The 262,442-nt window shown below is 34.5% G+C and overlaps 10 protein-coding genes and 1 long non-coding RNA gene across 14 annotated transcripts; 8 read left to right on the top strand and 3 right to left on the bottom strand.

The window, feature by feature from the left end:
- The first annotated feature begins 5,174 nt into the window (after positions 1–5,174).
- LOC105335297 (uncharacterized) lies at positions 5,175–26,579 on the top strand. The gene is made up of 11 exons (XM_034477430.2): positions 5,175–5,193; positions 12,157–12,213; positions 14,121–14,174; positions 16,153–16,206; positions 16,750–16,803; positions 16,895–16,948; positions 17,242–17,266; positions 24,959–25,056; positions 25,210–25,296; positions 25,444–25,468; positions 26,370–26,579. Exons 2-11 carry the CDS (start codon positions 12,181–12,183, stop codon positions 26,552–26,554), a joined length of 669 nt encoding a protein of 222 aa, XP_034333321.2. The 5' UTR covers positions 5,175–5,193; positions 12,157–12,180; the 3' UTR covers positions 26,555–26,579.
- Positions 26,580–41,567: 14,988 nt separating this feature from the next.
- On the top strand, positions 41,568–47,867 carry LOC117688140 (uncharacterized). 2 transcript variants are annotated; one of them, XM_066071655.1, is made up of 3 exons: positions 41,568–43,322; positions 43,704–47,024; positions 47,248–47,867. In XM_066071655.1, exons 1-2 carry the CDS (start codon positions 42,128–42,130, stop codon positions 46,655–46,657), a joined length of 4,149 nt encoding a protein of 1,382 aa, XP_065927727.1. In that variant the 5' UTR covers positions 41,568–42,127; the 3' UTR covers positions 46,658–47,024; positions 47,248–47,867. The 2 variants fall into 2 exon arrangements, with proteins under 2 accessions (XP_065927727.1, XP_065927726.1); XM_066071654.1 differs by having other exon boundaries at positions 41,568–47,024.
- A 1,051-nt stretch (positions 47,868–48,918) lies between these two features.
- LOC117691393 (multiple epidermal growth factor-like domains protein 10) lies at positions 48,919–94,897 on the top strand. 2 transcript variants are annotated; one of them, XR_010709641.1, is made up of 12 exons: positions 48,919–49,132; positions 50,295–50,519; positions 70,557–70,811; positions 72,630–72,758; positions 74,982–75,119; positions 75,503–75,634; positions 81,703–81,840; positions 85,248–85,385; positions 85,473–85,604; positions 87,759–92,045; positions 92,124–92,194; positions 92,275–94,897. XR_010709641.1 is itself a non-coding variant. In XM_066072126.1 (12 exons), exons 1-11 carry the CDS (start codon positions 49,048–49,050, stop codon positions 92,177–92,179), a joined length of 1,560 nt encoding a protein of 519 aa, XP_065928198.1. In that variant the 5' UTR covers positions 48,919–49,047; the 3' UTR covers positions 92,180–92,194; positions 92,275–94,890. The 2 variants fall into 2 exon arrangements, 1 of the variants encoding a protein (XP_065928198.1); XM_066072126.1 differs by having other exon boundaries at positions 87,759–87,890; positions 92,275–94,890.
- Positions 94,898–131,146: 36,249 nt separating this feature from the next.
- Positions 131,147–166,610, bottom strand: LOC105335322 (mucin-22). The gene is made up of 30 exons (XM_034477422.2): positions 166,475–166,610; positions 165,141–165,247; positions 163,296–163,361; positions 162,659–162,733; positions 161,912–162,016; positions 158,133–158,235; positions 157,778–157,913; positions 156,732–156,807; positions 156,189–156,383; positions 154,847–154,976; positions 154,012–154,143; positions 151,821–151,927; positions 151,369–151,487; positions 150,129–150,271; positions 149,670–149,774; positions 148,508–148,596; positions 146,239–146,374; positions 145,188–145,363; positions 143,746–143,827; positions 140,002–143,628; positions 138,859–138,974; positions 137,588–137,717; positions 136,625–136,809; positions 135,517–135,598; positions 134,967–135,074; positions 134,726–134,817; positions 133,725–133,845; positions 133,372–133,547; positions 132,200–132,278; positions 131,147–131,287 (listed from the first exon to the last, which is right to left on the bottom strand). The coding sequence occupies exons 1-30, from the start codon at positions 166,569–166,571 to the stop codon at positions 131,283–131,285; spliced, it is 6,900 nt and encodes a 2,299-aa protein (XP_034333313.2). The 5' UTR covers positions 166,572–166,610; the 3' UTR covers positions 131,147–131,282.
- Positions 166,611–170,531: 3,921 nt separating this feature from the next.
- On the top strand, positions 170,532–177,133 carry LOC105335302 (tripartite motif-containing protein 2). Its single transcript, XM_066070534.1, has 2 exons — positions 170,532–171,182; positions 175,872–177,133. Exons 1-2 carry the CDS (start codon positions 170,750–170,752, stop codon positions 176,810–176,812), a joined length of 1,374 nt encoding a protein of 457 aa, XP_065926606.1. The 5' UTR covers positions 170,532–170,749; the 3' UTR covers positions 176,813–177,133.
- A 1,882-nt stretch (positions 177,134–179,015) lies between these two features.
- Positions 179,016–199,284, bottom strand: LOC105335324 (inhibitor of Bruton tyrosine kinase). Its single transcript, XM_066070533.1, has 26 exons — positions 199,135–199,284; positions 196,516–197,178; positions 195,784–195,880; positions 194,989–195,113; positions 193,410–193,520; positions 192,990–193,075; positions 192,576–192,660; positions 192,005–192,122; positions 191,570–191,741; positions 190,485–190,608; positions 189,577–189,763; positions 188,771–188,936; positions 188,462–188,567; positions 187,698–188,116; positions 187,403–187,492; positions 186,958–187,078; positions 185,307–185,403; positions 184,839–184,940; positions 184,047–184,164; positions 182,930–182,990; positions 182,245–182,532; positions 181,105–181,307; positions 180,567–180,734; positions 180,010–180,141; positions 179,593–179,818; positions 179,016–179,216 (listed from the first exon to the last, which is right to left on the bottom strand). Exons 2-26 carry the CDS (start codon positions 196,837–196,839, stop codon positions 179,073–179,075), a joined length of 3,870 nt encoding a protein of 1,289 aa, XP_065926605.1. The 5' UTR covers positions 196,840–197,178; positions 199,135–199,284; the 3' UTR covers positions 179,016–179,072.
- A 636-nt stretch (positions 199,285–199,920) lies between these two features.
- On the top strand, positions 199,921–207,093 carry LOC105342724 (uncharacterized). Of its 2 annotated transcripts, XR_010709464.1 has the most exons (3): positions 199,921–200,064; positions 200,506–206,531; positions 206,973–207,093. XR_010709464.1 is itself a non-coding variant. In XM_066071789.1 (2 exons), the coding sequence occupies exon 2, from the start codon at positions 200,654–200,656 to the stop codon at positions 206,288–206,290; it is 5,637 nt and encodes a 1,878-aa protein (XP_065927861.1). In that variant the 5' UTR covers positions 199,921–200,064; positions 200,506–200,653; the 3' UTR covers positions 206,291–206,934. The 2 variants fall into 2 exon arrangements, 1 of the variants encoding a protein (XP_065927861.1); XM_066071789.1 differs by lacking the exon at positions 206,973–207,093 and having other exon boundaries at positions 200,506–206,934.
- A 3,539-nt stretch (positions 207,094–210,632) lies between these two features.
- LOC117691391 (tripartite motif-containing protein 2-like) lies at positions 210,633–214,242 on the top strand. Its single transcript, XM_034477415.2, has 2 exons — positions 210,633–210,791; positions 211,589–214,242. The coding sequence occupies exon 2, from the start codon at positions 211,610–211,612 to the stop codon at positions 213,296–213,298; it is 1,689 nt and encodes a 562-aa protein (XP_034333306.2). The 5' UTR covers positions 210,633–210,791; positions 211,589–211,609; the 3' UTR covers positions 213,299–214,242.
- Positions 214,243–216,911: 2,669 nt separating this feature from the next.
- Positions 216,912–221,066, bottom strand: LOC136271935 (uncharacterized). The gene is made up of 8 exons (XM_066072530.1): positions 221,039–221,066; positions 220,559–220,794; positions 219,670–219,850; positions 218,244–218,369; positions 217,979–218,095; positions 217,277–217,486; positions 217,067–217,171; positions 216,912–216,961 (listed from the first exon to the last, which is right to left on the bottom strand). Exons 1-8 carry the CDS (start codon positions 221,064–221,066, stop codon positions 216,912–216,914), a joined length of 1,053 nt encoding a protein of 350 aa, XP_065928602.1.
- Positions 221,067–225,346: 4,280 nt separating this feature from the next.
- On the top strand, positions 225,347–230,519 carry LOC105321277 (phosducin-like protein 3). The gene is made up of 6 exons (XM_011419544.4): positions 225,347–225,505; positions 226,501–226,630; positions 227,342–227,432; positions 228,049–228,192; positions 229,091–229,299; positions 229,725–230,519. Exons 1-6 carry the CDS (start codon positions 225,500–225,502, stop codon positions 229,865–229,867), a joined length of 723 nt encoding a protein of 240 aa, XP_011417846.2. The 5' UTR covers positions 225,347–225,499; the 3' UTR covers positions 229,868–230,519.
- A 3,367-nt stretch (positions 230,520–233,886) lies between these two features.
- LOC117691389 (uncharacterized) lies at positions 233,887–249,346 on the top strand. The gene is made up of 4 exons (XR_010709868.1): positions 233,887–234,057; positions 244,677–244,866; positions 248,492–248,602; positions 249,285–249,346. It is a non-coding gene; the product is annotated as an uncharacterized lncRNA (long non-coding RNA).
- Positions 249,347–262,442: the final 13,096 nt, after the last annotated feature.

Genomic DNA, 262,442 nt, shown 5'->3' with positions numbered 1-262,442 from the left:
TTCCTTGTACGTAAATGATTTTGAAATTGAATTCATAAAGGAGATGTGTCTACCTGTTGAAATTAGAGATATTGCTTTATTCTTAATTATGTATGCAGACGACACTGTACTTTTTTCAGAGACAGAGCAAGGTTTACAAAATATGCTGGATTGTTTACAGCAATATACATCCAAGTGGAAGTTAAAAGTTAATGTAGATAAAACAAAAATTGTTGTATTTAGAAAAGGCGGAAGGTTAACAAATAATTATTGTTGGAATTATAACAATGAATGTATTGATATTGTTGAAAACTTCAATTATCTTGGTATAACTCTGAATTTTAATGGCAGTTTTCATAAAACGCAAAGCGTTTTAGCATCACAAAGTAGAAAAGCGATGTATTGTTTATTGTCCAAAATGAAGCCATTACAATTGAATGTTAATACAAAATTGTCATTGTTTGATACATATATTGGTAGCATAGTACATTATGGTTGTGAATTATGGAGACAGCACCCAGCAAGTGAATTAGAAAGTATACATTTAGATTTTTGTAAGAAGTTATTATGTGTTAAGAAAAGTGTTACATCAATGATGGTGTATTTTGAATTAGGTCGTAAACCACTGCAGTTGGATAGAAATTATAGAATGTTGAAATATTGGATAAAGTTAAAGAATAGTGATAATTGTATTTTAAGCAATATATACCAAGATATGTTAAATGAATGTGAAACACAGTTAGCTTCTAATTGCTGGCTCTCATACATAAAACAATTGATTAACAATTTAGGTTTTGGATATATATGGAACTGTAAAGAACAATTTAATGAACATGTATTCCTACATGAAGTGAAGCAGAGGTTGACCGACATGTTTATACAAGAAGGACATGGCTACTTTGAAAATTCTCCCAAATGTACAATGTATAAGCACTTATGTTATAATTTTGAAGTACAAGAATATTTAACAAAACCAATACCAACTGTATATGTTCAATTTATAAGTAAATACCGTTTATCCTCTCATCAACTCGAGATTGAGCGTGGCAGATTTTATAATATCCATAGAAATGAGAGAGTTTGTAAACTATGTTCACTATCACAGATTGAAGATGAGTTTCATTTTATTTTAATCTGTCCATTTTATAAGGAAATAAGAAAGTTGTATGTAAAAAAATATTATTATGAAAAGCCTTCTGTTTTTAAACTTATTCAATTACTTTCAACAAAGAATATCAAAGAGTTGTGCAATTTGGGAAAATACTTATATAAATGCTCAAAATTACGATAAAATTATAATTAGTTTTTATTTTGATAGTATACTCTTCATTATCCTGTTTACTTCTGTTATGTAAATTTTGCAGACTGCTGTGTGCACACGCAGTCTAATACAAGATTGTGATGGTCTTTCTTTTTTGTTTCTGTTTTTAAAAATTGTTTTCATATGTTTGTTCACTTATGTATATATGTTAAACCTATGAATCGTATGGTTCTTGGTAATAAACAATACAATACAACATACAGCATGGCATGAAATTTAGATATCAATCATAGCATTGAAATCTCGTACGTAGCATACGATCTCATAGAATCTCATTCGTTATTTCGTAGCATACAACACATTTTCAACGGTTTTAAATGATTTTAATTAGAATAAACGTTCATTTTACATATTAGTGGTAAAAATTTTGCTTCTTATCATTCTACTTCAAAATGTTTAAAACTCTGCTCTATACGGAGGCGTTTTTGCTCAAATCTGATAGCATACAATATAATAGCATATCATGCCATGTCATTAAACCCTTTATTTTATTTTCTCTTAGCATTGCATAAACATATAGCATATCATTTAAATTGCATAGTATACAATTGAAAAAAGTATGCATGAAATGTCTGTATCTGAAAAGATAATTGCGTAGAAATTGGCATCAATTTAATAGGTACTCATACAATTGCTGAAAAAAATGAATCGTTCTTTGAATATGAGAAGGTGTTCGCTGTGGTTTGGGCAAGATCAAATCTATCATAAAGCCATTTTGGTTTTATAGGATTAAATCCACTGGGTACGAGAAATTTATCATTGACATTACTGCAATTTGTCCTATACATTTACTCGTATCGAATACAGAACAGCTTATTAGTATACCAGGTTCGTTGTTATTTATAAGGTGTAACAGGATAATTGTTAGTGTGTTAAGCCTAATTTAGTTAATAACATATCACATTGCTATAGTTCACCATGAATGCCAGATAGCGTCTGTTTTCTAAATACCATCTCTTTTTTATATTCTTTTTTATTTGATCACCACGCAGATTGCTTGAATGCTAAATGATAAATGATGACCTTCATAGATTGCTTAGATTAATTTTAGGTGTGTCCTTGTTTTGTAATTTGATTGCACTGCTTTTGTTCCATGAACCATGGTTGGGAGCCAACATGGTTGGCGACTCAATAAATTGAATGAAATATTTTAAGAAATCTATATTGTTGAAAGTTTAGGAAGCATATTTGCCAAATGAGTGTTTATTCATAAAGTACGACGTACTAGAGTGGTAATTAAGATGCAATGCAACACTAACATTTTGTTTACTGGGTTAAATTGTTACAGTGTTAGGTTTGAAATAGTTTAAAATTTATTGTAGACCAAAGATAAAATAATGCTTTATGTTATTTAACACTATGATTTTTTTGGTATTATTGTGAGAAAATGCCAATAAACATGAAATAGTGTGTTGTTTTGTATTGTTTTGGCTGCAAGCAAGACAATATAAAGATTTGCTTTAAATAAAGTAATATAAATCCACAAATAGAGCATGCATGTATGGAAAAAGCTAGATAGCAGAGATGGCAAGATATTATCAAATTCGTATGCGGCACTGATATAACATAAATCAACTTTAAACAAATTTACACAAGCGTCCGAAATACGGACGCAAACCATTTTAATGACAAAAAAATGTCTAAGATACGTTAGACGTTATTACATTTATTATTATTAGCGTAATTACATTACATTAAAAACCACTCGCAGACATATTGATAAAGTAGTATCAGCCTTAAATATTACTGATATGCGTGCCTTTAATTCACATATATATATATATATATATATATATATATATATATATATATATATATATATATATATATATATATATATATATATATATATATATATATATTTCTTCTACCATCAATTGTTGGTCGACCGACACTTTGTATTTGTTTCAGGCTTTTATTCTATGTTTATACGTCTGCACTAGGTACCCCTACCATTAACTTGTTTATAAACCGTTTTAGCAACAACAACAAAAATTATTGATTATCAACAATATTTTTTAAGGGGGAGGGGCGTTCAATTTGTTTGCCAATTTCAATAAAACCTGTCCACAAACAGACGTCTAAATTAATGCCAAAGAATTCCTTTTGTAAACATTTCTTTTATATTTAAGAATAAGTTATATCTTATGTAAAAAGTTTGTTCAACAAATTGAGGTAAAAAACATTAGAGTTTTCATACGACACAAACATATTTATATGGATTTATTAAAATATCTTTATATTTACTTAAGACACTTTTTGGTCGACGTTATTTTTTTTTCTAAATTAAACACTAATAGCGAGCGAAGCGAGCTCTAAGAACCAGTGTGCGCGGGAAAAAGAACGAGCTAAACCTACAGTTTATCAAACAAAATTTTTTGTCTACGTCCCATAATGCTCTCTAATGTTTTCACCCGTGGTGCTATGCCAAAAATGGCTGACTTTCAACTCATAATTTACGGTGTCTTTAAGTTTGAAGACACGTTTTGAGTACCGCATATGCTTTGGCGAGACTCAAAAGATTTGTTACATGCTTCCATTCCTTCGTGTTGAGTCGAGAAACGTAAACAAAGACGAACAAAGTCATGCGAGCTCTAAGAACCAGTGTGCGCGGGAAAAAGAACGAGCTAAACCTTCAGTTTATCAAACAAAATTTTTTGTCTACGTCCCATAATGCTCTCTAATGTTTTCACCCGTGGTGCTATGCCAAAAATGGCTGACTTTTAACTCGTAATTTACGGTGTCTTTAAGTTTGAAAACACGTTTTGAATACCGCATATGCTTTGGCGAGACTCAAAAGATTTGTTACATGCTTCCAATCCTTCGTGTTGAGTCGAGAAACGTAAACAAAGACGAACAAAGTCATGGATGACGTCACAGTGCTCTCGCGCTATATTTCCCGCGATAAATTTAGAGGTGGATCAAACATCTGTAATGAGTGTACTATAGCTATTTCAGTATAGACTGCGATACCTGCCTCATTGACATATGATTTGTTTTTAATTCTTTTATATAGAGATTATATAAATATATACTAGCAAGAGCCACACTTTACTGTCATATCGATCCATTTTTAAGATAATTGTGCATGCATGTACAGTAGGCAGATAAGTATATGAGTAGGAAGGAAATAAACAATAGGACATTTTGAACTAAATAAAAAGGAATAAAATGAAAAAATAAACAGTTAAAAATTTATGTAGATATTGCTTATAGTCAAACCATTAAATTTGAAAGTGGGAAATTACACAACCTACAAACAGGGACCTCTCTCTCTCTCTCTCTCTCTCTCTCTCTCTCTCTCTCTCTCTCTCTCTCTCTCTCTCTCTCTCGGGGTAGGGGGTTGCGCTGTATGTATCCGATGATAACCATTAAAATTAGTACCTTTGGCATACTTATTGTACAGCAATACTCTCTCAAACCTTCTTTGACATTCGTTGATACCTAAATAACACTAGCTTGACAATGATGCAATGTATGTCATTGTGTAATTCTTGCTGCGCTCGCCAGAACGGTAGCACCGTAAAACATATTATTTATAGCTGTTAATAGAATCCATGTTATAAGAATAGCTAACATGTTTTATTGAAACTGAAAGTGCAGATCGTATGCATTTAGATATGATAAATAGCACACAACCGTTCATCCAGCAATTTTTTAGCGAGCTCTGCTTGCTTCTTCGTTCTTTCGTTTTGAAATTTTTTGGACTGCCTAATATTCTGTTAAGAATTTATTGATTGGCAATTGCATGTTTACAGATTTAATTAACTCAATAACGTATGAGCTTATATCCTATTAATATATCAATATTTAAAAATACAAACACCGAAACAAGGAAATTTATTTATCTATATTTAACTTATTAAACGACGCAGTTTAAAGCTTCCAAAAGTGTAAGTACTGTAGCAAGGTTTTCTGTTTGATTTTTGATGAAATGTTTAAAAGAATTTGAAACCAATTGCTTAATTTCGATGATTAAGATATTGCAACAAGTTGTAAGGGAAACAATCGTTTTCTACGTTAATAAAGTTCAATATGTTTTGTCGTCTAAAATTGTTCATGAAATCTCAGTTGAGATAACGATACGCAATTTGATATGTTGTAAAATTATAGCAAATTCATTCTTTTTACTCAAAAGAAACATAGGTATATTTCCTTTTTCTGACCAGTTTACTTTCTTTTTTCTTTCCTTTTCTCTTATTCTTTTTCTAAAGCTTCGAACATCAATTTACAGTGATTGATCCCTCATTCTACAATTCCTTGCCCTCTCTCTCTCTCTCTCTCTCTCTCTCTCTCTCTCTGAATGTTTATGTTTTGAAGTAAGTTTACATAATGCCGTTGCAATCATTCTATTGAATCATTGGATACAAATGCATGTAACTGCTCAATTTCAAAATAAAAAGAGAAAAGAATCGTTGTTTCCTTGCACATAGCGGTGTCTTCTATTGCCCACATAGAAAATTGTATTAAATATTGGCAGTATTTCAATAAAAGCTTATTTAAACAGAGAGCCAGGGTAGTTGAAGTACATCGTTTTTAAACTTCATCAGTGACTAAAGAAGTTTCAGGTAAGCTTTAATCTGGTTTATAGATAGATAGATAGATAGATAGATAGATATATAGATAGATAGATAGATAGATATATATATAGATAGATAGATAGATAGATAGATAGATAGATAGATAGATAGATAGATAGATAGATAGATAGATATATAGATAGATATATATATATATATATATATAGATATATATATATATATATATAGATATATATATATATATATATATATATATATATATATATATATATATATATATATATATATATATATATATATATATGGAAACGTGTTTTAAATGTAAATGTGAATATTTGTTTTGATTTTGGTTTTCATTGTGTGGTGTTTTTTTTTAATTTGCATTTCTATTTGAATTCTTTACTCTTTCAGCTAAAAATACGAGTTTACAAACTCAACATTATCAAAAAATTATATATTCCTTTAGCTGTAAAATCATATTGTTAAATGATAGGTCATTAAAATAAAACATTTGTTGTTGCAAGTATTAAATGTGTCAAATAAAAGTCAAAAATAGGAATGATGCAAACTAATATTGATAATAGCAAGCAAGCAGGAAGTAAAAAAAACCTTATTTACTTAGTCGATCGTTTTAATTCTTTTTATACAAAACGAAAGTGAAACATAACAAAATAAACAAACACAATTAATCCTTGTGAAATTAAGTAAATCCCAATAAAATACAATTCTGTTTTCTAGAAGAAACCTCAAGTGAACTTAATACATGTTAACTGCAAAACATAATTGCAACCAAACAAAACAAAATCATAGGAAGGAAAATCGAAACCCAATTTAAAACGAAAACAAAATCATGGTTTTTAAAAATGCTGTAGTTATTTTTTGATCTTTGAACAAAGACTCTTATACTTATGTTAATTTCAAATTGTAAACTAAAGATAAGATGCGTATTTTCGCATAGCCTTCAAAATTCAAATAGTCATTAATGATTAATCAATGAAGTTTGATGTATCAACAAACAAATTCTTAACATTAAATGCTATGTTTTATGTTTAATGCGGGTACCCTGCGGGTAAGAGGATAGCAAGCACATTGCAGAAAAATTAGAAAACCAGCAGAATGTGTATTTTTGTTGCAATGACTACGCCTCTAGCCAAGTATTAAAGGAGGCATTTACTAATCAAATTTACATCTATATCTAAATAATTTAACTAATAGTGATTAAAATACGTAAATTATCATTGTCGACCAGGACATTGTATGGCCCCCGTGTATGTTAAGGTTACCAAAGTATATGTAACTACAACTATTAGAATTTCTTGGGTCAATTCTTGGGTCAATTCTTGCAAACTCGTGGAGTTAATGCGTTAAGCGTAGCTTTAATTTTCATCAATTAAGAAAAAATACACGCACTATGAACAAAAAAAAGAAGAAAAAAAAACAACAAGAATACACTCAATGAACCAGAACGATGTAGAGATTATTTCTTATAGCTTGATGTACTTAAATTAGAGCTGACATTTGGTTGTACTCTGACGCTTACAGGTCGTTTAACTCAATGGCATAGATTTTTGGCTTGTCAATTTTGAACTATATGAATTCAAATCGATATGCATTAAAAATAAACGTTCGAACTGTATTTTTTTTTTTTAATTTTTTATTTGTTAATAGATTAAATGATTTAACAGTAATTTCTCTAAAATGTTAATATAAGATATACAGCGAATGAGCAATGGTGGCTTAAATCAATATTAAAGTGATAGGCATTCTTTGTATAATGATTTATGGCGATTTGGTTTTTATACGATACTATTTAAGAATTGTTTAAAATGGGGCAGATATTTGACCATTCCAAATATAGTCCTTTGATTAACTTTATTATACTTCGAGGGTAGCTAAACCATTATATTGATCTAAAAACAGTAATAATTATTTAATTATATGATCAGAGACGAATTTATTTAGACATATCTCATTGATTGTTATCAAGCGACGATTTTTGTTTGAGGCCATAGCCAAACAAACTGAGAAGCGCGATATTTCATTGAACGATCTATTTTTAGTCCAATGTAGAGAAAATTAAATGTTATCAAGGTCATGTGCAGGTGAACATAACTTTCTGGGTTTTTTTTCTAGTTATGAGTTGGATATGAGTTTACAAGAAAACTAGGAATAAATCGCTCATATAATATTATCTTATATCCTATTAATACCTAATATCTAAAAATACAAACACGTGGACACATATGGAAATTTCTTTATCTATATTTAATTTTATCTTTAAACGACGCATTTAAAAAGCTTACAAAAGACATTCCGTTCAATTCTCAATAAATGTTATTTTTTCTAAAACAAATTGCCTTATCCGTTTTTCATTATAATATATCATAAGGTTAACAAAATATAAATATTTCGATGATAAAAATAAGTAAAGCCAACTTAATGTAGTTCAGAAAATTCAATATGTTTTGATGTTTAAAAATATTCATGAAATCTCGGGTGAGATAACGATGCAAAATTTAGTATAATGTTAAATTATATACTTAAACAAATTCATTTTTTACTAAAAAGGACACCTTCGTCTGGTGACAGTGTTAAAATTACTTTCAGTTTATTTTTCCTACTTTTCGTCTATCTTAAAGATGCACTTAAAGTTATTATGTCCAAAAAAGGTGTCTTAGGAAAGGATCTATTCATTGGAGCAAACCTTTGGAAATATCAAGGCTATGAACGCTTTTCGGAAACATATCAATCTTTAAAACATGATTTACCTTCAATCATATTTATTTCTAATAATAAAGAACGTGTATATGGCATTGTTAATCATGTATCTTTTATTAGTAAGCTTCATTTGGTATTCTTATGTCAATGTTATGTCATTAAAGCATACCATGATGCCTACATTAACGGTTGTGTCTTGAACATAACTCAAACGTTTTGACATGGGCAATTAAGACATATCCAAATTTAAGCAACTTACCGATAAACGTATTTACCAATGAGCAACTTCACTTGATCTCTAGATCAATTTTTTTCTTTAAGTTACATAGTAACAGATAAGTTACAGATAAGGAAAGTTATTTATATCATGTTTCGTCTCATTTTATACAGGCATTGTGACTGTTGTGTAAAGCTTGAATCAAACTAGTATTAAAAAAACAACATAGCAATATCAATTATGTTAAGGTATATTTGAATGTTAAAAAAAAAAACAACAACTATATAGTGATTGTCAGACAAGAAAGATAAAAAAAAAAAAGCAAAATTCAGGAAATTTAAGTATTTTTGTCAAAAACTTAGATAATGTTCATATGAAGAAATAACAAACAAAATTATGAAAATACTTTTCTTGAGAAGAAATATGACACGCAGAAAGTCAAATCCTATAAGGAAGTAGTAATAAGAGCCGAAAGTAAATTTTAAGTAGGAAACGAAATGGTGCTTGCTTGCATTTAGTCTTTTCACTTTTTTCCGTATAGGTAATTGTATTAGATCTATCGTTATAAAGTATTGACAGTATTTCAATAATTTGCTTACTTAAACAGGCAAACAGGGAACCTGAAGTACATCGCATTAAAACTTCTAAATGGTACCTTAACTTCATCAATGAAAACACACGTTCATGTTTTTTTGGGTTTTTTTTTTATAGATTTTTGGTAATCAGTGTGTATATAAAGACCGGAAAGCCAAAAAAACCCACCCAAAACAATTAAATTAATTAATAAAATAATATTATTCTATAGATCTTTAATTAAACGCCAGGAATTTATATCCGCGTAAAATCGCGAGAAACACCCTTAACAAAATTTCGCTATCTCGCCAATATTTTTTCAGAGTTGAGAACAATAAGCAAAAAGGTAATTAGTTCCGCGTCCGCGATTTAAGATTTTCATGATTTGATATAAAAAAAACAGCGGGAATTAAGTGTCTGCGTAATATAAGGAATTTACAGTATAAAGGGCAAAATATGTTAGGTTAATAGACCTCATTTTGTATTGGAATACCACTTAAAAAGAACCTAATCTCTTTTTGTTATAGTCAATTTCTTATGTCTTAAAGATTACGATTATTTTATGTCTTTCGGTTTTCAATGTGTTTTTCATTTTATTTTTTGATCATTATTGTTTCAATTGCTACTCTTTGTTCTTAAGAATTTTAAGCATGCAAAATTAACATAATCAAAGGCAATGTATGTTCTTGTTATAAAATCTTGTGGTTAAACTAGTCATAAAATGAGTAAAAGATGCGCGTATTAGATGTGTCGATTTAAGTTAAGAAAACAAATGACTCAAATTAATATTGATAAGGACGTATCAAAAATGTATTTATTCAGCTTTATTTGTAAACTTTATTCGTGTTTTAAGCTAGTCTCGTTCAACCAGACGCTCGGCTGTCTCCGTAAATCTCCGACTAGCAGAGTATGTGTGCCGGTTTGAATTTGTGTGATATACAGTTCTTAATTTTATTGCGGTTATAATTAAGGAACTTACGTCGATTTAGTCTTATACTATAGTCTCGCTTTCCACAGACTCAGAACTTAAATTTGACGAAGCGGTGAATGTTTGTTGACAAGTTTTACACGATAGCTAGATTTTAAATTGAAATACCTTAAAACATTTACTGGTTCTACCCTATCCCATAAGGCTACACTGCAAATAAATCCTTTCCATTTATAACCGTTATTAAACTTTCCAATTGAGATCATTCAGTTTAAACGGCAAAATCATTCGATCACAAATTATTGTTCCCGTCATTGTTTACATGTTAAACAGGAGGTGTGATTTTTTTCAACCAATCAAATTCAATACCAGTATTTTGGTAAGCCTCGTTTTAAGGACACAAACATTTACGTAACGCTTTACCAGCTCCTGCTCGTCGGAGATTTACGGAGACAGCCGAGCGTCTGGTTGAACGAGACTAGTTTTAAGAAAACGAAAAGGAATCGAAAGAGAAAGTAACAAACCAACCCATTCGAAACGAAAACGAAACAAAACCTAATTTATTAACAAAATAAAACGAAACCTAGCAAAATGAAATGTTATTTTCATAGAGTAATAAAAAATGCATTTAATGATTCATTTAATGCGTGGTGCATGTAAACTGCTAGATAAAATTGAAACCAAATGAGAAAAGAGCAGATGAAAGCAAATGAATCCCCAATTCAAATTAAAACCAAACTAAACCATACCAGACCATCACCTTGGTTATCATAACACCTTTAAACAAAAACCTTGGCAGCTACTTGTAAACAAAAGATTAGATGCATATTTTTGCCTAACTTTCAAAATTCAAGTTATGCGTGTTTAATTAACAAGATGTCATTTATAACAAAAAAGTTAGTGAAACATGCTCAAATGTACATCGGTTTTCTATATATTGAAATGCTTTTTAAATATTTCTTGTGGGAATAAATTTAGCATTTATTTGCAGAAAACTCCATAACCCACGTCGGGGATGAGTATTGTTTTCTTGGAAAATGAATGATGCACCCATTTACATTTTACCTTTATGAAATAACCATTAAACGCTTTTATATTCACAATTTTCACTTAATTACATTAATAACTACTGTGGAATCATTAAATTTCGTGGGGGCGAATTTTCGTGGATTGCTTAAATTTTACAGGTTTGTGGGGACGTAAATTCGTGCATTCTCTGAAACCTACGAAGGAACTATAACTTTATTACCCTAATTTATTAATTCATGGAGGATGTTAATTCGTGGATGAGAGGTACCCACGAATTCCACGAATTCCACGAAAATTGAGCCACCACGAAATCTAATGATTCCACAGTATTCACAAAAAGTTTTAAATATTATTTTTCTTTTCATATGGTTTTAGAGTGTTTCAGCGTGTAATTTCATTTGGTTTGTTTGGTTTCGATAAGATTCTGCACTTTCATTAATAGATCCGAGTAATTTTACTTCAGTTTCCTTTTCCTGTTTACAATTACATAGCCACCAATATACCTATTATGCATATCATTACATCATAAAACTACGATAAGAGAAAAGACTATCAAATAAAACCTCACGAAATGGTATTTCAAAATTATGAAATGAGTATGGTTTATTGTCTTAATTGCATTTAAAATTTGTTGCTTTGATTGGTATTTGTAAAATTTAGAGAAATCAAAAACTTTAAGGTGATCCAAATTTAAGAAACCAGCTGAGGGATGTGTTTCTTATATTTCCTGCTAGATTGATATTCTTTTGTCCTAATAGACAAATTACATTTAAGTGACTGTTACATATAAAAAAGAAAAGGTTCCTGCTATATACATTGCTTTTCTTTATATTCGTTTATTTTATTTCAGTGGATAAACGAATCACTAGTTGGTATGGATGAAGAGGCCCACCCCGGAGAACATTGTGTGAGTATACTAGTATGAAGATTAAAGCTTTCAGGTTGAATTACATTCAAAGTATTACAAGGTTGAGGCAGAATTTTTTTTTATCAGAATGCATTAAAGAAGTAATGAATACACTTCGGTATGAAAAATTTTCAAAGAGTTTTGAGGTTCGTTAGGGCAGAGAACGGTCTAATTATTTTACAGACAGAAGTTAAATTACAGACAGCTTAATTTACCTGAGGCAGTCCGATTTCAAAGGATATTAGTACTGTAACCACTTGTTACAACCTTGTATTAAGAAGCTCACTGAATAGAGCTAATATCAGTCTGACACAGATAAAATGTTCCACTGCTGGATCAAAGGAATGACATCACAGCAGTGTTTTAAGTAGAAATAAAAAAGGCTTGGTATATGAAAAGCAATGTCATAAATGATATATTTTTCTTGGTAAAAAGCAATGAAAAAGAGAATCTGCTGTTATATAATGATATAGGTTTAAGTATGTTATACACTTCTTCAACTTTAGATACCGAATATAAAGTATTTCATGTTCACCTCGACTCGTCATAAAAACAACCCAAAGGATATAAAACTGGAATGACTCGGCTTAAGTGTCCTTTTAAAAGCCAAAGTGTTTAAGCGAATAAACTATTGCATTTAATATTTGTTTCTAGATATTTGCGACCCCCCCCCCCCCCCGAAATATAAAACATTGTTGGATAACGGAAGTTTATATAATATGTAATATACAAAAACAGTTACAGTTTCTTCAATTATAATATTTATTTGGGTTAAAATCTATTCATCTATCTATTCAAATGTGTTTCTATTTCTATGTAATGATGCATTTTAGTTTGTCTTTTTTCATTTGGTTTGTTTAGTTTTGATAAGATTCTGTACTTTAATAATAGACCTTAGTATATTTTTCACTTCTCTTTTCCTGTTTACAATTACTTAACAGTACGTGTACATGATTCACATGTTTGCCCTTTTTATGATCTCATAATAAACAAATCATATGATCCACATATGATAAACAAACGTGACGAAGTTGCCTGTATACATTAAATCACTATAACTCTACCATAATAGAATGACCTTTTCAAAATAAAAACATTTAAGACAGGGTTGGAATTTCAGTTTCAAATTGTAAAATAAAAATAGGTTTATGTCCTAACTGCAATAACAATGCGTTGCTTTATCTTGTGTTTGTAAATTTTGAAGACACCATACCCTATTGTAATCGGAATTAAAGCATAAAAAATGATGGATGTGTTTCTTATACTTCCTGCTCAATTGATATACTTTGTCCTAACAATCTCATACACATATGCATATATCTGTATTATTCATTATTAGTCACTTTAACAATTGTAAACAAGTTAATATATATGAATATATTAACGGATGTTATTTTTCCCTTCAAAAGAAGAACTCGTATTTGGAAAACCCGACACATTTTAAAGATTAGGTTGGTTGAGAGATTAGTAAAGCACATTTTTTTCCCAGATAGTAAATTATGTTTACTCTTATCTTTGTCAAATTAAAAAAAAACATAGCACCATAGGTAAATCTTCTGTCATTACATTTGAAAGATGTCAGATACAAAGCAAAAGAATGAAACCATATCAAGTTTTTCATTCTCATTTTTAAAATTCATATGACAGTACATACATGTATATGCAAACGTAACTTAATTTTAAAATGGTTTAATTTTTACTTAAATGGAAAATTCATGCGACTCTATCATTAGCGGTATTGTTAAAATCTATAAAACATGTTATATCTATTTCCCAATCCTTATCTTTTTGTGATGCGTTAAGAAACTGGGTTCTTTTTATTATAGATCAGATATCTCTGCGATCATATGAAAGTATATGCAAACGTTACTTAATTCTGTTTTTGATGATTTTTTTAAATTACTTAGATGAGCAGTATATGGGACTGGATCATCAGCAGAGTTGGATATTCCAGGAAATTGGTTTGTAGATTTAGTTACATGTTATATTTAAATCTACAAGCCGTGTTAAGTGGTATTGAGATTAGTGAATGATTTTTTAAAATTTTAATTAAAATGTCCCTGCGAACATATGGGAATCCAAAAGAAGGGGTTATTGAATTGGTTTGTTGAAATTTCAATTTACAATGCTTAAAATTTTTTATCATTAACTGATTAAACATTTTATTGTTTCTAGAATTTTTAAAACATGTTACACGTATATCTATTTCCGCAAGCCTTATCTTGTTGTAGTGAGTTTAGTTACTGGTTTCTTTTTATTGAGCTATAGATCAGGGGCCCGTTTTACAAAGCATACTAAGTTATATCTCAGGAAAGAACCCTTTCCTAAGTTCATTACTTATCCGGTTCACTATTCAAGTCTTATCTTATGAAATTCCTAAGTTATGTCTTAACTTTAAGACGGGTAAATTGATGTCTTGGGAACAAACTTAACATGGCGACGGTTTATTCTATTTTGAAATGAATTAAATGCACATTAAAGTTAAAAAAAAATATGAGAATACACGAATCATTAGGACTTGTTCACTTTACTTCCAAACTGAAAACGTTAGAACTATCGAAATTAACATGTATTTCTTCAATTAATTTCTTTGGTGTAGACTTTTAATTTTAATTTTTTTTTTTAGATTATCTGGTCGCACACGCAGCATAGCGGATATTGTGATAGCTAGTGCACTGATGATAATGAAATTAGTCATGCCCGAGAATCACTGATATCTTAAGTAGTTTGATAAAAACAGAAATAAATACTAAATTAAAAATCAATTGCAGAATGATTGGATGATTTGTCCAATCTATCCACGAAACAAGCTTTTCTTTTACGAAAGAATTGTTATGTGTTTTCTTTGTGGTGGGGTCAGAGGTTACTTATTTCATTTTTTTTTTGGGGGGGGGGGAACGGTAGGAGTGACCGGGAAGTGGTTTAAGTATGTCGATACTAAATCATCCAAGGGAATGCTGTTTTATTCAGAAATTGTTGCCTTTTACCCTCGTTTCCTCTATAAGCCAATATGCATTTATTTGCGATGTTCCCTTTTGTTAAAAAAGTCTCATTCTTAAATCAACCATAACAATAAAAAACGCGTTACATTAAACCTAGTTTAAAAGTTCCACATCTTTCCATTCTAAATAGTACTTGTCACTGCATGTGATTATTGCATTCCATTTGGAATATACCGTAAGATATAGTAAAGTCATAAAATTTGGATATCTCAACAAGTATTCTTAATTTAGGATTAAGCATATCTGTATATGTTAACACGGACTATTTATAATAGACCAACTATACCCAAAGAAATGCACTCAATCATTTATAAAGAATAACATAAATTCTAGCAGTGACCAATGTTTTTAATTAATTCATGTCGTCAAGAATTATATGTACATGTAGCAAAACACGAGAAAGATTCTACAATCTCTCAAATTCAAAAAATACCGTTTTCAAAGAATATACGGGTTTATTACGTTATTTTTATCTACTCGCGTATGCATGTGAAGGTAAAATATTATACAAAATTTCAGTACATACACATAAGCACTGCACTATTTACATTCTATTTACACATTTTAACTTTTTTTTAATTTGATTCTAGGTGAATAAGGGAATGAGTTGTTCCATTAACTTAGAAAGTTTGCATCCGTGACATACTGAAAAGAATCTACATGATCCATGCTAGTATATGTTAACAAATTTGTTTAAAAGTGGCTTACAGCGTATCTTAAGATTATACAGTCAACTGCGTTATGCTAAGAAAGTTTTGTGAAACAGCTATGGCAAATCTTAGGAACTTCCTAAGTTATAATTAAGGCATTGCTTAAGTTCCATCATAGAAAACATATTTAGGAATTTTTTGTGAAACGGGCCCCAGATATCCCTGTGATCATATGAAAGTATATGCAAACGTTACTTAATTCTGTTTTCTGATGACTCTTTACCTAGGTGAGAAGTATATGGGACTGGATCATCAGCAGAGTTGGATTTCCCAGGAAATTGGTTTGTAGAATTAGTTACATGTTATATTCAAATCTACAAGCCGTGTTAATTAAGTGGTGATAAGATTAGTGAATGATTTTTTTTAAATTTTAGTTTAAATGTCCCTGCGAACATATGGGAATCCAAAAAGATGGTTAATGAATTGGTTTGCTGAAATTTCAAGCCTTGTAAATTTTTTCCTTTATTAGGACATGTTCTGATTTGGGGTCAAAACATATCAACAACTTTCTTATTCAAAGACGAAACCAGATAAATATCCTCTTGCGGCTTATTTGGGTGGTCTATATAAATAGATGAACTTTATTTATAAAATAAACAACAATTTTAGAATTATCAATGCTTAACATGTTTTTTTATCATTAACTGATTGTATCGTTTCTAAAATTTATAAAACATTTTATATCTATTTCCCAATCCTTATATTGTTGTGATGGAATAAGTTACTGGTTTCTTTTTATTATAGATCAGATATCTCTGCGATCATATGAAAGTATATGCAAACGTTACTTAATTCTGTTTTTGATGATTTTTTAAATTACTTAGATGAGCAGTATATGGGACTGGATCATCAGCAGAGTTGGATTTCCCAGGAAATTGGTTTGTAGAATTAGTTACATGTTATATTTAAATCTACAAGCCGTGTTCAGTTGTGATGAAATTAGTGAATGATTTTTTTTTTTAATTTTAGTTAAAATGTCTCTCCAAACATATGGGAATCCAGGAAGAAGAGGGAAATGAATGGGTTTGTTGAAATTTAAAGCCTTGCTTTTTTTCTTTATTAGGACTTTTTTCTGATGTGGTCAATACATATCATCAACTTTCTTATTCAAAGAATTTATATTGGTGTACATAAAACAACTGTGCATTAGCTAATTTAATCAAACGTAACAGCAATCTACTACACGTGGAATCTGGTTCCTTATACATGTACGCTGCTAATATAGTTGCGACCTAGGAGCCAATACAAACATATTTACATTCAGAACATCAGTATAATGTGCATGATAAATTTGTATTTGTTTTTTTGTCTTTCAGAATCAACCCAACGAAACTTGGAAAGGTAAAAATAAAATTGTTTTTATTGTTAAAATCTTATGTATAAGTTCAATCAACGTTGATCTCTTTTTTGTGTGTCGCAAAACGATTAATTGTATGCGGACTTTTTTGGGGGTTTTTTTTTCGCAGAAACTTAGACCATCTAAAGATGAATTTAAAAGGGCTATATATTCATGACGATCTTTTAACTAAATCAATCTCCTTGACGTTTTTAAAGTTAAACTATTATTATTTTGTCTCTATGTAAAGACAGTTAACGGCTAGAAGTATCTTATCCCAAATTTTGAGGAAGATCTAACGGCCATTTTGTTCTTTAAACCTCCATAACAACCACAAATGTTTTATTATACCCGCACTTTCTAAAGAAAGTATGGGCACATTGTTGTTACCCTCTTTCGTCCGTCCGTCCGTCCGTCTGTCACGTTTTACTTTCTCAAACTGCTCTTACATCTTATAAACCAGCAAACTGAACTCTTGGAGTTTGGTTAGGGTTGTTAAGTTTTTTAGCTCACCTGAGCTGAAAGCTCAAGTGAGCTATTCTGATCACATTTTGTCCGTCGTCCGTCTGTCCGTCTGTCCGTCTGTCCGTCTGTCCGTCTGTAAACTTTTTACATTTTGAACTTCTTCTCTAAAACTGCTTATCCAATTTCAACCAAATTTGGCACAAAGCATCCTTAAGGGAGGGCGAATATAAATTGCAAAAATTAAAGTCCGATCTGTATTCAAAGCAGAGAAAACCTTGAAACTGTAGAAAAAGGGGGGTGCATTTTTAAAAATCTTCTTCTCAAGAACTACCGAAGCAAATTCAACGTAGTTTAGCATAAATTATCCTTATGGGAAGGAAAATATAAATTGCAAAAATTAAGGGGTAATTTTGTTTCAAATCGAAGTTATTACGAAAATAATAATAAAGGAAAGGCGTATTTCAATCGGGCTCGGCATCCGGTAAAATGGGTAGGCAAGACTTGGCCTGGGCAAAACAAAAGATTGGCAGTAATTAATCTGCCAATCTCATTAAAATTTCAGGATATTTGATGGACTAGTATATTTGTATTCGCTGTAGATATTGCTACAAAATAATGCGTATTTGGAATTGACGATTGCCGATCTGCCCTGGCATTTATTTTGCCACGGCCCGGGTTTGCATACCCATTTTACCAAGACTCGTATTCCATACTTCTAAAACGAGGTTCTTTGTTTAAAACAGCCATGACATTATACGAAAAAGGGTCGATCTGACTATGATGAATTTGCTTGTTGTGCAACAGTTCGCGTATGAAGGGAAGTTTTGAAACATGAAAAATATATTGGTGCCGATTTTGTGAAGTAAATTGAGGCTAAATATTTCAATGCGTTGACAGTTTTCACACATGATGTTGGTGTTAGCTTGTTCTGATTTTTGTTTCGTTTTCATTATTTATGCTTTGTAACCTGGAAACTATCGTCTGTGTTTCGTGATTTTTCGTATCAAATCAATCAGAGACTTCGGTAAATCAAACAGTTACGTTAACTGTTTACCTGCGCATATTAAGCAAAGTCTGATGTAGGGGTACTGAAATACAATTCATTCTATCGGTAATTCGGCATTATCTTTTGCGTAATGGTAGATTAATGCAATAGGTTTTGTTGAGATGCTCGGCATTTTCTCTAGTTTATTCAGTTTAAATAGAGTTTGATATCGCTTACGGAAATATGTAGGTATATCCATGTATATATATATATGATTCATTTCGAAAAAACAAAATGTTTTCTTTATTTGTTATACATGTAGTGCATGTTGTTTACAATTTCTATTTACTAACCATATTTGAGTGTTAAGCTTCGAATTATAAGCAAGATACAGAGATTTGCTCACAATTCTATGTTTGTACACAGATCTTAAAAGCTAAAGATTAAAAAAGTATAAAAAATTGTCAATATTTATTACGAAAATTTTCAAAATCTGTTCTTCCAGAAACCCACTTATTGAATTGTAAACTTAACCTTTTTAGCTCACCTGAGGATGGGACCACAATGGGGGGTCGAAGTTTAACATGAATATATAGAGTAACTCTTAAGAAATCTTCTTCTCAGAAACTAATCGGCCAGGAAAGCTGAAACTTGTGTGGAAGCATCTTCAGGTAGTGTAGATTCAAAGATGTGAAAATCATGACCCCTGGGGGTAGGGTGGGGCCACAATGGAGGGTCGAAGTTTAACATATGAATATAAAAAGTAAATCTTTAAAAATCTTCTTCTCAGAAACTAATCGGCCAGGAAAGCTGACACTTGTGTGGATGCATCCTTAGGTAGTGAAGATTCAAATTTGTGAAAATCATGACCCCCGAGGGTAGGGAGGGGCCACAATAGGGGATCGACGTTTTACATAGGAATATATACAGTAAATCTTTAAAAATCTTCTTCTCAGAAAATAATCAGACAGGAAAGCTGACACTTGTGTGGATGCATCCTCAGGTAGTGTAAATTTTAAAGTTGTGAAAATCATGACCCCCCGGGAGCACGGTGGGGCCACAATGGGGGATCGAAGTTTAACATAGGAATATATACAGTAAATCTTTAAAAATCTTCTTCTCAGAAACTAACTCGCCGGCAAAGCTGGAACTTGTGTGGAAGCATCCTCAGGTAGTGTAGATTCAAAGTTGTGAAAATTATGACCCCTGGGGGTAGGTTGGGGCCACAATGGGGGATCGAAGTTTAACATATGATTATATACAGTAAATCTTCTTCTCAGAAACTAATTAGCCAGGAAAGCTAAGCCTTGTGTGGAAGCATACTTAGGTAGTGTAGATTCAAATTTGTGAAAATCATGACCCCTGGGGGTAGGTTTGGGCCACAATGGGAGGTCGATGTTTTACATAGGAATAAACAGAGTTATTCTTTAAAAATCTTCTTCTCAGAAACTAATCAGCCAGGAAAACTGAAACTTGTTTGAAAGCATCCTCAGGTAGTATGGATTCAAAGTTGTGAAAATAATGATCCCCAGGGGTAGGGTGGGGCCACAATGGGGGGGGGGGGGGTCAAAGTTTAACAAAGGAATATATAGGGTAAATCTTTAAAAATCTTCTCAGAAACTAATCAGCCAGATGATTCTTTATAATTGTTAAGACTTTGGCCCCAGGACAATTCTTTGGCCTCACGAGAAGGTTCAGAGTTTGATGTACGTTTATATCCCATATATAAACTATTGTTAGGGATCTTTTTTAGATCTGCAATACTCAACATATGATATGACTATAAAATCATCCTGTTAGAAAAGGGACTAATGATTATAAACATAAGAATATCCAGGGGAAAATGGATTTTATTTATACAGGATTTACATGAATTATTGTACATTGTCCAGATAGTTTGTATTATGACTCCATTGAGCTGATTTTATCATACCTCTTGTTCCTCAGGTGAGCGATGTGGCCCATGGGCCTCTTGTTTGTTAAAAGGTTTCAACAATACTTTGGGATCAATTAATTGGTAAAAAAATGACGTTTTTTCCCAACGAACCTTTTTCCTCGAACTCTCCTACATTTTCAACAAAAGACAAATCATCTCTTGCTCAATAAGGTTTCGCTAATTTCAATTTTGTCTTGGGGGTCTTTGGTAGCTGAAAAATGACGGGTTTTTTTTTGTTTTTGTTTTTTTTTATGCAAAAAATCTAGTTTCAAAAACGTCAACATTTTTTGGCAGTAGCCAAATGATCTTCTAGAATATGATTAAGGGTATCATTTTGAAATGTGATCAGGTTTCAGACTTTTTTTTATCACGGTGATTGATGGTCAACAAAAAATAATGTTTATTTGCGAAAAAGTATGGTCCACAGAACTCCTCTTACATCTTTTGGAGTAGTTACGTCATCTCTTGGGATTAAATAGGAGCTGTCCTATAGATGTGCAATAATGTTTTGAAAATTTAAATTTCATCCAGGGAGTAAACTAATGGCAAAAAATTGACGTTTATAGCTAAAAAAAAACCTACATCTTACATGTAGCAAATTTTAAATAATTTCTTGGTTGCTCTTTTTCTTCCAATGTTCATTAACATTTTGGAAATTGCTAAATTTAATTTTTAAGATAAACAAAATTTATATGCAGGTGTATTCGCCTATTTGGGGCAATTGTAAAGTCTCCTAAACAAAGCAGGATTATCATTAGGCTGGGAATGACCCACATTGTTCAAACACTACTGGCGTGCGACCAGTTCTGGCCAAGTAACCTTTCTCGCCAGTGCATTCTCACGTCATTTTTCGTATATTATTTTATGTGTTGATAAAATGAAGTAACAAAGCACTGGCGAGAAATGGTATTCAGCGAGAAATGGTCACACGCCAGTACATATGAATGAGATGAAATACTTTATAATTCCCAGTTCTAGAATATAAGGGTGTCTCCAAGGGGGCTTTACCTATATACTATTTGATGCACAATGACACAATTCAAAGAGTAAGAATAAATACGGTTAAGGGATGGAGATCTCCAAAAGTATTAAATTATATGGTGTATTATCATTTCCTATTTCAGAACGGGTGGTGGTGGTTGAAAGACAACACCTGGGGGTCATGTACTTCACACCATTTGATTCATCATATTGACATTAAAAGATAGTTAGGATTTTCCTGTTTCATGGGGTCAGAACAATCCCATATGGTCATGAAGGACCCTTCCATTCTATTATATCTCATATAAACATGATAAGTCTCTACACTTACTTACATGTAATACAAAAATTTAATACAAAATTGCCACAGGGTCAATATGGGGTCAACTCAATAGTGTAAGTCTAACAAATGAAAAAAAAATAACTTTTGCAATTAAAATGACAGAAACTGTACAAATGCGATAGGATATTAACAATGATAAGCTTATTTAAAATCAAAAGATGATGTTTAAGTATGCTGGCAAAGGGAAATCACTTATTTAAAATGTGAACGTAATAGTTATGAACATACCGGTTTCTCATAACATTGTGCTACTATACATGTATTCTGCTTACCTATATAATTGTTGAACACCATAATGATAATCCAGTTTGATCACAATATGAATCCCTTTAGCTGATCATCACAAAAGAAATTTTTATGCATGTTAACTAATCCTTTTCTGCATATGGAAAACACATACCGGTATGTACACCTAGTGAAACGCATCTTACCAAAGGGCTGGGTAAAACTAATACCCGCTAATGCGACCTGCAGACCTGTGTTGTGTACGTTACTTCAGACAATTTGTTAACATCAGTTATTTGTAACATGCATGTATTTTTATGACCTATTCTCCAAATCCCCTTGCACTATTTTATCCGGTAAATAACTATTTATAGCACCCATTTCAGCTTTAAGGTGGTAAAAGACACCTGCAAATTGTGATGTATACTCCCTATTGAAATAAACAATGAAGTATAAATATAATATTTTCCCCAAAAATTATGTTACCCAACAGTGAAGCGCAATGGGTTAGAGTGTTTATTTGTCTGTGAGAGCATTGGGACCCGAGGTGTATTTTTGGTAATTTTACTACATTATGTATTGATATAAATAAATTTTCATTGGAGGAGGGGGTCTGGACCCCTTACTTTCACACATCTAAATCTGTGCGCATGATGATGTACATGAAGGCACACAGATGCAAATCTAAAACAGGCAACCGCTGAGGGGAGGGGGCATAATTTAATTTTGTTTGTCATAATCATATAGACCATTGTACATTTTATGGCATGAAATGTTAAGATTATTGTTTAACTGAAACAAATTCACATGCAAACAATTCAACCCCCAATTGTACATAAAGTGCCACTTACGTGTATTTTCAAATGGTAAGGGATCTCATCCTTTCTGAAAATTATAGTTTTTAAATATATTACCGGAACTTGCATGTGGCATTCATTTTTACATAAACTGGTACAATCAGTGTTATTTAGGGGGGCAAAATCTTGGTGCGGGTATTACTGTCTAATGACAGCATCTAGTTATCTGTGTGACAATCGTGCAAAAATGTTGTCATGTTAATTAATAATTGTAACTGACTATGCAAACTACTTTACTGGAAATAGACATTGATGGTAACGTATCAACTATCGATAAGTCTAATGATAAACGTGATGACTTCAAATTTTCAATAGTAAACTTTACTTACTTATGTAGCAATATACCTTCATCACATGCATATAGTGTTTTTGTAGAGATGTCAAGAGACCCCTTTTGTATTTTTACTGATTTTTGAATCTTCAGAATAAGTCTGAAACTCTGCAGTTCTAAAGCTTTAAGTGATTGAAAAAGGCATTGTTTTGTTCTTGTACATTGTATTCATAACTTTTACCTCTGTATATTTTGACAACAGTTTTGATCAGTTTTAGTTAATAACGCCAGTTCAAGAAAGGTTAATACATGTGTTTTGATTCTCTTAATTTACTGTTATCAACATCTTAATTACAATGAAAAAGATCGTTGTAGATATTAGACAATTACTTATAAAGTTTGAAAGCAGGTTATGGTTGTAGTAGAGTGTCTATTTCCGAAATTTGTTAGGTGTTTTAATGCCTATTTAATTGTGTCAGGTTAAAGAACGAGTGCATTTATGGGCCCCGGTAAAAAGAAAAAAAAAAGATTCAAGTTAACCGTAATTTTTTATCGTACATTATCTATTACTATTTAAATCATAAGAATCAACAAGTTTTAGCGCTGAATTTAATGTACATGTATACAATCTTGATTTTGTATAGTAAATCGAGGACGGACATTCATTTCAAAGCTTTTACACCTTAATACAGGATCTAATATTGTACAACATTGTTCATATATCTTGTATATGACTCCAGAAAGCTGATTCTAGTATGCCTATTGTTGCTCAGGTGAGCGATATGGCCCATGGGCTTCTTGATTTTTGCGATAAGATTTTTGTATTAAAAACAGATCAATAACTTTGATGTATTTATTGAACTTATATTCAAACAAACATTTTTTTTCTAATTAGTTTTGTAATCACATAATAACCGAGTGAAATTATCGGTAATCGGCCGATTCATTCAGCGATAAATGTAAACACGATCTGGAAAACATAACTTCTTTATGAATGAATTAAAAGATTGCATTTGTACTTCAACCGTTTGAAGCTTTTTTCAAAACATAAATTCATACGCATTTATAGTAAGCTAACATTTATTGATTTTATCTGGTCAGTTTAATATCGGACAGAAATATATGTCCCTGTTATCGGGCGTCGAAGAAGTTATATGAAACTTGAAAAGTACACACGAACAATGACTGTTTCATGTTTACATGTTTATCTATTAATTAACGAATATTCTATGAATCCAATTAATGATTAACATTTTGTAGACTTTATATTAATTAAAAAAAATATTTATGAAGTAATCATGTGTTGCATCGATTTCTCACAGTAACTCCATAAATACGTACGCAATGACAAACATGTAGCGCCGACAAGTGCATCAATGTTAAGCACCGTTTTGTTAATATAATACACCAATGCCCATTCTTAATGTTTTAACTTGTAAAACGAATCAAATCAACATTGTAAATACTTTGTTAAGTTAACTTACGTTTTGCAAAATCACTCTTAAAATTATGCTCGAATCTTATTGGCTACATGATGCAGGATAAGATAGTATAGGATAGAACTTAACTTTTATATTTCTGTTATGGATCGTGCATCGTGCATCCTATCCTATGCTATCTTTGTCAACTTTCAGGATGGCAGCACTGTACAGCTGAGGGCTTACAAAACTTTGGCACCCTGCCAAAAAATCCTTATTTGGAATACGAGTATGAAGGATTTATCAACTTGAAAGTGAGTATTTATTTTCTTTATTTTAATATATACTTCTATTCGAAGTTTTTGGAAACGCTAAAGAGTTCTCTTTTCTTTGATATATTTAAAGTATACAATTATAAGAAAGGATTTGAAGTATAAATGTTCTCATTGAATTTATCAAATTCACAGGGCAAACAGAAAATCAATTCTGAAAAATATTCGCAACTAGCCAAGTATGCGCAAACAGCAGATCATTCTTCGCAAAGTAAACCAGGCGTAAGTATTTACCGACACTATTATAATCTGTTAAATATACCGAGGTTTTTATTCTTATATCAAATATTTAATGTGTGAGAAAGAAATATTTTAAAAAAGAAAATATTTTTTAACGCTGTCTATAGAATCTTTTTGTATTTTTTTTAGGAAAAAGATGAATATGTTGCAAAAGGTAATTATATTTAGCTTGTTGTATTTTACTTTTGATTTTATAGTTCTTATCATTGTATAGATTTCAAAACTTAAATACCACTGTCGGTAAGAAAAAGTTTTACAGACCAATTATGTGGTATGAAAACAAACTTACAAAGTTATTACCGAATATTAATCAAAATTACCAGATTCTGGAATGAAGATCCCGCAGGGTGTATCACCCTTTTTTGATAAATATATGCATAGTAAATCACATTCATTGAAAAGACTGTTCAGACTGTTTTCAGCTGGCGATAATTTTAAGCAATTCCTTAAAATAGGCAATTCCTTAAAATAGGCAATTCCTTAAAAAAGACCGACGTCTAAATCACATCCTTTCAGCTTACTGCAAAAAATAACTGAGATGATTGGATTTAGTAGCAGGTTACTCAAAGCGCCGGCAAGCACTTCAAACTATACAAACTATACTTGTATAAATTCGGACTGACAGCACATTGTTCTTATGAAATAAATTGAACCAAAAATGAATTTCAAGAACATCATGTTCTCAGATAATATAATGCAGAAAATGGGTGTAAGATGTTTCAAGATTTTAATTAACGAATGGATAAAACATATCATAGTTCCCCATTGGAAATCCAAAAACAAATTCTCTATCGAAATATATAAATATTGCAAAAACTAAAATTGAAAATCGTATGGACAGTAAGTTGATAATGTATTTGTATAGATACTGGACCGTTAAGTACGTTTTAAGTACGCCTTCTTTTTTCATTGCATGTCCACTAAAATCTGCTTGTGTCATTTCAAGAGAATACATTGTACATATTATCAGTTATAAGTTGAATACAAAGTTATTGCCTTTTAGATTTATTTTTTCCACACTCCTGACCTTAGTTTAAGTCGTCTTGTCTTTATAGAAAACAAGCGTATGAAACCTGAACCATCCATTACATGTATTTGGTGCGAAGATAAAAGGGTTGTCCTTGCTTTCAAACCATGCCTCCATCTTGTCTGTTGTGAAGATTGCGCCCCGGCCATGAAGCATTGTCCTGTCTGTAAGAAGTACATCAAGGATATGTTCCCAGCGTACCTTGTTAACTAAACAGATAAATTGAAATAGAAAAGAATACAGAGTTGTTGTTTTTTTCAATATATGGTACATCCTAAATAGGTATTTTTATAAGCTGCCGAATTAAGAACATATCCGTCAACCCTTTAAACAAGAAACAAGAAACCAAAACAAAATTTTAGATTTTTGCAAATACATATATCTGTGTAAGATTTTTTCAAGTCTAGAAAAAACGCAAAAGGTGATCAAATTGTCCAGTCATTCGCTATCGAGTCTACAATTTGGGTCAAAACAATTACCTACAGGATTTTGTGTAAAGATTCTCCTGTTAATAATTTATGTTTAAAATGGATGACTTTAGCTCCGAAAAAATATGACAATAGATTTAAGAATTCAGTTGTATTATGAGGCACTTAATTTTAAATTTGATTTTAATTTCAGTCCAGGTTTTTTATTAAAATTGATTCAAATATCGTATAGTAATGTTTCATCGGTATATTGTAGATGAAAAATAATTTAAATTAGTATGATTTCATTTTCAACTATGATTGAATAATAGATGATTAAACGGTATCTTATCGACCTGTTGGCTTTATCAGCAATTTTGAAAATGATCAGATGTATGCGATATAATTGGGATTTAATAAACACATATGCTACACTACGGTCAACGCGGTTTGCGTATTTACCGTGGTACCTTAACCTGTGAAATTGATCGCGGTTAAGCACAAGTAACTCTGGTAAAAACCGCACATCCTAGTGGTACAGCTTCTCCCCTTGTCCACACCGTCGAAGAAACGTGATACTAGTCCAGGTGAAAACTGTTGTTGTTTTTAACGCGAGTTACTTCCCAAAATTTCTTTTCACAACGGGAAAGCTTCCATCATTGGTGTTTATAGGATAAATTATCCTCTATAAGGCTTTTATAGGATTTAAAATCCTATGAATAAGCATGTTGGAATATTTCATCCAAGAGGATAAAAATCATGTAAATATCATCTTGATAGATTGTATGTTAGGGATAACTAAACACTTATGATTCAATTAACTGATCAAATTGTTTAGTAAAAGTAATATTCAAACAATGAATGTATTGATCTATTAAATGATGTCAATATATCCATCTTATGAATTACTAACAATCGATCACATTCAAATAAATTCTTCTAACTCACCCTTATAGTAAAGCAACTCTCAATTTATCCAATATATCGTTTGGTAATTTGTCAAAAACATAAATATATGTACCATCAGTAACATATTCTTCTTGACATGATTTAGTATTGAGCTTATAGCAATAAAGTTTAACATATTCTGAGAAAATATATACCAAAAATTACCAATTCTGTTGAATATTAATGAAATTATTTCCGTTTATGTAAAACTGAGCTGACAAAGAGTTTTGTTTTAATTATTGGCCTCACACAGTTTTCAATTAAAAGGAAAGAATAAGAAGTTCAAAGGAAGAAATCTCATGGAGTGGCAAGAATACTTATTGCAAGAGAGCCAAAATTCTTAGCAAAATACTGGTAATGGTACTTGAATATCTTGATAATTTCAAACTTTTAAAGTGGTTTACAGACATATATCGTAATTTCCCCAAACATCAGATTGTCTTGGGCTATCGATAACAGCATTCTTTGACAATATGATCCTAAAAGTAGGATTATGAGGCATAAAGTCAGACAGACAAGTAAAAGATGAGCACAGAACAGGAAAGCACATACCAGTGGGAAATGAGTGACTGATCAAATGACAGGCACATTTTAATTTCAACTTAAACACTTCAAAATTTACAAAAATAATGATTGATATAAGTTCAATCTGACATATTAATAATAACAAATAGATGTTACTTCTATAATCTTTAGCTTTCAATAAATCCCTTGAAAAAGGCCGCCTTTCTTATAAATATTGATGATTTTTTTGAAAATGCATGCACCATTAATATGAAGTTGAGAAAGATATGGGATTTTATCTCAAGGTACATGGTACATAAATTTATGTAACCTCTTTCTTCTCTAACTTTTACTTCCTAAGCAGAATTTATTCAAAAACTTGAACATGAAAAATCACTCGCTGTGGCCTTCAACTCAACATTCGGGTATATCGACGACGTATTATCAATTAACAATTGTTATTTCCAATTACGTCGACTTGATACATCCAACTGAACTTGAAATAAAAGATACCACAGGGTCTGTGTCATCTGTTTCATATTTGGATATTTTACTGGAAATAGACATTGATGGTAACCTAACAACAAAACTTTATGATAAACGCGATTACTTCAGTTTTTCTATAGTTGATTTTCCTTACTTATGTAGCAATATACCTTTATCACCTGCACATGGTGTTTTTATCTCTCAGTTAATTCGATACGCAAGGGAATGCTCTTCGTATGAACAGATTCTAGGGCAAGGCAAGCTACTGACAAACAAGTTGATTAAACAGGACTAACAACAGTCTCGTTTGAAGTCATCTTTTAATACGTTCTATGGTCGATACAACGACCATATCAGCAAATACAATCTCCCACTGGGTCGCATGCTGACTGACGTTTTTCATACTAATTGTTATACCATAATTAATCACCTAATTGTCTACGGACTTTTCCGTTTCTTCCCAATTACAACAAAGAGCACACAGCGGGTGTGACCGGTCAGCAGAGGATGCTCACTTATCCTAGGCACCGTATCCTACCTCTATCTATTTGGAGGTCCGTGTTGCTCTGCTTTTAATTTGTATTTCGTTTTAATGGATTTTTGAGATAGTTGAGATAGCTTGAACGAATTAGTTTATGTGGTTGATGGCGCTAGATTGAGAAATCGGAAGTTTAGAAAGACAGTGTTAGTTGAAATTAGCTTTTCGTCACTGTAGGATAAAAAATATAAATATGTGTTTTTGCGTGGAAGTAAAACTTACACAGAAAGATAGTTGGAACTCAATGCACATGCTCTGCTGAATGAATTGCATCATGGAAAAAAATTCGCATCACGTCAAAGACGGGTTGTAAAGAAAACACCAGAGAGACCACAGTCCGATCACCACGACAACAGTGATGGATAGGACTCGAGCAGGTTCATAGAACATTCACTATCCTTTTGTCATTCGAATGTGGATAGATGGACTATAAGCAATTACGATCTTAGCTGGGAGTTGATCAGATATATGCGGGAAGAAATTGTAAATGTTTGCAAGACGCATTTGTCAGGAGTTATGGAATTAACCTAAAACACATACACAAAGACGCTCCCAAAGCGTTTTGGGGGGTGTGGGTGTTCTTATCACAACTGACATAATGAAGAAGTATAATGTGAAAGTTATGGTAAATGCATTGATGGTATATTGGGAATTCAGTTTAAAGACAAATTCACAGATTTTAAATTTCTATTGCATTTGTTTGTTATCTCCCACCAGAAATTTCACCATGGGGGAGAGAAACACTTATATTTGTTTTGCACTTATTTTTTTGACAAATTTTTCTCAATAGAAAACAGATGCAATATTCTTGCTAGGTGATTTCAATTCTCGTCTAGGCTCTCAGAGAGTTTTTTGTGTAGATGACAACGTCAGAGCAAGGGACATTACTCACCAAACACAAAATCTCCATGGACAATCATTTGCTGAATTTTTGTTGGACTCTAAATTATGTGTGTAGAATGGGCGATGTGGAGAAGACTCAAACAAATTCACTTCCGTTTCAGTGAAAGGAAAGAACGTTTATGTTCCACATGATCAGCTGGGAAATTGTTATAACTTCAGAATAAAACCCTGCAGTGATGAGATAAAACTAGGGAAATTGCAAAACTTTCTTGGATCCAAATGTGTAGTTCCAGACCATGATATCTTGATGTTTGACTACAAATGCAAAATTGAATACCCGGTGGAGAATTAGGAAACTCATATAGATACAAAGAAAAACTCTCATATACCCCCTCGAAAAAAGTTAAAGATTAAGCAAATACCGACAAAATTTGTGTGTTCTGATACCTTAAAAGAAGCTTTGCGTGAATTTAAGACAAAGCGAATTATGCAGGGGAAAACAAACTGAAATTTTCCTAACACTGAAATTGATGCAATTTATGACAAACTTTGCAATGTATTAATTACTGTAATGGAAAAAGCTATACCTTTTTTTCATGAAGCCAAAAATACTCAAAAACTTATTGAATACATAAAACCCTACTGAAATCAAGAACTCTCAGACCTATGGAAGAAGTTGTACAAAACCGAAAAAAAACATTTTCGTAAAGTTTAATGCCGAACTGGTAAACAAGAAGCATGAATACAATTTCTAGCTACACAGAGACATTTTGATTAATGGTTTTTATGAGAGGAAATACAGACACAATTTAGCCTTAAACATGGAAACATTGAACACAGAGAATCCAAGCACATATCTTGGTGTAATTTTCCACGAGCAGATGGACTTCAATACAGCGGTAGAGGTTTTAAATCTGTAGGGCAAGCATTCTGAGCGATGATTTTTAAAATTCATAACTCTAAAAATGTTGGAATAAATACCTTTTAAAAAAAAAAACTATTTCATTCTTGTGTAGTACCTATTTTTAGATTATTTGTTTCGGGGTTTTGGATTAAAAACATATAAGTCCATAGAAATTGTTCAAAACCGAGCTATCCGACATAACTTACGTTTACACAGATACGCGCCGGCAATTACATCAAATAGTGATGTAGGATGGTTAGCACCAACACAGAGGCGCTGGATATGTATGTTGAAGAGATGGAACAAATTTCGTCTTACTTGGGACTGTCATTCCTGTGTTAGTTATCGTAACAACAGCACGTGGTGGTCACAAGTGAAAGAAATTTAGATATTAAAATTAGATATGTGTTCCTATTTTGATTTTATCCGTATTTGTGACATAAACGAAGTGAAATTTAATTTATTTAAATAATATGAAGATGAATTTAAATTTAAAACAAGGTCTCTACCTAAACATAGGACAATAATTAGTGACGTTTATACAAAATGTTCAATTCGAACCCTACGTAACGATGAACATAACCAATCAGAAACGTCTTTGATGGCACAATTCAGATGTGGATTCTTTCCTCTCAGAGTCGAAACTTCTCAGAGTCGTTGCCAATATATACAACTGACAAAATTCAAATATGGGTCACATTGCTTGTAAATATGACAAAAAAATACAAGTACATGTATAGAAACAAAATGTATCAATATACACTACTGCAAGATATATGCACAAAATTTTCTAAATACAATTAGTTGTATTAAATTAATTGACTTTATATATGACAATCTGCTCTTTCCACATTTGATTACTTGTATATTAATTTCAATATAATCTTTTTAGTGTTTTTTAAATATTGTGTTTGGTGTCAAATAAGCTTTAAAGGGGCATGGTCACGATTTTGGTCAAATTTTATTTTTATGTTTTTATTATTTACAATGCTTTAGAAATGCATTTCGAATGATCAAATAAAGTTTGGGAGTCATTCGTTGAGTTTTAAGCAATATACAGGACTCACAATTCTTTGTCATGTAAACAAAGCTCGTGCCCTGGTTTTGTTGACATAGGTTCAATATACCAGTAAAAAACCTTTTCCAGCTTATTTGTCTATCGTTTTATATATTGTAGGCATATATAAACAGTTTCTAACATTTAACACATTCGTTTTAGGCTTAAAACTGAAATTTTTACTTCAACGTTAAAAATCTAAACAAACGCTTTGTTTACATAGCGAATAATTTCAAGCTCTGTAACTCGCTTATTACTCAACGAATGGCACTCAAAATGTCGGTTGCCTATTAAAAATGCCTCTCTTAAGCGTTGTACATATTAAAAACGGAAAAATAATTTTTGACCGAAATCGTGACCATGCCCCATTAAATGTAGCAATAAAAGTTTTTGTACTGTGCACTATGAATTTCTTATAGATAAGTCAACTGACCAAGAAGACACATTCTGTGTATATCTAATTATCATCCTATTGTCCTAAAGCATCTACTGATTTACAACGAAATATCAACAGGTGTCAGTCTGTGTATATTCTTAAGTACCCTATTGTTCTTCAAAGAATTAAGATTTACACGTGCAAGACACGTGCGAGCAGATACCAGATTAAACAGAAACACGTGACACAGGTGAACTCGCATGGGTCTAAAACGGGATGAAGAAAATTATTTAAAATATACATGTATTTACTGCTTTTGATAGCAAAGTTATTTATCTCCGCATGCCTTCATTACACTTCCATCTTTTGTAAACGGTGCTTTCAGATCCTAAAATCAGGCTGTCAATTTGCATGATAAAAAGGAGATGTGGGACACAATAAAATAATAGTAAATCTTTGCTAGATTTATCATGCGTCTTTTTATTCATTTTTTAGGTTCTGCTTTCTTTTTATTATCATTTTTTTCAAATTTTATTTGAGTTCTGAATTGAGAAAGTTTTCACCGAACACTTATCAGGTCTTCCGACTCCACAAAATCAAACAAATGTTTAATGACGTGAATGTGTATATTATTATCTCATGTTGTAAACTTAAACGGTTATTAGCAATATTAATGAATTATTTGATGAATTAATCTAGTATCTTATGGCAGAGGATATGTACGTAAATCAATGCGATATTTAGTCATTTTAAGTAAATGACAGTTGTTTTGCCAGCAAGACATCCATGTCCCTGCATGGTTTAACGAATCTCGTTACAATGCCATCCCAGAACGAATTAAAATTATTATTCACATCTTGTCGGTCAATACAAGTGAGCGTAAGTTTTAAAACATTGTTATTATCGGGCTTCTTGTCATGTATTAAACGGGATGGCACAAAATTTAGTAGATCATGAAATTAAATTATTTTGTGTAAATTCAAGTTAAATGCATCAAATGCATGACTTTAAGAATCATTTTCAAGATATAAACAAGTGCTTAGGCTATAGTTTTTTTTTCCATTTGGTTCTAATTAGAATAAAAAAGCGATCATAAACTTCAAAGTTATGCTGAGCTGAGTATCAAAAAGTAAATCGAAACAAGCACTGACAAATCGCGTCTCCTTGGCATACTTTTAATTACACACAAGAGATTGTATGGAGTTAATTAAAAATGAACAGACAATGATCAATAGGTTTACATATTAACCTTATCTTCATGCACCCATAAATGCTCGGATCTAGAGAGATGGCGATAAGGTCAGGACAATAACACAACCCCCCAACCCCCCACCCTTGAAAATCCAAATTTCTTTAATTTACATGAATAATTAGCAAAAAATATGGCTCGGACTACCTGGCAACCTCAAATTCTTCCGAATCCTCCTCCCCAAGGGAAAAAAAACTTGATCCGTGCATTCCATGCCCATAGTTCCAGTGACACAAATACGGTATATATTTTAGTATATATGTTTCTGGTAGCACTTTTACATCAAAAAGTAATTATTCCATTTTATTATTTTTATTGTTTTAAAGTACCATAACAAGGGAGGTATACTCTATATATTTCATAATAACTTGTTTCGAAGAAAAAAAAATTAGCAACACTTTTATTGAGTTTCAGTTAATTTCCAGCATAAATGAAATAGCGTTTCCTTACATTAAATAATAAAAACACTTTCAAGCGAAAGCGGGAGTGGCGCAGTGGATACGCCTACGGCTCCAAGTAGCCCTATTGTTCTAGCGTGGGATCGATTCATGCTCGCAGTGTCGGTTATCCTCCTTAATATTTAAACAAATAAAATTTGAACGAAATTGCTCCCAACCTAGAGACGAATGTTATGTGATAGAAATCTAAAATCTGGTATAATAGACATATTTCATTAATTTATGACCTAATTCATTAATTTATGTGCTGTTTACAACAATGACAATGTCTTGATATGTACATACAAAAACACATGTATACAAAATATAAACTGATATACAAAGAAGATAAATACATGTAGGAAATGAGTGTACAAATATTCATGTGTATTTACTAATTAAGCAATGCGGCGTAATTGACGATGTGGTTCTTTTTTATGCACTTGACTTTATGTAATACAATTATATATTATATCTTCCTTATTATATGAGTGTTTTGTCCTATGTGGGAGAGTTTAAAATACCCATCATTTAACAATGGTGGGGTTTTTTTCTCCCACATGGGACAATTTATCCTACAGTACTTTTTCTCCAATGGGATTTTGATGGGATTTTGGATGGGATGGAAATCCCACCATTCTCACATTGGGTTTTAGAAAATTGAGGGACAATTATAGGAAAACTTTAGCAATGAGAAAATAGAGGCTGACATGAGCGGTTCTACGTTAAATATCCCACCAAAATAAATAAGCAAAAGCAAGTTATATCTAACCGCAAGGGTAGCTGAGAGTCCGGACTGTGTCGTGCCCGGACTTAAATGCAGCAGTGGCAAATGACCTTGAACACATTCTATGAGTACTACGATTTGATCATTTTTGGTTGGGGTGTCATCAATTTAAATAAAGTCCATAAGGCATTTTAATAGATTTGATAACGCCCCGACCGAAATTATCAGCTCATAATATTCAAAGAATAATTACTTATTACTTATATTCATAAAATTTTCAGCAATTTTACGATGAAATATCTAAAAATAAATAAGCAAACTCCCGCTTGCACTACAATTATACGCCATTTGAATTTATTGGATGTATAGTACAAAATGGATACGTAGTATTATATGCATATATATATATATATATATATATATATATATATATATATATATATATATATATATATATATATATATATATATATATATATATATATATATATATATATGAGTAAAGGTAAATCAAATTATCAAATTAGTGTTGAAGTGTGTCCGTAGCACGATTGCGGTCAACCAAGCGTGCTACTTTTCCCAGCAGGGAGGGCATAAAATGTTGATGTAGAAGGTATGCCATGTTGTCGCCTACCCCAATGTTGTAACATTTTTTGACCACTGTGGACATTACCTACCAACCAAATAAATCATTTCAAAAACACTTTGTGTTGTTTATATTATACTATTATAAGTTATTTGATAATCGCTTATTTGAGAGAGAAAGATTAATATAAATAAAAGACCAAAAAAAACAAAACACATGTTTTTTGTTTTGTATTCAAATATAGTATAGTTAGCATTAAAATAATATTATAATATGGAAAGCATATAATATTACTTCCAAAGAAAGAGGAACTTTATATATCTATACTTATAAATTAAGACATTTCGCCAATAAACTACGAAACGCCTGCACCAGAGTATCTGCTTATACCTTTGGTATTTCAACACGTGTGGTATAAAGTCTGTAAGGTATATTTGAATTTTACCTGATAAATAATTTTCTCATGTATATGAGAAAAACTCATTCATTAGTACGGTTAACAATGCGGCATTTGCTTCTCTAACATACATCAATTGCATCCTGTTGACTATGGCAAGTTATGCCCCCCCCCCTACCCCCATCCCCCACCCCGATATGTATATATGGAATTTATTTATTATAGTTACGAGTGTACAATTGCATGTGTAAATATACAAAATATGTTTTGACAGTAGATCTAATATTCATCTTAAAGAACCTCCAGCCAATCACTTTTGGATTTATAAAAATATTTTGTTATTTTTTATTAAATTTGTTTGAAAATTTAGGCAAAAACTATCCCACGATATGACATGCTAAAACAAATAGTGTGTTTAAATATCAAGCATCTGCAATGAAAAGAGTTGCTGATAAAAAAGCGACAGAAATTTTTGTTACAACACACAAGGGTTAAAAACAGTATACCCCATTGGTATTCATCCTCAACTTGATTTGAAGAACATTTACAAATTCCCTTTCGTAAAACTTCCAGTTACTGCCTTTTTTGGTAACACACCACAAAAACATTGTGCATCAATAGATCTATGGTTTAGTAAATCATAGAAAAGAAAATTCTAGGTGAAGTCTTTTTTGAAGAGAGAGAGAGAGAGAGAGAGAGAGAGAGAGAGAGAGAGAGAGAGAGAGAGAGAGAGAGAGAGAGTGAGAGAGAGCATTGGGCAAGGGTTGAAAAATAAAAAAATATCAATTAAATCGTGTACGAGAAATTCAAATTCTCTTTATTTTATTGTAGTTTTGTCACAACATGTCTTTGATGATTTTATTAGAATAATGGAAATAAATCATAAAAGAATCAGGGTTACTAACCCATGACTGTATGGAGAGAGAGTTAACATTACTTAAAGGGTCTAATTACCTCGTATATATATGAGAACAGTCTATTTAATCAGCATTTTTAACTATGCAGCCTTTCAGTCTGTGCTCCTTTCATACTCACAACCAATATCTTTATTAACAACGTAGTGTACCCCCCCCCCCCCCCCGAATATTGCGTAACTTAGTTTGGAAGGGAAAGGGGGGGGGCAGGATGAACGAAATTCAGATATGATTTGCATGAGTTAGAGGCTAAGCGTATAATAATAAGCCCCCTCCCCTAAAATAAAGGAAATTAAATGGAAAGATAAAAGACAAAAAATCAATAAAAATGGATAGGGAAAACTGAAAACTTCTTTCATTGTAATCTTAATTGTAACTGTAAAACTAGATGCCGTCATTACCCGCACTAAGTGTTTGCCCTTAAATAACACTGTTTTGTACCAGTTTAATTAAAAATGAGTGCCACATGGAAACTCCGGTAATATATTTAAAAATTATAATTTTCATAACTGAAGGATGAGATCCCTTCCCATATGATAATACACCTGAGCAGCACTTTATGTGCAATTTAACTGTTTGCAGTGAATTTTCAGTTAATCAATAATCTTAACATTTCATGTCATAGAAAGTATATAACGGTCTGTATAATCATTACAAACAAAATTAAAAATCAAATTATGCCCCCCTGCCCGTGGCGGTTGTCGGCTTTAGATTTGCTTCTGTAAGCATACATATGTACATCATCGTGTGCACAGATTTAGAAAAAGGGTGGGAGTGAGGGGTCCAGACCCCCCCCCCCCCCCCCAATGAAAATTCCTTTATATCAATTGTAAAATTTCAAAAAATACACAATATGCAGGTGTCCTGCACCACCTTAAAACTGTTATTTACCTAATAAAATGGTGCAAGTGGATTTGAAAATTAGGTCATAAAAATACATGCATGTTACAAATAACTGATCTTTGTCTGAAGTTACGTACACAACACAGGTCTGCAGGTATAATTAGCGGGTACTAGTTTTACCCAGCTCTTCGATTAGATGGGTTCGCGTGTATACATACATGTCTGTGTTTTCCATATGCAGAAAAGGATTAGTTAAGATCAGCTAAAGGAATTCATTATTGTGCTTTAATTGGTTTATCATTATGATGCTGACCAATATAGGTAAGCATAGTACTTGTAGTAGCAGTAGCACAATATAATGAGATGCAAGCATACATAAGTTCTACTTTCACTTTCTAAATGTGATCTCCCTTTGACAGCATACTGTATCATCATCTTTTAATATTTAAATAAGCTTAATTATCATCGTTACCTATCCTATCGCATTTGTAAAGTTTCTGTCATTTTAGTTGCAAAAGTTATTTTTCATTTGTCAGACTTGCACTATTGAGTTGACCCCATCTTGACCCTGTATAAACAATTTCTTATTAAATTTGTGTATTACATGTAAGTAAGTGTACTAGACACTTAATTATCATTTTTATATGAGTTATAATAGGAAGGAAGGAGAATTTCTTTCTTAATGTATTATAATGCATCAAATACAATGTAGGTCATGACCTTATGGGACTAACTGTTCTGACCCCACGAAACAGGAAAATACCAAATATCTTCTAATGTCATTATGATGCATCAAGTGGTGTAAAGTACACTAATGACCCCCAGGTATTGCCTTTAACCTGCTTTGCCAGAGTAAGTGCATAGGAGAGTTGATTTAAATCAACTCCCAATAAATATTTTATCTTATTCATATGTTACAGTAGTGTTTGATCCATGTGGGTAAATACTAGCCTAATGATATCACTGCTTTGTTTAGGAGACTTTACAATTGCACCAAATAGGCGAATACACATGCATATAACATTTTCTTTACAAATCTTAAGAATTGAATTAAGCAATTTCAAAATGTTAAGGTGCATCAGGATCGAGAGAAAAAGCAATCAAGAAATGATTTAAAATTTGCTACTGCACACATGTAAGAATGTATTAAGAAGACTGAATCTTAAGAACCAGGTTAGATTGGGGGGGGGATGAATGTGGAGTATAAACATTTATAATTTGAATCATTTATTGTTATTAATTTTCACTTGTCAAAGAATACTAGTTATTGATCCCAAGGTAGAAATATGACCTCTGATCATATCTCAATAGATCATTTGTCAATTATGCAAGGTGTTATGTAATTATTTTTAAGAATAACATTTTTTACCAGTTTATAAAAGTTTTTAGACACCCAAATTATATTTTGATTTAATAGATCATTTTACAATTAAGGGGGCCGGTTTATATTTGAGCTTAATTGTTTGGGGTCGGGGGTTCCAAGTCATATATTTGACAATTTTTTAATGTAATTTAGAATAAGACTAAGCCATACTACAGTCATGAACATGAATAGTATAGAACAATTAAAACATAAACTTATACATGTATATATACATGGGAAGTATTACAAAAAATAGATGATTGATCTTTATCTGAGTTCTTAAATTGAATCATGTATCATGCACATATTATATCATTGTTTCTTTGTTCAAGGCATTCCAGGTGGTATATATGTAGGCCATGATCCCAAGTGCTCTTCCTGAAATTATCAAATATCATAAAAACCATTGAGATCCCTACCTTAATAAAAAGATATTATTCCTCCTTAGGTCATGGCACATCAGATCATTATGGCATGTAAGTCATGACCCTAACGGGTGTCAAAAGGTTGTGGGGTCTAACATTGAACCTTGTAGGAATAATCGTAGACTCTATTTTAAATAGTAACTTGAAAACGGACAAAGATAATAATATAGGGTTTTCATAATTATATATTGACTGTTACTTGCAGTATATAGGGTTTATTAGATCTGACCCCTGGGGTCATCCCCACACCCCAGGAATTTGAAATTACCATATATCTCAGAAAATGTTATCATCATGACCCCTATACCATATATATTCATGTTTCTGATGTCAAGGGGCATCAAATGTTATGTAGGTCATGGGCCCTGTGGGTGGTCCTGACCATCTCAAACAGCAAGTCAATTAATATGTTCAAAACAGTTGAGATCCCCACCCTTTAACCATATATATTCTTGTTCCTTGTGACAAGGGGCATCAAACGGTATGTAGGTCATGGGCCCCGGGGGTGGTCATGACCCCCCTCGAACAGGAAGTACACGAATATCTTGAAAACGGCTGAGATCCCCACCCCTTAACCATATATATTTTTGATCCTTAAAGGGCATCAAAAGGTATGTACCGGTAGGTAATGGGCCTCAGGGTTAAATTTAATTTTTCAAACCGTAATGCACATCTACATTGATCTATGGAACAGTTCCTATCATATCCCAAGATATGGTGTGTCTATCCATTAACTCATAAAAGGAGTTCTAGGATCAATGTTTTTTTTGAAGTGATAAACGTCAATTTTCTGCTACTTTTTTAACTCCCTGGATGAAATTTAAATTTTTCAAACCTTACTGCACATCTAAAGAACAGTCCCTATCATATCCCAATATATGATGTGTCTATCCATTAAATCATAAGAGGGGTTCTGGGATCTATGGTTTTTTTGAGTGATAAACGTCAATTTTCTGCTACTTTTTGACTCCCTGAATGAAATTTAAATTTTTTTAAACCTTACTGCACATCGAAAGAACAGTCCCTATCATATCCCAATATATGATGTGTCTATCCATTAAATCATAAGAGGGGTTCTGGGATCTATGGTTTTTTTGAGTGATAAACGTCAATTTTCTGCTACTATTTGACTCCCTGAATGAAATTTAGATTTTTAAAATCTTATTGCACATCTATAGGACAGCCCCAATTATATCCCAAGAGATGACGTAGCTACCCCAAAAGTTGTAAGAGGAGTTCTGGGAACCATACTTTTTTTTTTAGCAAAAAACGTCATTTTTTGTTGCCCACTGATCCCCTTAGTTAAAAAAAAATTCGGGAACCTGATCACACTTCAATAAGACACCCCCAATCATATTCTAGAAGTTCATTTGGCTACTGCAAAAAGAAAATGACGTTTTTGAAACCAGTTTTTTTGTTAAAAAAAAAACCCCTCATTTTTTAGCAATTAATTGACCCCCAGGACAAAATCGAAAATTCCGAAACGTTATTGCGAATCTATAGGATACCCTAAAACATATTCCAAGAGATGATTTGTGTCACAATTTTGTATATATGTTCAATTAAAGTTTTATTAGTCTATTAATTTTTGTGAGTAACGGCGCTCCATAGAGTGCCACGGTCAGCTAGTCATTGTTTGTTAGACCGGTTTTCGTGCATGAGTTACTAGTAGTTCCGGCCAGGTCGTTGATGAGAGAAGGTGTGTCCTTCTGTATGAACCTTCGTGGAGTTTGACAATATGTATTAGGACCTGTGTGGCCTATGTCTAATCCTGTGTGGAGTGTTTGAATAGAATTCCTGTGTGGTGAAAGTACGATAAACCGTGTTGAGAGAGAACAGCAGTAAGTGAGAAGTATTTTTCATTATCATTTCAATTTAGAATGCGCATACTTAAGTATCTATATTGTCTATATATCTATATTGTCCTTTGCTAAGTGTTTTATGACATTTTTTTTCGTTTGTATAAGAATTTAAAATATGGTAGCCCGACGGTTGAATATAATGTGTGTTTTGAACAGTGTAGTGTAATTTTCACTGAGGACCCGACAATGAATTGAATTTTAGGTGACTAGCTGAGTGGGTGTGGTCGGTTATATACATGACGGTATCATCCGTGGATGCAGGACAATGACAAGCTAACCATCGTGGACCCATAGTCAACGTGGGACATGTGACACACGCAGACGCAAGGGCACTATATGAGCTGGTGCTATAGTCCAGTAACATCCGTGACGAAAGGTTTGGTTTACATGACAGTGTGTCTACGCACGTGTACCAGTTTATGCGATATAAATGAACGTGTGATGTATCCTTACCACCAATTATGAACAAGAATTGTGGTCTCAACTATGCACGTACCTGCTGCGGGTGAAATTATTTATTAAAATACAACTTCTCAAAAGCATTGTCCGGACTTAGTATTCATAAGTGACATCAGCCAAAGTCGGGTTATTTATTTTGTTTATATATGTTGGGGGGTATTTAGGGGGTTAGTTATGTTTTGTTAATATTATTTGTGTGAATGCGTTGTGTGATTTTTCAGTTATTTGCGTGTGTGAATTGAGTGTGTGTTTAGAGAGGATTGTATGCTTTAGCTTGATATTTTTTCTTCACACTGTAAATAAAGTTATTTTCACGGTTCTGCCTCTTTATCTTTTCAAAGTTCAGTTTATAAACGAGGGAATTTCCAGGCCTTTTAACACAAATTGTGACATTTGGGGGCTCGTCCGGGATCTGGAATTTTTTTTGTTAAATCCTTACGTTGATCAAACTGAGCTTTGAAATGGAGGAAGAATTAGAAAAGTTGGTAGAGATTGGAAAGAAACTTAATTTGAAAGGTGAACAGTTGCTTGAGTACGCTAGGGAAAAAGAGAAAGCTCAGAGAAAATCTGATGAAGACAGATTACAAAGAGAGGAGAGAGCGGCAGAGAGAGATGCTAAGAGAGTAGAAAAAGAACTAAGCTTGAGAATGATAGAAAGAGAACAGGAAGCAAAGAAAGTAGAGAAAGAGTTGAGTTTGGAAATTGCTATGAAAGAGTCAGAGAGTCAGTTGGCCTTGTTAGATAGACAGATTCAGTTAGAAAAAATAAAGGCCGATGCTTTCAAATTAGAGCTTCGTTCAAAGCAGGGGGCTCCAGTAGAGTCAGGTGTTGTTCAAAATCAGGCAAAGTTACCAAAACTCCCTCCTTTTAGTGATCAAAAGGATTGTATTGATGCTTATCTGCAAAGGTTTGAGAGGTTCGCTGAAAATGCTAAATGGAGTAGGGATACTTGGTCAATAAATCTCAGTGCACTACTCACAGGTACTTCTCTCGAAGTGTACTCTCGATTGTCACCAGCTGATGCATTAGATTATGATAAACTCAAGTTTTCTCTGTTGCAGAGGTTTAGATTGTCTGAAGAAGGTTTCCATGATAAATTCAGAAGTAGTAAACCAGATAAAGGTGAGAATCCCCCGCAATTCCTAGCGCGTTTGGAAAACTATTTGACTAGATGGATGGAATTAGCTAAATCTCCGCCTACTTATGAAGGTTTAAGAGATCTTTTGTTACGCGAACAATTCATCGCGAGTTGCAGTAAGTCTCTATCTACATTCATACGCGAACGTCATCCGGTAAATGTCAAAGAAATGACGCGGCTTGCCGAACAATTTATCGAGGCGCACGGTAGCTCTTCATTTACTTATGACCGCACAAATCAGCGTCCGTCTTACATACCAGAAGATGCGAAGCAACCTACTGGAAATCAACGAAACTCTGGCATGGGTCCGGGTAGGAATGATAGAAAATGTTATAAGTGTGGGCTTGTAGGTCATATAGCAAAGAACTGTTTTAATAGATTTAATCAGGGAAATCGTACTCACAAAGGTGCTATGTTAATGACTTCCTCTAATCCTAGTGACAATTCATACAGGTCGCAGAGAACAACGGCTGATACTACCAAAGACAATTTTCAGGGGAATCCAAGATACAACACAGGTAATCATGTTGGTTCTTTGTGCATTCTTTCAGAAAAGCTGAAAGAGTGTTGCATGCAAAACAATGAAGTGACGTTACGCTGTGGGCATATTTTACCTGTTATAGGAGGTGCATGTCGTATTTGTCACAAAATGCCTGTATTAGAGGGATATGTGAATTCAAGAACCGTTGAAGTATTGCGTGATAGTGGTTGCAGCGGTGTAGTAGTAAAAAGTGAGCATGTTTCACAAGAACAGTTTACAGGCAGATCTATCGAATGTGTTCTGATAGACGGTACTGTCAGAAAAGTTCCCGAGGCGATAATCAGTATCCAGACGCCATTTTTGTCAGGTAAGGTCAAAGCTCTATGTATGACTAATCCAGTGTATGACCTCATTATAGGCAACATTGATGGCGCAAGAGACCCGTCAAATCCTGATACAGACTGGGGAAAACAATGGAAAACCAAGAGTGATGAGGTAAATGTCGAGGGTTTAGCTGTGCAAACTAGAGGCCAAGCAAAGCAAGAAAAGGAGAAATTCAAGACACTTAAGGTACCAAGTATTTCTGGAAATTCTGTTACAGTTGATGACATGAGAACTGCCCAAAGGAATGACATCACGTTGGAAAAATATCGTGAGTATGCAAATTCTGGTACTTGGAAATTTACAGGACAACAAAATGTGTCATGGTTTGTCATGGAGGATGATTTGCTCTTCAGATACTTTCAGTCTCCAAAGGTGAGTAACAACAAAATCTTCAAACAGTTGTTAGTTCCTTTGCCGCACCGTATTACTGTTATGAAAATTGCACATGATTGTGTTCTAGCTGGTCACTTAGGCATTAAGAAAACGACTGATAGGGTATTGTCAAACTTTTACTGGCCAGGGGTACAAGGAGATGTAAGTAGATTCTGTAGGTCATGTGACGTGTGCCAACGAACTTTGCCAAAAGGTAAGGTAACTCCAATTCCATTAGAGTCAATGCCTCTCATTGATACTCCATTTGAGCGAGTTGCTGTTGACTTAGTTGGTCCTATATTCCCAGCAACAGATCGTGGTAATAGGTATATTCTTACCATGGTAGATTACAGTACACGATATCCAGAGGCAACTGCACTTAAAGGTATCGAGACAGAAAGTGTTGCTGAAGCTCTGTTTGAATTTTTCACCAGATTAGGTATTCCTAAAGAAATACTCTCAGATATGGGAACCCAGTTCACATCAAATCTTATGAAAGAGGTAGGTCGTTTGCTATCACTTGCTCAACTTACAACAACACCTTACCATCCAGCTTGCAATGGTCTGGTTGAGAAATTTAACGGAACACTCAAACAAATGTTGAGACGCATGGCTGCTGAGAGACCCAAAGACTGGGACAGGTACATTGCTCCTTTACTTTTTGCTTATAGGGAAGTTCCGCAGGAAAGTATGGGTTTTTCTCCTTTCGAGTTGTTATATGGTCGAACTGTACGTGGACCAATGTCAATTTTGCGTGAAATGTGGACTAGCGAACTGAAAGATCCGGAAGTCAAAAGTACTTACCAATATGTTATAGACTTGAAAGAGCGCATTGCAGAAACATGTGACTTAGCAAAAGAAAATTTACAGAAATCGAGTCAACGCTACAAGAAATACTATGACCGGAAAACAAAGCGTCGATCATTCAATTTGTTAGACAAAGTGTTGATCCTTCTCCCTACAGATAACAATAAACTACTCATGCAGTGGAAAGGTCCGTTTACTGTTGTTGGAAAGGTTGGTATATCCGATTACAGGGTAGATGTACAGGGCAAAACAAAGACTTTCCACGCCAACCTTTTGAAGAGATACCTGGAAAGAGATCCTCCTACAATCATCAGCTCGTGTGCTGTCATTGAGGAAGAAACTACGGAGAGTGAGAATTTTGAAAGTGATTTCCCGCTGGAATCTCCTCCATCAGTAGCCACAGAAACATATCAAGATGTGAACATTGACAACGATCTATCAGATCCGCAGAAAGACGAAGTTCGTAGACTCCTTCTAGACTTTCAGGATGTTCTATCTGATATTCCTAATCGTACAAATCTTGCTCAGCATGAGATTCACTTGACAACAACAGATCCGATCCGAAACAAGCCGTATCAAATTCCGTTTGCTCTGCGCGACGCGGTTCGAGACGAAATAAAGAAAATGATTGAAATGGGTATTATAGAATCTTCAGAATCTCCATACGCGAGTTCTATTGTCGTAGCAAAAAAGTCAGATGGCTCGAAAAGAATATGCATTGATTTCAGAAAGCTTAATAAAGTGACGGTATTTGACGCCGAACCAATGCCCGACCCGGAAGAAATTTTTGCTAAGATCGGTAAAAGTAAATTTTTCACGAAAGTAGACCTTTGCAAAGGCTACTGGCAAATCCCCATGCGAGACGAAGACAAAGATCTCACTTCATTTGTTACACCTGACGGTTTGTTTAGATTCACAGTGATGCCGTTCGGTTTATCGAATGCAGCAGCTACTTTTAATCGTATGATGCGGGTTTTGTTGAAGGGTTTGAAAAACACAGATAGCTTTATTGATGATATCTTGGTTCACACTGAATCTTGGGATGATCATATCATTGCATTGAGGGGTTTGTTAGAAAGACTCAGATCAGGAAAGTTGAGTGCAAAACCATCAAAATGTTTTGTAGGTTTTAACTCCCTTGATTTTTTAGGTCATTCCATTGGAAATGGTGTTTTGTGTCCAAACAATGACAAACTTGAAGCAATTAAGAATGCTCCTCGCCCAGAGACCAAGAAACAGGTACGATCGTTTCTAGGACTCATCGGTTACTATCGTAAATTTGTGCCCAATTTTGCATCTGTTGCCTGTCCTTTGACAGATTTAACGAAAAAAGGTGTCCCAAACAAAATAAATTGGCAAGATCATCATGAAAAAGCTTTTAGTTCGTTGAAATCTTTGCTTTTGTATGCTCCTATTCTGAGATTGCCCGATTTCCAGAGAGATTTCTATTTGAGAACTGATGCGTCAGAGTATGGTATAGGTGCAGTTTTGTTGCAAGAGCATGAGCGAAAGTTCCCAATTGCGTATGCAAGTAGCAAGTTGAATGAAAGAGAAAGAGGTTATTCAGTCATTGAGAAAGAATGTTTGGCTATAGTATGGGCAGTGAAAAAATTCCAAGCATATCTGTACGGTAGAACTTTTGTTCTCGAGACTGATCATCAACCTTTGGTGTATCTCAATAGATCAAAGATTTCAAATGGAAGGTTGATGCGTTGGGCAATATTTTTGCAGTCGTACAATTTCACGATACATGCTATCAAAGGTATTGACAATGTAGGTGCTGATTTTTTGAGTCGTCACGTGAGGTAGCCTGTTTGTGTATTTTTGGTCAAAATATGGTTTCCCAATTTTGAAACTTGAAAGGGGAGGTATGTCACAATTTTGTATATATGTTCAATTAAAGTTTTATTAGTCTATTAATTTTTGTGAGTAACGGCGCTCCATAGAGTGCCACGGTCAGCAAGTCATTGTTTGTTAGACCGGTTTTCGTGCATGAGTTACTAGTAGTTCCGGCCAGGTCGTTGATGAGAGAAGGTGTGTCCTTCTGTATGAACCTTCGTGGAGTTTGACAATATGTATTAGGACCTGTGTGGCCTATGTCTAATCCTGTGTGGAGTGTTTGAATAGAATTCCTGTGTGGTGAAAGTACGATAAACCGTGTTGAGAGAGAACAGCAGTAAGTGAGAAGTATTTTTCATTATCATTTCAATTTAGAATGCGCATACTTAAGTATCTATATTGTCTATATATCTATATTGTCCTTTGCTAAGTGTTTTATGACATTTTTTTTCGTTTGTATAAGAATTTAAAATATGGTAGCCCGACGGTTGAATATAATGTGTGTTTTGAACAGTGTAGTGTAATTTTCACTGAGGACCCGACAATGAATTGAATTTTAGGTGACTAGCTGAGTGGGTGTGGTCGGTTATATACATGACGGTATCATCCGTGGATGCAGGACAATGACAAGCTAACCATCGTGGACCCATAGTCAACGTGGGACATGTGACACACGCAGACGCACGGGCACTATATGAGCTGGTGCTATAGTCCAGTAACATCCGTGACGAAAGGTTTGGTTTACATGACAGTGTGTCTACGCACGTGTACCAGTTTATGCGATATAAATGAACGTGTGATGTATCCTTACCACCAATTATGAACAAGAATTGTGGTCTCAACTATGCACGTACCTGCTGCGGGTGAAATTATTTATTAAAATACAACTTCTCAAAAGCATTGTCCGGACTTAGTATTCATAAGTGACATCAGCCAAAGTCGGGTTATTTATTTTGTTTATATATGTTGGGGGGTATTTAGGGGGTTAGTTATGTTTTGTTAATATTATTTGTGTGAATGCGTTGTGTGATTTTTCAGTTATTTGCGTGTGTGAATTGAGTGTGTGTTTAGAGAGGATTGTATGCTTTAGCTTGATATTTTTTCTTCACACTGTAAATAAAGTTATTTTCACGGTTCTGCCTCTTTATCTTTTCAAAGTTCAGTTTATAAACGAGGGAATTTCCAGGCCTTTTAACACAAATTGTGACAATTTGTCTACTGTTGAAAATGTAGGAGTTCGAGGAAAATGTTTTTTTTATGAAAAAACGTCATTTTTTACCAATTTTTTGACCCCCAGGACTACCAGAGCATTTTTGAAACCTTTTTACAAAACAACATCACACCCCAAATCAAACTCTAAGAGTTCAGATTGCTGGTTTATAAGATGTAAGAGCAGTTTGAGAAAGTAAAACGTGACAGACGGACGGACGGACGGACGGAACAGAGTAACAACAATATACCCGAACTTTCTTTAGAAAGTGCGGGTATAATAATGATTTTTATTAGATAAAAGAGAAATGGGAAATACTTTAAGGAGAAATGCTGATTTATGCGGCCTTTCAGCTTGTTTTTCTTACATATACACATATTGACAGCTTTGTGTTATGCACCCATATTTTTTACGACATTTGATTGGGAGGGGTGGGGGTGGGTCGTTCGAATATTCAAATACAATTTGCGTGAATTAGAAGCTAAAGTATAAGATCTTAAAGATCTATGTTTTTGTAATCACAATGTGCAGTGGAGGAGTAGAGAAAATGAAAGTCCAGCGAACTTCCAGTGTAAAAACAAAATATTACAAGTTACATGGTAACTACCAACCCAACCCTCTAACCCCAATTTGACTGCAAGTGTGCGATTTGTGGATAAGTGATCCCCCGAATATACTTTTACGATTCTGTGATTGCAAGGTTTATTTTATATATTGGTGGCAAACGGATATAATTGGATATAATTGTTTCTAGATGCCCATTGTGTATACATCGAATAGAAGTGAGGTCGTTTACAAACTACATCAAGGCTAAAACGCTGAAGTCAAAGGAGATTTTAACATGCATGTTTATGTATGCATTGATCGAATTTAAAGTAAAAAAATCCTGTATGCTGTATTTTTTTTTCAGAAAAAAATTCGAATGAATCTAACTACTTCCGATGTGCAAAGCGATGAATATTATAATCAGCTCTATATACTTTGTTTAACTTCCTTGTCACGTGATCATTGTGGCTGCGCCTTTTCTACGTCTTAAACTCATAACTCCGTCATGTGTCTGTAATATCAGACGGCTTGAGTTTTTTATTGGTTATGCTATTTTGGGGGGCAATTTAGCAATCTAATTTGACCAGATCGACAATATTACACCATGGTGTCCCTGTTCGGACACTCTACGTATCACTTCGATGTTCTCACTGCGTGGTTCTGTCTGCTGGCAGTCTCTCAGGCGTATGGTGAGTCAATCTAATGTAGATTCTAACAATAATTTTGTAAATATGAACTAAGGAGTACGAAAATAGTAATGCATTGTTTCTAAGATGAAAATAATCAGATGTATAATTATTGTCGGATCAATTTGCAAACCATATAGACGGTCACCTGACTATTCTATCATGATAGAGCGTGAGGGTATACGTTTTAATTGGTCTAGCAGTATGATTTGTTTAATATAGTCATTGATTGTTATATATTTCTGGTTCTCGTAAACGCGTGAAATACGAAGCAATATGCAATACATGCATGGTATATTAGGTCCAACTAACTGACGTCAACATTTTTTATCAATGTGCAACCGGTAGAGCTTGTATCGCGCCGGCGCCTCGTTTATAAATACTTTTATATCATACATAAGTTCCGCAACATGCACGGATCCAGAAAACAAAAAGGGGGGGGGGGTGAGGAATATTTTTCATGAACAGGGGAGGGATGGGTGGAATTACATTAATTTTTACTTTTTTTAATTTTTGCCTCGACTTGAAATATTTGTCACGACACAAATATAAAAGTGCAATTTTCACGTCTGTGATAGTTCCAAATATATTGAAATTGTACTTGTGTTACCATTATTTCCCTATTATATCAAAAAAGTGCTGGGATCTGTATGAAATCGCTACGCATTTCACGTAAATAAGTATTAATTATGGGAACTCTCTGCAAATGTCAGTTTATACACTGTTTACGTTGAATTATTAATTGTTCTTACTTGAATATTTTAAGCTCCCAGTAAATTATGCTTCTTTATGTTAAGCGTTTGCACTATCATTTTTCGTATTAATCCCGGTACATCTTTTTTAGCAGTATCACGTGACATGGTATACCTATGATACTCAAAAAATGCTTAAGATGTAGCGAAATATTTAATTTGTATATTGATAAAATATCACAGTGTGTAACAAAGTTTTGGAGTAAAATATCAAGTTTTTTCAAAGGATAAGGTTTTTTGTGATAAATGTGGACACTTTTAACATTGGCTTTTTTGGAGTGTCGATTTCATCTGTTACCCTCCCAAACAGGCACTAGTTATATAATGTACAGTTGTGTATATAGTTATCATCGCACCATGATTTGACACATCCCTAGAATTACACACTGAGTAGACTGTGTTTATCTTCTCAGTTAATGTCGCCCTCAGAAAACCAGCGTACATACAGGACCAATATGACAACAACAAAATCTTTGCCGCAAGTAACGCTGTAGACGGACGTAAATCGGTCCTGGTATATCATGGAGGTCAATGTGCTGCATCAGATTGGGGACAAACCGCCACCTGGTGGGTGAACCTGACCAGCATCCACAGCATTCATCACATTACCATCTACTTCAGTATTCTTAATAGAAATGGTAGAGTCATATTTTATATATCCACAGATGACAATTATTTAAACAATAGATTATCTGTGTACATCCACAGTGTATTGAAGATTTCTGATATGGCTTCAGAAACCTATACCATGCATTACTGTCATTTCTTAGAACTCTTTTGTTTATTTATATTGCTTAGTTCATCAAATCCGCACCATTTTTTAAAAATACCTACACTTATTATTAGTTTGATCGATTTATCGGTATATATTTTAGTCCCCTGCCGGTTTAACAAGAGTTTCATATTATTCCTGAAACGCTTAATAATATAGTGAGGAAAACTGAAATGGATCAGGCAACCGAACGGAGGGACTGACGGGCCCAGAGGATAGTTATAGGCTCCTCCTGTGAAACCGGCAGGGGACTAAAATTTATCAACTGTAATGTTTGAATTTCCTCTGTTCTTTTATTTCTTCTTAAAGCTGAACACCGCTCGTAAATAGGCACTGTCGTACAGGTATCTGGTACATAAACCCTTCCATTTCGTACACCCGATTGCACTCCTGAAACTCGTGGCCGACGTGTTCTTTTCGTTGTTTTTGGATTTTTATGCATTTAATTTTTTTATGTGCATATTCTGTTTGTAAATACTGCATTGACCAGTTTATTTGATGTTAGTACTCTCCTGGTTTGAGAAAAAAATGTAAAACTTGATAATGTCATTGCGACCGAGTAACACGGAGAGGCAAGATGTACGTCCACACAGGCGAGACCTCTACAGTGAAATACTTAAGACTGTTAAGAAAATTGTGGCTTATATAGGGGTTTTAGGGAAAGCGGTGCCGAAAGAGATTCAGTGTTAGTTCCAGGGTTTATTATGAGGTTTAACAAACAACAGATTTCAATTAGATATACACAAATAAATAAAAGCACGTCTAGACACACAAGGTGGCGATTTTAACTAGAGAAATTGATTCTACAGGAACATGTACAATAGTTAAGTATATAATGTATATTATGTTACAAGTTTCAATGATTCAAAGAAAGAAACAGTATTAAAAATGGTTTTGCCCTAAAAATAAAACGAAAAAATAATTTTCAAAACGACCAAGGCCCGTTGAACCCGGGACCCTTCGTTTACTAGCGTCAGCTGCGCCGCGGCAACTCATATCTGAATCTAAAACTTTATATCCTATAAATCGTTGACTATTGAAACAATGTAATGCATGTGTAGTTTTTACTTGAACAAATTTTGATTTCAGTTTGTAACAATCAATTAAATCTTATTTATAAATTACATGCCTGCATGTATTTAGAATGAATTACGGTATTTGGTCTTCAGTGAAAAAAATATATTATACCTGATCTGATTGGAATTTGTTAGGCTAACTTAACAAATTTAAACCGGGTAGTTATACGTTCAACTAATTCATAATTATAACATGCAAGGAAGAAGATGAAACTATTTTCTTAAATGAATTGAATGAAAAAATGACAATAACAAACCGTCAACCATCTCAACAATTCATAAAACGAAATAAAAATTCAAAGCAGCGCGAGCACAGACCTCAAAGATAGAGGTAGGATCAGGTGCAGTGGAGGAGTGAGCATCATCTGCTGACCGCCGGTCAGACCCGCCTTGTGCTCTTTGTCGTAATCGGGAAAATAAACAAAGCAAAAGTCCATATACAGTTAGGTAATTAATTATGGTCTAACAATTAGTATGAAAAACGTCAGTCAGAATGCGACCCAGTGGGAGATTGTATTTGCTGACAAGGTCGTTGTATCGACCATAGAACTTACGAAAAGATGTCTTTAACCTGGACTGTTGATAGTCCTGTTTTATCAACTTGTTTGTCAGTAGCTTAGAAACGTCTTAAAAACTATTCATACAAAGAGCATGCCCTTGCGTATCGAATTAACTGACAGACAAAAACACCATTTGCAGGTGATGAAGGTATATTGCTACATAAGTAGGAAAAGTTGACTATAGAAAAATTGAAGTCATTGCGTTTATCATAAAGTTTTCTTGTTATGTTACCATCAATATCAAATATCCAAATGTGAAACTGATGACGCTGACTCTGTGGTATCTTTTATTTCAAGTTCATTGGGATATATCGAGTCGACGTAAGTATGGAAATAGCAATACTTAATTGATAATACGTTGTCGATATACCTAAATGTTGAGTTTTTAGGCCACAGCAAGGAATTTTTTTCACGTACAAGTTTTTGAATAAATTCTGCTTCATAAGAATACAAAAATAGGTCTGCTAACAATGGGGCACAAATGGTACCCATCCAGTCTAGGGAGGTAAACCACATTGATCCAACTAAAGCGTCTAAGTTGTCATCTATTCTCGGTAATGGATATGCGTCCTTTATCGTTCTCTAACTGAGCCTCCGGTAATCCACACATACGCGCCATGTTTTGTCTTTCTTTTGCACCAAAACAAGCTGAGATGACCATGGACTATGGGATTTTTCTATTGTCCCCAAGTCCTCCAATTTCTGAATCTCGTTATCTAGAATGTCACGCTTGAATAAAGGCATGTTCCGCGATGCCTCTTTAAAAGGTCATTTGCTATTCAAAACAATATTATGTTCTCCTAAAGTTGTCTGTCCTAAGCTTCTATTAGGATCAGCAAATGTAGCAACGCGTTTCTGCAGAAACTTCTTAAACACACTTACCTCTTGATCAGACAGGTAAATCCGACCTTTTTCGAACACAGGAATTCAATGATTTAAGAAATGAAGATAATATGTTTTCTATTGATCGACGTATCAAAGAAAAAATTGACCGGAAAACTTATGCGTAGCGCATTGATGAAAAAGTTTTCCGGTCAATTTTTTCTTTGATACGTCGAGCAATAGAAAAATTATTATCTTCATTTCTTATCATTTAATAAAACATTTTCAAATAAAAAAATGTGAAGTGTCATTGATCAAAAATGTAAATAATGTAAATGAAGCGGCGCGTATGAATACAAAACAACAACAGCAACAATATTCAAAATGGATGCGCCTTCATCCATCCTGAATTTAATGGATTAAACACAAATAGTGAGTTAAAATCTGAACCGGCTGAATTGAAAACGAAAGGAAAATGCATGCGATAGTTTGTGATATTATTCAATGTGCAGAAAAACTCGTAATAAAACTAGTTTTCATGTGAGATCGCTGGAATATGCAACTGGACATAACCATCCAAGGAAAGGCGATCGTGGACGAAAATAGCTGATATGTCGACAAAGAATAGTATGTATAAGCGACTTTTGTAAACGGTGTGGTAACTAGATAGCCAGTGATGTACTTAATTGGTATATCTGCCGATTGGAATGCGCCGAAGGAGTTGATGCATTACTCATAGCTTTTCTTTACGACGCTTATTCTGATGACCGATCATGTACGTGTGTAAATTTAAAAATCATTGTTACCAAATTTGAACAGCAGTGTTACCGTGAAAGTTTATAGGCCTATATGTTCGTTATACTATTCCTGGAAAAAGAATAGCCAGCCTCGCTGTAAATGTTGATTGATCTCAAGCAGACGAAATCGTGAGAAGACGCTTAATTTTCTATTTCGTGAATCAAATAATGTGTTTTGTTTATTTTTGAAGGTTAAACTTTCAAGTTTTTATATTCACAAGGTTGCATTTTGTTTGCTGACAATAAAACAGACACAACTTTGCATTTTGTTGACAGTGTTTATCTTGGAAATTCCCGTTCTATAAATAGTGTTAGATCAAAACAGTTGAGAAAAGTAGATCCGGCTAAAATTTTATTGATGCAGGTATCAAAGAAATTTTTCGACCAATCAGAAGCGCCGATATCTCATCAAACGAATAAATATTTAATGATTAGGTAATTCCTTTAGATTCTCTACCAAATAAACTTCTAAATTCAGTTCACTGTTAGAAACTTTAATAACAGGAAAAAATGTTGCTATTCTAGCATTGCGTTTAACTGTCACTACTGCTCTTCCCAGATTAAACAATCTTAAATATCCGTTAAATGCTTTTGCGTTTAACAGATTTATTGCAACCAGTAACATGTTTTCGCAGAAAATCCGATAACACAACTGGTATTCCTGCACTGTTCTCCGGATAAATGAATTCCGCTTGGATAACAAATTCGTGTCCTGATGGCACAATGTCCTGACTTGCTATTATCCAGCTGGTACGTCTAAGACAAACATTATTAACAACAGGAAGTTTAAGAAACAATCCCCCTTTCTCGTGATCCCAATTACATCTAAAATGTGAGTAAAAATATGCTCCAAATAAATTCTGAGAAACTCTACCAACAAATACCCCTAACTCTGATTCAAAATCATCGAAGTTTAACGTCATATGCGCTGTTCCTAGTACATATCAATCTTGGCCACTCGCAGTTACAAACTTCTTTTTAGCTGGCTCCAGCACTGGTCGATTTTCGGGAGGAATTTCATTGAATATATCTTCTGTTATGAAGGTATTTTTGGCTCCAGTGTCTACCTTCCACGTTACAGAGGTACCTTGTATCAGTCCATCAACGTAGAATCCTGTCTTGTTTTTACTTGCATTTATTTTACAAAAAGATTGGAAATTTTTAAATTCTTCTGTTGCATCTCTTCCATTTTCATCATCAGTGAATCTGTCATTATTTTTGGTTCTTTGAAAATAAGAATAAGTAGATGAAGAATCGTTATCAGAATCAGCACTAGGCCAGTCTCTGTAGCCGTCCGACGCATGGCCTACTGCCTCGGCGGCGGGTCTTTTTCCAGGGGAACCGCTCCGCCATTCTCTCTTCTAACCACTGATTTTGTACTGGGACATTGATATCTCAAATGACCTGATGATGTATAACATCTCTTTTTTGGTATTATAAGTCCTTTTCATTTTGATATTTTTTGTCAATTCCACGAGATAGTTGTTTCGCGTTGACTGTGTAGATATCCCTTCTAACTGTCTTATAATTTTTGAATGACCGTTCCTAACCGAATACATTCTTCTTGCATGGCTGATGTACTTGCCTCCTGAATTGTTTTCGGTTTCGTCCTCTTAACTGACATTCGGAACTCCTCATTGTCAGAACAGTTTGCCAAAAACGTTTTTAAACTGTTTTCAGCAACGCAAGCTCTCTTTCCAAGATAAGTTCTTCTGAATAAATATACAATTGCTTGTATATACTCTCTAAATGTATCATTAACATGTTTCGGCCCCAATTTGTTTCCGCAATGTAACTATCCTTCAGAGCTGTATAACCAAACCTCTGATTTTAAATTTAAAGCTTTTGTCAAATGCTGATAATTGCCTATGATGTTGTCTGGAAGTCCATAAGCATATGTATCCGCTTGGCCACGTAAAGTAGTTAACAGCAAACCCCTTCCTTCTGTGTACAGTCCACTGGTTCAAATTAGCAACGTTCTCAAAATATCTGAAGAATTCAGTCCAGGTTGTCGATACATCTCCGGAAAATGTCCCTTTGACTGGAATGTGGACACTACTTTCAATCTGGTGAGTAACTTCTGGAGTTGCCAGCAAATCACTTCTACCTCTTGGAGTCGCACTACGCATGGAACGTTGTCGATATCCTCCACCTGTTCTTCCATTTGATTTTCAGAATCTAAACAACACAATAATTAATATCACAAAAATAATCACAAGCATTAACACAATGATCGGTTCTCGTGTAGCCCACATCACTATTTCTTCAGGAGAGATTCGATTTCACAGAAAGTTAATTGGTACGCCACACGTGTTTTCGAAAATGCTTTAATTCTGCAGCCACAGAACGAACATAAGTAAAATTCACTTTTCTTTCCGATTAATGTAGTAATGCAGTGACGATTCTCGTTTTTCTTGAACATAACAAAACAATTGGGACACTCTTGGCGGTCACTTACGTTAATTTGTCCAAGGAGAATAAGATTTCAATTTCTACAACATCATCATAGTTTACAAATCTTTGTCGTCCTTTATAATCAATCACTATGCATTAATTAATCCCCCCAAAAATAATTATAATTCCACATGTTAAAAGTCAATCAAATGATTTTAAGGTTTACATTTTAATCCATAATCACCAATATTGAAAATTGCATCCCGCCGCTGCCACCACTTGTAGCGTTTTTATTTTTTCAACCTTTTTCCGAGCATCTCAATTCAAAATCCTCATTCCTTTCTCCTTTTGAATGATAAATCAGCGTTGCGTTCACATTTTAATAAAGGTAATAATCGAGTAAAATAATTATAAACACAGCAAATATATACATCCAATTCAATCAAAAACGTGTGCAATTCGACTTTGAAAATGCTACTTTTATGCCCAATTAAACTACCCGCACTGAACTTAAGTCAGTCTTCCTTTATATATAACATCTCTAAATTAACTCCTCAATTACGTGAATAATTTACTCCTAATGATGAAATCAACTCCCCTCTTTAAAATAACTCCTCACTATGTTTCATAACAAATACAATTTTGGTCAGAGATAAAGAGTTAATATCAATAAGTAAACAAAGTTCATACGTTTATGAAATAAATCAGATAGAATTAAAATGAATAATATAACCGTGCTTCACTATGTACGATTTACTGAGTAAACATTTTGAGTTTCAAATGGAGCCGAGCTGTTTTGCTACAGAGCATTCAGTGCGAAATATCTGACGTTTTCCTGGCTTTTTCAACGAGTTTGATATTTTACATACCAGAAAAACGTCAGAACCGGCGCCATTACGAAAACTTGAAATTCACCGCCACCAACTGGAAACAGCATTCTAGGCTTGAATTGTACGTAGCTATATATATATATTTAAGGAGGCCGATTTGGGTTTTTTGCGAAAAAATACAGTAGCAAAACTCTTTATTTTTTGACCGTATGACATTTAAACCAACTCAAGTTGATTTGCGAAGTTTCAAGAATATCGACCGTCTGGTTCTTTTTAGGGACCATCTCAAAATTAAGGTACATTTACTTCAGGAATATTTAATAAAGTGGTATTTTCCGCACATCAAAGCAGATTAAAACAAGTATTCATTTTAAAGGAATGATCGGCATGTAATATCATTGGTCAGCTCTGTTATAAATGTAACACGAAAGCATTACGCTATACATGCAATAAACTATATATAGCACCGTTTTGTTGATTTCCGAAATAGCCAGGCATGAATAAGCTTTATTTTTAGTAGGCGAATTATACTTCCGATAAATAAGTAAATGAGTAAACTCAGGTAACCTTTTGCTATCTGTTTTCGTCCGTCGTCGTGCGTCGTGCGTTAACAATTTTACATTTTTAACTTCTTCTTAAAAACTACAAGCCCAATTGTTTCCATTTTTGGTGTGAATCATCTCTATGGTAAGAGAAATGTAAGTTGTGAAATTGGTGGCTCTACCACCCTCCTTCTCTACTCCGACACATGTGAGGAATAAACTGATTGCATGGTTGTAATGTCCATGAAACCCTCTACCAAAATTATGAAATTCATGGTCCCTGGGTCAGGGGTTCAGACGCAAGGGTGAGGCCAATATGGACATATTGTAAAAATGTATTAAATCTTAAAAATCTTCTTCTATACTCCCATATATATTTCTGAAAACCTAAATGCATGGTTATGGTGTCCATGAAGTCTTCTACCTAAATTGTGAAATTCATTACCCCTGTGACAGGGGTTTAGGCCCTAGGGTGTGGCCAATATAGCCATATAGTAAAAATGTATTCAATCTTAAAAATCTTTACTCCCACCCATGTGGGCAAAACACTGAATGCATTGTTATGATGTCCACTAACTCCTCTACCTAAATTGTGAAATTTATGACCTCTAAGTCAGGGTTTGGGACCTAGCATTTGGAAAGAGTTCAAAGGAGGGGTAAGGGGGGTAACAGTTAATGGAGTCATTTTCCCTTGCTTCTTTCTAATGGAGCTATCTTCCTTTGTTTGTTCATATTTAGTCATTAGTCATTGAATATAATGTAATTACCCGGATAAAGAAGTTGTATGATCAAAAGAGTTATGCAAGGATTTTTATCATTTGAAACAAAAGCAATTTTTGAACTTTCAAAATAAACAAATAGAATTGTTAATAGTAAAGAAAAAAATTGCCTAATTAAAATCACTGATATTAAGGTAAAATGATTTTGGTATAAATACCAGATAGTGATTGTCAACAAACTTTAAAAATTTAAAAACTGGAACAGGAGAAATGAGTGACTCATGATGGCTTTTAAAGCTGCTTTTTTTTCGTTTGTTTAAATGCCCACGGGAAGAGTTTCTGTCTGCCCCGAGGGATGTTGTTTTAGATAAAACATGTATAATAGCCACCTTGTTATAGCTTTTCTATGAAAACATATACATATAAAACCTATCCTGAAAGTTAATAAATATGGGACAATTATTTTCTATCAGTCGTGCACCTTTTCAATAGCAGGTCATGCACTCTTTTATGATCTTTTAAATTAAGTTTTTATGGTAAATTTATAGGTTTAATAGTTTTTTTTTGAAAGATTTCAGGCAGGGAGGTGGTCGTCATTACAAATTAAAAAACTTTCTACTCCAGAATAAAACTTAATTAAATGCATATATGAGACTCCTTGACAAGTTTGTGTATGGATTATGCTACTCAGGTGACCGTTAAGGCCTATAGGCCTCTTGTTTACATTTTTTTTAATGTCATTTCGTATAACGTACTCCAACAATGCTTCATTTTACCATAACGTCATCAAAGCGCAATGGCAACGCTCCGCTACAACACAACGGAAAAATCGTTAACAAAATATTAATTTCTTTAAAAAAAATCTAAATATTTTTATATGTATTGCGTTCAATTTTATAAATAATATCGAAAAAAACCATAAGAAGTATAAATCAACTGTATTATACTAGAATGCGCTAAAACATGCGCAATGAAAACTAGTGTCGGTATCCTTAAACTAAATAATACAGCTAAAAATATAATTTTACTGAAAACTTTGATAATCACACTGACAAACAATAGTGTTGTTGACCTATTTTCTCGCGATATCTAAAAAATAATCAAATCAAATTTCAACAGTTCGATAACATGTGTTCAACAGTCTGTTTATCAGTTGTATATGGGATGTAAGGACGAGCCGAGAATGTTGGAGGCGGCGAATTTCCAGTTTTCGTAATGGCTCCGGTTTTGACGTTTTTCTGGCATGAAACATATCAAAATCGTAAAAAAAGTCAGGAAAACGTCAGATATTTTAGACTACTGATCATTATGTCAGTTTGTGTGAATTGTGCAATGCCATAGTGTAAGTACATGCTTTGTAACGCCATCAATTATATTCAGTTTAATTATTTGCATATATTATTTTATTTCACGTGTTTATTTGTACACCCGTTGCTCCCGAAGAGCAAGCGATGCAATACATGACATAACCTCATTAAGAGGGCTGCTCTTAACGAGCAACCCTATGTGTATATAAGTAAGGGTACGAGTGTCATAGTTGATTATAGTAGAGATAGTCAGTGCCTCTTCTTCGATTTTATTTGTGACGATATTAAATTTGGGAAGTATGTAAATAAATTGTAAAATGCAACTTGGGATTTTGACTTAGGAATTAGGAATTATAATCAAAGGAAGGATTAATCCCAGTTATATAAATTAATTATGCCGTAACCGCTCGATCGACGGCGCTACAACTTGTGACAGCGCTGGGATTCTTATATTTTCTACGGATTTTATTTTTAAACTTTGTGAACTATTCTGTTTGATGTTAAAACTTTGTGACCATGGAATTAAATCCAGGAGATTCTGTACAAAAACAAAGATTTGTAAAAGTGATTTATTTTTATGAAAATGGACATCGTGGGACAGATGGACCTATTTGCTCGTAAGGAGTGCCCAAGTTGTTATTTAATGTCCAACCGAAAAGAAAATTTCAATTGCATCAAGCGAGTAAATAAAGTTGATATTTGCTTTTACAAATGCCATTGCTATAAATGCAGAGTGAAATCATTTCCAGAGGAAAGCGTAAATTATTAACTAACAAATTGCAGTATGTGATTAATTGCAAAAGAAAGTGGAAATGGATACATTAACGAACCCCCCCCCCCTCGAAACACCGAGAGCGCCAAAAACTTCAATTGCGCGGAGAAATTGAATTACGGATTTCGAAAATATGGATCCGCCAGTGTGTCTGACGCCAGAATTCCCATCGTCGTTATCTCCTGAAATGGATTGGAGTGTTTACGAAAATGATAATGGTAAAAAATGGAGAAAATTTGTAACATTGTGGATTTCTTTTTTATAATAGGATTTGTATTTGCAATTGCTGGATTTTACAAACTGTGGCCGTCAGATCTCGTAATTAAATTTACGCGAGAATTTCAATTTTTGGTTGTGCTTATTTTCATAAGTGTTATTTTCTTGAGTGTGCTATGAAAAATTTGCTCTAATCGAGTAGCAAATTACGAAGATTTGATTCAGCCAGAAATTATTACTTCAAGGCGACGGACACGTACAAACCTAGTTTCGCTCACGGATTCTAGATACACGTACGTGACCCAAGGAACATCAGACATCATTCGGATGTTCATATTAAAATTAAACGCACTTTCAAAGAAGATGGAACTATCATCTTAAGTGAATTTATTCGATATTTTGAAAATGTGGCAAGTTTAAACCAATGGACTGAGCAGCCCATGATGCGTATTCCCCTAACACCTTTAAGGGATCAAGCTGAAGCCTTTGCATATGGACTTCCTATGGAAAATACTGTAGAAAACTACCAATTTTTAAAAGGTGCGCTGAACCAAGAGTCGAACATACCGCGCTTAAGAAGAGTTGTATTGCAGAGGCAAAGTTATGAAGGAAACAAGACAGAGAAACATTCCGGAATTTTCGCCAGGCCATACAAGACTTGTATCGACGTGCTTATCTTGAGAATAGAATATTAATGTGGTTATCCTGAAAACAAATAATATGTGCTGGAAAGCTCAATGAAAAAATTCCTCGAAAACTGTAGTGCTAGTGAAGAATTCTGGCCTGCAGTAAAACGAAGGCGCCCGAAAACATTAGACGAATCAGTGACCGCTGCTATGCAAGAAGAGTGCATTCGCTCTACAGAAAATAAGAGATACCAGGTTAGGAAAGATTATCAGCCACCGGTATACAACATTAATGACAGCCGATATGCTAGTAAAGGAACATCCCTAAACATTGTCAATGCGGCAAAGAGATGTTACAAGTGTATTTCACCTGTATAAACACCTAATGCGGAGTTGTCCAAAGAAGAGATTTGCTAACAATAATAGTACCAACAATGGTTTAAGAAACTGAAAACGATATGCTTACTACTCGGAAACCGGGGATCAGCAGTTAAACCAAAGTCGACCGAAGCAGTAGGGCATGCGTCGGTCAATGCACAAGCTAGGCCTAGTACAGAGGATGATAATGTGAATCATCACATGGCATTTGCGGAAACGCAAACTAATGAAATGCACACCGATTTTTAACTTGCAGAAAAGCAACCCGAATTCAACTCAATCTTGTTTAGTAGTGTTTGGAGAGTCTGATATAAGAGTTAAGGGTCTAATCAAGGAGACAGCAGTTGAGTGGAAAATCGACACTGGTACGACAAATACTTTCATCTCTGAGGAAGTTTATTTAAGTATTCTTCCACAGAACAGACCTGTACTGGAGTCAGTACGAAAACAATTTGCAACTGCAGATTGAAAACTATTAAATGTAATTGGAACAGCTATTATGATTTTAACGTTTAAAAAGAAATATAAATATTTATTTCCGAGTTTTTGTGGGCGGCGTGAAATGTAACCTGCTTTGAAAAAACTTTATGATGAAATACGAATGTCACTGGGACTACAGGAATCACAATCTGATGATGAAATGTTTGCACACGAGTGAGGATAAAAAAAACAAGCTGTCGAGTTCGCTCAGTGGATAGTATTGTAATTCCATCGATACATGAAGCTGTGATCAAATCTAAGCTGATTCCTAGTACTAATATAAAGTAGGCAATGTTAGTACCAATGATAAGATTTGTCAACACACATGGACTTGTAGTTAGACAAGTACTAGTTAATACAGATTTATGTGCGTGTTTTTAACCCGGGAGACAAAGACATTTTTGTCAAAGAAAACACAGAGATTGCATTAGTGACATGCGTTGATTATGTCAATGACGAGTTGCCAAATTCAATGGTGTGCAACGTGGAAACTGGGAATAAGTCCGAGGCGATTCCTGAGTGTTTCAGAGAGATGTATTCTAAATGATGTAAAAATCTTACATCAAAGCAAGCAGAGCAATTTAAGCAGTTAGTCGTAAACCTGCGTTTGCCGACCCCGAGATGCTTTTACAGCGATCAAATGTTGGAGAACATCGAATCAATTTAAATGATGAGAAATCATTTAAAGAAACGAAGAGTACCTATATTTAAACGAGACATATTGGATGCGGAAATACTCAAGGTTTGATTTCAGAATCAGTAAGTCCTTGGTCATCTCCCCTTGTACTTGTGCAAAAGAAAGACAAAACCTGGAAATTATGCGTGGATTGTCGGCGCTTGAATGCTCAAACAATAAAGAATGCTTACCCTATTCCGAGTATTGCTGAAGATTTAAACATTATCTGAATCTACTTGGTTTACATCGCTGGATCGTAATATGGCTTATCATCAAATTCCTATGCGAGAAAGCGACAAGGAGAAAACAGCATTCGGAACCCTTCGTGGAGGATTGTATCAGTATACATTTATGCCGTTTGGATTTACTATGCTTCCACTACTATAGCAAACATTTTGAGGAACATTTAAGAAACCTGAGTTTAGTATTTGATAGACTTAAAAATGCTAACTTGAAACTGAAAGCCATGAAATGACACATTGTTTCTAGAGAAGGGGTTAAAACAGACCCAAGTAAGACCAACGCCGTTATGGATTGGAAAATTCCTCAGAGTGTAACAGAGTTGCGTGATTTTCTTGGATAAGTGTATTATTATACACGATTCATCAAAGACTTTGCTAAAATTGCGAAGTCTCTTTACGGACTTACTAGCAAGAACACTCCCTGGAACTGGACATCCGAATGTGATGAAGCATTTAATCACTTTAAATCAACATAAGTGTGTTCACCACTTCTTAGTTATCCAGATGTGAATGGAGGACTCTTTATTCTGGATACTGATGCTAGCAATGATGCGATAGGAGCAGTGTTATCACAGATTTAGGACGGAAAGGAAAAAGTGATAGCGTAAGGGAGTCGTAGCCTAACAAAATCTGAAAGGAATTATTGTATCACGCGACGAGACATGCAAATGCAGATGGTTTGACTAGAATGAATATACAAAATGAGAAGTGTAAACAATGCAAAGTGAATGTGACAGAGGCGACGCATGGAGAAAATACTATCACATAGGAGATTTGCGTAAATCAACTAACGGAGAAGATTAGAAACCTATTGCCTGTTCTTTAAGTGATACTGTACAACCACATAAGACGTCAAAGCGTGTTCCAAATCGTCTGCACGGGCTAAACCTAAGGAACAGCCGGATAAATCACTGCTTTTATCAAGTATTAGAGAACATCAGTTAGACGACGAAGTATATCGCCCATTCTTAAATGGAAAGAGGACTCAAACTTTCCAAAGCCAGCTATAGATTGTATTTCAAATTTAGGCTTTGAGAGCAATATTTTATACTCTCGTTTGAAGTTGTTGACTGTGAACGAAGGGTATTATGCATGACATGCTGGAAAATAATGGAGAACGATTATGGATTATTGTCCCTCAGAAGATACGTGATGTTGTTATGTGAAATTTCCATGACGCTGTAACTTCCGCACATTTAGGTGTACGACGCACATTTGATAAACTCAACAGAAGTAACTATTACTGGCCCCATCTAAGAATATATGTTCAGTATTACATCACTTCTTGTGATCTTTGTGAAGAAAGGAAAAATCCGCATAAAAAGAAGAGAAGTTTTATAAAAATTTATTTGAACGGTGTTAAATTTGAGAGTGGATAAAGTTGGGCCATTTCCTAAGTCGATGAATGGATTAACGTACATTATAGTGATTTCAGACTATTTTACCAAATTCACGGAAATATTTCCCTTGAAAAACATTGACACTAAAACAATAGCAGAAACTTTGTTTAAAGGATGGATTAAACGCTACGGTTTCCCGCAAGAAAACCCATTCGGACTAAGTTGCTCAGTTCGATAGTCAAGTAATCCAAGATATTTTCTAAGTTTTGCAAATAAAGAAAACGTGCACAACGTCGTATCATACTCAGTCCGACGGAATGATTGAAAGATTGAACAGAACTATTAAGGAGATCTTATCAAAGTACATTTCAGTGAATCAAACAGACTGGGATAAATTCATTGACTGAATTGTGTTTGTGTACAACAGCACTATACACGAATCCACAGGAATGACGCCGTATAAAATGGTATTCGGTGAAGAAATGATTCTACCTATGAATCTTATTATCGAAAACAGTGATGACATAGTTGTGTACAAAAATGAAACGGAATGTGTGAGTCATTTAGAATAAAATGTTTGTGTGAAATGGATTCCAAAGCTTCACAAAAGTCCTTATAAACAGAGATGTATAGCACGTTCCAATAAATGTTCTACCTAACATCTCTCTTTACTCCTTACTAGAATTCTTACAGTAGTGAAGGAGAAACATCAAGAGTATTGTAAAACAATATACTCCAAAAGTGGTATGAATCAGATGTGGATGCTAAAAACTCTAAATAATTATTAGAAACGTTGAGATCACAAAATCTTACTAAAATCAAGGGCATCAAACGTAGGATTTTTAACGCTTTATACAACCATTCCCCATGACAAATTAAAATCTAGACTTTTTGACATCATCGACAGTTGTTTCTTCAATAAAAATGGAAGTCGTAAAAATGCTTACCTTTCACTGGAAATCTAAAGAACTGTTTTGTTAAAAACCATTCAATTGGAACACACAGGTACTCTGAAGTTCACATTAAAAAGATGCTTGAGTTTCTGACAGACAACATCTATGAAGTTCTTGGAAATCAAGGCTTCCAACAATCTGTTGGAATTTCCATGGGTATCAATTGTGCCCCATTATTAGCAGACCTATTTTGTATAGTTAAAAAGCATAATATTTATTCCAAAACTTTTACGTGAAAAAAAATAAATCACATGTTGTGGGCTTCATCTCAACATTCAGGTATATCGACGACGTATGATCAATTAACAATTGGTTTTTTTTTCATACTAACGTCGATATATCCCAGTGAACTCGAAATAAAAGATACCACAGAGTCTGTGTCATCTGTATTATATTTGGATATTTTACTGGAAATGTACATTGATGGTAACCTTACAACAAAACTTTATGATCAACGCGATGGCTTCTATTTTTCTATAGTTAAATTTCCTTACTTATTTAGCAATAAACCTTAATCACATGCATATGGTGTTTTTATCTCTCAGTTAATTCGATACACAAGGGCATGTTCTTCGTATGAACAGTTTCTAAGGCGTAGCAAGCTACTGACAAACAAGTTGATAAAACAGGACTATCAACAGTCTCGTTTGAAGTCATCTCTTCGTAAGTTCTCTGGTCGATACAACCACTTTGTCAGCAAATACAATCTTCCACTGGGTCGCATGCTGACTGACGTTTTTCATACTAATTGTTATACCATAATTAATCACCTAATTGTCTACGGACTTTTTCGTTTTTCCCCCAAATACGACAAAGAGCACACGGCGGGTGTGACCGGTCAGCAGGGGATGCTTACTCCTCCTAGGCACCTGATCCCACCTCTATCTTTTTTTAGGTCCGTGTTGCTCTGATTGGAATTTGTATTTCGTTTTATAGATTTTTGAGAGTGTTGACGGTGGTTTGTTATTGTCATTTATTTCATTTATGAAATTGTGAGAAGTGAAACTGAACAAAGTGCTTTGAGACAAAAACGTGTTTATGATCGAAACGTGCATTCTATTCATTATAAAGTTGGAGATTTAGTTCGGCGAAGCCAGCCCAAAGTTACCGTTGGATGTAAAACAAAGTTAGCAAGAAAATTGACAGGACCCTGGCTCATTGTAAAGAGACTTAGTGATGTATTGTTTCAAATAAACACTCCCACAATTCAAAGCCCGTGGTCGTGCATTCCGACAACATCAAACCGTACAGAGGGAATAAACAATTCCCGGCGAGAGGCGATCCCGCATATACAAGCGCCTAGCTGCAGAGGGTACCCGTCACGCATCGCCCCACATCAGCCAGTCGACGGAGACTAACCCGTTTGAAGATGCCGCTTAATTTTCCATTCGGGGCCCCGTCAACAGCGGCCAGCCAATCGGTTCCGGATCAGAGGGAGGACCCCAACAACGAGAAACCCCAGAATACCCCGACCCAGATGATTATTCAGACGAGCCACTGACGGATTGTAAAAAGACTATATCAAGCCAATTAGTGATATTATGAGATGTACAATTTTTTTACGGACTTTCTCCAGAATTAGCAATTTGAACTTGCAAATGAGGGAACAGCATAAAGATGAAATAGGCTGTTTAAAGTATAGTTTTTGCCAGAGAACATTTGTGCGCAGTTTTAACTTGTAGAGACACTACAGAGTTATTCACAGATTAGGGGGACAGGAAAATAAGAAGTACACGGTCAATCGCCAGAGTTACGAAGAAGCGCGGAAATCCGTGTATGTGCTTAGCGAACAGTACGAGAACATATCGTCGGATGAGGACGAGAATACTTTCGCCCTACAGACAGAGGAGTCTCTTTGGTCTCTTTGAGCGTCTCATCATGTACATAGCAATGAATGGAACTTCCTGGATGATGTTTCGATAGATTTTATCGAGATTCCGTCAGACAGCTTTGTCAACGACATTCTCGAGGATACAGAAGACGCTGTTGATATTCAACCACAAGAAGCTGAAAACCAGTGACTCTCAATCCGCTCATGATAATGAAATGGACCCTCTTGTTACAAAATCGTCGGTTTGTTTTGTCATCGATAAAGTGATCACAATTTACCGAGATGAAAGAACGGAAGTAAGTCGGAACTCGCAAATCGTTTATTCCGAGTAGATAGATTCCGAAGATGTGGACTTTAGAAGCATAGTAACTGAGACTGCATAAGCCGTTGCTGAATGTTTACGTAAAGGGAACGTCTGGGAGATAAAGGGAGACTTTTCCGTGTGAATATTGACATTGTGAATATGAACTCTTTGTAAATAATAATTTGTAAAATTTTTGAACTTGTATATTTAATTTGTGTTAAATGCTTTATTTATTTGGTTATAGGTTATTATAAGAAAAGAACTGTCGTTAGATATTTCTGTTATTTATATTTGATGTTTAAATATCTTTTGTATGGAGCCAACAGTTAAAAGGGGGAAAGTTGTAACGCCATAAATTATATTCAGTTTAATTATTTTCATATCATTTCATTTCACATGTTTATTTGTATACCCGTTGCTCCTGAAGAGCAACCCATGTATTACGTAACGTGACCTCATTAAGACGACTGCTCCTAATGAGCAACCCTATGTGTATATAAGTAAAGGTACGAGTGTCATAGTTGATTGTTTGTTGTTGTAGAAATAGTCAGTGTTTCTTTTGGATTTTATTTGTGACTTTATTAAAATTGGAAATTATGAAATAAATTGTAAATTACAACTTGGACTTTTCACCCAGGAATTATAATCAAAGGAAGGTTTTATCAGAGTTATATAAACTAATTATGCCGTAAACGTTCGATGGCGCTAGAGTTTTACGTATTGTATAGATGTGGCCAAACTCATTGTTGAATTATATCACAGGAAGTCAAGACATCAAGGCAGACACATTACTGGTGGCGCAGTGCGCTCCGCAGAATTCTGGATTGAAGGTGGCAAGCGACTTACCTCCTCAATTCTGGACAATAGTGTTTGTGTCAAAAACTACTAATATTGGTGGATCAACAAAACTTGGCTGACCTGCCCATAGACCGCACTCAACCAGGTCCCCCATTCACATATGGGGGCCATGATGCCTTCGGACTTTGAAACATAGTTACCAGACAAACTCGTGGGGGAGCTACAAGAATTCTATGGTCAAGGGACATAACTGATGAAGCACTGGTTGCATATCTTGCTGACCCTTACCTACTCTAAATCACACAGAAACCCGACGTCTTAGTGTCACCACTGGATCTCGCCTTTGAATCTAAAGAGACATGTACCGTTCGCAGTGGAGAAGAGAACGACTTCTGTTTTCCACTTCTTCTCGAAAGTGGAAAACGCAGTACCTTCAGTCCCTTCAAGAACGTAGGAAGTGGCAAAAAAAAAAAAACAAGGAATATTTAGTGATAGTTCGTGTGCTACGGGTTTTGCCAGTCATGGCTCTCGTGACTGGCCGTAACGTTAATGATCGGGTTAATGTGACTGAGAGTGAAACGTAAGACTAACGGACGTCTGGCGTATCAGTCGTAGGTGTCACGTACAATTTTATTCGAAAAGGGTTGCCACTCACAACATGCGATGCCCTTAGGAACTGTACTTCCGTCTTACAACTATCGTGCAACAAACGTATTATCCTTGAGGATGGCAGTAATAATGTTTGCGTCGTAAGTCACTTGCAAGTCAATAGTATCGACATTTTTTACCTCAAGCCACCTGCACGGACAATTTTTTTTACATTAAAAAAAGTATAATTATATAATATCTCTATCAAAATAAAAAAAAACAACTAAAAACCCACAAATTATCTAATGCAGTTATCGAAGATTAAACCAAATATCTAAATTACACGCATTACAGATGATTGATCCATCTCTAAATTTATCGCAGGAAAACTTGCGCCAGATCACTGTGACGTCATGTTCAAATCTATATTCATTTGTTTACGTATCTCGACTCAATGCGAAGGAATGGAAGAATGTTAAAAACATCTCTCGAGTCTCACTAAAGCGTGTGCGCTACTCAAAACGTGTCTTCAAACCTCAAGGCACCTTTAATTACGAGTTCAATGTAAGCCATTTTTTGCATAGCACCACGGGAAAACACATTAGAGAGCACTATGGGACGTAGACACAAACATTTTCTTCATGAATATGTAGGTTTAGCTCGTTTTTTCCCCGCACACACTGGTTCTTAGAACTTGCTTCGCTCGCCGGAGCTGCCTTCCCTATAATCGAAACCAAGATGGATAGTATACATGTTTTATTTAAATCAACTTCTCATCCTCCATTCCCAGGGGTCAGACAGAAACTCTCCGAATTTCAATAGGGCAAATAAACGACAAAATAAAACCCATTTAATATCTTAATTTTAAATCCCTTCAAATATTCTTGCTTTTCAATATTCAACCTTTGCTGGCGTATTACAGTCTGGCATTTATACCAAAATCAGTTTACAGATATTGCTTATCAGTGATAATAGATAGTCAATTACTACTTTACTATTCACAAGTTTTTTTGTTTTAGAAAGTTCAAAACTGATTTGTTGTAAATAATGAATAAACTTGTAAAATTCTTTTAATCATACAACTTCATTAAAAAAAATTAATGGTTGATTGCTAAATATAAGCAAGACACCCCCCCCCTTTTTTTTAAAGATTTCACGATATTTTAACTTTGATAGTTTCATTCTTTTCTTTCCTAAATATGTAAATTTACTCAATTATTTCTTAAAATTCAAGAGCAAATAAAATAATAAGAAAAATATATCCCCCCTAGTGATAGCCCCACCTTACATGAAGGTGACATTACTATAATTAAAGATGACAGCTTAATGTTGTTTTGGGGTTGTTGTTTTTTTAAATGCAGTCAGTTTCTATTCTATATCAGTAGATATTTTTTTAACATTATGTACATTAATACAATATCTAATATTTTAGTATAAGAGATCATGAACTTAAATTTTTCATATGTAAAATGTATTATGATCAAGGTGGTCTCATAAAGGTGATGCCTCGTCTCGGTGAGCTTTGTTATATATGATTACCTGTGTTTTTCCGTATTGTTAACCCTTTGTTGTTAAATTCATGACTCCTCATAGCAGTAATGAGTAAATCTAGCTTTCTTATTAAGTCATCTTTGATTGTGAATTTTTTGTAGACTTTATAAATGTTGCGTCGAAGTTCTTTCTTGGATTCTCGGTGTACATCTCAAATACAACAGACAGATCACAGGGAACACTGTGTTTCAAGGACAACAATTTTACACAGGAGAACTTCCCTCCTGTCTTCACCACAACTTGTTCTGTACATGGACAGTACGTTATCTACTTCAATGAAAGAATACCAGGAGCGTCTTACCCTGACAGTTATCATGCGTTTGTTGTCAGTAACCTCTGTGAAGTGGAGGTGTACGGTGAGTGTTCTTTGTCTTACTTGAATTAAACCTTAATGTAGCTCGCGGGTTTGCTGACGTCCCATAAGAATACGACGTAAAAGAAAAGCACCGTGAATTTTCATACAAAGAACAGCTACATGTAGATTACAAACATTTGCAGTGACGTTATTTAGTCTTATATAAAACTTACATGGTAGTTGTTATATTTATGAAAAATTATTTTAAGTCGATGCGCTTATTTTAATATCCTGCGTTACGAAACATGGTCTGACAGGTTTAGTGAAATTCGTCGTCGGTTTCTCAGACACTGTAAAATTGTTTAAGAAAGTATACCCCGATTTGCAGTCATATAAACTTCAAAACTAGCAAAGTCATTTGCACCAAATTTTGAATCTTTAAATGCTAACAATGCTGAACATGATGTATCTATGTTGAAAATATTGCTAACGAACACACCAAATGCGGATGATTCAGTTTTACCGATTACATGTAAGTCGTCGCAAACAACGAAAAACTATAAAATTAGAACAGAAACATTGGAAGTTTACTGATTTGGTAACTTCAAACGTTCTGACATAGATTCAATATTTTGCTCTGGCAGCACATAGTTTGCAGTTTAGTCATTTGAAATTCGCGCTGCAAATAGGCGGAAAGGGAAAACTGAAATCTGTGACAGACAAAGTGATTTCTTTCTATGAAGTATTAGATGTCATTTTTGTTATGATGCTTATTTATTTAGGCAATAATGTATGCATCAATATTTTTTACAATTGAAAATTTTATTCACTCTGTTTGCTAAAGAGTAAAATTTAGTTGTTAATGTTTGAATACTGTTTTACGCAAGTACTTAAATTCTACGATTCACAAAGGTTTGCATAAAATCGCGAGAGTATAAAATCGCGAACGCGGAATTTGTATCAGAGTTTCACTTAGTTCATATCTGTCCGAAAAATAAAAACAAGATTTTAAAATCTGCAAGTTGTACTTTTCACTAATTCACTCGGATATTATTTCCTTTCATTTAAAATTTTGCATTAAATTTAATTCCCGCAGAGCTAGAAATGCTGTTTTATGGAGAGCAATAAAATTGAAATATCACTTCTAAGTACAATGAAAACCATTTGAATTAGTTCTGCCATTCAACAACAGCTTTAAAATCTGAATAAAACCAACAAATTAGAATTTGCTAATTGCATGCTTTAATTTGATTTTCTTGTTGAACAAAGTACGTCCATTTTTGCGGCATACGGATGCACGAAACTAATGACGTTGCGCTAACAAGGTATAACGTCGCGATAAAAATATAACGTTTTGTGAAAATTTCAACTTTTTAAAGTTTCTGTTTGCGAAAAATTGGCTGAGAACACATATTGAGTTTTATGTATCGATTGATTTTAGATGATCTTCATCATTTTGCTGAGTAAAATAAAATTCGTCTGATATTTTTAAAGTCATGAGTATAGTTTTGGAATGTAAATATGCGAAAATGTAAATACTGCTTTATATTTCATTGAAATAGCGTTATATGTGTTAATCAACATTGTTGTGTTTAAGATAACATTATAATTAGGCTGACGAATCTAAGAAATAAATAAATTAGGAATATACCTTTGAAACCAACTGATTCGACAGACAATTTTTGGGGGTAGGTTGTCTCACAAGCAGTAAACCCGCGAGCTACCTTTAATAATGATGCTATGAATATGGATATTTCAGTATAATTGCTATGTTTTAATTTGTTAAACAATGATTTAGCCAAAAGTTGTTTGAAATAACAGTTCAAACGAAATACAGTCTTGGCTACTTCATTATACGATATTTTGTTTCTTTTCATAGGATGTCCTGGAGGGTTTTACGGGACTAACTGTTCTATCGCCTGTCCAGATACCAATTGTTACTGTCACTTAGAGACAGGCACCTGCCGGGGCTGTAAACATGGATACCATGGTTACCTCTGTAAATTAGGTAATATATTTTCTATTGTAAATATCCAATTTATCCTTTCTCCTCTATATTGTTTACATTATCCATAAAGAATTATTTAAAAAACAAGCTTCAAAGATGCTCAAATATTCTTTTGTTGTTGATATAATTATTACAATTCAATAGTGTACTTTTTTATTTCTTTGAAATTAAATGTATAATATTGACCCTTATTTGAAGAAGATAAGGTATATATTTGTGATTATTACGTGAACTCTCAGGTCCACACACAAAATATGGAAGCGAGGTAAAACAGGATATGATGGGGAAAATTCAGCTTGGGTATGAGCTAGACTGGTTTCTTGGCTGGATTATTGGAAGTACAGGCTACGGGATCATGAAACTGTCTTAAATCTTAAGTCAGACTTCAGTCAATAAATTTGCACTTACATTTTAAGATTGTTCTTAAAGTGGATAGCAAAAAATGACTTAGGGTTAGGTCTGAAATATTGTCTTAAATCTTAAGAATGCTACTAGGCAGACTTAAGTATAAAAATTGTTACTAAGTAAGTTCAAAATGGCGGCACTCGATGGATTTTTAATTAAGAAGAAACGATCAGCAAAGACGGCGGCTCCCTCGTCCTCGGGTTTTCTATTTATAGTCTAGGTTTTTCCCTTTGTGGACTTGCTATTGAAGTTATATCCCTTTGTTAAAGAGAAAGTGTCTAAACACGTCTGTATAATGAATGACATGTTATCCAGAAAGAAACTATACTAATATTTCTGTAAAGCATCATTTAAATATATTTTTTAACTTTGTGATATATGATAATGTTTACGATGCAGCCGATAGGAATCTTCAAACGAATAAGAGTTCCACTTTTAATAAATTCAGTCAAAAAACCGCGTGAGTTGCTATGACGTTAAAGCTAAGGCAAATCTTAGTTTTGTTTTTTCTTAGATCGTTTTGTGATCCACTTATGTAAGCAATCTTAACTAAGTCTAAATCTTAGATTTAAGACAAAATTCTAACTTAAATTTAAGACAATTTCATTATCCCGGAGCCAGGAAACCAGGCAAGGATACCTTTATCTGAAAATGATTGGTATTTTATTTAATAGGCATATGTTAAAGTTCTAAGGTGTTGAGATTGAAAAATTGTCGGTAAGGAGTACAGAAAGAATTCCTTGTAAAGAAATAATCGGCATTTGATATAAACCGTCAGCATACTTTTATGTGCCGAAACTAGTTCAGCATACTTCTGATAGCAAACACGCGCAGATCTAAGTGAAAACAAGGTAGGGGGGATCTGGGAATCCAGACCCCTTCCCTTTGGGAAAATTGACTATGTAAAAGTTTAATTCCCAAGAAAAAAAACGTCAAGATATGAAATTTTGAAAACAATGTACATGAAGCTGTCACTGCATAGATTACAAAGAAGAGCGAGGCATAACGTATGCACAAACGGTAAAATTCTGAGGTATGAAGGTAAGAGCTCTACGTGATACCAATATACAAATTTAGAGGTTAAAGGCCATTATATTATTATCATAACACTTTTGAAGTTGAGATCTCACCTGCATATATCAAAACATAAAGGCGGGGTTTAGAGTCGTTGAAATCTCGAACAATCTTAAGGCGTTTAAATTTCTTTTAGAAGCACAAACATATATGGTCCACGCATTGCAGTCTTATTAAGAAACAGCAACTTCCATATGTACTTCTGCTATATATTCAGTCGCAACGAAAAAAGCTAATAAAAGAGTGTGTGCATCGCGTTAAGGGCTCTTAATGTGCCAGAACCTAGTTACAAGGGATTTTATAATATTTTTTTAAGAAATTCAAGGAGTGTTTTGTTTTTTCATCAATGCAATGTTATTGTATTTGTCTTTCAGAGACATTACGTAATCATCATTTACCACACACGTATAAAGTAAATATCATCAGTCTAAGAATAACAAGTTTTAACAAATTCGATAACATTCTGAAAATGAACAATGTTACAATGCTAGCGTTAAAATGTAATTAAGAAAAATATTGTTTGCATGTGTAGCTAGATGTTTACTCATAAAAAAGTCAAAAAGACAAAAACAGCTTAATTTCTTAAAATACTTTGAGTGCAGTAAACGTTGTGGATAAGGGTTCAGGCATCTTATTAATTTTTACTTTTTAATTTGCCTCAAACTATTTGGTACAAATATTACATTTCAAATAGCTATTTAAAAAAAAATCAAAAAAATATTTAATTAATCTTACAATTATTAGCTTGTAACAGTGGATCGTATGGCTTGGGCTGCAGTGAGAGTTGTGGACAATGCCTCGACGTCGACAAATGCCTCAATACCAATGGAACATGCCTTACTGGATGTAGCGCTGGTTATAGAGGACACACGTGCGACAAACGTGCGTATATGATGTATTGCCTTCATTGCAAAGCAATTCGACTCAAAATATTAAAAGATCAACGAACTTCACTACAATAGCTGAACAAAATTATATTTATTTTTTTTGGAAAAAGAGACACCCAAAAGACTATAGACTAATATACATTCTATTATACATTATCACATACCAAAACAATAAACAAAAACAAACAAACAAACGAACACACCACCCCTCACACACAAAACAGAATTTTTTTCTACGCTTCGACGATGAAGAATGACATGGCTATGTTCTTTTTCTTGTCTTTACCCTTGATTCAGTCATACGTCAGTTTGTTCATTGACAGGAATTCTTTCAATGTTTGCTTTAAGTTAACCATGTGCTATTTCTTCTACATTTAGCTTGCCAATACGGATTCTTCGGACCGGATTGTGGTAACAGATGTAACGACACCTGTGATGGTTGTAACAGATTCAATGGTTCTTGTGATTCTGGCTGTAACCTGGGATGGCAAGGATATGACTGTCAAAAGGGTAATGGAGATTTCGTTTATATAATATGTATTGATTATCGGCCGCTAGGAAACATTCATTTATATAATATGAAAGCAAAATGCAGCTTGGCTTTTATTTGAACGTTTAATTCATCCATGCGCTTTGTTAAAGCAACGCAACTAAGAAAGCTTGGACTGATCGTGTAATTTAGGGAAACCAAGTGTCATATGTTTTCGGTCGTCATATGTGCCAGACATTCCATTTTGATTGCTTGATTACTTTTTTTTTCTAAAATGACGTCATTTCTTGATTTTTTCAAAGCATCGGACGTGCGATATCTCATTTTGTCTCTTTAAATATATTTCAATATAGGTATGCTGCACTCAAGTTATGTAAAAAAAAAAAACTTTAAGTAGTGTCACTAACATTGTCTTAACTTTACCATCAGAGTATCTCTACTTGCTAACTGTTCAGTAAAATATACCTCAACTGATACATTTGATTTGCAAACATTATCACCTGACTTTGTAAGCCTAATAGCTCTGTGAATTAAACTTATGCTTAAGATAAAATGTAATCAATAATCATACAAAAATGTTAAGTAATACGCACCAGGGATAATTGTACCTATTGGGTTACAACGATTCAACTTAAAATAAATGTTCGAATGTGAAATCCAGTTTACTTATAACATGGAAGATTTCCGATTCTATGGATCATATTAAAACTAATTAAGTTTTAGAATTGTTTGAATATATTTTATTGAAATTATTCAAAACAAGTTCGAACAGCTTAGTGGTTTCTTCCCACATTTAACACAAGTAGTCATGCAAACACATTTTAAATCATCTAATATGTAAGGTGATAGAAATATCTTTACTTTATAATATATATTGTTAATTCATAGCTCTATAGACACAGCCAGACTGAAATCGACACGCCTCATTTATCAATTGGTCGAAACATATAGCGACTCAAGAAAAATCACGGATTGCATGAAATATTCATGATGATGTCAGACTCAAATTCCCATAGTAGACAATTTTGGCTGTTTCTTTTAGCTAACGTACTGATGTATATCAACACCAATTTGGTCATTTTTTTTTTACTTTTTAGGATTGATTTATTAATTTGTTAAAAGAATAATGTTAATATGATTAATACTAGATGCGATCTCGTTGCGATCAAAGAGTGGGTCTTCCGTCCAATTGTTCATCAGATGCTAGTGAGATTATTGACCAATCAATTTGAGAAAAATGTCATTAGAAGCAATATTGAAAGCGTAATTAAATTTCATGTTTTAAAATTAGTCTTAGACAATTTAAAAACGATTTAATTAAAATTAATTTTATTGAAAAATTTAAAATTCATCCAATCAATTCGAGAAAGATGTCATTAGACGCATAATTATAAGTGCAACTTAGATATCATGTTTGAAAATTAGTCTGATGTCATTTAAACACGATTTAATTAAATTTAAATTTTCAAAAATATTAAAAATCATCCAATCAATTCGAGAAAGATGTCATCGGATACGGAATTCTAAGTGCAACTTAGATATCATGTTTGAAAAATAGTCTGATGTCATTTAATTACGATTTAATTAAATTTAAAATTTTTAAAGAATTTCAAATTCATCCATTTAATTCGAAAATGATGTCATTAGACGCGAAATTGTAAGCGTAACTTAGATATCATGTATTAAAATTAATCTGAGGTCATTTTAACGCAATTAAAATGAGTTTACAATTTTCAAAAATTTTAAATATCATCGAATCAATTCGACAAAGATGTCATTAGACCCAGAATTGTAAGTGCAACTCAGATATTATGTTTTAAAATTAGTCTGAAGTATTTTTACCGCGATGTAAATAAGTTAAAAAAATTTCAAAAATTTAAAATGCATCTACTCAATTCGAGAAAAATGTCATCAGATTTAGAATTGTAAGCGTAACCTAAATATTATGTTTTGAAATTAGTCTGAGGTCATTTAAACACGATTTAATTAAATTTAAAAAAAATAAGTTTAAAAAATAAATTTAAAATTCATCCAATCAATTCGAGGAAGATGTCATCAGACGCAAAATTTTAAGCGTAACCTAAATATTATCTTTTGAAATTAGTCTGAGGTCATTTAACACGATTTAATTAAATTTAAATTTTTTTTAAAATTAAAAATTAATCCAATCAATTCGAGAATGAGGTCATAAGACGCAGAATTGTAAGTGCAACTGAGGTATCATGTTTTAAAATTAGTTTGGGGTCATTTTAACGCGATTTAAATAAGTTTAAAATTTTCGAAAAATTTAAATTCATCCAATCCATTCGAGAAAGATGTCATTTTACGCAGAATTTTAAGCAAAACTCAGATATCATGTTTTAAAATTAGTCGAAAGTCATTTTAACTCGATTTTAATAAGTTTAATTTTTTTTTTAAATTTTTAAATTCATCTAATCAATCGAGGAAGACGCAGAATGGTAAGCGTAACCTAAATATTTTGTTTTCAAATAAGTCTGATGTCATTATTACACGATTTAATGAAATTTAAAATTTTCAAAGAATTTAAAATTCATCCAATCAATTCGAAAAAATTTAAACAGACGCAGAATTGTAAGCGCAACTTAGATATCATATTTGAAAATTAGTCTGAGGTCATTTTATTACGATTTAATTAAATTAAAAAAAAAAAAAATAGAAAGTATCCAATCAGTTCGAGAAAAATTTTATTAGACGCAGAATTGTTAAGGCAACTTAGATATTATGCTTTGGAATTAGTCTCAGGTCATTTAAACACGATTTAATTAAATTTAAAATATTCAAAAAATTTAAAATTCATCCAATCAAATCGAGAAAAATGTCATTAGAGACAGAATTGTAAGTGAAACTTATATATGATGTTTTAAAATTGGTCTGATGTCATTTTAACGCGATTTAAATGACTTTAAATTAAATTAAATTAATTAGATTCATCCGTCCAATTCGAAAAAGATGTCATTTGACACATTTGTCAATGCAACTTTGATATCATGTTTTAAAATTACTCTCAGGTAGTTTTAACACGATTTGATTAAATTTAGAATTTTCAAAAAATTTAAATTTCATCCCATCAAATTAAAAAAGATTTTATTAGACGCAGAATTGTAAGTGCAACTTAAATATTATGTTTTAAAATTAGTCTGAGGTCATTAAAATACATTTAATATGAATTTTCAAATTTAGTGTCCCTACTCGGAATTTCCAGACTGATTTTTCTCGTGATGCTAGACTATCATGTCCTCTATCATTCCTGAAAATTTCAGCTTTCTATCTTTTTTTGCTTTGAAATACATGTGTGGACAATGAAAACTCATCGAAAGTGTGTTCTATATCTTGACCCCGGCTAGCTTCCGTATTCGGAATTTCCAAACAGTAATTTTTCGTGTGCGGCTAGATTTGTATATCCTCTACCAATCTGTTAAATTTCAGCTTTCTATCTTTACTAATTTTAGGGAGATGCGTGGACAAAAAAAATCGTCGAAAACGTGTCTTATATATTGACCACGGCTAGCTTCCGTACTCGGAATTTCCGAACAATTATTTTCCTCGTGAGGCTAGACGTTTATGTCCTCTATCATTTCTGAAAATTTCAGGTTTCTATCATTGCTCGTTTTTTAGGAAATGCGTGGACAAGGAGTTTTCGTCAAAAACGTGTCCTATATTTTGACGCCAGCTAGCTTCCGTACTCGGAATTTCCGGACAATGATTTTCTTAGTGAGGCTAGACGTCATGTCCTCTATCTTTCCTGAAAATTTCAGCTTTCTATCAATGCTCGTTTTTGAGGGAATGCGTGGACAAGGAGTTTTCGTAAAAAAACGTGTCCTATATTTTGAACCCAGCTAGCTTCCGTACTCGGAATTTCCAGACAATGATTTTCCTCGTGAGGCTAGACGTTTAGGTCCTCTATCATTCCTGAAAACTTCAGCTTTTGCGTGGACAAGAGCTTTAAAAAAAATGACAAAATGGCGGATAAGTCAGAACTGGAAGTGATTTTTACAAAATAAAAAAATGTATATAAACTTTGGATGATAATAGCTAAATGCTGAAAATTTGACAAAAATCGGACCACGCATCTCCGAGAAATCTTCTGCACAAATATTGTAAAGAAATAAAAGTGAAAAAGAAACAATAGAATAATAAAAGGGTCTTCCGCTGAAGACGGAAGACCCTAAAAATGCTTTCTTTGATGATTCCTGCGCGTTATGAAGGTAGCGATCATTGCAGAAAAAAATTACAGAATTAATTTTTAAAATTTGTCTGATGTCATTTTAACGCGATTTAAATGACTTTAGATTAAATTAAATTAATTAGATTCATCCGTCCAATTCGAAAAAGATGTCATTTGACGCATTTGTCAATGCAACTTTGATATCATGTTTTAAAATTACTCTCAGGTAGTTTTAACACGATTTAATTAAATTTAAAATTTTCAAAAAATTTAAATTTCATCCCATCAAATTAAAAAAAGATTTTATTAGACGCAGAATTGTAAGTGCAACTTAAATATTATGTTTTAAAATTAGTCTGAGGTCATTAAAACACATTTAATATGAATTTTCAAATTTAGTGTCCCTACTCGGAATTTCCAGACTGATTTTTCTCGTGATGCTAGACTATCATGTCCTCTATCATTCCTGAAAATTTCAGCTTTCTATCTTTTTTTGCTTTGAAATACATGTGTGGACAATGAAAACTCATCGAAAGTGTGTTCTATATCTTGACCCCGGCTAGCTTCCGTATTCGGAATTTCCAAACAGTAATTTTTCGTGTGCGGCTAGATTTGTATATCCTCTACCAATCTGTTAAATTTCAGCTTTCTATCTTTACTAATTTTTGGGAGATGCGTGGACAAAAAAAATCGTCGAAAACGTGTCTTATATATTGACCACGGCTAGCTTCCGTACTCGGAATTTCCGGACAATTATTTTCCTCATGAGGCTAGACGTTTATGTCCTCTATCATTTCTGAAAATTTCAGGTTTCTATCATTGCTCGTTTTTTAGGAAATGCGTGGACAAGGAGTTTTCGTCAAAAACGTGTCCTATATTTTGACGCCAGCTAGCTTCCATACTCGGAATTTCCGGACAATGATTTTCCTAGTGAGGCTAGACGTCATGTCCTCTATCTTTCCTGAAAATTTCAGCTTTCTATCAATGCTCGTTTTTGAGGGAATGCGTGGACAAGGAGTTTTCGTAAAAAAACGTGTCCTATATTTTGAACCCAGCTAGCTTCCGTACTCGGAATTTCCAGACAATGATTTTCCTCGTGAGGCTAGACGTTTAGGTCCTCTATCATTCCTGAAAACTTCAGCTTTTGCGTGGACAAGAGCTTTAAAAAAAAATGACAAAATGGCGGATAAGTCAGAACTGGAAGTGATTTTTACAAAATAAAAAAATGTATATAAACTTTGGATGATAATAGCTAAATGCTGAAAATTTGACAAAAATCGGACCACGCATCTCCGAGAAATCTTCTGCACAAATATTGTAAAGAAATAAAAGTGAAAAAGAAACAATAGAATAATAGAAGGGTCTTCCGCTGAAGACGGAAGACCCTAAAAATGCTTTCTTTGATGATTCCTGCGCGTTATGAAAGTAGCGATCATTGCAGAAAAAAATTAACATAACCCGCTGGGTTTTGTATTTTTTCTACAATGTTGCCACCTTCATATCCCGCATGAATCACCAAACAAAACATTTTATTGTTTAAATTAAAAAGAAAAACCCGAAATGTTTCCATATCATAAGACCAGCTTCTAAATGCAGCTAATTATGTATGTAAGTAAGACGTACCACAGTTTAACAATGAGATAAAAATATGTTAATTAAAAGAAAACTGGGCCTGCGCAAAATTAAAAAAAAAACTTGAGGATACCAATGGCTATGCAAAGATATAAGACACCCTCGGGAATATAAATAGTTAAAATATCATTTGTTGTATTTGGTATCAAATACATGGATCTTTCATTCAGATACTTTTACTTTTTGAATTTTTTTAACAATATTGTTGAGATGTGCAACACAACCTTTAAAAGAATATTTTTCAACATTAACATTTTTCTCATTTACCAGCTTGTGACAAAGGATCATTTGGTGGTAACTGCAGTGAAACATGCGGAAACTGTCGTGACGTAGACCAATGCTCCAATATCAATGGGAAATGTTTGACTGGATGCGATGCTGGTTATCAGGGAGAATTGTGTAAAACTTGTAAGTATTACATGTACTTTCTAAAGGAACATGAAGCTACATTTATTTCCCACTTTCAAAATAATATTTTTCATCAAACTAATTAGTTTTGGCGAGGAACATTTTTAATTCTCATAAAAAAAATTCCAAGCTCATTGATATGAATAAGAAATGTGCCGTAAGATGATAATGACAAGCTTTACATTATATACCCAGTAGTGTACAAGGTATGATGCGCGATGTTACAGCAAGCGGAAGCTACGGAAATTTATCCCTTAGGGATGATATTTTTCCCCTCCAAACAATTGTCAATAAGCTGTTTTTCCTTTGAATTTAAAATCGGATTGTGTCAATTACCTGTGTTAATATTAAGAAAATTGGTCGAATAACGAAAGAATTAAAAAAGAATAATAATAACTTTAAAAATTAAAAGACCTGCAGGATAGGATCTGGTATATCACATAGTTTGTGCATGTGTGGTATAATGTTCCAAGTATTGTTGAAAAGAACAGAATTTTAAACGTTTCACTGTCGCTTAATATGTCACACATAATTGCAATGTTTCCGAGTTTGCAGGTTTGGGGTAACGAAAATCCGAAACAAATCCATATAAAATTTCATGTGAGTAGGGTAAGTGGCAGCGGTACTACTTGCCCATCTCTTTCTTTTCAAATTTGATGCAAATCCACCTAGCAAAAAAATGGTAATGACATGTGCCACAACAAACAATGTTGTGAATGAAAAAGTGTCATACTGCAAAGAAGGCACTAATAAATAAAGTTTATTTAGTTGGCTCGGCTCATGAAGACGGGAACATGCATCTGCAATATTGTTTTGTTTGCCTGGTAAATGTTGAGCGCTGAAAGCATAATTGTAAATGGCAAATATCCAGAAAAGAATACGGAACATCAAATAAATCAAGGGTTTTCTGGATATTACTTTATTTAACCAGGAAACATGGGAAGCATTATCACTGTACATTATCATTTTCTTGTTTAAAAAGTTATTGCACCACCTAAACACGGCCTGGAAAATGACAACAAAATATTTAACGTTTATATATTCAGAGGCAAAATCTGGTAGATCTAAGGCCCAGTAAAAAAAAAAAGTATCCATTGTAATACCCAGCCTCCTTCAGAAGAAGCATCCGTTTTGGAAAAGTAGATAGGACGGGGGTCCTGAATTTGGAACGTGCCATTAAATTCTTTCATGAATGATAACCACCACTGAAGGTCTGCCAAGAGGTCGTCTGTGAGCAAAACTGTGTGGTGTCTCTCCTTCACATAGTTCTTCAAATCTAACACTCTCCGAAGAAAAGTGCGACCTCTGCATATAATGTGTGAGGCCCAATTGAGCTTTCCCACTTATTTCCAACTGAAGAACACTTACACGTTTCTTCTGCGAAAATTATCTAAATAAGTCATTAAAGTATGTAAGTATTGAGGCAGGTAAGGCTACCGAATCTATTACAACCCCTTACTGTTGAAAGGGTCCCTCAACGTTTGACCAGTTAAACTGTCTAAGGAAGTAAAAATGTGTATGTATTGCCCTTAAACATTCAACAAAAGATTTTCTTTAAGATTCTACAGACTGTGCTACAGAAGGAAACTGTCATTTTAACCAAGATAAATGGAAATAGATCTATTGGCTGAGTTTAAATCTATATTTGCAAGATAACACCCTTGACTGATAAGTTTGCTTACAGCCCGCAAGTCTATATACGGACATGAACAATATGACTGAACAAAATTATTAACAGACAATTTAAGTGTAATGAACGGCTAGCATCATGGATAAATCTAACTTAAGCATTTGATTTTGGGATAGTTCCCGATGCACTAACAACAGTAACAGTAACAACAGTAACACAAGTAACAACATAATTATTGTTTGATATCTCCAACAAATTTGAAATCCATACTTAAAATCTTGCATATGAAGTCACGATCAAAATCATTTTGTAAATAAAATTCCCAGACGGAATGATTAAGCCCAGGAAGGAAGTATGAGCAGCCATCCGCCCCATGGTCTAGTTTTTTTGGATGTCAAATGTCAATGTCAAAATTTATTTTATAAAATAAAAACTACATAAAAAAGCAGAATAACAGCTGACTGCATATTTAGAGAAAATAAAACTTTAAGCTGTCATCTTTAATAGTAGTTCATATCACCTACATGGGGAGAGGGGGTTATAGTTTTCTTTTTTTTTCTGCTAGGGAATTTTAATAAAATAAATGAGTAAATTCAAATAATAAAAAAAAAAGAATGAAGCTGTCTATCAAAGTTAAATTATTGTGAAATCATTTGGAATGAGTTCAGCAATTATCCCAGTAAACTAGAAATAAAAGATACCACAGAGTCTGCGTCATCTGTTTCATATTTTGATATTTTACTGGAAATGAACATTGATGTTAACGTAACCAAAAACAATATGATAAACGTGATGACTCCAATTTTTAGTAGTCAACTTTCCTGATTTATGTAGCATTATACCTTCATCACCTGCGTATGGTGTTTATGTGTCTCAGTTCATTCGATACACAAGGGCATGCTCTTCGCATGAACAGTTTCTAAGGCGATGCAAGTTACTGACAAACAAGTTGATAAAACAGGACTATTAACAGTCTCGTTTGAAGTCATCTTTTTGTAAGTTATATGGTTGATAGAACGACCTTGTCAGCAAGTAAATCCTCCACTTGGTTGTATGCTGACTGATGTTTTTCATACTAAATTGTTAGACCATAATAAGTCACCTTATTGTCTACGGACTTTTCAGTTTTCCCGATAAAAACAAAGAGCACACGGCGAGCGAGACCGGTCAGCAGAGGATGCTCACTCCTCCATGGCACCTGGTCCTGCGTCTAAGGTTTTCCAGAGGTCCGTGCATGGTCTGCTTTGGATTACTAATTGAATACCGAATTGTCCACAGATTTTTCTTAGTTTTTCCCGGTCATAATACCTTTTCCGAAATTACGATAATTTCCCCGATAATGACAGTTTTACCGATATGACATTGGGCGGTGGGTGTGACCAGTCGGCAGAGGATACTTACTCCTCCGTAGCACCGTGTTTGCTCTGCTCCTGTATTGTAATTTTCCTTTGGACATTTGAATTTTAAAACTGTTCGTTATCATTAAATGTCATTATTGTCAGTATCAATGTACTAGTTTACATCGTGGTCCTGTAATAAAAACATATATACAAAAAGAAGTATAAGGCACTCAGATAAATAGTATAAATACAATATAATATACCCACACATACACACAAAATACATGTAACTATATATACACTGGTTTGATAGTCTATAAAATTTACTTTGCCAACTAGTATTGTTGTAATATCTATTAAAGTAGGACACGTAAGGCGTTAATACTTGAAGAATATACATATATGTGTAATTCAACGGAGATAAAAATTTTTAATAGATTGTGATAAAGGAACTTTTGGAATGTACTGCAAAGAAAAATGTGGACACTGTCGTGACAATAAACAGTGTTTCCATACGAACGGAACATGTCTAACCGGCTGTATTGCTGGCTTTCAAGGTCATCAGTGTAAAACATGTGAGTAGAAATTTTTAACTAAAGATTTTTAATCTAACAAAGCCGTCTGTTTTATATTTACTTAAAGTTATGTCATCTTTTTGTCAGCTTGTAATCGGGGATTCTTTGGAGAAAACTGCGCTTATGAATGTGCCGACACATGTAATGACTGTAATGATGTCACTGGTCTGTGTGAGTATGGATGCATCCCAGGATGGACAGGATACGTCTGTCATAAAGGTCATTTTAATTTTAGCCATGTCCACATAGATAATTTTGGGTCAATGATCAATCGTTTGTAGTCACACTATATCAGTGAATCTCTTTTAGATAATAGACATTTATGTGTACCTGTCAGCATAAAGAACTGGAAATGTATTACCCTTAGACAATTTTTTCTTAAAAATAATACAGTTCTTAGGTCACCCGAGTCACGCAGGGGACCTATTGCTATATCTCCTTGTCTGTCGTCGTGCATTGAGAGTCGTATGACGTCTGTTGTGTGTTTACAATGTTTTAATTTTCACTTCTTGAAAACTGCACAACCAATTGTTACCATTCTTAATGTGAAGCATGTCTAGGATAAGAGGAATCTAAATTTTTAAATTAATAATCTTACCATGTCCTCATGGTTGGGGCCAAAAATTTAATAAAAGGTTAAATTTTCAAAACCCTTCTTCCTACTCCCACAACTGTGGGGAAAAAAATACTTAATTCACAGTTATAATGTCCATGAAGACCTCTATCGAAATTGTGAAATTCATTCCCCCTGGGTTAGGTGGTCAGGCCTTAGAACGGGGCCATTAGGGCCATACAGTGAAAAGGTATTAAATCTTAAAATTATGCTACTGTATTCCCATACTATTTGAGAAAAACTAAATGCATGGTTATGTTGTCCATAAAGCCATCTACCTAAATTGTGGAATTCATGGTCTCTTGGTTAGGGGTTCAGATCCTAGTGAAAATGTATTAAAGTTTTGAAAATGTTTTTCAACCTCCATAGCAGTTGGAGATAAACTAATTACATGATTGTGATATTCATGAATCCGTCCACCTAAATTGTTACACTCATGGCCCCTAGGACCCTTGGGTAGAGCCAATGTGGCCACATTGTGAACATGTATTGATTTAATAATAATTTCTCCACTCAAACTATTCCAATTGTGGGAGATGAACTATTTGCATAGTTCACGATGTCCCGTTCTAAGAAATCTCCTGATCATGGGACAGACGTTATGACATTTTATATTGTTAAGGGGGAGGGGGTGACAAATATATAGTGAACATGTATAATTCGTGGGGTAATTGCTGTCTGTCGTCCAATAACAATTTTCACTTCATCACTATTGAAAATTACAAAGTAAGTTGCCACTTGGCAATATTGAATTAAATATGTGTTGCATTTTAGGAACGGTTTGAATGCGGTATTATCCATTTCTCGGCCCCAAAATTAAAGTCTTATAAAGAGCTTTAAAACAAAGGTTGAATATAGTTTGAAAATAGGTGTGTAAAATGGTATCACCACAGTGACATCATAATGTAGAATTGACGTCAAGAAGATTGTTTTACTGTGTTGAATTAATGTTTTGGAGCATAAAATGGGTTTTTCCGATAGTTTTACCACTGGAAAACATCAAACGCATGATTGCTTAAGTACCATTTTAAGGTATTATGTGTATAACTATCTGAACTAAAACCTATGTTTTGAGCAGGCCTGCGCTCTGTTCTTCCATACGCAATATATAAGAAAAAGTGACAATGTTTTCATTTGTTTGCTAAAATGCGGTAATAAGCTCATTTAAGTGACGTCATGGATAAACAACTAATGGACATTGGCGACTTTTGGGGCAGATATTTGACCTACCAAATGTAGTCCTTTACTTTACTTTTATGTGCATTATATGCCTGCAGAAATAAGCTGTATGCATGGTGTGTGCATTATAAATAAAACTGAATATTATAAAAGATTGACCATTAAGGCCTGCAATTTTCTTTTTAACAAAACGTTTACAATTTTTGCTCCTTGAGTCAGAGTTTACATAATCCGAAGCCCCCCCCCCCCCCCCCCGAACCAAATTTTGTTGAATTAATGCTTTTTCAAACATCAAATAGGGGCTTTATTGAGCAAGTCATCATCAATTTATTTATGTTTCTGCACTTTGCCGATGCTTATTATTTTATCAAATTTTGGCCTAAAAATGTGGATATTGGAAAGTGCTAATTACACATATTAAGCATAGAACGATTTGAAATGATGCATAACCTTCCTTGATATAAGTTTAAATTTAATAAAAGCAAATGGGACAGTTTGTGCATTATTCAGAAATGACAATTGGTTATTCTGTATTTGTTTTAAGGTAAACGGTGCTTATTTATTTTTCATCTTCGAAATAGCCTGCACGTATGGATTGTTTGGACGAGATTGTACTGAGCAATGTAACGACACATGTACGGGCTGCAACAATGTGAATGGTGTGTGTGACAGAGGATGCTATCCAGGCTGGATGGGAGACTACTGTGAAATAGGTAGGGTATCTTTTCCGTTGTTGATATAGTATTACTCCAACAAAATAATATATTTTTTAAAATTTATAGATTGAATGATGTTTACATGTATTGTATCATAATTGATTCCAAATTTATTGAAGTTTAGATGCAAGAAAGATGTCAAGGAATGGTTTGATAAAACTATCAATTGATTGAAAACGTTTTTGACATTTTTGTTAATGAATTATACGTTTACAGTTGACACGTGGGAGTCATATCGGTGAGAATGTCACTAATACACTCATCTTTATAGGGAGCTGTCTATACATCTCCATAAGAACGCTTTTTAAATGCAGGTTAATAATGATATCTACACAAAAGTCATGTCTATTAACACGTAATTACACGTAACAACATTGAAAAATTTTCATATCTTTATTACAGCTTTACAAATAATGTTTGCATATTAGCACTTTACAACAAAGGGAAAAGACACAAATATAAACCCCTTTGAAGAAAATTCCCAATTTGTAATGAAGTAAATGTTTTGTATGACTGATGGCGGACTTTGGCTGATGAGAGCTCGGGTTGTTTTGATAAATATCTACACCCGAACTGTTATTAAAAACAATATGCAAAACAAATCAAAACGTGATTCAAACAACTGTCTGGTGAGTAAAACACAGAACAGAGTTTTGTTTTTTTTTATTCAAAACGTATATCTAGCTTAAACAGTATATATGTTGCGATGCGTTATGGGAAATAAGATGATCGTATCCGAAACCTTAGGTTCACGCTTCTTGAAATAAATACTATCGCGAGTATTTCGAATGCATCCGGTATGTATAAAACAAACAACATGGCGTTGTTTTCTCGGGTGGTAAGTAGTGATATTCTATTGAATTTTTTTTATTTGTATTGAGTAATGATAACTGCAATATAATAGCTTTGTAAATGTTATGATATTTAAAGAGTTTTATCGTGTCTGAATCGAAAAGTACTGTCTTATTTTTTTGAATTTGCTACAAGTTAATTCTAACCTGTTCTTATTTAACTTATAATTCTTCTTTAGGATTTCTTTGATACTATTTGTTCTTCAGAGTGACGATTTAGAGTAATAATTCTGAATTAGCATCAGATAGCCCAGAATAGTAGAAATATATGTTAATCAGGTGTAATTTGTTGTTAACAGCTAGAATTCAGCAGCAAAGCTAAAAATGAACATTTAACTGATTTATGTTTACTTTAGTTATTTACAGAAAATGAAGAAATGGTAGCCGCATCTACGATGAAAATAATAGTCTTTTAAAAGGACAACAACCTAACAAAACTGTTTATTTAAAGAATATTCTACACAACCATTCCTCTTCGATCTAATCTGAAAAAAATAAGACATATTCGTAGACTAGGATATTATCAGATATTACATACTAATAATTACTATAAATACTATTTCGTTTTCGTAATTGCAATTATTTTCAATTATTACAATTATTTTGGTCTTACACAAAGGACTATGTGCGGTATGGTCAAATATCTACCCCCGATTTCGACCAATTTTTAAAAATAGTATCGTATAAAAATAAAATCTTCACAAATCATTGTACAGAGGTTGCATAAAACTTTTATCTTTATTTTAGTCATCATTACTCATTTGCTGTTTATCTATGACGTCACCTAAATGACCAAATGTCCGCAAATTTGCAAACAAATGGAAATATTCTCATTTTTGCTCTCTATTTTGCATTAGGAAGTATAAAGCGCAGGTCTGCTCAAGTGCGATTTTAACATATGTTTTTCTTCATATAGTTATACACGTTATACTAAAAATGGTACTTGAGCAAGCCTGCGCTTGATGTTTCCAAGTCGAAAAACAATCGGAAAACACCCATATTTTGCTACAAAACATCAATTTATCAAAATAATGCAATCTCCATGACGTCATTTCTACATTATGACGTCACTGTGGTGATAACCTTTTACACCTTTATTTCCAATATGATTTTAACTATCGTTCACCCTATTTTTAAAGCTTTTTCTAAAAATTGGATTTTGGGGGCAAAAAATGCATAAAATTGCACATAGTCCTTTCCTCATTTCTGATCGCTCCCGACCAATTTTACCTGGAAAGCATTTGACAGCAGACAAAACAGACCTACATACTTTCATTTGTGACTGGCGTTGTGGTATACGACAGGGTATGAAGCAAGTATTATTTGCAATTTTAAAAAATCCAATGTTTAAAATTGTATATTGTTATTTCTAAAATACTTCGTTATTTTATGCCGCACACAGATGAAAATATCCAGTAGCTGTTTAAGCTACAGCTTTTCTTCACAAAAAACCAGTTTTATCTGACTTCTAAAACATTTTTGACTGTCTGTTTCAAAGACTTTTTAGCTCACCTGAGCTGAAAGCTCAAGTCAGCTTTCTGATTGCTTTTTGTCCGGCGCCCGTCTGTATGTCCGTAAACTGTTTTACATTTTCAAGTTCTTCTCGAGAACCACTACGCCAATTTCATTTAAAGTTTGCATAAAGTTAAAGGGAATCAAGTTTGTTAAAATAAAGGGTCATGCCCTCTTTAAAGGAGAGTTGATTTAAAATCATTTAAAATTTGTTGGTATTATTCAATAGTCTTCTTTAAAAGACCATTTGATCAGAAAAGCTGAAATTTGTAAACATATTGAGGTAGGGTAGATTAAAGTTTGTTAAAAGCATGATCCCTAGAGGTAGGGTTGGGCCACAATTGGGGGTAAAATGTTAACTTAGGAATATAAAGAGTAAATCTTTTAAAAAATCGTTTCTCTGAAACCGATCAGCCAACAATGCTGTTACGTGTAGAAGCATCCTTAGATAGAGGTAATTCAAGTATGTTCGAATCATGATCCCAAGGGTTAAAGCAGAGTCACAATGGAGGGTATAGTATTTACATAGGAATATATATTAAAAGAAATCTTTAAAAGAAACTTGTTCACAGATCGGCCAAAAAAGCTATCACTCTTGTTGAAACATCCTCACGTAAGGTAGATTCAAGTTTGTTCAAATCATGATCCCCAGGGATAGGATAGAGTCAAATATTTACATATGAATATATATAGAAAAACCATTAAAATCTTCTCAGAAACCGATCAGCTCATTAAAGCTAAAACTGGTGTAAAATTAATATTGGTCAGGGTAGAATCAAATGTGTTCAAATCATGATCCCCAGGGCCAGAGTGGGGCAACCATCAGTGATCAAATTTTTACATTAGTAATATATAGAGAAAATTCCAAATTGTTGATCCAAATTTATCCAAATCATGATCTCCAGGGGAAGGATGGGCCACGATGGGGGATCAAATTTTACATACGAATATATAGAGAAAAATATTTTAAAATGTTTTTGAATTTGATCAGCCAAAAAGCTGTTACTTGTCTAGAAACATCCTCAGGTAGGGAAGATACAAGTTTTTTTTTTATCATGAGGTGGGGCCACAATGGGGGGAAGTCAATTTTTTACATAGGAATATATAGGGAAAAATCTTCTAAATCATCTTCTAAAACACAATTTGCCTAGACAATTTTTAACTTTAGTTAGCCCAGATAGTGTCATTAAATTTGTCAAAATTACAACCTTAAAGAGTACGGTGGTGCCACACTAGGGGGAATCAAATTTTAGAAAGGTAAACACTTAAAATTATTTACAAATGTTCAAATGTTATTATATATGGTTTTACTTATATGCAATCATTTTGACATGCTGTTAATTCTCTGACTCGTGGACAAATCGTTGGCCTCATAAGAGGTTCAAAGTTTGATGTTGGTGTATATTTCATATAAACAGTTGTTAAAGATCTTCTCGAGAACTGCAATGCTTAATATGAGATATGACTGTAAAATCATCATTCTACAAAGGAAGTCAATAATACACATCAGAAAATGCATGGGAATTTTGTTTATACAGGATCTATTGTACGACATTGATCAGATATTTTGTATACCGGTATGACTCATTTAAGCTGATTTTATTATGACCATTGTTGCTCAGGTGAGGGATGTGGGCCATGGGCCTTTTGTTCTGATTAATTTTAATGTATTTTTTATCAAATATTAACCAATTTATAAGTTGTTTATTGTGTCACCGTAGAGACTACAGGAATCACTTTGCATTACATAGCTTTGGGTAACCTTATACAAACTAGCCATTAGTCTGTGGTAAGTAATTAAACACAAGACAGAAGATATTTATGAAAAACTTAAAATGTGTAAATAAACAAATGCGTTTTGTTTCAGGCAATGACCGTGTGAAAAGTAGTATGGTTTTTTTCCGTAGAGTCTTCAAAGCATAAGCAAAAAAGACACAGGTAAACTCTGGATTTATTTTCTAATATAAAATTGATGATCATATAATTAAAGTGTATAATCCTTTATTTCTTCTCAATAGACAGTGTGGATCAAACTCACATGCAATACTAATCGTGACTATGATATTTTCATCTACCAAAGAACACATTGTTGTGAATGACAGTCAGAGACATGATGATATGCGACGCTAGAATGGACACTTTTTCCTTTTACCGAAAAATCGTCTCTCAAATATATTGTTGTAAAACTGAAAGTCACATTATTTTGAAAACACCCATTCTCTTATAACATGAAATACCGATCCAAAATATTTTTTTTATTATACTGATTTTTAGCTCACCAAATCCGAAGGTTCAAGTCAATTTTTCTGATCACCCACTGTCCGTCTGTCCGTTCGTTCGTCCGTCCGTCTGCAAACTTTTCACATTGTTTTCTAAAACCACTAGACCATATTAACCTAAACTTTGTACAAAGCATCCTAATGGAAAGAGGATTCTAAATTGTTAAAATAAAGGGCTAAACCTTTTTTAAAAGGGAGACAATTGCCAAAATAGTGAGTGTAGGATGTTTGTCTTCAAAGCACTTCTTTTCAAGAACCATTATACCAGAAATGCCAATATTGATGGGGCTCAAAGTTTAACATTGAAATACATAGGAAAATGTTTAAAAATATTCTCAAGAATCTTTGCACCAGAAATTCCAACATTTATACAAATGCTTGCATATTAAGTGAAGATTCTAAATTGTAAAAATTGTGACCCTAGACCAAACCAGAGACCCCAGGCGGGGTTCAAAGATAAAGATATATAGGAGCATGTTTAAAAAACTTCTTTTCAATAACAACAATGCAACAGTTTGGGATATTACTTTGTATACATCTTAGGTTTTTGTATATTCTAAATTGGTAAAATAGCGACAAAAGGGGTTCAAAGTTTAACATCGAAGGGAATATGGAAAATATTTTAACATCTTCTTCTCGAGAACTACAATGCCACAATTTGTGAGATTGCTACTAGTATTTATGAAGCCTTGGATAATGTAAATGCAATATTTTGTTGAAAATAGTGACCCCTGAACTAATATTGTGACCCGGATTCCAAGTTTAACCTAGGAGAATATATGAAAACTGTTTAATTTTTGAGAACTACAATGCTTCAATTTGTCATATGTCTTCAAAGGCATCCTCAAATAGTATAGATTCCAAATTATAAAAGTTGTGACCTCGATTTTTTACTGGGGCCCCAGAAGGAGTTCAAGGTTTAACATAAATATAGAGAAAAAATGTTTAAAATCTTCTAAAGACGAACTACAATTTGTGAGATAACTATGTAGGCATTCCTTAAATAATGTAGATTCAAAATTACTAAAGCTGTGACCCCAGGACTAATACTGTTGCCCTAAGAGGGGTTCAAAGTTTACCATAGAAAAAAATATGTAGAAAATGTTTAACAATTTATTCTCGAGAACTACATTCCTACAGGTTATGAGATTACTATGCAAGCATCCTAAAATAGTCTAGACACCTAATTGTTAAAACAAACCATAAACAACCCGAAACAATAATGGGGCCTAAAGAGGGGTTCAAAGTTTAAAATAAAATAGCATACGCACCAAATAATATGTTACAAGGAACTGTTGTTCAGGTGAGAGATGTGGCTCATGAGCTCTTGTTTCAAATGTATCGCATTTAATTCATTCTTTTTTCGTTATACCCGAATATATAACACAAGATGTCTGGAATTTTTAAAATTCTAATATCCAAAGGAATAAAAAGGTATATTATTTTGAGCGCAAAGTATGTATACAAAAAACAATCTATATTGGAATCGTCGCAATAATGCTAAGAAAATTCTCTTTATATATAACATAAGAAAACAAATGTAGATTTGCTGAAATATTGATATTTTGAATTCGCTTTAGCTTTATATTCAACACAGTGAAACATTTTTCCCATATCACATGTGTGTTGATGAACTTTATTTCACTACAAATATAGTGATATTTTTTTTTTGGTATATTATTGTGTGTTGTAAAACTTTTATAAATTTAAGAGATTTGACTATTTTACTTTTCTTTAACCGCTAACTCAATTTAACCTAGTTATTTTTAAATTTTCAAAATGACATAGTTCTAAAACAAGGGCTATACTGTTGTGATTGCTTTGAATTAGAAGAGTTATACTCTAAATATAACCTGCTATAATAAATGCAGAAAATAGGCGTATTACGGTTTAGGGTTTAAATTTTGAAATTGTTTGAACGACACAATGGTTATCGTGTTCTGTATAAACAACTGTTAATATCAAGGGGTTAACGATAGGTTTGAACTTATAAACACGCCATTGTATTTGTGTCCAAGTTTAGATTGTCTTAAAAAAAACTAAATTTAGCTCGAAAAAAAACAGCATTCTGTTCTTCTTTGTTTATTTTGGTGGTAAAGAACCTTAGGGAAAGTGATATTACAAACCAATCTAATAAAAATAGGAAAAAATAGAAACAATATAACAATTTACATGCTACACAACCAATATCATTTAATATCAAAATAAATGATCGAATTATTATAAAAAATCTTCGTTGGTGGACTTATTAATGGTTTTGATGTGTGCTCTTAATCCGTTTAAAGAACGTTGCATTAAGGTAACAACTTATATGTTTAGAGTCTTCCTAATGCGTATGGGTGTGTGAGAAAAATGGAAAAGTATATGGTTATCGCAGAAAAGATTACATCCCCAGTCAACTTAAAGGACTAAAGGAATAATTTAAATTGATATTATGTCTAATTACCGCTTTTATTCAGCAAACAAACTGTAAGAAGTAATTAATATATACGTAAGAAAGGCAAACAATGTAAAATGTCCCATACTTTAAAAACATGCGATATGTCCTTAAATTGAGTGTACTATTAACTATACAAGATGGGTCATTGCAAAGTTATTTACATAACCAAACACATGCTATTTTAATTACGTTACCACATTCAGAATTGCTAACAATGCTTTTTATTAAAAAAAAAATAATAAAAGAAACCCGCATTTTATTTGGAAGTACATGTAACTCATTGTTAAATTTAGTTTATATAATTTATTAATATATGCACAAAGCTATTATCCTTTATCGCACAAATTACATACCCTTAAAGTGACATAATGAATAAAAAGGATATATGTATTTATTTTTATTATGAAAACAGATGAAATATAATTTGATCATAGGTGACACACATGCTAAATTACCTAATATTAGTAAAAGTCGTTTTAACTTCTTTGGAATTACACATGTAAGCACACCTAAAGGTTTTGGACATCGAAATACGTGTCACTTGATTGCGTTTATCGTCTGAAAATAGCTTACAGTAGGTTTGTTGCACTGAGAATAAAATCGGAATTTAATTTTTTTTTTTTGTCTGTTGTCAGAAATATGCATTCTTACATAGTGCGACTTAATAAATATTAGTTAATAAATAAAGACAACAAGTTTCACAGAGAGGCCGCTTGCTTATACTAGACGTCACGCTGCAGTAGTTACATTTCCCTGCGCGTGCGTGACTATGAGGCGGAGATCTCAATATATTTGATTAATAAATAAGCTAATCAATATATATCCCACTTTTACATAGTAATGTTTCAAAAGTTTATAGTTTCATATTAAATATAACATATGTTGAAAACGTGTAAAAATCGACATGTGTAAACTAAAGGGTTTCTGTGTCACTTTATTTTTTTCTTCAAATGAAATGTTATTTGGTATAAATATTTTTAATACGAAATCGGTCAATCGGACATCAATCGGAAAAATGTTGATGTTTCCAATACGTCAAATTGACAGCAAAGTTATTAAAATGTAAAACGAAAGAGTTGCCTATATCATAGTTTAATAATGATTTTTTTGAGGATTTACAGTTAAACGTGAATTTTGATAATAAATCTATTCTGTTTGGTAAATATCTGAACAGTGATATACATCGCTTTGAAAATCTATTAATCTTGATAGTAAAACAATATATATATATATATATATATATATATATATATATATATATATATATATATATATATATATATATATATATATATATATATATATATATATATATATATATATATATATATATATACCTGACTTATGCATTTGGTAGACCGATTGTATTATTTTATCTTTATTAGGGAGACCAGTAGATTAGGGAGACATATTTTGGTCTCCGTATTATTTTGACCTTGTCTAAAATGTAATTGGCTTATCTTTAAATGAATGAACGGTGTGTCTTTGCCTAAAATGCATCAATGTGTCTATTATTTGACATCCAATAGTTGCCTTTTGTCTATATTTTTTCGTAAAAAGGAATTCAATCTGCCTCCATCGTATAATTAGCAATGACTATTTTTCTGCATTTAGGAGACCAACGAAAACTTGCAATATTGCAAAAAATTTAACATATATAATTTGTTTAGCCTTTAATTATTCTAAATGAACTTGTTTTCAAAATACTTTTTCACTTTTTATGTATAAAGCCTAACTAGAAAAAAAGTCGTTAATTTCTTGACCATGTTTGAACATTTGGCAAGTGCTCTCCGCCATTTGTTCCGAGTACTCTCGGAACGTCTCGGGTTAAAACAATGGACCTTTTAACGCCAGCGTGTTGCCTTTTAGGAATCAAAGCCATTTTATGGTAAGTACTTTTGATAATCCTACTACAATTGAACAAAGTAATGTTTTCATGAAGTTTTTTTTAAAATATATTCAAATAAAATAGGGCGATAATGTGTGCAACTTGACTATTTTACACCAAATGTTGATTAATCTTCGAGGACATTCGAAACGAAGTTAACAATAAAAGCATGATTTTCATTTCCACTGTACGTTTGATGTAATATGTAATTCAAGGATTTATCAGTACCTTCTCCAGAGCAAAAGTCGTCCATTCCCAATTGGAAATAAGTTCACTTCAGCAGCTGTCCAAATTATGATCCCAATTAGTATAGCAGTATTTTTCCCCAACTGGTAAATAGTTCTTATGTTTATTTCTTATCAAAAAATACTTCGTAAAATAACCAGAATGTCCATAAATGTTCAGTATTAACAAATGATTAAACCCATTTAGCAAAACTGCAGTCATAAAAATTTCCAAACACGCTGTAAACATCGCCAACTTTTAATCCGATTTTCCTCTGTTTTTCTAAAACATCGTTATTTTGTGGTATACAGTACAGTACTGTAAATGGTACATGGTTTTTTTTTACACACACTAGACTGATATAAAAGTAAAAGGTAAATGTTATGAAATATTTCAAACAGAAAAATACATTCTCAATTTAAAAGGGGATGTTGATAAATTCTTAATAATGTAATACTTTTATGACCAGTGTTGAAGGTGTTTATTTCAGGGGAAAAGACTTGTTCTAATAACTAAATATAGGAATATTATACATATATCTATATTGTGAAGTTAATTAGATTCTATTCAATTAAAGTCTAGCTCTTTGATTTTCCATTATGATAATAAATTCAGAAATCATGATGTATGCAAGGTATCCGGTCAAGTCGTACACAGACCAACTCGTACACAGGTCAAGTCGTATACAAAATTGTCCGCATAAAAAACGAAATTTCCGCATAGAAAAACGAAGTCAACTCGTATACAAAAAAATCCCGATACAAAATCGAAAATCAAAATTGTCCGCATAAAAAACGAAATTTCCGCATAGAGAAACGAAGTCAACTCGTATACAAAAATTCCCGTATATTTAACAGAAACTCGCATACATAAACACAGTATAATTTGAAAGTCAACTCGTATACAGAAAGTTAGAAACAAAATATAAAAAGTAATTTAAGTAAAGTAACTTAAAACACTTGGTTTCTTGTAATAATTTTCTTTATATATTGCTTCCGTAATTCAGCGTAACTGGTAAAAAGGACATGTTATCAACTATTACAAAGATTGCAAAATTCATACATGTATAATTGTGCATTATCATTAAACTCGGTAACGATGTGAAATTAGAACAAAAAAAATAACGTTAATTAATTGTGTAAATCCAATCATTATTATTTGGTAATTATTTCTACACATCAAAACAATAATTGTTAAAACAACAAGCGCGGTGTTCTTGCTTCTCCAAACGGACGACTTTTCAAAGGCTAATTAAGATACTCCTCATTATTTTGTTTGAAATAAATATATCCAACTTTCCGCTTTTATATGTCATTTCCCAAACTTCTTTCAACATGGTACGACACCTGTGTGTTTCCTGTCGACGAACTGTAAGTAATATATACCAGTGATTTATAACTTAAAAAATTTGTTTATTTATATATAAATGAGTGAAAAGTGAATATAAAAGTCACATATGAAATTTCTTTAAATAATTGAATATATATATATGTGTGCAACTTTTGTAATATTCAATAAAAACATATTTAAAATTAAATAGACAGATATACGGCTAGCAATCTATTGCCTACTTAAAACAGACATACTGGTTAATTAATATTGGAGCTGAATTTGAATTTTTCATATCAATATTTCATTGTATATGAATGTAATAAATCCAGTAATAGGTTTTAGTCTTAACTAATTTAACAAAAATCAGGCTGTGCCTATAATAGTCCCAAAGGACCAAAGTTACAATTGATATTTCAAGTAAATTTAAATTTTATATTATCATTATATAATAGGTATATAATTAATATAATAAGTTCATAAAATAGATAATGTATTCCAAAATCTTTGACATTACAGTTTTATTTAAATTTTAATTTGTAAATAATTCTAAACTGTTTAAATTGGATGTATATAATATATGTACATAGATAAGATCGATCAGCCGTTTTTAAAGAATAGACTAGAAACATGTATTACATGTACTATGTTGTAATATATTATTATATTTAATAAGACCCTTGACATTACAATTTAATGCAAATAACACAATTTTATACCTCGTGTTCATGTGTATTTTAATGTTTTGAGAGAATAAACAATTTGAAATTGAGAAGCATTATTATAATAATCGAAATATGATGTAAAGTTAAAATTTCAAAAGTGATTCTTAAAATTACAATATTTGTCCAATGCCAAGTTCAAGTTAAGTCAGTTTATATAATTATCTCAATTTATGATGAAAATAGACAAACCATGATATTTGTAGCCTAATTAAGGGCATGAATTATAGGGGAATATGTAACAGTTCATTTTTAAAAAATAACATTTTCACATGAATTTATCAAATAAAATAGAATACTAGGACAGAAGCTCAATTTATATGTATTTTTCTATAGGCTAACAAATATATATTATTTCTCCTCCTTTCATCTGAAAACAGACTATAGCTTACCTGTAATTAAATTCTTTTTTTTTAGTTCTATATGCAGAATCGTTAATAGAATTACTCCTAGTATTAGGTAACTGTTGAAGAGGCGAGTTACAGTGATACCAATGTTCATTAACTGTTCAATTTTAAGAATTCTTGTCCCCTTACATACAGCTACATGTAATTGCTAGCATTTTAGCAGTTATAAATATGTATAATTATAAGACTTCAAAGAAGAAGGTACAATTTCCTTCAATATTTGCCCTAAAATTCAAAAGTTGTTTAAATCTCATAAAAATACATATATGCCGTCACTCAAAAACGGCCAAATATGACTGAAACTGTACTAGGGTAGTTCTTATAATCAAGACATAAGCTACTATAGCTAATGGTGTGATTTAAAATGCTTTCATGTTAGATACACATGCTTATACCATGATAGGCATTTTTTTATTGCAATGGTAAAGAATTTAAGATTGTCAAAAACTTTAAATATAAATAAATTAAAATTAAATAAATAAATTACCAATTGAAACATGTAGATGGAATGACAGAGAAAGAAGTAACAAATTATGTAATTTATGTAAAAGAGACATTGGAGATGAATTTCACTAGTGTAAATTGTATATATGTTGACTCCATAGTAACACAAGTCCTACTTTACTGTAGGTATGGGGTTATTTACTAAAATTGATGAAAATTTTATCATAGAAAAATTCATGGACAAAATGTATTTTTTCAATTATCAAAAATTTTGGGTTTAGGGTTTACATATATATTATCGACATAAGTAGTTAAATAAAACCTCTTCTATCAATTTTAATTTTTTTAAAATTATTTTAGGTAAGATCTATGCAGCATGCTCTCTGCTGTGATGTTTGTGAGCAGTGGCAGCACAGGAAATGTGGAACTGGTAAATTGTTATGAATTTAAGTAAATCAAGTTTCAAATATTATTAATTTTATATATGTTTATATGTTTACTAATTTCCTTTTAATTTTATTACAGGTGTTTCAGTTGAAGTATATTGGGAATGCTCGCGTGGGAGAGGTATGGATCGATGGGTTTGCAGTGAATGCAGCAAGGATGTGCCCATTCACGAGAGCACCAGGATGGAAGCCTCTGTTTCCAGTAGTGCCCAGTAAGTAATGACTTTCCTACAGATCTTCTGCCACTGCAGAGACTTCTCGTGGACGAGGGAAAACTGCAACGCCTGCAGAGGAAGTCGTCCAAACTGGTAAGGAATGATAATGCTATTGCAGTCCTAATACTAATGATACTTGGATTATGTTTTGATTTTTTAAAACATAAAGAAAAAGTAAAAATTCTATTGAACATAACTCATTTTACCTTTTTTTTACTAGATTCAAGCCAGGATCTTCCGGCTTTGGGAGACCTACTCCAGTGGGGATTTGTCCACGTCCAGCCTCCTCAAGAAGCTTGGAATGCTGTACACCCCAGCGTGAACAGTGTAAAATGTGTATTTGATGTGAAGTGTGAACTGTGTAAACTGTGACTGTATTTATCATGGACATGCATATTCATTTCATATATTAATATGATGTGTATATAGTTGTATATGAAGTGTGTATGATGTAAATATAGATGTATATAGATACTATTTAATAATATATTAATAATATATTAATAATAATATATAAATAATATATTAATAATATATTAAATTAATAAAAATGAATGCAATTTATCTTATGTCTTATGTTTTTCTTCTTCAACACAAACAAATGATTACAATTTATCTGCTTAAAATATTATATAACCATTTTGCATCATATGCATATATAATCAAATATAATTTATGCCAAATATTAAATAAGATAATAAAATTTATAACATATATATAATAACAAGAGACGATACATCATTTATTCATCTACTGTGAGAAATATATGGGTTTTTCCCCAAAGATGGCGGCCAAGGGACATAACTTTTGTAAAGTGTGGATTGGTCTATTATATAACTGTAATAGATGACTTTTGTTGTATAAAACATTAAGTAAATAGGCTAACGATAATGAATCAAAAATACCTTGTATACGAGTTGACTTACATTATTTGTATACAACATTTTGTACTGGTATATGTAAGACTTTCGATTTTGTACCCGGGAATTTTTTGTATACGAGTTGACTTTCGGTTTAGTACACGTGAATTTTTGTATACAAGTTGACCTTCGGTTTAGCATACCTATTTTATATGCGGAATTTTTTGTATACGAGTTGACTTTTGGTATTTTATGCGGAAATTTTTGTATACGAGTTGACTTTGGTTTTTTTATGCGGAAAATTTTGTATACGACTTGACCTGTGTACGACTTGGTCTGTGTACGACTTGACTGTAAATCTGTATGCAACATATGATTTCTCCCAACTGCATGAAATTGTCGATACAATTTTCCCAATTCCAAAAAAATTGGCATTTTCAAAATAAAAAAAGGCTGAAAAATCCCTGTAATTATATAGCTAGTTTATTGAAAATGGACAGAAAAGTTAACCGAAGAATGTCGCTTTATGTAAATAGATCGACATGAAGAATTTTCTATATTACAGTTATATGTACCAGTAATATTGTTTTAAATTAAGTATGTACGTAATGTAGATATGCGAGACCTCATGCAATATATGAGAGAGCTCGTGCGAATCTAAAACATTCCGATCGCAAAGAGTTGTAAAGTGCTCGTACGCCAGTTGTGAATGGGGCTTAATGTAGATGTTTATGAATCCAAAAGTTTTCTTTGCATATAAACAATGCTTTCACACAGGTGCTTGTGGTTTTAATGTAGGTTTTGGAGTTATTAGCACAACCAGTCATGTCAGTGGAGATTTTCTCCTGCAGGAGAAACATTAAAAGGACAGGATTGGGAGGAGAGACTGAAGACAAGCACAGAAAACAAAATATGTATCTATAAATATAATGGAAAAGAACTTTGGTAATACGATTTATACATACCGGTATTTACATGAAGCTGGAGGTATGTAGCTCCTGATGTAAAAAAAAAAAATTGAAGCAATGTTTATCCAAATTTTTTTTCAGACCAGGAGATACAGACCTGCAGCTAAATGTAATATTTTAACATTTATGTATGGCAGTAATGTTTCTAGAAATAACTATAAACAATTCTAATTAAGTCAAGCAAAAATACCAGTAATTATATGCTTCTTATATAAGGTTTGATTTCTTTTTATGTACACTGTAGTATTGATGCTGTCAGGAGTGAACAACCATACATGTATCTGCCAGTTTGTAAATGATGGCAAGGACGATGCAAACTCCACCATAAACTCAGAGTGTTTAATGGAAGGGAATACCTATGATTGTTTGCTAAGAGAGACATTGTGGTTTGGGAAGAGATACTTCATGTATATGACTATGGTTGTGATGGGAAAAGCTTGCAGTGGCGCAGCAAGGTAGGAAAATGGTTGGATTAATTATACACAAAAAATAATTATTAAGAGAGAGTTTAGTGATTTACAATCAGGCTTTGGATATCTTGTTATCTGGCTTTGGTTTTGTTTTTGCATTTTTTCGTACATTGATTTGTTTTAAACTAATCTAAAAAATAGGTTTTTCTCAAGAATTTAAAAAGTATCAGAATAGATAATTTATATGTTTTTATTGAAAAACAAGCCTAAAACTTCTGTTAGTGTTGTTAAATAGGTTAAAAATCGTGATCAATTAATCAGCAGAATTGGTTGTCTCTTGCCATCTGATGATCGGTCAATAATCGAATCGGTAACAAATTATATTAAATTCAATAATATGGGGCACTAAATTTTATGCTATGTATAATCTAAAATATGTAAGTGCTATTTTCACTTCCTTTTAAAAGCTTATAAGACTTTTGCTGTATTTTTATTAGGTAGAATGTTGCACATCTTTTGAGATTGAAGAAAACCCCCAGCTCACAACAGTTTTCATTTCATTCAATACAGATTAGAAAACAAAATGATAGGTATAATATTAATGTAATAAACCCAGACTGAGTATAATTGATTATAAAATCTAAAATCGATTATGATAAATCGACAACCTTTTCAACTGATCATTGATTGAAATTCAATCATCGTGACAACACTAGCCCCTGTTCATGTACATGTTTTTACCGGTACTAGTTTTGATTGATTTCAGAAAAGGCTGTGATCCTTTTGATTTTGGTAATGGTTTTGTTAGGTTTTATTTCACTTTATTTTGTTTATAGTTGTTTGATTTTCTTTCAATTTTAACATTATATATGGTTCTTGTGCTGACCTGAATAGATTTATTTTGTTTTCATTATCAAGCACTATTAAATTAAAAGCTTGAAAGAGGTGTCCAGTTGTGCAGTGGACAATGCACCTGCTTATCACCACTGCGACCCAAGTTTAATCCCCATGATCGACAGTTGTTGTATATGATAGGGTACATTGGTCGCCTGCTTGGACACGTGGGTTTTCTCCAGTCACCCCAACTTCTTCCCACATCATGACCCACTCGCGCTAACATCCATGCCAACAAAAAGCTATTAATATAAGTCAGTGTGCATTGTGAATCTGTCACTAATGTGGAGGGTCTCCTTTGCAGAACAAAATTGTTTTTTGTTAGATAAATTACAAAATCTGTTTCTGTAGTAAATATGTATATTTTGCAAATTGTTTACAGAATGTACTTCTTGAAAAATATACATTTACATAGAATTATCAGATTTGGTAGGTTAGTTAATTTAAGCATCAATCTGAATTGGAATTCATTTTTCACTGAATATTGGTACAGTCTTGTTTTTGTACCATGGCTGAAAAGTTTGATTTAGTCAGTGGTCTGTTGTCAGATTTATAAAAAAGAAACATCAATTACCAAATGTGGTAAACTAATAATTGATGAATGTTTATGAAAGAAAATTTCATAATTTATAATATTGTTTTAATTTCTTTCAGTTCCCTCTGATGTGGATTCTGACCCATTTAGTGTATCAAACTACTCGCCAAGTTCTGATTCTGAATCAGATGAAAATAAGAAGGTTTTGGGTAATGTTATTATTTAAAGAATAATTTTGCATCTGCAGTCCATTTTCACTTTGCAAAAAATACCTGAAAGAACAAGAGGCTGAGAGCCCAGTCATTTTAATTCAGACTAAAGTAAATCCATTTATATTAACTAGATATCCTTTGAAATGTAGTTGTGTATAACAATCTACATGTTGATCTGGTCTCCCTAATGCTGTGATAATGCATTAGATTTACATGATATGAGTTGAATGTACTGGATGTAATATATTTGTAACAGTTATATTTATTTTGTTTAATCATTAGGAATAAGATTTGCAATGATTTAAAAAAGTAAACGTAGAAGCTTGTATTTACAATACAATATATTGGTATTTTTACAGAGTCCACCCTAAATTCATTGAGAGCTAGCCGCAACACAATGGAAAAACAGGGCATTTTGAAGCAGGTAAATGAATTAAATTCAATGTTGCAATGTTATTATGTTTTTAAGCAAGAAACATTAATACAGTCAGTTGGGTAGCTAGACCTGAAACGAAGTGCATGCTTAAAATGGCAGGGGGTGTGGGGCCACCATGAGGCCCCCAGTGGGTCCAGGACAAAGCCCAGGGGGCGAAAGCCCCTGGAAGCTTATGAATTCTGACGATTTTTAACACCAAAAATTAAAGCAGAAATTGAAAGGAATGCTTACTATTTAAGCCTATTTTTAGGCAGTTAAAATTGTTTTGGCTATAGTTTAGGCATAAAATAAAATCACAAAACTTATTAAAAGTTAAAAGAAGAATTTTTTTTTGACATTTGCCTTTGACCCACTCAAAGCTTTTATTCTTAAGTTCATTTTCACATAGTTTATGGTAATGAATATCTCAATAAAGCTGTGATATTCTATCGGGGAAATTTAAAATGTGTAAAACTAAGTTCAACTGCAAAATAAATATTTGCCTTTTTAGGTACATGCATTGTGTACTGTTTCTTTAATATGGTACTTTAAGACCATATTGTGTGGCTATAGTTGGTGCTTAATACGTCTTTGTTTAGCATTGATTTCGGATAAAGTAGGACCGAGTGACGGAAACGGGCTGATGGAATAACTAAGTATGGACCTTAATACTTGAATTCTTTTTTTATATTTTTTTTTCTTTATTTATTTTTTTACTGATTTTTCCCCCAAATGATGTGCATGCTCAGGCATATAAGCATACATGGTAGCTACGCCACTGGCAGTGTACAATTTACTACTCAAGTCTAAGATTGCTCGTGATCTTGGGGCTTGGTCTCCCTAATGCTGTGATAATGCATTTGATTTCCATGATATGAGTGGAATGTAATGGATGTAATATATTTGTTATACTTATAAGTACATGTATAAGTCATTAGGAATAAGTTTTGCAAAGAGATAAAGAAGTAAACTTAGAAGCATGTATTTATGATACAATATATTGGTACTTTTTTACAGAGCCCACCCCAGTTTCATTGAGATCTAGCTGCAACACAATGGAAAAACAGGACAGCTTGACCCTAAGGTAAAGCAGTGAGCGGAGGTTGACAATGGTTTTCGAGGGGTGTCAATTTCAATATATACCCTCCCAAACAGGCACTATTCATTTTATTTTACTGAATGTCTTATTTCTAAAGAAAATTTTACTGCTTTTATTTAGAAATGAAGTAAATTCTACGACAAACCGTACGCTCATAATTTAAGCGCATGTAACAGTTCGTCGTGTTACCAATTGCCAAGTGTGTTGCTAACGCTGAGGGTAATAGAACGGATTACCAACTGCGTCTAAACCAATCAGATTTCAGTATTTAACATTTAACATGAAAGTATAATAAAATTGTTTGTCTGGTCTCCCTAATGCTGTGATAATGCATTAGATTTCCATGATATTAGTGGAATGTAATGGATGTAATATATTTGTTATATTTATTTTTATTAATCATTAGGAATAAACTTAGCAATGATATAAAGAAGTAAACTTAGAGACTTGAAATTGCAATACAATATATTGGTACTTTCTACAGAGTCCACCCCAAATTCATTGAGATCTAGCCGCAACACAATGGGAAAACGGGACATCTTGACCCACAGAGAAAACACTGAGTATTTTGAACAAGGTAAATGAATTAAACTAAATGTTGCAATGTTATTATGTGATCCTGGGGCTTGGTCTCCTTAATGCTGGGATAATGTATTTGATTTCCATGATATGAGTGGAATGTAATGGATGTACCGGTAATATATTTGTAATATTTATTTTAATTAGTCATAAGGAATAAAATTTGCAATGATTTAAAAAGTAAATGTTGAAGCTTGTATTTACAATACAATATATTAGTACTTTTATACAGAGTCCACCACAGGTTTATTGAGAGCTAGCCGCAACGCAATGGAAAAACAGGACATCTTGAACATCAGAGAAAACAGTGAGCATTTTGAACAAAGTAAATGAATTAGAATCAAAGTTGCAACGTTATTATGTATAACAATTAACATGTTTGTCTGGTCTCCCTAATGCTGTGATAATACATTTGATTTCCATGATATGAGTGGAATGTAATGGATGTAATAAATTCTCCTATATGTAATAATATTCCTAAATATAAATACACTGTGTTAGAGTAAAATCCCAAGAGATCCGAATATCAACATGGTGTGTAATTTTGAAGCGAGCAAAAAAGTGTTGATTCCTTCAATAATATGAATTAAATATTAGATGAAAAGTATTTACAGCCTCAGAATGGTTTGTTATGAATAATTTGACTGTTATTTTCAATACAACTTCATTATTTTTCTCAAAAATCGATTCGGAGCGATTCTGCAATTTTCTGCTACATTACGGGTATATGGGAGGCATTCCTGTAAGATTATTATAACTAAGCAGAGTGTAGTGAAATTAATAGCATTATTGTAGGCTTAAAGCTTGGTTCTGTAATTGTAAACAATACGGTGCGTCGGTGTAGTGAATGTCCGATATCATATGCAATGTCAACCCGTGCACGCACGGGTCAAAGTCTAGTAAGAATAATTAATTTTGACTTGTGAAAGAAAGTAATCATTTTAAGATTGATAAAGCCACAAAAGGGGCAACTGTTTCTTTAAAAGATTTCTTGTTTTAAACTTTATTTATGCAATAACGATTCTTTGATCTTTTGCAGTTCCATACCATTGTTTTCCCTCTCTCAGTTCCTGTGATGAAAGAAGTCAACTTGATAGGTTTGTTTCAATCTATTTTGTGAATGTTTTTCTTGTTTTATAATAGGATAGTCATACATATGTAGCTGCAACAATGTAGCCCTCTCCGATTTTTTATAACTGATGTTTACTCCCCCCCCCTCCCCCCAAAAAAAAAACAAAAACAAAACAGGAGAGGGCTACATTATTGCAGCTAGGTGTTAGGCTTCTGGCTTTTGAATGACAATGTATAGATGGAGTTATTTCCTTGTGACTTGTGACAGAGGCTGTAGTGCACAATTCCATTTGACTTTCAAGAAATGTTCAGATAGTAATGAAAATGTAAAGTGTTTAATAACATTTGCTGAGTACCACTTTCAATACTGTAAAAGGGATTATTTACATGTAAGGGAAAATTTACACTTAAGCTTAAAACTGGGTAAAATACCCCCACATTTGCATATGGGCAGTGCTTTAGTGTGGTAAATCACTGTGTATGTATTTCTTTTTCTTTTTTCTTCATTAAATAATTTTTGTGTTTGTATACATTTTTGAAATTTTATCTAAAAGGGTGAGTGTCGGAGTTACATGTGCACAATCCTAAAGGTCCAAGTACAGCACCTGAATCACATGTGACTGAAGAAGATTTGATGTCCAAACCCTGCGAGAGTGGAAATGCAAATGCATCGGATGTTACACCACAAGGTGATCAGTCTTTTTTTTTATTTGTGTGAATCTGTGTGTGGTAGTGGTGGGGGGGGGGGGGGGGGGGGTAATAGAAGTCATATTATTGAAATGATAAAAACTTTTCTCAATAATTTTCTTTCTTTCTTTAAGATGACAATGGTACATTGATTTGCATCGTTTAATAATTAAAACCCATCCATAATGTTTGCTCTTTTCATTACGTTTTATGCATGCCTGTCCTTAGTATTTGCAAAGTAAGATATTCATGATATTGTTATTACAGAGTGCTTCTTTGAGATCGAAGATGATAATGGAACTAAAGTTCTTGCAAGCCCAGTTGCAGCCAAGAAGACTAAAAGCAGCTCAGGTGATATATCTTTGTTGCTTGGTCTATCTATCCACAATTTGATAAACTAGCAATTTTTAGGTCACCTGAGTTTATTGCAATCCGTTTTCGTCCGTTATCGTGCATCGTGCCTTAACAATTTTACATTTTTAACTTCTTCTTAAAAACTACAGGGCTGATTATTACCATTTTTGATGTGAGGCATCTCTATGGTGAGAGGAATCTAAATTGTAAAATTCATGGCTCTACTACCCCCGGGGCGCCACATGTGGGGCCAAATTTGCAAAAAAAGAGCCAAATTTTAAAAAAATATTCTTCTCTATTCCCACACATGTTAGGAAAAAACTGGTTGCATAGTTATAATGTCCATGAAGCCCTCTACATAAATTGTGAAATTCATGGCCCCTGGGTCAGGGGTTCAGGCTCTAGAATAGGGCCAGTATGGCCATATAGTATATATGTATTTAATCTTAGAAAATCTTCTTCTCTACCCCATATATATTTGTTAAAACTAAATGCATGATTATGATGTCCATATTGTGAAATTCATGACCCCTGGGTCAGTGGTTCAGGCTCTAGGGTGGGGCCAATATGGCCATATAGTAAAAATGTATTAAATCTTAGAAAATCTTCTTTTCTACTCCCATATAAATATATATATATATATCTGGTTATAAAGTCCATGAAGCCCTCTACCAAAGTTGTGAAATTTATGACCCCCGGGTCAGGGGTTCAGGCTCTAGGGTGGGGCCAATATGGCCATATAGTGAAATGTTTTAAATCTTAAAAAATCTTCCTCTCTACTCCCATACATGTGGGCAAAAAACTGAATACATGGTTACGATGTCCACTAACTCCTCTACCTAAATTGTAAAATTCATGGCCCCTGGGTCAGGGGTTCAGGACATGAGGGGGGAGGCAATATAGTGTTAATGCATATAATGTTATAACATTTTCTTCTCTATTCTCACACATCTGTATAAAAAACTGACCTATAATTATGTTTACCAGGAAGTCCTCTACTGAAATTTTAATTTTCATGTCCCCTGGAGTATGGGTTTTAACTCTAGGGCAGGGCCAAAATGGATGTATAGGTGTTATTGCATATAATGTTAAAATATTATCCTTTTTACTCCCACACACCTGAAAGGAAACTGAATTCATGATTTTGTAGACCTGATCTTTTAAGTTTTTTGCCAAAATTGTAGGTTTCACAGTTCTTTTTGAAAGATTTCAGGCAGGGAGGTGGCCGTCATTACTAATTTATAATTTTTCTACTCCAGAATAAAACCTAATTAATTAAATGCATATATGAGACTCCTCGACAAGTTTGTGTATGGGTTATATGCTACTCAGGTGACCGTTACAGGAATAGAAACAAATTTCTCATGGAGATTTATAATGTGAAATGTTTACATCTTTTCACCATTCGGAACCCACTTGAAATACCTCATACAATTTTTCAATTATGTCATCCAGGCTATTTCATGGCTGATGCAATGCAAAATCCCTATAGGCTTTCTATTTTGGGTTGTGTATTGAAGCCTAAAGCGGTAGAGGGGGCATTTCAAAACAGATAATCTTGACATATAAGTGGATGAATGTAGTTCGAGCATGAATGTATTTATGAAAATCAAAATATTCAGCAAGAAGTAGTGGAAGCAAAAACCATACAGAGTATGGTATGCCTTGAATCTATACATAGGTATTATCCTTTTTACATGAATATGTAACAATATAATAATTCTGATTGTTCATATTATTTTTAAAATCTTTTCAAGGTAAAAGAGAAATCCAGGAGTTTTTGGAAAAACATGAAATGTATTCATTGGAACGGCTTGATGAGAGGACCAAATTTTTGAAGATTAGATCTAAAATCTTCAACGAGAGAAAAACAACAAGACTTAGGACATTTAAAAAATTAAATGAAATGAAATCAATGAAAAAGCAAACATGAATCTCATCATTTTACATATAATGTAACTGTAATGTAACAACAAGACGTAGGGCATGTATGATAATTTATTTTTAGCTCACCGAGCAGAAGTTCGGGGGAACTTATGCTATACTGCTGGCGTTGGCGTCCGGACCTGGTAGAAGTTTTTGTTGCAGGTCCTTTACACTACTGAATTCAAAATCCACTGATATTCCCAAAAATTGACTGACATTGTCTGACATCTACTGTATAACCACTGTACCCTACTGTAAATCCACTGTACATCCACTGTACAGAGCTACTGTACCACACTGTATCCCACTGTACCCCACTGTACAGAGCCACTGTACTCCACTGTACTCCACTGGACAGCACAGTACCTACCCACTGACCAGCACTGTACCCCACTGTACACCACTGTACAGGGCACTGACCAGCACTGTACCCCACTGTACACCACTGTACAGGGTACTGACAAATACTGTACACCACTGTAACCCACTGTACCTAGTATGTTTTTATAAGTTATTATGTTTAAATAATGAATTGAATATTTACTTTATTTGAGACCAAAATCTGGATTTGTTTTGATTCTTTCCTATTGCTTACAAGAGATAAAAAGGGCTTCTATTTCTTTAAGTTCATATATAATTACATGCGCGGTCAGAATTTTTTCCAGGGAAAGGGCAGGGATACTTGTTTTCCGGGGGAGCTTAGACATATTTTGGATAGTTGTACTATGAAAGTTTAAAAAAAATTAAATTATCCTCTGACCCCCCCCCCCCCCCATCCTCCGATCCACGCATGTATTTATCTAAAAACTCGGAATCCAATTATCATACAAAATATAGCAACTTATTCAGTAAAAAGGGGAAATACTTTTATATATTTTAAAATCAATGTTTTAGTAACTAAATATCTAGTTGATTTTTTTTTACAATGAATTTCATTTAATCAATATTGTCAAATAAATATTAGTATATATGTTACATGAAAGTTTTAAAATTAAGAGAATTTAAAACTATGAATTACAATTTATAGATAGTTTTAAATTATCTGAATTTTAAAACTTTAATGTAACATATATGTGGAGGAGGGACAACTTTTTTAACGATAAAAAAAATTCCACCATTTTGCTCAATATACTGACTTTTTTTTCAAAAGAGAGAAGATAACTGGTCTGGACTTTAAAATGTCTTTGAAGTTTTACTTCACAGGAAGATCAGCGAGTCAGTATCTGTGTATAGTATACATACTTTCAGTAGATCAAAAGGTGTGAATGTCCCAATATTCAACCTTGTAAATTGTCAGTCTGACACCTTGTTCAAGATATTATGTAATTCCCTTATAAGGGTATTTGTGGTCTTTAGATGATTAAATCCATTTGAAATATATTTTTTTTAAAACATAACATGTATGAATAAACGAAATAATCTTTATATCAATCATTTTAGATGCGTTTTTTTATTATTTAAATCAAGTCGGAAATTAAACATGTTAAACATTTATAAATCCTTACCCCCCCCCCCCCACCAGTCGCTGATATCAAAATATATGTATACGTAATACATAATACATCTACATGTATCTTCTCCTGCACAGCTAAGAATGTTCCCATGATATACATGTAGTGACATAGTTTTAATAAGAAAAAATACATCCCCTCCTTCACTCCATCTCTCCCCCTCTCTCTCTCTCATGTTGTAACTATTCTCCTCCAAAGTCAGGAAGGCATACATAAGCCCCCCCCCCCCGCGCAATATTTTTGCGGCATCGCAATCTAATTTTAGTATCTCTTCAATTATAAGCGACACCTTAATTAAAAGGCAAGCATGTTTATTTTCTCTTTCCGTAATAAGTGAATTGTGTAAGGGTCGGATAAATGAGAAAAATAGTTTTATTATTCAGTAATTGAAAATACGCAATTTATTTTTGAATCATGTTGAATGTATATGACCTAATAAATTTCACAACGATGAATGCGCATGCAGCCCAAAACATGCATACAACATTTTCTTTTTTAAAACAAACTTATGAGCTATTAAAGCTGTATTTACTGATTATACACTCAATTGGAACTTGTTGCACGAAAACGTCACTCCCATGGAAAACGAAGTCCATTAGTTGTCATCGCATAATGGCTGCCTTTACATTCAAGTAAATATTTTTACTGATCGTATGGTTTTCTTATACAATTATATTTGTTAAAATTAACGTCTTAAACAATGTCAAGTGCTAAACACAATGAACTGAGTTAAATCTTTAAAGCAGAATCAGTTTACTGAATTTTTTTAATTGTGCTTTACACACGTGCTCGGACGACATTTCCGTATAAAATCGCGTCGTATGGTCATTAAAACAAAAAGATATTCAAACTATGACGAATTCTGACTAATTATTTATATCTTGTGTAATATTTGCTTCATGTGTATAGTGATTAGCAGCGTTCACGATCGCAGGTAGACTTCCAGCCCCGGAGGCTTTCACACCTCTAGAAATTAAGCCCCGCCCTCACCTGAGATTTACCACCCGGTAAAAAAGTTCGGCCTTTAATACGATCTTTCGTTTTTTCTTTTGTTTTTTTCTTCATTGACTGAAACCAGTATATTGTATCATAGCAAACATTTCAAATCTTCTATAAAATCTCTCTCTCTCTCTCTCTCTCTCTCTCTCTCTCTCCATGCTAACGTACGAATATTTCAGTATTTAAATAAAGTACTACCGGTAACATGTAGTAATGTTGACAGCGGCTAAATCTACATATTGGCATTAAAAAAATTAAAGTATGTATTTATCTTTAGTTTCGGGATAATGTCCATGGATTCAAATGATTTAAAGTTCGTTATTCAATGATTGTCTTAAATATTCTTAATGATTGAAAGTCAACGCTAAAAAGTAATATTTATATCGACAGTACTAGTGTACTGTTTCCTTCTTTGTGTATGTCTACAGAAAAAAAATCTTTTGTCTGTCTGGGAAAGACGAAAAACCCGGAACTAACAGAAAGACTCACTCAGACTATACACACGGCCGGGTGACTGTGTCAAGGTGTGGAAACTGACCACCTGTGTATATGTGTTGGGGCCTAGGAATAAATAGATGTAAACGTCGGGGAAATACACTGTTAAAACAAAAAATCTGAATTTTCACTTTTGATTAAAAAAAATCATTATGGTTGCTGGGTGCATTAGGATCATAATCATTTAAAATCTGTCTTAAAAGATTATTATAATTTACTTACATGTAGGACTAGTTTCATGTAATGTTTGCACAAAAGTGGGATTTATTATATCTATTTACCGTAATAGTGATTACACTTCGAGGTCAAAATTTAATAAAAATGCATCAGTTTTTATAACCGATTGCTTAACATGAATCGATGAATCGTTTCGACATAACACAGTACTGCAAGAGGTATCAAGTGGATTCGGAAAGAAACAGGGGGGGGGGGGGGGTGCTATTATCCATATAATTACATTTCATTTTTCGACTTAAAGTTTGCAGATATTTTTCTAAAACCACGGAGTTGGTTGGCAAAAATAAACGTAAGACATAGAGAAAAATAATCGATATGTAAAAGAAGCAGATTAATAGACAATCAATTTCTTATTATTCTAATCGATTTCTGATAAATGGAGATCTCTCTCTCTCTCTCTCTCTCTCTCTCTCTCTCTCTCTCTCTCTCTCTCTCTCTCTCTCTCTCTCTCTCTCTCTGTCTCTCTCTCTCTCTCTCTCATTATACAAAAAAAGTGTGTAGCGTAGGGCATTTTATATACCTATATATCTTATTTCTTAAACATTTAAAAGTAAATCATATATTAAGAAAACTGTACAGCTACGCATATTACAACATGTTACAACCTTCCTTGATTTAAATCCTTCCTTTTATTTCTTGCTGAAATTAATGATACAGTTAACTACTGCTTAATATGTCACTGATTATGTTTAAAATTTATAATGTATTCTGCAGTAGGTGTTATTTTGTAAAATTAAAACCCGACATTTGCAATGTTAATTTAAATATTTTAATCAAAAGAAATCAATTAACAAATGAGCTATTAACTCGCACAAAATACCTGTGTAGTCAAGCGGGCAGTCATGATATTTGGACATGTGTACAAAAAAAAACAAGCATGGATATATTTTGTGGATTCTGTGTTTAATTGACTGTTTTTAGTGGCTAAAACACAGCTTATGAGACACAGAGAATTAACAACTCGATCATTTAAACGAGGGCTTGTGTCATATATCATCAATAAGAAATGATTATGTAACCTTGCTGGTGGGTGGAGGGGGGGGGGGTATTTTCAAATGACTGGCAGAATGAACATAATGACATGTAAATTTTTAAAAATCAGATTCAACATGTAAAATTCAATACTTTCACCTTATAGCTAGGAAATTATCATAATTTTATGACCGTAACATTCAATAACAATAGACATTTATTAATAAAGAAAACGTATTCAATAGATTTAACGACCTGTTACATTCTTCTGTCAAGTTATCTGTATAGTTACATAATGATAATGCTATATACAGCATAATAAAAATAAATATCGGAGAAAAAAAATATACTGAAGATTTAAAAATCTGATTTTTTCTCAAATGAATGGTACAGTGCCGTACATTGGGGTACAGTGATGGTCAGTGCCCGGTACAGTGGCGTACAGTGGGGTACAGTGCTGGTCAGTGCCCTGTACAGTGGCGTACAGTGGGGTACAGTGGAAGTCAGTAGGACTGTACAGTGGTGTACAGTGGGATACAGTGCTGTTCAGTAGAAATGTACAGTGGGGTACAGTGGGGTACAGTGGAAGTCAGTGAAATGACAGTGAGGTACAGTCAATGTACAGTGGATCTCAGACAATGTCAGTCAATAATTGGGAATATCAGTGGATTTTGAATTCAGTAGTGTTATCTTACTTATTTCTTGTCCTATCTTCACCAAACTTGCATGGATGATGCATCTGGACCTTTTTATGAACTTGAAAAACTTGGATGCTGAATCTGGGCAATGAATTTTAGATGCTGGAGGTTAAGGTTTTTGGAACAGGTTAAAGTTTTTGGTGCAGGTGGCATTTGATAGCAATTTCTAAATTACTACTGATCCAAACTTGCATGGATGATGCATCTTAAGATACTGATGCACCTGAAAGGCTTGTATGCTGAATCTTAGCCATAGGTTTCGGATGCTGGATGAGGTTATGTTTTTTGGAACAGGTCATATATTAAATTTATTTAGTACTATTTCAAACTTGCATAGTTGATTTAACTATAATATAAATGAATTGCAAAGGTAGCTTCAGATGCAGAGCCTGATCTTCATAATCAAGGATGCTAAAAATATATCTTAGTAATGACTGGTCCTAACTTAACCAAACTTGAATTGATTATGCGTCTTATGATACTGATGCATCTGGCAGGCTTGAATGCCGAATCTGAGTCATAGGTTTTGGATGCTGGATGAGGTTTAGTTATTTTGGAACAGGTCAGATGATTTATAGACAATAGCTTGCATAGTTATTTTAACTATAATATAAATGAATCATAGAGGTTGCTTCAGTTTCAGATCCTGATCTCTATTATCAAGGATGTTTAAACAGAATATCCTACCTCACTCTTACCTGATTGATAGATGTGTTTGTTGTTAAATGATATAACATGATTCATATGATATAGTGTTGTCAGATTTGATACACTATTGTTTTATATGATACAATGTTATATCATATATTATATTATAAAAAGTTAGTAGGATATTGTATCAATATTTTTGTGCATAATGATATGATATTGTATCATTATATTGTAATGTAAAGTATTTTTTATTATGATGCAATGTTGTATAAAATGATAATGTATTATATACTATTTTATCACATGCTATTGTTTCATATTATATTGCCATATTTAATATGGTATAATATGATACAATATTGTATTGTAATATATAATATCTTATCACATGATATGATATTGTATAAAATGATATTGGTTTATATAATATATTATTTTATTACATGAAATAGTATTATTTGATATTGGAATATATAATATTGTAACATATGATACGATATTGTATAAAGTGATATTGTATTATATAATATTTTACTGTATCACATGATATTGTATCATATGATTTGATACAATGTTGAATCAAGTTATATTGTATATTATGATACAATATCATATTATGTATCAAATATGATATAATATCATACCAGATCATACTTAAGTATACAATATAATATAATGTGTTACAAAATTGTGATGTATTATGTGATATGACATTGTATCATATATTATGATATTGTATTATGTGATCAAATGCAATAATGTATTTAACATGACACTATGTCATATCATATGTAACAATATCATATTGCATCATTATTTATTACAGTATTTTATTTTTATTATTATATGTGTGTATCTTATATTAATATATGAAATGAACATATGATTATTATCCAATTTTTTAACATATGATATAGTAATATGATATTGTTTCGAAACAGTATCCATAGATATCCAAGATCATTAACTATGATTTTCAGGTAATATGATAAAGGTGGTCTCATAAAGGTGATGCTTTATAAAGGTGATGCCTCGTCTCGGTGCTTTGTAATCTGTGATTACCTTTGTTTCTTATAAGGCAAGAAAGTGGCCCCTAAACGTGATATGTATTGCAGACGACATCCTATTGTCTTTATGTTTGAAAATTTTGAATTTTTTTTAGCTGCATAATCCTGTTCGTCCTTTAATATTTTTTTTGCCATGCATTTGATCAGTCATTTTTGCTCCCAGAGTAACTTTTAAACTTTGTCAATTTCTTACATGTGTACTTATTATCAATGTTATTCATTAACATTTATTAATGAATGGTTCATTCAATACGTGATCTTTGATCACCTTTTTTTATTGTTATATATGAATTATGAAGAATATTAAGTAAATCAATTTTAAAAGCTTTATTTTCTTGAAATGTATGAAATTTGAAATATGAAGGTTGAAAATAGATTATGAATATTTTGATTTCATAAATTTACAGATCCTTACATACATGATTTTGTTGCACAGAAAAAAATGAAACTTATGTAATTGAACTGCAAGTTCACCAAAATAATGGACATGTTATGTACACTGAATTTTGAATGGAAATGATTGCTCTATTAATAAATTTGAAATGATTAATTGTTTAAACTTTCAAAATTGAACTAATGTTTACACCCTGGTCCATAAATTATAAATGAAATCTATTTGAAATTAGTTTTGATGATTAGTAAAGTTTGTTCATGAACTTGAAATGTTTTTTTTTTTTCATTTATTAATGTGAAATTCTAAAACACATTAGGATACATGTAGAATGGATTGAATTGAGAAGATAATCTTCAGTAGGGACGCAAATTTAAAATGCTACATATTTTCCCCATTTTCGCAAATTTCGTGACATGCGAAAAAAAACCGGACAGTGAAAATTAAAGGGCTTGCAAATCACGAATGTTATGGTTAAAAAAAAAGAATGGTCTACCTAAACCCTAATTAAGTAATATTAATAAAAATGTATTATCGGTATCCCATAGCCGCATAAGACAGTAGCAAAATATTAGAGGGACAATATAGTATATTTTTAAGGGCTAATAGTAATGAAAAATTAAAACAGATGTGAGATTATTGCCATTCCACAGACCTCTAAATGGCCATCTATGAATATTAAAAGTCCACACCATCAACTATGTGAGATATTAACAAAGCTTACATATACATGCACATGTACACAGTGACCTTGCATTATATCTTAATTCTATGTTGCGTGGCGATAAAAAATGATAGAGCACTTGCAAATCATGAAAATTATGGGAAAAAAGAATGGTCTACTTAAGCCATAAAAAATATATATGAAAATATATGCACGGTCTCCTTAAGCCTTATGAGAGAGTAACAAAATATAAAGGAGACCATTTTTGCTGTATTTTTTTAAGGACAAGATATATTGAAAAATTAAAACACATGTAAAGTTATTTGAATCTTGAAGACCTCTAAATGACTATTTGCAATAAAAAATATGCACATATAAAAATTTTGTATATTGTCTCCCTAAACTACATTTTAGGGTATGGTCTCCTCAATGCCTAAATCAGATTTATATATATATATATATATATATATATATATATATATATATATATATATATATATATATATATATATATATATATGTCTGTAAATTTAGTTTCTCTCAACAATTAAACGTAGAGGCACTGAAACATACCATTATTAACAGACTTTATGTTGAAAATATATTCTTCTAAAAAACTGCAAATACCAAGAGTATAATAACTATTGGTCAAACATCTTCCAAAAGCTAGAATCATAGATAATTGCTTTCATCTGCTTTCTATTTTTGTACCTTTCCCCTACCCCCTGCTTTATTTTTTTTTCTCTATTTTTTCCCTCCTCCCCATGGGTGATTTAATCAAAATCATATGCTGGTAAATCCTGATTTATGGAAACACACTTTGTTATATATGCATGTGTATTATGTTTGTGTCTATGCCAATGTACATGTCATACATGCATGTATTTAAGTCTGTACAAGAATACAAGAGCAAGATTAATTTATAGTAAGTCAGGGAATTTTCTTTTTAAACTTATAGATAAATCACCCAATTTCTACCCCTCCCTCATCCCCTCGCCCCCAATATATACCCCCCAAAAATAACAACTTTCATGACAATACTAAAATTATATTGGTGATAATGTACACTTGAATATATACATCTGTATAATCATATCATATTGGAGAAATGTATTAACAAAATTTATTATACCAGTAAGTGTTATATGTATTATATCACTTGTATCTGTTCTTTCTTTTGTGAAAGTTGTATTTAAATAAAAAAAAAATAATGATTTTTTATTTAAATAAGATTTATCATTTGAACAATCTTTTTTAAACAGGCACACATGACCAATATGAATTATTAGACCATCATGTGTACTTTATTAACTCGATAGCTGGATGTTATCAAACCGCAAAGTACCCTCTATTCTTAAAATATAATTTGAGGCGAACAGTTTCTGCACTCGACTTTGAAACTTAACCTGTATTTTGTACATGTTTTTCTTAAGACATATCTATTTTAAGCTGCATATATTGTACACATTTCTAATATCTAAAGACATTGCTTATTGAATGAAATGGATCATATCAAAGCCACTATATAGCAGACGTAAACATGAAGTTCAACAATTAGTAAATGTTTGTTTAAATTCAAGCATAATCAAAATACTTTAGAGTTTGTGGTGGCTCAATTTGTGTAGTATTCGTTGGTAACCTTCCCCCTCGAATTTACATCATCGACTAAACAAATTTTGAAAAAGTAATTTATTTTACTGAAACAGAAAACTGACGTATCCAGTAAATTACATCCTCACGATTACACAAACAAACCCCCAAATCGACGAAATTTGACCCCCTCGAATTTAAATGACTTCATAGTAGATTAGTTTTACATATTTCTGAAATATCAAAATACATCATTTTTTTTCTTTAAGAAGGCTGTGCAAAATATTCACGCAGTCAAGATAACAATATTTTTTTTAATTGAGTTTTTATAAAGGTCAAACTCATTTTCGGTCCTTTTAACCAAAAAAAATTAAAATAAGAATACAAAACAAATGAAAACAGGTGTCTACCATTAAATCAATAATTTATCAATGCTCATTTTTTTTAAATACAACAACGTATTTTACAGTGATATTCTCAAATTAGTAAGTATATAAACCGTCCCAACCCCCGACATCAAATTATTTTTTATTCATTGAACACTACAATTTTACTGTGTTGTTTATAACAAAGAAAGGTCAAACGGTATAAATGACACTATGAATACGGGTGAATCATTTAATTTTAATTTTTTCATTTCTTTAAAGGTAATTATGCCCCTCATTATTTCTTTTTTCAAATCGAATAATATATATATATATATATATATATATATATATATATATATATATATATATATATATATATATATATATATATACAAGTATTTTTAGAATAAGGTTTTTTTGTATTAACATGTATGTGCTTATTCTACTAAAATAGGAATGAATATACATGTATATCTGTTTGTGAATAAATGCCCATTGAATATAATATGCATGTGTTCATGAGAGTATAATCTAAGATTTCAAAACGCTTGTATTAAACATTTTTGGTCGATAAAATGTTAAATTTAGATATTGTAAAATTTTGATAATACATTACCACGTAAACCGCTGATAAGCAGTTTACTAAAACGTTTGAATCATCATAAAAAAAATGATGATAAATATTCTTTGCTATTTCAAAGGCTAAAATACTTGATCGACAAACAACGTATTGTGTGTTCCCGGTAATTTAAACAAGAGTTAAATGCATTGTATACCTGGACACGAACATACCAACAATTGCGTTCCTAGTACAGTATATTCTATAATAGAAATAGCCGTTGAAATCAAATACATGTCAGAAAATAAGGAGTTTAAAGAAAATAATGTTGAAATGAAATGCTAGTCAGACATTTCCGCCAGTAATCGTTTGGTTGTTTATTCATTGTGTGGGATTGGTGGTGGAAAGTGAGATAAGTAACAAAGTCATAGTAAAACAGTACAATCATTGACATGCTACACAACTATTATCGTTTTATGTAAAATATCTAAGCATGTTACAATGAAATCTTTCTATGCTGCACGTAGGCAGTACAAACTTCCAAGTTGGGCGTTTGTCAGTTCAATGTGTCGTTGGTGTTTTTGTAAGAGACAGAGTGTTTTATGTTTTATTTTGGACTTCGTTCTCGCGCAAAACAGGAAGGTCACCAGTGATATTACTTTGATCTATTATATCTCGTTTCTACAAACATGACCAGTACAATATATAATAGTTATAACATTGAGAAAGTGTTTCACCACTAACGTTTATTTTCCTTTGTAATTGATATCAAAAGGGTCTCATAATGGGACAATATAGCACAATAATCACTGTTCTGATAGTACACGTGTTATATGCTGTTTTATTTTTATTTTAATTATAAACGTTAATAAAATTTCGTAGTTTTATTTCATAGTACTGTGTATGGTAATTTTGATGTGTTTGTAACTACCCCTGTATATTGATCCATTACATGTAAATAAGGACTTTGAGTAGTTACAGGAAGCCTATTATTATTTTTATTATACGGCATATATTATATACTGTAAAAATAATGATGATCATGCTAAAATTAAAACAAAACCTGCCTTCAGAAAAGACAATATGAACAAGTTATGTATTTTTAAAGAAAATGGGTATTAAGTTGCATTTATTATCGAATTAATAATCAATAGTATAAACGTTGTTCAAACAATACTCAACTTAAAGAATAATACGACTATGAAACCACGTGATATTTATTCTACTAACGATAAAAATAGGTCAAACACTGTTTGAGTATGGATTCATAAAATATGTGTATTATGCGTGTTTCTTATTATCATTTATTTTCTGAAAAAAAGGTGATTCTTTTAACCCTCAGATTGTTTACCCACTATCTCAATTCAAAGTAATATCCTAATTAAAACATACAAACAGCTCATATATATTATCGCTTGAAAAATTGGGGGAAAAAATGATATTTACTCCATTTTATTGTTTTAATTTAAATTTAACTATATCCACAAAAGCGAAATATTACTTTAAAATGTAATTAATTAGATTTAACCTAAATATCTGTTAATTGTAACAAAACTAGATTTTCACTGATCAATCGTATTAAGACCAAGGCGTATGTAACACAAGAATGATAACTCTTGATCCATACAATCAATACTTACTTTATTGTGAATAAAGAATAAGATTTGGTTTTCAACTAAAATGTACATGGAAAAACATCAGTAAAAAGGCATCAACTACATATGTTATGTTATAAGAAAATAGTTAAAAAGTAATAGTGTTTGTGTGAAGATTCAGTTTTCATTTATTTTCTTACGACGTATATTCGTAGTGTCATTTAAAGAGAAAAAAAAAGTTATAGACAATGCTTGTCAGAAAATGAAAACAGCTAAAAGAAAGAAAAAATATTAAAATGAAATGTTTGTCAGACATTCCCACGAGTAGTCGTCTGGTTGATTATTCATTATTCGGAATAGGTGGTAAAGGTCAATTACAAAACTACAACCGACAAGTTAAAGGATTTGAAAATACGGGTATGCGGAGACACATTTCTGGAGAGGTTTAAACAATATGGTCAGGAATTACGAAGCCTAAGAATATCGTTAGAATTGAATATTATTATTATATCAATGCACTTTTTGGGAGGCTCTTAGGATAATGAATTGATACAAGCGGAGAATCGACTACCGTTTTGCATCAGTAGAATATTTTGTTGGATATAAATCGTTCGGTGCCATGATTCAAACATTTGATGTGTCCACCTTATTGTCGGTGAGTTCCATACCATTTCGACCTGGTAAGCATATTTAAAGCTGCTTGGTCCGATTAAATATCAAATTTTATGCACGCTTTTAAACGATGGTTATGCTAAGTATATGTATAATAATAATCAATATTGCAGTAGTTCTTTCGCCTCATGTTAAAATTTAGCCCTGACGTCTAAACGGGTATGGTTATATAACGACTTTGACATCGCTAAAATTAAAGGTCGGAATGTTCAGAAAAATTACAAATAAACCTGTGTAGTTTTGTTCGCTAATATTTTTGAAGTTTGTTATGCTTTTAATCGATGCATAGCGTGCGGGTTGAATGGCCCAGATCATTCGGGGGACGAAACCGTACGGTTCAATTTTCTATGCATTTTGGTTTGTTGTTTTGTTTGCCTTGAACGAAATATTTTTATTTACTTTGAATATTTCTAACTTTGAAAGAAGACCGATTTTTCTGATGTAAATATATTTGAAAGTCCATATCTTTCTAAGATAAATGGTTTGAATGGCATTGTTTCTGATACTGTAATAACAAAAAAAAATCGAACCTGGCAGCTTTAAGAGCATTTAAAAAACTAATTACTGAATAAGAATTAAAGCTACATTATGAATGACACGTACACGTAGTGTAGCTGAAACCTTAATGAAATGACTTTTTGCTCAGCAGAACATCTAATAACCTCGTATTTAAATTAAATAATAAAAATTAGATTTTTTCACATCGGTACAATTTTGATTAGGTTAACTCCATAACTCAGAGAAGGCCATGGAAATAGCTAGCGAGAAACCCAGAGAATACCGTGAGGAAGCAACATCAGATTTACATAAGCTTACTCATGGATGGAAAACACCAAAACATGCATCTAATAAGTCAGGTTTGTATAATAATTGAGTGTGTGTCTATCTGTACGGCATATTTTTTTCGGTACTTTATAATAAAAATCAACTAATTTTGCATTGGGTTCAGAGCCGCTATTCCAAAAATTTTACAGCATAAGCCATATCTTTTTTTTTTAATAATTTTTTTTTTATTTTGTCATTTTCAATTCACTATTGCATATAAACATGTCATTGGTATAGTAGCAAGTGAAATTACAATTTCAAAAAAAAAATTCTCATTAGCTAGTGTCTAATATATATATATATATATATATATATATATATATATATATATATATATATATATATATATATATATATATATATATATATATATATATATATATAATTAGTGAAAGTTATAGGGGAGAAAGCTCAGAAAGAAAGACTGATAGTAATATGTACAGAAACATTGTATTGGAGCACTTAGATAAGTGAAATTGTCAATCTATTGACATACATAAATTTATCAAAGTCGATTTTTCATTGAAAATTTCATCAGTCAGAGTAGATCACAAGTCTGTTTCAAGTGTTTTTCATACTGAGTGAAATTACAATTCTTTAAAAGTAAATATTTTTCAATAAGTAATCTATTGGTTATTATGGTAAACAATGCACTCATATCCAGTTTGGGTACCATTTTGTATTTACAGGCAAAAATAAACTGTTTCACAAGTGCCAGTAAGTTATGAACTTTGTAAATATTATTGTTGTTAAATTTACCGAATAATACACCTATCTTATCAAAAACTATTGGAAAATTAAACTTTGATAAAAACATTTATTCAACTGCACACCATATCTCTTTAACATTAGGACAGTCATAAAAAAGATGCTCAATGGTTTCGACTTCTACCTTACAAAATGTACAAAGCTCATTGTCCTTTAGTTTTAATTCCGTTAAAAAGTAGTTTGTTGCAATTATTCTGTGTAATATTTGAAATTGTAACCAGTGATATTTAGATTCCTTTGTAGTTTTAAAAGGGAGCTCAAAAATTTTACCCCAATCCAAGTCACTAAATCTATAACCTTCTTCATGCCATTTATAAACTGCTTTGATTGTTTCTTTCTTTTTACTTGTTAAAATATTAAACAGATCTTTACAACCTTTGTTTGCTTTCTTGAAAACTGCAATTGTATTTGGTATATGTGCTTGTATTTTAATTCTTGCCTCTTTAATATTGTAAGTACCAATTCTATCCAACACAGCCTTTTTAATTCCAGCATATTCTAAAAAGTTTGTATTTACATTTAAATTATTAAGGGATTCGAGACTTATGAAATTGCCTTCTGAATCAAAAAGATCAATTATAAATATGAAGCCTGCATTAACATAACTTTTTAGGAAAGTTGAATTACTATCAATTCTAATATGTGGGTTATACCATATGTGTTCACTGTGAATGTTTTCATTTTTAAGGGCTGAAATGTCTATTTTTTCAGCCAGCTATAAAATACTTCTTTCCAAAAACAGTTATACATTATATTACCAAGTCTGGACAGAAAGTCTGTTCCTCTTAGCCATAAATTGTTCACTGTTGTATTCAGACTTGTCTCTAACAAATTAACCCATATAGATTTTGAGTGAGTTAGTCTCCTTATCCAGCCAGAATAAAGTCATTATAATCTACCATTTTAAGACCGCCAGATCTATAGTCTTGTATAATAGTTTGTTTATTTACTTTATGTATTTTGCTTCACACAAGCCATATCTTATTCTGAATCCTATATCCTGCATCCAGTATTCTGTACTATTTATTGATTCTATTCTATCCATCCTATCCTATTAGATTGAAAAATCGGAATATATTTAAACGAAACAAAACTGCCAGTAGATCTATTAAATGTTCATCAATTTTATAATAAATAGACAATTTGTTTTATCAATTATTTATCGTAAATATGATAGACTGAAAATATAAAAACTTATTTTTTACCATCGATCTCGCAAAACAAACTAATGTTGGCCACAGGGTGAATCTCTGCCATTCAGTTAATTGAAAGGTGATTGAAAGGTAACTGAAAGGTGACTGAATGGCATAGCTGTGCCATTCAGTCACCTTTCCAGACCATTCAGTTATCATTCAGTTGACTGAATGGCAGAGCTTCATCCTGTGGGCATCCGCGCTCGATGAACGTTTTTTTTTCAAAGATGGCGCCGATGAGATTAGACGTGAAAACCTAAGTTCTGAAATATCGTGAAGAAGGACGCGCACTTCTGGACATCTGTAAACATTTACGATCGTATCATGGATGCACTGTTTCCAGACAAGCGACTGATTTTTGAGACACGAGAGCATAGTGAGAAAAAGAAAACTGGTGACAGAAAGCGCACGGAAGATTTTCGCCATTCACAGATGTTTCACCATATGTGGCTAACACAGAACAATTAACTAACGGCTAGTGATAACGAGTGAAAGCAAAAGGGCCTGTTTCGCACTTTCTAAAGAAAGTTCGGGTATCTTGTTGTTAACCTGTTCTGTTCGTCTGTCTGTCACGTCTTATTTTCTCAAACTGCTCTGACATCTTATAAACCAACAAACTGAACGTTTGGAGTTCGATTTTGATATCATTTTGTTTTGTAAAAAGGTTTCAAAAATTCTCTGATGGTCCTGGGGGTCAACTAATTTGTAAAAAAAATGACGTTTTTCACAAAAAACACCTTCTTCTTCGAACTCAGTCTACATTTTCTACAATAGACAAATCATCTCTTTGAATATGTTTTTGGGTGTCTCAGAGGGGTCCAGATACCCCCTCCAAATTTCTTATTTCTATAAATTACATCATAAAGTTTCCAAAAATAGGCTTCGGAACCCCCATCCCCTCCTAAGCAAACTCAAATAATTCCCCCCTCCCCCTCCCTTTGGAGAATTAATCTGGATTTTGAAAGCATTGATCAGAAATTCACTTAACTTTGTAAGTATTGTTTTGTCTTCATTCGACATTAAACAGATAAATTTGTCTTTCTTTGTTAAAAGTATAAAGTTTTTGTTGAGTATTGAGACATAATGGAAAAATGAATTTCTTTCTTCTTTATATAATGGACATTCAGTAAGAAAGTGAGTTTCATCTTCTACACAATTTTGGTTACATAATAAACATGTTCTTTTGTTTCTTTCTAAAGGAATTCTTTGACCAGTATTATTTTTAGCAAATTCATATCTACCTCTTTCAACTCGTAAGTCATGTGCACTTATGAAGATAGTGACATGCAGAAGTTAATATATGTATAACCCGCGTTATTAAAAATTGTGTTTTGCAATGATCGCTATCTTTGTAACCCGAATAAATTATCAAAGAAAGCATTGTATTGTCTATAAATTAACGTCTTTCTTTAAACAAGTTAATAAATTTATCTTAAATAGTAAGTAAGATAAACTAAATTATTGTTAATTTACATCAGTATGTAAATTAAAAGAAATTTTTTTGCAGTCCATGATTTTTCACAGGTTGCTGAATAACGATAAATTTCCATTTTAAAGAAAGGAATCATGCTTAGTGGGTGTAAATGTAAACATGTACATATAACTGTATAATAATCATCCATCGGTTTAATGTTTAAAATGGTTTATGAAGAACAATGAATTCAATTATTAATTAATTAATCAAATCAATTGATAGAATCAGGAGTCACAATTGCAAAATTGTGTATCTTTCAGACTAGCGGAAAATCAACTTGCCGAGACAGCTCGTGATATATTGCGATTTTAAGGTCTGAAAATTTCCCTTGAAGAGGCATCAAAGATAAAAAATTTGATTAAACAAACATTGATCCTTTGGCGCCGTGTACGCCCTCTCTACTTTTGTTTCAATCTGAGATTATATACACGCGTACACGCTAACAATGTTGTCCCTCCAGTCACGGACGTATAGAATGTGTATAGTTAGTTATACGTACATGTAGTATAAGTACGTCCCTGCTCCAAGAGAGATAACTTAACTTAAATGACTGTCGTCACGAGAAAAGGGCCCTTAAGGTCAAAATTTCACAAATTCACTTTTTTGACAATTCCGATTAGTCAAAACTTTCTGAACACAAATATACAAAGATATCCAAGATCTTGTGTATTTTAAGCATTTTATGACAATTTTTCCTTTGCAATTAAAATGACAGAAACTGGACAAATGTGATAGGAAAGGTGACAAGCTTATCTAAATATTAAAAGATGGTGATACAGTATGCTGGCAAAGAGATATCACTTATTTAGAAAGTGAAAGTAATATTTATGTATACCGGTGTCTCATAATATTGTGCTACCACATGTATTATGCTTACCTACATTGGTCAACATCATCATGAAAATCCAATTAGAGCACATTATGAATCCTTTAGCTGATCATTACAAAAGAAACGTTTATGCATGTTAGTGAATTCTACTCTGAATATGGAAAACTCATACCGGTATGTACACCACGTGAAATCTAATCGAAGAGCAAGGCAAGGCAAGGCAAGGCAAGACTCACCATGATGTACAAGATTCTCCATGGCGATGTTGCAATACCACCTAGCCAGTATGTCACGGCAGGGGATGCAAGGACTAGGGAATCTCGCCGTCTATCATACTATACTACTATACTATCACCCAATGATGTATTTAAATACTAGTAATCATTATCCCCTAGGACTGTGAAGCAGTGGAACAATCTCCCAACAGAAACAGCCAAAGGAACATCCTTGGAAAAAAATAAGGTCTTGCTAGGCAGGCTATTAGCAGACCACAGAGCCCTAGCCTAACTCCAGATGACTAGCGCAGCTTTTAAACTTTATGCAGCTTTATTTTTCAATTGTAAATAAATTGTTCTTAACTGCCCTGTCATGCACCTGAGCATTAACGCTCTTTAAAGAGCCCCGCTCAGTATTTTGAAGAAGAAGAAGCTGGGTAAAAATAATACCCGCTAATGCGACCTGTAGACCTGTGTTGCGTACGTAACTTCAGACAAAGACCAGTTATTTGTAACATGCACGGAATTTCATGACTTTATTCTTTAAAACACCTTGCACTATATTTTATTTATTTGAATTAGCATTTAAAGCATACATTTCAGATTTAAGGTGCATATTGTGATGTACTCCCTATTGAAATAAACAATGAAGTATAGAAATAATATTTCCCCCCAAAACTAAAGTTACTTAACAGTGAAAGGCAATGGGTTAGAGCGTTAACTACGTGTCTGTAAATAGTTCAAATCCTGCTGGGACTTTTCTATTTTTTAAGTTTCGAAAAATTCTAAAAACGTATTTTTTTGCCAAAAATGCTTGGTTGTAAAATTTTAAAATTCTAAAACGTTACCATGAACGAATTTTGATTATAATACACTTTCATCCACATAAATATTGACATGTGTCTTATACCATCTTAAATCAGTAATTATATTTTCTGTCCTGGCAGTTCTGCATTGCGCAATATAATTATGTCATTTATTTTGCACTGTTTACAATATATAAATAGTGCCTGTTTGGGAGGGTAACAGTTGAAATTGACACCCAGAGGAAACCATTGTTTACCGACGCGAAACGGAGGTTGACAATGGTTTTTGAGGGGTGTCAATTTCAACTGTATTCCTTCCAAACAGGCACTATTTATTTTATTATACTGAATGTCTTAATTTTTGAGAATTTTTTGCTGCTTTACGTGAATTCTACGGCGAACCGTACGCGCATAATTTTACGCGCATGTAACAATTCGTTGTGTTACCCGTTGCTTAGTGTGTTGCTAACGCTGAGGGTAATAGAACGGATTATCAACTGCGTATAAACCAATCAGATTTCAGTATTTATCATGAAAGAATAATAATCTTCTTTGTTCCAACTACATGTACAGGCTTTCGTTGTTATCAAAAAATGCTGATGTTTATTTATCCATGATGAGTGTGTGTGTGGAGGGGGGGGGGGGGGTTAGAGTAATACATGTAATTGTGTTTGCAGGGGGGAGGATTTGGGTCCGAGGTGTAATTTTGGTAATTTTACTATAAATATAAAAGGATTTTTCAAGGGGGGGGGGGGGGTCTGGACCACTCACTTCCAACCCTTCTTTAAATCCGTGCACACAATGATCTTGGCACACAGAAACAAATATAAAGCCGGCAACCGCGAGGGGAGGGGGCTGTTCACATTCTTAAAGAAGGTGTTGCTACTGTCGCCGATCGCTCTAAAGTCTTTAAGAATGTGAACAAATGTTTATAATGTAGCTGTTCTTTTTATAGTTTCTTAAGTAGTTTAGAGTATCCTTAGATTTTGTTTTTCTTGTTTTGTACTCTCATGTAATTTATTTTTTGGTCCTGAAGAAGGGACTGGTTGTCCCGAAAATTTAACAATTTCTATTGTTCGTGTCGTTAGCCATTTTTAGTGCTTCATATATATATATATATATATATATATATATATATATATATATATATATATATATATATATATATATATATATATAACAGAGAGCCGATTCAAAACTCTACCGGTTTCATTGATATCTTCAGGAGTTTTTAAAAAAATCCTGAAAATATCAATAAAACTAGTTTTTAAACACTCCTGAAGATATCAATGAAACTGGTAGAGTTTTGAATCGGCTTTCTGTTATTTTTAATTATTTAATACTTGTGTGGATTAACTTTATATATATAAATATATATATATATATATATATATATATATATATATATATATATATATATATATATATATATATATATATATATATATATATACACATATGCATACATACATACATACATACATATATATATATATATATATATATATATATATATATATATATATATATATATATATATATATATATATATATATATATATATATATATATATATATTTGTTGATTTGTTGTTGTTGGCTTCTTAATAGTTGTAGCTGAATAGTGATCGAGCATGTCTTTTTAGAAAAAAAGGTTTATTATTGAAGGCGAATCATAAAAGAGACACTGAGAATTTTTAGAGCAAATACACAAAATATACAAAACAGTATTTCCTTGAACAACACTGAGAAAGGTGATTTGTATCATTTATTTCAGATTCTTCTTTTGTAACAAAATACGTCGTTGACATAAAAATAAATATTTTATTCAAATTAAATTTACATGAAATCTAATGTAACAGTTTGAAAATATTGAAAATGAATTTGTAGAAGAAAAAAAAAAGGAAAGGGAAATACTAGTAGTTGAAGCAATTCTCAAAGCTCTTGAACTATAGATTTGTAAACATATATCTGAATATAAAATGACAATGGCATCATGGCAGTGGTAGATATAATGAAAACAGCACATCCAGAGGAAATTTCCTAGCCTGAAAAAGAAAACAAGATTCGTAAGTCAAACCAAGCATTAAAAAGCTACCAAATAAAATTTTACTAATGGCAAATATAGGAAATGGGAATTTTTTTGTATATTAAACATAATCCAAGATCTTAAAAACAGACTAAATAATAAGGAATAATATTCAAGGAGACATTGCCTAAAAATTACAGGAATACAGGAACACGAAGGCGAAAACACTGACCAAGCAGTACTCAATGTCATAAACGGTATTATTCTTAAAGATGCACAAGTACATTTGAGCATGTCCAATATTGAGAGGTCACACCGTGTTGGGCTACAGAGGGGGAAAACCATCGGGATATCAAAGTAATCGTGATAGACACCTAGTGTTCACCAACAAACGAAATCTCAAAAGCTACAACCGCAAGTCTTCAACTAACAGCAGAATTTACACCAATGAGACCTTTACTCGACACAGACCGAAGCTATTTGCTGCTGTGCTTTTTCTGGCTAAGGAGAAAACCATTGAAAACGCGTGGACTGCTGATGGCTGCATTAAAGCCAAACTTCTAGACAAAACCATCGTGTCTAAACCTTTTGAGAACGACGTCGATCGTTTCATCCCTGGAGCTTCCGATGTGCTCCACAATTTCCTGGACGATGCAGCATCCGCCAACTCATCGACCCCGTTTTCTAGTTTCTAAGTGTTCCATAAACACATCGTTAACAAAATCCACGTGTCTGTGTTTTTCTAGTAGAGCTGCAAGTTTATTTTATAACACCACTTCTTGACTTTGTATTTTGGAGAGGGTTTATATAGGCTTTGCCTAATCCGTTTGATTACTGAATAAAATATGTTTGATTTTTTGACCAACCTCATTGATCTAGAACGTTTATTAAGAACTTAAATAAATTAACTGACTGACGTCATAATACTTACAAACTCCTGATGTCAACCGGACGTTATCAATGGCAATGTCACCTGTATAAGCATAGCCTCGGGTAGCAATTATTTCAATCTACAAAAAAAATGTTGCTGTAGTCTTCAAACATGCCACTGTTTTGATTACGACTTAATAGTACATGCACTTTGTTTTAGTTAGAAGCGCTCAATGTTATACTATGTTAGTCGATATTTCTGGAATATGCATGCTCCAATTCACGGTCGGGCACTCTGGGAAAACTATTGCAATTAGACAGCACGATGACACTTTCGAAAAAAAAGATATTATCCGAATTCTAAAGTTTTTTTTATTAATTGAATAATTAAATCGTTCAAAAAAATTAAAATCAAAATAAATATAAATAAAAACATTAATTTTGTATGCTTATTTCATTTTTGTATATCGACGGTTCTTTAACACACCCGGCCGTGCAGACAAGTTGTTTAACGCGTGTTCGCAATCAAATGCTTAAAATATATCTGTCAAAAATACTGTAAATTTCTTATATTTCACGAGTAATTAATTACCTTATTCCGCAATCCCGCTGTAGTGTAACAAATTATGAGAAAATAAAAACGCGAACGCAGAACTTTCATCCTTATTTCTTATAGTTCTCAACTCACAGAAAATATTGGCAAGGTTTTAAAAATTTGGAAAGGATTTTTCTCGCGTTTTTCAGTTTAAAAAAAACCTGGAACATAGAAGACCACAATAAGAATATCTTGTCTGATTCCGTCTCACTTCTCAACACATAACAGAATACAACCATTCCATGCTGGTTAACTGAGGAATGCGATCCTACAATGATGCTGCATTGCAAACTCTCTAATGACATTTTAAGCGGGTCAAAATTCTTAACATTTGCGGCTATACGCCAGTATATGATAATTATTGCAAAAATACAGTGTAAATGAGTAGTTGGTGACAAGAAGCATCGAAGACCAATGCAAATCTATGGAACGATTCTCGAGCATCGCTTCATAAGTCAAAAGCTGCTGTATTTTTTATTTACACGCCAAGGTTCACAATTCAAATTATAAAACTTAACGTATTTCCCTTTGCAAATTCTAAGTTAAAATACCTGCCGCCTTCTGCATTATAATTTGACATTTAGGTCGCTAAACCAATACATTAAGTTTTTATGACTAAATTTGTTTAATTAACTCACTACAAGGTCTGGAGATGACGCAAGAGTGACGCCAGCTGAGAACCAGTTTATGCCCTGGTTCCCGTACCGCGACCAGACCAGCATAGGGACTCCGCTCGACTTGGTCAGGATCTGCAGCCATCCTATTCCGCCTCCATACATGTTGTAGTTAAAGGTCAGACACCATAGAGACTCCTCTGTGAAAAAAAACAGAGTGTACATTCCATATTAATAATTGCTTTTAATCGCTTAAATAGTAAAAATAAAAATGTACATTACGTGGAATCATTCAAATTTGTTGCAACGTAATTTCCTAGATTGAATTGAATAAAAGAAAAAGAACAAGCACCGTTGTTCTATGACTGTTTACTTACGTAATTTAGTACCGGAAGTGGTAAGTTTGTAGGTGGTGTACCAGTACCGGAAGGAAGCCTCGGTGTAGGCGAAAATCCCATCAATGGTGTACTGAGGACCCGTACCGGGGGTGGGAGTGTACTGTGAAATATACCATGTATATCACAGATATACCATTTACACTGTGAAATATACCATGTACATCACAGATATACCATTTACACTGTAAAATATACCATGTACATCATAGATATACCATTTAAACCGTAAAATATACCATGTATATAGATATACTTTTTACACTGTAAAATATACCATGTACACCGTATACCATTTACACTGTGAAATATACCATGTACACCATATACCATTTACACTGTGAAATATACTATGTACACCATAGATATACCATTTACACTGTGAAATATACTATGTTTACTGTAAAATATACCATGATATACCGTTTACACTGTAAAATAAACCATGTACACCATAGATATTATATTTACACTGTAAAATATACCATGTACACTGTAAAATATAAAATATACCATGTACACTGTAGAATATACAATGTACACTGCAAAAATATACCATATACACTGTATTGGACTTATTTTCAGGGATCTCTCACTGTAATTTGGTCCAATGCCCAGAGTAGAGGAAATAAGGGAAACTGTTGAAACGTTTGGGAGACTAGAGACATGATATAAATCTCCTTACATGTTTGGTATTGCATGATATTAGTATTTTTTCTGCTTTGAAAAACATAAACATGCAGATAGTGAATTTCTTTTTTACTTGCATGTTCATAAGTAAAAAAAAAGAAGGATTAATCACGTGAAAAAAAATATGATTAAGAATTTTGAAAACAATAATAAAATTTTATAAAAGGTTTTGGAATGAGATATTATTAAGACAACAGATTTTAATTTCATACAGATGGTGCGAAATCACATTTTGTATGAATGCGGTCAGTCAAAACGAAAAGTGGACATAAAAAATAACTGAGGGCACCCACCGTCCCAAATAGCCAGTCATCCCCGTCATCCAGCGCCTGGGACAGGAAGCTACAGAGCGTTCCGGTGTTAAAGCTACAGAAGAGTGGCCCAGCTGAAAACAAAATGACATTATCATATTTACAGAGAAAAGCTGTTAAGACAGTAACAGTGGAAATAACAAATATATGTTAAGACGTATCAAAAAGTTTGTTACCGAATCGGTTCGATAAAATGATATAAGAAATTCTAATGGTTTCATACTTATGACGTCACAAAAGGTTCCGCCATACCCGCTGGCGCATTGACACGTGACCCCGGATACGTTCTCCACGCACGCTCCACCATTCAAGCAGGGATTCGTTTGACAACCTAAAATATTACAGTTAAAGAATGCCCGGAACTGTTTTTCATTTCAAAAACAATGAAATCCAATTTGAATGTAATAATCAGTCAGGTTAAATAACATCCAATCTAAAGACCATATAGAGTAAAGCTGGAGGTCTGGAGAATATCGGATGGACGATTAACGGCGTCCATTACATTTTATACAGATCAGCCGTTACATAAAATGTTATGTAAAACCAATCAATTAATTGACCGATCAATCAATTATTTATTTCTCCATTCAATCACTCACTCACTCAATCAATTCATTCAAATTGGATGGACGATTCAAGGCGTCCATTACATTTTTTACGGATCAACTGTTACATTAAATGTTATGTAAAATCTAATAATAATCTCATTTCTTCAATCAATCAATCAATCAATCAATCAATTGACCAATCAATTGATCAATTAACCAACTTACCGCATGACCCTTGTTCTATTTTGACGTTGTCCATGGCAATGTCACTTCTGTAAGAACTTCCACGAGTAGCCTCGAAATAGATCTAAACAAGTAACATTAATGAATAAAAATTATTTTACGTAAATAAAACTTGTAATTTCATATATAAAGGGTCGACTTATACAGCAATTTTGTTTTTTCAAAATAGCCTTACGGCTTGTTTATCATCTGAACAAATGGTACAGTTTCGACTTGTAATAAAGAATTAGCTGTTAAAATGTCTTGTTACTGTACATTTAATTCAATCATATCAAAACTCACTACTAAGTGTTTACATTAATTTATGTTTGTTTATAATTAATCGAACAGTCTTTACATCTCCAATTTATCTAATCCTTCCCGCAATGGAGATCGTTAAAGCAATTTTAAAAAAACTTTTCAGTTTGTTAACACCTAAACCTGGACAATCAATTTTTCTATACTCTGTCCCGAGATTTTGCTTCCAGCACTTTCGTTTGATATTTCGATAATAATAAATACCTAAACTGCGTTCATCCACTTATAAGAAAAATGTCCAGATTCTTTATTTTGAAACGCCCCCTCTACCGTTTCAGGTTTCAATACACATACAAAAAAAAGAAAGTTCAAGCGGATTTTGCATTGCAACAGCCATGTATAAGCCCGGATGAAAACGTTGAAAAAATATCGCGAGGTATATCGAGTACTTCCGAATGGAGAAAAGATGTAAACATTTCCCATTATAAATTAAATATCCGTAAGAAATTTGTTTTCGTTCCTGTAAACTTTCATGAGTGGAAAGGGATAATATGTCAATGAAGGTATCTTGGATATTTTCCATTTCGTCAATTTCAACTGTACTTCTTTCACAGGTACGTGTATTTTTATTATAAATCACCAAAAAGTGATGGAAGCAATAACTTGGGACAGACTATAGTAAAGTTTAACAAATGTTATATAGCTTCACATTTCTTGCACGCAAGCAGGATTATACTAAATAATTTCCATTGTCTTAGTTAACAAAGGAAAAACACCATCGTTCCGTCACTATGAATTGCACAAAAAAATCCAAAACTTTGAAAAAGATAAGACGATCTTTTTCCTCACGTACAACAAGTCCGCCGGCTGTGGGGACCTCCACTGTGGCAGGAATCCACTGGTCACCTTGGTCGCCTTCTCGTTTAAATAGCGTTGTGACGTCACTGTTGTTATTACTGGAGTATACTATGAGTTCTCCCATACCATAGGTCGAACCAAACATATGGTAGTCAAAAGTCAGACAGTGAGGGATGGTACCTATTCAGTAAATTCGAATTATTTCAAACGTAAAATATTTAGATTTTAAAGCAAAAAGGTAAGTAAATTCTCTTTATTTAAAGTTGCACGGTCCGATTTTTTTAAACTATAACAGTATAAGATAAGTTTCCATAGAAATCAATTATATTAGAAAGTTATACACTTTCGCCTATTTACACCAGCAGAATCGGTATCTTTTCAAAGTTAGAAATATTCAAAGTAAAATAAATATATTTTCTTTATTGGCATACGAAAAAAAACAACCCAATCAACATTTATTATGGGTTAGAAAAGAAAATTGTTTGTTTTTAGTACGATGAATATTTTGGTTCATTCAACCCGCATGCAATGCATCGATTATAAACTAAACAAACTGCAGAAGTAATCGTGAACAAAATTTATACAGGTTTATTTTTGGTCTGTCCGAACATTACTCACATTTCGACTCTAATGAAAGCCACGCCAAATTAACGGCGAAATTTGATTTGAGGTGAAATAACGCGATACCCTTTTCATGTCGTTTGTTTTGAAAAAAAAATGTACATCATTATTTTAATTGAAATATGCTTCAATTGACCGGGAAAACTACTGAAATGTCTATTAATATAGACATACTTAGCAAAGCTTACACAAAGCTCACACATAGTATGATATAAATTCAGACCAAGCAACAATAGTAATATTTCAATAGCTTGGAAATCGTTTATAAAAATTAAAAGTACATCTAATTGGTTATAAGTTGATAACGTCCCGCCTCCTCACAGAGTTTCTTACTTACCCAGAAAGGTGTTGGAGGTCCTGAGGACGGCCTGGTCCCCCTCGACCCGGGGGTAGGAGGCCTCTATAAAGGCGTACCCCTGACCACTGGAGGCCCCAGATGGTCCGGTCTCACTGGACGGCGTACTTCCCTAAACCAATAATGATGAAAACAGAATTTAAACTAGAAACGAGCTCGTTGCAAGCAACGACTAGGTCTTCCGTCGCAGCTGCGTCATACTTGTGACGTAATACAAAATTGATACCTAAGGTGTGTTTTAGACTCCGCAATTCCCTAATTATACATCAAAACCGATAATGTTGAAAAAATGATACAGAATTGAAATCAAACTATTAGTAATTACTGTTGGTATACTTTCCTACATTCAAATATAATTGATATATTTCTCAGAATGTAAATTAAAACCTTTTTATTGGGACCATGAGTGGAAAAAAAATATTATATTCCTAAATCTCAATCCATGCCGTAATGATGATACTAGTAGACGGAATAGAATTATCTTCCCTTTATTTAAACCAATGCCTTTCAGGATGAAACCATAAAAGGGAATACAATAGTTTAAATAATCACTAGATATAAGTTAAAGACCGTAAGGATGAGATCATAGTACGAAATAAAAAAATTGATTATTGACATACTTTCCACTAATTTCTTACAAAGCCATTGTTAATGGTACCATTTAACGGAATAGAAACATTATTATCGATAAACATAAATTTTGAACTCGTGAAAATGAAAATATTCAACGGAATGAAAATATTATATTTGAAATTCTCTCCCTTATTCAAATAAAAGTGTAATTAACAGAAATAAAAGTATCCTAATTGATAAACTGCCTTAAATTTTAAATCAAAATTGAAACAAAAAAAACAGAAAAAAGTTACTATTTTTGATTTATCAAAGCCATGACCAGTAATAATGAGGTCATTGCCGGGAACAAACATATTAACACAAGGTGCTATTTTAGATATTTGTATTCGAGTTCATAGATTTATATCAGATGAACACAGATTTTAGTTTTTTTATAACACTTGGTTACTTTCCATAAACGCTCATGCGTACAAAAAATATGGATACTAGAAAAAATAAAACTATTAGTTTCTTATATTTTCTAAATCAATTATTTTGCTTTATTTTTTTTTAAGGTAAGGCTTTCAAATTTAAATAACCGTATAAACGTCAAAAAATGCATTTGTAAATTTTGTACAAATGTCATTTGTACAAATACCTTTCCAGAAATAGAGATTGAAAGATAGTTAAGAAAAGCTTACGGTCTGCCCTTGCGTCCAATCAAATTGGGTGTCCAAGATTGACGCTATCTGAGATGCTGGTCTAGAGAGGTTTTCTAAAAAGCAGCTTGTATCTCCGGGTTCGAAATCACAGGTCACTTTAAGTAAAATAAAATAAAGAAACACGTTTTTCCTCATTCTATGAAAAATTACATCCATGATTGTACTTAGCTGATGATCAATAATGGAAATAAATGGAAAAAGTTTAATATTAACGCTGACATGGATTCATAAAGCATTTAGTTTCCATATTAGTTTTCGATCGATCCTAAGCTGCCACTGGGGTATGTCTTCCGGCCGGCTGCGAAAGTTACGGTCAGTTGATTTCTGATCGAGACATTTAGGTTGCACGGACTTTTAAATGATCGAAATTCGCAATGTAGTATAATGTTTGTATAAATGAATACTACAATAAAAAAAAATAAAAGAATGTCAAATCTTAGATGCAATTTCCAATGTATCTGAAAAATCTTGCACAGAAAGTGTTGTGTTGTCTTACTTAGCACATGTGTCGTTCATACAGAGTGCATAATGTCTGCATCTTATTGTAGACCCCGGCCGCACTTCTCCAGTACAATTGATAAGAATTCGTAAATCCCAAAATGTATAAACAACGTATCATTGCTTTTACCAGTCTCTTAAATAAACACTCAGTTTTCTAAAGTAACTGTTGTCACTGCACGATCTGCTACAGTTTGTTGTTTGTGCATGTCCAATATTGTAACAGTAAGACATAGGAGAATGTTCTACAATGATCGACACAATATTGTAACAGTAAGACATAGGAGAATGTTCTACAATGATCGACAATTTTTAAAAAATGTGTGCTTGGATTACACTCGATCTTGTTTCGTCTTTTAGTGGACATTCCTTACCAGTGCAGTAGTTGTCATATTATTTTTGTTTAAGGCTGGTTTACTCAAATCTTTCCGTCCAGTGTTCTGGTTAAAAAATTACCTGAATGCGATGAAGCACAAAAAGTGCTCTCGGCCTTATATAGGGACGTGTAGCAATTAGCAGAACAAAAGAAGTCGACAACTAATATGGCGGCTGTGGGAGATCAAGGGGAATTAATCCGTATTTATGAATTGATATCAGTACAAATACAGGATAAGCGAGTCTTACCAATAGAAGGTAACGTTGTTGTTGGAGTAGCAGTGGTTGTGGTCGTAGTAGGAGCAGTTGTTGTTGTTTGGACCGTGGTGGTTGTTGCTGGAATAGTTGTTGTTGTTGCTGGGATAGTTGTTGTTGTTGTTTGAATTATGGTGGTTGTTGTTGGAATAGTTGTTGTTAGTTCAGCAGTTGTTGTTTGTTGAGTGGTTGTTGTTGTTATTGGCCCAGTGGTTGTTGTTTGTGCTGTTGTTGTTGTTGTAATTGGCTCAGTTGTTGTTGTTTGTTCAGTAGTTGTTGTAATTGGTTCAGTGGATGTTGTTTGTTCTGTAGTTGTTGTTATTTGTTCAGTGGTTGTTGTCAACTCAATGGTGGTTGTTTGTTCAGTGGTTGTTGTTTGTTCTGTTGTTGTTGTTATTGGTTCAGTGGATGTTGTTTGTTCTATTGTTGTTGTGATTGGTTCAGTGGTTGTAATTGATTCAGTGGTTGTTGTTTGTTCTGTTGTTGTTGATTGTTCAGTAGTCGATGTTTGTTCATCAGTTGTTGTTGGTTGCTGAGTTGTTGTTTGTTCCTCGGTGGTTGTTTGTTCTGCAGTTGTTGTTTGCTCCTCAGTTGTTGTTTGTTCTGCAGTTGTTGTTTGCATTTCGGTTGTTGTTTGTTCATCAGTTGTTGTTTGTTCCTCAGTAGTTGTTTGCTCCTCAGTTGTTGTTTGTTCTGCAGTTGTTGTTTGCTCTTCGGTTGTTGTTTGTTCTGCAGTTGTTGTTTGTTCCTCAGTAGTTGTTTGTTCCTCGGTTGTTGTTTGTTCCTCGGTTGTTGTTTGTTCCTCGGTTGTTGTTTGTTCTGCAGTTGTTGTTTGCTCTTCGGTTGTTGTTTGTTGAGCAGTTGTTGTTTGTTCCTCAGTTGTTGTTTGTTCTTCAGTTGTTGTTTGCTCCTCAGTTGTTGTTTGTTCTGCAGTTGTTGTTTGCTCTTCGGTTGTTGTTTGTTCTGCAGTTGTTGTTTGTTCCTCAGTTGTTGTTTGTTCTTCAGTTGTTGTTTGTTCCTCAGTTGTTGTTTGTTCTGCAGTTGTTGTTTGCTCTACGGTTGTTGTTTGTTCTGCAGTTGTTGTTTGTTCCTCAGTTGTTGTTGTTTCTTCTGTCGTGCTTTGTTCTTGAGTTGTTGTTACCTCCTCGGTTGTTGTTGTTATTTGCTCCTCAGTAGTTGTTTGCTCCTCAGTTGTTGTTTGTTCTTCTGTCGTGGTTTGTTCTTGGGTTGTTGTTTGTTCTTCTGTCGTGGTTTGTTCTTGGGGTGTTGTTTGCTCTGCAGTTGTTGTTTGCTCCTCAGTTGTTGTTTGCTTTTCGGTTGTTGTTTGCTCCTCAGTTGTTGTTTGTTCTTCGGTCGTGGTTTGTTCCTCAGTTGTTGTTTGTTCTTGCGTTGTTGTTTGCTCTTCCGTTGTTGTTTGCTCCTCAGCTGTTGTTTGTTCTTCTGTTGTGGTTTGTTCCTCAGTTGTTGTTTGTTCTTCCGTTGTTGTTTGCTCCTCAGCTGTTGTTTGTTCTTCTGTCGTGGTTTGTTCCTCAGTTGTTGTTTCTTCTTGCGTTGTAGTTTGCTCTTCTGTTGTTGTTTGCTCCTCAGTTGTTGTTTGTTCTTCGGTCGTTGTTTGTTCCTCAGTTGTTGTTTGTTCTTCGGTTGTTGTTTGCTCCTCGGATGCTGTTGTTGTTTGTTCCTCGGTTGTTGTTTGCTCCTCAGTTGTTGTTTCTTCTTGCGTTGTTGTTTGCTCTTCTGTTGTTGTTTGCTCCTCAGTTGTTGTTTGTTCTTCGGTCGTGGTTTGTTCCTCAGTTGTTGTTTGTTCTTCGGTTGTTGTTTGCTCCTCGGATGCTGTTGTTGTTTGTTCCTCGGTTGTTGTTTGCTCCTCATTTGTTGTTTGTTCTTGCGTTGTTGTTTGCTCTTCTGTTGTTGTTTGCTCCTCAGTTGTTGTTTGTTCTTCGGTCGTGGTTTGTTCCTCAGTTGTTGTTTGTTCTTCTGTTGTGGTTTGTTCTTGGGTTGTTGTTTGCCCCTCGGTTGTTGTTTGCTCCTCAGTTGTTGTTTGTTCCTCGGTTGTTGTTTGCTCCTCAGTTGTTGTTTGTTCTTCTGTCGTGGTTTGTTCTTGGGTTGTTGTTTGCCCCTCGGTTGTTGTTTGCTCTTCTGTTGTTGTTTGTTCTTCTGTTGTGGTTTGTTCTTCTGTTGTGGTTTGTTCCTCGGTTGTGGTTTGTCCTTCGGTTGTTGTTTGCTCTTCGGTTGTTGATTGCTCCTCGGTTGTTGTTTGCTCCTCGGTTGTTGTTGTTGTTGTTTGCCCTTCGGTTGTTGTTTGCTCCTCAGTTGTTGTTTGTTCTTCTGTCGTGCCTTGTTCCTCGGTTGTTGTTTGTTCTGCAGTTGTTGTTTGCTCTTCTGTCGTCGTTACTTCGTCCGTTGTTGTTTCTTCGTCGGTTGTTGTTGGTTCAGTAGTAGTTGTTGGATTTGAAGCTGTTGTCATTGTGCTTCTCATTGTGGTACTTCGTGGACATATTGTAATTGATGATGTTGTTGTTAAATGCATTGTTGTTGTCGATTCAATTATTGTTGTGAAATCTGCAGTTGTTGTTTGCATATCAGCTGTAGTTGATTCTTCAGTTGTTTGGGCCCCGGTTGTTGTCTCTTCTTCGGTTGTTGTTGTTATTGGTTCGGTGGTTGTTATTTGTTCATCAGTTGTTGTTTGTTCCTGCGTTGTTGTTTGTTCTTTTGTTGTTGTCTGTTCTTCAGTTGTTGTTAGTTCAGTTGTTGCTTGTTCTTCGGTTGTTGTTTGTACATTTGTTGTTGTCTGTTCTTCAGTAGTAGTCTGTTCTTCGGTTGTTGTTTGTTCAGTGGTTGTTGTTTGCTCCTCAGTTGTAGTTGGTTCAATGGTTGTTGTCTGTTCTTCAGTTGTTGTTGGTTCAATAGCTGTAGTCTGTTCTTCAGTTGTTGCTTGTTCTTCGGTTGTTGTTTGTACATTTGTTGTTGTCTGTTCTTTAGTAGTAGTCTGTTCTTCGGTTGTTGTTTGTTCAGTGGTTGTTGTTTGCTCCTCAGTTGTAGTTGGTTCAATGGTTGTTGTCTGTTCTTCAGTTGTTGTTGGTTCAATAATTGTAGTCTGTTCTTCAGTTGTTGTTAATTCAATACTTGTTGTCTGTTCTTCGATTGTTGTTGATTCAATAGTTGTAGTCTGTTCTTCAGTTGTTGTTGGTTCCGAAGTTGTTGTCTGTTCTTCGGTTGTTGTTGATTCAATAGTTGTAGTCTGTTCTTCAGTTGTTGTTAATTCAATAGTTGTAGTCTGTTCTTCAGTTGTTGTTGATTCAATAGTTGTAGTCTGTTCTTCAGTTGTTGTTGGTTCCGAAGTTGTTGTCTGTTCTTCGGTTGTTGTTGGTTCCGAAGTTGTTGTCTGTTCTTCGGTTGTTGTTATTTCGGTGGTTGTTGTTTGTTCCCCAGTGGTTGATATTTGGCTTGTAGTTGTTTGTTCAGTGGGCGTTGTTAAGTCGACGGTTGATGTTAAACCAACTACTATAACGGGTCCTTCGGTTGTTGTTGTTGTTGGATTAACTGTTGTTGTTGTTGGTACGGTGGTTGTTGTTTGTTCAGTTGTTGTTGTCGGTGCACTTGTTGTCGTAATTCGCAGAATTACTATTGAACATTAAGGTAAAATATGTAATAATAATGAATGATAATAATGATGAAAAGATAATGATTGCTTCAATACATTTAAAATACGTGTGAAAGTTTGAAAATTAAGGAACTTACTACAGCTGACAGTATAGAGTTGAATGTCATCCAGTCCAATGTCTGAGAGATGACCACTCCCTCTCACCCCGTCAAACGATATCTGATTAAAAAAAAACCAATACAATACTGTCGTTTCAATAGCTGCAGAACTCTAGCTCAACGATTGTTTAAGTTTGCGTTGACGTCACTTAGCGCCGGGTTTGGGGGGTGGGTTTCGGTCGCTTCTGTTGCGTTTATTTCTGAACCTAAAATCACTTTTGTTTATATTATTAAAAAGTTTTGTCAATCTCTAACATAAATTAAGATTTTAAACTGTAATACAATAAACTCCTTTATTTTTTTTCTTGCAACAATTAATTCGTGTCAGAAATTTTGTATTTTTCTTTCTCTAGAATTTACTTGTCTTTTGTTCGACAATGTGACAGTCATACTGCACCAGTAGATGCTATACAGACAAAGATAATGTCTTTATTTCGCTGAGGACAGCACATGTTTGGATGAAATGTGGTGATAACAAACAGGGTTCAAAATCAAAAGTCCACAAGAAAAACATAAATGAAGAGTAAAGCAAACACAGACCTCTACAACAGTTAGAGGTAGGATCAAGTACCCTTAGGTAGAGCAACCTCTGCTGACCAGTCACACCCGCCGTGTGCCCTCTGTCGTAATATGGAAAACGGAAAAATCCATAGATAATTAGGTGACCAATAATGATGAAAAATGTCAGTCAGCATGCGACCCAGTGGAAGATTGAATTTGCTAACATGGCCGTTGTATTAGCCATTGAACTTACGAAATGATGACCTTAATCAAGATGTTGATAATCTTATTGATTTTATAAATCAACTTGTTTGTCAGTAGCCTGGCTCGCCTTAGAAACTATTCATACGTAGAACATGCCCTTGCGGATCGAATCAACTGAGAGAAAAAAACTCCATATGCAAGTGATGAAGGTATAAAGTTACATTAGTAATGAAAGTTGATGATACAAAAATTGAAGTCATCACGTTTATCATAAAGTTTTGTATTTAGGTAACCATTAATGTTTTTTCTAGTAATATATCTCTAAATATGAATAGATGACTCTGTGGTTCATGTTTATGTGACAGCATATTAGATGTGATAGCATACAGTTCTTGATTGGGGTCTCGGGCAACAGTTGATCTGTCGGACAGCTCGCAAACTGTTGTCCAAGGCTGCAGGCAACAGTTTGCGAGTCGGTCCGACAGATCAACTGTTGCCCGAGACAGTCAACAACTGTTTTGTTATACCCCTTCTAATCAATAACACGTTTTGCGGAATGTGACGTCACCGGTCAACAGTCTTTTTTAGCGGTCGATTTAGACAGTTCCAATCCAACAGTTCCAGTCCAACAGTCAAAATGCTGGACTTTTTTTGTATATAGTTATATAGTAACTGTTTTACAGGGGTAAAACAATGTCATTTTTAACTCCATTTACCCGAACGTTTGAGACGTTTGGGATGTCCACATCAGCGGTGTTCCACTGATTGCCTTGGTCACCAGAGCGTGACCAGACCTGGGTCCGACTTCCAGTTCCGCTCTGATAATATACGTTCAGCGAGCCCATATTGGCACCGTACATGGAGTAGGAGAACCGCAGACATCTGGATAAAGCTAATTTAAAAAAAATAGACATGCAATCTAATAAATGTATTAGTCAGACAGTCTAGTCAAAAAGTCAAAAAGTCAAACAGGTTATCATTAAGCCAATAAAACTGGTTAATCAATAAGTTATTCAAGCAAACTGATCAATAAATCAATCACATAATCTAATCAAAAAATCAATCAATCTGGTTGATCAAAAAAATCGATCGTACTGGTAAATTGAAAAATCAATCATAAAAATTGATCGACAAAGTATTTAAAGAATCTAATCAATAAATTAATCAAACAATTTATAAAACGATCAATTAATGATGACAACAATGTTCGACGTCATGTACTGTGGTTTTATAATTTCTGATGACTTCAGATTTGGAGGACTTGGCAAAAAACAGAGTTGTAGTCTTACGTAAACTTATGACCAGTAATCCTATCAATAAAAAGTTGCAATTTAATGTACTGTGGAATCATTTAATTTCGTGGGGGCCAATTTTCGTGGATTGTTGGTTTTTTGCTTGTTCGTGGGGATCTAATTTCGTCAATGATTCAGTTTTTAGTCTCAGTAGGTAAATCAAACCTTTTATAATTAGTTTTCGATGAGGATGTAAATTCGTAGGCGAGGGCTACCCACGAATACCACGAAAAATGAACCACCACGAATTCTAATGATTCCACAGTATTCATTCAAACCAGTTGAATAAGATCAACGAAAATAGAAAAAGTACTCACTAGACAATTTGGAAAAAAATCAAATACGCTTACTAGTATATTTCTAAAAAGAAACGTATTTTTATCTCCATATGTTTTCAAACGACTTTCAAAACCCAAAATCATATCAAAATGAATGTGCGCCGAAATTATAATGTAATTAATTAACAGATATTAACTTTGTGTGAAGGTCACGGCCGCTGACGTCAGCGTAGCAATGTCTCCCTGCGCGTGTGGGGCGGACGACTCCAGATACATGTAAGTAGTTCCCTCCGCGGCGCCGCTTGGTCCAGTACTGTCGGTAGGAGTTGGGCCCTAGAGGAGAAACATTGTCATCAGAAAAAATGCCGCTTCAAGACACGTGCAAATTATGATTTGAAACCAGATTAGAGTATCTTAAAAAAAGGTAGCATATGGGATTTGCTAGCAATTGATATTTATCTGGTAAATCTAACGTGACATTCTACAAATATTATTTTTAAGGTGAAATTTGGATGATAACATATTAAACACAATGTAAATTTGCCGTTTAAATCACGAAGACCTAATACATGGCATTATAAACAATTATATATAACTATATAGTATAACTAAAATGAGATACTGATCAACGACCGGTCGTGAATGTGTTAGATAGTGTGATAATGATCGCATACCGGTCCTAACTACGCTGAATAAAGAGATCAAGCTCGTATGTCGGTACTAAATGTGATAAATATTGATACTGATCGAATGTCGGTCCCGAATGTGATAATTAAATGAGATAATGAACTCGTGTTGGTCTTGACCCTGGCAAATAATGAGATGTAATCGTAAGCAACTTTTGACTCTGGTATTAAATAAAATAATGACCTTATATATTAATCAAAGTACTGAGATTACTGAAAGACGGGGTCTTGAAAGTGTCCTGGATGTCCTCGAATATGCTTCCAAAATTTATGAGATTGAATTAGTTGTTACAATCTACGTTAATTCGGCTTTTTTGCAATTGTCTGATACTTTGTCTAAATTTTACTCAATCCCGGCCTTCATAATTGTAGAAAGTTGACACAACGGTATAATTTATGTAAAATAAGACCCCAAGGAAAATTTTTAAAAATTACTACTAACCGGGAAAATCATACAACTATATCATAGTTGATAATTTTAATCATTAGATTTATTCAATTTTGTGATCCAAGAGAAAATCCACAAGTCGGACGGTATCCGTAATAAAAGTTTTATGAAAACCCCGAAAACTCTAAAACTGCTGAATTAACAAACAAAGTGTATTTGTATACCGATAACAAACACAGGCACCTGACGTTAGAAATGTTTTTTTTTACAATAAGATTCCAAGACTCCGTTCGCCACTTACTACTTTTTTGTGTAAACTCGTGCATCACCTACACGAATTACGATACAACCGTTCCTTTCATTGAAAATCATACTCCGAAAATCAGAGACAAAAATAACAGAGATTGCCTTACTTTGAGAACTACAAGTGCAACAGCAATATTGTATAAGTCATTAAATTTGAACCTGATAATGAACATGAACATGAACCTGTAAATATTTTAAGCATGTTTTATTTATGAAATATTTACAAAATCTCTTTATTTAGTTTTTAAATTACTTTTTTAAAACTTATTGACTTTTCACAAAGTAATGGTAATGCATTACTTTACTCATGTAATGGTAATGTAATGCATTACTTCAAGAAAATATAAGTAATGGCAATGGTAATTTAATGCCCTAATTCATGAAGTAATGGTAATGTAATGCATTATCTTACAATGTAATTCACCCCAAGCCTGATTCCAACTAAGCCGGAAAACATGAACATTACAATTTAACTTGGTTCTTCAATCGATAAGATTGTATTTGTTATATGATGTATAAGTCTTCCAAAATGTATAATCTATTATAGATTTTGCTTACAATGCATTGTTTAAAATTTGAATTCAGTTTAACCAAATAAAGATCCAACGAACGATAAGGCAAATTTAGACTTGTTTTTATTTTCTTTATACAATTTGTTTATTTTCTAAATAGAATTTTGTTTATACACAGATGACTAAAAAAGATTTAATGCGTGTTTTTATAATACATATTTACTGAAATGCATGAAAACTTTCTGCACTATTTTCCTACGCGTATACTCAATTCATGTGTTCTACGCGTGCCTTCCGGTTTGAGACTTCGGTTTGAGACTTCGGCTGACAGTAAACCAATTGACGGGGTCACGTGACCCCGTCTAAAAACAAATAACTGGTTTTGTTTATTATAAAAAGATATCACAATTGTATGTAAGTATATGTGATAGACATGCATTGAGATAATGATCATATGACAGTTTTGAATGTAAAAAAATGAAAAGTTATCGTATGCAAGATTAGTTCTTTGATAAATTATGAGATAATGAATATATCTGATAGTAATCGTATGCCGGTCTTGTGTTGATCGTACCGTTATCATACTCCAGTCGTAAGCATTCCCTTCGTTTTGCATAAACGCGAGTCCGGCCCCGGTCTCAAAGGTCGCCGTTAGATTAGAGTCTGAAAAAATAACATATAGCTGGAAAAATAACATATAGCTGGAAAAATAACATATAGCTGGAAAAATAACATATAGCTGGGAAAATAGCATATAGCTGGAAAAATAACATATAGCTGGAAAAATAACATATAGCTGAAAAAATAACATATAGCTGGAAAAATAGCATATAGCTGGAAAAATAGCATATAGCTGGAAAAATAACATATAGCTGGAAAAATAACATATAGCTGGAAAAATAACATATAGTTGGGAAAATAACATATAGCTGGAAAAATAGCATATAGCTGGAAAAATAACATATAGCTAGAAAAATAACATATAGCTGGAAAAAAAAAACATATAGCTGGAAAAATAACATATAGCTGGAAAAAAAAATTAGCAAAGAAATAGGCAGTCGATTAACCGATTTGCCTAATAATGGCTAAAAAATTATAAAAATTATAGGTAGGTTAGGAGCAATATATAAAGGGGAAAATAGTAAAACAAAATTGTATAAACGGAAGAATTAAGAATTTATGCATAAAGCTACATGTATAATTTATTATCTGTAAAATCTGTAAATCTAAACGTGCAAAACAATATAATTACATTTACCAGGTATGATTCCCTCTATTATAAGGAAACTTAAGTAATTCATAGCTCTATAGAAACAACCAGACTGAAATCTACACCCCCCGTTTATCGATTGGTCGAAACCTACTCATGATAATGTCAGACTCAAATTCTAATAGGAGACGATTTGGCTGTTTCTTTTAGCTAACGTACTGATGCACAAACAGTTATCTAGTAAATTTCCTTTACTCTTTACAATCAATTTATTGAATTGCTAAAATAAAGATGTAAATATGAATATAAACAATAAAATGCTTTCTTTGATGATCCATGCGGGTTATATATTTTTTTTCTGCAAAGCGCCATCTTTCTATCCCGCATGAATCACCAAATTGTTTACATAAAGCTTGAAAATTGTATAGATCCTCTCGATATGCACTAAAAAGGAAACAAAAACTGAAAACATTTTTTCTTCTATTTTATCCAGACGACATGACGTAAGCGGAAGTAAGAAACTCACTGTCGGCCACCGTGTCACAGCGGGTTCCGGAGTAGGGACTGGTGCAGATACAGACGCCGTCAGAGGTGCGACAGGTCCCAAACACACAGCCAGTGTTAACGCAACCTATCAATCAACAGCACAACATTTAAATGGGCGTGGCAAGATTGGACAAAGAACTTTGTATCAGTATGTTCCAAACACACAGAGTCAAGACTGCATGTCAATCAAAATTTCAACACTTAAATGGGCGGGGCAAGATTAGACAAAATATTTATTGATTGATTTTTAACAAAATGTATTGATCACAAATATAGAGTTATGACAGGCTGTCAATAAAAAGCACAACATTTAAATGGATGTAGGAATATAGAGATAACCACAAGTAGTTATATCAATCAATATGTGCTGACCAACTTTCTTTCAATAACCTTGTCATTTGTCTCACAAAAACTTCCAATTAATTTCTATTGACCTTACCTAATTCCACACTCTGCACCCTGAGGGTGAACCCGGCCAGGGCCGCACGGTCAGTGGTCAGCGTGTCCGCTTTGAGGATCAGCTGGTTCTTCAGTTCCTCCGTCGTTGTGACGTAGCTCTCGGAGGCACGGATCCCACACAACCTGACAATCAGACCAGAGGCCTGTTCAACAGAGTGGGTGCTCCCGAGCGCTGGCCAAAATTTCCTATACCCGCAACACAAATTTTGGCGGAAGCTCGCGGGCGCTCTCTCTGCTGAACACGCCTCAGGTGGATGTTGTTTCAAATAGAACCGTCATAAATTACTGCACACCTTTGTCTAACAATTGTACTACATCTACGTGTAAGCACACATCATTTAAGGTGGAATAACACACCTGGAAAAAGTCCCTCAAATTAACAGGAAATTTCTTGATAATGAAAAATATAATGATAAATAAACTGTGCAAATGTCAAATAAGCGAACAATTTGCAGTTTGGGGATAAAAAGAATGAGTATCTAAAATAATTATTCCAGTTAGTAACAACAAAATCCCCTGCGGGATTCGAACTCCTGATGAACGGATTACAAGTCCGCCACTTTACCACTCGGCTATGAAGTAAGTTACATGTTTCAGTCCATAAAATCCTTTAATAAAATGAAATGTCGTTTCGATCAGCGGTCAGCCATTTTGTGATGATATGTTATTCCACCTTAATTAAATTTCATTTCAAAAAGTCTGTGTTTCTAGAATATGGTTTGAATGTGATTCCGATACTCTACTTATACTAGTAGCAGACAGAAATAGCTTGGAACCATCACGTGATACCGTGGTGGTCGGAGGTGGGGCAATAGCACATAACACTGAAAGACTTTTTTTTAAGAGTGTAAATGTGATGCAACATGTGATTTGAATAGTATTCTTTTAGTTTTGAAAAAAGTGAAAAAATGGAGAATAAAAACTTCATCAAAGATTCTTCTCATGGGTGGTGAAAATACCTTTTTTTGTTTTTTGTTTATAAATTATAAAAGGATGAGTAATGTTAGTCATAAAATTCAAAACTTAGAATTATTTTCGAAAACATCGAAAATTTGGTTTGCTTGCATAATACAAGTCAAATAATTTTCAATTAGATAATTATACGACTAAAATATACAAATGTAAGATTAAAACATTTCCATGAATTCAGGCAAACGTTTACAAGTTATCTTTCGTTTTCAAATTATACAATGTACACAGAAAGAGACGAGTCTGCTTACTTTGGTCCTGTCTGCCCCGCGAGATTGTAGCGCACCTCCAGCCAGTGATAGCACTGTAGGCTGTTGTAGTTCATTGCCATAGAGTCGATGGTCATCTTAATGTGGTTCGCGGCGGGTCCCTGACAATAGTGTTAGTACTTTATGGATTAACTATTAGTACCTTATGGATTAACAATTAGTACCTTATGGATTAACAATCGTGGGATTTCTGAACGAAAAAAAATAATTCTGATGATTGTGAAAACTGTAGTAAAAACATTAATTTCGAAATTGACTAAAAGATTAAAACAAAAAACATTAATTATGATGGTATTTGCGAATTAAGATAAAAATGATGCTTGCCAAAAAACTCCAATTCTACTGTTGCAGCTAATGATATTGCTGATTTCCTATTTTTACTGAACTGTCGTTCCGATTACATATAAATGATATAGATAAATTGTGCTACTGACCTTAATGACCCAGACGCATCGTTTGCCTAGGGTGTAAATGTTGGGCCACCCCGGTGACGTTATGGTCCTTTCCTCCCCCGCTCCGATCTCAATGATTCCCCCACATTCTGTGAATGAACACAAGACGGTTATTGTGAATCATAAGAATTCGTGGTGGCTCAATTGCCGTGTTTTTTCGTGGGTAACCCCGTACCCCCAACCCAACCCCACCCTCGAATTTACAGTCTAGACGAAAACTTATTATGAAATATTTAGTCTTCTCACTGAAATTGAAAACCGCGCATCCATGAATTTACAAATTGGCAAAAACCGCACAATTCACAAAAATTAGCCCCAACGAATTTGAGTGATTCCAAAGTACTAGCTATACATGCATCATACTTATAAATCAACAAATGAGTTGTGGAATAGGAGGAACGACCACTGTTGCCGACTTATTGAATATTCAAGGATATCAACAAGTTGGTATTTTTCTTGATATCAACAACTGTGGATTTTAAGGGATAATATGTTTTACGGTGCTACCGTTCTGGCGAGCGCAGCAAGAATTACACATACTGTACATGCGCGGATCCAGAAAATTTTTCCAGGGGGGGTCCGAAGGATAATTGTGTTTGCCAGGGGGGGTCCGAGGCATATTTTCGCGATAATTTTACTATGTAAATTTAATAAATTTTCATTTTCCAGGGGGGGTCGGGACCCCCCCCCCCCCCGACCCCCCCTCTAGATCCGCGCATGCTGTACCTTGCATCATTGTCAACTTAATATAGTTTTATTTAGGTATCAACGAACGTCAAAGAATTTTTGAGAGAGTATTCCTCTACAATAAGTATGCCAAATGTACTAATTTCAATGGTTATGATATATACAGCGCAACCCCCTACCCAGAGAGAGAGAGAGAGAGAGAGAGAGAGAGAGAGAGAGAGAGAGAGAGAGAGAGAGAGAGAGAGAGAGAGAGCCCGGTACCTGTTTGTAGGTGTGTAATTTCCCACTTTTATTTTATGGTATGACTATATGCAATATCTACATAATTTTTTTACCTGTTTATTTTTTCATTTTATTCCTTTTTATTTAGTTCAAAATGTCCTATTGTTTATTTCCTCCCTACTCACATACTTACCTGCCTACTGCACGATACATGCATGCACAATTACTTTAAAAATGGATCGACATGACAGTAAAGTATGGCCCTTGCTAGTTTATATATATATAAAATCTCTATATTAAAAAAAGATTAAAAACAAATCATATGTCAATGAGGCAGGTATCGCAGACTATACTGAAATAGCCAGTACACTCATTACAGATGTTTGATCCACCTCTAAATTTTTCGCGGGAAATATAGCGCGAGTGCACTGTGACGTCATCCATGACTTTGTTCGTCTTTGTTTACGTTTCTCGACTCAATACGAAGGTATGGAAGCATGTAACAAATCTTTTGAGTCTCGCCAAAGCATATGCGGTACTCAAAACGTGTCTTCAAACTTTAAGTCACCGTAAATTACGAGTTAAAAGTCGGCCATTTTTGGCATAGCACCACGGGTGTAAACATTAGAGAGCATTATGGGACGTAGACAAAAAAATTTGTTTGATGAACTGTAGGTTTAGCTCGTTCTTTTTCCCGCGCACACTGGTTCTTAGAGCTCGCTTCGCTAGCCGGCGCTGCGCGCCGGCGAGCTGCGCTCGCTATTAATCTTTGTGGATGCTTTAGAAAGTCAGCAATTATTGTAGGATGTCAACACGCATTGATTAGACGGATTCCAGCATTTATTGACCTCACTTGATATCAAATTATCAACAGTAGTGAAAGATATATACTTGTGTTAAATTCATTTAACCAACAAACGTTATGAAACAGAAGTATCTGTCGATTTTCTTGTTTCTTGCTATCCTTTAACGAAATTTTTTCACTCCCAATTTTCAAACAATCGTCATTCTTTCACAAAAAAGCAAAATATATTATCTCAGATATATAAACTTGTGAATGCTGTTTAAAAATTAAAAAGTTTGAAAACAAGATGTTGGTAAGATGGAAAATTAGGAGGGACCTTAATATATACAGAAGAGCCCCCGAAATTATCATTCTGTCTTAATCATATTGTATCTTACCGGCTTCAGGTTAATGTATAATAAATATAGTAAAGGTCTTCTAATTAGCCAACCACATTTCAGATTCACGCCGTATACTGACCAGGTGAGGTGGTCACTTGCTCACACGTGCTCCCGTACAGGTCGGATGGGCAGTAACAATAACAGCTCACCGTGGCACCTGTATTCATGAAGCCGCCATTTTGACACGTTGTTGTGGCGTTCGGACAATTCTCTAATAATACGAAACAAGACTTTTGTTAGGGAATGAAAGAAAGAAAACAACCAGCCAAACGATTCGTCATTCTCTCTATGATACTCTCTGACGCACTATGATACTCTCTGACGCACTATGATACTCTCTGACGCACTATGATACTCTCTGACGCACTATGATACTCTCTGACGCACTATGATACTCTCTGACGCACTATGATACTCTCCGTCGTACTATGATACTCTCCGACGCACTATGATACTCTCTGACGCACTATGATACTCTCTGACGCACTATGATACTCTCTGACGCACTATGATACCCTCTGACGCACTATGATACTCTCTGACGCACTATGATACTCTCTGACGCACTATGATACTCTCTGTCGCACTATGATACTCTCTGACGCACTATGATACTCTCTGACGCACTATGATCCTCTCTGACGCACTATGATGCTCTCTGACGCACTATGATGCTCTTTGACGCATTATGATGCTCTTTGACGCACTATGATGCTCTCTGACGCACTATGATACCCTCTGACGCACTATGATACTCTCTGACGCACTATGATACCCTCTGACGCACTATGATACTCTCTGACACACTATGATACTCTCTGACGCACTATGACACTCTCTGACACACTATGATACTCTCTGTCGCACATTGACCTGTTAACATTGACATTGACCTTGACCTAAATTGAACTTACGGGTACATTGGTAGGTCGCGCATACGTCCTTTGTATCGTAAAACATGAGTCCCGTGGCTGTGTCGGCAAGAAAGGACAGCCTGCTGTCTACGACAGTCATAGACGGCAAGAGAGGGTTGATCGCGAACGCCTAAAGGAAATAGACAAACACGTGACATTTCTTAAAAATCCACTTTAAGGAGGCTTGGTGGACCATACACTACTTATATAATCTGCCTTTTTTAAACGTATTGGAATACATTATTATAGCATTAAAGGTGTCCCAAAATATATGATATTATTTTCTCTTCGAATAACTTTTGATGATATTAATTCAACAAAACCATATACTGTGGTTTCATTAATATTCAAGGGTATCAATTTTCGTGGATAAAGTTAAAATCATGGTTTCAAGGATACTTAAATTCGTGGCCAATGATCCTTTCAATACAAATTATTAGTAGAAATTGCACTTCAATGAACACTTAATTTCATGGATAAACTTAACAACGAAATCCACGAAAATTGGTATTTAACGAATATTGATGAAACCACAGTACATGTATGCATTTTTATAAATGAATATGATGTAAAATGATTAACAAATTTCACAAACATTTATAGTTCCAGACAATTGAGCATTGCTTATATAAGACATGAAGTCTGAACTGTGGCACAAACTTCAGAAGAACGCACATTAAGTTTGTACTGCAGAACAGACTCCAAAAATTACTTACGTTGAGTGGGTACTCTGGAAAAAAAAACTACAGAGGAACTCATATCAAATCTGTTTTGTGGAACAGACTCTAGATAGAAGAATTCATAATAGGCCAATACTGTAGAAAAGACTCGAGAACGAAGAACTCACACCAAGTACTGTAGAAACAGGACCCATTAAGAAGAAATCACATTTAGTTTGTACTGTTAAATAGCCTCCATAAAAATAACTCACATTTAGTTCGTACTGTAGAACAGACTCTAGATAGATAAACTCACATTAGGCCTTTACTGTAGAGCCGACTCCATAATGACGAACTGTAGAACAGACTCCATAGAAATTACATTTAGTCTGTACTGTAGGACAGACTCCATAACGAAGGACTCACTTTTAGGACAGAATTTATAACGAAGAACTTACATTACTTCTGTACTATGAAACAGACTTTATAATGAAGAACTCACATTTATTCTGTACTCTAGATAGAGGGACTCACATTAGGCCTGTACGGTAGAACCAGAACTAACTTTAGGCATGTACTGTAGAACAAGAACTCACGCCTAGCCTGTACTGTAGAACCAGAACTCACTTTTGGCCTTTACTGTAGAACAAGAACTCACGTCTGGCCTGTATTGTAGAACTCACATTTAGTCTGTACTGTAGAACAGACTCCAGATCGTACGGGTTATTGTCCCTCGTGTTGATTTTCATCATGTTCCGGTTCCCCGTGCCATATTGAATGTTAGCCCACTGCATTATGACGTAGTTGTCGCGGTCAGTTCGGGACTGCTCGTGCTCCATCCCAATAGCGTGCATTAACTCGTGAACGATGATAGGGTTCTGTGAAAAGTTAATGAATAACGGTTAACCATATCGTTTCGTAAATAATATTAACAGATTATATTGATGATATTTAAAAAAAATATATTCAATTTCTATAAATTTACCGCAGGATAGAGTTTATTACACTTCGTGATTGCGTACCCTCAATCCCCCCCCCCCCCCAACTCATACAGTATTAACACATATATATATATAGTTATAGTTATAGAGAATTCGATAAATGACACTCCAACCCCCACCCCTTACTTACAGGTCTGATCTGTTGACCGACACTTTGTTAACTCCCTCCTAGCCTATGCCCCACCATCCACCTCCAACCCCCCTCCCTCCCTCTCCCACACTTACTGTTACACAGGCCGGGTTCTGAAGACTGATTCGCTGTTGTCCCCACCCTACCATTCCGACGTATGACCAGCAGCCACTAGACAAAAACAACAAGATCCAAAAAGAATGATCCACAAAACACGATTTGCATGTTACCTCGTTATATCCTCATTCGCTACATCGTCTCAACCATGACCGGGAGTCGGCAGAGATAATCGTATACATATCGTATACATATTGATTTTAATTTAATAAGTATTTTATTCAAGTATATAAATACATTAAAATGGATTGAACAGCAGGCACAATGCCTATTTATGTTCTCTCCTGTAGTCAAGGTATAATATGAGTAATTATATATATATATATATATATATATATATATATATATATATATATATATATATATATATATATATATATATATATATATATATATATATATATATATATTGCAATGGAATTTTGTATAAAAGATTAATATCATAAATAGCATTGGAAGGAGGTACAGTGCAAAAAAATAAACAAAACAAATAGCTTATGATAGGAAAATGAAAATTAAAAAAAAATAGAAAAATAATGGTTAATTGCATTAACCATATTGATATTATCATATATGATATTATCATTATCAATATTAACATATTGATTTGGCAGAGACGATCGTATATATATCGTATACATATTGAGTCGTCAGAGAAGATCGTATACATATCGTATACATATTGATTCGGCAGAGATGATCGTATACATATCGTATACATATTGAGTCGTCAGATAGGATCATATACATATCGTATACGTATTGATTCGGCAGAGATGATCGTATAAATATCGTATACATATTGAGTCGTTAGAGATGATCGTATACATATAATGACCGTGGTTTGCGCTGATGTTACAACCGCTACCATGATGGTACAATACTAAAGTTTAGCTTTACTCCAAACATCGAATTTTTTATGATGAAATGGACCTTGTAATTAAACCTCTTGAATTAATTCTATTGCAAAATTGATAGATTCCTAGCAATTATAAGACAGCATTATTTTGTCTGAAGCACTTACACGTCCGAGAAGATATAGAGGTAGTTAGAATGCCCGACGGTGTTAGCCAACGACGACCCAAGTGGAGTGAATTTGATACAGGTCAAGGCCATGACCTGATTCATTGCGCTAAGAATGGGAGACTCAAAAGAGGAACCTGAAAAAGAAACTAAAAATTCAGTCTCTCTCTCTCTCTCTCTCTCTCTCTCTCTCTCTCTCTCTCTCTCTCTCTCTCTCTCTCTCTCTCGTTCGTTGTATTCACCTAGTGTCTGATCTATAACATACGGGACGATCCCTAATCTCTCTCTCTCTCTCTCTCTCTCTCTCTCTCTCTCTCTCTCTCTCTCTCTCTCTCTCTCTCGTTCGTTATATTCACCTAGTGCCTGGTCTATTACGTACGGGACGATCCCTCCGGGCCACATATAATTCTGGTCCACTAAAAAGTTCCTCTTGCGTCGTCTTCTGTCCGTCTCATTGGCCTATAACATCAGATACTTCTCATATAACATCAGATACTTCTCATATAACATCAGGTGAATTATTGATTAAGAGAATGAATGAATGAATGAATGAATGAATGAATGAATGAATGAATGAATGAATGAATGAATGAATGAATGAATGAATGAATGAATGAAAACAGGAATAACTGAGTCAGTGGATGAATGAATACTATATATTATACTTCAAAGAATCAGATAATGGGATATTATAAAAAAAGAGATAAGCGATCAAATGATAAAATGAATTCTAGTAAATAGTTGAAAGTTTCAGAAGCCATGCCTCTAGACAGCTGTTATTATTTTTATTTTGGTAAAAGCCATCTAAATCTCAAAGCAGGCATTGTGGTTTTGAGATTTTTAGAGAAAAACGAGGAATGAGCTATGTTATTACATTTTATACACTTCTCTGTCCCGAGTTATTGTTCTGTCACATTTGGTCGATTTTTAATAAAAATACACATAGATGTGCGAGAAGTACAATCAAAATTGACGAAAGGGAAAATATCCAATATATCTTCATCGAAACATTATCTTTTTTCACTCGGAAAAATTCACATGATCGAAAACATTTTTTCTGACGGAGATTTACAATTTTTCAACGTTATCATCCGGGATCTTCAATATTTGTTGCAATGCAAAATCCCTTCTTTTCGTCACTTTTTAGCCGTGTATTGAAACCTGATAAGCTATAGGGAGCATTTAAAAAGAAAAAAACCTAGGATTTTTTTCAGACTTTTAAATGAACATCGTTTGAACCCTGAGGTATTTATAAATATCGAGTGATCAAGCAAAATATCATTAAGATTTTTAAAAATTGTTTCAAAAAAATGGGGTGGAGCAAAAATAAAACTTCTTCATATAAGGTTCTATGTCGTTTGACATTCAAAAGTTGCTATATCATAACTTCTATATTGAGACGTAATTGTCCCACGTACGGAGGGATATCCGTATTACATGTATAAATTAAGAAGTGTCTTAAAAAGACAGATTCAGATTTCGTCACAAAACACACAAATGTTTAGTAACTAAAAACCAGTGATATTGGTACATGTTGATTCCCTTTTATTTTGACTTTTGAGTTAGTCCCGCAACATAGGCGTCGGAACCGGGGTGGGGCTAGAGGGGTTTAGCCCCCACTTTTTTTTTGCTTATTTAGACCTAACCATCAGGCAAGTGGCATCAGGAAGGTGCACCCCCCCCACCCCAAATTTTTCTTGCAGCAAACATATGTAACGTATATGGAAGATGCTGCCCCCCGCGCCCCATCTTCGCTAGCCAAGGGTTTTCGGTCCACTTCGCTCCCCATAAACCCTTGGCGGATTTCATTACGAAAACTCGGTGACAAGCTCCGTTTTATGATTGGCTGCAGCTGCGAGTAGCTGATCCAATCGCAGTGCTTGTAAATATAGGTTTAACAAGTTGAGACACAAGTTCTCGAGTACAATGCCTCCCCAACGATGGTCTTAACAGATCGCTTTACAAACCTATATATTTTACTGGGATTGACCATAGTTCTACAAACTTGTCAAGGCTCGCGTGATAACATGGGACGTAAACATGGCGAATGTAGAAGTTGCCTATCCCGTTAGTATATACGTTCCTGCTTATGGTTATTGCTTTTAAAGGTTTAGTGAGCTCTGTTTTATTTAATTTGTTTGGTCCGCAATATTCACGACAACGATACCTGATTTTATGGCATGGAAGTTTTCATATAAATCGGCGACTTTTTCACTCCCGGTACAGGTCCTTACACAGTGTTACAAAACCAGGGTTGGCCGGGAAATACCAGTGCTGGGAATTACCGGTGGTAAATACCGGTATTTCCCGTCCCGGTAAATACTACTGTTTTCCACTAAACTGGGAAATACTGGGAAATACTGGGAAATACAAATTTATAATCTTTATTTCTTTAGTTTGTTCAATGTAAAACTTATGTTTATGATAAAAGATATTAACAGTAAGCATCAAAAACCAATTTTATATTATATTTCCCCATTTCACTGTCAGTTTATTAATCTTAAATTCACCAGATCACCTATTCCAAAAGATTTCTATAGCTGCTAATGTACAAATTTTAGTTCAGTTTTTTTAACTTCAAGTTTTGTGTTTTACAGATTTATAATTCAAAGCACAAAATAAACTGTTATAATTAGTGTAGGTGTTGCAAGTAAAAATTCAATAATCACACATGTTGTTTTAATAAATAATTACACTTGACAGTTTTGTGCTCCTGTTTTGGGGAGATATATACTATGAGTGGGGCTAATTGGCTTCTTCTTAGGTGTGTTGCATACTGAGGTAGTGACACAGTCACACTTTATTTTTCACAATTTTCTTGCCCCATTTTCATATTCACCAAATAACCAGAAAATGGAATCTTTGATATCATGTTTATGATAACTGTGTAGATGCACCTATACCTGATTAAAGCCTTAAAAACAAATTACAATGGTATATGAATGAACCGTGTTTTGAGTATTCATAAGAGATAACCAATGCATTACTGACCAGTCAAAACTTGTTAAAATCAAAGACCATTATAAAATGTCATTGCTGACAAGGTGTACTATTGTCTACATCCCTACAGATTTAATTAAGACTAATGTCTTAAGTATGAAGTACTATAATATGTAGTTGTACTTTATTTCCCAGTATTTCCCGGGAAATACCAGTAATTCCCGGGAATTACCAGTATTTCCCACCGTCCTGGGAAATATGAGTATTTCCCGCTTTTTTGCCAACCATGTACAAAACACTATGAATAAAACATTCCGTGCTTTCCCTAGGTGATAACTTAATTCGTATTTAATAGCATCGTTAATTATGTTCCGATATTCGGTAGTCAACATGTTTTCAAGTTGTATTAATGCCGTAGTGTGTATATAACCTAGTTCGATTAAAATGTAAATATGCAAGGGACGCAACTTAAGTTGCTCGCTAGATAGCGCCACCACATCACCGAGTTTTCGTAATGAAATCCGCCAAGGGTTTATGGGGAGCAAAGTGGACCGAAAACCCTTGGCTAGCGAAGATGCCCGCGCCCACACTTTTGCTAGCATGTAAGGAACTGAAATTAAGATAAGGAAATTTTAAGTGATATTGAAATTTGCAGTTATAGGAATAAGGAATAATACGCCCCCCCCCCTCCCCCGTCACGGATCAGGAATTTTGGAATGAATTTTTTTTCTACTTGCTAAGTTTTTTTTCCAGTTATAGGTATAGGTATACTAGTTATAGGTATACTAGTACCCCCCCCCCCCCCCACACACACACACACACACACCAAACCACCACCCACGGATAACGGATTCGAAATTTCATGATTTTGGGAATTAGCCTTTTTTATCGCTTGTCAAGATTTCTGATGTTAGATCTAGCTCCCCCCTCCCCCCCCCCCCACATCTTTCCATTTGCTTCCGACGTCACTGCGCAAAGGAACACACTCAGTATTCCCTCTTTTGGCACATAGGGTGTGGAAGTGAATTATAACAAAATAATAAATAAGAACATGCCGATGAGTGCTTACGTGATTAAACGATAATGATTGCATGTCTTATTGAGTCAGTGAGTTGATAGAGAAAAGACTACGTAAGTTTGGAAGTCATAAATTAAATACAGAGAGTATCAGCTAAAAATTAAGAGTAAGTCGTACGTATTCTGATTCCATCCCTCGGACCACTTTCTGGAGGTGAGTGTAGCGATGAGAGTCCAGCGCTTCCCCGGCATGGTTCTTAGACTTAGCGACATCAACTTTGGACTTTGAAACATCCATACAAAACCGTTAGAGCATGGTTTTAGAGACATAACTAAAATACGTTATAAACTCGTCTGTGAGAGAGAATAATCTCCCCTCAAACACTGAGTATACATGTACCCATGGGATGGGGGCATGATAGTCAACTTACACATAAGACCCACTGTAAAAATTTTGATATGATTAATTTAGCTACAAATATTGTTTTTATATAAATTCAAAGAGGTTTAGCGCCTCATATTTTAAAAAACGTAACAAAATGCATATTTTTATTATACGTTATATCATGGACAGCCAAAACTGTTGCCAGTAATTCTGATTAGTCTGCAAATTAGCGAGAATATCCTTTTCCTACTTTATTCTCTATTACTATCGCAGCCTACTCTTCTTAAATACTGTGAAGAAATTATCAAACAGTTTGTTGCCACAGGATTTTGATTTTTATGAATTTGTTGACTAGTTTTTAACTGCGTCGACATGCTTGGGTCATTTTAATATAAGGGACATCAAAGCAACTGTTTTTTAGTTGCGAGAAACATTTATGATGACATCTCGCGTACATCTCGAATTATTTTAGCTCTCAAATAAAGGTCGATTGCTCCCTCTCTTCCATTTGAATTCTCCGGAATAAATGAGGCCGCTTACCTCATATTCCGTCCCATTAATTTTGATGAAATTCCCTTCTCTAAGTATGGCTAAATCTGAATCGGGATTGATATCCTGAAAATAAAAACTATTCATGTACAGTGACTTCTCTATATCTCATTAGCTATCGTTTCATATTAAGAAGAGGGGATTGTCCTTCTGATGAAGAGGTTAGCCTTAAATCTGAAACATTTACCTCATAAAGGATTATTTATCTTAAAAAAAAATTAAACGATAGATACTCGCAAAAATGTTTGACTTTTTTCATCTCTGTTTTATTTAAAAATGTATTCTTTGATAATTAACAAAAACATTTTTGTTAATTAATTTTCCATCTTGCAATTATTGATAACAAATTTTGATATATATCATTGATTAAGCTTAGGGCCCACTCAGTGATATGCATTCTTTTTTGTATAGCTAGAAAACACAAGAAATGTTCAAAAAATTGTATGTACTCATGTGGAACAATGAAGCGCTATTTTTATGTTAACCATGTAATATTAATATCATCGTATACTTAATTATTATATTGTTAATTACACATGTATTGAGGGATTTTTACAGGTCGGTGAATACAAATGAAGGTGTGAAGAAATGGCTGCAGAATTCCCATTTACCCAGCAAACAATCCTACCTTTATGTCCAGTAGGTCACCAGATCGAGGCTCGTGGAAAATGTCTCGTCCTTTTTTTACTGACTCCTGATAAAACAAATATGAAAAAGCAATTAAACAGAAGGCAACAATTTACTGAGATACAACGACTTGTCTCCGACAAAGTGGGGCTTCAGAGAGAGAGAGAGAGAGAGAGAGAGAGAGAGAGAGAGAGAGAGAGAGAGAGAGAGAGAGAGAGAGAGAGAGAGAGAGAGAGAGAGGGGGGGAGGGAGAGAGAGAGAATTGTAAACTATATATATAAGTCATTTTACAATTCTATTTTATAACTTTCTTTGAAAGCAAATTCCCAATAATATCCTTGCCTTTCATACAAAAATGATGTACTGTACATACATGCATGTACAGCAAAGCTATTAATATTACTTATGTCTTTTAAAAATAAATTGTCATGCATATTTGTATTTTTCGATTGACAATCTTATTTTTTTATATCTTAGAAAAGCTGGGTTGAGTCCATAATTTTTTTGATAAATTAATGTATTAAATAGTTTTAGTTTCTTCATAAATCCTCCAAAAACAAATGATTAAAAATAATATCAAATTACAAGAATCGCATGCTATTTTAGATCATACCAGTCAAATTCTGGCTTTTATTAATTTGTTAAATCATTTATCATTCATTTTATCAGCTTCTATTCAATAACTTTTCAATCATTCATTTATCTTTTGATTAAACTTCACCAAGTTATGAATGATGTTCTATAGTACATTGTCAAATTACGATGTATGCCATGTGTTAGATAACTTGTACGGTGAAGTTCCCGGATAACACGCAGTCATTTATAACCCGGATGTCGGATTATTTTCTGTGTTGGGGGTCGTTGTGTAATAATGCACGACTTATATATAAACCTGTTTCCTGTCTTCCTGCATCTAGTGATGAACCAGGTTAATGTGTGTATAATAGAAGGGCTAAATGTTGACAAACCGGTCAGTATTGTACTAATAAGTACGGACTATTTTGTCAGTACAGCGGTTTTAAATGCGGAAACAAAAAATGCAGAAACGTGAAGTTTTTAATTTCAGAATCACTGCATATATCTTCTCAATATACCGGGGTTGCAATTTAAAAAAACAGAATTGAGTGTATATAATAGTATTCCTTCAAGAAATGTTACACAGGTGCGGGGTGGTGAAAAATCGGGGGTATGTGGTATGAAATTCAGTACTCAAGCACTTGCTTTTATACATATGTACATGTTGTTTATCAGGCAATATAAAGTAGAAATCAAAATAGCGACAACTAGACAGATGCTATTAGACATCTAGACAAATATAACTGTACAGCTATAACTACAGATAAACATCTTTAACTAAACCGCTTGAACAGTTACGAGTAGTAATTTTTTATCCAGATATTTCTAACTAAATAGGAGGCCTAAACTAAACTTCAATAGAAAAAGCTTTGTGTATACCTATATATTTTTAATCAGGCAGATCCGACTAAAATCAGGCGCAGCAACGAGGGTAAAAGTATACAGATATTAGTGAATAAGGAAAACAACACTTTTAATCATAAATAAACTGCTGAAATTTTAACTTGAGCTCTAATTACTAACATTTGCCGATCCACATTTTTTTCAAGTTTTGATTGCTGGGATGAGGGAGGGGGGTCTGAGGCCTTTAAATTACCTTGTTAATCTTATGTAATTATGTTGAGTTTTTCAGGTATAGCTAGATCAATAACCCCCCCCCCCCTCCAACGTAAAAAAAATCTAGACATGCGCATGCATAATATGCCTAAGTTTGTCTCGCAATCTCTTAATAAATAGGAAGACGTATATACGTGTAACTTGCGATCCCTACCCTGCGCTCTCTGCGGCCGCCCGTGCCCTCTATCTGCCGTAAACCGTTCAGGGACAGGGTGGGCGTTTCCTCATCTACGTACAGTGTTTTCTTGACTCGGCCATTACCTGAGGGAAAAGGTAAAAACACACCCTATGAATGCACAACAAAATATTACAGGTTTAAAACTGTATTTTTATTCTTAATACGTTGTAAACATTTTATCATTTTTAATATACAACGTGTACATTTCTTAGCAATTCTATAAGTTTTATCTGGCTCTTAGCATCATAGCCCACACCCTTCTCCCTAAAAAAAAAACCCGACCAACAAAACCTGATGGAGAATTAAATTTTCTTTCGTTTACAGCCTGGTAACGAGACCTTTGTTGTCTCAAAACTGAAAAAGACAAAGATCCTTTTTTGTTCTAAAAGATCTAGATAGCGAAAGGATCAGTCACTCTCATCACATCCTGTCACTAATGGCCTGTTAGTTTGGGTAAAAGTTAGGTTGCGAAACATTTTAGAATTAGGATCACCAGCATTTTATTTTCTTTTAATTTCTTTTTTGAAAACACAGGACTGTGGGTTAAGTTTTGGCATTGTATAGAACCAAAAAATAATAAATTTCTGCACAAGCCAGCTACATCGACCTATCAAGTTGTTATTATATTAATACAAACTGAAACGAATTTGCAATAAAATTGTATTTAATGTTAAACATGTGAGGTTAGGGCGAATTAACTAAAGAATTTTATAACTTGTGCTCAATCCCATTTTAATATATAAATTGCAATAAAATGTGCTCTAATCAACCTTTCAAATAAATTGAAAATCATTGGATCTCTAAAATAAAGCAAATTATAAATGATTCTAACTTTGTTTACAACAAAAAAAGTTTGACAATGACCTATTTTCTCTGTTTAAATGTTTACAGAGATAGTGTTGGATTTGATAAATTCAATGGTTCACAAGAAAACTTATATGAAAAGGATGACAAGCATTTTTTGCAAATGCAAATCCCTAAAAATGCGTTTGATAAAATCAACTTGGTCCATAGGAAATTATATATATATAAAGGATCACAAGCATTTTTTGCAAATGCAAATCCATAGTTGTGTGGCCCCTATCTGCCTCTCTCATAAGCTTTATAATGAGGCTTCAAGACATAAAACTATTTGTTAATTTTTCTTAATAGACTCGAAACAATTAATAATTAATATAATTCAGAATTATATCGTCAAACTCGTTAAAAACATTGTGACTAAATTGATAGTAAATTATATTTAAGAAAATGCAGCAGTATTAAAAACTAAATCTAAATTCATGAAAAAAAATTGGCATCACGTGACATACCTACGGGTGTGACCACTTCTTTTGAAAATCCATGAATAAAAACGAAAAGTGATAAAAATAGAACACCATAAAACACAACCTGCCTACGAGCGCCCATGTCTCAATGCAAAATATTCATCAATAAAAATCCGGAGCAAATACATGTAAAATGTAATCACAATGCGTGCTACGTCAGTGATTATAGAACTAGTTCCGCTTCGCTGGCGTCACGCATAGAACAGATATTAAAATATTAGGTAAGTGAACATGGACACAATGATAAAAATCATAAATACAACATACAATTTTTAATTCTCTAGTTTTCTTTCTTTCTCATAGTCATTTACTAGTATCTTTAATTTTTTTTTAATCTTCAGACTCTTTATCCGACATTAATGTATAGAAATATCATAAAACGGTACAACACTTTTAAACCGGCAAATTATTGTTGATTTACATTGGTTTTTTTTTTTCTAAAATACTGAATGTTAAAGAACCTGAAAAAAAAGACAAGATATTAAGCCATGCCATGCAAAAATGAAAAAAAAACAAAAACGAATTATATTATTTAATCATGCGTCGGGGGGGGGGGGGGGGCTTCTTTTTTGTTTTGTTTTGTTCGTATGTTAGTTTATTTGTTTTTCGCTCATTTGAATATAGTTATTAACTGGATATTATATGATTTGTTAGGTCTAGAAGTAGTCGTTAGCAATGTTTCTCAATGCCTAATTCCGAGAGCAACATTGCCATCTAGACGTCCAACAACTCAACAAACCAGTCAACAGCTGTTTTGCCCCCCCCCCCTCCCTTCCCCGTAGATACAACTATGGTGTAACACAGCTACCAGCCACTGTACCCCGGATTGTTTCGATCGCCCGGAGAAGACTGATTAGCCCTGACGCAGTATAGTTCATCAATTTCAATGTTGGACCGCAGTGACGAAGAATTTTGACCCGACTCGAAAATTGACCCAAATCATTTTGTTCTACTTTGAAAACCAATACAAAAATGAAGCATCAAAGGTATCGGTTCTATTTTTAACAACAAGTAAAAACATATTAATTCATTTATAATTGATTTTTTTAAATTAAAAAAGTAAAGTTTATTCATACAAAAATGTACATGTATTTCACTTTAAAATATTTACATTGTTAAGTTGTCTGTGATAACATTGCGAATCAATTTTGAAGCCGTTGGCCAAATAATTTCATAAAAGATGAGCAACACAAACTGGGCCTGTCTTATAGCAAAAAAAAAAGTATTGGCTGCGCCGCGTAGTAATACGCATGCATTTTCATGTGAGCTCTTCGCGTATAATCGCACTTACTGTCATAATACCTGTATAGTTTTTAATGAGTACACTGCGTGTATAAGATTATGTACACGATCTACTATTAAGTTCAAACAGAAATACTTGTACTCTGTTTATATATTTTCTGGTATAGTATAGATTTAAGATTTTTAATACGTCATAATGTAAATTTTGTGACGTTATTTCAAAAATATACAACATTTACAACAGCTATGAAGGACTGTAACATTTAGTAAATTCCAAGTTACAATATTCTCTTAAAAGAAGATACCAGTATCCAGTCCTCTTTAGAGCAACCAATACTTTAAAAATTTATTTTCCTGATGTTCGTATTTTTTTTTATTATTATTAAATGTTAAAGGTTGAGTCAAGATGCATTTACATTTTCATCTACCGATTCTGAAAATTAATTTAAGGTGGAATAACGCACCTGGAAATGTCACTCAAATTAACAGTAAATTATTTGATTATTAAAGATATAATGATAAATAAACTAAATATTTCAAATAATCGAAAAATTTGCAGTTTGGGGATAAAAAATAAATATCTGAAAAATCCAATTCAGCAAGTAAAAACAAAATGCCCTGCGGGATTCGAACTCGGGATGTACGGCATGTTATCCACTCGGCTATGAAGTAAGTTACATGTTATTCTCAATAAAATCCTTTTAATAAAATGAAATGTCTGATCGATGTGTTATTCCTCTGTCTCTTTTTATGGGGGGGGGGGGTAAAAACACACGTTCTTTGATATAAACTCGGTGAGGACAATTATTGATTGACCTTGATAATGAAGAGGTGTCACAATGCCTTGTATTAGGTCACATACCACTATTTTTACCCCGTGCTCATTGACGCAAGTAGTTCCATTCTAAAAGTGTATATATTATTTCAAAAATTCCTAGGGGTACTAAATTGTCGAATTTGGTTCCTTTTATGGCATGGATGGAAAGAAGAAGGTTTGAAAAAAAATACAGACAGGAAAAAATTTAGAAAAATTATCTTTACAGGCGCAATAGAAAGGGTGTAAAGAGGCCAATGTTTACACAAATTCCAAAGTGGAAGTGAATTTTTCATGGTAGGGGTTATTTTAGGGGCCATATCTCAGTCCCCTCTCGATTGATTTTCCTGTAGTTTGGATATGTTGTTGGACTAGTGTCATTCTATAGGTATGCTGAATTTGAACTCATTTGAGCCGGTGGAATTTTTTATATGATTTATTTTTGTATAAAGGAATAAGAGGGAAAAATAATTGTGGTCTGTGTCCTACTCCTAAATGATTTACAAACGCAGAGTTACTGAACTTGACTGTAGTAAAAAAAATGGGTCAATGATTCCTACCATGAATCACGTGATCTTACACAGGTAGCTATGCAGACCAGGAAGTGTAAACATGGCAAACATTCCCGGAGTCGCCATGATAGAAGTTTAAGGTTTGTACAGCTTGGGATTGTAAATGTCGCCGTTATCTATATTTTGCAACGTTATGAACAGTGATGAAGAACACAAGTTTAAATCCTTTTATTAAAATTCATGCCAGGTTAAATTGTGGTACATCTAACTATGAATACTTGTAAATATAAATCATGAGATTTTAAAGATACGTGTTATAAAAACAGCTGATGATATTTAGAAATGATTTTTATGGTATACAAAAAATGAACTGAATATCAACAGATCATTAAGAGAATGAACACATTTTGCTCGTATGTCGGTTGTTTGAAACCTGTACACGCAGTTACATATATACATGTAACATGTGCTGTTGATCATAATATTATTTATATATTTTATTTTCAGAATCCACGCAAGTTCATTGCCGGAACATGTACCCTAGGACTTGGGCCCAGGATGTGTTACAGTGTCATCTCTGTGAGACCCCGGCCCCCCCCCTCCCCCTATGTACTGTGTCATTTGTCACATACATCTGTGTAAAGCCTGTGTGGGGGAACATCTCTCAGATCAATCCAAAGAACACAAAGTGCTGCCATTTGAAAAAATAGGATCTACTCCAAATTACCCAATTGAAAGTGTCCTAAAGATTCCACACGACAGTGTGAACTTCACTGTGAACATTGTGACATTCCTATTTGTGCACTCTGTATTTCCTCCAAAGAACACAAAACTCATGATGTAGTAGACATTTTAAACAGTTTGAAAAGCAAGCGACATGTTTTAGAGAAAGATTTACAAGAGTTGCAGAAATTCATTTATCCTAAATATCAAGAGATTGCATCTATTATCCCAGTTCAGAAAAAAGATTTTTAAAAAAATTCCAAAAAATTGACAACTACATGACAAACATGGAGAGGTCTGGCACAAAGAAATAGACATCATTATACAGAAACTGAAATCTGATCTTGATGAAATGGACTCCAAACACCTGGCTGTCTTCAACAAACAGGAAGATGAAATCACACGCACCATTTCTGAAATCACACAGAACATTGCTGATCTGAAAAAGTTACTGGACTCCAATGATGTCAGCCTTGTCTCTGCCTACAAATCCAGGATTGCTGAATTCAGAAAATTGCCTCCTAAACTAACAGTTTCTCTACCAAACTTCACTCCTCAGGAGATCAACAAGGAACAGCTTTACCAACAATTTGGTTCCCTATCAGCGTCATCTATTAAAACAGAAGAACATGGCTACACCATGGATTTCCCCGGTGCTGAGTCCTCTACCCTGGACAGAACGCTTTTTTATGTACCACGGATCATCACAGAGATAAACACTGGGTATGGGCGCTTTGAAATCAGTAATAACGGATTGCGCGGTGTGTCCTAGTGAAGTCAGTCCAAACCAAGTCAGGGAACCATCCATGGGACATAGCAGTGACAAGGAGTGGGGATCTAGTTTATACTGATTATATTGATAGAACTGTGAACATAGTGAACAATACACAGATACAGACAGTGATCAGACTACAGGGGTGGAGACCTCGCGGTGTCTGTAGTACCTCCTCTGGTGACCTCCTGGTTGTCATGGACAGTAATGGTAAACAAACAAAAGTTGTGTGTTACTCTGGCTCCACAGAGAAACAAAGTATTCAGTACGACGACAAAGGACAACCTCTCTATTCATCTGGTAGCAGTAAATACATCAGTGAGAACAGGAACCTAGATATCTGTGTGTCAGACCGTGACGCCCATGCAGTAGTAGTGGTCAATCAGGCCGGGAAACTCCGGTTTACCTACACTGGTCCTCCCTCTACTACCAAGGCATCATTCTATCCGCGCGGCATCACAACAGACAGCCAGGGTCAGATCCTGACAGCAGACTATAACAACCACCGTATCCACATCGTGGATCAGGACGGACAGTTCCTCCGCTACATTAACAACTGTGATTTACAGCGTCCATGGGGTTTATGTGTGGACACCAGAGACAACCTCTTTGTGGCTGAGTACGACACAGGTAAAGTGAAGAGAATCAAATATTACAAATAAAAAAAAAAACTGTGTGTATACATACAAATGTAAACAATACAACTTGTAAACACTGAACAGTTGGTATGTTACATTTTAATTATTTAAACTGATTATAAGTGTGTATCATTTTTTAATTAACTGAATATGTATAATAGTAAATCTTTTACAAACTTTATTACTACGTATGTAAATATGTGTAAGAAACTGTGTTGATAGACTTAATATAAAAAAATACATGTGTGAATAGGACATTTGTACTTGTAAACTACCGGAGTATGTTTACAGCAAACTACATTGAAGCGTTTAATAGGGGTTAACTCCAGAAAAGTTTCTACGTAATGTTTTGACTGACCTTTGTCCAATCAGATCGTAGCTGGGCGGAGTTAAGACATTGTCGCTCGTGACTTGAATGAGAGAGAAAGAGAGAGAGATAGTGAATTGTCAATTGAGTAAATTATAAGTGGTGCCGAGGAAGAAATTATCATTAGTTATTAAATTGCAAACAAATTAATTAAGGTCTGAATATAAAAATTACATGTATATCCTAAATTGGTATAACTTTAATGCGTTTTAAAGAACGATTGTGAAAATTTCTTTGGCCGCGCGCAATCCACAACATGTACATGTATAAGAATGTATAAGAATGACGTAGCTAACCAACTAAATTTCCTAGCATGGAGTCCGAGAATACGGGCATTAAATATTTTGAAATGCGAACGAATGATCACTTATGAATTTAGATGACGTGAAAAGGAAAGGCAACTGAGGTGGAAAAATAAAACAATGGCGGACAAATTCGTCCTAAGGTAAAGAATGTTTCACACTGAGTAACCATGAAGAAAGTCTTTATACAAAGTAAATTTACAACGTATAATTCCAGGAAGATTTGGCAAACTTTGATTAGGATACTAACGGTAACACTTGTAATAAAAACAGTTTCTTAAACAGCTGTTAAATATTCGTACAGCCTCCGATGTTTAACATTACCTCATCACATTATCTAAAAGTCTGTCCCAAGTTATTGCTTCCATCAATTTTTGATGATTTTTAATAAAATTACACATACCTGTGAAAGAAATACAGTTGAAATCGTTAAAAGGGAATATATCTAAGATATCTTCATTGAACAATTATCCCTTTCCACTTAGAAAAATTCACAGGAACGAAAACAGATTCCTTACGGAGATTTATAATGTGGAATGTTTACATCTTCTCTCCATTCGGAATACACTCGGAATACATCGCGCAATTTTTTAACGTTATCATCCGGGCTTAATTATGGCTGTTGCAATGCAAAATCTCCGTAGACTTTCAATTTCGGGATGTGTATTGAAACCTGAGACGGTATAGGGGGCGTTTCAAAACAGATAATCTGGACATTTTTTTTTTATTATTGGATGAACGTTGTTTGAGCACAAAGGTATTTACTATTATTGAAATACCAAGCAAAAAGTGGTGGAAGCAAAAACTCGGGACAGAGTATATATATAGACATCGTTGTTCCCCGGTTAAAGAATGTAAAAACACTTCAAAGTTTCATAAATTAAAAAGATATACTAGACATTGATTTGTCACTTTATAACTATTGTTGATAGATAGTTCGCTCATCTGCCTCATTTAGGCTATAATTTACTCCATTATAACTCTCTCTCTCTCTCTCTCTCTCTCTCTCTCTCTCTCTCTCTCTCTCTCTCTCAAGTTAAGTCACGAGCGGTAATGTCTCAACTCCGCCCAGCTACGGACAAAGGTCAGTCAAAACATTACGTAGAAACTTTTCTGGAGTAAGCCCCCATTAAACGCTTCACTGTAGTTTGCTGTATTGATATTCAATTCTATATCATGTGTATATAAGAACAATTCTTTAAGCATGTTGTATACATGTGCATGTGTGTTTGTGGTCCATGTATTTATTTCTTTATATTTAAGAAAGGTATAGAAATGAAAATAAATAAAAATAATTCTAGTATGATTATATACTCGGAATTTCATGATTGTATTATCTTATACCTAAAAAAGACTATTTAACCCAAATTTATATTAATTTATCAAAATAAGTGAACGAAGTTGAGTTGTGGATGAGAGGTACCCACAATTTCCAGGAAAATTGAGCCACCACGAAATCTAACACGTCCACAATATTTGATTACATGATTAACTCTCGTGAGCCTAAATCTGATGGAATCCTCTGAAGATTACATTATGTTGCATCAGAAGTTGTCCAAGAGAATATTTAAAAAATATGATTAATTTTAACATTAAGGTTCAAGAAATAGAGATTACTATACTTAGTACTCCAAAACATGAAATCAAATATTGTTTATGAACATATGAATGCAGAAGAAAATCTTGACATAAAAAAAAAATCCTTATTTACTATAAGGTGAATTTTCATGGGCTAACTTGATTTTCAAAGGGAATAAGTCAAGAGCAAATGTCTCAATAATTTCTGAACAGTCCTCCATTTATGCCCCCCCCCCCAAAAAAAAATCTGCGCATGGGACCATACAGGACATACATTTGGAAGGACACAACGAATAACAATGTTTAATTTTGGTGGGTGGGTATATGGGATGATAACAGTTTTTCACATGTATATAGGATAACATTTTTTTACGTGTCTCGGGGGGGTTTTCGGGTTTTGGATAATGGGGTTTAAATTCTCAAAGAACAGCAAGAATTAAGTCAAGATCTCTTATACTTAAAGCATATACATTTTACTACATCTAATATACTGATGATGATTTGAAAGATCATTATATTTAATGAATGATGCGGGGTTTTTTTCAATTCAATCTCAAAAAATAAAAATTTGCAAAATTCCCGTACAAGAATCCTTCTGTTGGGGGCATATAATATATTAGAACCAGGAAGTCTGCTGTACTTATCATAAGTCGAGTGTAGTCAAGTGAACATGTAATATGTTTTACTTTACAAACATCACTTCATCTTAAATTGTAACTTTGTAACCCTACTTATCTAACTTTAACTAAGATTTTCATTACATAATTTTCAACAAAAATCGGGTTTTGGCATATTGAAGCGATACAAAAACGGAACAACGCCCGTGTAAATTAACTTTAACTTGTATAATTTATGTAGAACAGTTTGATGCTTATTATTATATTATAGGTTGTAAACAAATGCTTAAGTTTATGAGAGTATATTGACTTCGGACTTTGTTGTTAGTCATATAGGGACTGCGCTCAATATCTTAAAGCCCTTGCCTTATTTTAGGACTCTCTCTCTCTCTCTCTCTCTCTCTCTCTCTCTCTCTCTGTGTGGTTCTATGCTGAAATAGTTATATCAATAAGAAAATCTAACACAGTCTCGATTTTCAATTTTTTTTTTAAACAAAATGTTTGAATAGAAACTTCTTACACCTTAATTATGAAACTTTAAAATGCGTTTCTCAGTAATTTTGATCAACTTCTTTTAAGAGTTGTTCCTCTTTCTATACTGAAGTTTGCCTTCATTATCCCCCGCTACTTCCTTACAATACCGAGATATAAGTGATTGCAATGATGTTTTTATTTTGCCAATTTTCAGTACAATTTGATTTTTCTTTCAAAATGATACTTTAAAATTAACACAAAAATGTCTCGGTATTTTCATAATTAATCCAGGCTGCTTTAAAGTGCAACACAATCTGAAATTCCGATATATATATTCATGCATATATACCCGCATGTACTTAAACACTGTCAAAAAAAGATCGTACCGTTCAATTATAAATTCTCATTTAATTTTACAGGTATACACTGCATGTACAATAGAGAAAATGTATGTGACGTATAGTTAAGGACGGGGTTTTTATCATATGAAAAAAAAAAAAACAACTTTAAAACGGGCGCAAATGTATCAAAACATGACGTTCAGAAATGTACACGCACAGTCATTTCTATAGCTGTCCAAAAGTAAGTACTTCTAACGCCACGTTCAAAATTGTAAACTTTTGCGGAATTAAGGAGATAAATATAACAAACACAATTTATACTATTTACTCAAACAAGTGAATCTTTATTTATAATTGTTAATGAAATTTTGATTTTCTTTGATAAAACTCGTTGAAGCCTAAACAATTATTGATTGATCTTGATAATGAAGAGATGTCACGCCTTGTACTCCTAAATGATTTACAAACACAGAGTTACTGAACTTGACGTAATGGGTCAATGATTCCTATAATGAATCACGTGATCTTAAACAGGTAGCTATGTAGTCTGGTACCCGCCCCCGCAACTGCGTTTTCACTTCGTTTTGGGAGTGAAAACGCAGTGGCGGGGGCGGGTACCAGACTAGCAGCTATGCAGACCTGGCAAACAAACGCGGAGTCGCCATGATAGAAGTTTAAGGTTTGTACAGCTTGTCGCCATTATCTGTATTCCCCAACGTTATGAACAGTGATGAAGAATCCTTTTATTAAAATTCATGCAAGGTTAAATTGTGGTACATCTTACGTTAAATGATCGAGTACTTGTAAATATAAATCGTGAGATTTTAAAGATACGTGTTATAAAAACAGCAGATGATATGTAGAAATGATTTTAATGGTATACAAAAAATGAACTGAATATCAACAGATGATTAAGAGAGTGAACACAAAATGTTAATGTGTCGGGTGTTTGAAACCTGTATACGCAGTTACATAATGTTGATCAAAGTATTTCATTTTCAGAATCCACGCAAGTTCATTGCCTGACCATGGACCCTAGGACTTTGGCCCAGGATGCGTTATCCATGAAAACAGAAGAACAAGTCTTCACCATAGATTCTCCCGGTGCTGAGTCCTCTACCCCTAACAGACCGCTCATTGATGTACCAAGGATCATCGCACAGATAAACACAGCTAGTATTAACGGATTGCGCGGTGTGTCCTGTGTGAGTGATGAAGATATCTGGACGTGTGACAATGAGATTCAGATAATTAGACTCTACAACCTGCAGGGGGAACTAGTGAAGTCAGTCCAAACCAAGTCGGGGAACACTGTATACGACATAGCAGTGACAAGGAGTGGGGATCTAGTTTATACTGATTACAAAGATAGAACTGTGAACATAGTGAACAATACACAGATACAGACAGTGATCAGACTAGAGGGATGGAAACCTCAGGGTGTCTGTAGTACCTCCTCTGGTGACCTCCTGGTTGTCATGGAGAGTGATGATAAACAAACAAAAGTTGTGTGTTACTCTGGCTCCACAGAGAAACAAAGTATTCAGTACGACAACAAAGGACAACCTCTCTATTCATCTGGTGGCATTAAATACATCAGTGAGAACAGGAACCTAGATATCTGCGTGTCAGACTGCAGCGCCCGTGCAGTAGTGGTGGTCAATCAGGCCGGGAAACTCCGGTTTACCTACACTGGTCCTCCCTCTACTACCAAGGGATCATTCGAACCACGCGGCATCACAACAGACAGCCAGGGTCGGATCCTGTCAGCAGACTGGTACAACCACCGTATCCACATCGTGGATCAGGACGGACAGTTCCTCCGCTACATTAACAACTGTCATTTAAAGTATCCATATGGTTTATGTGTGGACACCAGAGACAACCTCTCTGTGTCTGAGAACATCACAGGTAAAGTGAAGAGAATCCAGTATTACACATAAAATAAATATGTGTATACATACAAATATAAACAATATAACATGTATACACTGAACAGTTGGTATGGTACATTTTAATAATTTAAACTTATTATATAAGTGTGCATCATTTTTTAATCAACTGAATATGTATAATAGTAAATATTTTACAAACGTTATCATCATGATCATTACGTATGTAAATATGTGTAAAAAAACTGTGGTTAGATCCCATATGAATAAATTACATGTGTGAATATAACATTTGAACAAACTACCAGAGTATGTTTATGATATTTAATACTCTATCATGTATAAATAAGAACTATTCTTTATGCATGTTGTATATATGTGCATAAATAAAGATGGTGTGTTTGTGTTCCATGTATTTATTTCTTTATATTTAAAGGCCGAACATTTTACAAACGCCCCCTTTTTTACCTGTACAAACTTCAAAATGATGCCGCTTGTCAATCAAGTTTGAAACAATAGCACCCAGTTTGATTGACGTTATTGTCCGAGCGTGATCTGGCCAGGTCCGCTGATTTCTGTTTACTAGCAATTAACAACGTTATCTTTGATATCTTCCGTCAGAATTAAAAAGGGGGAATTGAAAATTGATTTTTAAACATAACCAGTATTAAAATTGATTATGAAAAATAATTATTCAGTGATTGAAAACATGCACAATCTATATTTGAATTATGTTGAATGTGTGTGACCTAATAAATTCCACGAAAATGCATGGACAGCTCCAAAACATATAAACAAATTTTTTACAACAAACGTACAATGTGCTTCTAAAGCTATATTTACTGTTAATTCACTCAGTTGGAAGTTGGTGCATGTAAACGTCACTCCATGGAAAACGAACTTCATTATAAATTGTCGACGTATAATGGCTGTCTTTACATTCCACATTCTTACTGATCGTATGGTTTTCTTATACTATTATAATTGTTAAAATTAAGTTTTTAAACAATGTCAAGTGCTAAACACAATGTACTGAGTTATACTTTTATAGCAGAATTAAATTACGGCATTTTTCAATAGAGAAAATTCGGACGACACATACCATTTCCGTATAAAATCGCTTCGTATGGTCATTAGAACAGTAAGATATTTAAACTAAGACCAATTCTGACTAATTCTTTATTTCCTGTGTATTAATTTGCCTCCTGTGTATAGCGATTAGCAGCGTTCACGACCACAGGTAGACTGCAAGCCCCGGAGGTTTTCACACCTCTAATAATTAAGCCCCGCCCTCACCTGAGATTTACCACCCGGTAAAAATGTTCGGCCTTTAAGAAAGGTATAGAAATGTTAAATAATTCTAGTATGATTATATACTCGAAATTTCATGATTCTATTATCTTAAACCTTCAAAAGACTATTTAACCCAAATTTATATAAATTTATCAAAATTAGTGAACGAAGTTAATTTGTGGATGAGAGGTACCCACAAATTCCAGGAAAATTGAGCCACCACGAAATCTAACGAGTCCACAGTATTTGATTAAATGATTAACTCTAGTGAAGCCTAAATCTGATGGAATCCTCTGAAGATTACATTATGTTGTATCAGAAGTTGTCCAAGAGAACATTTTAAAAATATGATTTATTTTAATATTTAGGTTCAAGAAATAGAGATTACTATACTTAGTACTCCAAAACATGAACTCAAATATTGTTTACAACATATGAATGAAGAAAATCTTGATATTAATAAAATTTATTCTGATTTACTATATTAAAGGTGAATTTCAAAGGGTTTACTTGATTTTCAAAGGGAATAAGTCTAGAGTAAATGCCTCAATAATTTCTGAACAGTCCTCCATTTATGCAGTTATATACCCCATAAAACAAGTTGCAAGGGATATAGAGTTCTGGACACGTCCATCAATCAGTCCATTCTTTGCTGCATGGAAGTTTGTTTTACTTTGTAGGTACATGTACATGTATATAGGACACAATGAGTAGATGTCCATATTTCTACATAATATGAATCTATGCAGTGAAATCAGAAAAGTACAAGTGATGGGTTTTATAACATTTATTACTGCATTCTAAATCAGGCTTAATGTTCTTTTAAAATTAAGCAAAAACTTTGTTTTCCTTTCACCCATGGATTATTTACTGAACAATGTAGAAAGTGTATTTTTATACAGTCAGGAATTTTTTTTTTCACAAAACAAAAAAAACTGTTTTCCTTCTCTGGTAGAAATAATTGCTGGAGCGTAGTAGATTAAGCCTGGGAGGTCCACAGGGGGTCTGAGTTTAACAATCACTGGAGCGTGGCAGACTTGGACTTGGAAGTCCACAGCGGGGTGGCCATTTTGCGTGGGACCCTCTCCACTGTGATGTGCTCCTCGGGGTTATCTCCCCCTTTGTAGTGGCGTAACAACTCCTGCATGGCCAGCTCCTCTATCTAAACTCAATCAGAAACAGAAATTGATTTTTAGAAATGAAAATCAGTTTTAAAAGGTACCGGTACATATTTGTGTATCATTATTTTTTTAAATCAAAAATTAACATGATAGTTTATCTTTTGTATCTCTGATACAATATCGTTCCATACAGAGTTCTTTTCCCTGATAATGACACCAGAACCTTCGTTCCTTTATTACATCAGTTACCTGTATGAGGGCCAGCGGTTTACTGGTGACCTTAGTAGTTACCTGTATGAAGGCCAGCGGTTTACTGGTGACCTTAGTAGTTACCTGTATGAGGGCCAGCGGTTTACTGGTGACCTTAGTAGTTACCTGTATGAGGGCCAGCGGTTTACTGGTGACCTTAGTAGTTACCTGTATGAGGGCCAGCGGTTTACTGGTGACCTGGGCCAGACTCTCGTGTTTCTGTATCTCGTCCTGTACGATGTCTGAGAAGCTGACGGTGGCGGGGGTGGGGGACTGGACACTGGGGGCCCTACTCCAGGGGTTGTCCACAGTCTGGGGGCTGGTCACAGGGGAATCCTCCATTGACCGCTGTCTGGTGACCTTCTGGGAGCCAGACGTCTGACGTAGACCCCAACTTGAAGGTTATAAAGCAAGATGTGTCAACAGGCAAAGTCACATTATGTAAGCTTCTTAATGATCACTAATATCATGTGTTTTTAAAACACATCCTTGAACAAGAATGAAATTAATATGATTTTATATTTCTATGCATTCAGACAATGACAAATCTCAACTTCATCATCTAAGCAAGACTAAGTACAATACCTGAACAGGTGCTTGCTTGGTTTCTGGGGCGTTGTCAGGGTGGGTTGGGCCTTTGCTCCGGGGTGAGAGCTCTGATTGCGGTCCTCTGTTATAAGGTCTCTGAAGGAGGTCACCGACTGATTGATCCCACCCCTACAACAGATTCAGACAACTAAAGTACTATGAATCTATCAATATTTGTTGAATACTAATTTGATGGATTGTGTTGAGTTATGGAACTCTTTTGCAATAGAGCTGCTGTATAACAATTCCAACAATTTGTTAAATGAAGCTTAGACGAGAAATGTTTTATTCCTCAGTTGAAGGTGGAACCAAACAATCCTTGTAGATGAAATAAATGAAATCTTGCCTACCATGCAGGTTTCGTCGGAGCGGTTATGTGTTGATAACGTTAAAAAATTTACAAGGTATTCCCCGAGTAGGTCAGAAAGGGGAAAAGAAGTGAACATTCCCCATTATAAATCTCAGTTTGACATACATCATGACAATGTTTTTTTCCTCAGTTGAAGATAGAAACGAACAATCCTTATAGATGAAATAAATGAAATATTGCCTACCATGCAGGTTTCGTCGGAGCGGACAGTGACACAGGCTGCGAGGGATTCCCCGAGGGGTCAGTCCCAGTGTCAAGGCCCCCCTCTCTGATCTTACTCTGCGACTTTTTCTCCTGATTTTGCTGCCGTTTAGCATCCTTCCATGAAAACTTTTTGTTTCTTAACTGCACTCTGAACAAGAAAACGCCATTGTTAGGCAACAGATTACTTATAAGGCAAATAATTTTACAAAATACGATGTCACTTTTTCATGTATATACAATTGTTTCAAATGAAATAAAAAAGTAATTTGCACACAGTTTCGGAACAAATTATAATCTCCTGTGGTTTACATTTTATTTATGGGAATTTTCTCATTTATCTCACCATTTCTTTTTTTCTCAGTCAAAAAGTGTCTCTAAATAGATTTTTAAAAATCAAAATTCAATGGAATGGATAGTTTGCAAAGATATGTAAAACATAATACAAAATGATAAAGACAGTCAACTATTCTATAAAAAGAATCCGACAGATTTGATGAACAATATACACATTGACTGACCGGGGTTGTTGACTAGACTTTTCTTCCTCCATAATTTCCCGAAGACTCAATCCAGGGGGCGAGGAAGCAAATTGATTTCCTAGAAAACTTCCAGGTGAGACAACTGGACTTTTTGGTGCCGCTGTCCAGGATCCTTGGGAGAAATCTGCTGCATGGCTCTCTTTGGATGAAGGAATAGACACTGGGACAGTTATTTGTAATTTCTGGAAAAACAGATTAAGTTATTTTTATTATTAATATCATTATATTGTAAAAAATATTTGATAAAGTAACAAAAAACTATTTAAGTAACAAGATATATGTGAGATGCCCATGTGATGTGAATATACAAAATAAGCAAAGAGGAAATTTAACAGAAAGTTGACATCAAATTTGTAAAAAAAATTAATCTAACCGAATGGCACACCTAAGCAAAGAGTGTGTTAAAATTTCAACCATCTGCATTTAATACATGAATATGCTGAGAAATCTTTGTTTCAAACCTTAAGCTAGAAATAAACAATTGAAAGTAATCATTTAAAAGGAAGTTGACGTCTGATTGGTACAAAAATGAATTCCACCATATGGCATGCCTAAACATAGAATGTGTTAAAATTTCAAGCACCTGTGATGAACAGTTGATGAGAAAATTGTGACAAAAATTTGTTACGGACAGACAAACACACAGACAAGGGTGAAACATCACACCCCCTTTTTTTCAAAGCAGGGGTAAAATAACAATGATTTGTTGGAAAACTAGTGTAGCAGTTATTACAATCATAAACTTTATTTTCCATTGGTCAGTACAAGAGAGTTTTATCATATTCTACAACATTACCAAATAAGTACAGTAAAACAAGTTTACTTAATAATGAAGTGCCAGGGGCGGCAATTTTCCTTCCTTATAAATGTTAATAGTTTTATCTGTAAAGTTCAAAATTTGTTTAAAACCTTCAGGGATTGAAAATCACATCACTAGAAGCATGGTTTACTGTATTAACTTTACTGTAAACTGGTACTGACTGAAGCCTGTTTTACTGTATTAACTTTACTGTAAACTGGTACTGACTGAAGCCTGTTTTACTGTATTAACTTTACTGTAAACTGGTACTGACTGAAGCCTGTTTTACTGTATTAACTTTACTGTAAACTGGTACTGACTTTTGTATGTAGAGCACCATCTGCCAAGGAATTCTCTTCTTCCTCATCAGACAGCAGACTTTTTTCGGAGCTGATGGAGATTTGCCTGTCCGTCTTTCTCTCTCTCCTTCCATCATCTTCCGACACACTCTTCCGGCTGCGACGACGTCTGGTTTTGGACTTTCGCGTCGCAGATTCTCCAGTCAGACTGTCATTTATCTGTGATATGTCCTCTGTCAGTTCCTCTAAGAAAGACTTTGAGGGACCATCTGAAAATGGGGTAATGACTCGTCGACTCATACAGGGAACCTGTCAAAATACAAAAACTTGGAATAAAGTTATTTCGTTGTTAAAGTTAAAAATTTTGCACAAAAATTTGTCAAACTAAGTTTGTCTCTAAGTTATTGTATTACATTTGGCTTAGTATTGTTTTAACAATTTGGGGGGAATGCAGCTTCTACTTAATTAGGTACATCGCTGAATGTCACACACGTACAGTACAAATTGTTTATAAAAAAATAAGAACTTTCTGAAATGAGCTAATTTAAATCTATGCTATTAAACCTGTTGCAAAATCTGCCAAATATCGAAAACGCTAAATATGATACATTTACAGTATTTCAAGCTTTCAAATTCGCAGACTGAACTGTTGACTGTACATGCATTTAAAGCTTTGGCAGACTGAGCCGTTGACTGTGTTACATACCTTCCTGTGGTAATATCGAGTCAGATCTTCCATCACATCCTCGCTCACCATGTCCAAATACCTAAAATACAATGTAACCATGGGAACTACGAATAAAGTTTCTACACAAAACATCATCTGTCAAAAATGTTTGTAATTACTAGTGCACAGAATAAGCAGGCCTTCATTATATTTGGCAGCCTTAGCTATAAATATCACTAAGGTTATAACTTGGAATACAATTGATAATATCTGTGAGCGTTAACTGAGCTCATCTAAGATATAGGAGCAGAAAGATCCATAAAAACGACAGTAAGGGTACTGGTTTTACATGTCAATGTACATACGAAAGATTGTCAGCTCACATGGAATGATTCTATGATGTCTTTTTAACAGCAATTTTGAAAAATTTATCCATATGCATGTAACATTTTTAGTTAGAAAACTTTTATTGATTGATTGATTTGTTGAGTTTTTCTCTGAATGTAAATTAATTTTCTAAACATTTTCTGCCCTCATACACAGAAGGCAATTCCCTTCCCTCCAGGATGGCATGTACTGTTTGGTTGTAGTGGTTTGATGGCAAACTAAATTATTTTCAAATAAGCTTGTAAGCCGCCTACCTTCCCTCTGTAATGATGGGGAAGTTTATCAGCACGTACTGCTGACAGAGCGCCTGTAGCTGCTGGGCGTTGTACAGATTGGTTAACTATAACACATACATACCTTCCCTCTGTGATGGCGGGGAGGTTGATCAGCACGTACTGCTGACAGAGCGCTTGTAGCTGCTGGGCGTTGTACAGAGTGGTTAACTATAACACATACATACCTTCCCTCTGTGATGGCGGGGAGGTTGATCAGCACGTACTGCTGACAGAGAGCCTGTAGCTGCTGGGCGTTGTACAGAGTGGTTAACTATAACACATACATACCTTCCCTCTGTGATGGCGGGGAGGTTTATCAGCACGTACTGCTGACAGAGAGCCTGTAACTGCTGGGCGTTGTACAGAGTGGTTAACTATAACACATACATACCTTCCCTCTGTGATGGCGGGGAGGTTTATCAGCACGTACTGCTGACAGAGAGCCTGTAACTGCTGGGCGTTGTACAGAGTGGTTAACTATAACACATACATACCTTCCCTCTGTAATGGCGGGGAGGTTGATCAGCACGTATTGCTGACAGAGCGCCTGTAACTGCTGGGCGTTGTACAGAGTGGACAGTTCCAACAGCTCTCCGACGTTCTTCATTGTTACTGAAATCAAACACAATCTGGATATCCATTTTTTTTCGCAGTGACACAAAATTTGCGAAAATGGGGAAATTGTGTAGCATTTTTAATTTGCGCCAGTCATTTTTTGCGATTTAAAATGTTTATTATAGAAAATACCAAATATAATTTCTGCATATTCAATAATCTGCAATTTAAAAGAGATCACGAAAAAAGCGAAAATTAGATCATTGCAAGAATACCGGATATACGGTAAAACATCATCTTCACATGAGAAAAACCAAGCGAAGCATCCTCTCGAGGCAGGAAATGCTTTCTGTTATGTTTCTTTAATTTACCTGTATTCACTGTTCACAGATTTCCTGTTTGAACTTGAGCATAGAATTTAGTTTTAATGAAGAATTGTTATATTGGTACATATATATCTAAATAAAAATTATCAATAACTATGGAAAAAGATAGCGTTTGAATTTATCAAATGCTGAAGAAATATGCAAAGTTTGCAGATAATAAGAGTTTTGTGTCAATCGTGCATGCTCAAAAGCTTTTGCACACTAACAAACAAACACTGTTAGTTTTGCATTATCCCCTCCACAAAAAGTTGCAAGACGGGATAAAAACAAATCAATATAAATAACACCAAATTCATTTAAGGTGACTTTACCTAGTACAAGTCTAACTTTGAGTCAGCTACTCACCGAGTTGACTCAGGGTGACCTCACAGATCTCGACGAGTCTAGACACCAAGAGTTGGTCAGCCATTACCAACACATTACAGATGAGCTCTATATTCCTGCTCCCTACAAACAAGACAGACACACTGTCAAAATGACTCATTCACAATCCTGGAGAATCAAGGCCAAAAGGTTTTAGTCCTATTGCATTACATGGCAAAGTGAATACCAGTACAGTAAAACATGGTTATAGCCAACACGCCTATAATGAATTGACGCTCACCGCGAAGTGAATTTCATACCCCAATTCTCTATTTTATGTTGTAAACTTGACAGATATTAGGAATTAAGCTTATAACGAAGTTAGATTGCCTGTCCCTGGGACTTCGTTATAAGCGTGTTTTACTGTAGATTCTTCTAAATGAGACCAAATTCATTTTGATAAAATCAATTATAGTGAAATAGTGTTCCATGCCTTTATGTATTGTTTACCTGTGACCCCTGGGGCTTCATCAGAGTACAGGAAGTCAACGAGGATCTGGAGACAGTCCCCCGGTACAGGCAGAGTCAGGGCTTGGTTGGAACTCGTCTGTAGATACATATGTAGTTCATCAGTTAAATACAGCATGATGGAAAAACACTATTACTTATTAGGTTAGTTACTGACTCACTACGGAAATATATTGGGTTGATCAATCTCATAGATGGCGAGGCGAAGCCAAGCCGTCTATGAGATTGATCAACCCAATATATTTCCGTAGTGAGTCAGTAACTAACCTAATAAGTGTTTTGTTTTCTCGAGGACTATCAAGCGACATATTTATTCACAAATAGCGATGTTCTACGCAAAGCCATGTACAAGATGCCTTACATCTCGTCCAATTTAACTCAATTAAACTCTTTAAAATTTTCAATCTCATCTTTCAAATACTCTTTCAAAATCTTTGCTTCACCCATGTTTACTTACAATATTTTGTTGCTATTCAATTTTAAATGTTTTCTCCCTTTCCTCTGCAGAGATTTGAGCAAATTTCGACGCTGCCATTTTGTTCTGCTCCAGACAAAACAATGTGACGTCAATATTCTAAGGGCAACTACTCTAATGTTAAAGAATTTCAAAGGGCAACAACTCCAAATACTTTAATAACTTACGGCATGCAGTTTATGTATAAAATACTATGAAATGTCGAAATGAGTAAGCGAAGCGTCGACCAATGACGGCCATATTGCCTAATATTATTTCTCACAGAACAAATATAGAGATATATGAGGCAATCACGTGCTATGTTTAAACCAATGAAAATGTGACATTTCAGTCCAGTCCAAGGGAAAACAAATAGAGATATTTCCTAAATCAAAATACTCTGGATGTGTGTTTGCTTCCTACTAAAACAGCAAGGAATACATACATGTAACTGAAAGTTTATAAAATTAAACCCTATTAAAGGCCAAATCAATAAAATTAATGTATTGTTTCTGAGACACAACAGCATTAGATCAAATGCAGCTACATTAATTAATGTTATTGTCATATTCAAATAAGGAAAAAATAGAGTAATATTTTTCTTTGTAAATCTTGCAATAAAGATAAACCACTTGACTGTGTTTGTCTGAATATATTTTGACCTTTTTATACATTAAATTGTCTGATTATATTTTGACCTTCTTTATACATAAAATTGTCTGATTATATCTTGACCTTTTTTGATACATTTAATTGTCTAATTATATCTTGACCTTCTTTATACATAAAATTGTCTGATTATATTTTGACCTTTTTAGATACATTAAATTGGCTAATTATATTTTGACCGTTTTTATACATTTAATTGTCTGATTATATTTTAACCTTTTTGATACATTTAATTGTCTGATTATATTTTGACCTTTTTATAGATTAAATTGTCTGATTATATTTTTACCTTTTTTATACATTAAATTGTCTGATTATATTTTGACCTTTTTATAGATTAAATTGTCTGATTATATTTTTACCTTTTTTATACATTAAATTGTCTGATTATATTTTTACCTTTTTTATAGATTAAATTGTCTGATTATATTTTGACCTTTTTCATAAATTAATTTGTCTCATTATATTTTGACCTTTTTTGTATATCAAACTAATTTTTGTTGGCCATACCTCTACCCAACCTGAGCTGAGCATGCTGTGGAAGTACTCGAGTCGGGCCACCAGCACACACTTATGGCAGCACACCTCCATCCCGTCCTCAGCTTGAATCGTGATGTCATACAGGTCCGATCTGTCATGGAAAAAATTTTCTAACATCTTCATTTTCCTTGAAAAATTGAAAGTTAACGCAATAAATGTTCTATCTTTTTGTCAGTAGATCTATATTTAATCTTTGACCTTAAATAACTTATACGTCTATACTTATTTCTACATCAACTTAAAGTACAGTGAGTACATGTGCTCTACAATCAAATGCTTTAAAATAATTCAACCAATAATTACTAACACATACAAAAAGTATACCTAAATCATAATTAATATTGCATTATTATGTACAGTGTATTTTGCAATATTTTCATTTAGCAAATATATGATTACTCCAAATCCGACTCACAACTTGGATCTGTCAAACCGTAGAGGGGGGCGCGTCTGTTGTTTGGATTTTCCCTCGATTCGACCGTTCACAAACTGTATACCATCCAACCTGAAACAGAGGAGAACAGGAATCTGTTACCCTTAACACAGACTGGCCTATGAATTTCTTTTCAATTATTTATGTCAAACACTTTATCATTACTTTGAATCCATGCAAGTATCCACATGGGTTAAAATTTATACATCCTTTTTTTTTGCCATTCATGTGGAGGACGTTAGTCATTTTAAGACTTTTCATTAGAGAAATAAATAACCTTTTAGCCAAGCCTTTTACTCCAAACTTCTTTCCCATATCCTGAAGTAACCTGATCGGATCTCTCTCGCTGGCAGTTTTCGCATTTTTCTTCTCCTTTCCTTTCTTTTTCTGGGTCACTTCATATGCTGACTTCCCTCTAAAAGAACCTTTAAAATCGCCATCAAAGTCATTTTCATTACAGTCCTTCTCTGTTAAAACTGACTTGAAGTCAAACGCAGAGCCGACTTGGAGCAGGTCACATGAGTCAGTGTAAATGTAGGTCAACATCTGATGGAAAATTTCGGGGTTCACGTCTGGGATTTCAAGGGTTGTCTTGTCATCTGATGATTTCCTCTTAACATCAGCTATGAGCTTGTAGAAAAGGTCGCTACGACTCAGCAGAATAAATTTGTGGGCTGCCCAGCTGCGATTTTTTACCTTTAAATTAAAAAATAAAAACAATCTGATAATTTTATAAATATTGTGAATGTCCATGGTTTCAGTAAATTTGGAAATACTCTTACAGTGAGAATTTCAACTGTGAATGAAAATGAGGGAAAATTATTCAGTTTTGATTTTAGGTTTTTGCAAATAACCTAACATTAAAAGCACTACGGAAAAAATTGAAAAATATTTCCCCCTGAATATATATTTTATACCTTTATGCTGCTTGATATATATACAGACATAAATTTAGTTTATCTTGCTAGCTCCACCGTATTTGATACTAATATAAATAAAGTGAGTCTGGCAGTGTGCCATTATAAGATTATGAATTCTTACTTTCAGAATAACATCGTGAATCATGTCATACTCATCCGCCTCTTCTTGGAGCTGCTGGAAATGTGATGCTATTTCTGATTGGCTTACGCTTGGCACATCAGTTAAACTGTAAATAAAGTGTGTCAATAGTTTTAAAAAAAGAAAAAAAAAATTTATGTCAATGAAAATCAACAGACAATACCATGATCTTATATAAGCTCTCTTAAAAAATCCTTGGATTCTATTTATCATGAAAAAGAAAATCATAAGATATTGCTAAGCATTTTGTTGATTACTTTACTATTTACAATGATTTTAACAATCACGTACCAAGAATTAGGAAGTGACTGAAGAGCACAAAAGTTGTGTCCCTTGGGATCCATGAAAATCCTCGTCCCTCGATGGATCTCGGGAAGTCGCCGGAGCATGACATCATCAGCTTCGTCCTTCAGCAGGAGATCAATTAACCGTAACTCAAAATCATCCGACTCTTGCTCTGTATAATGCAACAGCATGAAGACATATAACATGCTGCAAGTAAGTATAGCAATTGAAGTATTTCCCCTGAATTCCCATAGAAAATTTGGTACATTGTAATTTTTCTACTTAAAGAGGTTCTGATTACTTACCCTAATTTGCTGAATATAATACACACTTTTTTTCTAGAAAAATTTTTTTGTTAGAAAAGGGTGCATATAATACAGCCCTTTAGAACTTTGACACTTATTAATAAGTAAAACATTGGACTTGGTTATCGTTATCATAACCTTTATACGGAATCCCTATTTCTGTTTGCTTACCACATTTTTTGTACAATTGAAAATTATTGAAATTTCAAGCCTAAAGTCGGGTTTGCATATCATACATAACTGCATATTATAATAGGCAAATTATGGTACATTATTTACTCTTACCAGCCCATAATGTTTTGTGTATATAACTATGATAAGACATATTTTTCTTTGTAAGATGTGTTTTATACATTAAATAATAGACAATCACTTATTTAGATTCAAGACTAGCATTGTTGCCATGAAGATAATACTTTTATTTACATAGATACATTGTATTAATGAAAACACAAAATAGTCATTTGATTAGATGCAAGATTCCTATTAAAGCCATTCAGATTATACCTTTCGATGTCTGCGTACTCTCTTTGCGTGATTTCTTCGCTACAAAGTTCCCCACAAAGGCCTCTCCACTGTCTGTTACTATGGCAACATTGTGTGTACTGAGGGCGACATGTGTCACTGTTAACTGTCGCCGGATCACCCACCGACACCGCTTCAGACTGGGACTTGCGGCATGCCAGACAAAAACCTACAAGGATACAATTCAATATTAAACGCCAGACAAAAACCTACGTGAGAACAGTTTAATATCAAATGCAAGACAAAAACAGGGATACAAATCAATATTAAACAAAGCAGCCAGAGACATTAAGTTTGATAACTCAGGATATTCTTACAATGATCTTACTTCTAATCTATGATTGTTCAGGGTATTCTTAATCATTTCATTCAGATGATCGGAAAATTGCAAGATGTAATCATTAATTATTTAATATAATATTACAAGAAATGCATTTCTTTCATGATCACGGGTAAGAGATTGGTTTGTCTAGTGTGAGACAGCAGTACAAGATGTATTACTACATCGCTGTAAAATGTAAACAAGCATCATATGCTGTACAGAAATCATAAATGATGGAATAAACTATCTTTTTTGGGGGGGGGGGGGGGGGGGCTTAGTTGACTACAATTTATGATAAAACCATTGAAAATCTGTGTTATACCGGTATTATCAAATTGCGAGAATATGAATTTTCGAACGCCAAATTTTTGTCATATTTAGAATTCATTTTTTTTTTTATCTGTCTGAAAAATAAAACCAAGATTTTAAAAATCAACGAGACTTCCTTCTCGAGATTTTAAAGGGATATTAAAAATTCCTTGCGTTTAATTAAGAATCTACTGTATACATTTTTTATTGTAGACACAGTAACAGTACATGTGTATACAAGTCAGGATTGACCCCTCACCTTTCCAGTTGAGTTGAGAAGCACGATGCGTAGTTCCTCCCCTCCTTTCTCTCGTAGAACCTCGAGATCTGACATGTGATCCAAGTTTCCTCCCGAGACGTAGATTTCTTGAATATCCTGCCACCTTTAACACACAGAGCAAGGATATTTGGCGGGAAATCTTTCATGCTCATGCATTCTTGAGAAATACTCAAAACTTTACAGGTGTCTTTTCATTAAATTCATACTTATTATAACAAGCATTCTGAGAGTATTGCATAAGCAATACACTTCCCCTACCGGTTTGTAGAAATTTGTGAAAACAATGCACTGTTATGCAGAATATCATTTCTTACCGTCTCAACAGACCAACCCGATAACGAACCCGATTGTAATAATACAAAAAAAACCTGTCGATTAAATTTACAACACAATGCTTGATACTATTTTACAGAACTTATTTTTTTGTTAGAAACAATAAAAGGAATGGTCCAAGTAATGCATGATATTATTACTGACAACACACTTTCCTCGTTTATTTGATACACATCGAGCCCGATAACGAACCCGAACATTAAAAAAAAATTGGAATATAAAAAATTAATTTTCTTGAAAATATGTCAACCAGACGCTACAAAAGTGTAAACTTGATCTGTAGTTTGATATTTTGAAGCTGCTCAGCAAGTTTCATATCATTCGTCCAACGCATAAAGAAAAAAACAGTGGAAAACTGAAGTGGGACAGACGGACGGAAGGACGGACGGACAGACGGACAGACAGACGGACGGACGGACAGACGGACTGACGGATGCAGAGGAAAGCTATAGTCTCCTCCGGTGAAACCGGTAGGGGACTAATAATAACTTTTTCCTTTAGTTACAATTGTGTTTGCATTGATTGTACCGGTATTAATGTATGTTGTAAGTTGTTTGAAAAATACAATCATTGACAAATAGATTGGATTGGGCAATCAGTTTTCAGTTAACACAAATAAATAAGAAGTTTCTCTTTTTACATGCACCTCCTACAGTCAGTTCAGAAACTACACAAATTGTATATCAATTTTTGTTACACTCTGTTATTGGGTCCCCAGGGCCTGTACTTACTTGGAGGCGATTTTCCTGCACTGGTACTCGTGCAGGACATAGATATCGCCGCGCGTCGTCAGACACACGGTGGCTGCGTCGGAGCATGACACGATGACGATATTGATCTCTGGGTGGTTCAGGTTAGACACCTGTCTCAGCTGTGTCTGCTTCTCTGCTCCTTTAGGATGACCTATAAATAGTAACATAAAACTATAAATAGTAACATAAACTATAAATAGTAATATAAAATGTAAAGGGTGTCCTATAAATAGCAATAACGTGTTATGATGTTAAGTGTTCTAACACTACCTAGGTATGTGTGCATGCTATCTAGACATGTGTACTCGTTACCTAGCTATGTGTACATGTAACTTAACTGTGAACATGTTATCTGCTGAGTGTGGATGTACACATTACCTAGCTGTTGTTGTTCATGTTGTGTGTAAACTTTACCTAATTGTCCTGCATTGAGGCCACATGTGTACACTGCATCACTTGTGTACAGCACTGTGTGAAATCTTCCCACACATACACCTTTAATGAGCTTTCCCTTTAAATTTTTACTGGTCACCTAGGACACAAAAATCAACACTATGTAACATATGAAGAGCTGTTTGCTTTTACATTTCTTTCTGAAACATGGTAATTGTATTTAGTCTTGTCTTCTGTTAAGAATTTTAAGATAGAAACTTAATAATTGTTTATGTATTTGTCTTGTGAATATTGTACAAAACAATGCCATTAATTTTAAAATATATAAAAAAAGAAATTAAATTGTTCAGAGTTATTACTGTAATAAGCACAGACTGAACATCATCAAACAACAGATCTATCTGTGCACCTCTCTAATCAGTTCATTTTTCAGCATCTCTCTTTTTAGATGTCGGTCTCTTTGTCTGTCTGTTTGTATTACTGTTTGTCTCCCCATTTGTCTATCTGGTGACTACATTACCTGTCTGGGGGTGAGGGATTTGGGGGACTACATTACCTGTCTGGGGCTGAGGGATTTGGGTGACTACATTACCTGTCTGGGGGTGAGGGATTTGGGGGAGGTGCCGCCCTGTCCCAGCTGATGGCTGTCATTGAGTCCGCACGAGAACACCAATCCACTGAGAAAGGAAACACATAAAATAAAATACTTCATTCATCATGAAGAAGGAAAAGATAATTTCTAATATTAATTTGCAATAATGTTAACAAGATTTTTTTTTTGTTTTTACTATAACCAAACTTCAGGTCTTGGACAAAAAAAACTGACAACAATATTGATAAAAATCAAACTTCTTTACAAATCCTGGGGAATATTACATATGAGATAATTATGTGTTTTAGGTGCATTGACAGCTACATGTAAAATTAAGCTTTTTTTTTTTTTAAATCCCAAGCAGAGAGCAAAAGAAAGCTGACAGTATGGATCTTGTCCCCCTCTCAGGCTTACTCCTTCATGAGAAACACAGTGTGGTCCCTTGAGGCCACCACCTGTACACAGACTTGGTCTCTCAGGGTCTCCACCAACTTGGGCACCTACACACAGACAAAATTGAAAGAAAAAATAATAAGGGATGTAAAACAGATCTTTTAATTTGTTATGGACAATCTATAAGGCTGGCATGAAAATTATTTCCCTTTATGACAAATCAAGTGATTATGCAAACAATTGTCCCAATTCCCTAAACAATGTCTTTATTTTAAATTATTATTTTAAGAAGATGGTTTCTACAACACTTGTATGTAATCAAACCTTCTAATTGAAGAAAACTCTTTGACGTTGGTCAATTTTAGCCATTTCTATGACCCATTATTATAACAAAGAGTTACACCAGTCTCCATGACAACTGTGGAGTTAGCGATCCCTCACCGTGTAGGTCTGTTCGTCCCCGTGCCCCAGTCTTCCTCCCTGACCGTGTCCACACGTGTACACCTGTCCGTCCACCGTCAGGAACACGGAGTGATACTTACAGAGCACCACCTGTGTCAGGTAAAATCATATGTACAGGTACATTATCTTAACAAATATCAAAATGGTCAAAACAGTCTTATTTAGTACTACAAGTACATAATTATGGATTGATTCTTACACAGAACCACCTGTATCAAGGAAAACCAGATGTACATTATCTTCATGAATATCAACATGGCCAAAACAGTCTTATGTAGTACTACATATTTATTGCACTGATTATTCACCAATAAGTATTTGTACATCATACATAACAGCTATGTTCTTGTACATTGCAACTGATTTGTAATTTCAAAGTACTGTCATGATTATCCTGGTATTACTGATTTATCTCATACATGTGGTGTACATTACCCGTGTGATAAACCTTTGCTATATCACACGGGTGATGCTATATCAAATACTTCCAGTCGGAACTACTTTTGACACAGCCCCTCGCTTCAACGCTTCAGTGACCTACTTTCGAAGATTTGCTAGTACTTTCAACATAACTATATCTACTACAAAAATTAATATAAAATTCATTTTGTCAAAGATTTAAATTACAAATATGAAGGAAAACTGCGTAGCAAAGGCGTCGGAACCGGGGGGCTATTGTGGGGGGGGGGTTAGCCCCCCCCCCCCCCCCACACCTTTTTTGCAAAGTTATTCATAACCGTAACCACAAGACCCTTTTTTCTTGTTTGCTTTGTAAAGTTTATAAAACTGCAAATTACGTTAACTATCAAGGAGTTCATCCTGACGATGCGACGCGATGAAAACAGAGCGTTCTGGCTGTGTTTATATACAAGAACTTACCGATATAGTGTTTCATAAGACTTTTATTCCACCACCAGTAAGCATCCTTATTCACTATTTTCAATTTCGAATCATAAGGCTAGACTAGTGTTTGTTTTATTAAACATCAACAACTGTTCCTCGTTCGAGTCAATTCAAACTAACGAGCATTCGCAACTTTGTGTATGTCAACAAACTTGATTATTCAAGTCTTCTAATCGGAATTTCCATTTAATCAAATGAATAAGCTCTAAGAAAAATCATTTAGAGCTTAAAAAATTATTTTCAGGTTTATTTCAGTGAAACTTTATATTAAAACAGTTAGATTTATCTCAGGAATGACGTACTAAATTGTATTGCGCAAAGTCACAATAGCCGCATAACAAAACGTTGCATCATCGTTTTTAATCTTTGAAAAAAAAAAAACAGGTCACATAAGGGACTGTCTCAAAAGCTTCATAATATAAATCAAATTGTATGAGATAAATAGAACATCTATAATTGTGTGATTTTATATTTGCTTTATCCAACGAGTTGAAATGGTTATATTCGCTCGGCAAGCCTCGCGAATATATACACCATTTCAACTCGTTGGATAAAGCAAATATAAAATCACACAATATAGATATCCTCTATATATTCAATGCTAAATCTTTTTATTCAAGTCATGTATATATCATATGCTCCGTGAGCTTCTTACCTCTTTCACCTGGATTGCCTTCTTCCTGAACTCGTCAATGACCTCGGGATGACCCCGCCTCTGTTCCTTGCCGTGACCCAGGGTCAGGTTAATATTGTCTCCCCAGGTATAAACATCGCAGAGGTCTGTGGGTAAATAAAAATAAATTGTCATGAGATTTTTGTAACCATCTCAGGTCTACATGTTCAAATAAAACAGCAACTTCAGCACCATGTAAACATGTTCCATTCAACTTTATCTTGGGCTACATGTATTAACTAAAGCTTCTTACTCTCAAATTAAATGGTAAACTATATAGGTATATATTTAGAAGTATTTGATCTTGACAATAAATCAACACACAATGTAATCACAATATGTACCATTCAACACTGTATGTTAAGCGACTAGGCTTAATAATGTACACTAAGCACTATAATACAGATCAAGATCTTAGGGCCTATCTATAGGCTTTTTGAGGACAGACACTTTCAAAGTGTGACTTTATAACTTTCATTTGAACTAATATCACAGATTTTGTTAATCCTGCAACAAATGTAAGTAACACGACAAACTTATCATTTTTGATAACTTGGATACATTTCTGTAGTTGGAATCTTGGAGCCTAGCATAAATAATGGAATATAGATAAATGCCCGGTGCATTAATTACCTTTTGTCAGTCGATGCAAGGGTAGTTGTGGATAAATTTTGAATAAGATGTCCACATTGTTATCTTAAAGTGTCCCATACCACCTTGATAGTGTACACTACCCTAGTAGTAACTTTGAAATATAAGTTAGGAAAATAAAATCACCTGCTTTGTCGTAGGAGACGTACGGGGGTCGGTCCTTCATGGCCAGGTCCAGCGGACTCAGTCCAAGGTGATCTCGCGTATACAGGTCACTGTTGTACTAAAAATAGATTCAAGGTCAAAGGTCAAGGTCAATCAGATCCAGAGATAATTCTGATCAAATCAAAAGGGCTTCAGTTTAGATCTAAAATCAGTTTTCTTAATGTTTCAGACTCTGTGTACAATTTGAGTCATAGAGAGAGTAAAGCTTCGGAATCATGTTTTATTATTAAAAGAGAAAATGTTACTGCACGTATCAAGGAGGTAAGAGTTTCGATTTATATCAAATCAAATTTTAATATCCAGCTTTTAAACAACCAGTACTTCTTAGGAGAAAGTGTGAAGTTCTAATCAATTAAAGATGAGTTACTTTTCATTTAATGAAAATAAGACAACAGATCTGTATAGATTTGCATACATTGTGTCAGATTAAGATTACTTTATACAAGATATTTTCACCACATGGTGACTGCTCTATATTTTGACTGGTTTTAAATACACCTTTACCAGTTTTAACAAAAGTACCGTGCACATTTTAATTATACCCCATTTCTAAGTTGGCCATTGTAAAAAGAGGGACAGATGGGGGTGCAATTTCCCAGCACAAACTAAATGAAATAGAATGGGATGATGTTTCTATAGATACATTAAATCATAAAAGAAATTGAGATTATGATTGACTTTTTTACTGTTTACCTGAACAAGAAGTCGGACTGTGGCCAGCTGTCCGTAAAACATGGCCCTGTGTAGGGCCGTCCACCCTGACTCTGCGTCCTTCAAGGTCAAATCTCCACCCTTCTCCTCGATCAGCCATTCTACTATCTCCACTTTTCCGCATGAAGCCGCCATGTGGAGGGAGGATCTTCCAAACATGTCATTGTGGTGTCCAGCCGCGTGACACAATTTAGCAAAAGCTTGGACCTCTGCCAAGTTTCCCTTTGTAATGGCGGACACCAGTTCATAGGCATGGTTCTTAGAACGGCACTTTGGGCCACACTCAGGGTCAAAGGTTACTGGCATTGTTTTCTCAGTTTGTGAGTTAAACACTTATACACATGAGCAATCAGTTTCAAAGTCAGAAATAAATAATCTTAAAATCAACAACAAGAATATAATGTAAATAGCACTTAACACAAAGCACAGAAGGACAGAAGAAATAAAAAGAAGAAAAATGGTAAAATAAATGAAGCACTTTTACATAGAACTTGAGTCCGTGCGTCAGAATTTCTTCATCAAAATGCTGCACAGTTATCAAGGTGATGCTGGATGCCAGCTACACAAGCCTGAGATGATGGATGCCCATGTCGGGCAGCCATTTCTGTTCTAGTCCTCAGAAAGCCATATTGAGATGGAAAAAGCCTACAATTGCAAAAAAAAATATTTAAAATTTCATGCAAAAAATCACAAATTCACTAACTAGTGTAAAAAATATTATAATCTGAGAAGCCAAGGCTCGGGGATAGAAAACACACAACAAGTTGGATAAAAATTATATTCCATTGCAAATCATGAGAGATCCTATATTGCTCGGATTATATTTATTTTGATGCTTTTTTATCACATTTTCCATGTATTTTGTTAAACCTTAATCTTTTCTGTAAACATTATAATTGTGAGCCGCACAACACATTTACTACAACACGTCAACACGAGAAAATGTTCCTTGAAGTTTAACAAACAAACAATTAATTTTCTAACACATTTTTATCAATTTAAAAAAAAAAGTGAATGCTTTTCAACTGAAATATTTTGTTACTTTTTCATTCTATGTCAATCATCTCCTTAACCTATGTAATGTTTAATTACGACGTCACGTGGCGTAAGAACACACTATTAGTTACATGGTTTGTAGTTGACCTAATATGGTCTATTAGGCTCGTGCCCACATATGGAATTTACTGACCACGTATAAACCATATTAGGTCAACTACAAACCATGTAACGCTTATAATTACTGACTGCCTTTGTTTTAATGATAAAAGGTTTATAAAATGATGAAAATCAAGCTTTTAAATCAATATTTCAACTTTTAATTTGAATACGAAACCTGACGTCATAATACTCTTTGGAATGATGTCATAATGCTCAAGGGGAGATATTCTTTGTACCGACTGTGTATGAGAAATACATGGTCTCCATGTGACTGATGTTAACCAATGATTTCAATATACTGAGATAAATATGAGATAAAACACAATATATTGGTGCAGCATTGTTATTCGGCTGTAACTGGTAGATGTACAAGTCTCGATTGACTGTTACTTAGTTGAAAACTACAAGTCTACAACACTACTTTAATGAGGTAGATTGATAGTTTTGTGAAATGTGTCATGACAGCACTGATATTATAAACCAGACTAACCTTCCTGAAACAATACTGATTTGCCCTGTACAAAACAGCTGTACATTGGTCGTCATTAGAGGGCTACATTTGTAACAATTAAGGTGTGAGATATACACTTAGGTGCCAAAAGTATGTCAATTTTTTTCTTTTCACTATATATTTCATTGAAAACCAACTTTTTTCAAAGACTCATTTAAAAATAACTCCTTGACCGATTTTAAAAAGACTTGGATTGATAAATTTAAATCTTCTTTGACTTTTTGGCATCATATTTAATTATTTTTCCCACCTTCAGTTCTTGAGATTTGATGTTTACAATCCAAAGTAAGATTTTACGGCTCTAATATTGCAAAGGATATATTATAGAGCACTTGAAAAATATCTTCGTGTTGTGTTTCATTTTATGTCAAAAAAGTGCAAATTGAATCTACTTTAATCAATAAAAATTTCATCAAAATTTGATTAAAATTAATATAAAAAACCTTTTAAACATAAGCCTTGTTTTCGAATGAAATATATAGGGAAAAAAGAAAAGTTGACATACTTTTGGCACGTGAGTGTAACAACGGACCAGATCTTGCTTAGCCATGAATCTCTAGGCAAGACTTAATGTAAAATTTGCGACTAAAGCTGCTAAATGAGGGAGCATTTCAATTACAGGCCATTTGCTGAAACAAATCTGTTATCTGTACTGCAGTAGACAAATAAATGTTATATAAATATTGTCGCTTGTATATAGTCCTAATCAGCAAGTTGGCAAAGCTAAGGTAGTACTTATTCAATGACAAATTATATTTGTTGCCATTCCTTCCTTTAAAATACGTTTACAACCATATTTTGTGCATCATAGTACAAATAACTAATGGGTTGTTTAATCGTCTGCACAAAATATAAATTGGGAACTTGGTAGTGTAGCGGTTCAATTAACTTTGGACATTTTGACTCAATTAACCACTGTTCAATTAACTCACCAAGTTATCTGAAAGAATTTTTACAGTAGAGAAATGTCATGGAGCGCGATATCTTTGAAACAGGCATTATGAGACTGATATCGACATTTAGATACGTGTTCTCAGATCAGATCACAGATGATCATGGACGATAAGCCAATTTCTATTGCAGCAAGTCGTTTTATTTTTATCGACTATATTAAACGCATATTGAACCCGATCAAATTAAATAGATCGTTTACGCCGCTCTCAATTTTACACTGTATATTCTGTATTAGCTGGACATGTATACTAGTATAACCTGTCTCAATATATTTATGCGGCACATCTGAACCCCCCCCCCCCAAAAAAAAAAATCAAATTTCTCAATTTTACCTTGTAAAATTACCGTATGCTTCAAAACTCCGGCCATCTCAAAACGATTTTTAATAAAAAAAATACACGTACCCGTGAAAGAAGTGCATGCAATTGAAATTCTTTCTGATGGTCAACCAGACCGGGACACATCGATTAACCTTCACTGGCTCTTCTTCTTAAATTATGGAATTCTTAATACCATACGGCGTCACATGTACAACAGACAGTCAGGGTCGGATCGACCTGACATTGCAGTAGACATTGACAACCACGGTATCCACATTCTGGATCAGGACGGACAGTTCCTCCGCTACATTGATACAGATTCAATTCGTATATGGCGTCCATGGGGTTCATGCATGTGTAGACACCAAAGATTGACAATCTCTTAGTGACTGTGTTTAGTACAGGCAGGGTGTAGAAAATAAAATATACTGTTCTGTCCAATGTTAGAGTTATCTTTCTTTAATTATTGATTTTTCATTTTAGAACTCTCTTGTGTTTTTCGGTAAAATTGTCATACGAAGCCCGCCATTTGTTTATGCGGTTGAACACCGCGCTCTGTATTTTTCGCTAAGTTTAGCCTACCACAGAGTAAGTAATGATTTAAAACTTGTTTATTATTCTTTAAAAAGATGATTTCAACATGTTTATAGCTTTTACAGTAGCCATAATCAGTTTTATGTGTAATAATTGAAGCTTTCTTATTGGAGTGTTGTCGTCTGCAACAAATGTAAACATAGGCTTGTTTTGATTTGAACAACTTTCTGTGAATTATTTGCTAAACTTTATATTGATAGTTTTACAAGTTATCTTGAATGTTTTCTGATAGATTTGAGCTAATATTTGTGGTTAACTATATTTCCAAATGTTATGCTGCAAAATTTTATTTCTATGGAAGCCCATAAGTGTCATAAGCTTTATGTATAGTGTTATTATTGATAACTATATATTAGCATCACTTAATAACGGTGTGTAAATTTTATTTTGTATGAAATTCAAAGTGTTTCATTGTATCCTTTGTTTATATTTCAGTCTTTTACCAAATCCAAATACACATTGACAATCTTCCTGGGAGTTGTTGTTAATGTACTTGTAAGAGGTTAAACATTCTGTGCAAGACCGGACCAGGGCGTCCTTACGCGACAGAACAGTAAAAGATCTTGTACTCAGGCAATCAGCTATGGGAGATAAGGAAAACGACAGTGCCTCAACTTCCTCACGGAATTCCAAACATTCATCCTCAAGAAGCGATATGAGCTCGCTTATCGCTCAAGCCAAAGCCAAGCTAGAAGCGGCCAAAGCACGACTCAGATTTACTGAGATGGAATCTGACTTGAAAAGGAAACAAGCGGTATTGGATCAACAGATCGCCCTTGACGAAGCCAAAGTGAAACGCGAAAAAGCTGAACTTTCAGTAAATTTAGAGCTACTCGCACATCAACGAGAAACAGCAGCACTTGAAGCGGAGGCAAATGCTCTCGATGCTCTCGATCAAGAATCTCAACTTGCAAGGAGTTTGCTTCCAGATACAGAACCTGCAGATCCTTTTATTAGAACAAAAGCCTATGTCGAAGAAGATAATTGTGCAAGAACGTGTTCTACCAACACACCCCATATTCAGGATACATATGATTCAAATGTAAAGAGTGAAAATGACAGATATTGTGTACCTCCTTTAGCGGAACCTATCAGAAAGTTAAACCCAGAAGCTTCCTCCTTCACACCAAACAACTCTGTCACAGGTGATTTCACACGTTATCTCCTGAAGAAGGACTTACTGCTTTCTCGACTCTCAGCCTTTGATGATCGACCGGAAAGCTACATGACTTGGAAAGTATCATTCAAGACAGTGATGAGTGAACTAGATGTTTCCCCTATTGAAGAGCTTGACTTTCTGTTAAAGTGGAGTGGACCAGAGTCTAAGAGACATGTTTTAAGCATAAAGTCGGCAAACATTGCTGACCCATTACGAGGTCTACAGAGAGCATGGGAGAGACTAGAGGAACGATTCGGTTGTGCAGAAATGATAGAGTCGTCATTAAAGAGAAGACTGGAGACATTCCCAAAGCTAACTGCAAAGGATTCAAAGAAACTCTATGAACTGTCAGACTTAGTTTCAGAAATTGAGTCCATTAAGAGTGATGAACGAATGAAATCGCTGCTTGGTCATTATGACTCTTCAACTGGTGTGAACCCCATCGTAAATAAATTGCCGCACAATCTCCAGGAAAAATGGACATCCTCAGCGATTAGATACATGAACGAACATCATACAGCATATCCACCGTTCACCCACTTCGCTGAATTTCTACGAGAACAAAGTCGCATCAGGAATAACCCAAGTTTTCTCTATGAAACAACATTCATCAGGAAGGATACAAATGTGTCGAACTATGTTCAGAAAAACTCTGTTGTTGTGAAGAAAACTAACACTCATCATGAAGTTCAGAGCACAGCAAGTAGAACTGAAGATATTTCTGTACCTGGAAAGTGTCCGATACACAATACTGACCATCCTCTGAATAAGTGCAGAGCCTTTAGATCAAAGAGTATTCAGGAAAGAATGAAATTCTTAAGAGAAAAGAGAATATGTTTTCGATGTTGTGCCTCAACCACTCATATCAAGAAAGACTGTAAGGAGATAGTGTCATGCAAAGAATGCAACAGTAGCAGTCATCCTACAGCCTTACATATCGATACGCCATCAGTACTTCATACAGCTGCATTAGCTCACAGCGGGGAGGCTCCAATTGACATTACTTCAAAGTGCACTCAGATATGTGGTAGATTTCCTGGGAAATCTTGTGCTAAAATTCTGTTAGCCGATGTACATCTGCAAGACCGTCCTGACAATCGTGTGCGTGCATACATCATGCTAGATGATCAAAGTAATCGTACTTTAGCCAGTTCACAATTCTTTGATTCACTCGGAATTGAAGGACAGGATGTGGAATATATACTTACCTCATGCGCAGGAAAGGAACGAGCTGCTGGGAGGAGAGCCTATGGCGTTGTAGTGGAATCGATGGATCAGAATGTCAGACTTCAACTTCCTGCTGTCACTGAATGCAGCCATCTTCCTAACAATCGTGAGGAAATTCCAACACAGGAGGTAGCTCAGAACTACGCTCATCTACTTGACATTGCCCAGTACATTCCACCCCTGGATGATAGTGCGCAAATCATGCTATTGATTGGAAGAGATGTCATTCAAGCTCACCATGTTCTGGACCAACGTATTGGACCAGCTAATACCCCCTACGCACAGAAACTCCCATTAGGATGGGCCATCATAGGTGAAACCTGTTTAGGTAGTTCTCACTTGCCAGAAGAGATCAACGTCACAAAAACTAACATTCTTGATGATGGACGTGGTACTGTGCTAAACCCTTGCCGAAATCAATTTCGATTATGTGAAAAACAAGACATTCTACTGTCTGAGAAAAACTCCATTTATGAACCACACATGGACAACTTGTTCAGGAGAACGGAAGACGATGAAAAACCTGGCTTGTCTGCAAATGACAGAGCATTCTTAGAGACTATGAGTTCTGAGTTCAAAAAGGACAAAGATGGCTTTTGGACCGCACCACTGCCATTTAAGCCAAATCGTCAAAAGCTGCAGAACAACTATGATTCAGCATTGAAAAGAGCTGAGAGTTTAGACAGAAGCTTGGAAAAGAATCCCTTGAAGAAAGAGCAGTTTTTAGCATTTATGGAAAAGATGTTTCAAAGAGGCCATGCTGAAAAAGCGCCATCCCGTACAGAAGGAGAAGAATGCTGGTTTTTGCCGATCTTTGGTGTTTACCACCCAAGGAAAAAAGATCAAGTACGTGTCGTATTCGACTCAGCTGTGAAGCATAATGGCATCTCCTTGAACGATGTATTATGTTCAGGTCCAGACCTAACAAACAGCCTCCTAGGTGTGTTACTTCGCTTCAGACAGGAACCAGTAGCCATTGTCGCTGACATAGAGCAGATGTTTTATTGTTTTAAAGTCAACGAGGAACATCGCAATTACCTTAGATTTTTCTGGCATGAAGGAAACGATTTTCACAAACCTCTTGTTGAATATCGCATGTGCGTACATGTTTTTGGTAACACAGCCTCTCCGGCGATAGCTACATATGGCCTTAGACTTGCAGTAAATCACAGTTGTCTTGGTTCTGATGTCAGCGACTTTGTGTGTAAAGACTTCTATGTCGACGATGGACTCAAATCACTACCTACAGTTGAACAAGCCATAGACCTGCTTCAGAGAACACAGAAAGCACTTAAAGTTGAAGGAAATTTGAGACTTCACAAGATAGCTTCAAACCGAGATGAAGTGATGCAAGCTTTTGCTCCTGAGGACCTGTCAAAAGATTTAAAGGACCTGGAGTTTGGCAATGAAATTCTACCGGTCCAACATACTCTTGGTGTTTCTTGGAACCTGGAGTCCGATGCCTTTTTGTTCCGCATCTCAACTGAAGAACAGCAATTCACAAGACGAGGAGTGCTTTCAACAATCAACTCCATATTTGATCCCTTAGGATTCTTAGCACCAGTCATTATTGACGGGAAGTTACTCATGCGCCAGTTAGTAGGATGTACCAGTGACTGGGATGAACCCCTACCTTTAAAGTACTCAGCAACATGGGAATGTTGGGTCAACTCTTTGAAAGATCTACATGGTTTAAGTATCCCTCGCACTTACCTTTCTGTGTCGTGGACAAGTGCACGCAACAAATCCGTACATATCTTCTCAGATGCATCCGAACGAGCAGTAGCCGCTGTTGGATATCTTGTATATCAGGGAGAAAATGGAAACATGGAAATGGGTTTCATCTTAGGGAAGTCAAAGGTTGCACCAAAGCATGGTCACACCATCCCCAGGTTGGAACTTTGTGGTGCAGTACTTGCGGTGGAAATAGCAGAATCCATTGCTACTCACCTAGATCTTCACATTAAGGACTTTACATTCTACAGTGACAGCAAAGTGGTTCTGGGTTACATTCAAAATGACACTAGAAGATTTTACACATATGTAGCCAATCGAGTTGAGAGGATAAGAGCTTCCACCCGACCTCAACAGTGGCGCTTTGTGTCGACAAATCATAATCCAGCAGACCAGGCAACACGCTCTGTAGCAGCTAGTAAAATGCAGGACAATCCTTGGTTAGTAGGACCAGCCTTTCTCCTGAACGAACATGTTTCTACACAGGATGCGCATGAGTTACAGAACACAGATGAGGACAAAGAAGTCAGAGCTGAAATAGTTGTCCTAAAAACCAGCATGATGGATTCACCTTATGACCAGCTTGGAACTCACCGGTTTAGTAGATTTTCTAACTGGAGAAAACTTGTTGAAACTATCGCTCACCTACAACACATAGCTCAATCGGTTAATGGCGCAGATTGTTCAGGATGGCACGTATGTTCCAAGTGGAAGACAATAGATGCCTTTGAAGCAGCACAGAAACATCTGCTTGTTGAAGTTCAACAAGAAGCCTATCAGAATGAAATTCAGTGTCTCCAAGCAGGGAAATGTCTACCAAAGTCCAGCTCAATATCCAAATTGTCACCTTTTATTGGTATTGATGGTCTCTTGCGTGTTGGAGGCAGACTGAAACACTCAAGTTTGACAGAACCAGAAAAACATCCTATCCTTGTTCCTGGACGTCACCACATTGCCATACTTATCGTCCGTCATTATCACGAGCAGATAAAACACCAGGGCCGACACATCACAGAAGGGTCCATTCGTTCGGCAGGGTTCTGGATAACAGGAGCAAAGTCATTAGTGTCCTCTGTAATCTACAAGTGCGTTAAATGTCGGAAACTTAGAGGAAACCTTGGCAGTCAAAAGATGGCTGACCTTCCTTCGGACAGACTGGAAACCGGGCCGCCATTTACCAATGTTGGGGTAGATTGTTTTGGCCCATGGCAAATTGTAACAAGGAAGACACGTGGAGGTCAAGCATGCAGCAAAAGATGGGCAGTGATGTTCACGTGCCTAACTATTCGTGCAGTTCACATAGAGGTAGTGGAAGAGCTAAGTTCTTCAGCCTTTATCAATGCCTTGAGGAGATTTATGGCAATCAGGGGTCAGGTCAAACTTTTCAGATCAGACCGAGGGACAAACTTTGTCGGGTCAACAGACAACCTTGGCATCAATGCCATCAATGTAGAAGACAGCAGTGTGAAACGATTTTTGTACTCCCAAGGATGTACTTGGCTGTTTAACCCACCTCATGCATCCCACATGGGTGGGGTCTGGGAGAGGGTTATTGGAATTTCAAGAAGGATCTTGGACTCTCTTCTAACAGATGTTCCTGGGACAGGTCTGACTCATGAACTTCTATCAACCTTTCTCGCTGAAGTGTCTGCCATCATGAACGCAAGACCACTAGTTCCTCTCACCACAGATGCAGAAAACCCTGTGCCATTGTCGCCATCGTTGCTGCTCACTCAGAAGCCTCAGCAAATTACCTCTGTTGCAGAAACTTCCGATAGTAAAGACCTTTTCCGTAAGGAGTGGAAACGAGTACAAGCCCTGGCTGACATGTTTTGGCACCGCTGGAAAGCAGAGTATTTACAGACACTTCAACAGAGGAAAAAATGGCATGAACCTAAAAGAAACTTGTGCGAAGGTGATGTTGTTTTAGTGAGAGACAAACAGACAGCAAGAAATGATTGGCCGTTAGGAATTATTCATAAAGCTTTCCCATCTTCAGACGGTCTAATTCGCAAGTGTGAAGTGCGCATAGTAAGAGATGGACGCTCAACCTTATACACCCGTCCAACTGCTGAACTTGTTCTATTGCTACCATGTTAATATGTCAATGCCTATATAGACTATGAGTCTATTGTCTAAGTAATGTAAATATATAGTGATGACGTTGTCATCAAGCGGGGAGTGTTCTGTCCAATGTTAGAGTTATCTTTCTTTAATTATTGATTTTTCATTTTAGAACTCTCTTGTGTTTTTCGGTAAAATTGTCATACGAAGCCCGCCATTTGTTTATGCGGTTGAACACCGCGCTCTGTATTTTTCGCTAAGTTTAGCCTACCACAGAGTAAGTAATGATTTAAAACTTGTTTATTATTCTTTAAAAAGATGATTTCAACATGTTTATAGCTTTTACAGTAGCCATAATCAGTTTTATGTGTAATAATTGAAGCTTTCTTATTGGAGTGTTGTCGTCTGCAACAAATGTAAACATAGGCTTGTTTTGATTTGAACAACTTTCTGTGAATTATTTGCTAAACTTTATATTGATAGTTTTACAAGTTATCTTGAATGTTTTCTGATAGATTTGAGCTAATATTTGTGGTTAACTATATTTCCAAATGTTATGCTGCAAAATTTTATTTCTATGGAAGCCCATAAGTGTCATAAGCTTTATGTATAGTGTTATTATCGATAACTATATATTAGCATCACTTAATAACGGTGTGTAAATTTTATTTTGTATGAAATTCAAAGTGTTTCATTGTATCCTTTGTTTATATTTCAGTCTTTTACCAAATCCAAATACACATTGACAATCTTCCTGGGAGTTGTTGTTAATGTACTTGTAAGAGGTTAAACATTCTGTGCAAGACCGGACCAGGGCGTCCTTACGCGACAGAACATATACTATGTGTAAATATTTTTTTAGAACGTGAGTGGAAAGTTGTTTATATAAAATTGTATTTAAACCATTGAGAATGTACATGTATGTTTACAATAAACAAAGACTATGTTACAATGCATTTATTTATTGCAACAAAAATAACCCATTTTACAAATTGATTCGAACACTCTGCTTTTGAAAAGAAAATGCATTTAAAGTAAAGACAGGAATCGGCAATTGTTATTCTTTTTTGCCGCCACTATTAAATCCCCACAGTACCTATATAATTATTATATTCTTCACATCCGAACAAACTCTTATTGATTTGCAACGACTTTATTCCCCGAGTTCCTATGGATAAACTGGTTCGCGGCAACTAGTTTTTGGGACCAAGTCTTACCCAGACCCGGATTGCTACGTACAAGGACTGGTTCGAGGGGAGAAAAATTTGCGATGCATAATTTCGCGAACTTTTCTCTCTCACGTAAAAATCAAAGTACTGAAGTACTGACGGGAGTTGATTTTATCGATAACACTGTGCCGGATAATTATGCCAGTGCCAAGGTGGCATTTTTGCACCCGCTTAAGCTGCATATATCGAAAAATTAAAATATGCTATATGATAGACCATTGCTTAAAGAGTTAACAACCACCTTTGTTATCATTGTACCTCACTTGTCAGGTGAGATATTTACCTTTCAAAAAAAATTCCTATAGGAAAAAAAAATTCCTGTAGGAAAAACAACATTCCTATAGGTAATTTGAAATTTCCTATTGGAATACAAGAACTTCCTATAGGAATTTCAATTCCGGTAGGATTCGATAAAATCCGATAGGAAAACTTAATATCCTATAGGAAAACTACATGTCTGAATCAAATTCCTACAGGAAACACCATTCTCCTATAGGAAATATAATTCCTATGGGACTTTTTAAAAATCCTATAGGATTGTCAATATTTCCTGTAGGAGAATCATTTCTCCTATGGGAACCATCATTTTCCGATGGGATATTAATTTTTAAAGGTAAATATCTCACCTGTCAGGTAAAACACACTAAAAACAAAAGAGGTTATATATTCTCTAGACAATGGTCTATCATTTAGTATACATAGATTTTTCCGTAATTGCATCTTAAGCGGGTATCATTTATTCACAATCAACGATATGTGATTTTGCATGGCAAGTAGTATCAGTAATCGAAATATTTCTGAGAATTTGTATGGATCCAGGCAAGATTGAACTAAACGCTCGGCTGTCTCCGTTTATCTCCGACAAGCAAGAGAGACTCTGTTTTGTCGGATATTAACGGAGACAGCCAAGCGTCTGGTTGAACGAGACTACATTGAACTCTAGCGTAGGAATACATACGACTTTTAAAAATATCTAAATTGTTTGTACAATTTAAAATCTTAATTATTATTTTCATGGTATTAATAAATAAGTTTTCTTGAAAAAGAATGCTTCAGAATACATAGCATCGAATTTATCGATTATTTTCAAGAACATAGTGTTGTCAGCGGTATTGATTTGTGCTTAGGTCCAATCACTGTTTCACATTCGCTTTGCCCGAGTAAGTGCATAGAAGAGTTCCCAAAAATGGTTTACAGTATATTTCGCAGTACATGCTGTGTTGTAACATCGCTGTATATGCTGCATGTGTTGTAACATCGCTGTACATGCTGTGTTGTAACATCGCTGTACATGCTGTGTTGTAACATCGCTGTGCTCGCTGTGTTGTAACATCGCTGTACACGCTGTGTTGTAACATCGCTGTACACGCTGTGTTGTAACATCGCTGTAGACGCTGTGTTGTAACATCGCTGTACACGCTGTGTTGTAACATCGCTGTACATGCTGTGTTGTAACATCGCTGTACACGCTGTGTTGTAACATCGCTGTACACGCTGTGTTGTAACATCGCTGTACATGCTGCATGTGTTGTAACATCGCTGTACACGCTGTGTTGTAACATCGCTGTGCTCGCTGTGTTGTTATATCGCTGTACACGCTGTGTTGTAACATCGCTTTGATCATACTTATCGCGTAGAAGAATATTTTCTGTATATAAAACCAGAAAAAAAAATCAAAACTACTAGAAGATACGCATAACAAATAAAAATGAAGCTTCCGCAGTGTATCACTCCTTTATGATTTCCCTATTTTAAAATTCAAAACATTTTATTGAAAAGAACAAAATAAATGATTTAGATTTCAGGCCCAACGTCTGAATTAAGACATATATTTCCTAGCTTAATTGCTTGGACAAATTAATTGTAATCATTAATTTAGTATGTGTTCGTATAAATAGTTTTTAAGGCAAGGCAAGCTACTGACTAACAATTTAGTTGATAAAACATATCAACAGTCTCGTTTGAAGTAATCTTTTCGTAAGTTTTATGGTCGATACAACGACCTTGTCAGCAAATAAAATCTTCCACTGGGTCGCATGCTGACTGACGTTTTTCATACTAATTGTTAGACCATAATTAATCACCTAATTGTCTACGGACTTTTCCGTTTTTTCCCGATTACAACAAAGAGCACACGGCGGGTGTGACCGGTCAGCAGAGGATGCTTACTTCTCCATGACACCTGATCCTACCTCTATCTTTTTAGAGGTCCGTGTTGCTCTGCTTTGAATTTTTATTTCGTTTTATGGATTTTTGAAATGGTTGACAGTTTGTTATTGTCATTTTTCATTGTGATTAAACATCTTTTTTATTTTCCGTTAAGGGGGTTGATTAGGAGAAAATAATTATAAATTATGTAGAATCATCATTTTTTTCTTCTCTCGCGCGCATTTCATGTAGTATGAACAGGAAATGTTTCACTCTATTTTCCTGGTTGTTGCTGAAATTCCTATCAGTCAAAATTGAACTATTTAAGGATTAAGGATTATCATGCTTTGAGTATTATGAGATGATCATTTCGGTCGGGGCGTGATCAAATCTATTTTTATATCACCTCATTATATTCAGAGAATGATTCCTTATTACATGTACTTATATTTATATAATTTTTAGCAATTGTACAATTACATGTAAATATTCAAATATAAATAAATAAACCCCGCTTGTGCCTCAGTAATACGTCATTTGAATTTATTGGACTGTGTAGTACAAAATCGATACGTAGTGTTATCACAGACAAAAACACTGAAAAATGTAAATATATGTTTAAAACTACCATTCAATTAAGTTATATCTCAAACAGGACTAGTACTGTCTATAGCAATGCAATGTAGCAAAAAAGAAAGAAAGAAAAAAGAGAGAGAGAGAGAGAGAGAGAGAGAAAGAAAGTCAACAACTATAATGCTATATTTACATCTTTTAAATGTTCGACGCTCCCCCCCCCCCCCCCCCCATTAATCGTGTGTACATGTTCTGTAAATACTGCAAATCCAATTTTAATTTAATTCGCAAGTAGTATATTGTTAAATCGGTTCATGATGCAGATTATCTATAGTACATAATTTAATTATAGACATTTGATGACTAGTTCGCAGCAAATAATTTCGCAAAGAATATATCACCCAAAAATATTTCTCATGCGAACAAAAGTCTACAATATTTGATAATGGGACAAGAGACGCCTCCTACGTGCAAGAGTTCAAATACTTTAATATAGACCTACTAATCACGTGATCACGAGATCATCACAATGACACCACTAGCTATCAAAACCAGGAAGAGAAAATACCAGAACAAGCACACAAAAGGTTGGTAGATTTTTTTTTTTTTGCATTGAGTTAAAAACGAGCGCCAAAAGATATCACGTTATTCCACAATTTTCATCACAAAATTACAATGTATATTTTCAAGTATACCAGAAGCAGTTAAACTTGCTTTAACAAAGTAAAGCGATTTCAAAACAAAAAGCGCTGATGTCCGCACACTTGCTATATTTCAAGGTTTCCGTAAGGTTTGAATGCGCCACTACACATTAAACGGGCATGGTCACGATTTTGGTCATTTTTTCCCTTATTTTAATGTTAACAATGCATTAGTAAGGCATTTTTAATAGGCAATTCAACCAAAATTTGAATGTCATTCGTTGAGATATACCGGTAATTTAAGCGAGTAACAGAGCTTACAATTCTTTGCTATGTAAAAAAAAGCTTTTGTTTACATTTTGAATGTTGAAGTGAAAATTCCAGTTTTAGACCGAAAATGACTACGTTAAACGTTTATTTATGCTTGAAATGAATATGGAGATAGAAATATCAGCTTGAAAAAGACTTTTGACGGGAATATAATATTAAACTTAATGTGTAAACAAAAACAGGGCACGGGCCTTGTTTAAGTGACAAGGATTTCAATGAGTTGTGAGCCCTGTATCTTGCTTATAACTCTACGACTGACTTAATTCAAATTTCATTCGATTGTAAGAAAAGCAGTCCTAAAGCTTTGTACGTAATAAAAAGAGTAAAACAGAAATTGAAAAAAAATCGTGACCATGCCCCTTTAAATGAGGAATTAAAAAACGATTTATTAATGAACGTTTTCATTTTTCCAGTATCCTGTGAAATAAATGTAAATGGACCCCTTGGGTAATTGGGCTCAGGATGTGTTACGGTGTCGTCTCTGTGAGACCCCGGGCCCCCCTATGTACTGTGGCATTTGTCACATACATCTGTGTAAAGCCTGTGTGGGGGAACATCTCTCTGATGAGTCAAACGATCACAAAGTGGTGACGCTTAAAATGAGAGTAAGTACTATCAATTACCCACTATGCCAAAACCACTCGGCTAAACGATGTCAACTTCATTGCGAAAAATGTGACATCCCTATTTGTGTGCAGTGTGTATCTTCTGGAGAACATCTGGGCCATAGAGCAGTTGACATTTTAAAAAGTCTATCCACCAAAAAAGAAACTCTTCAAAAATATTTACAAGAATTAGAAAATTCCATTTATCCTATATACATGCAGATTTCATCTAACATTCAAGTTCAAAAAGATGGCATTAATGAAAACTCCCAAAAATTGACAACAGCTATTAACAAACATGGAGAAGACTTGCACAAAGAAATAGACATTTCCACTAAGAAATTGAAATGTGATCTTCATGAAATGGACTCCAAATACTTAGGTATTTTGAATAAAAAAGAAGACGAAATTACACGCACAATATCTGAAATCACACAAAGTATTGATGATCTGAAGAAGTTATTGGACTCCAATGATGCCAGCCGTGTCTTTGCCTACAAATCCAAAAATGCGAAATTCAGAAGATTGCCTCCGAAACTTGCTGTTACCTTACCAAAATTCCTCCCTCGGAAAATTGATAAAGGACATATTTATAAAGAGTTCGGTTCTTTGTCAGAGTTAGCAATAGAGTCAGAAAAAGATGGCTATGAAATGGATTCCCAAGTAGCCCAGTCTTCCTCTTTAGAAAGACCACTCGCTGATGAACCTAGGATCATCACAAACATATACACTGAATACAGAGGCATCAATGAATTCCGCAATGTATCGTGTCTCATTGACACAGAAGTATGGACGTGTGGCATTGACAACGTAATGCGACTCTACAGTCTGAAAGGAGACGTAGTGAAGTCAGTCCAAACCACGTCAGGGTACGATCCACAGGACATAGCAGTAACAAGCAGTGGGGATCTAGTTTATACTGATAAAGATGATAGAACTGTGAACATAGTGAAGAATAAAAAGATAAAGACAGTGATCAGACTACAGGGGTGGAGACCCCGCAGTGTCTGTTGCACTTTCTCTGGTGATCTCCTCGTTGTCATGACCAGTGATGATTATCAACAAACCAAAGTTGTGCGATATTCTGACTGTATAGAAAAACAAAGTATTCAGTTCAATAACGAAGGACGACCTCTCTATTCATCTGGTGGTTACTATAAATACATCAGTGAGAACAGGAACCTCGATATCTGTTTGTCAGACTCTGCAGCTTGTGCAGTAGTGGTGGTCAATCAGGCCGGGAAACTCCGGTTTAACTACACAGGCCCACCATCCACTACCCATGGGTCATTCAATCCTCTCGGCATCACTACGGACAGCCAGGGTCGGATCCTGACAGCAGACACGATCAACCACCGTGTCCACATCCTGGATCAGGACGGACAGTTCCTCCGCTATATTGACAACTGCCAATTACATGAGCCACGGGCCCTATGTGTGGATACCAGAGACAACCTCTTTGTGGCTGAGTGGGATACTGGTAGCCTGAAGATAATACAATATACATGTAACACGTGAACATACCGCTTACATAACAATGTGAAAAGTCACACAGTGACGTTAGCTGTCGATAATTTACCTTCCCATTTATAAATAAAACTCAATATAAAGAAATGTTTGGTTCAGTTCAGTTTATTTCACTTAAAGGCCACATAATGGTAAACAAGATACATTAACAAAATTAACATATTTACATATACAGCAGTGCATGTATACAATATCCTTGTGAAGTTCGAAAAAGTATAAATGGGGTGAACAGACAGTTTGATTGGTTTTTTTTATGTAATAACCAACACAATTTGCCTAATGTCGTATAGTTACATGTATATGAAGTCATAGTATCACAAAACCTTTTATTGTTTGGAGAACAGTTATCTGTAGCTAAAAACTGACTTCGTGATTCAACAAAAATCATTTACTAGATCTTGACCTTAATGCATTAAATTCTAAATTAAATAAAATCCATCGCCAATTGCAATTTTGTTACAATTACACAAATTACACTATAACTTTGACTTCTTAGACACTATTCCACCTTCCTGCTTCTTCAGGAAGGTAATGATTTGTAGTTTAAATTTAGCTAATATTTTCTTAATTTACTTGGTAATTTGTCAATAAATTTTATACATTACCCCTTTAGTCGATCCGTGAATATCATTATGCCATTTTTATAAAAAATTTTTTATAAAAATTGATCTCTTAACCTTTGGTTTATAATTGTCTTGATCCAATTGGTGTTATAATTGTATACATGTATTTATATTTGCATATCCATTGTTCTTTCCCACTGTAAGCCCATACGGAGGAGCTGCAATTATTTCTCTATAATCGCAATTGCTCTGTCAGTATATTATGACGTCATAAAGGTGTTACGTGATATATACTTTTCCATGACGTTATAGATTTAAACCACTATACGATACATCATGTGTTTTTCTCCAACTCCATTAAAATTGACGTATTTACATGTAATATTAAAATATGTTTTTGAAAACATTTTAAAGGAATTACTGTTATAACATATCATTGATTCTGTTAACAAATCTATGTGAATTAAAACGATACATTACAGTCTGAATGTTTACTTTTATGTAATAGCTAAATGTCAAGGTCTAGGCTAATACAGGGTATTTGCGAGTGGTAAAATGCAAATATAAGTAATAAACAACGATTATTTAGTGAACATGGCGTTATGAATAGCAACTGCTCTGCTGGCATATTTTCCATGATGCGCTAGCGCGCATCATAGAATATGCCAACAGAGCAATTGCTATTCATAACGCCATGTTCACTAAATAACGTTGTTTATTTCTTAAACATCTACCAAATATTATTTCCTCTATTTCTTACGGAAACTTATCGTTAATTCATAGTTCTATAGATACAGCCAGACTGAAATCCACATGCCCCGTTTTATCTATTGGTCGAAATCTACAGCGGCTGAAACTGACAGGACTAAATTTGACACGCCCTATTTATCGATTGGTCGAAGCCTACAGCGACATAAAAAATATCACGGACTGCACGAAATAGTCATGATGATGTCAGACTCAAAGTCTCACAGGGGACGATTTGGATGTTCTTTTAGCTAACGTACTTAATATGTACATTAACAGCAATTTAGTGAATTTTACAAACTTTTTCATAATAAATTCATTGATTAGATAAAAGGAAGATGCTAATATAAACAATAGAATGCTTTCTTTGATGATTCATGCAGGTTATGAAGGTAGCGATTGATTGCATTGAAAACTTAAACAACCCGCTAACGCGGGTTGTGTATTTTTTCTGCAATATCGCTACCTTCATATCCCTCGAATGAATCATCAAAGAAAGCATTTTATTGTTTTGGACCACTCGCCAAAGTAAATGGGATATAATAGTCTGTTTAGGATATAATATCTGAAATAGGATATAAACTTGAAGTGCAAAAAAATAAAAATTTAATATGGTGATTTTTAATATAATTCCGCAAAAATGTACCAGCATTTGCTAAGCAATTAAGTTTTCTTATAAGCTGTCCTAATAAATTAAGATATTTTGCAAGTAATTTAAGTAAACATCCGAGAAGTTTAACTCTACATAAAAATGTGTAGCCTTTTTAAAAGTAGGTTAAATTGATGAAATTATTTTGTTCGTTCGTTCGTTCGTTTGTTTTTTGGGAGGGGTGATATCAGAAAAATTAGTTTAATTTCGGCGCTAAGCGGGCACGTAGCCTCGACATGACTTTTCTATTAAAAAAAATTAAAAATCGTCGGAAGACACATGAAATGATGCCCAGAATCTATTGTATTCAAAAGCTATAAGAGTGGCGTTTCATGATATTTAGATCGGGCTCGAATATGCCTAGAGTAAAGGATATTAGTCGATAAAACATATAGAAAAATACTGTTCTGCTGGAAGAGGTATAGAATAGGGTACTTTTTATATCCTATAACCAGGCACTATAACCAGGATGTGCGCATGCGTGAACCAACTTTCCATCGGGATCGGTAAACGATTGGGAGGAAATTCGAAAGCTATTTGGAGGAACTTCGAACTGATATATGTGCAATTTAAAAATGCGATTTTTATATGAAAAATATGATCAGAAGTGATAAAAATGTTATGTACATTAGATTTTACACCAAAAAATTAAATAAATAATTGAGAGAACAATCAAAATCAATGTTACAGGAAAACAACAGGCACTTAGCATCGGAGGGAGGGGGGGGGGGTTGGAATGGGGGCAGGGACAGGGGGACGGGACTGCCCCCCTCCAGCACACGTTTTCTCGCAGCAAATATTTTTCTTGAATTTACTTATAAAAAAGTAAATTAACATACAGTTGCTAGTTGCACCCCCCCCCCATGTTTTTGGGACCATGTAAAATTTGAAATGAAAGAGAGGAAATTAATTGTGAAATTGAAGTTAAAGGTACACTTAGCCCCCTACCCCCACGGATTAGGATTTTCAATTATTTAAAAAGTATTTTTGAGTTGGGTTTTTTTTTTCAAGGCAAGATTGGATGAGTCTGCCTTCAACCCACTTTGCTACGATGCTAGGTGCCTGAACAAAATATCATGGTTTCATTACATACATGTATGCTAGTATAAAGACTTTATGTATAAAACCAATATTATCTCGTGCATTGTTCCTTTCACCAGGTTCTACAAACACCTTAGTCCAAAATAAATAAAAAAAATCCAAGACTAGGAGGGGAAAAAAGGAGAAATCTATTTTCCTTTTTTTTTTTTTACTCAGGACCTATTTTGTTGGGGGGGGGGGGGATTTGGGGAGAACAGGTCACTGACCCCTTGTAGATCTACCCATGACCTATCACCAGGGTCTGTATACACATAACCAGGGTCAGTATACCCATCACCATGGTCTCCAGGGTCAGAATACGTATCACCAGAGTCTGTGTGCCCATCACCAGAGTCTGTACACCCATTACCAGGGTCAGTATACACATAACCAGGGTCTCCATACCTATCACCAGGGTCAGAGTACGTATCACCAGAATCTGTGTGCCTATCACCAGAGTCTGTACACCCATAACCAGGGCCAGTATACCCATCACCAGGGTCTCCATACCTATCACCAGGGTCAGAGTACGTCTCACCAGAATCTGTGTACCCATCACCAGAGTCTATACACCAATAACCAGGGTCAGTATACCCATCACCAGGGTCTCCATACCTATCACCAGGGTCAGAGTAGGTATCACCAGAGTTTGTGTGCCAATTACCAGGGTCTGTATACTCATAATCAGGGCCAGTATACCCATCACCAGGGTCTCCATACCTATCACCAGGGTCAGAGTACGTATCACCAGAGTATGTGTGCCCATCACCAGAGTCTGTACACCCGTAATCAGGGCTAGTATACCCATCACCAGGGTCTCCATACCTTTCACCAGGGTCAGAGTACGTATCACCAGAGTTTGTGTGCCCATAACCAGGGTCTGTATACTCATAATCAGGGCCAGTATGCCCATCACCAGGGTCTCCATACCTATCACCAGGGTCAGAGTACGTATCACCAGAGTCTGTGTGCCCATCACCAGAGTCTGTACACCAGTAATCACGGCCAGTATACCTATCACCAGGGTCTCCATACCTATCACCAGGGTCAGAGTACGTATCACCAGAATCAGCATGGCCACCACCAGGGTCTGTACACCCATAACCAGGGCCAGTATACCCATCACCAGGGTCTTCATACCTATCACCAGGGTCAGAGTACGTATCACCAGAGTCTGTGTGCCCATCACCAGAGTCTGTACACCCATAACCAGGGTCAGTATACCCATCACCAGGGTCTCCATACCTATCACCAGGGTCAGAGTACGTCTCACCAGAATCTGTGTGCCTATCACCAGGGTCTGTACACCCATGACCAGGGTCAGTATACCCATCACCAGGGTCTCCAGGGTCCATGTACGTATCACCAGAGTCTGTGTGTCAGTCACCAGAGTCTGTACACTCATGACCAGGGTTAGTATACCCATCATCAGGGTCTCCATAGCTATCACCAGGGTCAGTGTACGTATCACCAGAGTCTGTGTGCCCATCACCAGGGTCTGTACGCCCATAACCAGGGTCAGTATACACATCACCAGGGTCTCCATACCTATCACCAGGGACAGAGTACGTATCACCAGAGTCTGTGTGCCTATCACCAGGGTCTGTACACCCATAACCAGGGCCAGTATACCCATCACCAGGGTCTCCATACCTATCACCAGGGTCATTATATCCATCACTAGTGTTTGTGTGCCCAACAACGGGGTCTGTACACCCATCACCAGGGTCATTAACCCATCACCAGGGTCTGTACACTCATAACCAGGGTCAGTATACCCATCACCAGGGTCTTCATATCTATCACCAGGTTCAGAGTGCGTATCACCAGAGTCCCATAACCAGGGTCAGTATACCCATCACCAGGGTATGTACACCCATAACCAGGGCCAGTATACCTATCACCAGGGTCTCCATACCTATCACCAGGGTCAGAGTACGTATCACCAGAATCAGCATGGCCACCACCAGGGTCTGTACACCCAAAACCAGGGCCAGTATACCCATCACCAGGGTCTTCATACCTATCACCAGGGTCAGAGTACGTATCACCAGAGTCTGTGTGCCCATCACCAGAGTCTGTACACCCATAACCAGGGTCAGTATACCCATCACCAGGGTCTCCATACCTATCACCAGGGTCAGAGTACGTCTCACCAGAATCTGTGTGCCTATCACCAGGGTCTGTACACCCATGACCAGGGTCAGTATACCCATCACCAGGGTCTCCAGGGTCCATGTACGTATCACCAGAGTCTGTGTGTCAGTCACCAGAGTCTGTACACTCATGACCAGGGTTAGTATACCCATCATCAGGGTCTCCATAGCTATCACCAGGGTCAGTGTACGTATCACCAGAGTCTGTGTGCCCATCACCAGGGTCTGTACGCCCATAACCAGGGTCAGTATACACATCACCAGGGTCTCCATACCTATCACCAGGGACAGAGTACGTATCACCAGAGTCTGTGTGCCTATCACCAGGGTCTGTACACCCATAACCAGGGCCAGTATACCCATCACCAGGGTCTCCATACCTATCACCAGGGTCATTATATCCATCACTAGTGTTTGTGTGCCCAACAACGGGGTCTGTACACCCATCACCAGGGTCATTAACCCATCACCAGGGTCTGTACACTCATAACCAGGGTCAGTATACCCATCACCAGGGTCTTCATATCTATCACCAGGTTCAGAGTGCGTATCACCAGAGTCCCATAACCAGGGTCAGTATACCCATCACCAGGGTATGTACACCCATAACCAGGGCCAGTATACCCATCACCAGGGTCTCCATACCTATCACCAGAGTCAGAGTACGTATCACCAGAGTCTGTGTGCCTATCACCAGGGTCTGTACACCCATGACCAGGGTCAGTATACCCATCACCAGGGTCTCCAGGGTCATTGTACGTATCACCAGAGTCTGTGTGTCAGTCACCAGAGTCTGTACACTCATGACCAGGGTTAGTATACCCATCATCAGGGTCTCCATAGCTATCACCAGGGTCAGAGTACGTATCACCAGAGTCTGTGTGCCCATCACCAGGGTCTGTACACCCATGACCAGGGTCAGTATACCCATCACCAGGGTCTCCAGGGTCAATGTACGTATCACCAGAGTCTGTGTGTCAGTCACCAGAGTCTGTACACTCATGACCAGGGTTAGTATACCCATCATCAGGGTCTCCATAGCTATCACCAGGGTCAGTGTATGTATCACCAGAGTCTGTGTGCCCATCACCAGGGTCTGTACGCCGATAACCAGGGTCAGTATACCCATTACCAGGGTCTCCATACCTATCACCAGGGACAGAGTACGTATCACCAGAGTCTCTGTGCCTATCACCAGGTTCTGTACACCCATAACCAGGGCCAGTATACCGATCACCAGGGCCTCCATACCTATCACCAGGGTCATTATATCCATCACTAGTGTTTGTGTGCCCAACAACGGGGTCTGTACACCCATCACCAGGGTCAGTATACCCATCACCCGGGTCTGTACACCCATAACCAGGGTCAGTATACCCATCACCAGGGTCTTCATATCTATCACCAGGATCAGAGTACGTATCACCAAAGTCTGTGTGTCAGTCACCAGAGGCTGTACACTCATGACCAGGGTTAGTATACCCATTATCAGGGTCTCCATACCTATCACCAGGGTCAGTGTACGTATCACCACAGTCTGTGTGCCCATCACCAGGGTCTGTACGCCCATAACCAGGGTCAGTATACCCATCACCAGGGTCTCCATACCTATCACCAGGGACAGAGTACGTATCACCAGAGTCTCATAACCAGGGTCAGTATACCCATCACCAGGGTATGTACACCCATAACCAGGGTCAGTATACCCATCACCAGGGTCTTCATATCTATCACCAGGTTCAGAGTGCGTATCACCAGAGTCCCATAACCAGGGTCAGTATACCCATCACCAGGGTATGTACACCCATAACCAGGGTCAGTATACCAATCACCCGGGTCTGTACACCCATAACCAGGGTCAGTATACCCATCACCAGGGTCTTCATATCTATCACCAGGTTCAGAGTGCGTATCACCAGAGTTCCATAACCAGGGTTAGCATACCCATCGACAGGGTATGTACACCCATAACCAGGGTCAGTATACCCATCACCAGGGTATGTACACCCATAACCAGGGTCAGCATACCCATCACCAGAGTCTCAATACCTATCACCAGGGTCAGAGTACGTATCACCAGAGTCTGTGTGCTCATGACCAGGGTCTGTACATCCGTAGCCAAAGTCAGTATACCCATCACCAGGGTCTCAATACCTATCACCAGGGTCATAATGCCTATCACCAGAGTCAGAGTACGTATCACCAGAACTGTAAATATATCACCTGGGTCAATATTCCTTTTAGTAGGGTCAGTGTTCGTAGTACTAGGGTCTGTGTGCCCATCATCATGGTCTGTATATTCATAACAAAGGTCAGTTTACCCTTCACCAGGGTCTTAATACTTTTCACCAGGATAGTGTACGCATCAATAGGGTCTGTGTGCCCATCACCAGGGTCAGTATACCTAACACAACAGTTAGTGCACTTATCATTAGGGTTTGTATATCCATTACCTGAGTCAGGTAATACTGACCCTGTTGATAAGTAGAGTGACCCTGGTGATAAGTATACTGATCCTGGTGAAGATTACACATACCTTGGTGATACGTACACTCGTGACCCATGTGATAGGTATACTGTCTCAGGTGATGGTTATACTTACCCTGGTTATAGATTTTGAGATTCTGGTGTTACGTATGCTGACCCTTAGAATATCTACACGTTTGTGTATACCGACTCTGGTGATGGATACATACTGACCCCTGTGATTGGCTACAGACCCTTGTGATACGTACACTGACTCTGTCGATAGGTATACTGACCCTGGTGATAGAGAATGTGATAGATATACTGGTGATAAATGTACTGACTCTTGTGATAGGTAAACTGACCTTGGAGATGGGCCCTCAGACCCACGGATGCGTACACTGACACGGCCGTTAGGTAAACTAACTCTGGTGATAGGTAATAGGTACAGTTATCCTGGTGAAAGTCTACTGATCAAAGTAATGGATGTACAAAACCTGATGATAAGTGCACTGACTGTTGTGATAGATATACTGACCCTAATGATGGGCACACAGACCCTATTGATTCGTAAACTATTCCTGGTGATAAGTATTTAGACCCTGGTGATGGGCATACTGGCCCTGGTCATGGGTGTACAGACTCTGGTGATGGGCACACAGACTCTGGTGATACGTACTCTGACCCTGGTGATTGGTATGATGACCCTGGTGATGGGTATACTGACACTGGTTATGGGTGTACAGACTCTGGTGATGGGAACACAGACTCTGGTGATACGTACTCTGACCCTGGTGATAGGTATGGAGACCCTGGTGATGGGTATACTGGCCCTGGTTATGGGTGTACAGACTCTGGTGAAGGGCACACAGACTCTGGTGATACGTACTCTGACCCTGGTGATAGGTATGGAGACCCTGGTGATGGGTATACTGGCCCTGGTTATGGGTATCCAGACCCTGGTGATGGGCACACAAACTCTGGTGACACGTACTCTGACCCTGGTGATAGGTATGAAGACCCTGGTGATGGGTATACTGGCCCTGTTATGGGTATACAGACCCTGGTGATGGGCACACAGACTCTGGTGATACGTACTCTGACCCTGGTGATAGGTATGAAGACCCTGGTGACGGGTATACTGGCCCTGGCTAGGGTGTACAGACTCTGGTGACTGACACACAGACTCTGGTGATACGTACTCTGACCCTGGTGATAGGTATGGAGACCCTGGTGATGGGTATACTGGCCCTGTTATGGGTATACAGACCCTGGTGATGGGCACACAGACTCTGGTGATACGTACTCTGACCCTGGTGATAGGTATGAAGACCCTGGTGATGGGTATACTGGCCCTGGTTATGGGTGTACAGACTCTGGTGAAGGGCACACAGACTCTGGTGATATGTACTCTGACCCTGGTGATAGGTATGGAGACCCTGTGATGGGTATACTGGCCCTGGTTGTAGGTGTACAGACCCTGGTGATAGGCACACAGACTCTGGTGATACGTTCTCTGACCCTGGTGATAGGTATGAAGACCCTGGTGATGGGTATACTGGCCCTGGTTATGGGTGTACAGACTCTGGTGACTGACACACAGACTCTGGTGATACGTACTCTGACCCTGGTGATAGGTATGGAGACCCTAGTGATGGGTATACTGGCCCTGTTATGGCTATACAGGCTCTGGTGATACGTACTCTGACCCTGGTGATAGGTATGAAGACCCTGGTGATGGGTATACTGGCCCTGGTTATGGGTGTACAGACTCTGGTGAAGGGCACACAGACTCTGGTGATACGTACTCTGACCCTGGTGATAGGTATGGAGACCCTGGTGATGGGTATACTGACCCAGGTTATGGGTATCCATACCCTGGTGATGGGCACACAGACTCTGGTGATACGTACTCTGACCCTGGTGATAGGTATGGAGACCCTGGTGATGGGTATACTGGCCCTGTTATGGGTATACAGACCCTGGTGATGGGCACACAGACTCTGGTGATACGTACTCTGACCCTGGTGATAGGTATGAAGACCCTGGTGATGGGTAAACTGGCCCTGGTTATGGGTGTAGAGACTCTGGTGAAGGGCACACAGACTCTGGTGATTCGTACTCTGACCCTGGTGATAGGTATGGAGACCCTGTGATGGGTATACTCGCCCCGTTTATGGGTGAACAGACCCTAGTGATGGGCACACAGACTCTGGTGATACGTACTCTGACCCTGGTGATAGGTATGGAGACCCTGGTGATGGGTATACTGACCCTGGTTATGGGTATCCAGACCCTGGTGATGGGCACACAAACTCTGGTGACTTTTACTCTGACCCTGGTGATAGGTATGGAGACCCTGGTGATGGGTATACTGGCCCTGGTTATGGGTGTACAGACTCTGGTGATGGGCACACAGACTCTGGTGATACGTACTCTGACCCTGGTGATAGGTATGGAGACCCTGGTGATGGGTATACTGGCCCTGTTATTGGTATACAGACCCTGGTGATGGGCACACAGACTCTGGTGATACGTACTCTGACCCTGGTGATAGGTATGAAGACCCTGGTGATGGGTATACTGGCCCTGGTTATGGGTGTACAGACTCTGGTGATAGGCACACAGATTCTGGTGATACGTACTCTGACCCTGGTGATAGGTATGGAGACCCTGTGATGGGTATACTGGCCCTGGTTGTGGGTGTACAGACCCTGGTGATGGGGACACAGACTCTGGTGATACGTTCTCTGACCCTGGTGATAGGTATGGAGACCCTGGTGATGGGTATACTGGCCCTGGTTATGGGTGTACAGACTCTGGTGAAGGGCACACAGACTCTGGTGATATGTACTCTGACCCTGGTGATAGGTATGGAGACCCTGTGATGGGTATACTGGCCCTGGTTGTGGGTGTACAGACCCTGGTGATGGGGACACAGACTCTGGTGATACGTTCTCTGACCCTGGTGATAGGTATGGAGACCCTGGTGATGGGTATACTGACCCTGGTTATGGGTGTACAGACTCTGGTGATTGGCACACAGACTCTGGTGATACGTACTCTGACCCTGGTGATAGGTATGGAGACCCTGGTGATGGGTATACTAGCCCTGGTTATGGGTGTACAGACTCTGGTGATGGGCACACAGACTCTGGTGATACGTACTCTGACCCTGGAGACCATGATGATGGGTATACTGACCCTGGTTATGTGTATACAGACCCTGGTAATAGGTCATGGGTAGATCTACAAGTGGTCAGTGACCTGTTCACCCCTAATACCCCCCCCCCTAACAAAATAGCTCCTGAGTAAAAGAAAAAAAAGGAAAATAGATTTCTTCTTTCTTCCCCTCCTAGTCTTGGATTTTTTATTTATTTTGGACTAAGGTGTTTGTAGAACCTGGTGAATGGAACAATGCACGAGATAATATTGGTTTACATAAAGTCTTTATACTAGCATACATGTATGTAATGAAACCATGATATTTTGTTCAGGCACCTAGCATCGTAGCAAAGTGGGTTGAGGGCAGACTCATCCAATCTTGCCTTGAAAAAAAACCCCAACTCAAAAATACTTTTTAAATAATTGAAAATCCTAATCCATGGGGGGCTAAGTGTACCTTTAACTTCAATTTCACAGTTTATTTCCTCTCTTTCATTTCAAATTTTACATGGTCCCAAAAACATGGGGGGGGGGTGCAACTGTATGTTAATTTACTTTTTTATAAGTAAATTCAAGAAAAATATTTGCTGCGAGAAAACGTGTGCTGGAGGGGGGCAGTCCCGTCCCCCTGTCCCTGCCCCCATTCCAACCCCCCCCCCCCCCTCCCTCCGATGCTAAGTGCCTGTTGTTTTCCTGTAACATTGATTTTGATTGTTCTCTCAATTATTTATTTAATTTTTTGGTGTAAAATCTAATGTACATAACATTTTTATCACTTCTGATCATATTTTTCATATAAAAATCGCATTTTTAAATTGCACATATATCAGTTCGAAGTTCCTCCAAATAGCTTTCGAATTTCCTCCCAATCGTTTACCGATCCCGATGGAAAGTTGGTTCACGCATGCGCACATCCTGGTTATAGTGCCTGGTTATAGGATATAAAAAGTACCCTATTCTATACCTCGCTGGAAAGAGGTCAGATTTCATAACAGGAAGCAGTATTGCTCAAGTGATCTTCAAACTTTTCTCAAGCAAGATTGTTTTTCCCGCTTCAAAATTATCTTGGTGAATATAAGCCTGATATTTTTTTTTATATTTATCCTTTTTACAAATTTAATCCGATCATTTTCATCATGTTAATAAGCCGAACGCCGATTTCTTCATTTCTTATATCCGGAAATATTGTGATCCACCCAGACAGTTTTTTTATTATGTTAAATTTCCATATAAGGAAATGAAAACATTTGATAGCCGCTTCCGGTTTAAACACATGTAATGAGTAATTGACTTTCGCGTAGTTCGGTAGTTAATTTTAGGTTTTGAATCAAATCAGACAGTCACCCATACAGAGACCAGGTAAAAGATGCAGGTAAGTGAAGAAAGTTAACCGATTACTTTGTTAAATGTGGCTGAGACATGCTGTATTTTGTAATGAGCAGTTTCACTTTCACGTGTACGTGTATCATGGTTTTGCTAATAGCTAGTGTACATATCCCTAACTTGTTTGTTGTATACACGAATCATTTTTATTCTAAAGAAAGAGACAAGGTGAATTTTTATGTTGATTCCTTTAGATGAAAGATTTGTATTTCTTTAAAACTTGTACAGTCAATAAAGTTTACTTCCTTTACTTGTAAAACAAGGTAAAATTAATTATATTGTATGTTTTAATAGAAGCAGTGTTTTATTGTGGGGTGTTATATTATTGTAAATGTTCATTTATCAGGAGTACAAGACCTAAGAAATGTTGCAGTGTAGGGTTAAGTTTGTTTTTGACCGAGACACACCCCTTCCTCTCACAGTGTGCCCTCCTGAATTCTTTGGGGTCATTCTAAACAGTGCCCAGGGTGTTCGGTATTATAAAATAGCATACAAATTGGCGTTTCATTATATTTCACCATGCTATGTCATTCTGCTCTGCAAAAGAGCAGTACCACAGTTACTTTGAAGGTCTATGCAATTGACTATATTTTCTTCTTATTTACAATTTACATGATTGTATGGTGACTTTCATAGAGAAGTCTATTTTTTGTAGTATTAGCTCTATACATGTATTGCTAAAATTGCACATCATATGTATTTCATTGTATTCATGTATGTTTACAATAACAGTTTTTTTTAAAGATCAATTTGAGATTAATATTAATAATATATGGTCCTGGGCTCATTTTTTGCTCCTCTGGCACTCCCAGGCACAATTTTTATCTTTGGCGCTCCCACAGAAGCCAAGCTCGTTAATTAATGTTAAACTGGCTTGGCCCCTGTGGGCGCTCCCAATGCTTTTTGTGGGTTTTTGATCCGATACTTTGTCACAACCATTTTCTTTTATCAAACTACCTATGTCATACGTTTGCTGTTCACTAGGATCCAAATGCAGATACAGAGTGGAACGATGTTCTCAGAGCGAAGGGCATCATCCCGCCAAAGGAGAAGGAAGTCTCAGAGGAAGACATCGTCAATATATTGGAGACGACCATCCAAAATAAAACATCTGGTATGTTCTTCATAATCAGATAATTAGGTAAAACTCAGCGTCGCAAGCCACAGGTTTTGTGTCCATTCTATTTCCTCTCCTTGATGGCAAAATCAGTACACCACTACTCAAAAGATCCTTGTAAGGCTTAGGACTTCTAGACCCGAGTTTTAAACACACTTTGATAATATCTATGTCTTAACTCGTGGCTTGTGACGATGGATTATATTAAGTTACACATAAATGGTGTGATTTTTTTGTGGTGTATAATTTGATCATTTGTGTCAATTTTATTGTCTGTAACAGTTTAATTTTTTTTCCCATACTAGTAAACCAATTATCGTAGAAAGCTGTAAACAATTAGATATTTACACCAGCAGAATTTGTCTGCTTTCTTAGATCAATATAAATATACATGTAAAAAGGAAATCATGGAAATGAAAATAACTTTAGTTGGGTCACATCATGAACAATACAAAGCACTTGCCTTGTGTTATCTTTTATCCAAAATAAAACCTTAGGTAGGGTTGGCAATGTCTCTGATCAGGTAGAATTAACCTAGGATTGTGATTTCTCATCAGTTATGAATTGTGTTGTGTAAGAAAATTTGATACATTTCAAGTTTTAACATATCGGTTTAATAAATACTCGTTATCACAATGCTGCTGCCACCGACTAACTATCGTGTCAGTCGATAAAAGTAAAACTAAATATGTCACTTGACTTACTTAGGGAAATCATTTGAGGACATGTCATTGGACGAATTAAATGAAAAGGAAGACGATATTGATGAGGAGGAGGAGAGGATATTCGAGGAATACAGGTTGGTATACAACAATCTGAAAACAACCTTACCTGATGCCTTAACGTTTATATTATATGTGAGAGAGGACCAAACTCCATAAGATCCTGCAGCTGCAGCGGTTGTTCACTGCTGCCGTGCATTTGGCTCAAATCAGAAATATGTGAAATTGTAATTTGGCTTTTCTTCATGAACTCAAAAATGTGGCCCAAAATTGCCTGCACCAAAAAAAAATGCATTATTACAGAAACCCTCTGGAACTGCAGCTTTCTTCCAACTTTCTTCAACTGATGTAAATATCCTGAGAGGGCTTATTGCTAAACATTATAATAGCTAGTCCACGTATTTCAAATCTACAGTATATCTTTTGTTGGATGTTTTATCTTTAGTCTAACCATAGTTGAGTACTCATGATTTGTTTTAATACTGTTGTCTTTTTCAAATAGAATTTTTGAATGAAATAAACTCTAATATATTTAATAACTTATGATTATCTCTTATTAATGCATTTGATTTAAAAAAAAACATGTTTATTTATAATTATGAATTACAGTTAACGTTTGGAATGACCAAGCGATATTACATCCTACTTGATACATGTAATATGTTATTCAAGTTTAATTGTGTGTGTCTGTAGGCGGCAGAGAATGGCAGAGATGAGGCAGGCACAGCTAAAGGCTCGGTTCGGAGAAGTCCGAGAAATCTCCAAGGTCGATTACGTCACCGAGGTCAACAAGGCGGGGGAGGGTGTGTGGGTGGTCCTACACGTGTACAAACAGGCGTAAGTATTACTTTATGTGTCACACGTGTACAAACAGGCGTAAAGTATTACTTTATGTGTTACACATGTACAAACAGGGGTAAGGTATTACATTATGTGTTACACATGTACAAACAGGGGTAGGGTATTACGTTATGTGTTACATTACAAACAGCCATAAGTATTACGTTATGTATAACATTACAAACAGACGTAATATTACTTTATGTGTTACACGTGTACAAACAGGTGTAAGTATTACGTTATGTGTTGCTTATGTGTACAAACAGGCGTTAGTGTCATGTGATGTGTTACATGTAAATTACAAGTGATGTGTTACATGTAAAACACAAGTGAGGTGTTACATGTAAAACACAAGTGATGTGTTACATGTAAATTACAAGTGATGTGTTACATGTAAAACACAAGTGATGTGTTACATGTAAAATATAAGTGATGTGTTACATGTACAGTATTTAGAACCTGTTTAAGAGAAATTCACACAAACAGGCATAACCATCACATTTTGTATAACCTGTGTAAAATATATACCCGACAAACAAGTGTTGGTTTCACATTATGTAAACCTGTGTAAAATAAATTACTGCAAAAATAATATCACTGAGATAAAGGAGGTAGAACATATCAAAGAACTGTGGAATGGGGAATACTTTTCATAAATTACAGTTTTGTAGATTTGAGTTTATGGAAAACGGTTAATTCTGGGATGAGGGTAACCTTTAAAAGCCATAAAAAAGATTGACTTTAGATAATGATAATTCATTTCACTGCACACATTATCTGTCCGATTACTTTTCGCTTTTTTATTCTCTTCATTATTCGATTTAATGCCATAAATTTACATCAGCATGCATATGTTCACTCTTTAATTGATAACAATTTTATTTTTTTTCCCCAGAATTCCATTATGCAAATTAATCAACCAGCATTTGTCAGCACTGGCCCAGAAGTTTCCTGATGTGAAGTTCCTGAAGAGTGTTTCCTCCGTCTGCATTCCTAACTACCCGGACAAAAACCTCCCGACTTTGTTCGTGTACTACGAGGGTGACCTAAAAAAGCAGTATGTTGGACCAATGGTGTTTGGTGGAATGAACTTCAAACAAGACGGTAAGGAGAAGGTTTGGTTAAAAATCTGAATTTTGTGTCAAGGGATTGCGTGAATTATGGATTCTATATTTTTCTACATTAATAATTTGAAAGGCAAAGGAAACGAAATTCAAAATGAGATTTTATGAACCCAGGAGATAAGATTATTCAGGCTATCTAGGTACACCAACAGTTATCTCGTGAGTTCATAGAATCTCTTTTAGAATTTTGATTTCTTTGCTTTTTTAATAATGATAGAGGAAATTGATTATCTTTTATTTGTGTGGAAAAATCTATCTTTCTCTTGCTCCCCTTTCTCTCTCTCTCTCTCCCTCAATCTCACTCCCCTTTCTCTCTCTCTCTCTCTCTCTCTCTCTCTCTCTCTCTCTCTCTCTCTCTCTCTCTCTCTCTCTCTCTCTGGTCTGATTCCGTGCTCTGTGTTGTAGAACTGGAGTGGATGCTGTCAGAGGTGGGGGTACTTAAGACAGAGTTGGAGGCTCCGCCCAAACAGGAAATCCGTGACGTGATGGACTCAGCGCTACGACAGAGTGGGCGGGGAGATGACGACAGCGACGAAGATGATTGGTGATCCTCATAGAAATATATACCATCGTATTATTCCCATCAAGAAACAAAGACTAATTTTGTGTCATCTGAAAATTCAATGTACATGTGTGCATGAAAGTGAAGAACAAGAGTGAAATCTTAATTTTAAAGAACTCCTTAGTACACAAGCACCTGTGATGAACAAACATGAGTCTTATGTGTCATAAGTGTTTTATTTCCAACAAATATTCTTGTGAAGAGAATGAAAATTCTAAAATTTATCTTAATTAACAAAGTTGTACATATGCTCATATGCTGAACAAATTGTAACTGTTGACAACACATAGCAATCTTGATGTATAAAAACTTTATCTGTGTATCACACCAGTGATTAGATGAAAGAAATTTTAACAGAGTTGCACAGCTACAAAGATCTATGGTCTCATAATGTGAGAATATTAAAACTAATACGTAACACTTGTTATTGAAAGTTTGAAAGTATATTATATAAGTTTTTATAGGGCATATAACTTCCAGCAGCAAGATTTCATAAATTACCATGTTCATGTAATGTGGAAGCTTATTTTATCAACCAAAATACAAAATACACATACTTGTGTATATGTAGTGTGTTTAATATGTTATATTTTATAAAATGTATTATTTTTTATGAGCAGTAAAGTATATGAACTATTGCTAATATGTTAGTGATTCTTTAAGTTATGTTATCTTGAAATGAAGAAAACTACTCACTGACAGTATAACCGGATCCCTAGCCTAATAATCATCTCAGCAAGCCAAGAATACTCCTTTAACACCCCGATGATGACCCCCCCACCCCCTTAAAATAATCCTTGACACATGCTTCGGCTTTTGGGCTTTGATGGATATATATCTTGATATCTTGTTCGATAAATTCAAAATGGTAAATTCATGTAAATGTTTGATGAATACCAATTACTAACCTAAAGAACTTTATAAACATTCAGTAGATATTTCGAGAAACTGAATAACTTTCAGAAAATACAATATATTTAGTTGTAAACAGGGAGTTTCATATTTCCATCTGTCATCGTCTCAAGGCACAGTCCGGAGTCCGCATTAGCATCATTACGGGCATGAATCACAGTGGTTTGCGATTTATGCCCGTAATGATGCTAGAGGAAATAGGGGATTTTATGTGAAAATCAGCTTAGTTGTTTAAAACGTGTCGTATAGTTGTCATATATGTAAATAAGATATTTTGTAATAATTATTGCAACTTGTATCCTGCGAGTGACTTCAAAATCAACTACAATTAGAGGTCCATGGGCGTCATAGCTCACCTTAACACTGGCTTCTAGTAGATAGATAAATAAATTAATCCAACCATTATATGTATCACAAGATGCTTTCAAAATGAGTAAAATAAATGACTATTTGAATCGGGTGTTTTTATAGATGGTTTCCTAGATATTTGTATGCTACATTTGAATTGTTTGCTTCAATTGCAGCTTTCAGGAAAATACAGAGCATATAAAGAAGAAATCAATATAATTTTAAATTTCTTGTGTTGATTTTTTTATATATACTGAGCAGTGTGTTTTAGTCTAGCAAAAAAGGGGGAACTTTTAAAGGATTTTTTCCATATTTTTGTGAATAAATATTGTTTTAACCCTGATGTAATTATGAATATCGAAAAAGTGGCCGAAATCTTTTTTTAAATAAAAAAATCCGAATATTTCTCATTTGAAAGGCCTACTTTATATGACTGAAGAGCGGGATATGATAAAATGTCTACTGAAAATTTGCATTTCAAATTACATGACATAGAGCTATACAAATGACAACGTCTTAAAATTGTGCAAATAATAAAAAAGTAAAAATCGTAAATAAAAACTATCATTGTCGATAAGAACGGTACACGCAAGGAACAGCCATTTTTTGCTATACGTAAAGATTTACCATGGTAGCCACAGTTAATGGAGGGTCAAAGGCCAGTCTGTACAGGTCCATGCTTTTAATGTAGCTTTGGTTTCGAATGGTCAACATTAAAAAAACATCACTGCAAAATCAACAGTAAAAATACACAGAGACATCATATAACGATGCAAAAATTATTCATCATAGCTACAAGAATGAAACTGCCGCCCAATCCTTATTATGTAATATTTTATAATATGTTTTACGGTGCTACCGTTCTGGCGAGCGCAACAAGAATTACACATACCTTGTATCATTGTCAACTTGTAGTTTTATTTAGGTATCAACGAACGTCAAAGAATTTTTGAGAGAGTATTGCTCTACAATAAGTATGCCAAAGGTACTAATTTTAATGGTTATGATGATATACATACAGCGCAACCCACTACCCCGAGAGAGAGAGAGAGAGAGAGAGAGAGAGAGAGAGAGAGAGAGAGAGAGAGAGAGAAAGAGAGAGAGAGAGAGAGAGAGACCTGTTTGTAGGTGTGTAATTTCCCTGACTTTTAAATTTTATTTTTTTTCATTTTATTCCTTTTTATTTTGTTCAAAATGTCTTATTGTTTATTTCCTCCCTACTTATATATATATATATATATATATATATATATATATATATATATATATATATATATATATATATATATATATATATATATATATATATATATATATATATATATATATATAATCTTTATTTTTAAAAAAATTAAAAACAAATCATATGTCAATGAGGCAGGTATCGCAGTCTATACTGAAATAGCCAGTACACTCATTACTATAGCATTGAATCATGATTTTTTTAAGTATACACTCTCATAACTGCAGCGGTGTGTGCATACAAACTGAGTAACGCGCGAGTCTCGCCAAAGCATATACGGTACTCAAAACGTGTCTTCAAACTTTAAGTCACCGTAAATTACAAGTTAAAACTTAAAAGTCGGCCATTTTTGGCATGGCACCACGGGTGAAAACATTAGAGAGCATTATGGGACGTATACTCTGTCCCAAGATATTTTGGATTCACATTTGGCTTGAATTGCTTGATATTTATAAATACCTCAGGATTCAAACGATGTTTATGAAAAATTTCCAAGATTTCTCAGTCAAAACGCCCCTGTTAGCTTATCAGATTTCAACACAATGCTAAAAAATGTGATATCTACGGAGATTTTATATTGCAGCAAGCCCGGATGATAACGTTGAAATATTGTGCGATGTATTCCGAATGTATTCCGAATGGAGAAAAGATGTAAACATTCCCCATTATAAATCTCCGTAAGGAATCTGTTTTCGTTCCTGTGAATTCTTCCGAGTGAAAGATGATAATGTGTCAATGAAAATATCTTGGAAAATATCCCTTTCAACTATTTCACTTGCACCTCTTTCACAGGTAAGTGTATTTTTATTAAAAATCGTCCAAATGTGCTGCATAAATATCTTGGGACAGACTATAGACAAAAATGTTTGTTTGATGAACTGTAGGTTTAGCTCGTTCTTTTTCCCGCGCACACTGGTTCTTAGAGCTCGCTTCGCTCGCCGGCAATAAATATTGTTTAAAGAGAATAAAAATTCCTTTAAAAAGCGTAACGATTAACCTAAAAGCAGTTAAAAATACTCTAACGCCGATAGCTGGGTCGTTTCACTGGATTGCGTAGATTAAATGTCTTGTCATGCATGTATGAATTACAATCACAATCAATTATTATAAGAAATAAGATGTAAAAATTATAATAAATAATAGGTAACCCAGGAAACTATGGTGAGGTGAGATGCTTGGTTCAGTAAATGTAAAGATTGAGACGCCAAATGCTTTCTCTCAGTGGAAACCGGGTGCAGAAACACGGTACATGTATCAAAAGCACACCTCATAAACTATCCCCATTGATTATAAGTAACCAAGATAAAGAAAATAATATAACATGAATTAACTCGGAATTATAGAAAAACAGGTTGTCTTCCATCCATGAGAATCTAGGACAAAACACGTTTTTTGCTTATTGAATTTTTTTTTTTTTTAAAAACATCGGGTATTTTTAACTTCCTTAAATGACGCATATTTTGAAGACCCACTGCCGTCTTAAGTTCTGTAATAGGAGAAGAGCAGTACATAGGCTCATCTAGTTGGGTATTCATGCATGATAAAGACCCAACCCTTTCTAAGTTGCGCAGTTTTCACAAAGTCCTGAAGGAGAGAGCATGGGTCTATATAGGGAATTGTGTTTTGTGTTGATGGGAACACTCTTATTTTCATTTCTTCTACTCTACGAATCTGTAAGTATAAGAATTTTTCCGTTAAACAAGATTATGATACTTTCCATTTGCTTTTTTAAAAGAAATAAACAACGTTATTTAGTGAACATGGCGTTATGAATAGCAATTGCTCTGTTGGCATATTCCACGATGGGCGCTAGCCACAGGCACTTGTTTCTGAGGGAAAAAAATTACCCTTTAGTATAATAATTTTATACTAAAGGGTACATTTTTTTCTCAGAAACAAGTGTCTGTGGCGCTAGCGCATCATGGAAAATATGCAAGCAGAGCAGTTGCTATTCATAACGGCATGTTCACTAAATAATCGTTGTTTATTACTTATATTTGCATTTTACCACTCGCAAATACCCTGTATTAGCCTAGACCTTGACATTTTGTTTTAATAAAATACATAAATTATATAAAAGTATACGTTTACTCAGAATGGAAAAAATTTCCACTGATGATAATGAAAAACCATCTGTTGTGTTTAAAAGACCTATCATGGTAGTGCTATTTTTCACTTTCAAAAAAGTAGGTCAATGGCCTACTTTTTGAGATAACGGCCATTGAATATTTTTTGAAAATTTAAGAAAAGTCCCTAAAAATTTTACACTATGATTGGGATTTTCTTAATTGTGAAAATAATAATAATTGTTAAACTCTTTTAAAAATGAAACACAGTTTATGAATGGCAGTGACACTAAACAGACACAAAGCATTAAGCTTTCATTCACAATTTTTATAAATATTCCAGTCCGAATTTCCTCTATTAGTTTTTAAATTCCTACCCATTTTTGATTCAATTTTACAAAAAATTGAATGATGATAACACTAAAATATTTATAGCATTAAACTAGGTATATTGACCTTACTTTGCAGGCATAAACGTTATATGAGGTCAATGATCAAAATTTTGAGATATGGTGCCTTTTATCGTTTTTAAGCATTTTTCGATATTTTTGTAGTGTGTGTAATTCGAATATCTAAACAAAAAAAGTGAGAGAAAACCAACAGAAAATATGCAAAATTATGTTGACTAACAAATAAAATCTTAATTTTGAATATTACAGTACTAGGCTACTAAAAATATGTCAGTGGAAAACATAATCTGAAAATTTTAATCCGAATTTCCTCTGTTTTGCTAAAAGTCCAACTTTGTTTGAGCCCAATTCCATAATATAGTAAAAATATCGAATTAAGAAATGAAGATAATAATTTTTCTATTGATCGACGTATCAAAGAAAAAATTGACCGGAAAACTTCATCAATGCGCGTAGTGCATTGATGAAAAAGTTTTCCGGTCAATTTTTTTCTTTGATACGTCGATCAATAGAAATATTATTATCTTCATTTCTTATCATTTAATAAAACATTTTCAAATAAAAAAATGTGAAGTGTCATTGATCAGAAATGTAAATAATGTAAATGAAGCGGCGCGTATGAATACAAAACAACAACAGCAACAATATTCAAAATGGATTCGCCTTCAGCTGATGCAGAGCTATTGTGCTGAATTAATGGATTAAACACAAATTGTGAGTTAAAATCTGAACCGGCCAAATTGAAAACGAAAGGAAAATACATGCGATAGCTTGTGATATTATTCACTGTGCAGAAAAACTCGTAATAAAACTAGTTTTCATGTGAGATCGCTGGAATATGCAACTGGACATAACCATCCAAGGAAAGGCGATCGTGGACGAAAATAGCTGACATGTCGACAAAGAATAGTATGTATAAGCGACTTTTGTAAACGCTGTGGTAACTAGATAGCCAGTGATGTACTAAAATGGTATATCTGCCGCTTGGAATGCCCCGAAGGAGTTGATGCATTGCTGAGTACTCATAGCTTTTCTTTACGACGCTTATTCTGATGACCGATCATCTACGTGTGTAAATTAAAAAAAATTATCGTTACCAAATTTGAACAGCAGTGTTACCGTGAAAGTTTATAGGCCTATATGTTCGTTATAATATTCCTGCAAAAAGGAACAGCCAGCCTCGCTGTAAATGTTGATTGATCTCAAGCAGACGAAATCATGAGAAGACGCTTAATTTTCTATTTCGTGAATCAAACAATGTGTTTTATTTATTTTTGAAGGTTAAACTTTCAAGTTTTTATATTCACAGGGTTGCATTTTGTTTGCTGACAATAAAAAAGACGCAACTTTACATTTTGTTGACATTGTTTATCTTGGAAATTACCGTTCTATAAATAGTGTTAGATCAGAACAGTTGAGAAAAGTAGATCCGGCAAAAATTTTATTGATGCAGGTATCAAAGAAATTTTTCAACCAATCAGAAGCGCCGATATCTCATCAAACGAATAGGGCCTAAATATTAAATGATTGGTTTGTCAACAATAATTCATTTCATAAATATTTTTAGTGTTTAAACCAAATTTTATTCATGACATTGAACTTTATAACAATCCGAACTCAAACCCTGAGTAAACAACATCCTTAACGAGGCCGGGTCTAATTTTTTCTGCCCTAGATTTTTTAATGAAATTTTTTACAAGAATTTCAAGTGATATTATAATTAATTTTTATTATTTTAAGATAAAAAAAAATAAGATATTTACCACACCGTTTGTTTAAGGGGTCATCTCAAAGTTTGTTAATTTTTAACATAGGACCCTATGGGATTTTGCTTGAAATGTACCAAATTTGCACATTTTTTAAACTTCTGCCCTAGGGATTTCTTTTTTTGTTCTACATATTAAAGTTATTGCTAAAAGGCATCAAATTGTCAAATAAAAAAACCCTTTTACCTCCTGGTTTGTTCCAGGGCTCTTATCAAAGTTATTTTTTTGTACGCCCAATTTCCAAGTTTGTCAGATAATGGCTATTTTTTATTTGACAAAGACGGAAATGGTGATCTTTATTGTGTTATTAAAACATTACGACATATTTAAGTAATAAATATATAACATCACATATTAAGGGTAATTAATATAAAATACATTGTTAATGTCTTGAAATAAATGAATTAAGGTCAAGATCTAGTAAATGATCACAGACTGTCTTTTTGGTGCTAGAACCATTATGACGTCATAATTGATTTGATGAATCTTTTCCGTATTTTACGACTTTAAAGGAATTATGTAGAAAATAAAACAATATTTTTACATTCTATATTTAATCACGGGAAAAGTAATCCCGGTACCTATATTTAATTTGACATCATTTTAAAGAGGAGGTCAAGAGCTTATTAGATGCCGTTTTTGGAGAGACTGTAAGCATTCTAGATATATTTTATTAGTAAAAAATGGACAAAACTCCAAGATTTGCTACTTTTATCCTTCATATTTCATAGAAAATGGTTGTTTAAAACATGATTTTTCATTATGTCTACCAAAAATTTAAGCCCCGGTACAGTCTATGAAACAAAGATATTGTTATGAAGCATCATTAAAAGACTTTATATCTTGAATTTCATAAACCTGTAGGCATCTTTCATTTACTAGATCTTGACCTTAAGCGATATTTAGGCGGGTTAAGAAAACATGACAAAGGGTTAGGCTTGCTGAACCCTCTTCACGTTTTCGACCTGAGCCCAAATATAGCTTATACTTCGAGACATTTATGTTTATTCCACAATATTATATCAATCTTACACATCAAACGAGCTATTTTCAACAAATTTCGCTGAATATCTGCAGTTGAAACTATCACGCCATGGCGTCAACAAAGCAAAAAGATGACGTCACAATACAAATGAAACGCTGCGCGAAAGCGTGCGTACTCGTTCTGTACTCGGCCTCGTTAAGTTTGAGAAAAACACATGAGGCCTGTTCAACAGAGCGAGCGCTCGCGAGCGCTCGCCAAAATTCCCTATACCCGCAACACAAATTTTGGCGAGCGCTCGCGAACGCTTGCTCTGTATCGTATAGTGGTTTTTAAAAATCTATAACGTCATGGAAAAGTATATGACGTCACACCTTTATGACGTCATAGTATACAGACAGAGCAATTGCGATTATAGAAAAATAACTGCAGTTTCTCCATATGAACTTACAGTGGGAAAGAACAATGGATATGCAAATATAAAACTATAAACCCTGAACATTTATTAAACAACATATGCACCATATCTTTTGAGAAGTAAGTATGTAAGCCTATTCTAAAGGATAACTAACATAAATACTGACTATTTCTAATGCTAATTTACAAAGCCATTTCTCAAATGTCCTTTCATATTGAATGATGTATATAAGTTTATTATACTTTCATGTTAAAAACTGAAATCTGATTGGTTTAGACGCAGTTGGTACCGTAATTCTTTCTATTACCCTCAGCGTTAGCAACACACTTAGCAACGGTAACACAACGGATTGTTAAATGCGCGTAAATTATGCGCGTACGGTTCGGCGTAAAATTCACTTCATTTGTATATAAAAGCAGATACATTTTCTTTAAAAATAAGACATTCAGTATAATAAAATAAATAGTGCCTGTTTGAGAGGGTAACTGTTGAAACTGACACCCCTCGAAAACCATTGTCAACCTCCGCTTCGGGTCGGTTACATTGTCAACCTTCGCTTCGCGTCGGTTACAATGGTTTTCTCGGAGTGTCAATTTCAACAGTTACCCTCCCAAACAGGCACTATTTATATAATATCAACTGGTGTATTATAGTAATCAAATGGCGGCCATTGCAAATACCAATGGCTTTTGGTTTAGTATTTAATACTGCTGTTTAAAGAAAAGGTAAGAGCGCAACATTAAATTTTGAAATGGACGATACCCATATTGGTAATTGCTCTTTGTATATTGAAGATATATTAAATATCGTCTTTGATGACTGTTGTTACAATGCCTCTGATGAGATCTATAACAAAACTATGTTTAAAGTAAACCACTTGTAACATGAATACTTTTTATTAACAGTAAGATATGTTTAGTGAACTACGTTTATTTTAAAACATATTTAGGGGCAAATGATGCCCTAAAAAAATACAGCACACTACAAAATCATTTGAAATTTCAAAATTTGTGTTACCTCGATTATTTCTGCCAAAAGTACTAGTTTATGAATGGTAATTAGGTCATTAACTATTAAGATGAGAATCAAAGTTACAACACTTCTACTCAATTCTTAATGTAAATTAGTACAATACAAATATTTTTATTCAACTCGAAGGTATGATTGATATATATATATATATATATATATATATATATATATATATATATATATATATATATATATATATATATATACTGTGGAATCATTAGATTTCGTGGTGGCTCAATTTTCGTGGAATTCGTGGCCACCTCTTATCCACGAATTAACATCCCCACGAATTAATAAATTAGGGCTATAAAGTCATAGTCCTTTTGTATGTATAAGAAAATACACGAAATTATGTCCCCACGAACCTGTAAAATTTAAATAATCCACGAAAATTGGTCCCCACGAATTTTAATGATTTCACAGTATATATATATATATATATATATATATATATATATATATATATATATATATATATATATATATATATATATATATATATAGACAAAAGGATTACAATTAACTCCATTAAATTCTCTGCAATTTCTTTGTTTATTGAAAAATATGTTTAGAAAGAATTTTCACGGGTATTTTATATTACCTTATAATGACTCATCATTTATAGACATGATTCCGTTTCAAGTTCTGTAAGAAGAGAAGAGCATGTAGCACACATGGGTGTTCATGCAAGAGAAAGACCTAGCATTTTCAAAGTTGCACAGTTTTTACGAGAAAGCAGGGGTCTGTGTAAGGAATTGTGTTTTGTGTTTGTGGGAACCCACTATTCTATTTTCAATTCTTCTACTTTTGGATAGCTAGAATGAGTATCGAATGAACATTGAAATGATTATAAAAAAAATTGAATGTAGTTTCTTTCATATACTTTCATTTTAAATTTAATGATGGAATAAAATCAACACACTACGTCCATGCGCGACTTAATCGCTTGTAAGTAGGCCATTGCAAATTACATATGGCGTCAGTGAACAATAGGTTGATACGCATCGTTTAATTTTAACAATAAAAACTACCTAAAACGTTTGATTCACGTTGTAGATTGAAAAATGTTAATATTGTCCTTGTTGTCTATGGTGATAATGCTTTAAAATATAATGAAATGAAAAATTATGAGCTAGTGAGATGTTGCATATGCCTTTTTGTCTATTATGAAATACAAATTCATAATTCAAATTATTTTTTTTTTAAATTATAGAACAAAATTTTCCAATTGTAGTGTCTAAAAATTAACAAAAAATAGAAAAAATGAGAAAGTTATGATGGCATCAAATGATCAAATTTGAAGCTTAGATTCTGTATAAACATAATGATTACGAACTTTTATGATTTTCCTGTTGCGTTCAAATATTGTGCATGGAAATGTATATTCTATAGTGGGCCATCTCTCCAAGATTTAAAGTTGTTTATGGAATATTAAGCCTAAATTACGGTATTACAAAAAAAATGAGGACATACCAACTTTATACAATGGTATGCATTAAAGTTCTACAACTATGACACTATTTGAAATGTTCTTAGTACACATACACCGGTTTGTAATTATTTAGTCATAATTTTAGTTTATCAACTTATTCAATTGATATTATTTACATCCGTCGCCCCAAAATGCCGTAGCTATTATGATAAACAACAATATAAAAAGATATTAGCGAATCTATTCTCATATTTTGATAGCAAATCTATGCTACTATATCAGAATTTTCTAGCTTTAATACCGATAAATCGTAAGAGTACTGTATTTTGTTTTACATATTTTAAACATCATTGGTACTTGAAGATTACCAATTTGTTTTTTTATTTTTTCTCACTCAAGCTTCATTAATTAATAATTTACGAAAAATTTTCGGAAATCATCTGAATTTTTTGGATTTTACAATCTTGCGCATGCGCATTACATTCACACTAAACCATGGGAGGCTCTTTATTTTATCTTTCCACAATATCACATTTGCATGGATAAACTTGGAAACTATAAAAAATATGCGTGTTAATTTTCATTGGAATTTTTTTTCTGCTCATCAAAGAAAATACGGGAGAAAACTCTTACACAGTGCATTTACTATTAAAAAAATTCCGAGAGTTCTGAATGTCAACATGGTGTGTAAAAACTTGGAATATGTTGAATTCTGCAATTATGGAATTAAACTTTTCGAAGAAAGGTATTTACAGCTTCAAAATGGTTGGTTATGAACAATTTGACTGTTATTTTCAATGCAACTTTATTAATTTTCTCCAGACACACAAAATGTTATCTATGTCTCTTTTTTTCTCCAAAATAGTTTTGGAGCGATTCTGCAATTTTCTGCTACATTACGGGTATATGGGAGGCATTTTAACTGTGGTGAAGGCCTTTCCCGAGACACAATTTGATTATTCCAACTCAGCAGAGTGTAGTGAAATTAATAGCATTATCGTAGGCTTGAAGTTTGGTTATGCAAATGTCAACAATATACCGTGTTTCGGTGTATAGTATTTCTCAGTCACTATCACTGATATAATCCGTGGGTTGCCGCTGGACTGTCGCCTCGTCAAGCACATGTCCTACGTCTTCTCTCGCTGGCTGCAGGTGGTAGAATGCTCCTCGTGCATATTCCCGCGTGGTGACGTCACGGGCTATTAGATAGCTCGAACGGGGAACGATTCCACAAACACTACACTCCCCTCCGTTTTCCTTGAGGGGAGTAGGTCCATGTCTGGTACCAACAGGGCCACCGAATAACAAGGGGCGTGGGAACGCCATCCCAGCAACAGCTGGGATAACTTCCAGGGAACCTGCGGTAACGCCAATACTGGCAACAGGCGGGATACTTAGACACTAGAGCAGGACCCGTCTAAATGACAAGGGCCTCCACACACAAAAAGGATAATCCAGGGACAGTCCAAGTCGTTCTTCCAGGTTGCGGTTCCAGTTTAGGGAGGGCAGCTCTACTTTGTCTGATCCACGAGACATGCCCTGCACAATCCAGATGGCGATGATGGCATCTTCCGTGCGTCCGTCAGCCTAGTCTGGACACCTGAATGGAGTTTGGTGCTGCTCCTAATGGCTGTCCTCCTCCAACCGATTCCCAAGCAAGGGAGTTCCTAGTTGCAGAAACATGGGCATCCTCCACCGCTGTCTCAAGACTGCTCCCTGGTATTTTCGGCTTGGCTGTACTGGCAGTCCGAGATGCAATTACAAACAGATCATCAGAGACGGCCCCCTGGGTTTGGGGCCAAGAGTCTCCCACTTTGTCGTCCTTGCCCTTGGCCTCAGGGCACTTGGATTCCGTAGGAATCACCTTGATACACGACACTTGCAGGCGACAATTACTGTCCACTGGAGTTACTTCCTCTTCTGGGACATAGGGATCTGTGGAGAAGGACTTAAGCAAGTTTGGTCTCCTGTGTCGCATCCTACACCTACCACGCCTCCTCATGTGCTTTATGCTGGGACAAGAGGTGTCCTTGCCAGATTCACCGTCAACTGCCGGGTGCTTCCTCAAACTGGCTTCATCAATCCTCCGGAAATGTCCAGTCTTTCCACATCTAAAACACTGACTTGTCCTTGGGCCAGGTTGCCATCTAGGGAGGCAAGTCAACAGGATCCCAAGCTGGATCGAATAGAGGACTTCCTTTAGGGTCTTCTCAAGATGCTGCACTCGGCTTTTCAACTCCCGCATCTGACTCTCGGATTTTCCATTTCTTATACTCGACTCCTCACCTACAACCAAATTCCTCACTGCATGGTAGCTAGCGCATGGGGGTCTGCTCCGTCGGGAATGCTGGTAGAACTGCATTCGGTCAACAGCCTCATCGACGGTCTTGGTCTGGCCATCCAGGGCATGCAGGTCTGCCGCCTCCCGGTTCTCTGCCCCGTAACACAGACGGGGTATAGCCTGAGTGTGAACATCCAGAAGCTTGGGGAAGGCGCCAGTAGCCAAGGTCAGTGCCCGGTCTGACCACTGCCTCAGGGACTCACTGCTGTTTCGGCCCGCTGACTGGAAATTGAGCTGGTGGGCCAAATCAGGCGCTGCTGAGCCAAAGCGCTTGTCGAACTTCCTGTAGTGCTCGCTAGCAGTTACTTCCAGGAAGAAGCAGAACTGGTCGTGTTGCTCAGTCTCTGTCCAGTGCTGGCTTTGTGACAATCTAACAAATTTGTGCAGGAATGGTTTCCAGCTGGATCACCCATCAAAATGCACATCCTTATACCTCGGCCTACTCCAGGTTGTCGGATTTTGGTAGCACTAGGCTGATGATCCAAACACCCGCCCATTTTAAACGGGCTGGTGAATACCGATCATCCCGATGGCCACCACTGAGCTGAGACTGTGGATAAGCAGGGGACAAGGGGTTCTGGGTGGATGGAACCTGGGGCTTAAAGTCAACTGGTCTATCATACTGCTGCCCCTGACCTACATCCATAGACTCTGGTGTAACCCCTTGTGAATAGACAGGTTGGCTATCAGATGACTGGCATCCGGGCCGTGCAGGCTAGGTGGGCATTGGAAAACTGGGGGGGGGTGAATCCTTGGTAGTAATGTGATCAAAATCCAACAAATTTGGGGTTTGCCCCCGAGGATCAGGTGGGCTTAACGTAGTAACCTCAGTACATTCCATTGGCTGTTAAGCAAAGGGTTTACCCCCGACTGTGGGTGCTTCCCCTGGGATAAGGGCCTCATGGGAACATTGTGACATTGGGAACCCCAAATAGTCACTAGGTGGAACAAAGTCCCTAACACCTACTGGCGAACTTAAACCCTTGGCTGACAAACGAACAGGGTCTATAGTATCACCCATCCCCCTCTCAAATCTTTCAGGAGACTCAACCCAAACATGGGGAGGACCTATGTAATCTTTCAACATAGCCTACCCTAACATGGCCTGTAGTCCCCAAGGATGGGTTGCTTAGCAATAATTACGGGATCGAGCCTTTACACACAGCCGGGCCTAATACCCCGTGACATATCATCCCTACCTTGAACATTAGACATAAGTCGGGGCGATCTCTCATTCAACCCATTAGCAGACAGAGCCTCTTCAAATGACATGATTATAAATCAGAGCAAGTAGCACAAACAAAGCTAAAACTGGCTCAATGTTTACAAAAACTAACAGGAAAGCTGACCACGCGGTGGCCCCCAAAATGGCGGCCTCAACGCAATTTACCCAAACTCTCTAAACAAAATGATACAGGCTTTACTCTACATGAAAAAAAAAATCCTCGAAATAACTGGCAAGTCCAGGGCCTCGAGTTGGGCGCCAATATAGTATTTCTCAGTCACTATCACTGATAATATCCGTGGGCTGCCGCTGGACTTGCCTGTCGCCTCGTTTGGCACGTCCTACGTCTTCTCTCGCTGGCTGCAGGCGGTAGAATGCTCCTCGTGCATATTCCCGCGTGGTGACGTCACGGGCTATTATATAGCCCGTACGGGGAGTCCACAAACACAACAGATGTATCTTTTTTGTAAATGCCGGATATCATATGCAATGCCAACCCGTGCGTGCACGGGTCAAAGTATAGTATTATCAAAGAATATTGCTTTTAAAGTACAAAAAAGTTAATATGCTTTGCTTTTCAAATGCAAATGCATTGAACTATATCTTCTTCTAATTTTCAGCGAAAATTAGAGGGTTACAAGTTTCCAGTTTACTCTACAGAATACTGTCCTAGAAATCAGACAGAGTGGGACGAGAGGTCGTCTGCCATCAACTGTACTGAGACTAACGGTTACATGTGTTTACCAAATGAACAACGTACAGAACTGATTGAGTTTTGTTACATATATCCTTTTGCATGGGTAGAGGAAGGTAATCAAACATATTTCTCTAACAAATCTTTGAATGCTGTGTAACGTTTAAATAGTTACATTTGCTAGGTAAAAGAAAACGATAGTAGTTTTAGTACATCATCATTATAGGGTTTCAGTCATTTGGTGTATTTCGAAACTTTTTTTTACATCTTTGTTGCAAAATATGTAAAATTTGTATAGAAAATGTTGTTTGGTATCGACAAAAAAGAGATTATGTCAGGAAACAGATATGTGTCACAACACGTTCAAAATGGTGACTTTGACAAGGTTCATTATTTTTTTTATAATTGCTTTAGCAAATTGTGGATCATTTCCGGTTATTTTGAATCAGTAGAACTAGCTTTACTGGCAAAAACTGATAGTAAAAATTATTTTTTCATATTATACCACTTCCAAAGAGGTTGAACAAGAAAAGAAATCATTATTTTATTCAATTTTCTTGACTTTTAAAGGGGCATGGTCCCGATTTTGGTCAAATTGTATTTTTTCTGTTTTTATTATTTGCAATGCTTTAGGAATGCATTTCTAATGATCAAATGAAATTTGGGTGCCAATCGTTGAGTTTTAAGCAAGATACAGGGCTCACAATTCTTCGTCATGTAAACAAGGCTAGTGCCTTGTTTTTGTTTACATAGGTTCAATATACCAGTACAAAGTCTTTTTAAAGCTGGTTTGTTATTAAAAATACTGTTTAATTATTCATTTAAAGCATAAATAAACAGTTCCAAACGATTAACCCATTTATTTTAGGCATAAAACTAAAGTTTTACCTTCAACATTAGAAATGTAAACAAACGCTTTGTTTACATAGCAAAGAATTGTAAGCTCTGTAACTCGCTAATAACTCATCAAATGACACTCAAATTTTGGTTGCCTGTTTAAAATGCCTTACTTAAGCATTGTTACCATTAAAATTAAAAAAAAAAAATTTTTGACCAAAATCGTGGCCATGCCCCTTTAAAATTCGATCCCTTCTATGCATTGTCTGTATACACGCTATCTGAAACATAAAAACAATGAGCTGAAGCCAGAATTTAAATCAGTCACCATGAACAAGTTCGATTTGTAATGACATTAATTACTTCCACAAACAAAAGCAATTAAACGAAAAATATCCAATTCACAACTGGGGTAAACCTCATTTCTTCGGTTGCCATTATTGTGTATACACGTAATTCGAAATATTCCAAACTGAAGGGACTGAAAATGCAACAAATGTTTCTTTTGATTGATTGTGTACAGATCTTCAAAGCTTATAATATTGCAGATCTATCAATATACAGGCTGTCAATTTCCTTTGGTTATTAAGACCCTAGCATAAATGAGAAATATTAAACAGTATTTTTACCGTGCAAATTTAACCTATAGGGAATAGCAAGTACATTGATTCTAACACGAAATAATTTGCAAATCTATGATATTTCCAGTTAATATTTTGTGTAAAAATAATTAATATATTGCTGATGATGACTTTTGGTAGTTTTATTTGTGGACGTATCGTTACTTGCGTGGCGATATTATAGACTTCCGGAAAACAAGAAAAGATGGTTGACTGGAAATCCTAGTACCCCGAATGTATTCAGATAAAATGTCGCTTGTATTGTCAGCACATGCCCATATAATGTCGAATCAAACGTGTAGAATAATTCAATGTTGATTTATATTAATATTGATAAAAGAATCAATTACAAATAATGAGTGAAACAACCAATACTGTACTGACTATCATTAATAAAGATGCAACTTCTTGCTAATGCACATCTTTATTATGTCATTGAAAACCTAGTATGATAATTTATGACTTGATGACGTGACTTGATTTGATGACACGTGATGTTACTTGATGTGATTAACTGGAAATACAAAGAAAAAATACGTAAGTTTGATGCTATGAATAAACAAACAAAACACACTCAGCATATGACAAATATCACTCTAGTAAATATATGCCATGTGTTCTTGTAAACAATATTTTCACTTATATATATGCTCTATTAAATTAGCAAATATAACGACACTCGTACTACTAGCAAATCACACAATTCAAAATGAATGACCATATATGTATGGCTATGGTTGAGTGCACAAAATATCGCATGCCAAAAATGAAACCTTAAATTCCGATATATCATACACTAGAAACATGCTACTATGATACTTGTACCTTTAAATTTATATTAACATTCTAGATATATCACTCGTACCAACATTCTAAAATGTTACTAAAAATGCATCTTCACAGTTGAACACTTGTGTTTACACATTTATACCTATCGTTCATACATAACTTTCTGCACAAAACAATAGACAAGCAGATTTCATGTTAAAGTTACCTACTTAAAAGTTTTCTTTCGTAGAAACAAACATAGTAAACATGGTAAATCTAAACGGTATTCAGCACAGACCTAGGAAAAATCTAAACTGCTTGTGTCCCGCGAAAAATCCTAATAACAAAACCGAGTGCAGAAATCCGGAATATTCTAAAAATTCAAACTTAATCCGGAAAAATGTGTATAATGTTAAATTGGCTATAACAAATACATATCTTTGTTTCTCTTATATCATTAAAATCACAATGTGTTTATGGGCTTGTAAGTTGTAGCAATGTAATTTAACTGACCATAGATGCCATTATCGTTTGTCAATAAGTACCAATATATATCAAGCAAGTCTCAGAACATGCGCTGGAGAAAATAAATGGATTAGTTCTTTATTTAAAACGCAACAGAACAAAGAGAACAGAACTGATAGGGATGATAAAGTCGGTTGAGTTTCAAATTGCATAATCAGATATCGTAGGATCCTATAAATCAAATAACGTTGTTTTTTTTTCATATTAATTGTAAGACCATAATTAATCTCCTAATTCTACGGACTTTTCCGGTTTTTTTTCCGATTACGACAAAGAACACACGGCGGGTGTGACCGGTCAGCAGACAATGCTCACAGCTCCTAGGCACCTGATCCGACCTCTATCTTTTTGGAGGTCCGTGTTGCTCTGATTTGAATTTGTATTTCGTGTTATGGAATTTTGAGATAGTTGACGGTTTGTAATTGCCATTTTTTTCATACAACTTAGACTCTGTCCCAAGATGTTTGTTTTATGATTCGATGCCTGTAGATAGCTCGTAGTTCAATCCGAAAGTATCTGGAAACGCCCGTATATCTAGCCACGTTAATACATGGATAAAAAAACAGAATATGGAAATTGAAAATTTCATCTTTTCAATTTCTTAATAAAAGATTGTCAGTATGCGTCATTAAAAGAGGCTCGATGGTCGTGGTCATTTTTATACTGTATTAATCTTCTTTAAAAGTCTATCTTTATATCATAATATAAAAAGGCACAATTTTTTTTAAAAAATGAGGTATATATGGATTTTTTCTTCATCAAAATTGAAGTTTATAGCTTAACGATTCATAAAAAAAATTATAGGAAGATCTGATGGTTATTTTTTAGCAGCAGAACATATAAAGCTAGGACGCAAAATAGAGTAGGTCTGTGTCAAATTTTGAGACGTTGTTACTTCAAACGAACCTTTGATATGTTTATTATTTGAATCAAAGGGTACTCAAGTACATGTAACATTCTTCATGATATCTTTTTTTTTATTTCTTTTCAGGGGTGTGTTTATATTTAATCAACCGTTCTTCGGAAGTAAGTGGGTACAACTGCGTCCATTTTATTTCAGGATGTCCTAACTCTACTCACAGGTCCTCAGAAAGTTATATATGTAAGTTCTTACATAAATATTTTATCAAGTTTAAAGCAACCTTCACATAGCTATGCTTCAAAAGAGAAATGTACTGCTTACAATTTGTAGAATACTTATATATCCACATACTCTTATTGATGAATATAAATAAAATTTCGGTTTAACATATATATATATATATATATATATATATATATATATATATATATATATATATATTTCCAAATCATAAAAGTATTTTCTCAGTGTCCGGTAAAAAAATAATAAAAGAAAAAAGCAACACTAACTGCAAAACATAAGTGCTTTCATTGTTAAAAATCTTCAGACGTCTGAAGATTTTTAACAATGAAAGCGCTTATGTTTTGCAGTTAGTGTTGCTTTTTTTCTTTTATTATATATCTATATATATCTATATATATATATATATATATATATATATATATATATATATATATATATATATATAGTGGTGATAAAATTATTGCAATCTACTTGAAAACATTTAGTACGTCGGTAAGCAATTGGTGTAGGTTTGTTTTTTCATTGAAACGCGTTTCTTAGAGGAGCTTGGTATTTTTATGTGTAATATGTAATGTCAACGTTTAAACAAAGGTATAATTCTGAGAATCCAAATTAATTGCGTCTTAAACTTTCAGTTCAGTCTGGAATTATTTATTGTTTTTGTTACGTTTCTTTACAGACCAAAGTTGTTTTGCTGTTGAAAGTGGATGTTTTACTGCCGAGCCATCTTGTAACAGGTAAACAGAAATAAGACAGTTTCTATTATTCCAACTTTAGTACTATACTAGCTTTATGTATAATTTTCAATATCTTAAATATGATTCAGTAAATGAAAGTTTAGCAATTTGTCTGATAATTTTCCTTTTTAAACTTTTTTCGAATACATGACCGTTGTCAGTTATCTTTTTTTTTATATCAAAATGAAAGTACTAAATTCAGTTATGAGTATTCTAAAATGCTTGACCAGCCTTTTGTTGAGATGAGAGGGTAACACATATATTGCAGTGAAATACACGTACTGCATATTAATCTTACGATTTTTTTTATCCACAAGCAGTGTAGTTATTATATTTAAATACAACCATTTATTAACGTTTAAGGACAGAAACTTTACTTTTGGATATCGTTGGTTTTTAAACACACCACACACCCCCTCCAAAAACGCAAAAAACAACAACAAATTAAATACCGCGCTTAAGGTATCTCGCTCCACACGTTTTGATTTCATTACGCATATGATCATTATATTTCAAATGAATATGATTTTATTTATTTAATTATCACAAAAAGATTATTATTTTGTAATAACACAACACTCATAAAGAAAATCCATTTAAATTCATGAAAAAGACAAGTTTTGGGGGAACTATTTTTTTGCGTGGAAGGTTTTTTTTAGACGAAAATGACAGAAACAAGCAATTTTATGAACTTACAATATACTTTTCTTTTTATCATATTTTATTCATCATTTACCTGTTTAACGTTTGATGGGTTTGTAACATATTCTGTAGGTTCTGTGTAACATGTACACAATTAAATCTTAAATTTTGAGAGTGATAGACGTTTAGCATAAAATCATGCAAATATATAGAAAATGTCTGAATTTTAATCCAAATTATACGAGAATTTTACCTTTGAAGCCATATATCTAAAATGTGACATTATAACATTATGTCAAAATGATACTGAATACATATCTAGGCAAACTGAATTAATTCTTATACAATTTTTGAAACTCAAAAAGTTTTTATTCCAAATCAAATTGTAGCTATAATAAGGTCACACAAAAATATATACAGCTTCGTACAATTTTTTTTCTTAATTCCTCTATTCAGTGTGACCATTGTTCATAATTTTAAAAACAGTATTTGAAGAAATAAGTTTGCTTAATCAAAATACTGACAACAAATCCTAATCAAGCTGAAATTGCATTTTAGGTGCAAAAAGATCAAATTAAATTGGCCATAACTCAATGGGATGAACACTGACCCTTCATTATCTGTGTATTGTTAAGTATGTTTTGTCTATAGATTTTAATGATACACTTCATAAGAAATTCTTGATACAGGAACATCGAGGAGTGGGAAACCATAAGCGCAGTATATTAATAGTACAGACGACATCTAGTAAAACGGAAGAAAGCATTCAATGTCTTAAATCATGTTGATTGTGATTTTTATTTGCATGATGTATTTATGTATTGCATTTTAAAAGTTATGTTTTGTGTATTTCGTTGGGGATGGATATGGAGCCATTAAAATTTAGAAATAATGATTTTTAGAAGTATTTTCTAAAATACATATTAATATGTTATCTATAAAAAACGAATGATGACATTTGCCTTGATCAGGTACACCGAGGAATCCATGGAAGATTCTATCAACAACAACAACATTAGTTGGGTCTCATTCGTAGCAATATCTCTAGGCATAATTTTCCCTGTGTTTGTTATCTGTACACTTCGTGTATTTTTCTACTACAAAAAAGGTAAGACTTTTTACAATTTTAATGCCCTTCATTGCCACGTTAAATATGAAAATTGATTTATAATTAAATAATAAAACATGTGACCAGTATGCAACAGAAATAATAGCCAAAGGGTTCTTTGCCGAAGAACAAGCTATTTTGGTATAAATTTATAAGATATTTTTACGTTATCATAATGTTATTGTGAAGAGTCAAATCGTGTTATACCGTCCGTAAGTGATTGTTTTCGTTGGTGGTAAAAGTGTTAATAAAAATTGTTTTATCACTAGATAAAATGGAGCTTTGTAAGATTGCAACTTGCGATTTCCAAGATATTCCTTTAATGTTAGATATACCTGTGTATTGAATCGGCCTCTAAAAAGAATGGTAGGTTTTCACAAAATTTTGCATGCATACTAAAGCTCGTGTATATTACACAATGATAAATAAATAAAGTGATTCTTTATAGTAGCTTTTAAACAAAACCCCCAGATTGACCACCATGACTGAAGTTTTAGGTAACGTTGTAATATATCGCTTATCAAAGTTTTGTAGTTTGTTCGCCAAAAAATCCAAGTAGGTCTCGTTAACTCTGCCTGCATTACAAATCAGTTAGTTATATATGTGCGATGGTTTGTTAAAGTCTTTTTAAAAATAAATTCCAATATTTTTTAATTTATTTAATATTTGATAAAAATGATTTTCAAAATTTTTTGCATTTCTTCTATTTAATCAAAAGTACAATAATCTGCTTTGTGTAAAAACAAACAAGAAAGGATCTATTGCAAATAACAATTGAATTGACCTTTAGAGGAGATTGATTTCCCGGAAAAAAAATCACCTTTGAAAATCAAACTTTTTGTTATTCTTTATCGTACATATTTCTAAATTTTTCAAATTTCCATTTTGCACCTATCATTTTGCTCTAGCAATTTTATCATTAATCTTCAAAGTTGGCTCAAACAACATTTCCTGAGTAAAAAGGTATATTTCTGCATGGTTTGTGGCCTAGATATCCTTCAGGACCGGCCTGCCCCTAAATCGTAGATGTTTTGATAAGTCTTTTGAAAAAATATGCAGAAGAGTTTACAGTGTATTGTCTAAAATCAAAAAGTTGAACAGAAATTGATATGCTTTTTTTAAAGACAGAAACGAATACCGACCCTATAGGTCAAGTTTATCGTTAAGATACAAGTGTTCCTTTGTTTAAAGGGACCTAGACACGATTTTAGATCAAAATTTAATTTTCAATTTTTTTATGTATTTAATGGTTTACATGCTCATTTTAAATAGAAGACCAGAATTTGAATGTTCGTAGTCAAGTTATAAGAGAGATACAGAGGTATGAATTCGTTGTCATGTAAACAAATCTCGAGTCTTATATTTGTTTACTAATAATCAAAAGTATGGAATTACCATTTCTTTGACAAAATGAGTCATGGCAAACAGGATAACTGATTCAATGTGTTCATAATTAATACTATTAACAGAAGAAAGCAGCATTTGATTGAAACTTATGCCAATAAAAAAAATATGTAAACAATAGCAAGACTAGAGTTTTGTTTACACAACACAGAATTCAAAACTCTATATCTCGCTTATAACTCAATATCTGACTCCCAAATTTTGACAAAGCATTGAAAATACCCATATTGACCATTCTAAACATTAAAATTGGAAAACCAAAATAAAATATTTTGAGCTCAAATCGTGTCTAAGTCCCTTTAAAAGAGACAGACAGTGCCACACTTTATAAAAAAAAAAAATAATGACGATATTTGGTCTTAAAAGCCGAATCACTTAATAGTGTGTTCTGTTTTTCTTGAAAAGTCATGTTTTCAACTCCTGTAGCTTCAAGGAAACACCCACGGAACCTCCTTAACTTTTCAAATCAAATAGATTAAGAGTTGGAAATTATTTAAATAATTTTTTGGTCTTGCAGCCAACAAAAGAAAAAGTCAAGAAAAAAGAAATGAATATAGTGAGCTTTCACCATTTTTTGACGGCAACAATGATTCAGCACAGGGTGAGACAATGTCTTGCTTTTTAGCTCACCTGAGCTGAAAGCTCAACTGAGCTTTTCTAATCAAAATTTGTCCATTGTCTGTCGTCGTAAAACTGCAAATTAACTGTTATTCGCATTAAACAATTGTTGTACAATCATATTTCAACAATAAATTGAAACGAAATAGTTAGATAAAAGAAAAATTAGGAAATCTTAAAATCTAACCGAGCCCAATAGTAATTAAACTAATCCAGAACGAAATTATATGATGTTAGAATGTATCACAATTTTGCCAAAATTTCAGGTTGTATAGCTGTTAAATGATTTTGTCATTTACTGACTTTATAATTTATATCCATTACTCAAAATAAACAGCAGTATTTTGTAAAATTTCAATTTTAAAATAATTCTGATCGAGATCCTTTTTTTTGAATTGGGATCGGGTCAAATTTTATTAATAACATTTTTTATTTCAGTCGCATTTCCGTTTCATTTTTTTTTTGTAAAATATCATTGTTTAGTAAGTACTTTATGTGACTACAGGTAAATCTTCAAATTTTATCTATAGATTAAAAATATATAAAAGAATTAAAATTCTGATTTTTAGAAATATTTTTTTTCCCATTTCACTGAAAAATACAAAAAATTCACATAAAATGACTGAAAGCCTACTTTGATCTTTGTTTTTTGGAATCATATTTCAAAAAAGATTATCTATTGATCCATCACATAAAATTTTAGGGTGTCGAAGAACATTGAGGCTGAAAAAATGAAGTAATGTCAATCATACGAAAACCATTTGAAAATTCAGATGGGGATTAAAATATTCATTTATTTTATTTTTGACCCATGCCACATTCCTTTTTTTTGCTTTCCTGAAGGTTCAGGTGAGCTTTTCTGTTCATCCATTGTCCGTCGTCCGTCTGTTCGTCTGTAAACTTTAATTCATTTTTGACTTCTTTTCTAGAACAACTGGGCCAAATGTAACCAAAATTGGTACAAAGCATCCTTACGGAAGAGACATCTAAATTTTTAAATAGAGTGCAAAATACGTTTTAAAAGCGAGATAATTCCGAAACAGTCTAATACGGAAGCTCAAAGAGGGATTCAAAATTTATTGTGGAAGTTTTTAAAAATCTTCTCAAGAGCCACAATGTTAAAATTTGTGAAATTACTATGCAAGCATCAATATACTTTAAAAACTCTACTCAAGAACTACATGGTTCAATTTGTGGTATTACTTTGAAATCATCCTCTAATAGTGTAGATTCTATGTAGTTCAAACCCTGACCCCTGGACTAAAACTAGGACACCAGGAGGGGTTCAAAGTTTAACATTGATACTTATAGGGAACATTTTAAAAGTCTTCTATGAAGAGCTACTGATGTGGTACATACTATACAATTATATAATGCATGGTCAATAGACCAAAATATTTTTCCCGAGGTGCAGGGAACAGCTCAGTATGATCTATTGCCCGAGGCCAACGGCCGAGGGCAATAGATCATACTGAGCTGTGCGCTGCAACAAGGGGAAAAATTCTGGTCTATTGACTGCTCGAACATTAAATAATTGTTTTATTACCTAATTCCTTTTTCAGTTTTCCGGGTTTACAATTTGCTTATTGCAGATCTTTTTCGTGCCATTATGCATTATACTAAGTTATTTTTTTTTTCATCTTTTTCATGCACCAAACCTGTTGCATGCATTACAACATCTCAATTTAATATTAGTGTACGCAAAGAAGGAGTCTTCAACCCATTAGATTTTAAATATAGTCTATGACCTTATATGAGGCTTAAAACTGTAGATTATTTGATACTCCATTTTGATAACATTGAATTTGGTTTCACTAAGAACTAAAAACAGCGTCTATGTGAATATACACTCCCTGAGAAAGGATGTAACATCATAACATACACACGTTCTGATATACGTTGCCGGTCCAATAGATCACAGTCTATTGACTGGTGGTCTAATAGATCGCAGTCTATTGACTGGTGGTCTAATAGATCGCAGTCTATTGACTGGTGGTCTAATAGATCGCAGTCTATTGACTGGTGGTCTAATAGATCGCAGTCTATTGACTGGTGGTCTAATAGATCGCAGTCTATTGACTGGTGGTCCAATAGATCGCAGTCTATTGACTGGTGGTCCAATAGATCGCAGTCTATTGACTGGTGGTCCAATAGATCGCAGTCTATTGACTGGTGGTCCAATAGATCGCTGTCTATTGACTGGTGGTCCAATAGATCGCAGTCTATTGACTGGTGGTCCAATAGATCGCAGTCTATTGACTGGTGGTCCAATAGATCGCAGTCTATTGACTGGTGGTCCAATAGATCGCAGTCTATTGACTGGTGGTCCAATAGATCGCAGTCTATTGACTGGTGGTCCAATAGATCGCAGTCTATTGACTGGTGGTCCAATAGATCGCAGTCTATTGACTGGTGGTCCAATAGATCGCAGTCTATTGACTGGTGGTCCAATAGATCGCAGTCTATTGACTGGTGGTCCAATAGATCGCAGTCTATTGACTGGTGGTCTAATAGATCGCAGTCTATTGACTGGTGGTCCAATAGATCGCAGTCTATTGACTGGTGGTCTAATAGATCGCAGTCTATTGACTGGTGGTCTAATAGATCGCAGTCTATTGACTGGTGGTCTAATAGATCGCAGTCTATTGACTGGTGGTCTAATAGATCGCAGTCTATTGACTGGTGGTCTAATAGATCGCAGTCTATTGACTGGTGGTCTAATAGATCGCAGTCTATTGACTGGTGGTCTAATAGATCGCAGTCTATTGACTGGTGGTCTAATAGATCGCAGTCTATTGACTGGTGGTCTAATAGATCGCAGTCTATTGACTGGTGGTCTAATAGATCGCAGTCTATTGACTGGTGGTCTAATAGATCGCAGTCTATTGACTGGTGGTCTAATAGATCGCAGTCTATTGACTGGTGGTCTAATAGATCGCAGTCTATTGACTGGTGGTCTAATAGATCGCAGTCTATTGACTGGTGGTCTAATAGATCGCAGTCTATTGACTGGCGGTCTAATAGATCGCAGTCTATTGACCGGCGGTCCAATAGATCGCAGTCTATTGACCGGCGGTCCAATAGATCACAGTCTATTGACCGGCGGTCCAATAGATCGAAGTCTATTGACCGGCGGCGTAATAGATCACAGTCTATTGACCGACAGTTCAAAATAGAAGCAAGTATTTAATTTGTAATAAAACAACAAAATCCCTTTGATTAGGTAATAAAATTCATTATTTTACAATGTAATCATCCGAAGCGTAGATTCAAAGTTGTTTAAACCGTGATCCAAGACCAATAATGGGGTTTCCTGAGGGATTGTTTTCCTTTGTAAGCGTCGTCATATTCATGTCAATGTTACAGTGACCTTCTTTCATCTATAATAACTATTTTAACCCATTTTGCAATTTTGATATCTTTAGTAAGTTGAGGCATAAGCTAATTAGGTTAGCCAGTTAATGTATTCTAGATCTTTAGAGATGATTTCCAAAACGGAGGCTTTTTAAAGTATTGTAAAAATATTCAATACTCTTGGATAATATGAGAGTTTTGGAATATTTTTAGAATTTCATATTTAAAATTTTCCAAATAAAATGATGCATGGAATGTTGTTTAGGTGAGCGATGTGATTCTCTTGTTTTACATAAATTAATTACTATGGATCCCATCTTTTATTAGACAAATAGGATTGTACAACATATTAGTGCATGTATTTTAATTTCTGTTCGTTTATTTAAATGATTTGAATGTGCCCTTTGCAATTAAAATAAACATACATGATTCCATTTTATTAAAATTATATTCCCTGCATTTCAAAGCATAAATGTTTGCGCGGTGTTTTTTTCATATTTTAAATTTTCTTATATTATTTGGACAAACAGAGTTATAAAGAAATATTTGCGTGATATTTGTTTTAAATTTGATCAATAACATTAAAAAATTGATTTAGGTAAAAAATACATCAATAATTTTTATTAAAATTGCATATAAATTATAAGACATTACGTGTACACTTTTTAACAAATCTTAAGTTTTTGCAATTAATTTAAAATAAAGAGTAAAAATCTGTAAAGGAAGTTTTTGTTTGCAGTAAAATATGCAAAATACGAACAAAAGAATTGATTAAAAAAGAATTCAATTTTAAAACAATATTATAACAATATTTGTTTTTTAGAAAATATTTTAAAATGTATTTAGTTCGATCAGGATGGAATATCCTACAGTGTGTTGATTCTTATATCGATATCATGTTTTAAATACAAAAGACAAACCTACCACAAATAAAAAAGCTGCTTGTCACTTGACGCTAAGTGATAAATTAGGGTAGGAATTTTTCATATGAAGACGTATTGTATCTATAAATTTCACGCACTCTACTGGTTAAGTTGTTAGCAAATGTGTGAATCTATGTTGGTAATACTCTTGTTGCCTAAATTAAGTGAAAACAAGTTACTTGACCTCCAAAGAATAAAAAGAGCCAAAAACCTATATTTATTATGAATTACAATGACTTTCTAGATAATTATATAATAATTGTTCGGTTTAATGCGATATATTTAAAAAAACAATTATTAAAAGTATACATTTGACGACAAGGATCATATAAATATTCCACTAATATAAAGATATTTTTACAACGTACATTATAGAAGTAAATGCATAGATTTTCAAGCATTTTACAAAAGCCATACTTATTAAATGAAATCTGATTCATCATGATCATCATCATCTATAAAACTACTGAAAAGTAATGAGTTAAAAGTCGTAAAAAGATATTATATTCGTTAAGTAACATTAAATGGAATTTACGTTTGAATAAAATCATTTCAATGTAGAAGAATTCATAAAAATTGGAATCAATATGTATAAGATGATTGTGAATTCTCAAATGCGAGTTTAAAGGACACGCTTATATCAAAATAAACTCTACAAAAGCACGCTTTGTTTCATACTAAGATCCCGTAATTAACCGTGTTAGTTAATCCTTTCAGCGTTACATCCTCGCGGTTAATTCCACGCGGTCCTTGCTGCAGCCATGTTTAAACCGCGTCGATGTTACCAACTGTTAAACAATGGGATCGGAGATGTTTATTTGTAAGCTATTAGACAATATTTAAGACGCCAACCTTACATTGAGAGCCATTTTTACAGGCCATTTTTAATGTATCGTTTTCATTTCACATACAATGATTGGGTATTTAATGCACGTTTTCCAAACTTTCTTTCTTTCTCTTGATCTCTCTCTGTCAGTCTCTGTATCTCTCTGTCTCTTTGTCTCTCTCTCTCTCTTCCCTCTCTCATAACGACCGAAAACAGAGAACGTTTGGATCGACGACACTCGTTTATGATAATCATTACAACGCTGCTATGATGTCATTCCTTTGTTTCAGTGGTCTAAAATTTTACTTGTGACAGTCTGATATTAATGAGCTTCTTAATATCAGACCGTTACCAGTCGTTACAGTACTGATATTCTTCGACATGGGACTGTCTCAGGTAAATCAACAATAAAATTCACAGCATTGTTTTAAGTACGATATATGTCTCAAACACGTTAACGGGCCTCGATACTGTCTAATATTTGTTTTTCATACAGAACTGTTTCCGTTATATATTATATATCCTTTACATAAACTTTTTCTGTAAGAACTGGTGGTGTTGTACGGCAAGACGAAACCGTTCCCATTTCTTCTTTTTTCTTAAACATGTGTGAAAACCCCCAGGGGATGTCGATTTCTTTCCTGGGTTTGTTGATCACTATACACAGGAAATGATCGCGACTTATCCTCAATATACACTAGAAAGGAAAATATTCCTTATACTTATATATTTTTTTTTAGCAATTGTACAATTAAATATTAGGATTTTAACATATTATTGTGATTTTGATTTTATTAATTATGCAACATCTCCCCCCCCCCCCAAAAAAAAAAATCAAACAAACAATAACAGAAAAAAACAAAGAAACAAACAAAAAACAAAAAAAAAACCAAACAACAAAAAAAAAACTCCAAAAACTAAGAAATTTCTGCTGTCCAAGCTCACTTATTTTAGTATTCATTATCATCTTTTACGTATTAGTTACCAAACTCTGTATTCATTATGCAACCTGATCATCCACATTTTCTATTGCCTTTGTATCTTACCTGCACCGTAGGCTCAAGTGAGCTTTTTCTGATCAAAACTTGTCTGTTGTCGTCGTAAACTGTTCACGTTTACATCTTTTTCTCAAGAACCGTTTAGCAAATTTTAAACAACATGATTCAGGGGTTAGTGTGGGGCCACTATGGGGTTCACAATTTTGCATACCTATAAGAATATATAGAAAAAATCTTTAAACATCTTTTCAAAACACAATTGACCAGAAAAGCTGTGGACTTGTGTGGGATCATGCTCCGGTAGGGTAAATTCATATTTGTCCGAATCAAGATCCCTTGGGTGATGGTGATCGAGGCCACAATGATGGGACGACTTTTTTAAAATAAATTATATGGAGAAAAATCTTTAAAAATCTTCTCAAAAACTAGTTGGCTAAAAAAGCTGTAACTCCCACATGTGGGAGCATCCTTTGATAATATACATTCAAGTTTGATTAAATCATGATCCCCGGGGGTAGAATGAGGCCACTGTGTGGGTTGAATTTTTCTATAGGAAATAAATTTGATTATTCTCGAATGTTAACCTGTTAATATTATCAAGTATTATAGTACATGTATATGGTATTGCTTACATGCAATAAACTTGGCATTTGTTGATTCTTAATTGGTTATGTTCATATGAATACATGATATTCTTGATGTGCTTGATCTTGATCTTCATTAGGACTTCAATACTCAATACGAAATATGACTATTAGAACCTCCAGGTACAAAACGGGCTAAATGTTTAGCATAAGAATTACTGGAGAAAATTTAAAAATCTGTTTGTATATGATCTATTTTACTAATTTGTTCAGATATTTTGTAAATTACTTCATAAAGCTGATTTTATCATGGCTATCGTCACTCAAGTGAGCGATGTTGTATTATAACAATGTGTATGATTAGAACTTTGACATAACGATTTAAAACATATTACACAATTAATTTTGTACCTTATGTTCAATTGCAGTTTTAATATAGCATTGAATCATGATTTTTTGAAGTATACACTCTCATAACTACAGCGGTGTGTGCATACAAATTGAGTAACGCGCGTTAGCGCGTTATGAAAATTTGTATGCACACACCGCTTCAGTTATGAAAGTGTATACTTCAAAAAATCATGATTTAATGCTTATATTTACATTTTTTTTAACTTCTTGCCTTGTATGCAAATGTGGTCATTCCTTAAAATTCCTATCTTATCCTAAGGGTAAGTTCATATTAATGGAAGAGCAACCGTAACAGCCACAAGCTTGAACTTTGATTTTCGCTTGTGGCGTTGCAGTTTACAGGGTTCAACGTTTGTGACGTCATAATAAAACTCGTCAATTTGACTTTTGAGTACCTGTTGCATTAAGAGGCATTTGAAGATCACAGAATTTAATGGAAAAACACAGTAGAATGTAAATATAATTGTTTGAGCGACTAACAAATAAAAAGAATTGCAAACCTAGCATGCTCTTCAACAATGCGTCGTTTGGATTCATTGGATTGTATCATACAAAATCGATTCATTCGTACACAGACACTGAAACAAGGGAACAAGCCAATTGTAAATCACGTTGTGCTTGGATCACGCCAATGGATTTTGAAGGTTCTTGGGAAGAAATGCGCCGAATTGACGCAATTGGTTTTATGTTTTATATAAGCAGCTAAAAGCAGGGAACAGATCAAATCAAGTCGTTTATTTAAATCAATACGGTCATGGTCGAGTAATTACTTACTCGATTTCAATTTCAATTTTTGACATGAATTTCATTTAGCATTTTAATCAGCAGACAATAGAATAGTGGCAACGGCCTAAAAACTGACGTTAAAGTTTTTTAAATTAAAAAATATCAAAATGGGGCGTTACAAATTTGGACCAGTATATAAACCGCTACGCGAATATTTTAACATAATAAGCGGTTAGCACGTTGTTTTCCAGATCGGGTATGATGCCACTTGTACAGAAAACCTTGCTCATGAGCATTTAGATTAAAAACCTTAAAATACATAGAAAATATGATACTAATATAGTTAATATAATACCTGTTAAGGTGTACTCTCTGTTTTCTTTAAAAGAATTGCAAACTGGCTGAAAAGGATGGCTGCACTGTTGCAACCACTATTGAAATAAAACCACTATTGAAATAAATTATTTCAATAGTGGTTTGGGACATGTTTCATTAGAAGAATCACTTTGCAACCTTTATTGAAATAAAACTACTACTAAACAAATTATTTTAATAGAAGTTGGTGATGTATTTCATTATACGAACTACTTTACAGACACCATTACCGTTCAACTACTATTAAATTTATTTTTTCAATCGTAGATGGGAATGAATTACTTTATAAATATAATTCAGTAATCACTATTGTAACACATTTGGAAAGAAAAAAGTTGTATATCATATTTGCAAACTATTTTGAAATGCAAGAAATCTAACGAATAATTTCAAATACACAATTATATTACAATTTTCACTGCTGTGTAGAAATGAGTAACCAATTCTCGCAAATAAACATGCATATACATTTGTTTTTATCTAACAAACAATTTCAAATACACAATTAAGGTACTAAAAACTTGCACATTTACGGTAATAATAATCAAGACTATGAAATAAATGTACGTATTTTAGGATTTCACTGCTGTGCAGAAATAACGAATCCTCGCAGATTAACATATATAATTAATTTCATATTTTTTCTTTACCTTTCTCTTTCTATAGATATATCATGTTTTATGAAAATTGTAAATTATTTTTACTAGAAGACAACGTTGTTATTTGCCAGAACTTCTATTCAAAACCACTGAATATCAAAAAATAATTTATAGCTTGTATATCATTATAGATATTTTTTATAATGAATATCACTATTGAGATAAATAATTTCAATAGTGGTTGGGAATGTACTTCATTATGACCAATATTGAATGAAATAAATTATTTCAATAGTAGTTTGGTGTGCGTTTCATTATAACCACTATTGAAATAAATTATTTCAATAGTGGTTAGGTATGCATTTCATTACAACCACTATTGAAATGATTTATTTCAATTGTGGTTAAGGATGCGTTTATTACAACCATTATTGAAATGAAATATTTCAATAGTGGTAGGGATGCATGTTATTTCAATGCCTATAATACCGACTGTGCATAACCCTTTCGGTTCCAGATGGCAGGTGGTATG

The sequence above is a fragment of the Magallana gigas genome, chromosome 9, assembly GCF_963853765.1.
Source record: "Magallana gigas chromosome 9, xbMagGiga1.1, whole genome shotgun sequence".
NCBI lineage: Eukaryota > Metazoa > Mollusca > Bivalvia > Ostreida > Ostreidae > Magallana > Magallana gigas.
The sequence above is the reverse complement of the archived record's forward strand: the minus strand, read 5'-3'. Positions and strand labels throughout refer to the sequence as shown.

What these genes read in the sequence shown, in the direction of transcription:
- LOC105335324 (XM_066070533.1), bottom strand. Translation starts at nt 196,839, where the DNA reads ATGCCAGTAACCTTTGACCCTGAGTGTGGCCCAAAGTGCCGTTCTAAG. An exon ending in CAGTCCGACTTCTTGTTCAG is followed by an intron (nt 195,881 to 196,515) that starts GTAAACAGTAAA and finishes ATCTATTTTTAG; the next exon opens with TACAACAGTGACCTGTATAC. An exon ending in GCTCCGACGAAACCTGCATG is followed by an intron (nt 180,142 to 180,566) that starts GTAGGCAATATT and finishes AATCTGTTGTAG; the next exon opens with GGGTGGGATCAATCAGTCGG.
- LOC136271935 (XM_066072530.1), bottom strand. Translation starts at nt 221,066, where the DNA reads ATGGGTCACGAGTGTACGTATCACCAAG. An exon ending in TGATACGTACTCTGACCCTG is followed by an intron (nt 219,851 to 220,558) that starts GTGATAGGTATT and finishes ATGGGTGTACAG; the next exon opens with ACCCGGGTGATGGGTATACT. An exon ending in CACAGAGACTCTGGTGATAC is followed by an intron (nt 218,370 to 219,669) that starts GTACTCTGTCCC and finishes CCCTGGTGATAG; the next exon opens with GTATGAAGACCCTGGTGATG.
- LOC117691391 (XM_034477415.2), top strand. Translation starts at nt 211,610, where the DNA reads ATGGACCCCTTGGGTAATTGGGCTCAGGATGTGTTACGGTGTCGTCTC.
- LOC105321277 (XM_011419544.4), top strand. An exon ending in CATCCAAAATAAAACATCTG is followed by an intron (nt 226,631 to 227,341) that starts GTATGTTCTTCA and finishes TGACTTACTTAG; the next exon opens with GGAAATCATTTGAGGACATG. An exon ending in CTACACGTGTACAAACAGGC is followed by an intron (nt 228,193 to 229,090) that starts GTAAGTATTACT and finishes TTTTTTCCCCAG; the next exon opens with AATTCCATTATGCAAATTAA.
- LOC117691393 (XM_066072126.1), top strand. Translation starts at nt 49,048, where the DNA reads ATGGTGTCCCTGTTCGGACACTCTACGTATCACTTCGATGTTCTCACT. An exon ending in CAGTATTCTTAATAGAAATG is followed by an intron (nt 50,520 to 70,556) that starts GTAGAGTCATAT and finishes AATTTTTTGTAG; the next exon opens with ACTTTATAAATGTTGCGTCG. An exon ending in GGGAGAATTGTGTAAAACTT is followed by an intron (nt 81,841 to 85,247) that starts GTAAGTATTACA and finishes AATTTTTAATAG; the next exon opens with ATTGTGATAAAGGAACTTTT.
- LOC105335322 (XM_034477422.2), bottom strand. Translation starts at nt 166,571, where the DNA reads ATGGGCGCTCGTAGGCAGGTTGTGTTTTATGGTGTTCTATTTTTATCA. An exon ending in TTCTACAGTACAGACTAAAT is followed by an intron (nt 154,977 to 156,188) that starts GTGAGTTCTACA and finishes TATTTCCTTTAG; the next exon opens with GCGTTCGCGATCAACCCTCT. An exon ending in GCGGGGCAGACAGGACCAAA is followed by an intron (nt 150,272 to 151,368) that starts GTAAGCAGACTC and finishes TCTGATTGTCAG; the next exon opens with GTTGTGTGGGATCCGTGCCT.
- LOC117688140 (XM_066071654.1), top strand. Translation starts at nt 42,128, where the DNA reads ATGGAGGAAGAATTAGAAAAGTTGGTAGAGATTGGAAAGAAACTTAAT.
- LOC105335302 (XM_066070534.1), top strand. Translation starts at nt 170,750, where the DNA reads ATGGACAGTAATGGTAAACAAACAAAAGTTGTGTGTTACTCTGGCTCC. An exon ending in TGTGGCTGAGTACGACACAG is followed by an intron (nt 171,183 to 175,871) that starts GTAAAGTGAAGA and finishes TTTCATTTTCAG; the next exon opens with AATCCACGCAAGTTCATTGC.
- LOC105335297 (XM_034477430.2), top strand. Translation starts at nt 12,181, where the DNA reads ATGGATGAAGAGGCCCACCCCGGAGAACATTGT. An exon ending in AAGAAGAGGGAAATGAATGG is followed by an intron (nt 16,949 to 17,241) that starts GTTTGTTGAAAT and finishes TTTGTCTTTCAG; the next exon opens with AATCAACCCAACGAAACTTG. An exon ending in CTTCGCAAAGTAAACCAGGC is followed by an intron (nt 25,297 to 25,443) that starts GTAAGTATTTAC and finishes TATTTTTTTTAG; the next exon opens with GAAAAAGATGAATATGTTGC.
- LOC105342724 (XM_066071789.1), top strand. Translation starts at nt 200,654, where the DNA reads ATGGGAGATAAGGAAAACGACAGTGCCTCAACTTCCTCACGGAATTCC.